The sequence below is a fragment of the Sminthopsis crassicaudata genome, chromosome 3 (genome assembly GCF_048593235.1).
Source record: "Sminthopsis crassicaudata isolate SCR6 chromosome 3, ASM4859323v1, whole genome shotgun sequence".
Taxonomy (NCBI): domain Eukaryota; kingdom Metazoa; phylum Chordata; class Mammalia; order Dasyuromorphia; family Dasyuridae; genus Sminthopsis; species Sminthopsis crassicaudata.
The window spans coordinates 573,169,563-573,457,920 of NC_133619.1; the positions used below are offsets into that span (position 1 = coordinate 573,169,563).

At 41.0% G+C, this 288,358-nt stretch overlaps 4 protein-coding genes across 11 annotated transcripts; 2 read left to right on the forward strand and 2 right to left on the reverse strand.

Annotated features, from left to right (window-relative positions):
- Positions 1 to 26,323: 26,323 nt before the first annotated feature.
- Positions 26,324 to 77,540, forward strand: ZDHHC2 (zDHHC palmitoyltransferase 2). 4 transcript variants are annotated; one of them, XM_074304828.1, is made up of 13 exons: positions 26,324 to 26,534; positions 44,596 to 44,622; positions 46,308 to 46,402; positions 49,737 to 49,857; positions 55,595 to 55,664; positions 56,871 to 56,903; positions 63,613 to 63,733; positions 64,323 to 64,455; positions 64,968 to 65,094; positions 65,612 to 65,704; positions 70,049 to 70,170; positions 73,597 to 73,654; positions 75,393 to 77,540. In XM_074304828.1, exons 1-12 carry the CDS (start codon positions 26,345 to 26,347, stop codon positions 73,635 to 73,637), a joined length of 1,173 nt encoding a protein of 390 aa, XP_074160929.1. In that variant the 5' UTR covers positions 26,324 to 26,344; the 3' UTR covers positions 73,638 to 73,654; positions 75,393 to 77,540. The 4 variants fall into 4 exon arrangements, with proteins under 4 accessions (XP_074160929.1, XP_074160930.1, XP_074160931.1 ...); XM_074304829.1 differs by having other exon boundaries at positions 70,049 to 70,161; XM_074304831.1 differs by lacking the exon at positions 26,324 to 26,534 and adding an exon at positions 27,583 to 27,775 and having other exon boundaries at positions 70,049 to 70,161.
- A 7,908-nt stretch (positions 77,541 to 85,448) lies between these two features.
- Positions 85,449 to 107,663, reverse strand: CNOT7 (CCR4-NOT transcription complex subunit 7). Of its 5 annotated transcripts, none has more exons than XM_074304832.1 (7): positions 107,422 to 107,663; positions 102,507 to 102,725; positions 100,984 to 101,177; positions 97,383 to 97,544; positions 93,534 to 93,678; positions 90,691 to 90,801; positions 85,449 to 87,056 (listed from the first exon to the last, which is right to left on the reverse strand). In XM_074304832.1, the coding sequence occupies exons 2-7, from the start codon at positions 102,621 to 102,623 to the stop codon at positions 86,928 to 86,930; spliced, it is 858 nt and encodes a 285-aa protein (XP_074160933.1). In that variant the 5' UTR covers positions 102,624 to 102,725; positions 107,422 to 107,663; the 3' UTR covers positions 85,449 to 86,927. The 5 variants fall into 5 exon arrangements, with proteins under 5 accessions (XP_074160933.1, XP_074160934.1, XP_074160937.1 ...); XM_074304833.1 differs by lacking the exon at positions 107,422 to 107,663 and adding an exon at positions 107,120 to 107,281; XM_074304836.1 differs by lacking the exon at positions 107,422 to 107,663 and adding an exon at positions 102,941 to 103,174.
- Positions 107,664 to 107,747: 84 nt separating this feature from the next.
- On the forward strand, positions 107,748 to 134,508 carry VPS37A (VPS37A subunit of ESCRT-I). Its single transcript, XM_074304827.1, has 12 exons — positions 107,748 to 108,072; positions 113,587 to 113,661; positions 117,950 to 118,064; positions 119,026 to 119,123; positions 119,496 to 119,718; positions 120,164 to 120,234; positions 129,573 to 129,700; positions 129,783 to 129,841; positions 129,966 to 130,034; positions 132,604 to 132,747; positions 133,216 to 133,296; positions 134,146 to 134,508. Exons 1-11 carry the CDS (start codon positions 107,921 to 107,923, stop codon positions 133,294 to 133,296), a joined length of 1,215 nt encoding a protein of 404 aa, XP_074160928.1. The 5' UTR covers positions 107,748 to 107,920; the 3' UTR covers positions 134,146 to 134,508.
- Positions 134,509 to 134,601: 93 nt separating this feature from the next.
- Positions 134,602 to 228,771, reverse strand: MTMR7 (myotubularin related protein 7). The gene is made up of 14 exons (XM_074304826.1): positions 228,617 to 228,771; positions 190,139 to 190,261; positions 187,862 to 188,024; positions 174,238 to 174,395; positions 166,994 to 167,122; positions 165,730 to 165,864; positions 160,444 to 160,576; positions 150,572 to 150,681; positions 150,033 to 150,158; positions 149,314 to 149,363; positions 148,012 to 148,212; positions 146,768 to 146,908; positions 142,691 to 142,817; positions 134,602 to 140,419 (listed from the first exon to the last, which is right to left on the reverse strand). Exons 1-14 carry the CDS (start codon positions 228,638 to 228,640, stop codon positions 140,054 to 140,056), a joined length of 1,986 nt encoding a protein of 661 aa, XP_074160927.1. The 5' UTR covers positions 228,641 to 228,771; the 3' UTR covers positions 134,602 to 140,053.
- Positions 228,772 to 288,358: the final 59,587 nt, after the last annotated feature.

Here is a 288,358-nt window from a genome sequence, read left to right on the forward strand (position 1 = left end):
CATCTCCTCATCTATAAAATGGGAATAACAGCAGCTGCCACCTCAGAAGCCCTTCCAAGAATCAAATGAGTTACTATATATGATGTATTATAATACTCCTTCTAAGTAACAATCTCCCCCTCCCCCCACATAAACACGTACCTGGACTTAACACCTTGCTCCTCTTTGGCTCACTCACTCACAGACTCCCAGAAAGGGACTTCAGAGGCCATTTAACCCAAAGCCTAGCTAAGGCACCAGCCTTATCTGCAGCACGATGTCTAGTGGAAGTGGGGTGGGGGACAATCTTGGAGCCCTGGAGGCCTGGGCTTGAATGCCACCTTATGTTCACTAGAACCGCATCCTGAGAAATCACTTCCCCTCTGCTCACTTGTAAATGAGGAGGTGGGCTCAGTTGATGTTTCTATGATCCTTCCTCCCACTTCTCCATAAACTGCAATTTTTCGGTTCAGAGCCTAGCCATCCCTTGATTCTTTTCACCTGAAGAGGCCCTGTGTATTATTGTTCTCTCTGATGCAGACACCGGGCCAGACACCGTGTCCCTCTGGGCTATTCCCGTCCCCCAGCCCAGTTCTGCAACAGAAAGGGCTCCATAGATGAGTGTTGAACTAAACTGATTTAAAATTCAGCATCAACTAAATTACAATAGACTTAACTGTTCTCAGCAATGCAGTGATCCAGAACAATTCCAATAGACCTGGGATGGAAAATGCCGTCCACATCTGTGAGAGAGCTATGGAGGCTGAATGGGGGCATCCAAACATCATCTCTTCATCTTTTTTTGTTGGCTTGCTTGTCTTTTCTTTCTCGTGGTTTTCCCCCTTTTGGTCTGATTTTTCTTGCACAAAATGGCAAATATGGAAATATGTTTCCACTCTTTTTGTACAGCAAAATAACTGTTTGGACATGTATACATATATTGTATTTAATTTATACTTTAACATATTTAACATGTATTGGTCAATCAGCCATGGTGGGGGGGGGGAGAAGGAGGGGAAAAATTAGAACAAAAGGTTTGGCAGTTGTCAATGCTGTAAAATTACCCATTCATATATCTGGCAAATAAAAACTATTAAAAAAATTTTTAAAAGCATATATTGGACTGCTTGCTGTCTCGTGGAGGGGGGAGGAGGGAGAAAAAATCTGGAACGTAAAATCTTAGAGAAATGAATGTTGGAAACCATTTTCACATGAATTTGGAAAAATAAAATGCTATTGAGACAAAATTGAAAAGAGAAGAAATTCAGCATCAATGAAGAATGTGAGGACATTTCAGGAGAAGTAGCAGAAGCCTGGACCAGTGCTGTCTAGGGAAAAGGGGGCGACAATCCTTCATCTTGGAGTTGGCCTGGGGACCCCAGTCTCGGCCCTGCCTGCCCTTGCCCAGGGAGGAAGAAACCATTGAGCCCTCAGGCTAAAATCATGACTAGGATTAAAAAGGGCTCAGAGCTTAAAGGCATGGGGGGCTTAGAGTAAGCTGGGACAGCACCACAGAAACATCCTTAATGAAGCATTGGTCCGGCCCCTGGATCCCTCCTGGGTCCTCTCTGCAGACGTGGGTGGGAGCTGAATCTAAGCCAAGGAGAGGGTTAGTATTCACTGGAAGAGGCAACCACAGGAAGTCCTTGATGTTCTCTGAGTGACATGGTTGACCTCTGGCTCTCCTCTGGGGGAAGAAAGAGGCTGGAAGCAGGGAGGCCAGTGAAGAGGCTATTGCCTAGAAGCTAGGGGAAAGACTGGAGGACCTGGGTGGGAGGGGAGGCCCAGTCTAAGGAAGGACTTGAGGCAAATGAACAAAGTAACAAAGAAAGGCAAAGGAAGCCTTGGGAGTGATTCCCTTTGTAGCTGCTACAGGAGACAAGATTGTACTTTGGGTAAAGAGTTATGTGTTCCTATTTTTTCTTATGGGCAAGAACCAGATTTATATTAAAAATACAATTTTCATATATGAATGATTCAACAACTATTCTGTGAAAAAAAATGAGGTTCTAAGTCCAAATCTATTTTAAAACAGCATTATTGAAAGTGTTGCTTCAGAGGGGAAGCAGGAGACGGGTGAAGCTCAGAAGAGGTCTGCACCAGAAGTCTGAGGTCCTGGATGGCTGGAACTTGGATGATGAGGGACTCTGCCTCAGTTTCCCTGTGAAGGCTCTTCTGGCTTGAAGCATCTGACACCATAACCTCCCTCCTAGTGTATAGATGGACCGAGGCGGGCCAGGACAATGGGTAGGATTAAGGGTGAGTGTGGGGATGAATTGGGGGAGAGGATGAAGGAAAAGAGATGGAGGGTTACACCATTGACAAGGCTGCGCCCAAAAGGTTGGTGTCTAAAGGGAAAGGGTGAGCATTCCTGGAGTAAAAGGGCAAAGGGCAAACTGTGAGGAGGTAACACAGTGACCATCCTGTGTCGGCTAGCATGGCAGCTAACATGGATGGGATCTAAGTGCACACACACATTCACAGCCCTCAGGTCCCAGCTCTAGAGCCACCAGGATCCTCAGAGACCCCATCTCTCTGCATAGAAGGAAACTGAGGCACAGGAAGAAGCAACACATTTTAGTTCCACAGATGGAAGACACCCCAGAGCCCAGCTAGACCCACCCCAGCCAGTTTAGGAAGCTGGGGCCCAGGGAGGGGAGGTGGTTTGCCCAAAGATATGTAGATAGTATCAGTGGTGGGATTTAAAGCCAGAGTTGCTCTGGCCCGCACACCTGTAACAGGAGAGGTGTTTGAGAGGCCAGGAGAGGAGAAGGGAGATTCCCTGGCCTGGGATGTCTTCCAGCAGAGGCTGGATGATCCATCCCTTGTCAGGTATCGGGCCTGGCACACAGTAGGCACTCAGTGTTTCTCCCTGGCACCTCTCATTCTGTGATTCTGAAATGACTCTACACATCATCCAGGACAAGCTCCGAGCTCCCACAGACCAGACTTGCAATGGGGAGCCGAGTCTCATGTTCCAACCTTTGGGGCTGTCCTACCATCTTCCCTGCCCCATCACCCCTTGCAGACCTTTCTCCTTTGGGGGCATCCTCTCGGATTCAGCTCAGTGCCTTCGAGAACTAGGGCATCAATATAGACACCATTAGCATAATCACGGCTCAGAGACTCAGTCTCCATGGCAACCCAGGCAGGAAGCAAAGTGAGGGTTCCACAAGGTGAATCCCTGGGCCATAGAGCCAAAAGCACACCCCACCCAGCCACCCACCCAGAGGCTACGGAAGCTGCTGAGCTCTCAGGCTATTTGTGAGACAAAGATCCCCCAAAAAATAGGGGGAGAAGATGAGCCCCACTCCTGTTACATCAGCATCATGATGTACAACGGAAGAGGAGGCTGGAGGCTTCCCCAGGCTCATCATCATTCTAGTTCTAGAGCTGGAAGAGACTCCTAAAAGCCATTCATTCTACAGAGGGAAACTGAGACTCAGAGAGCTTAAATGCTTTGCCCAAGATCGGGATGTGTATTCTCTGATTCAAGAGTCAGTGTTCTTTCCAACATGCTGGAAGTTTTCTTAGGACCTGCTAGAGTCGATCTCCATTGATCCAACCTTTGAACCCTGTGGAAAGGTACCCAAATAGAATCTTAGCAAAGGACGCCTGTCCCCTCACACTGAGCTCCTCAAGGGAAGAGCTGGCTTCTGCCCTTCTCCATACCCAGTACTCAGCACAGTGCCAGCACAGGTAGGTGCTTCATAAATTCTATAATTCTAAAATCATAATCTTCCATGTAAGCTGATATCAAGGTAAAGGTGAGAAAGACTCTCAGATCTCCCAAAATCTTGGGCAAGACTTCCTTGTCTGGAGTTCTTCACAAAACCAGGTGTCATGTAGCACCCCCTCACATCCCCTCCCTTCAGCAAACAAGTCCTCTACTGATTTTAGGGCTCTTAAGAACATAAATAAAGAATGCCTAAGGGGCAGGTGGTGTAGTAGAGAGAGCACCAGCCCTGAAGTCAGGAGGACCTGAGTTCAAATGTGACCTCAGACATTTAACACTTCCTGGCTGTGTGACCCTGGGCAAGTCACTTAACCCCAATTGCCTCAGCAGAAAGAAAAAAAAAAGAGAGAGAGAGAGAGAAGGAGAAGAAGAAAGAAGAAGGAGGAGGAGGAGGAGGAGGAGGAGGGGGAGGAGGAGGAGGAGGGGGAGGAGGAGGAGGAGGAGGAAGAAGAAGAAGGAGGAGGAGGAGGAGGAGGAGGAGGAGGAGAGGAAGAAGAAGAAGAAGAAGAAGAAGAAGAAGAAGAAGAAGAAGAAGAAGAAGAAGAAGAAGAAGAAGAAGAAGAAGAAGAAGAAGAAGAAGAAGAAGAAGAAGAAGAAGAAGAAGAAGAAGAAGAAGAGAAAAGAAGAAGAAGAGAAGAAGAAGAAGAAGAGAAGAAGAAGAAGAAGAGAAGAAGAAGAAGAAGAAGAAGAAGAAGAGAAGAAGAAGAAGAAGAAGAGAAAAGAAGAAGAAGAAGAAGAGAAGAAGAAGAAGAAGAAGAAAAGAAGAAGAAGAAGAGAAGAAGAAGAGAAGAAGAAGAAGAAGAGAAAAGAAGAAGAAGAAGAGAAGAAGAAGAAGAAGAAGAAGAAGAAGAAGAAGAAGAAGAAGAAGAAGAAGAAGAAGAAGAAGAAGAAGAAGAAGAAGAAGAAGAAGAAGAAGAAGAAGAAGAAGAAGAAGAAGAAGAAGAAGAAGAAGAAGAAGAAGAATGCTTAGGGGCAGAAATGTCTCCAACTGATGATGGCTCCAGATAATTTTTGGAATCCCAAATCATCTCTGGCATTTGTCCACCCTTCAGGAAAATAACCACCCCCAATTTGCAGTTGCAAACTAAAATAGATTTTCTAATTTAAGACTTCCCATTTGATGCACAGCTGATTTGGAACAATATCCAGCAAAAAAAATAAAAAATAAATCGCTATGGGGATTTCTCCCTGATCAAACTACAAACTGTGAGCTGGTCACTCTGCTAATGGTGCCTAAATTCTCCAAAGCAGAAGCCAGCCAAGTCAAAGAGCAGGTTAAGGGTTACTCTATGCCAGGCTCCCAGAATACACACACAAGCAAAGGGGGGAAAGGGCCTGCCTTCACAAGCAGTTTACATTCTTTTTTTATTATTAAAGCTTTTTTTATTTACAAGGCATATGCATGGGTAATTTTTTCCAACACTGACCCTTGCAAAACCTTTTGTTCCCCCTTTTCCCCTCCTTCCTTCCACCCCCTCCCCTAGTTGGGGTAGTCCAATACATGTTAAATATGTTGAAATACATGTTAGATCCAATATATGTATACATATTTATATAGCTATCTGGCTGCACAAGAAAAACCAGATCAAGAAGAAAGAAAAAGAAAAACAAGCAGTTTACATTCTAATGGCGGACCCAGCACACAAAAGGGCCTGGAGATTGAGAAATGAAAGTCCCCAGATTTAGGTCTAGTCTTGTTCTCTTAAATAGCCCAGCTTGGAGGAATGCCTCTGTCTTACAGGCAAAACCTGACTCTTAACATTGTTGGGGAGTCTCAGTGTTGAGGTTGGAAAGGGGGCCCCAAAAGTGTGGGGTCATAGACCAGGGTCACAAGGTATCTCAAAGAATTTGCAGGCTTGAACCCATTTCCTGGACAAGGGGCAAAGTTTATTGGAATTGTCACGCCAATCAATGTGGGCTAAATTCCAGTAAATGATTAGCAAAGTGCCAAGAGAGAGGAAACCCCTTTATCCAGATTTCTATCATTGACATGCCAATTCTATGGCCCAGCCATAGGAAGAGGCATGGTCTCAGGAATTTAGTTCTCCCCGACCAACAGACCATCTATCTAACAATCAGCAATGAACTTAAGAGCTGTCTATATACTGTCAAAAAATTTTATAATTATAAAATTTAAAAAAAAAAAAGAAAATGAGATCTTTCGGAGGTGGCTCAAATTCCTTCAGAGAATTCCCAGACTCTGGGAAAAGTCTTGGAACTCCCAGTTAAGTGATTTTATTCAATTAGAGATCTGTCTGATAGTCCTTTCTTGGTTAGCCCAGACAGCTCCCAGTCCCAGGCCAATATTTACCCATATAACCAGGGGTCTGTTAACACATTTTTGCTGAAGTCCTCATTAGGAATTTTGCCCTCTAAGAGAGCCTCCTTCTTAATGAACAATAAACTTCCTTTTTCTGTCACTCAAATTTTTTGGGTTCAAGAATTCTATCCCATTGGATCCGCACAGACCAGAGGGGATTCCCCACCTCTTCACTCCTACTAGCACCACATCAACAATCAGGTAGATTGTTAGAACAGAAGCCTCCTAAAGTCAGAGGACCTCAAAATCATTGCTGTCTCCCCTAGAAGCTGATCTCCCCTTTTAATCTGTGGGGGAAGGGTTAGAAGGGCCCTAATGTAAACTGTGTGGGAAAGGGTGCTCCCAACTCTCAAACCCTCCCAGCCAACTCCTAAGATAAATAATCTCATTCAATTGGAGATCTTGGCTTGGACCATAATCACCACCCTCTAGTGAATCAAAAAAATTAGCCCTTAATCTCCTTAGTCTCTATAATCTCAGGGGGCTAATAAAAAAAGAGAACTCTGAACCCCAATCTTTGCTAAATGCCCTTCTGTTCTTAGCCCACTGATGAAGATATTTTCTTCTCAGTGTAAACCCATCTTTGCAAAAATTATCCTAACAGGATTCTTTGCTCTCTAATAAAGTTGTCTTCTTAGCAAGTTGTCTTCTTACTGCAAATAAATCCCCTTTTTGCCACAAACTTCAGGTTTGCAAATTCTTTCACAGATGAATCTGCAACATTGACCAGAGGGGAATCTTACCCTCAATCCTGGCACTTCATCAAAGCCATACTACATCTACTGCATCACTAATGTGATAGCTGAGTCCAATTCCATTCCATTTAATGAAGCCTCCAATATGTCTAAGTGCCCTTGTATTTTCATATGTAGAACAGCTGATAAAATACTGGACCCAAATTCAGGAAGATGTGAATTCAGATCTTGCCTCAAATTCTTATTAACTGTGTGAACTTAGGCAAATCTCTTAATTTCTATCTGCTTCAGTGTCCTCATCTGTAAAATGGGGGTAACAAAGCAATTACTTCCCAGATTTGGGGAAGGATGAGCTGAGAAAATGTTTGTAAATCATTTTGCAAACCTTAAAGTGCTATAAAATGCTATCATTTTTTTCAAATAGAAAAGCTCTTTGTTAAAAATAATAATAATAAGTTTTTATCTAAAAAGGGGGGAATAGCTAGATGGTGCAAGGGGATAGAGCAGCAGCCTTAAAACAGGAAGACCTGAATTCACATTCATCCTCAAAACTTACTAGCTGTGTGATCCCAATTAATTATATTGGGTATACCTTGGGCTGGGGGTTGGGGAGCGGTTTAAGCCACTCAGTAGAGGACTATTGATTATGAGATCTCCAATTGAATGAGTTCACTTAACTGGGAGTTTGAGCTGCTCAATGTCTATGCCCCAGGCTTAGATTTCCAATTGAAAAGAGATTATTTATCTTGGGAGTTTCCTTTATGGACAGAAGAGTATGCCTCTCCCAGGGGAGAGTTGGAGACCCCAATCACCCGTCTCTCACAGATTAAAGGGGACACAGTTTCAGGGCCCCCTCCAAAGGTTAAAGGGGACATAATTTACATCAAAGTGACTCTGAAAATGAAAATCCCTTTAAGAGCTCTAAAACTATGACATTTGGGGAGATATAACCCTAACTGCATTTGATGCAAGTTCTACTCAGTGAAGATTCATTGGGATTCCATTCTGAACACTTTACTTTTCTCTTTATATGCTCTCCCATTTGGGGACCTCATCATTTCCCATGAATTATTCTGTCATTTCTATAGCAATGGCAGCATCCATGTCTCTACATCAAGCACTAGTATCTCTCCTGAGCAACTGCAATTGTTTTTTCAATATTTTCAATAGGGCATTTTCTAATAGGTATTAAAAAAAAAAAAGAACCCATGAATTTTCTCATTGGTGAACCCCACCCCTTAACCAAACTTCACTATTGTCATCCTTCCACAGACCCAGTTTCACAATCTCAGCATCCTACTTCAGTTTCCATAGTTGAGATCAGAAAAAAAGAGAAGGATTTAATCCTAATAAAAAGGAGAAAAATATTGTATAGATCAGAGCTCCTTAAATTTTTTTCCTCTTGAAATCTTTATGTGACCCCAGATATACAGGTATGTAAAATCAGTATACAAATCAAACATTTAGTGATAATAAATCATGAAGAAATTTATCTTAAACCAATTCTTTGGTATGCATATAATTTTACCATTTATTAAAGTGGAAAGCAAATTTGCATACTAATGGGATGCATGTACATGCTTATTTTTTACATAAAGAATTAAATTTTGGTGGAGTATTGAAGCAGGTTGTGGTCCCTTTAAGAAACTAGTCCTTTCAGATTGATTTATTCCTTTCTGATTCCCAGCCCCTCCTAGCTGATGCATTATCAATTCAAGAAGCTAGGACCTTTGGTTCACAAATCCTGGTCAAAAGCACCCCTTTGAATTCCAATCAGAGATCAGGTTCTCCCAGCCCCCCCCCCCCCATTTAAATGATCTGCTCAGGTTTCCCAACCCCCATCAAGAAAATTCTAGCCCTCACTGAATCCTAGCCACGGGCCCTTTAGCTAAATCTCTCATTATAAAAGGAACCAGACTAAAATCCTCTCTTTGCAGAGGTTCCAAACATGGCAGCCTTATACCTGGCACGCCAAGGATCTCTGCCCACTGGAACACTGTTTCCGGTGCCCTCTTATCTCTACCTTCACCTTTTAATAACTAGACTTGAACCTTACTTCCAATTCCCATAATAAACCTCTTTTATCAATCTAAGTTTTCAGGTCTGTAAATTCCTTTACAGGGGATTCTTGCGCTGCCACTAGACCTCATTCAACTCCCTATCCTTGAGCCAAATCCTGAGGGGTTGCAGGGGAGCTCTATCTGACTCCCTAGACCCCAAACCTGCTAGTAGACCTCAATTTCATTTGGGTACCTCAAATCTATACCTCATCAGTATTTGATACCTTTTACTTATTGTCAAGTGTTCTATGGTCCCCACATTAAGTTATATGGCTCCAGATGGGGTCAGAACCCACAGTTTAAGAAGCATTGGTATAGATAATTTGGAGAGATTTGATCTGGTGCATCAGAGGTTAAATGTGGTATGGAGAAATTTGGGGAAAATTGAGGAAAACGTGAAGGGGAATAATCTCTAGATACTGGCTCAATTTCAACTGAGTTAAAATAAATAAAATAAAAGCATGATGACCATGCAAAAGTATGAAAGAAGTTCAAGTAGAATAAGTTGAAGGGGAAGATTCATGAAGGAATGGGAAGGTAGTTGGCAAGATCTGGCAAGATAAGTTTTAAAATATCAAGTGGAACAAATAAAAGATACAGTCAATTGATTTTATCCGGTAGAGCTGAAGCAATGGCCTTTACTGAGGGTGCATCATTTAATTCTGCTATAGTATTATATTGATACAAATGTTCCATACTAGACTGATCTCCCATTAGAGAAGGATTTGAGTTGCAGTTACATGTGTCCCAAACTGGGCCAATCTTGCCCTTGAGGAGAAGGACTTGAGTTACTGTTACACATGATCCAAGCTACACTGATCTCACCCTTGGAGGAGAAGGACTTGAGTTACTGTTACATTTGACCCCTAGGTTGATCTGCCCTTGGAGGAGAAGGATTTGAATTCCTGTTACATGTATCCTAAGGTAGGCTGATATCTCACCCTTGGAGAAGGAGAACTTGAAATATTGTTACATATGTCCCAAACTAGGCTGATTTCACCCCAGGAGGAGAAGGATTTGAGTTACTGTTATATGTATTCCAAGCTAGGCTGATTTGATTCTGGAGGAGAGGATGGAGAGACGAGCATTTTTAGACTATGAGTTATTAGCCTAAAGGAAACAGATAATGAAACTTCAATGGAGAAGGAGGAATCTTAGGGCTAATAATGGAGATTTGAACCATATCAGACCGATGAAGAATCGAGTCACATTTGTTACACACAAAAGAAAAAGAAGGAAAAGCGGCCTAAGAATAAATTTGAGGCTATTCTTCAAGGGTATAAAACTGTTTATTCTGTAAAGGAAGAAGTTGTTAAGTCTCTCAAAAAAATCGTTGAGGAGAGTCACAGAAGCTGTCAGGAGAGATCATCATGTAAAGGTCAGAGAAAAAAGAAATAGGGAGTAATAGCTGATGATTCCCTGCTCAGAGGCAGCTATTTACCGATCTCAAAACAACATGAAGACAACTGTTGACATCCCAGGAAACCCAGGACAAATATCCAAGATGGAACAAAATTCACCTCAGATTTATGAAAACAAATGAGAACAGCACACTTCTGGTGATTCATGTGGGTACAAATGACAGCTCTAGAAGGGAACCTATAACCCATTCCTAACAATTACAAATCTTGAACAGAAAGCCAAAGACCGTAGGGGCACAGATTGCATTTTCCTCATTTCTTGTTATTAACTCATTTTTCAATCATGTCTGACTATGTTTGGGGCTTTTTTGCAAAGACACTAGAGTATCTTGCCATTTCCTTCTCATTTTATAGATGAACCAACTGAAGCAAGCAATGTTAAGTACTTGCCCACGATCACACATCTAGAAAATATCTGAGACTTGATCTAAACTCATAAAGATGAATCTTCCTAACTCCAGGCCCAGCACTTTATACATTGAATCATCTAGCTGCTTCTGTTTTCCTCACTGCTGCCCATTAAAGGCAAAGATAGCTGAAAAGAAAAATGAATTTAAAGAAGCAAACAGCTACTAAAAAGTGAGAGTCTAAGAATAGAATTTGGATTTTTATTTCACGATTTTAATATTCATGACCAGAAACAAAGTACACATGCCAAAAGCTGATCACAATGTTTTTTGTCAGATTTCTTGCAAATCTAAAGTGAAATAAGCCTTAAATCAAATCAATGGGGGAAGGAAGACTACCTGCATATATATATATTCCCTGACCTAGATATCATGGACAGTAGCTACAACTAAGGAAAAAGAATAAAGAGTGAGATATCAATGAGTTCACAAGAGACAAAACCCAAGAAATTATATAATAGTAAAAGTCCAACTCTTTTTAAAATTTTATTAAAGCTTTTTATTTATAAAAACATATGCATGGGTAATTTTTCAATATTGACCCTTACAAAACTTTCTATTCTAAATTTTTCCCTCCTTCCCCCCACCCCCTCCCCTAGATGGCAGGTTGTCCAATACATATTAAATATGTTAAAATATATGTATACATATTTATATAGTTATCTTGCTGCACAAGAAAAATTGGATTGAGAAGGGGAAAAGACCTGAGAAAGAAAACAATATGCAAGCAATAAAAGTCCAACTCTTAAATCAAATTTCCAAAAATTCTTCATCCAAATTTCTAAAATCTGGGCAACATGAAAAGAGGTTTTAACAGAAGGAGAGAATTTGATCTTGTAGGAACTATTAAGACTAAGTTGGATGAAACTCATAGCTTGGGCTATAGATAAATTTTATTCAAAAGAAATAATATAAGAAGGTTTTAGGAGAATATTATAAAATTAAAAGAGGGGACAAAATGTGAAACAGTTCTTGTGAAGAAATCCAGAAATCAGAGAATCAAGAGAAATGTGATGAAGATTATTTGGTTGTAGGTCAATTGTGAGAGAAACAGAAGTGCCTCTGTCAATTGGAATAGACTACAGACGACCTAGGCAGAAAGAAGAAATAGATGAGGTGTATAAGGAAATAGATCCCATGCCACAGAAGTATGATATAGTAGATAGATGACTTCAGTTAACCAGCCATCTTTTAGATTCTGGTGCTGGAACTCCCTGTGTCTGTCTCTTCTATCTGTCTGTTTTTCATGAAAGAAGAATGGTTAATACTGAGAAAGGGAAGTGATAATTAAAAGAAGCCATTATGACTTCAAGTTAACAAGAAGTCATACCAGATAAAACTCATGTCCATTTTTTGACAAGATTACTGAACTAGATGAGGAGAATGTCGTGGCTATAGCCGACTTAGATTTTCAGCAAGTTTTTGATAAAGTATCTCATACTGTTGTTATGAAGAAGATTAAAAGATATGGACTAGATAATCATATAATTAGACCCATTCAGAATAGATTGAATTGTCAGATTAAAAAAGATGATTAATGATTCAATGTCAGTATCACAGGAGGTCTCTAGCAGAGGACCAAGGATCTCCAGGCCCTATGCCAATTTTTTATCAATTACTTGGATAAAACCATATGTACCATGTTTATCAAATGTTCAGATAATAATGCTGAGAGTGATGGCTAAAATATTGGAATTCAGAGGGTATAAAAAGATTTTGAGAGGCCATAACACTGGGCTACTAATAAAATCAAATTCAATAGCAATAACTTTGAAGTAATTTAAAGCTCATTGCTCCTTTGAAGAATCATTTTCTGAAAATCATTCAATCCCTCTGACCACTTGCTTCTTTTCTCTAGCTAGTCAAAGGGGAACTCTAGAGACTATTGTTTTTACTATATTTTGACTATTACTATAATCCCTTTAAAGCACTGGAAAAGAGGCCTCTATTTTTAGATGAATCAATGAAAGGCCCTTTTCATATTTACTCCAAGACTGGACTGATCAGAGAGAGGGAAATAGAGCATTATTTAGGAACTAATAGTTTAAAAAAGGCTGACAGTTTTTCTCATGGTGCTCCATCCAAAGACTTCCCATTTAGGATAACTTTTAAATGCTTTTTTAATAGTTCCAAATGAGGAAATTGGATGAGAATTCTTGTCTGCTTCCATCCCCATAATATACAAATTTAAATTTAAAAATTTGTCTCTTGTGAGAGTGTCTGAGCCTGAGAAAGTGTCAGGCAGCTGACTAGATGCCCACTGGAATGGTATCTTGTAATGGGGAGTCTTTTTCTGTGTGGGTTGGATAAATGAGCTCCCTTGTCCTTCTGGAATTCTGTGATTCTCTCTGTATCATCACCTCAAGTCCAGAGGCAAATGATTCACAGAAAGAAAGAAAAAACAAAAACACTCCAAACATGTGTGCATTATTAATCTAGCTTCAAAAAGTAAATCCTCTTTGTAAAATCCTTGACAAAACCTTGTTTTCCAAACTGAAGCACATCTGTTTAATTTAAAAATAAATAAATAAATAAAATAAAAATAAAAAAGGCATTGGAGGTACAGGGATGCCCTCTTGTGTTAAAATATTGGAATTGTAAGGTAACTCTGGGAAGGAAGCCACTTCCCAGACAGACCTCATGGATCTTGGAAGGCAAAGGCACTTCAAAGGCTATCCAGTGCAGCTCTTCATTCTAGAAAGAACTGAAGCTCAGAGATGGGGAAAGCTCCGCCCTGGTTACAAGCTTATATCTTAATTTTGCCTAAGGTGGTCAGCCTTATTGATTGTATTGATATTGACCGATATTGACACCATGATATTCCCATTCACCTGTCACCCAGGATTCCTCACGGTCCTCAGTTCCAATCAGTTGCCAAGGTGTCATTTCCCTCCCTAACACACACCTAGTTTCTGGTCTGCTTTTTCCATAGCCACCACCCTACTATCAGCCCTCATTACCTCCAGGCTAGACTATTGAAATTGCTTCCTAACAGCACGCTGCCTCAACCTCTCTCCCTATTCCATCAACAACCATTCACCTACCAAGTGATTGTTGTCAAGCGTTCATCTGGCTGGGTCACTCCCCTGAATGATAAACTCCAAGGACACTTTTGTCTCCTCTGTTTTGAATTGAAATCCCTTCACAACCTGCCTACCTACCTATCATTCCAGGTATGGTATACATCACTCCATTTGGTCCAGTTGAATTAGCCTCCTTAATATCCATCACATTCATACAAAAATACAAATAAAATATCCAAATATGAATAGGAAATTAAAATATGATACTATCCATTAAATCAAACCACATAAAGAGAGGAATAAATTGACCTTGACAATCTTCTGCTGAATTGAAATCAGAGAAAATTCACTTTTTCTTATGGCTTTCCCACTGTGATGAGTTCATCCCTCTGAGATTATGGGATGTTCAGAGAGGACCAATACCTCCGGTATGAAGGCTACCAAGCCCTTTTCAGAACTTCTTCTCCACTTTTTATGTCCCTCTGCCACTCAACTCTCATTTGTGGTTCTAAGAAGCTGTGGCAGGCTCAGTGGCCACACCTTGGTAAAACCATCTTGGCAGATGGTCTAAACTAGTTTGGAGAAACCAACAGGCCTCAAACCCATTGGTGAATTGAGGAGGGGGAGGGTATCAACCCAAAGCATGTGAAGTTTTCTCCAGTGAAATAAGTAGATATGAATAATTTCAAATGTGTTATCAAGGCTGCAAAAACAGGTACTATAGAATACTTACAGCTTGGTCAGATATGGAAGATGCTAAAGTTATTCACTGGATCCTGAGCCAGCCAGTCATCCTGACTTTTGTCTTGCCACTGGATTCTGATGACTCTAGAAGAGGGAGTATGATTGACAACTTTGCACAACTCTGATTCACTTAAATCCTATTAATGCAAAATTCAAAATACATCACCCATATTATTTTGCTATTTCATTTTTTTACTATCCAACATTTTATTATTTTACAGAAGAATTTTGTCATTTGTTTCTATCTCTATAAAGCAATTTTTGGCAATTGGATTAGTACAAGTAGTTCAATTTAGATAGAACTGTTGTTTTTTTATTATATTATCTCGGCCTATCCATGAGCAATTAATATTCATCTAATTATTTAGATCTAAATTTATTCATGTGAAGTGTTTTGTAATTGTGTTTATATAGTTCCTGACTTTGTATTATTTTACTATGATAATATTTTACCTAGCTCAAAGTTCTATGGGGACACATGGTGCAGAATTGCATTGGGAATTATAGTCACAACCTGCATACAAGCAGCCTAAGTCACAGGGTTGTTTTCTGATTAAACAGTGAGATTCTGCAGCCTCTTGAATATCTGAGCAGCTTTTTTGAAGGACCGTATTGCTTACCTCCTGATATGAGGACAGGTCTAGAAAAGGTGCCCTAAAAATTGTCTGATTTACCCAACCCTGAATTATTTACCATGGCAGGTAGGGCTTCTACCCTGCAGTAAAAAAAACACACAAAAATGTATATAAAAATTTTTGCAAAGGTGATTCTATACACCATCAGTACATGAAATATGTGCAAGACCTAAAAGATGAATCTAAAAGATGTAAGACAACTTAACAGGTATTGGATCAAAACAACAACAACAACCCCAAATAAAACAAGGTTGGCAAATGGAGGCCAGTCAGAGCTGGATAGATAGTTTTCTGGAGTAGTTACAGTGATGAGATGAAGTCAGGGTGGGGTGCCATGAAGCTGACAATCAAAACTAATATAGTCAACAAACTTGTATATCTCTCAAAAGGAGTGAATGACAGCTCATGACAGTGTGATTGCCACTTTCAAGAAAGTATCACACTACCATGATTAGTGCATATGCTTTCACCATGATGAACCTTGATGAGATTGAAAAAAAATTTTATGAGACCTGGAAATCCCTATTATCATTGTGCTTCTAATTCTGAGTGACTTAATGCAAGAACACGCACAGACTACCAGACATGGCAGGGAATTCTTGGGAAGAATGGAGTCAGAAACAGGAACAGTAACTGTCACTTACTATTGAAAATTTGTGTATTTCATGACTTTTTCATTACCAACACTGTCTTCCATTTACCTAAATGTAATAAAACTTCATGGATGCAATCTCATAGTGGTATCTAAAGACTATGTCACTAGGAAAAGAGGGAGACAGGATATGAGAATAGTGAAGATGATGGGCGGCGCAGTATTGGACTGGTCATAGACTTATCTTCTCTAAGCTACACATTTGCATTCAACCAAAACAGGGCTTCAAGGCAAAAGGACTGCCAGAAGACTTAATGTCAATATATTAGACTGCTTTTCCAAGCATATATAGTTTGATGCTGACTAGGAGGGAAAGCTGAGCCAAAACACAGGGGACAACATTGGAACAGAAAAGGAATAGGCAGCTTTAAGAGATTTGGTATACAATATTGCATTTACTCATCTGGGTCAGAACACTCAAACAGCAAGATTGGTCTGGTGAAAATGATGGGGAAGTTTAGAAGCTGCTAAATGGAAAAATGAAAACTCCACAGGGTTTACAGCAGGATGGTTCATCCATCTCTAAGCAGGTAGCATTGAACTCCATAAAAAGCAAAGTGCAGCTTAGCAAGTTGCAGAATTCTTGGTTCAGTATGAAAACAGAGGAAATGCAGTTTTACATGGATAGTAGCAATCTAAAGCACGTTTATGATGCCCCGAAGACTATTTATGGGCTGAAGACTTACGGTGCATCTCAAGTTCTCATTGCTGGTGGAGCCCCATTAATCAATGGAGCTGTGACAAGTGATAAGGACATGATCCTGGAGAGAGAAACACTTTCATAGTGTTCTTAACAGATCAGTCAATGACTTCAGAACGCTATTTATTGCCCAATAACTGGGGGAAATGCTAGGAGAAGAACAGAGGTCTGTAAACAATGTTCATCCATCTGCTCAAGGCCTTTGATACTATCAGTCATGAGGGCTTGTGGAAATTCATAGCAAAATTTGGTTTCACAGAGAAGTTCATCAGTATTGCACATCAATTTTATGACAGCATGCTTGATCAGGTTCTTGATAATGGATGATGCTCTCAAGCTTTCTCAGTCACCAGTAGAGTGATGCAAGGCTGTGTGCTTGCTCCCATGCTTTTTAGCACGATATTTCCAGCAATATTGTCAGAAACTTTCCACAAGGATGAAAACAGCTATTGCATGGATGGTTAATTAACTGGAAAAGGTTACAAGCCAAGACTTCAATGGAGGGGGAATTGGTACATGATTTTTGTTTGCAGCCTCTGAGACTGAGATGCAATGAAGAATGGATCAATTCTCTACTGCCTGTGCTAATTTCTTCCTGACAATTAATGTCAAGAAAAAGGAGATTTTCTACTAGCTAATATCACATCATCCTTTCATGGAACCATCAATTATAGCAAATGGAAAATTCTGGATTCTGTAATAAGTACATTTACCCTGGCAATATTCTTTCCAGGGATGTTCACTTGGATGATGAGGTTGATGCACACATTGTCAGAGCTAGCTCAGCATTTGGGAGGCATGAAAGGAAAGTGAGGGAGAGAAGAGGTATTAGGCTGCCTACCAAATCGAAGACCTACAGTTGTGCTAACCTCATCATTATATGCCTGGGAAAAATGCAGAGTGTATCAGTGACATGCCAGGAAACCAAATCACCTCCATTTGAATTGTTTTAGGAAGATTTTGAATCTCACTTGGCAAAATAAGGTACCAGACAACGTGGTCCTTTCTCAAATTGAATTGCCAAGCGTTCACTCTACTGCAGAGAATACAGCTGGGCTGGTTACATTGTTCGGATGCCAAACATGCATTTCCCTAAAAGACTATTTTATGGAGAACTCACACAAGACAAGCACTCACACAAAATCAGAGGAAGTGGTACAAGGACACTCTCAAGGTCTCTCTGAAAGATTTTGAACTTGATTGCATAACAAGGGAGACACTGGCACAGGATCACTCAGCACAGCATGCCCACATCAAAGATAGTGCAGTGCTCAAAAAAATGTGAGATGCACAAATGTAGAACATCTCCACTCCAAATGTTCATGTAGAACATTAGTATCCAATTGTGGGAGAGCCTTCTGAGCTTGTACTATTCTGAACCCCCACAGTTGCACACATTACACCTTGGCCCCAACATAGTGATAGAATGTTGGTCCTCTTCAAGCATGAAAGACAACTGATACATCCTTCTAGGACATTTCCCAAAAAACAGAGTTCCAGCTGGAAAGCTATGTTTATTGGTGGTAATGATCCATTATTTGATTATTGTACTCTGTACCTTTTATTATGAAATCATCCAAAAAAAGAAGAGAAATTCACCTGCTTGACACCTTGACCAAATTAATTGAATAATTATTAATAAGCAGTCACTTTTAAATCTCCTCTATCCCCTAGAACAGAAATAGGGATTTTGGGGAAATAATGAAGCATCATATTGTTCTCAATTGCAGATAAGATGGATTTTTGAATCATTAATCAATGAAGTATCTTGTGAAATGCCTTCTAAAACTTTACTTCCTCCTTTTTGGAATTTGTTTTTATGTAAGCTTTAGAATATACATGTATTAGCAGAATAATATGTATGCCCAACAAGACTAGAAGGGAAAGCAATAAACTGGGGGAAAATTTTCCATTCAAAGTTCTAATAAAGGCCTCATTTCTAAAATACATAGAGAATTGACTCAAATTTATAAGAATTCAAGCCATTATCCAATTGATAAATGGTCAAAGGATATAAACAGACAATTTTCAGATGAAGAAATTAAAACTATTTCTAATCATATGAGAAGGTGCTCTAAATCACTATTGTTCAGAGAGATGTAAATTAAGACAACTCTGAGGAACTACTACTCACTTCTCAGGTTGGCTTACATAACAGGAAAAGATAATGATGAATGTTGGAGGGGATGTGGGAAAACTGGGACCCTGATACATTGTTTGTGGAGTTGTGAAAGAATCCAACCATTCTGGAGAGCAATTTCGAACTATACCCAAAGGGCTATCAAACTGCATACTCTTTGATACAGCAGTGTTTCTACTGGGCCTATATCACAAAGAGATCAGAAAAAAGGGAAAAGGACCACATCTACAAAAATGTTTGTGACAGTCCTTTTTGTAGTGGCAAGAAACTGGAATTTGAGTGTATGCCCATCGTTGGAGAATGGCTGAATAAGTTATGGTATATGAATGTTATGGAATATTATTGTCCTATAAGAATGATCAGCAGGATGATTTCAGAAAGGCCTGGAGAGACTTACATGAACTGATGCAAAGGGAAATGAGCAGAACCAGGAGATCATTGTATATGGCAACAACAAGACTATATGATGATCAATTCTGATGGACGTGGCTCTTCTCAACAATGAGATGATCCAGGCCAATTCCAATGATCTTATGATGACAAGAGGCATCTTCACTCAAAGAGAGGGTTATGGGAACTGAGTATGGATCACAGCATACTATTTTCACTCTTTTTGTTGTTTGCTTGCATTTTGTTTATTTATATTTTTTCCTTTCTGATCTGATATTTCTTGTGTAGCACAATAATTGTGGAAATATGCAGATATGTGTAGAAGAATTGCACATGTTTAACATATATTGAATTACTTGCCATCTAGGGGAAGGGATGGAGGAAGGGAGGGAAAAAATGTAACACAAGATTTTTCAAGAGTAAATGTTGAAAATTATCCGTGTTTTGAAAATAAAAAGCTTAAGTTAAAAAAATAATAATAATATGTATGCCCTAATTAGGCAGTAAGGTAGCATAGTATGCAAGTAATAGGCCTGAAGTCAGAAAGTCTCATCTTCCTGAATTTGAATCTAGTCTCAAGCATTTATTAGCTGCATGGTACTTAACTCTGTTTACTTCAGTTTCTTCATCTGTAAAATGAGCTAGAGAAAAAATTATTCTAGTATCCTTGCCAAGAGAACCCCAAATGAGGTCACAAAGGGTCAGAAACAACTGAATAATAAAAATGTATAATTTAAAATATGCATAATTTATAAAAAGCCTGAATAATTTATTATTTAAATGCCTGTAGAAAACTGAGACACTAATGTATTGTTGGTGGAATTGTGAACTGATCCAACCTCTCTGGAGAACAATTTGGAACTATACCCAAAGGGCCATTAAACTATCCTTTCATCTAACACTGTCACTACCAGGTCTATATCCCAAAGAGATCACAAAAAAAGGGTAAAGTACCCACATATGCAAAAATGTTTGTAGTAGTTCTTTTTGTGATGGCAAAGAATTGTCCATGTTTCAGAGATACATCTTTAAAGATGTTTTGTTTTCTTTTTTGATAATAAAAATCATTGAAATAAAAAAACATTGACAACTCAGTAGAGATCATTATTATGTTTCCTTCACTTATACTTCCTTCACAATTACAGCTTAGAGGAGACATATTTAGATAATATATTGGAGAAGATCTGGAGGTTTCACTGGAATGCAAACTCACTATGAGACCATAGCATGTTTGGGTAGTCAAAAAAGAGAGAGAGAGAGAGAGAGAGAATGCCATCTTGGGTAGTATTAAGGGTTCCAACTTCCAAGAATTAAAAGGTGAAAGTTCTTTGTTCTCTATAGGCAGCCCTTATTTAAAGTGTTAAGTACAATTCTGGCCAGGTTATTCAGGACCCTGGTAAACTGGAGAATCATCCAGATGGCAAAATCACTGCGTCCATGTCATATGAGGTGAGTAGAGAGACATGACAGCTGTGTTAAAGATGTGAAGGGCAAAACAATGTGGAAGAGGCACTGGACACTTTGGCCCCAAAAGACATAAGCATGAGCCAAGCAAGGAAATTTACAAAGATCCAGATTTCTGTGGGATGGTGCGTACACAGACACACAGACACACACACACACAGACACACACACACACACACACACACACACGCCACATTTCTACAAAGGAAAGTTGTCTCCAAGTGGAATAGGTTTCCTTTGGATGAGCTGAGTTTCCACTGTTTGGAGCTCCCCAAGCAGAGGCTGCATGATAGCTCATCAGGTAAGTTGCAAAAGTGATGTCTCCTGGGATTGTTACACTGCATGGTCAAGGAGGACCTCCCTAATCCAGAATCTATGATTCTGGGTTAAATGGGGGTCCAAATCAATAAAATGAAACTCAGAAGCTTAATTTTTTTTTAATTTCTTTTACGTTTTGAATTTTTTTTATTCATTTTTCCAAATTATCCCCTCCCTCCCTCCACTCCCTCCCCCCCGATGGCAGGTAATCCCATACATTTTACATGTGTTACAATATAACCTAGATACAATATATGTGTGTAAATACCATTTTCTTGTTGCACATTAATTATTAGCTTCTGAAGGTATAAGTAACCTGGGTAGATAGACAGTAGTGCTAACAATTTACATTCGCTTCCCAGTGTTCCTTCTCTGGGTATAGTTATTTCTGTCCATCATTGATCAACTGGAAGTGAGTTGGATCTTCTTTATGTTGAAGATTTCCACTTCCATCAGAATACGTCCTCATACAGTATTGTTGTTGAAGTGTACAGTGATCTTCCGTTCTGCTCATTTCACTCAGCAACAGTTGATTTAAGTCTCTCCAAGCCTCTCTGTATTCCTCCTGCTGGTCATTTCTTACAGAGCAATAATATTCCATAACCTTTCATATACCACAACTTACCCAACCATTCTCCAATTGATGGACATCCATTCATCTTCCAGTTTCTAGCTACAACAAAAAGAGCTGCCATAAACATTTTGGCACATACAGGTCCCTTTCCACTCTTTAGTATTTCTTTGGGATATAATCCCAATAACAGCAATGCTGGGTCAAAGGGTATGCACAGTTTGACAACTTTTTGGGCATAGTTCCAAATTGCTCTCCAGAATGGCTGGATTCTTTCACAACTCCACCAACAATGTATCAGTGTCCCAGTTTTCCCACATCCCCTCCAACATTCATCATTATTTGTTCCTGTCATTTTAGCCAATCTGACAGGTGTGTATTGGTGTGTAGTGGTATCTCAGAGTTGTCTTGATTTGCATTTCTCAGAAGCTTAATTTAAAACTCAAGTATATAACCTATGAGTTTTCAAGAGCCAGAATTGCTGAGACTTTGAATTCTGTTGCTGTATCTTTAGGGTAAAGAAAACAAAAGAGGGGCTCTTGCGACTGACCATTACCGTCTGGAAGAAGGAATCAGTTTGTAGGCAGCTAGGAGAATATCGACAGAAAATCCTTCCTGAGGAGATCTGACAGTTAATTTCCACTGGGGGAAGAACCTAGGAGGGACAGACTGGCAAGGCTCCAATGATGACAAGAGTATTCTGAGAAAGGATGCATTGAGAGCCGGCAGTTATGGCTTTCAGGGACTGATGACTTATTCAACTTCCCAGGTTTGGGGACAAGCCAAGTAGGGAGGCAAAAGGGCATGAGGAAATGAGATTCAAGGGAAAAGAAGGGGGAGGGAGAGAGAGGGAAGAGGGGAGAGGAGAGGAGAGGAAAGAGAAACTACCTTTTAAACTCAGATGGATAAAGATTGAATAAGGGAGCAAGCAAGTAGCAGATTAAGGGTTGTGGCATTTGGTGTGTTCATCCCCAAGAGCTTCGGAGAAATATTGCTCATATCCACTATCCCATGTATCACATCCTTACACCTTCATAAGAGATTTCTATATCATAAATCCTAGGAGACATGCTACAAAATGGAAGAGAGCCCTAATGTATGTAAGATAAAAATAAAAAATGTGAGCTGCTGAGCATATGTAGAAATATACCAGATTTTCCATAGTTCTGAGCCCAGTCCCGTGGCTCCAACTTCATATAGTTCAACAAGAAAAATAACTAGGGGCCAGCTGTGTACACATAGCCAATACAAGGACCTCCTTTGAATCAGAGCAAAGGGCCCTTGACATATATAGACAAATGGCAAAGGAGCACCCAGAAAAAGAGATACATGTCTAAGAAAGTTTTTAAAGATTGTTGGGGTCAAGGATTAAACAGACTGAGACTAATTCATGTCATCAAGGAGCAATATGTTTTACTTCCAATGAGGACTGTTACAAATGGGAGTTGGAAAAGGTTTGGCAATTGTCAATGCTGTAAAATTACCCATGCATATAGCTGGTAAATAAAAAGCCATATAAAAAAAATAAAAATAAAAAAATAATGGAAAAGAAAAAAAAAATGAGAGTTGGGGTGAGGTGGGTTAGAGTGTAAGCTTATTCCCAAAGGATGTCCTTTGTACATTTTTTTTTAAGTAACTACTTTATTAAGTAACCTTTATTAAGATGCTACTCTGTGCCAGATACTGTATTAGGGACTATAGGTACCAAAACAAAATAATGTAATCTCTACCCTCAAGAGTGATGAAGTTCCAGGCTGAACTCAGGGAGATATTGTTCTGAATATAAGAATCCAAAGGACAGTAAAGAAAATAGGACAGACTGGAAGGCCTCTGGAAAGAGATCTGGGAAAACTTTTCCCCAAAGAAATTGTCTATGAGAGAAATTGTTTCTGAAGAGGCAGTTTCTCTGTAGGGAGCCTCATTCACAGATGCTGATGCCCTTTTGTGACCTTGGAAAGGAAGCTGAAGACATCATCTTTGAGCCTCCAATAGTGGACACATTTTTGTCTGGCGAATTGAATTCCACCACGTGGGCAATAAGCAAATTGGACTCTGTGGCAGTCTGAGAAGCAATATGGTATAGCAGATAGCAAGTCAGTCTCAGAATCAAGACCTGAGTTCAAGTGTGGCCCCTGACACATACTGAATGTCCTTGTGCAAATCTAAGACTATGATGTTTGACAAACCCAAAGATCCCAACTTCTGGGATAAGAATTCATTATTTGATAAAAACTGCTGGGAAAATTGGAAATTAATATGGCAGAAACTAGGCATGGACCCACATTTAACACCACATACTAAGATAAGATCAAAATGGGTCTAAGATTTAGGCATAAAAAATGAGATCATAAATAAATTAAAGGAACATAGGATAGTTTACCTCTCAGACTTGTGGAGAAGGAAGGAATTTGTGTCCAAAGGAGAACTAGAGATCATTATTGATCACAAAATAGAAAATTTTGATTACATCAAATTAAAAAGCTTTTGCACAAACAAAACTAATGCAAACAAGATTAGAAGGGAAGTAACAAATTGGGAAAACATTTTTACAGTTAAAGGTTCTGATAAAGGCCTCATCTCCAAAATATACAGAGAATTGACTTTAATTTATAAGAAATCAAGCCATTCTCCAATCACAAGACTTTAATTTATAAGAAATCAAGCCATTCTCCAATCACAAGTCTGAATCAAAAACAATCATAATAAGCATTTGAGGTGAGATTAATTTCAATTCAGAAAATGAAACCCAAGATGAGCATCAATTGAGGAATAGCCAAACAAACTGTGGTAATGGGAGTTGGAAAAGTTGAAGATAGGGAATACAGAGAAATTTGGGAGGACTCTTATGAACAGATAAAGATTCTACTGTAAGCAAAACAATGTACCAGTGGAAAGGAAAAGAATAATTCTAAAAAAATGAAACCCAAACTGAATGTGGACCACAACATAGTATTGTTACTTTTTGTTGTTTGCCTGATTTTTTCTTATTTTTTCCTTTTTGGTCTGATTTTTCTTGTGCAGCATGATAAGTGTGGAAATATGTTTAGGAGACTTGCACATGTTTAACTTATATTGGACTACTTGCTATCTGGGAGAGAGGAGAGAAGGGAAGGGAGGGAGAAAAAATTGGAACACAAGGTTTTGCAAAAATGAATGTTGAAAACTATCTTTGCCATGTATTTTGAAAATAAAATGCTATTAAAAATGAAACCCAAACACTATAATTATAATGATCCAGCTTGACTGATGAAGAGATGACAAAATATACTTCCTTCTTTTCTTTGCCAAAGTGGAGGGTTGTGGAATGTTGCTTACTGCCTGCTTTAGTGGAATGAGCTGGTTGGTTTTCTGTACTAGGATTTGGTTTTTTTAGTAATTTTCATTTTTAATCTTTGTTAGAGTGGCTTTCTTTATTGGGGAGAAGGAGGGACATGTTGGAAGATTGTTATTGTTCAGTAGCATCTAATTCTTCATAACCTCATGGATTGTCGGGTAAGTCTGGGATGAGATGTTATTTCCTTCTCTGGTGGATTACGGCAAACAGATTAAATAATTTGCCCAAGGACTCACAGCTAATAAATCTGAAGCTGAGATTTGCACTCAGGCCTTTTTGACTCCAGGAGCCACGGAAGATTAGAGGGAAAAAAGAATCTATCGAGAAAAGTCAAGATTCAGATTTAAATCAGTAAAAGCGAAAACAGTTGTTAAGCACCTGCAACGTGAGGGCAATTTAAGTGACATACAAAGAAAGGCTACAGGATAGTCCCTGCCCTCAAGGCTCTCGCAGTTTAATGGGGGAGAATATATAATTCTTCTTAGGTGGTATGTGACTGGGAAGTAATCTCAGTGGGGAAAGCACTAAGGGGAGTGGGTAAGAGCCTCCTGTAGAGGGTGTGATTTGAACAAGATTTGGACGATACTAGTCCAGGAAATTAAGAAGAAGAAAGGAGGAAAAACCATTTGGCCCGGGAACCACTGACTTTGAGTAGTTGGGAGATGGATGGAGTGACATGTGGGAAACAGAGCAGAAGACCAATGGAGAAAAATATAAGGACACTGGACAGGTAAACCAGGGCCAGGTCATAAAGGGCTTTAAAAAGCCAAGCGGGGGCGTTTATAATTGGCCACGGAGGTAATAGGGAGCCATTGGGGTTTATTGAGTAGGGTGATGACGGGCAGCCCTGCTCTCTGGCAGCTGCACAGAAGTGGAGAGAGACTTGCGGCAGCCTCACCAGGTAGAAGGCTATTGTGCAGAGGAGAGAGAGGTGATGGAGGCCTGATGGAGCGGTGGCTATAGGAGTAGAGAGAAGGGGTACAGCGGAGAAATGTGATATTACGGCAGTCACAGAGATTCTCCTCACCCCAGGACCGAAAGCATCTCTCCAACTCTCATTTTTCAGCCCTCAGCACTTGAGACCTGCCCCAAGTCACTCAGGTGGCACCGAGCAGGGGGAGGGGGCGGCACCCAGCACTCGCACTCCCCCACAAGTTTATACAAAGAAACCAGACAGGCGTGTGGGCGGGGGAGGGCATGGAACGAGTTTTAACGCGGGGGGAGGACCAGGGAGAATCCAAAGGGGCAGAGCTCAGGGCTCCCAGAGCGAGAGAGGAACTCGGCGCTCAGCCCCGGACCAGTGTGTTACCAAGGCCTGCCGGCAGCCCATGAATTGGTCTGTAGCGAAGCCGGCTCGCCGCAGACCAGCTTGGCTGAGACCCAGAAAAGGGCAGCAAGGAGGAGAGAGTGGAGTTCATCAGCCTGGAAAGGCAGGCATGGGCGGGCCAGGGTGCTAAGGAAGGACGCCGAGGGGCGGTGACTTCTTCTGCCTTAGCCAGAGGTCTAGCCTCAGTTGCCTAGTCTACCAGGCGGCCCCCGGAGCCGGCGAGGGCGGAGGAAAGCTCCAGGGTTTTTATCCCGGAGCATCCCAGGTTCCTCAAGCCCCTCCCCCTCTTCCTTCTCCCCCGTCCCCCCTCCCTCCCGGGCGGAGGCGGGGCGGCTGTGGCCGTGGCCGTGGCCGTGGGCGTGCGCGCTGGGAAAGAGGGAGGAGGAGGAGGCGGCGGCGGCTGCCGGGCCGGGGGGGAGGGTGCAACGATGGCGTCCGCGGGCCAGGGCCAGGGCTCCGAACGGGGGTCGGGGTCCGAACGGGGGTCCGGTCGTGCCAGAGGGCGGCCCAGGGCCCGAGCCCGGCGCTGGCGGCGGATACTCTACTGGATCCCCGTGCTCTTCATCGGCCTCCTGCTCGGCTGGTCCTACTACGCCTACGCTGGACAGCTCTGCGTGGGTCAGTCCGCGCCCGGGGGGGCCCCCCACCTCTGGCCCGGGCGGTCGCTCTTGCCCCAGTCCCAGCCTCCGAGGGTCAGACCCACGCGGGCCCTTATCCTGGTCGGGTTTCATCCCACCCCTTTACTCTTGACCGACCCCGTCTGTGAGCCGCGTGGGTCAGTCCGCGCGCGGCTCCGGGGGCCTCCACCCTTTGCTTGAACCTCACTCCCTTCCCCCGCCCTAACCCTTCTTAACTTTGCGTGACTGTGGGTCAGGCCGCGCGGAAGTCCAAGGGACCCCCATCCCTTCCTTCACCCGACCCCCCAACTCCAGCCCTTTTGCCCCGCGTGAGTCCAGTAGCACTTGGACCCCCCGCCAGAACCAAATCGCCGCGCGCCCGCGTGTCCCAGGGGGTGTGGCTTCAACCCCCCTATCCGGGCTCCTGATCTCCCCCAGACCCCTCCCCTCAACTAGCCCCTGACCGCTCTGTCAATTCGCCTATTTTATGCTAGTACCCTCAGCGGCCCTCACCCCCGCCCCTTCTGTCCCCGCCCTCCCTGACCCCTCCCCTCTTGTGGGTTAATGACAAACTGGCCGGGTGTGGACCTTTCTGCGTCACAGTCTAGGAAGCCCCCATGCATCTTTCCCCCTCCCTAGTCCCGGGTCGCTGCTCCTCCCCCGGCCGCACCCTCCTCTTCTATGACTGGGACTGATTAGGGGTGCAGAGATAAGTCAAGCTTTGGAGCACAGTGGACGTGAGCCACAGAAACACCAGCTAGAAGAGGGGGGAGGAGTACTGAGAAGGAACTGGGTCCAGGGGATTCGTTCTGTGTGGACGTCGGGGTTGTGCACTCAGTGCCTGGGCACAGGGGAACGGGGACGCACAGACATATCAGACCTAGCCTTTGGGGCACTGAGCTGCAAAAGCAGCATTGGTTACGTGGGGCAAGACTGTGACCCAACGTGAAAAACTGGTTTTATGCAAGCTGGGGGGGAGGGGAATGGGGGCTCTCCATAAGATAAGAACATCTATTCTAAGGGCTTGGCGGGAGTTCTGAGGTTCCTAGGTGAGAACGGCCTGCAGAGGCTCGGCTCGGAGCTTAACAGTCACCCCCACAAGAGAGAGTGTGTGTGAGAAGGGGGCCGTGACCAAGGATCTTTTAATCCTGACAGCACTGAGGAGAGCTGTCCAGATCCCGCAGAATGTAGGAGTGGAACGTACGCGTGGCTGCCCCCGGGAGCCTCGGGCTCTGTGCTGAAGTGAGCACTGGGCTGCTCCGGAGGCTGGGACCAACCTAAATGTCTGGCTCACCCTCCCACTCCCGCCGCCGCCTTAAGCGGGAGAGTTTACCGTTAGAGTACCAACATCGGGTCCTAAAGCTTCCCGAGCACTCAGTGACTGTTGTGGCCGCGACAGCTTTCGGGATCGGCCGGGGCTGACCCTCTGGCCTCTCCGTAGCCCAGGTTTTTCCTGAGCCAGGAGGGAAGCTGTGATTTAAAAAACCTTCTGTTGCCTTTTCTCGTGCGTTATGGTATTAGGCTAAGCAGCTTAGCGTGGGTCCGCAGGCGGCATTTAGAAAGCCTGGTCAGCCCGTGCAGGCAGAGGAGAAGGAAGGGAGGGAGGATTTTCCTGGCCCCGGGGTTGCTGATCCTCTGTCTGGCTGCACGGTAGGAGGACAGGAATGGCTAGAGAGTGTGCTTGGTCTCAGTCGGATTTCCTTAGATGTCTATACTTTGGAAGTTCCGGTATAAAGGCCCGGGGAGGGAGGTCACCTTTTGTCCCCCTTTTTTTCAATGTGCTGGGTGGCCACGTGGAGGAAAAGTATATTGGAAGGGACAGGGCCCCTTAAGGATAAGGCAAAGCAAAGAGCTCGATTTTTTTTAAAGGCACTCCCCTGTCCCTGAAAAGAAAGTGGGGTGGGATAAGGGAGTGTGACATGGTTGCATCTGGGGATCTGGGCTTCTGAAAAATCTCTTTGGCAGCCAAGTGGGAAGCAGAGGGAAGGAGGGGAAGGGAAGCTGAAGGCTGGGGGGCCAGTTAGGAAACTAATGCTGCGGTGACATTTCCCCATCTCTTTTAAAATGGAAGCCAACTTAGTAAAATTGGGGGGGGGAGGATAGTGGATTTAGGAATCAAAACAATAGGGATTCAAGCTTGGCTATCCCACCTTCTAGCTGTGGCTGTGTGACAGGGTAAATCATATTGCCACTCTGGCCTGTTTCCTCACCAGAAAAATGAGCATTCTAGTCTGAATCAACAATTTTTAATCTGAGGTTCATGTTCCTCAGGGGTTAATGGCGAGATTTCAGAGATAGGAAAAAATTGGTTTCCTTTGTAATGCTTTGTATTTAATGTCTTTTAAAAGGTGATTCTTTGAAAGGTTCACCAGCCTGCCCAAGAGGCTCAGGCCACAGTAATGGTGAAAACCTCTTTATGCAGATGCATGTTCCTCAAGGGTCAATGGCTAGATTTCAGAGATGACGGGGAAAAAATCACGTCTGCATTTCATTATAATTGGTTTCTTTTGTAATGCTCTGTGTATGTCTTAAGTATTTTTAAAAGTTGATTCTATAAGGGATTCACCAGCCTGCCCAAGGGGCTCAGGCTACAATAATGGTGAAAAATCTTGTGATGGTGATTTCTAAGGTTTCCAATACTACCATCCTGTGATCTTGTGTGCAAGTGCTGATGTGTACTGTCCCTTCATGGGTGCCAGATGGACAATCCTAGAATTTTCAACTTGGGAGAGATCTTAGACTGCCTAAACTATTCTCCACAACAAATACCCTTTCCCATTCAGAACTCAAACTCCTCATCTCCAGGACTGGGCAATTTTCTTCATCCTAAAACATGCTGAACTGCTTTTGAGCTAAAATGTCCCTAGCACCTAAATTATCCTAGTTCTCCTCTGACTCTTCCTGGACCTGATTGAAAGTGTCATTTTTAATTATTGTTTTTTAATTTTATTTTTTTTTAATACACATTGCTTTGTGAATTTTGTTGAAAGAGGAAAATCAGAGCAAAGGGGGAAAATCAAGGGAGAGAAAAAAAATGTGAAAATAGCATATGCTCTTGGATATGATTGGAAGATCCTGAGATTTGAATTGGGAAGGAATTGACCAGTAAATGCAAGTTTTAAGTAGTGGTCTTTCCCCTTCCACTTTAATTCAGGTTTTCCAGATGTGGTTCCCCCTCATTGGACTTCTCCGAGAAGGGGCAGCAGATTCCCTTGCCCATTGCTTTCTAAAATGGCCCACATCACTAGGCAAGCAGTCCTTGATCTAAGAATTACTGCTTTGTTCCTTCCTTCCACTGGCTGTAGTTTTCCCCTTCGGAACCCCTTAAAAAAAGTATATTCAGTGTGACCTGATTTCTAATCTCTCTTCTGAGCCTTCCCTTACCACAACAAATTATTTAACCAATTGTTGTATAATTTTGAGTTCATTCCCCATCCTAAAATCCACAGGCTATGGAATTCAGTGTAGTACTGAGATAAATGATGGAAGAGGAACGTAGACAGGGCCCCTTAATGATAAGGCAAAGCAAAGAGCTCGATTTTTTTTAAAGGCACTCCCCTGTCCCTGAAAAGAAAGTGGGGTGGGATAAGGGAGTGTGACATGGTTGCATCTGGGGATCTGGGCTTCTGAAAAATCTCTTTGGCATAAAAACTTTGATACAAGGCATAAAAAACTTTGTATCTGAGCTGTGCTCAGGGCTTTCAGGGTCACTCTCAAAAAAAATTAAATTCCTTTAAAATAGAGTTAAGTAACAAATATATTTTATTAATCTGTCCCTATCACATATGGCCCCCCCTAAAATTAAACTAATTTCTGAATCCCTCAATACATATTTATATAGTTCCGTAAAACAATCTTCCATGTCAGCCATGTCTGAAAATGCCTGTTGTCTTCTGAATTTTGAGGAGAAAGGAGATGAGTGACATATTTCTTCTTCATTCTTCAGCATTGATCATGGTTCTCAAGTCTTTCCGACTAATTTTTCTCTACATTATTGCTGTCATGTTCTCCTGGTTCTGTTTGCTTTACTCTGCATCAGTTCAGAGAAGTCTTCCCACTTTTCTTTAAAATTATCCATCTCATCATTTATAACAGCACAAGAATATTCCATGTCAATCATAAATCACCATTTGTTTTACCCAGGGTGGGAAATATCTATAAAAGGTCACAAAATCATTTCCCAAGGCAACCCAGTGATGAGAAGCTGAAATCTAGATATAACAACTTCCTACTACTTGAGTTCTGTAAGTTGATAATTTTGTATGGTCTGCAAATGATACTGTAAATATCCAAATGACTTTTGGCAGGAAAAAGACTTCCCACTCCTGGTTTAGCTATTCACTGGTAGTTCCAAATCTTGGCTACCATAGAATCAACTGCTCTAAACATTTTTTTTAATCCATAGATTCTCTTCCTTTTTCTTTGGTCTCTTTAGTGTATTGCTCTTACAATGCTATAACTGAGTCAGAGAGCATGCACAGGTTATTTTCTGTTCTGGATATAGCTCCCACTGACTTTCAGGCACGGTTACTCTTAAGTGACATTTCAGTTTGCTTCCATTTGTACCCAAATTAGGGTAATGGGGAAATAGTGTCAGTTGCCTTACTTTTTAAAATATGAATCTTATATTGTAAGCCTTCCTTTGAATGACAGGTCAGACAATATCAGAAACTTCAGTGAACATGGGACCCAGAGAGATCCCTTGGGGATATGAAAATAGAAAGATGTAAACCCAGCTTTCAGGGAGGTAACAGTCTAATAGGTAGAGGTATAGATCATGAGTGCTTAACCCTGAGGTTATAGATTTCAAGGGGTCTGTAAACTTGGTTTTTTAAAAAAAAGGCTTTCTTTTCATTAGCCTTTAACTTAAATTTAGCATTTCCTTCAACATTAATGTCAGCAACAATATAAATGTATGCTTTTGAGAAGGAATCAACGGTATTCACCAGACTGCTGCCAAAGGGACTCATTACACTAAAAGGGTTAAGGGGGCTTGAAAGATCTTTACTTTTTCCAAAATTGGAGAGGTCCTGGAGTGAAAAAGAAAAGACTTGCTCCACTTGGCCATAGAATATTCCTTTATTTTCCTCAATTTCTTTTCTAAGTGACAAAACTGATCCCAGTGGGTAGGAATAGCAGAAGGGGGAAGAGGTTTCTGGAAAATAAGAAATTTTTCCTAGTAGTTAGAGCTATGCCAAAGTGGAATAAACAGCTTCAAGAAATGGGTTCCCTATCACTGGGAGTCATCTTCTTCAAAGGGTTATTCCTTTTTAAAAAAAAATTGTTCATTAGTTTTTAACTTTTTAATAATATTTTGATTTTCTTTTTTTTTCTCCTTCCCTCCCCTCCCTCTTTCCTCTCCAAGAGATCAAGCAATCTGATATAGGTTATACATGTACAATCATACATATTTCCACATTAATCTTGTTGTGAGAGAAGAATCAGACAAAAGGGAAAAATCACAAGAAAGAAAAAACAAAAAAATGAAAATAGCATGCTTCAGAAATCTGTATTCAGACTCGATAGTTCTTTCTCTGAATATGAATGACATTTTCCATCATGAGTCTTTTGGAATGTCTTATATCGTTGTATTAGAATTACCTTGAATCACTGAATTGTTGAGATGAATTAAGCCTCTCATAATTGATCATTACAAAATTTTGCTGTTATTGTGTACAATGTTTCCTGCTTCACTCAGCATTAGTGCACGTCTTTCCAGATTTTCATGAAATCTACCTGTTTATTTCTTATAGAATAATAATATTCCATTACACGTTTATATTTCACAATTTGTTAAGCCATTCCCCAATTGATAAGCATTCCCTTTATTTCCATTTCCTTTAGTTTTCTTTGGTATCTCTAGCACTTAATACAATGCCTAATCAATGCTTGTTGATTGACTAACTGCAGACATTGATCTCAGGGTAGAGTTGGGCCAGGAAGGAATGGTGACTCAGGAGACAAGAGCATCTTGAGTCTGACTTTACCTGTGGGACCTTGGCAGCCCTTTTACTTCTCTGGGTCTCAGTTTTTGCCTTCACAAAATGAAGGGATTGAACTGATTGGACTCAGATATCTGCCCCAATCAAGCATGCATTAAGTGCTTACTATGTGCCAGGCACTGTGCTAAGTGCTGGAGAAGGAAGAAAGGCAGAAAGAGCTCCTTCCCTGAAAGAGGTCACAGATCAATAGGGGAGACAGCGGGCAAACTAACATACACATACACGATCTGTGTGGGGTAAATGGGAGGGAAGGAAGGGCCGCCTGACGAGAATGGGACATTAGCTGAGTTTGGAAGGAAGTCAGGGAATCTGAGAGGCAGAAGGAGGCATCCAGGCTTGGAGGACAGCCAGAGAAGAAACTCGGAACAGGGATGTCTTGTGTGGGTACTAGCATGGGCTTTGGATCTTTGGGGACTCTTATGGAGATGGAAAGGAGGCTGGCAATGCCATCCTGGAGAATGGTGAGCCTTGTGCTGCTGCCCACGGGGGCATTCAGGAGGCATCATAGTCAAAGATGCCCAGTGCCACCCTACTTGTTGCTCGCCACCTGCAATGCCTCATGCAGGGGGTGCTCTGTGCCACTGAGGACTGTGTTTGAGCTCCACAGCAGGGGTTCACTGGTATCCTTGGAAACCGCCACGGCATTTCTCCTTTCTGTGAGTTTCTATCTTTAACAGCGTGGATGGTCTGCTTTCACTGGCTTTTCTCCAGGCAGGCAATGTTGCTTTACTGGGCCCTTGTGGGGGGTTGTTGTCTAACTATGATGATATGGCTCGCTTTGGAATATGTGGATGTTTAGAGAAAATATAGAGGAATAGAGGCTTGAATCATGTAGGAAGTGTGTGGATTCCACCAGCAGCCATTTGTCTGTAGGATGTCCCAAAAGACTAAGCTCAAGTTATATCTGGTAGCTTGAAATTCTCCCCAACCTTTTGGGGCATCCTTTATTAAGTATGCACTCTGTGATTTGGGGCACCTGAAGGCTGTTCAACAGCCAAAATAAAACAGCCTCTGCCCAGGGATCATTTCTGTCAAGGGCTCAATGATGGTCATTGTGGCGAGCACCCATAGAGCTATCACTTGTGGACAATAGTTGGAACTTATCTTGAACTCATCACTCCCTCTCCCAATTCCCATACAAGTTGTTGTTAAATCTCTGCTTTGGGCCGCCTCTGTCCATTCACATTATCCTTCCCCTGCTCCAGGTTCTTGTCACATTGTACCCAGACTCCCACAGGAGCCTCCCTTGGCCTCTCTACCTCAAGGGTCTCTCTCTAGAATCCATCCTTGACTTAGTTTCCAAGGGGATTTCCCCCAAAGAGAAGATCTGACCATGTCACTTCCCTTTCAGTGAACTCCCAGTGGCTCCCAGTTAATAGCATTCTCTGCTTGGCACTTAAAACCCTTCACAAAAGCTCTTCCTTCCAGACTTCCTTCCAGGCTGCTCTCACATTATCTCATTTGTCTGGTGAACAATCTTTCTGCTCCTCACAGAGGCTGCTCTATCTCCCATGTTCCTACCTTTTCTTACGCCGTGTCTCACACCTGGGATGCCTCCCCTCCTTACCCCTGTCTCTCCAAATCTAAGTCCAAGAGGTTACATGAAGTTGATCCCCTCCATGCTGGGGTCTTCCCTACCCCCCTATCTGCCTTGTGTTTGTTCTGTAATCTTCATAGATGTTTCCTCTGAACAAATGTGAACTTTGGGGAGGTAGGAGCTGTTTCCACTTTATTTTTTAATACCTATTTTCAATCATTCAGCTATGTCTTCCTCTTGGTGACCCCATGGACCACAGCATACCTTCTACTCTCCTCTACCTCCTGAAGTCTGACCTGGTTCATATTTATTGTTCCTATAACACCATCCATCTCATCCTCTGTCATCTTTTGCTTTCAATCTTTCTCAACATGAAAGTTTTGCCCAGTTTTTGTTCTCATTCATATCTGACTCTTTGTGATCCTATTGGGGATATTGTTTTGGTTGTCATTCCAGCTCATTTGACAGATGAGGAAACTGAGCAAAATTAAGTGATTTGCCAGGGACTAGCAGAATTCAAGACTGGATTTGAACTGAGATCCTCCTGACTCCAGGGCCAGTGCTCTATCCCCTCTACCCCCAGCTGCCCTTTTCTTACCCAGAGGAGACGACAATAATTTAACCCTTTGCCAATTCCTTAAGTCATTGCCCTTGGACTTTCTTCTAGTTCTTTCAGCCATTTCCTTTTCTGAAATAACAGAGCAGATCACAAAGCTCAAGGGGACCAGAGAGCTGATTTAGGGGGGCTGCCATCTAAATCACATCACAGTGGAAGAAATCAAACCGTGGTGTGCTGGGAAGTTGGCGAGGATTCTGGGGGTAGACAATGAATAAGCTGTCTGTTGCAGTCTCCGATGCTATTGCCATGCCTTCTTCCAGCAATGCCTTCCTGCTTTCTCATCCCCTTGAGACCCCTGATAGCTCATTAGGAAGAATTGTAGCTAAAGTTATTGAAGGAGACTAGGGACCATCATCTGCAGCAAGAGTGTGGAGGCTGTGCACAGCAGCTTCCGATTCTGAAAAGCCTTTGGGTGATTTGGGGCTCCTTCAAAGCAGGGATAAGTCACGTGGGGTGTTAATTGTGGAGTGCCATGTTCTTCACAGTAATAATTTATATGTCCTTCAGCAATGATTATCAGTTTGTCAACAATAAGTGGACAATCTAATGAGTGCCCTCAGAGGATTTAGATTTTCAGTAGAGACAGAATATGATCTAAATGAAGACCAAGGACACAATAGGTAATTATGCAGCAGTGTGCCGGTCACTGACTTGAATCTGATGGTTTCTTACAATATACACGGGAAACCTCACCCGGCCCGGACACGGAAAGGATTGACAGATTGATAGCTCTTTCTCGATTCTTAGCATCCTTGTGGTCTGGGGGGATTCTGGGCTCTTAAAGGCATTTCCAGTTCTTCCATAACCTATAGGATCCTGGGAATGTCACTTTAATGCCCTGTGCCTCAGTTTTCTCACTTGTCAAAAGAGGAAGGTTGGACTCAGTGGCCTGTAAGGTCCTTTCCAAGTGTTTTCTATGATCTTATAATATCCTTCTGGGGTGTTGGTGGCTAAGTGATAGGAAGGGGACCATCAACCATTCATAAACTGGTACTCTACATGGGAGATCTTGGACAAATAATAAAGTGACATACATTGGAGACACTGAACCCTTTGATATTATCACTGCAGGTGAAAAATTAGTGAAGGATCAGATGCTCAATGGAAGGAAAACCCAGCAGCACTCCTTAGGCAAGCAAATCTAGAATAGCAGAATTGTCTTTACTGGGTGATCAAAGCAACCAGAAATACCTCCTTCAATTTGTGCCTGTCTCTGGATTCCTTTCTTCACTATCCCCAATTCTCCTGCTTTTCAATCTCCTTTTATAGGTTTTCTTCCTCTGTTAGAATGTAAGCTCCTTGGGGGCAGAAATCATCCTTCTTTCTACTTGAATTTATATTCTCAGTACTTACCAAATTGCCCAGTGCATAGTAAGTGCTTAATAAAAGCTTGTTGATTTGACATCATAAAATGGGACTCTTGACCAACTGGCCTTTGAGTGCTCCAAAATGACCATGTAGATCACTGCAGCTTTAGGCCATCATCTGATACAGAAAATGAAGAGGCAGAAAAATTCTAGAGACTTTGGTAAGACTCTCCAAAATAGCTGCTCATATAAATTAATACGTAGCATTATTGTTCAGTCATCTCAGACTTTTTGTGACCCCAGTTGGGGTTTTCTCGGCAAAGATAGCGGAGTGGTTTGCCATTTTTTTCTCCAGCTCACTTTAAACATGAGGAAAATGAGACAAAAAGAATAAAATGACTTGTCCAGGATCACCCAGATAGTAAGAATCTTAGGCCAGATTTACACTCAGGTCTCCCTGTCTTCAGGCCTACTGCTCTATTTACTGTGCCACCTATCTGCCCTTATACTTAGTGACATTGGGTCAAAAATGGCTCTGGGGAAGATAAATTTTTTCTTGTTTTTATTTTATTTTTTAAAAGCTTTTTATTTTCAAAACATATGCACAGATAGTTTTCAACATTCATCCTTAGAAAACCTTGAATTCCAATTTTTTTTCTCCCTCCCTTCTCCCCCTCCCTTCTAGTAGATGGCAAGTAATCCAAAATATGTTAAACATGTGCAATGAAGATAAACTCTTTAAAAATGGGTTGAAAGGTGTCATTTTGGTAAGGAATTAGATATTAAAAGATTTTCTCCTATTATACTGATTTTAAAAGTTAGAAATTGCTCAACACAGCAATATAGAATATATTAAAGTATTCACATATAGTAAAAATATATTGTATTTTAACTGCTTTGAATGTGGACATCATTTTCTAATCAAATACCTGTGCAGTCAGACCATCAACTCTCCAGGGCAAGGTCAAAACAAGTTAGAAGAAAGAGTGAATGTTAAGAAGACATTATATGCCATTCTAACTTGACCTATTCAAAAAACCTTTTGATCATTCCCCAAATGGGAAATGAATAGCAAAAAGGACATTGATATAGACATTCATCATATCCTATAAATATTGAACTTATATATAGAACAGTCACCACAACCAGGAGGTTGAAAGAATACAGAAACCAGCTCCCATTCTTGCTGTGCAGAGACCTTGCAGCTGAGGACAGCACCAATCTAGCCTCCAGAGGAGACAGAGGGTTGATCCTATATAACCTGCAGTGCCTCACAAAGCAGTGAAGATCAGCAGAAGGGAGAACCAGCCTCCAGGGAGACTGGAATGAGATCCATCTGAGTCAAATTACCCCAAGGGTATTTACTGACAGAACTGGAGGGACAACAAACAGCAGTATGACTAGATCTGCCAGCATTTCTTTAACAAACTTTTCATGGTGATAACAAAATTGCCCCCATTGGATTCCAATTTCTCTGTTTCCTAGTGTGCCATATGAAGAAGTGGAAATACGTCTAGAGAATTCAGAGAGCAGAAATTCATGCTAGAAGTGACACCATTTTATTTTTTAATTGTATTATGTTTTTCCAAATACATGTCAAGATAGCTTTCAACATTCATCTTTGCAAAACCTTGTGTTCCAAAATTTTCTCCCTCTCTCCCTCCCCAACTCAGCAAGCAATCCAATATAGGTTAAACATGTGCAATTCTTCTAAATGTATTTCCATATTCGAGTGACACAATTTTAAAAGCATTTACTCAGAGAGTGGATTTTCAATATGTCTGAAAACAAGGAAGATAAAGATGGCTGAAAAAAAGCAATATACTGTGCTGTTCCCTCAAAAGGAGAGTGAGGTGACTGACCACAGTTGGTACAGGTGCTGGCATTCTTGCCTCTGTAAAGCCCTCCTCCATGAACTTGATGAAAATAAGGGAAATGAACAGGCAGATCTCACTATTTTCTATAGAAAGCCCCATCTTCATAGTCACTACAGACTGAAGGAAAGAATTACTGCAGTGGAGTTCCCCTGGATATAGAAGATGCCATCTCTATAAATGTTAGTGTGGTTTAGAATGCAAAATGATAGAGCATCACAGAGTCCAAAAATGGATTCACGCTTTTCTTGGCTAAGTTATACTGAAATTTAGTACAGTTTTCTTACTGCCTTCCTAAGTTCTATTTTGTTACTATATTAATTCATTTTGCTGTGGTTCAAAAGAGGTGCTTGTGATTGAAAAGACATGCTACTTTGGGGAGTCATGGAGACTTGGATTCAAATTCTGTTTCAAATACCAGCTATCTCTTTAATCCTGACCAAATTTTCTCATATGAAAAATTCAGGTGTTATATTCAAATGACTTTTTTTTTAAAAAGTAGTTGAGGTGATTTACTCAGGATCCAACAACTATAGGTGTCTGAAATCAAATTTGAATTCAGGTCCTTCTGACTTCAGGACTGGTGTTCTATTTTACCATCTAGTTGCCCCTTGAATGACTTTTAAGATCTTGTCTCATTCCAGATATTCAGTAGCAGAAAGAGAGGAAAAAGTCATTTCTCCCCAGAACTCAGCCTCCAAATTTGTAACATACAATGGGGGAGAAGGCAATAATTGATCTCCTCAGATACTTGCTGGCCCAGAAGAATATTAAAAAGACTTGAGTTAAAATGTGACCTTGGAAAAGACCCATCTGCACCCAGAGAGACTGACTGTGGGAACTGTGTGGATCCACAGCATAGCATTTTCAAATTGTTTGCTTACATTTTGTTTTCTTATTTTTTTTCCTTTTTTATTTGATTTTTTCTTGTGCAGCATGATAATTGTATAAATCTGTGTATATATATATTGGATTTAACATATATTTTAAAAACATGTTTAACATGTATTGGATTACTTGCCTTCTAGGGGAGGAAATGAGAAGAAGGAGGGGGAAATTTGGAACAAAAGTTTTTGCAAGAGTCAGGGTTAAAAAATTATCCATTTATTTTTTATTTTGAAAACAAAAAGCTTTAATTGATCAAAAATAATAATAAAATGTGGCTTCAGGAGACCATGGGCAAGTGCCTTAGCTTCTGTATGCCTGTTTTTTCATCTGTAAAAGGGAGATAACAGCATCCACCTTTATTGTGAGGATCATCTTTGTGTCTGGTATGCAGTATGTGCTATATAAATGCTTTTTTTTTTCTTTCAGTGGCCAGGGAATGGCTCGGTTCTTTACCTCCAAGAGGCTGCTGTATCTCCATCCCTGGAAAAGGCTAAAAAGCAGATCATAACCTGCATGTTTTTCCTCCTCCTTCTGGCCTCTGTTCTATTATTCTGCCTTTGGGCTATTAATATTTAGGAGACATTGTGGAGAGTTGTAATCGATATATATATATAAATTTTTTTTGTCTGTTTCCAGTCTCAGTTTAGGTTTTATATAGGGTTTGCTGGATTTTTAAAATGTGAGTTAGTCTGTAAGCCAACATTTTATAGTCTTGTTACAGGAATCAGGGAGAAAACAGGACTGGAGCTTGAATCTCTCAGCCAGAATAATACATAGGTAGGGATAAGGGGGGATTCTGCCTTCCTCATTCTGATCACCAGGTGCCTAATCTGTTTAGACTTGGCTTAGCAAGGCGTTTTTACTGTACAGATGCACAAAGGGCTGGCAAAGTCAATATATTTAATACTTCCTTATTCTAGAGGAGGAAGACATGCATCAGAGCTTGCAGGCTGGTAGGAATCACCACGTGATCTGATGTCTTGGTCATGGGGTCTTAGCAGCCACTGTGAGACCCCTGGCCCCACAGAAGGAGACTGTTTCCTGGCCACCCCAGGGTCTTGTCGGACCTAACACAGAAAAGGATTGGAGTTTAGAAAGAACGCAATGAAGTGGCAAATGGACTGTTGGGAAGGAAGGACCTGGAAAGCATTGTTTCAGCTTTTTACCTAATGCAAACCCTAGGAGATGAGCTGTAGACAAATTATTATCTCCTGAGGAGGATTGTTTTAAAAGGGGTTGAATGACTCCCCCGGGACATATAGAGAGAAGGGGGTGCTAGTAGGTCTTTCCATGGAGATGGACTGATGTACGGGGGAGATCTCTGGACACATTGCTCCAGGCTCAGGACTTCCAGTATTGAGGTTTTTGTGAGCATGTGTTGGTTGGGCCTGTGGATTGCAGGTTTTTGGGACACAAAGATTCCCAAGGGCGCTAATAGGTTTTGCCTCAAGAATTTGTGCCCTTGATTCGGTGGAATGTGAGTAGGAGTCCATGGCAGTGTGGCTGGCTGGAACCAGGGATGAGAGACTTATGACTGCCCAGTTGCCAGGAGATTCCCGGCTGTGAGAAGTCAGAAATCAGAGGACCTTCAATCTAGAGCTGTATGAGATCCCAGAGATCACTTGGTCCAACTCCCTCATCCCAAGAGACTGAAGGAATTAGTTCTGACCAGCATCAGGGGCATGATTTGATTCCACAGTTTCTGAATGAAAAGCACATGAGGTCATTTGATCCAGCCCTCTGCCTTCAGGAACTAGAGAGTTCATTTTCAGAAGCTAGGGCATAGGGGGGTGGGGGGTTGTCACTAGTCCAAGCTCTCTCCACAAGCAGGTCGCACAGGGGCCCCCAGCCTTGTGCCATAACATGTTTTTGATGGTCTAGGTGCTGGGGGTGGGGTCATGCCCTGGGGGCTTGGGTCTGGGTTCAAGGATTTTGGCTGATGGTTCCCTAGGAGCCCTTAAGCTGCTCTCATAGGGTTGAGCACTTTTTTGTTCTTCCTGCTCCTGTCCCCATTCTTTATCACTGAGACTGCAGATTACAATTATGGCAACTTGGCCTAGAATGGGAAAAGATCTAGTTAGTCTGTGACTCGACTCTTTTAACCTAATGAACAGAAACAAATTAGTAAGTGCAATCAAGACTTGCAGAAGAAGCCCGAGTTTTTGATGTATCCAGAAAAAGTTTCTGCTCAGGAGAAAAGGGCCACCTCCTCTCCCTGGAATGTTAGCAGCCGCCATGCTGAAAAGCAGGGTCCTTGTAGAGAACTAAGTGACCACCTTATTGGGGGGCGGGAAAGGGGCTTTGCCAAAAGCTGTCTGCAGGTGCCATCTTCCTGATGGCAAGTTTAGATCCTTCTCAAGCCCTGCTGAACAGGGGAAAACAGTGTCCTGTAAAATGGTTCCTGGTAGCCTCTGAGCGCACACAGAAACCCACTCTGCCGTTCTGTGGTTCTGCCAGTTCTTTCCAAAGAACAGCTGGGAGCCTTCCTGCTTCCCTCCTTTGCTCCCTCCCACTGCACTGTGCTTCCTTTCCTCATCCGTTTCCCATATAGGGAGAATGCCAATGTGGGGAGAAGTCACTTCCTCCAGGAGCACGTTCCTCACTGAACAGCCTGGACTAACATGTCCATGAGACCCCTGAGCACTTGTCCCCTTCTGCAGCCACGGAGTAGGAGAGAGTCACAGGACCAAGGACCGCTGGGGAGTTTTCTCCAGCTCTCTTATTAACCATCCTTCTGATGTTGAGATGTCCTTGATCTCGTGATCTCTCAAGTGTAGAGATGGGCAGCCAAAGGCAAGCCCAGCTTAGAAATGAACCCACTTGCAAAGTTTTTAGAAATGGATCATTTTATTTTAACTAATAATGGTGCTAGGATTTGTGTAGCTACTTCAAGGTTAGCAAAGCACTTTACAAATACCTCATTTTATAGTTGCAACAACCCGTGAGGGAGAGGTAGATGTTATTGTTATCCCCATTTTTCCAAATGGCAAACTTGAGGCAGAGAGAATTTGTGTGACTTGCCTAGGTTCACACAGCTAACAAATGCCTGAAGCAGATTTGAATCTGATTCCAGATACAGAGCTCTATCTCCTAGGCCAGTTAACTTCCTCTAATTTTATTTTGGGGAATCCATTTTTTCTTTTTAAACAACTGTTTTTGCATCCCTTTGCCAGCCACTATCCAGTGAGCCCTCCCTTGAAACAAAGAAGCAACAAAGTCAGCCATCACAAACAGCTGAAAGATACATAGTATTCCATAGTCCCCCCTACCTATGCCAGGAGAAAAGGGCAATTTTTGTTTGTTTGTTTGTTTGTTTGTTTTGGGTTATTTATTTTTAGAACCACATGTAAAGGTATTTAATGAAAATCTGAGTATTTTTTTATAAGAAAAATTTTTAGCTTTTTATTTTCAAAATATATTTTCATAGTTTTCAACATTCACCCTTGCAAAACCTTGTGTTCCAAATTTTAACTCCCTCCCTCCCCAACCCTTCTCAATATGTTAAACATGTGCAATTCTTTTATACATATTTCTATAATTATGCTACACAAGAAAAATCAGATAAAGAAAAGAAAAAAAAAGCAAGCAAACAGAAAAAGTGAAAATATGATATGAAACATATGAAAATATGATATGAAAATATGATATGAAACAGAAAAAGTGAAAATATGATCCACATTCAGTCCCCTCAATCCTCTCTCTGGATGCAGATGGCTCTGTCCATCACAAGTCCATTGGAATTGACCTGAATCACCTCATTATTAAAAAGAGCCGTGACCATTAGAATTGATCATCCCATAATCATCTTGTTGTATACAGTATTCCCTCGGTTCTACTCACTTTACTAGAATCAGTTCATATAAGTCTCTCCAGGCCTTTCTGAAATCCTCCTCTTGATCATTTCTTACAGAACAATGATATTCCGTAACATTCATATACCACAATTTATTCAGCCATTCTCCAACTGATGGGCATCCACTCAGTTTCCAGTTCCTGGGCAATGTTCTTTCTCATCTTTTAGGGCCAAGTAGAAACTGTTTGTTCCTTTCACCTAACACAGTATATACCTATGAAGCAGGTACTTTATAAACACCTGCTGTTGATTTATTTTTGTATTATTCTCCTGTTTCTGCTTTCTTCCCTACATATTATCCTGCAAGTTTTGTTGACCTCCTAATTCTTCTTCATTGTTTTTATCCTATAAAAACAATTTGTGGGCCACAACTGTTTAGTCATCCATCAATAGATGGACGTCCACTTGGGCCATCATAAAAAGGTGCTGCTATGAATATTTTCATGCATAAGAATCTTTCTTGCTATCCCCAACTTCCAGACAAACTAGCTGTCTGACTCTAGGCAAGTCACTTTGCCTCTAATTGCCTTAGTTTCCTCATCTGTAAAATGGGGATAATAAGGTCATCTGCCTCTCAGTTGTATGAATCAAATGAAATAATATTTGATAAAGAATGCTTATTCCCTTCCTACATTTTCCTTGGACCATATGCTTTAGCACATCTCAGGTCAAAGGACCAATTGAATTTTTTAATGACTTTATCTGTATATTCAAATTGCTTTCCTGAAAGATTCAATTAATTTGCAGCTCCAGCAAAAGGGTATGAATATGCACACCTTTCTGTGGCCCCTCCACCACAGGCTATGACCATCTCTTGTCCACTTAGTTAAAAAGAAATAATTTTGATTTGCATTTTAGTTACTAGTCATTGGGAACAGTCATCGATAGGATTATTAATTAGCAATTCTTCTTTTGAGAACTCTTTGTTCAGTTCCTTTGATTGCTTATCCACTGGGAAAAAGACTCATTATCTTACATATTAGTTATGTATTATGTATTATAGATTAGATCTCAGACCACTGTCTGAGAAATTAGATATAAAAATTTTATTTTTTTCAAATCAAGTGGTTCCCTTCTTTTAGTAATATTTTTGTTTAGTTTGTGCAAAAGTTTTTCAATTTTATATGACTGAAATTTTCTGTTTTATGTTTCATGATAATTTTGTTTGGTTAATTGTAATTCTTTTGATAGCCTTAACTGTGAAAGGCACCCCATACTTTCATTTGTAGAATCTTATGGAGATCACCAACTGTATATAGAGAAAATAGGGGATTTAAGAAGCAAAGTGACCTTCAGGTACAAGATGAGATTCTATTTGCAAAGCATCAGCACAGTGCCTGACATATAGTAGACTTTATATAAATATTATTATTAAGAAGAATAGACTTATTCCTGTTGGCAGGACCTGACAAGAAGAGAAAGGGAAGTTCCTGAAGGACAGATTTGGGTTCAATGTAAGAAAAAGCCCTTAACAATTAGGACTGTACAAATGTTGAGTAAGCTACTTCAGGTGGCAGAGAATTTTCCATCACTAGAGATGTTTAAGCAAAGACTGGCCGCCCACTTGTGGGGGCTGTTGTAGAAGGAATTCTGGGCTGGCTGTGGATTGAATTAGATTGTTTCTCAGGGCCCTTCACTGAATGAATAACAGTGTTGAATGGCCCAAAGCCAAGGCCGGATCTCTGAGACCTCCCACTCAAGCTTCCTTCTCCTTCAGAATGACATTGATCTATTTTTTAGTGGCTATTTCTCCCTTGGGGATTGCTTAATGTGGGGATGGATGACCTCTTCCGGCTTGTGTTGTAAAGCAGATAGTTTCTTCTGGCTGGGATAGCTTGTAACAGTCCTGTCCACCCTCTGCCTCTGTCTTTGTGGTCCTCTGCCTGAAATCCTTCCTGGTTCTTAAAAATTAAATAGTAGTATAGTCCATAAATGCTGCACATTACTCACAACCAACATTATTCTGTTTTTCTTTCCCACAGTGTCAATGGAAAATATTGGTGAGCAAGGTAAATGTTTTCTTATGTGATTTTGAATGTAGGTGATATTTAAGAATCTCCCCATCAACGTTAAATCAAAAACAAAACTCACCAGACAAGAAGTGAGGTCAGCCCCAGGTAGCAGGAGAGGTCCTATTCTTTTCCTAAATTCCAGGAAAATGTATTGTCCTACAATTATGGCAGAATACTGGCTGTGTCAAGGGCCCCGAGGCTTCAAGATGTGGGCAGCTGTCCTTGGAGATGTTATTTCCCAGGAATGTACAGCAGCTATTGAGGAGGGCCAGCCTGGTCTCGATAAAGGATCAAGAGCCTCAAGAAGGTCAGAAAGACCTGGGTGCCTCTGACACTTGCTGTCTGCCCATGGGTAAATCTCTTGAAGAGAGTTGCAAAAAAAGGGAGTTTCCCTGCAACCTAGAAGTAACAGGACTAAAGTTCTGAATTGGCCTGAATTAGAGCTTGCTGTGGCTACTATTGGCTGGAGCTTCTCTTGCCCTGCTGTGGTCTCTAGTTTAATATTGTTGCTCGCCACATTTAAGCATTTAATTCCCCTTTAAGCTGAACTTGAAAACCACTCTGTAGCCTATATTTTTTATTAATTTATTTAAAACTTAAATAGAAAATAGAAAAAGAAAAAAATTGCTATGAGAGGATTCAAAACCTAAAGCAATAAATTTCTACTTCAAGAAAGCCTAGATAAATAATAAATACTACACATCAGAGCTATCCATCTTTGTTTTCTTATAGATTTTCTTTTGTTCTCTGCTCTGCTGTTTTTACTTCCTCACCCCTCCTCAAAGAAGGCTACAATTAAACAAGGATATATTTATATGTTCTCGGTAGCCTACATTTAAATAAAATCATGTTATATAATTTTTTGAGTTGATCAAGATATACACCATATTGGAATGACTATGAATTCAGTGATGTCCCAGATCATTGAAGAAATATGCTATTTTCTTGCAGATTGGCCCAATACTGGCATTATAAAAACATGCCTTATATTCTTATCTTTGAATTGATAAACTTAGAGATATGTTGAAAGCCATTAGAGAAATAAGGTGACTGCTCCCTTGGTGACCAGTTGTGTAGCTTTTGCTTATTAGCCTAATGAATTATAGGTATCAATAGCCACAATAGTCTCTTCTTCCTTTGCATAACATTTTCCTTATCTGTGTTTAGATAAGCAGTGTTTAGCCCACTGTCAGCATGTGATAGGTTTATAATAAAATAGCTAGGTAGCTGGCAAACTAATTGAAATCACAAAACTTCACTCTGTGATCTTTTCAAAAACCAAATCCTCACTAAGACAGGAATTATTTCCATAATGAAAAAAAAAATCCTATCACCATTGGGATTAGCTTTGTGTGGCTCTAAGTTGCTCTTTCCTCAGACTGTGCCCAGCAGACCATTTGTTTGAGGAGACATACATATGTGCAAATGGGACCATTTCAAAATATGGGCGGGCTCTGGACTTAATTGGAACAACCGGAACAGATTTTGCCTTTGGGCTTGAAATGCAGCCATTTATTCTTTTTTTTTTTTTTTTCCTTCCCAGCCATTTATTCTTACTGTTCCACATTTGCAAAGGTTGATAAGGAGTTACTTACAGATTTGAAACAAATATACTAGAGAATTGCTGTAATACACCCTTTGATTTATGTCTTACAACAAAAATTGTGATTCTCTTCTTCCAGTTGTATGTCTCATAGTGTATCACTTGCTGTTTGCGATGTTTGTCTGGTCTTACTGGAAAACCATCTTTACAATGCCGATGAATCCTTCAAAAGAAGTAAGTTAAAATTTGAATAACAGTATCTGAAAAGTTTTACTTTAAGTATACAGCTAGGGGGCACAGTAAACAGAGCCCTGGGTCTGGAGTTAGTAAAAATCTGAGTTCAAATTCTGCCCCAGGCACTTACTAGCTGAGTGACTCTGAACAAGCCCTTTAACCTGCTTGTCTTCAGTTTCCTTATCTGTAAAAATGGAGATGACAATAGCACCTCCTTCCCTAGGTGGTTTTGTGGGCCAAATGAGATATTTGTAAAGCACTTAGCATAGCATCTGATACCTATAGATACTTAATAAATATGAGTTTTCCTTCCTTTTTTTATCCCTTCCTTCCTTATCATAATTATATATATATATATATATATACATATATATATATATATATTTTTTTTTAATATATAATGGCTTTGGGGGGGGAATTGTATGCAGGGATAATTCTTCAACATTAACCCTTGCAAGACCTCATGTCCCAATTTCTTCCCACTTTCCTCACCCCCCCAGATGGCAAGTAGTTTGATATATGTTTAAATATATAAAGTCAAAATATGTTAAATCTAATACATACATATTTATACAATTATCTTACTGCACAAGAAAAATCAAATATGAAGGACTTTGAAGGTAAAACAGGATTTTGTATTTGCTCCTGAAGGCAAAAAGGAACCACTGGTGTTTATTGATTAGGGGAGTGTCATGTGGGGGGTGCCAAAGTTGTTGGGGTTCTGGGGCATTGGTTGCATGGGTCTCTGAAAGAATTCAGGCTTAAATATCTCCAAATCAAACAAGGGCATTTATTTGGTTATTTACTTGAAGTAAGGAGTGATGCACCTGGGGGCTTAGTCCTTAAGGAAGAAAGACCACCCATCAAAGTAATCTATACAGAGAAAGGAAAGTAAGAAGAAAACAAACAAACCAAGGAAACCTGGAGAATTGGGTAGACCAGGAAAATTGGATGATCTCAGGAGATTTTTGCATATATTTGGACACTCTCTGTTAAGGTACACATGAGAAAAGTCCTTGTAATTGGATTAAAGGTATGCATGGAAAAAGGTAAAAGCCTCTTTTGTCCCAGTGAAGTCCATGAGAAAAAATGAAAGGATTATTGGAGCTGGGACTTGTGTTTTAGGAAAATCCCTTTAGTGGCTGAGGCAGACACCGCCAGCACTTATTGCAGAGTCTGGAGGAAAGTGATGGAGAATCTGCTCCAGGAGGTAGCAGTGTTGGAAGAGAGAAGGGGCCATATCCGAGAGACATTGCAGAGAAAAGATCAATAGTCCTTGGCAACAGCTTGGATATGGGGGATTAAAGATAAGGAGGAGATCAGAATAAAACCTGGTTTGAGTCTGAGTGACCGGAATGTGATGTTTTGGGTAATAAATAGTATGTTCTTCACTCACTGGAAATATTTTAATGGAGGCTGAATGACCACTTATAGGGATTTTGTCGAGGTTTTTTGTGATTTTATTAATGTCTTTTGATTTTTTTTTCAACAATTCTCTTACAACTCTTACAAAAAAGTTTCTCTTACTTATAGAGGGGATTCTTAGATACGATTTGGATTGGAAACTTCTGAGGGCCTTCCATCTGTTGGGTTCTGTGATCCTTCCTAGTTATTTCTTCAACGATTATTGGGATCCATTTCTAAAGAACAAATTGTTGAGTTTCTGAGCTGGCTCCCCTAAGGAGGAACAAGAGAGTCAGAGATGTTCCCCATTTGTGAGTGGCCTGCAGACTGGGCTAGAGACAGGGCTAGCAAGTTGATGACAGATCAGAATGTTTCAGCAAAGAATAGAAATTTTCAGCAAAGCCTTTGAGATAGGAAGAAAGGGATTTGTCAAGTATGGAGGGAAAGCCTTCTTGTCTTTGAGGGCCTTTGGTGTGAAAGGAGATTTGTAAAGTCCTCTAGCCCATTGCTTTCACTTCCCAGATGACTCTTGGACTGGAGATCTGAGAAGTAGTGGGAAATGAGTTGTTAAAAGACCCTGGGAGGGTAGGAAAAAAGATTCTTTGTCCCTAAAGTCAACTAATCATGATGGATTAAAGAATCAAAGGTATAGAGAGCTCTATTCTCTGCATATGGTCAAGGATAAAACAAAAACCAAAAAGAGGCAAAAAGCTAAAGATCCTCCCCCTCAATTCCTCTTATTGAGAGTTTTATTGATTAGCAGCCTTGAAGCATCAAAGAGCCCTAGCTCTGGACACAGGGGACATCTGGTTTAAATCCTTCCTCCAAAACTTAGTGTTACTATCTTGGACACATTTTCCAGAGCCTCAGTTTCCCTTCTCTGTCACACAAGGGAGAATTGGATTCAGCAGATTTGGAGATACATTCCAGATTTCCATCCTCTGTCCCTGGGTTAAGTCCCCAACCCATTTTTCAAGAGGATTATACCCATTTAATGAATTGAGTAGAATTGTAATTACTAATTAGAACATCACTTAGAAGGCAAGATAAATAGATCATACATTGGAAAACAACATCATTCTGCTTTATCTATAACCTTAAAGCAATAGGAGGTGAAGTTTATGTTTATACATCTTGAAAAGGCATTCCTTTACCCTGCTTTACAATGGTAAAAGTAGAATTCGGGAGTGATCAGTCACCTTTGAAATGAGCCTGTATGAAGCTCTGGGACTCTTTTATTTCCACCCTTACGTTGAGTTGAGCAGTCTGACTTTGAAGTATCCATCCTAGACTTTGCCTTTCCTTTGGAGCATGCTGTTCAGTCATTTTCAGTGTGTCCAACCCTTTGTGACCCCTTTTAGGATTTCCTTACAAAAGATACTAGGACGGTTTGCCTTTTCCTTCTCCAGCTCATGTTGCAGATGAGAAAACTGAGCCTCTAGAGTTTTGGAGTCTCACTGAAGGAACATGACTTAGCCAGCTCCTGGGCCCAGTTTAATTAGGACTGCTTCTTACCGCAATTAGAGATGTTTGAATTCCAGAAGTTTTCAAATGAAGGCTTGATCATTTTTCCTGTCTCTTTTCAACTCCTTTGCTACATTTGGTAGCAAAAGCAGCTCTGAAGTGATGAATATGAGGCAATTTAGCCTCCCCAGAAGGTTAATGGAAAAATCTTATACACATGTGTCCAGATGAGATTAAAGAAAATTTGCTGTGTCCTGTTTTTTTATTATCATCTTTATTTCCACATCAAGAATAAAAATGAACCATAACCAGATGAAGGCTAGAGTAGATTCTCCCATGGTACACATACTGTTATTTTATTGTTAATATAGTTAAAGATGTCTTTTCCCTGTTAGCTAAACCAGAGGGGACCAGTGAGTTGCCATTCCTCTGACCATACTCAATACCCTTTATAATTATTTGCCAGTTCCATCTGTCCTACGCAGAGAAAGAGATGCTGGAACGAGAGCCCCGAGGGGAGACCCATCAGGAAATCCTCAAGCGAGCAGCCAAAGATCTTCCCATCTACACAAGAACCATGTCTGGAGGTAAACCTCACTCTGTTGGGTCTGGGGTGAGGGAGCATTTGCATGGCTCATCCTGAGTTCTGCAAGAAAGGGAACTTTAGACATTGAGCATCATTTCAAATTTATAAAATTAAACAACCTAAACTAATGGAACACACAGCATTAAATATTGTGCAAATACGTGGGAATTTCATTAAGTCTTTAGAGCTAGAATACCACGGTGATGTGTGAAGCAATGTCATACGTGCCATTGCCAATACGCCCTCTGATTTCCCTTTCATTCTGCCTGCTCTGGTTTGATTCATTGAGACTGCCATAAATCCTCCCCCACTGTTTGTGGGGGACGTGACTGCTCTTTCAAAGGGGGGCTAGCCAACCTACATTTGGCCATACAAGAGGGTAAATTTAATTTGGCGTGGGAAAGTTATGTAATCTTTCTTTATTAAGGCAACAGTCATGTAAAAGGAATTCTGTGTCCATATGCATACGGGGTGAGGGTGGGAAGCAGTCATTTATCCAGCTTTTTAATTCATGGAAATTTATTTTTGCCAGTGGCAGATCATTTCATAAATCTCTCAGATGGCTCAGAGTTGCCGTTGATGTTTAGTCTCCACTTTCCTCTGGCAGCCCCCAGCCATTATGGGTGTCCGTGGCCAACTTTTTTTGGTGGGGGAGGGGGCTGCTCCTGTTGCAAGAAATGGGCTAGATTCCTCATCTTTCTAGGTCTCCCTCAGAAGGCTGACTGATCCTGATGAGCCAAGTGGGAATGTTAGAACCCACACGTTGAACAAGGTCTAGAAAAGACCTTTAAAGCACCTACTTAAAGACCTGGAGATCTGAGGAATAGGAAGTACCAAGCAACTCCATCCCACCCCTGACCAAACTGGGGATTTCCAGGCAGAGCCAGGCCTCGTTTAGATGCTGAGATATGTGAGAAGCAAGCTATTATTGATATAGAAAGTCTTCCAGAGTCCCCTGTGGCAGGGACAATCAGAGGAAGGGGAAGATGATCATAATAAACACTAATCTATCAAAAGTATTTCTAAAGGTTTGCAAAGAAAGTCCTTTACCTGTTCTGAACTACCTCATTTGATCCTAAGCAAACATCCTTCCAAAGAAAGTACTAAAAGTACTGTGTTTTTTCCTCCCAAGGCAATTGGGGTTAAGTGACTTGCCCAGGGTCACACAGCTAGGATGTGTTAAGTGTCTGAGGTCAAATTTTAACTCCTCCTGACTTCAAGGCTGGTAGTACTATTTAGCTGCCCCTAAAAGTCCTGTTTTTAACATAGTGCACATTAGAAAATCCAGGCTAACTGGATAATTGCATGCTTGATTATTAGGACTGAGGAGTAGGAAGATGGGGTTCCCTAATTATCAGGCAGGTGACAGAGGCTGAAAATTGGATGAGGGTGGGCTGACACTTTCACTTGCCCATCTCCCTGGTCACTCACACTGGCTTGATCTCAAATTTTGGAAAGTGGATGGAAGAAGAGAATGCTGGAAATGTGGCCACCACTCTCTATCATCCTGCCTCCCATCTCCATAGTCTCTCTTCCCATCCCTCCCCAGTCACAACCTTCTCCCCTAAGAATGCTGCTTCCTAGCTCACTGAAAAAATGGAAGCCATTTGCTGAGAACACTCTCTTCCTCCTCCTCTTCCCCAATTCACAGTACTCAGATGCTGCCCCTATTCTCTCCTTCATCCCTTTCTCTCCTGAAGAGGAGGCCATTCTTCTTGCCAAGGCAAACCCCTCTAGATGCACAAATGGTCCCATTTCATGCCATCTTCTTTAACAGATTGTCATTCCCCATCCCAGCCCTCACATTAACCTTAATCCCTCCCAGTTTTCTGGCAGCCATCTGGTAAAAAAGACAGCAATCTAGATTCAATTCTGGCTTCAGTCACTTGCAAGTTATTTGAGTTTGGGCAAATCTGTTTCCCTCAATTTCCACAACTGTAAAAAGAGATAATAAGAGCATCTACCTCTTGTGAGGATCAAATGAGAAGATATTTGTAAATGCTGAGCACTATGCATGCTAAGTGCTACTACAAAGGCTACCATAATTATTATTACTGATTCTTTCTTGACTACTTATACACACACTCATGTCTCTCTCATCTGCCTACCAAAAATCCTTCCTGGCTCTAATTATCCTGCCAGCTAGCATCCTCCTTCTTGAGAAGATTGCCTACCAGAGGTGCCCGCACTTTCCTCTCAGTCTCTTGCCTTTCTCCCTTTCATCATTTCCCCAAAACCAGTCCTTCCAAAGGTACTCATGAGCTCTTCGTTGTCAGGTAATAGTCTTTCTTCAGTCCTCTGTCTCCCAGGCTGGATCTTCATTAAGGTTATTTTAATGACTGATCATGGATGTCCATTCGTGTCCTGACATGGATGTCCTCCAGGCTCTGTCCTGGGCCCTCTTCTCTCATCACTCAGTGATCTCATCAGTTCCCTTGGGCTCAGTTATCATCTCTATGAGTCTCACATTTATCCTGCTCTAAGCTCTCTCCTTACCCTCCCCCTAACCTTGCATCACTAATTGCTTTTCAAGCATCTCAAACAGGATGTCCATTAAACATCTTAAACTCTAAAAGGATCTCATCCTTGTGTAGAGGAAAATCACCCTCCTCCCATTCCCTCAGGCTTGAAACCCAAGAGCCCACCCCACATTCCTCCCTATCTCTTCCCTCTCCCCATATCCAAGCAGTGGACCACACTGGTGACTTTGTCTTTGTGTCTCTGGCACTCCCCCTTCTGTCCCCTGACTTGGGGCAGACTCTCCTCTCTCCTGTAAAAGGATCATGAGGGTGATGACTTGACTTGCCAGTGAGAAGGATTTCAGTGAGCCTGAGCTGCCCAGTCCTCATCCCCACTCTGCCCTCCAGAGTCGATTGCAATGGCTACATTGGTAGGTGGGTCTTCAGCCACTAAAGGGATCTTTCAAACATGTCGCCTCCCACTCAGTAAACTCCAGTGGCTCTGTCATCTCCAGAATCAAATGCAGAACACTCTGTTTGGCCTGCAGAGCCCTTCATCACCTGTCCACCTACCTTACACTCCTTTCCTCACAGGACTTTCTGCTCCAGGAGGACTGGTCTCATAGCTCTTCCTCAGGTGCCACATTTTACCAGCTGGTTCTGGGCATTCTCTCTGACCTCTGCCCTCCACTTCCCACTGTTGGCTTCCATGGCTTCCTTTAGGGCTCAGGTCAACACCTGCCTTACCTGGCTTGTACAGTGATGTTTGCCCTTTGTCTCCCCAGTTAGAGGAAGAATTGAGGGTCATCCTTTCCCTGTCTCCAGTGCTTAATACCATACTTAAATGCTTATGAGTGGACTGACTGTCTGATTCTACTCCTCTTTCTCCATATCCCTCCCAAGACCCTGGTGAGCCTCCTGCATCAACTGGAGGTGATTGAGAAAGGAAGAAGCCTAGGCCTCTCCCCATTGGCCCCAAGGAGATCCCATAACCTGCCCTTACCACTAACCTTAACTATTCAGAACCTCAAGTGGTTCCCCTATCTTAGACCTACTGCAATCTATTTGAGTGGAGGGAGTTTCCACACTGGCAAAATTGTAGGTCTTCCACAACTGGCAAATTTGTAGATCTTCCATATATCCTACATTTCCTCATCTACATAGCCAGCCACCAGATCTAGGAAGTGATTGTAGCAAATGACCCTAAGCAATTCTCCCACACACACACACCCTTGACTCCATTTATCCCTAAAAGCAATCAGTAAGACCAGCCAAACTTGGCTTGAACACAACACCACTACTGTGGGTAGAGCAAACAAAAGGATGTTTGCGAAAGAAAAAGTCTCTTTGTTATCCCAGCCAAGAGTAGCCATAGCTCCGCTCAGCTCAGTCTTCCTCTCAGTGGTCAGAGTCTACAAGGCCACAAAAGTGGACACGGTGGGCAGCACTGCCCAGGCCCTATCCCTGCTCTCTTCAGATCTACTTATCCAAAAGCCAAGCCATGGCAGAAGGATGCCCACCCATGAAGCCGCCATCTTTCTTATCCTAGATAAGAGCAGCTAGGAGGGTCCACAGAGTGCAGGGAGCCAAGCCTGGAGACCAAAAGACTTCCCTTCAAATCCAACCTCAGGTGCTTCCTAGCTGGGTGCCTCTTAACCGCTCTCTGTCTCAGGGAAGGAATTGGCCCCAGGTGTGATCCTTGAGGAACCATAGGATTTTAATAAGTGGAGAAGAAGAGGGATGGATTCAAATTATTATTTCCCTCTAGTGGAAATGCAATTGATGACTCATAGCAATCAGCATCCCAGGGCCCTTTGATGAGCTAGGATTCTTTCTGGCTCACGTGTTTGGTGATAGAATCATAGATCCTATGGAACCTGGAAGGGAATCTCAAGGTCCAATCCTTTCACTTTACAGGTGGGAAAATGGAGTCCCAGGAAGGAGGAAGGTTTGGGGGAATAAGTGACTGGAAGAGGCAGGATTGAAATCCACGGCCTCTGGTGCCAGTTCCAGCCCTGGTCCCATTGCACCCTGCTTCTGGCTACCTGCCTGCTAGTGCAGAATGGTAGTGACCTTCCAACATCACTTAATTCTCCTACTCTAATGGAGGCAGGCAATCCTCCTTCAGAAGCCTGGAGTATTTTCCAGTTCAGGGGGAAGAGGATGAGCTTCCATGTGGTCTCCAGGGCCCCTGTCATTTACAGCTGCTCTTGAGTTCAAGGTGGCCAGGAATGATTATTGTCTTATTGTCACATAATGACCACATCCTCTGCAGCCAAGAGAACATGACTCAGGGACCTGGAAGGAAATGCTGTATTCTGTATTTGGCTTCAAGGCAATATGTTGGCATCCCTTTTGTGGACTTGGATAATCCCACTGACCATCAATTAGAGGCTTCTAGTTACTAGAAAGACCCATGTAAAGCTGCCCAAAGCAGTATTCCTGTCCTTGGGAGAGCTTTCTGAACTGGGGTTTGTAGCCAGAGGAGGGTCTGTAGTCAGAGGTCCTGGGTTCAAATTTGACACTCCCATGTAATCTAGCTGCTTCACTTGGTTAGGGCTGTTTCCTCATCTATAAAGTGAGGGCATTGAACTAGATGGTCTCTAAGACCTTTTCCATTTCTAGTTTCAGATTCTCTGGTTAGAATCAATGAGTAACTCTCTCTGACCTTCTCTTGTCTCTCTGTCTTTCTGTGTGTCTCTGTCTCTTTGTGTATCTCTCTGTTTTTTTCCCTCTTTCTCTCCCAAAGAGAGTTTCTCTCTCCTTTTCCTCTTTTTCTCCTTGTCTGTTTGTGTTTGTCTCTCTCTTTCTGTATCTTTGTCTTTCTTTCTCTATCTGTGTGTCTCTGATGCTGTCCTTCTCTCTCTCCCCCTTCCTCTCTGTCTTTCTCCCTTTCTGTCTGGTTCTTTCTCTCCTTTTCTTTATCTCTCTGTCTCTCTCTTTCTCTTCTCTTCTTCCCTCTTTTCTTTCCTTCCCCCTTCTCTCCCACTTTCTTCCCTCCTCCTCTGTCTTCTCCCTTCTCCCTTTTCTCCCTCCTTTCTCCTTCCTCTCCACTCTCTCCTTTTCTTCTCTCCCTCCCTCCCTCCTTCCCTTTCTTTCCTTCCCTTTCCTTCTCTTTTTCCCTCCCCTTATTAAAAAAAAAATAAACCAATTGTGATTTTGGAAGAATGCTAATTCAGGCTGCTTTTTCAAAACAAATTTTCAGAAAATGATTTGCTAACTAAGTGTGTAGTCAACTGAATGCCGGATCCAAGGTTAAATAGATGTTTCTGTTCTTAGCAATCCGATATTGTGACAGATGCCAGCTCATAAAGCCCGACCGATGTCATCACTGTTCCGTTTGTGATAAGTAAGACAACTTTTATATTTTCCTCTTCAAAACCCACAGAATGGCCATGTGTTTTAAAGAAAATGGACAGACATTTAATTGTCACTTTGGGCCTATTGTCTTTGCATTTTTTTTTTTCTTTTTCTGCTTCTTGTCTTCCCCCCCCCCCCATTTTATTCATGACTCTGGACTAGAAAATACCTGGTCAGCATCAATATGCCAATTACTCTCTAGTTGCATTAGGTTTTGTTGTTTTTTTCCCCGGTGGGTGGGATCACTAGTGTCATAGTGACATAAATCAATTCCTTTCTGTCCTCAGCTTCCCAGAGTCTAAAGTAGGGAGTTGGATCAGATCTTGAGAAACCTTTCTAGCTTTAGAATCTATGGCACGTAGCCCATGATTAAGCACTTCCTGTGCCATTAAGCAATGCATTAGAATCTGGGCATTCAAAGGCAAAATGAAGCAATCCCTGATTCCCCATAGCCCTGTTTTACTGGTAAAGCCCCCAAGCTAGTGCAATCTTTCATTGAAACACAAAAGAAATGATTTATTTAAATAGTCTTTGTAAAGATAATTTAATTGAGCAAGTATCAATTTATCAAACTCTTGCCATCCTTGTAAAAATGATCCATCCCTGGCCAAGAATTGCAAGAGTTAATAAACATTGTGTCATTAGCATGATGGAAGATACATAAGGTGTCCCCTACATCTTATTGAAGTTTTAAGTTTGAATAGTTTTTCAGGGTTAAAACTACACTAATACATTGGCCAAGATGTCCTGGCCTTGACTTTGTTTAACATTGGTTTAACTGGACCCAGGCTGAAAGCCACTTTGTGGATGTCACATTATTTCTGTTTGATGTGGTGGGGGTCACATATATGCGTGTATTGGCTTTCTTTTTGTTTGTTTTTGGTTTTTTTGTTTTTGTTGTTGTTTTTTTTTAATGTCAGTCTTCTCAGGAAATGGAACATTGGTTTATGTACCAATTCCATATTTAAGGCCATGCTTCTATTAGTAATGTGTTTGCTTGATAGGACTTTTATCGTTAAGCAGCTTTTCAGACCATCGAAATCCAATGCTTAGGCAACGCAAGGTACTAGTGCTATGTGTTTAAGTGTGCGTGTGCATGCATGTGTGTGTACGTGTGCATGTACTGCCTTTTAATGATCTTGTGATTTCACCATGCATCTGTTGGGGGGGGATTTGGGTTTTTTTGCTTCATCAGATGTATTTTGAAAATGGACCACCACTGTCCTTGGTGAGTACAACTCATGTCTGTGACTATTTTTTCTTTCCATGTATAAATTTAAATCTCTTAAGTAAATATCAGTAGATGTTTCATGTATAGAAGAATTGTCTTGTTTAGTCTTGAGCCATCACCTGGGCTCAATCACAGCACAGTGTTCTCAGAATTGGGTTTTGTTCTCATATATTTCAAGAAAGAGAAGTCTCGGGCTGGTTCTCACTTCCACAGCCCTGGAGTCGAGCTGGTATCAGAGGAGCAGCAGCAAGGGGGGCACAGTGCCTGCCTCCCCATTTTCTCTGCCTAACAGCACTTGGTCAAGTCAGGATGTTGGTGGCTGGCATTGAGAAGCAGTAAAGTGCAGGTGCACACACATGAACAAGAGAAGCACAAAGAGGTGACTCCGGGTGACTTACTTTGAGTGGCCCATGACACTTATGGCAAATGACAAATCTGCAGAATTCAGAGAATCATAGGAAGATTCCACTCATGGGCTGCACTAATGGGAAGAAACGGAGTGGAAGAAGCAGAGCATAATGGAGAGACAGAGAGAGAGAGGGAGGGAGAAGTAAAGAGGAAGAGAGAAAGAAGAAAGAGATGGAGAGAGGGAAAAGAGAGAGAGAGAGAGAGGAGAAAACCCAGAACACTCAGGTTAGCTATGAACCTTCATAATAGTGCCATCATGAGGATACAGGCCTGCCTTGTGTTGACGATTGATAATGCCGCTGCTGGTCAGGGACTTTCTGTGGGAAACATCTGTTGTATACATACATATGAGGTGTATGGTTCCTGCCTTGAGTCCATGCCCTCTCCGTTGTGGTTACTTGTCTCCATGGCACATGCACTCTCACTATGTGCAGCCCTGCCTATATCTGAAGCCCTCCACAGGAGGCCCTTGCTGCCCTCTCATCATCCGTGGAGGCCAGCAGAGGACCCGGGCTGTGTGCCGGCCATTCCCTGCTCTCTCTGTATGACCAGCCTTTTCTGCTTTGTTGAAACCCTCTGCTCCCCTTTACCACATGCCTTCTCTTTGTCCCTTGAGAGATCTTTGACTTAAATTCTTCATTTCTGGTGGTGATTCAGAGGGATGCTTAGGGTCATTCCGAGCCCTGAGTCATTTCTCAAGGCAAACTACTCCACCCCCCCTCTTCTTGCCCTGTTTTTGGCCCACCTAACAAGCTCTTTGCAGTCTTGCTCCTCAAAGGCTCTAAAAATCCCATCTATGAAATGCTCACAAATTCTATCTCAAAATAGAGACAAGAGATATTCTTCCTGCTTGTGGATCAATCAGCAGGCCAACTTGAAGAGGATTCTAGGGTTTGTTTTAGAGACTTAGCAATGTCCTTAGACTGAATGCAGCCAGCCAGCCCAAAGCCATTTGCAAAAAATCCCATTGAAGGGGCAGCAGCTAAGTAGCTCAGTGGTTAGAGCACCAGTCCTGGAGTCAGGAGGACCTGAGTTCAAATCTGGTCTCAGACATTTAACACTTCCTGGCTGTGTGACCCTGGGCAAGTCACTTAACCCCAGTTGCCTCAGCCAAAATTAAAAATCACATTGAAGCACTTTCCTGGTTCTTATCATCAATCTGTCAATAGCACATTATAAAAAATTCATACATAGATCTGGAAGTGGAAGGATCTGAGTGGCCATCTTCCAGCTTCCTCATTTTACATTTGGAGAAATAGAAGCCCACGGAGTCCCAGCAGAGAGAGATTTGAAGGCAGGCCCTCCTACCCCAGTGTTAGTGCTTTTTCTAGCATCCTGTGATGTCGGGTCTTCCTGACTCCAATGCCAATCCTCTCCCTGCTACATGGTAAAATCTGAGGCTTAGGTTTTTGGGCCTCAAACATTTGGTAGATGCTCTCATCTTTCAGATGTCTCAAGAATCAAACTCTTAAGATGTGTCTTTTAGCAGGGAGCTCCTTTGTGTGTGCTGCTGCCATTTTTGTTCTCTTTGCTACCTACCATATAGGGCACATCAAAGGCTGAGATATCAGGGGCCACGTTTTCCAGAATATTTTTTATGGTTTTTTCTTGTAATCACTTTTACACTGAAATTACTGAATATTCCTAGATTGTAGAATTCTAGATGAGGGACCACTAGGGTCATCAAATTCAGTTCCCTCATTTCACAGATAAAAGTGAAGATTAGGGAGATAACATAACTTTTTGTGGTACCGAGCAGATCCTAAATGCAAGTCCTTTGTCTCCAGAGACAGTCTAAGTAAATGGAGATTTCACTGGCAGGGTCTTATCAAAACATGAGTTCCATCCCCATCTCTGTCTCTGTCTCTGTGTCTACCTCTCTGTCTCCCCGTCCTTGTCTTTTTATCACACTCTCTGTCTCTTTCTCTCTCTGTCTTTCTGTCTCTCAGCTTTTCTGTTTCTGTCTGTCTTTCAAAAAAAAAAAGTCTCTCTTTTTTCCCTCTCTCTCCCTCCCTTCCTGCCTTCCCACCTTTCTCTCTCCCTCTCCCACTCCCTCTCAGCCTTTCTTAGTTTCTCTGTCTCTGTCTCTTTCTGTCTCTGTCTCTGCATCTCTGTCTTTCTGTTTGTCTATCTCTGTCTCTGTTGCGCTCTCTGTTTCTCTCTCTCTCTCTTTGTCTGTCTCTTTGTATCTCTGTCTTTCTGTTTGTCTATCTCTGTCTCTGCATCTATCTGTCTTTCTGTTTGTCTATCTCTGTCTCTGCATCTATCTGTCTTTCTGTTTGTCTATCTCTGTCTCTCTCTGTCTCTTTTCTGTCCCCATCTTTCTTTCACTTATTCTTTCTCACTTTCTTCTTCTGTCTCTCATTTCTGTCTTTCTTTGCCTATCTCCGTGTGCTTCTCTTTATCTCTCTTCTTCTCCCTCTCTGTTTCTGTCTCTTTCTCTCTCTGTGCATGTTTCTTCTTGTGCATGTGTACATATGTGTGTTTATATGTGCAGTATATAAGCTTTTCATGGCTGTCTTTTAAAAAAATGATCAGCATAAACATCACAATATGACCCAATACCCCACGTAATCATACTTTTTGTGGCCTTTAGACTGCACCTCTTAGCTCCAGGCCTTCTCTCTGGCTGTCCCCCTGCCTCTGGGATATGCCCTCTCTGCTCCAACTACTGACCTCCCTGTCTTCCTTTAAGTCCCAGCTCAAGTCCCATCTTCTGCAGGAAGCCTTTTCCAACCTCCTCATTCCAGTTTCTTCTCTCTCTTATTTTCATTTTATCCTTTATGTATATATTTGTTTGCTTGTTGTATTCCCTTCAGTGATTTCCTTCAGGGAAGGACTCTTTTTTTGCCTCTTTTTGCATCCTGGCTTTTAGTACAGCTTAATAAATGTTGGCTGATTGATTAATGATAAAATCAACTTTCTATCTCCTTTATTAGCTCCTCAATGGTAAATTTATCATCCATCTATCCATCCACTTGCACCTCCTTTTTGTCTTCTGACTTTTAGTTTCCCAAGTATGACAGGTTGGGTTCCCCAGTCACTGGTGAGTGGCGAGGAAGAAGGGGTTACTCAGAACTGGAGCCACTTTGTATTTTTCTTTGTTTCATGGGTTGCTGCCTCACTGATTCATTGCCAAAGGGTCCCACTGAGGCCTCTGCTGTTTTTATCATCTGAAAGCAAACCTATTCCAAGGCTGGGAGAGTCCTTGAGGCTCTCCCAGTGTGGTGGGTCCTTCCAGAATTCATTCTTTCAGCTGATAAAGCCTTGTAGTGTCAAGGCCACTTCTGAGCCGAGAGGAGGCCTTGAAGTAGGACTGTAGGGAGGTTTATTTTGTTAGTACTGAAACAGAATGTAACAATATGTTTTCAAAAGGAACATAAATCTGTGCTCAAAGCAAGCTCATAGCTTTTTTCAAAGGTACTGCATTCTTGGTTCACCAAATGTCACATGAGAATAAGAATAATGGGTTCTTATCCTCCAGATCTCTCTGAGCATGAAGTGGGTTTGTTCTCATGGAACATTCCCAAACCTCCCAACCTTGGCAGTCAGGAGCCCCCAGCAGAGCGGGCGTCCTGGGCCCTCCCAGGGTAGATTCAGGACTGATCTCACATTGGGGAAAAGAAGCCCGGCCGCCCATCAGCTTCCCATCGGGCTCCAGCTCCACAGTGGCAGTGTTGGCAAGGCCGACGAGAGGACATGGGGTGGGGGGAGAGGGGAGAGGGACCAGGAAGGCTTCACAGGCAGGACATTCACCGGCCTTCTGGCTCAAGGGCAAAGCAAGGGGGCGAATGGGCACAGAGTGGAGGGAATTTCACCTAATATTTGGTTCGTGGTTTCCACCTTTGATTGGAAGATTGGATAGGAGATGAGGGCAGAATCACTGCCTCCGGAGGCCCTCCAAAGGCCCAGTCAGCCCCCAGACCCTTCTTCTGTCCCGTGGCACCCCAAGTGTGGCCCATCCAGGCTCCCTCAGAAACCCAGGACATGATAAGATAAGGGGTTTCCCATTGTCTCCCTTAGTTGTAAGGATTTTGAAAAGGCTGTTTCTGCCAGTGATGTCAAGGACTAAGAAAAAAACAAGCTAGGATCTTCTTTTGGGTGAGCTGTTCCTCCCCAGAAGCAGATCACAGCCTCTGGACCTTATAACACAACCTAAAACCTCATCACTCCATGAGCTCTGGTCTGGTCCTCAGACTAAAATGTCAGCCTTGTGGGATGATCCTCATGGGCTTGTTTCCAATTTGGTGGGACCTGCTTTCCTTCCCTCCCCATTCCACAAAGTGCTACAGTAGAATATTCTCTCTCTCTCTCTCTCTCTCTCTCTCTCTCTCTCACACACACACACACACACACACACACACACACACACTACAAATTACAGAGCCTGAGATTGAAAAGATCACACGATTTAGGACTAGGAGGAATCTGCTAAAGTTTCTAGACTGGCTCCATTTCACAGATGAGAAAACTGAGACAAGGGAAGGGACCTGGCCAAGGGCCCAGCATTAGTACATCAGAGAAGGGCTGCTAGTTCTGCCCCTCCCTTCTTGCTGCCCTGTTTTTTTCATGCTTAGTTTGGCAAGCAGCCTTCTGTGTGGGAGTCGGAGGATTGGGGAGTCCCCCCTCCCCTGCAGGGTAGAGCTATGTTCTTAAAATAAAGCCTGGGGAGTACTCTCACACTCCTTGTTTTAGGAAAGGGAAGGGAGTAGAAATCATTTCTGCACGTCCCAAAGAAGAATTTGATTAGCAAAGTACTAATGTCCTGCTCCAACATCCTGGGAGCACAGCATAGAACCAGGAGGCACCTCGGGTCCGACCTCCTCCTTTTACAGGAGAGAAAAACTGAGACTCAAGGGATGAAAAGTGATTTGTCCAGAGTCAAACCTAGGATCGCAGCTCTAGAGCCAGAACGGATCTTAGGGGTATGAGGGCGTCTGGATCCCAAGAGAATTAAAATGAAATAGAAAAGCTTTGCATAAAATGAGTCTAAGTGGCTTGGGGGCTGCATTCAGCATCCATCATACCTTGAGTTTGGACAGGTTTCAAGAATGGGGGTAAAGAATCCTAGGACTCTGGACCTTGAAGGCAACTGAAAGACCATTGCTCCCACTACTTCTCCTTGTTTATAGGAATGAGAGACACCCTGATGTTCAGTGACAGAATCACCAGCTGGTTCAGTAAGAGGCGGAACTAGAGTCTGGGCTCTCTTCAATCCCTTCCAAAATGTTTCTAAAATCTCTTTTTTTGGGATGAACATATATGGTCTTCCCAAGTTTGGGGGCTTCCATGAGGCACCAACACCTAGGCCCTTGAGAATCTTGGCTGGAAGATGAAAAAAATCATTATTGATGAAGTTCAGGAGCTGTCCATCTTCCTTCCCGGTGGGTCAGTCCCTTTGCTGGAGGCTTCCCAAAAGACAGGCAATGTTGTACTATTTAATGTGGAGTACTCAACCTCATTCATGTTTGAATGGTGAAGTGGTCCAGAAGTCTCCTCTTCCTGAATTCAAATCTGGTCTCATCCTGTGTCCTGTTTATCTCAGTTTCCTTATCTATAAAATGAGAAGAAAATGACAAACTGTCTCCCTAATGGAGACCCCAGATGGGGTCACAGACTGGACATGACTGAAAAATGACTGAACAAACGTTTGCTTGTTGTATTCCCTATTAACCAGTGATTTCTTTCAGGAAGGACTCTTTTTTTGCCTCTTTTTGCATCCTGGCATTTAGTACAGCTTAATAAATGTTGGTTGAAGTTACAAAACTTCATGTATGTGTGAGGTGATAGGGAGGCTTACTAATACAGAAATCAAGAGAGAAACACACCATTGTATTGTCAAGAGCTCTTCCAACTTCCCACGGGTCACAATGCAAGCATAAGGCTTTAGGTGATAGGATGACATGTTGCCAAAGAGCCGTCCTCAAAGACCTGGTTCACATCCTCCCTGGTGATTCTGGACCAGTCCTTCATCTCTTGGTGTTCTTTCTAGGCAATCCTCTAAGTCTACATTATAGAGCAGGCGCTGATCCACATTGGTAGAGGGAATGTCCTCATCTGGAGTTCCCTACATCAAGGGAATCACCTGCCCATCTGGTCCCTAGCCCTATATTAAAGTATGTTGACTTGAACTTACATGTTTTCTTAGCAAATGTCTCCTGCTGACTTAGTACAGAGAAATCTGAGAAAGACGCCATGGGCTGTGCAAACCACAGAGGGATGCTTATGGTGAGAAAACAAAATATCTGAGGCTTGAAGATGAGATTTTCACGATGTTCTTTTGCTGTTTTGTTGCCAGGGTGAACAATTGTGTCGGATTCTCAAATTACAAATTTTTCCTCCTTTTCTTGGCTTATTCCCTTCTCTACTGCCTGTTTATCGCTGCAACTGATTTACAGTATTTTATCAAGTTCTGGACAGTAAGTCTTTCCTGTAACTGGGGTGGGAAAGTACACGGAGAAATCACAGCCTGGCAAGATTCAGCCAAGGCAATAAGATTACTGTAACATTTCTGACTCCACAACAATTGGCCAAATAGACCCAGAATTGGATCAACCTGCTTTATTGGTTTCTTGCCATGAATAGAGATACATCTCCCATTCCCTTCTTTCTGGAATTTTGAGTATTCTGCCTAAGACTATTTTCTTGGGTTTATAAATTATTTTCCTTGAATCGTTATCATAGTCTTTTCTTGAATATAGACATCAATTCCAATTAATGTGTCAAGTTAATGTGGAAAATATAAATTATTTCCAAGTTTGAAAAGTCAAGTATCAACTAGATACATGTTGGGTCAAGTTTTTCAGTGTAGACAAGTTGTCTATGTCCTTTCTACAATGTCTTTTCTTTTTTTTTCTTCCTTCTGTTCTTTTTTTCCTTTTTTCTTTCCTTTCTTCCTTCTTTATTCTGTTTTTCCTTTTTCCTTTTTCTTTCTTTCCTTGCTTTTTTATTTCTTATTTATTGTTCATTCTTTCATTCCTTATTCTTTCTTTCTTTCTTTCTCTTTAGAATGGCCTTCCCGATACCCAAGCCAAGTTTCACATTATGTTTTTATTCTTTGCGGCCGCCATGTTCTCTGTCAGCTTGTCTTCTCTTTTTGGATACCACTGTTGGCTGGTTAGCAAAAACAAGTCTACGTTAGGTAAGTAACACCATTTCTTGTAGATCGTGTCAGCTCTTTGTCCTATGAGTGAGCTTCTGTCCTGTCCTTATGTATCCCCAAGGCTCATTGAAGTGATTGCACCTTCACCAATGCAGACTCTAAGCCCTTCTCTACCTCATTAGTTTCATGACCAAATTATGGAAATCAGTCACCTGGTGAGCTGACTCTGGGCCTCCTGCTTTGAGCTTGGTTTGTTGAGAACCTTGGGCCAACATCTCTCATAAGGAGGCCCGAAGAGCAAATTGGATGGAGGGCTTGCTCTCTGCTCCATTCAAAATTACATTATGGGAGATTTTGTCTTTCTATATTAATCAGCCTCCCCTTTCATGAATTCTCATCCCTACTTACCATAGATGCAGCCAGTATACTCAGCACTAACACCTAACCTTAGGTACAGAGCTAACCTTACCTCTTGTGGCCCAGTCAAGATATTCAAAGATATCTCCCTGTTGCTTTCCCTGTTGATGTTCTGGCTTTCTCTTCTTGCCTAGAGGCTTTCAGAAGTCCTGTTTTTCGCCATGGAACAGACAAGAATGGCTTCAGCCTGGGGTTCAGCAAAAACCTGCGCCAGGTGTTTGGGGATGAGAAAAAGTATTGGCCATTGCCTGTGTTCTCCAGGTATGGAGCTCTTCTGAGTTGATCTTTGCAAGGTGGGGATGGCTGGCATGGGATTGTTTCCCATGTGCAGTGGGAGACAGTATGGGAAGAGCTGACTGCAGTCAGAGAACGTTTGCAGTATTCAAATCTTGCCCCTGGTGATTAATATCTAGGTGACTGTGAACAAGAAACTTTATCTCCTGGTGTTATTCTCTGTCTGTAAAATAACATTATGGGAAAGGATGGCCTTTGAGATACTTTCCAGCTCTAGTCTCTGATCTTCTATAAGACCTTATTTTGTCTGAGTCTCAGTTTCTTCATATATAAAATGAGAATTATTATACTTATGATCCCAGTGAAGTCCTTTTCCCATCAGGAGACAGCTGGGCTAGGTCATCAGGAACCAGATGTTATATTGGCATGTATTTTGCCTCCAGCCCAATGGGTGACATGGATGGTTACCACAAAATGTCTTGGGCATGGAGGGTTCTGCTTCCTTTCATCAGTGCACTGATGCCAGCTCTTTGCTTGCTTGCAGCCTTGGAGATGGGTGCTCCTTCCCCACCTGCCTTGTGAACCAAGATCTGGAGCAGCAATCCACTCCAGCCGGACTGACCCCAGCTGTCAAAAAGTAACTAAATGCCCCATCATATTGGCATCAGAAGGCCACTCTTGAATGGTCTCAAAGAGGTGATGGGGGTTTCAAAAGGGCATCTTTTTTTAAACAGCAGTGTTCATGATACTGAGCATTTCCTTTAGTTTGGAAGACACAAAGCCCAAAGGATGATCCAAAGGATGGTCATCTGGGTCATATTTAAGGCATAAGGTTCTTGTACTGGAACTAAAATAGGCCATCAGGCTCGACCATCTTCTTTTTACAGATGAGGAACCTAAGGCACTATGAGGGAAAACCATTTATTCAAGGTCACCAAAGGATCCTAGAGCTCAAAAGGACCCAGTGACCATCAAGTCCAACTTGCACACTTGATAGATGAGTAAACTGAGGCTTAGATAGAGGGCCTTGCCCAAAGTCATCTAGCTAGGAAGTATTGTTCCATTGGACACGATCCCATTTGCGATTTCCTTGGCAAAGACACTGGAGTGGATTGCCATTTCCTTCCCCAATTCATTTGATAGATGAGAAAACTGAAGCAATCAGGATGAAGTCCCTTGCCCACTCCATTAGTGAGTGTCTGATCCTGGATTAGAACTCAGGAAGATGAGTCTACTTGACTCAAGGGCCCTGGGTTCTACCGCTGAACTCGTTGTCAGTAAATATAAGAGCTGGGATTTGAATTCAGGTCTTTTCCATGCCCCATACTCTATCCCTTCTACCATGTGGCTTGGAGTTTCTCCCTTATCATTAATTTTTATGGTTATAACTTCTCCATTTTTTTTCCTGTTGATAATCATCAAGAAATATTGATGAAGGACTTGATTTCTTCTATGGCAGCTTAGCCCTGTGATCTCTGTGACTATGAGCAGGACGGGAATCTCCCTTGGGCAAGAGATGGAAAATACTTAAGTGCTCCTAGCAATAATGGTTCAATTCACTGCCCAAAGAGAACCTGCCTCGATCAATAGTGGGATGGATGTTTTGCCTATTTAATTCCAGGATTTAAACCATGTTAGTCCCAACGACAAAGAACAATCACTGAGAGGGGCCACTAAAGCCAAACCTGTTTAAGAAAGAGAACATTGAACTTGTGTTGGTCACAAAGCCGGAAGCTGTGCTAAAAGGGCCAAACCACCTGGAGAAGGCTACATTCTCTCTCGCTCCATAACTAAGTTTCCATATAGTTGGAATGTGTTGCGCCTATATAAATGCATTTCTAAACTGTTTTCATGCTGAGTATGGGGTCCTAGTGGAAGAAAAAAACATTGATTCTGGAGTCAGAAGCCCTAGGTCTAATCCTACCTTTGTCATTAACAGTCTGTATGACTTAGGGCAAGTTACTTAACTTCAAAAAACGTTTGCTCTTCTGTAAAGTGAGAGGAATGGAATAATGGTTTGGGACTCCCTGCTAGCCCTGGGCAAATCTATTCATTTCCTCCTCTGTAACAGTCAAGAATAAAAATGGAGGAGAGACTTCGTCCTGTTTGCCTCAGTTTCCTCATCTGCCAAATGAGCTGGAGAAGGAAATGGTTAAACTATTCCAGTATCTTTGCTGAGAAAACCCCAAATGCATGTCTAGTGGAACAACAACAACATTACTTAATATTGCAATGATTCTGGGCAAACCCCTCTGTTAATAATAATAAGAAAGAAAGAAATTATTCAATACCATATAGAAGACAGAGTGTGAGCTTTGGAGTCAGGAAGATTTGGATTTAAATTATAATCTACCACTCAGTAGCTAGGTAACCCTGGTAGCTAGATGTTCACACTGGGCCTCAAGTCCATCCTGAGGTATTTATTAGTTATATGACCCTAGGTAAGTCATCATATTTTATTTATCAGTTTCCTAAATCTCAAAATGGGAATAATATCTGAGTATGATTATGAGAATTAAATGAGATATTTCTTTAAAATAAAAAGTACTTAAAATAGTCCCTAACACATAGTAGATACTATATTAAATGCTAGCTATTGTTATTATTAGTTATTAAATGACAGTGATGGATGAGATAGTTTCTGATATGCATTTCAGTTCTGGATCCAGGATCCAGTAATATCATTTTATAATTTATTTCCATGGTAATTCTGGCTTCATTTTATGGAAGAGGTGTGGACTTAAAAAAAAAAAAAAAAAAGGATTGCCTTTTAAAAAATTCTGACACTTCTTTCAAGGTGTTTCCTGCCAGATCAGAACATTCTCATTCTCATTCTCTCTGGTCTCCTTCCCTCTGTGTGTGTGTGTGTGTGTGTGTGTGTGTGTGTGTGTGTGTGTTTTATTTTCCCACATGGACTCTGTAAATAAATTAGGTAAATCTGTATGGATGCTGCATTTGTTAAGTATTACTGTGCTCAAACAACCTTTTTTTGGGGGGAAGGGAGCAGTATATTCCTTTCATTGAGAACTCTCTTGGATTCTGTGGGGCCTGAAGTACAAGTACTGTATTGGCCACAGCAAATATTTTGGCAGAGTACCACAAGCCCCAGGGGAGAGGGTATTGGGCAAAATCAACCAAGTCAAACTACATGTCATTCTGTTATCAGTTGGAGCCAAAGAAACATGTGGAGCCCAATTCCTAGAATGGGGGTTTCCACCCTTCCTGGGCTTGCAGCAATCAGGTAGGCCACCTTGAAGTTGCTCCCTTGACTGTGGGTAGAAAAGGTTGGGAGCTACCTCCTTGCTATCTTAATGTTGAAAACAGATGCTTTCCCTCTACAATGCAAAAAACCTGGGGCTTAGGTGCTGTGAATGGGAACGCATGGTTCTAGTGTCATGTAGTCTACTATCCAGTAAATGGCAAATCAGCAGGTGCCTTTACCTTCTATTACTCAGTAAGGAATCATACCTGGGAGTACATCCCATTACCATTATTATTCCTATTGAGATTTATTGATTTATTTATTGTTTATTTTAATGTTTTAATAGACAGGCTAAATTGAAGATAATCAACAGTGGGAAGGCACTAGCATTAAGAGGGATTGGGTAGACTTGGGATGAAAATGCCAATCACATTCAGAGAGAGAACTATAGAGACTGAATGTGGATTGAAGCATAGTATTTTCACTTTTTATTTGTTGTTTTCCTTTTCATGGTTTTTTCCCTTCTTTTGATTTGATTTTTCTTGCACAACACAACAAATGTGGAAATATATTTAAAAGGATTGCACATATATAACCTATATGAGATTGCTTGCTGTCTTGGGGAAGGTAAGGGAGCAGGGAGAAAAATCTGGTACAGAAAGGTTTACAAAAATGAGTGTTGAAAACTATCTTTACATGTAATGGAGAAAATAAGATACTATTAAAAAAAAAAAAAAAAGAGCGATTAGGAAAGCATTATGACATGTTTAGGCCTCAGGGAGTTGGACCTAAAGACAGTCCATCAGAAACAGAGTCAGATTGCCTCATCCGAGGTCCTCAGCAGAGATCCTCTGCCAAAAAAGAGATGTTACTAGTAAAACTCTAAGCTAGGACCAAAGTGTTGCTTTTCTTCTGAAGAGGCACAGATAAAAGGAGTCAGCCTTACTTTTCAGTGGCTTTTTAATGTTATTGTTTTTTTAACTTCAGTTTTCAATTTATATAACATGACTGATAAGGGAGGGAAGAAAAATACAGTCTAATATTGGCTTCAAGGACCTTTCATTAAAAGGTAAAGGGAAATCTGATTTTTGAAATGCTATGGTTTTACAAACCATAAAGTGATGGAGCTAAGGGTTCCTCTCTATGAGAGTCTATGAGGTCTGTACCTTTCTATTTAATGAGATCCACTTGAACGACTACTGGGGGACCTGTTGAAAGTGAGATGCAATTGTAAGCCAAACAATTTTTCTTGTCCATCAAAGACAAGGTGTCATTGTATTTCTTAAGGTCTGTGTGCCCCAGGAAAGCTGTAAACTTGCTTTCAACAGTTTCCCCAGATCTGAGCAGCCTTCAAGGGAAGATGCAGAGGAAGACCTTCTTTGAGTTCTTGTTTTTACTTCCCATTGGGTCAGTTCTTTTGAGCTAGGGATAACATACATCTGCTCTCATCTTACCCACCTTTGAGGCTGTGAATTTAGCAAACCTGTGAAGCATCCAAATCATTTGGCCGAGCTCCAGCCTCTAGGCCAGGGGTTCTCAAACTATGGCCCACAGGACAGATGCAGCAGCTGAGGACGTTTATGTGGCCCGCCGGGTTATGGCAAATGGGCTGAGGGGCGGAGACAGAGTGTGAGCTTTTGTTTTTACTATAGTCCGGCCTCCAACAGTCTGAGGGACAGTGAACTGGCCCCTGTTTAAAAAGTTTGAGGACCACTGAGAGTCTAGACCATGATGTCCCAAACCATTAATCGCTCTTCTCTCCTTCTCACTATCATATAGCCTCGAAGGACACCAATTTCCTTCAAAACCATTAAGGGAGTCCCAGAGTCACCTTCTTACTGACCCTCATTCTTGGACAGATAGCAGCACAAATTCTGACAAGGGAAAAGTAGGTAAGAAAGGTAACCCTTTGTTCATTTGTTTTGAAAGATGGAAATTTGAACTTGATGGTGCATGTTAAAATATGATTCACTTTAGGAATGATCTTAGGCTCACTTTGGGGTAATTTGATTTCTCCCTATGTAGCTGCCAGCATTTATTGAAAGCTGCTACTTGTGTGAGAGAGAGACTTGAAAAGAATTGGTTTCTTGGACATATGTGTCAATGGAGCAGCATAAAACAGCTCCTGGGGCACTAGGGATGGGCAGTACCTTTCAGGATTTCCATTTTTAGAAATGGATCCACACTTAATTCTTGTTAAACATAATTTAGAATCACTTCCAATTCCAAAAACTCACAATATAAAACTCTGTCCTTGGGAAAATAAGCTAGCATTTCTTTCTAAAGTGAATGTAATTTGCATACTTTCTTTTTCAAATCACTAAGCAAAACCTTTTAATTCTCTAACCTTTCCTTCAGTATTGTTCTCAAGGCTTCCTCTGAGCTCTATAATATTGGCTTGCTGATTCTCCATTCCACTATGCAACTCCACCTCCCTCACCAATCCCCTTAATATTTAGGGGCTCCTAATGTTTCTTAGTTCTCATTTGAAAACACTTGACACTTAAGGATAAGGAGAGAAACATGGCTGATATAGAACCACCCCTCATATACATGTAGGTTAGATCATAGGGTTAGCTTGTTGAGATAGTATGAAAACATGAAGAAAAATGTAGGACATTGTCAAGGGCTGTCATTGTTATTAAAAAGAATTATGTTTGAAACTTAACTTTTAAGCCCTTATGAACCTAGATTTAGAGACTTACCCACTCCAGCTTGAAAAATCTTGCTTTTCACAAATAATTTCAAAAAGTATCAATGTATTTATTCTATCTGTTCTTCTTTCTAATTCTGAGATGTGTTTTCTTCAAACATTTGTTTTTTGCCTGTGAACACAATCTCCTGTGTGCAAAGAATTGTTCTGTGAGCTAGAGATATTAATAATAACGTAGCTCTTATTAGCAAGTGTTCTGTGTTTAGTAAGTATGGAGAGGTACCATGGTGTGGTGGACAGATCACCAGCCCCAGAGCAAGAACAAGATTTTGTTCAAAACTCATCCTTTTCTCCATCATAATGAGTAATTAGATGAAGGATTACAGGAACTCATTACCCCTTTGAACACATGGAAGAACAGTGGTAATGCAGAACATAGAACTAATGGAAAACTTTTCTAATAAAAAAAACGAGCAGCTCTGTTCTCTTCAAGAAGGCCAGCTTATCCTAGACTAGCAGGTTAGGTTCCAAAGGGAAAATGTTATTTCTCCCCTCAGGGTCTAAAGTTAACTATAAAGATTTCCTGAGAAGATACAGCAAAAAATAGGTCATTGTTAACTACTTTCCTCCCAATCAGTCCCCATCACATATGCCAACTCCCTGGGGATTCTAGACTAAAACTTAAAAGTAAAATAGGAGTGAGATAACACGTGAGATTTCTCCTGATTCCTGCTCCCAGAAGTCCTTTTCTTCCTTCGAAAAAAAGTCCTCAGTGGATTACTTCCAGATGTACCTGAGCTCTGAGAATCAGTGCCTTTACAGAGTCAATAACCAGTACTGCTTCCCATCACAAGAGATGACAATGACCAAGGTTGCTACCATCCTTGAGACACTGCCTTTCCATCTCTTTCTGTAGGTGTTGGCCTAGACTACCATGTCAGTGATTTTGCTACTGACTCAAGTTATCAGTGGGACCCTTGATGGCTTTAATGTATATTCTAGTCCCATGGGTCACCTGGACGTTATCTTTTTGGTGTATTCCTCTATCTAATATTTGAAAAGATGAAACATAGAAGAGACAGGGGTTGGGGCTGAAAGAAAAAAGGGCAGCAAATGACCTTCCCCCATCTCCATAGCCCTTCTTGCCTTGTTTTTTGTCAGGAGGGAAAATGACCAAGAAGGCCAAGAAAGGGACTTATCAATCCTTGTTATATGGGAACTCAGTTCCCCATGACTTGGTACCTTCTGAGTCATCAATCCTTTTGGCTCCTAAGCCAGCCAGAAGACCCCAGGTCTTTATTGCCTCAAAGCCAGAAAGTAGGTTCTCCAAACTTCCATGCGATGGAATACAAGTGGGCAGGGAACATCCTGGTAAAACCACCAGAAAGAGCATATTGGCTTAGGCTCTGGGCCCTTTTTGGCCAATCTTCCCATTACAATAAAATGTCTTATTCTCTAAACTTGATGGTTGCAGCTAGGCAATTGTGTCAAACATGAAGGAATATAATAGCATTGTAAAGAAAGATCAAGAGCTTTGAAAAACTGAAGAACTTTGATCAATGTTATGACCATTCATGTCTCCAGAGGACTAATGGGAGAGGTGGTAGATAAAATATGTAGCCTTAGGCATGTACATACACACATAACATACATATTTGCACATATTTATGTGTATTTGGACGTGGCTGATGTCAGAATTTGTTTTGCCCAACTCTGCTACTTCATTACTAGAGTTTTGTTTTTATTTTTCTTTCATTCAAATGGGAGGGAAAGAAATGAGATTTTTGTTCCTTGAAAAAGTTCCCATTTAATTAAAAAACAACCAAATATAAGAGATAACTAAGTAGCAACAAGGCAGCTAGAAGGATGGTTGTGAAGATGAAGGTCATGAGATTAGTTGCAACTGAACAAGGTCTGGAATGAAGCCATGCTACTAGGAGCAGGCAGTTTTTCCTAGGTCTCTCCTTCTTTTTCAGGCGCCCCCTGTATTATGGGTATGAGTTTGTTCTGGACATGGGGAAGGGGAGGAAGCAAGTTAAATTTCATTATCTTTTCTACAAAAGAATAGGAAATAAAATCTAGTCAGTCCATCAGCAAGTCCAACATAAGTAGAAAGAAAAATAGTCCCTATTCATATGGAGCTTTTTAATGGAGGGAAGATAACACATAAAAGGATGTTTGGGAGGGCTATAAAATTAGGGGGAAAGAGTGCAGTCTGGAGAGGAACGCTCTCCTTAAATGAAGGTTCTGGGAAGTCATCCAATCAGAGGGAGAAGCCAAATTGAAGGAGGATTTTTATTTGTTGTCTATATTGTAATCCTAAATATGTATTGTGTAATCCTAAATATATATTCTTACCCACTGAACATGTGCATTTGAAACACTGCAAGCTGTTTAGGGGAAATTACTAAATACTTCAAGAATTCTATGATTTTATAGATGTAGTCCAGAATCTGCTCTTCAGACACGACTAGGTTGATCCCCAGCAGGCACCTAAGTACAGGGAAGGTCCACCAGCTCTAGAACCACTGGCATAGCCTCCAAGGGCCCAGGACCACAATACCTAACAAGGAAGTCTGACTAGGAGAGGGATGTGGGGAACAACAGGTAGATGGGACAACACTCTCAAGAAAAATAAGTTTTCCAAAGTACTATTGTCTCCTTTTCCTTCAAGGGATGAGCAATCCTGGGCTGACCATAGAAAATGAGACCTAGAGACTCTTCAGACAAAGGTAAGTTTTTATAAAAAACCAAGACTCTCCAGAAACTTGATAAGAAAAGGTATATGTTTGGGACACTGCATCATGTTCTGAAACACTTTTTCAACTTTTAGTTCTTGACATTTGACAGGGAGTCAGTCTTCTCTAATAATAAGGCAATCAATATTTGTCCGATTGCTACAATGTTATCTCCTATGTCCTATTATTGTTGTCCCATATTTTCTGTTCCCTACTGTATCAAACCACAACATAATCCCAATTTTGTTTCTTTCATTTACTTCTCTGTTAGTACACAGCCTTCAACTCCCTAATCTTGGTCAGAGTGTGCCCCTATAACATTGGCTTTCATCAAAATAAATTGGCTACTATTGATAACATCAGTTTCAAAAATCTATTGTTTTTGCAACAAATAAAGCATATTTACACTTTTTAAACATCCAAATGAAAAATATATCATCTCTCTGAAATTAAGATCTAATGACATATTTGTAAAAGAACTTAGTAGAATGTCCAGTAGAATAAATGCTATATAAATTTATATTCCCATCCCCTAAAATTCTTAGGTCTAAAAACTAAATAAAATTAGGGAGCATTATCTAAGAAGCATCAACATGCCTTTTTCTTTATTCCCTTTTTACAGGATTTTATTAGAATTGTTTCTAAAAGAGGATATTTCTTTTTTTTTTTTATTATATATATATATTTTATAATATTATCCCTTGTATTCATTTTTCCAAATTACCCCCCCTCCCTCTATTCCCTCCCCCCGACGACAGGCAATACCATACATTTTACATGTGTTACAATATAGTCTAGGTACAATACATGTGTGCGAATATCATTTTCTTGTTGCACAATAAACATTAGAATCCGAAGGTATATGCAACCTGGGCAGACAGATATTAATGCTAACAATAAAAGAGGATATTTCTTAAGTAAACTTGTTATACACCTAAATATATGTATAGATGTATACTTGTATTTGACCACTAAAGGGGCAGTTTTGGAGCTTGTTTTGGGGAACTTTCTACCTTGTGATCACAGATGATCAGGATAAGATTAGTGTTCAGACAAAATGGATCAACAGATGTGCTGCCTGGGAGAGAATGTTCAGACCTTTTTGTCTCCTAGCTGATGTCCTTTTAAGATGAAGGTAAAAGGAGGTAGAGGGAAGACAGGCATCCATATCTACATATAATGTTTATTGCATACAGTATTAGGTTCTGCTCTTTTATTTTTGGTTATAGAAGCAAGTGATTTCTTTGCCCAGTAGCCATAATCCTATGTCCCAACTGAACCGATTCCCTCTGGGCCATTGGTTCTATAAACCCATGTATAATGGCCACACCATAAAACCCGTTTCCTTAATTGTAACATCAGAGATTTTGTTATTCAGTCATTTTTCAGTTGTTTCCTATTCTTTGGGGTTTTCTTAGCAAAGATACTGGAATAATTTGCTCTTTCCTTCTCCACCTCATTTTACAGATGAGAAAATTGAGACTAAGGGGGTAAAATAGCTTACCCAGGGTCATACAGCTAGTAAGTGTCTAAGGCCAGATTTAAAGTCAGGAAGATGAATTTCCTTGGCTCCAAGCCCAGCACTCTGTCCACCACACCACCTAGCTGCACCAATTCTAATTCTAGATCCTAGAATTCTATGCTCTTGCTGGCACCCCTTAAAGCCTCAATTATCCTACTGCTAAACTTATTCCAGTGGCTCAACAAGATGGCTTTCTGTTTTCTGTTTCAGTTTGAGGTCACGGTGCTGTGATCATCAGAGGAAATTCTTCAACAAGGAAGGACATCCCACGAGTGACCTGTTTATTCCATTTGCTCCTTGGGTAGACCTACTCAGACAGAAGAGCAGAGATGATTCCTTCTCTGCGCCATTGCTTGAAACATAACAGAACTGCAGAAATTTTTGTAAAATGTAAAGAATGTTTCAACTAACACAAATCCCTGCTGAATGCTAAGAAGTCAGTGGTAGGTTATGATCCGAGGGGGAAGAAAGCTTTCCTTCCCTCCTTGTGAATCTTGGAGGACAGAATTCACAGTGGAGTGAATTTTACCACCAGGGATTCAGAGAGCACAAGTTATTATCTAACTAGCTAAGTTGATTTTCAAATTCAAAACACTTTCAGGCCAGGCCATCACTTGAAGTCAGAATCTCCCCAATCTGTCTTTTAATATCTGCCTTAGGGAAGTAGTATGTCACCATGAAGCCTGAGGATCTGGGCTTCTCTTTTCCAGCTCAGCCTTTTGTTACCAAGTGTGACCCCCTTATGGGGGTCTGGTTCCTTATCTGCAAACTGAGTCCTCATCTATTCTAGCTGGGGTCTGAAGTCCTTTCAGACTCATAGTTGTGCTGGGTAAAGAGAACAGTCCAGACCCACAGGGGAGTATCCTCAGATGGTAAGAAAAATACTTCCAACTCCTGAGAGAGCCCGATAAAGTAGAATCTCCCTCATTAGTTATTTCCATTACATCTTCCAAAGGGCATGTCTGAATGGGGAGACCTGAGCTTATACTGTGGACAAAGACAAGTAATGTCTGGAGCCATCATGATGTGTTCTTTGTCACATCAGCATGAGAATTAATTTCTCCCCTTTTCAGTCTTCCTAAAATTGATAGAAAACAGCACCATGATGTCATAAACTTCAAGAGGCCAGATGAAAGTCACCAATTGAACCTGTTTCTGAATTCCCCTCTAACCTGTCTGTCCAGGTCGTACTAAACCCAGAAAAATGGTTGCACTTCCACCAGACTTTCTCTTGGGCCAAGAAAGGGTATTGACACCTTTTTCTGTCTTAGCAAAATGGTGGTGGTGAGGCAATCAATGTCTATCCTCAAGCATGTTGCATAATGGGTTATGCAGAAAACCCTATTTCTGGTCTGAGACTGGGTTCAAAATAAACTGAAATGGTATTTGTATGAAGTAATGTGGAAATGTTCTACCCCACCGAGAAACCCTTGTGCCTTTGTATGCACTAACTATAGCCAGAATATTAATTAGCGTGATCTATTTTGAGAGGTAAGCCCACAAATTTTATACAAGTGTTAGGATTTTACAATGATAGTTTTTATTGTACTGACCCCAGAAGTTTAGTGTAGGCAGCCTGTTAAAAGACCTGAAGTCCAATTAGCAAGGAAATGATGACATCCTGGAGTTCTTACTTGCATTTGCTTAGACCAAGACACAAAGCCCTCCATAGAAAACCAGGCGAGGCTTGGGGAAAGCGAGCTCCACAAAGGGCCCTTCTGGCTTTATTCCTGCTGAACGAGAGAGCCTGATTCTTTATTCAAGCAGGGTGAGTTTAGAGAAGACATCAGAATCTCTCTCTTTTACCAAAGCCCATTTTGCAGCCTTGCCTCGAGGTCTGGAAGGAGAATTCTGGGATGAGAGATAACTATTTTCTCTTCCATGTTCCTTTTGAGAAATAATGATGATTTTGATCTGATGTACCCAGATCATCTCTGTGAAATCTTTCTCAGCAGATGTTATATCTTCATTTTTATTTTGGTGTAAAGAGTTTTGGGGCTTGATTTTTTTTTTTTTTTTTTATACAATGAATTCGTTATAATTAAGATCTCACCCACTTAGCACTTGCTGTCTGTTACTGAGCTGAGTTCTGTAAGGGTCCCACACGGGTGGGTGTGATGGACTGGGAATGCTGTATGGCAATGCCCACAAATGCAACTGTTTGCTCTGACAAGATTCAGTCGGGTGGTCACTCAGTGGCAGTTTTGGAAGGATATGGTCCTTGTCAAAGGGGATGATTGCTTTCTCCCCACCTGACCCTTTTGCTTTCCTATTGGGTTTCTCAAGTATTTTACATAACTACTCAATGCAGTTTATCATCAACAGATACCTTAATAAAAGGAGACTTTATCAAGTTGAGACAGTGTGAAATATTCATTCCAAAGGATGTAAACTTTGGTGCTCTTTTCTCGTTTCTTTTCTTTTTAAAAGGAAGTGTTCTAGCGTTGGGTCTGATCAAGTCATTTCTGTGATCTTGTGCCAGGCCTTGACCTGGCCAGATGAGGAGGTCCTGTAGACCTTTTCCTTACCTCATCCTGCCACATGGTATGAAACACACTGACATGAAGCAGCAGCAGATGTTTCAGGTCTGGAAATACCTGCTATCACCCTCTATTGTTGTTTTTGTCCTTCTGGACTTAGGCTCTTAACAATGACACAAGCCATGGCAGTTTTTCTCTTGAAAAATATTATGCCAGTTTTTCTGCTTTGTGTGTATGTCTGCTCCTTCAGAAATGCTGCGACCTTGATCAATGACATAAGTAGCTGGGAGTGTCCACAGAGAACACTGCCTAGTTGTACCATCAATAAAGTCTAACCAGGCAGGTCTGCTCATTGTCTGACTGAAATGACCATTGTAGTGTACTTTAAAATGGCTCTAAGAATATAATTTTCCTGATACTTAAAAAAAAATTCTTAAGCAATAATGGCAAGGCTGAGAGCAGACGAAGGGATACTGGGAGAAACAGCAGTAGAGAGTTATGACAATCAGGTCATTTGGAGGAGGAAATAAAAATCATAAAATCAATTGAGTAATTCTAGAAAAAAAAAAATAGAAATAGTTTAGGTGTTGGAAATAAGACTACCGAAACCTGAAGTTGCAGCGTAGACCTGTTGGAAGGCTGTCCTGCTAAGGCTCCGTCTTCCTCCCTCACCCCACTAGAGCCACAGAATCGTATGGTATTTTCACAGTGACACTCACAGGAGGGAGACCTGGTACTCTCGGAGTAAGAGGAACATGGTTTGAATCCTACCTTCTCCCTTGAGTACCCATATGACCTTTCTCCTCTGGACAACGAGGGGCTGGATCTCAAGGAGCTCCTTCCAACTCAGTCTTTGCTCCAGTGATCCACCTGTCAAAATGGCACCTGGGTGAGGAAGCAAGAGCCTTGGGTCAAGTTTCAGTTATATCATTAGCTTGCTGACTGTGATTGTCACCTTCCTTCTCAGGAATATGGGCTAATACTGCCCAGAGCTAGCAGCCATCATCAAGCCAAATCCATACCCAGAAATGTTGTTCATTCAATATTTCCTTAGAGGCTTCTCATGATGGGAAGGGCAGAGATAGACTCACCACTTTCAGAAGCAGCCCACTTCACTTTTGAATAGTTCCTTATTAGGACATTTATTCTGACATCATACTTTTTTTTTGGGGGGGGAATCTTTATTCTGAAGAAGTTAATATTTTAGTAGAAAAAATATATTTTAGAAAATAAGCATGTATATATAATATAGAGAATAATGATAAATAAAAGGTTTTTAAACACAAGGTAGTTAAAGAAAACATTAGTAGATAAGAAGATTTTTTTTTCCTACAATGAATTCCAGTTATAATTGAGATCTCACCCACTTAGCACTTGCTGTCTGTTACACAGCTGAGTTCTGTAAGGTCCCACACGGGTGGGTGTGATGGGCTGGGAATGCTGTATGGCAATGCCCACAAATGCACCTGTTTGCTCTGACAAGATTCAGTCGGGTAGTCACTCAGTGGCAGTTTTGGAAGGATATGGTCCTTGTCAAAGGGGATGATTGCTTTCTCCCCACCTGACCCTTTTGCTTTCCTATTGGGTTTCTCAAGTATTTTGCATAATTACTCAATGCAGTTTATTATCAACAGATATATTAATAAAAGGAGACTTTATCAAGTTGAGACAGTGTGAAATATTCATTCTATTTAAAGCTACATATAAAAGGTGGGTATCTACAACAAGCAAAACCAGGAATATATTTACATAATAACAGCAATAATGTGCAATAATCAGCTATGAAAGGCTTGATTCTTTTCAGTAATTCAGTGATCTAAAGCAATCCCAATAGACTTTGGATAGAAAATACCATTTGCATCCAGAAAAAGAACTATGGATTTTGAATGTAAATCAACACATGCTATGTGCATTTCTTTTTTCTGTTTTATTTTGTTTTTTCCTCTCCCATGGTTTTTTCCTTTTGTTCTGATTTTTCTCTCTCAACAATACTCATAAAACAATGTATTGAAAATGAACTAATTTAAAAAAGAAAGTATATACAAGCCTTTTTGATGAGATTATCGCCAATTTGCACAATTATATCTCATTTGTACATAGCTTCTTTAAAAATTTTTTTCAATTTTTACTTTTTTCTGGTTTTATATGTATATTAATTTTTAAGTATACATTTCTTTATGAATCACAGGCTGACATCAAACTTAACTTTAGCTCAAATGTGCTTGTCATATTGTGCTTATCAGTTCAGCCATTTTTCAGTCATGTTCAACATTCCCCTGATCCCTTTGGAGATTTTCTTGGCAAAGATACTAGAATGATTTGCCATTTCTTCCTCCAGATCATTTGACAGATGAGGAAACTTGCTCAGGATCACATAGCTAGTAAATGTCTGACGCCACATTTGGATTCAGGTCTATCTAATGAAATACCTCACTGCCCTGTCAGACTTAAATTTAGCAAACTATAAAAGTGTTATATATTAGTAATAAGCAAGATCATTGTTGAGATGGTTCCATCTTGTGTAACCTACATGACAAAGTACCAGACCCCTTCACAAACTCTGAAGCAGATTTAGCTCTTCTCTTTATACAAATTTTTAAAGCTGCTCCACCTCCCCTTAATTTAGGAGAGAAAACCCTGGAATGAATGGTAGCCAAAACTCCACCTGTTATGCAAAGACTAGAATTTGGGTCTTGCAAGCCCCGACCAAGGTTGCACACTGGTTTGCACTGAGTTTTAGCCTCAGTAGTTTGATTACATAACTTGTCTGTGGAATGGTTCTATATTTGTAGAAAACCAGAACCATCCCTGCCCTAGCTAGGTACCTGACTACAGGATACAGAAAACTAAAATTCACTGGTGATGTAGACGGCATAAATGAATCCTCCCTTGGTGGTTGATAAGCAACTTTCCCTATGTTTCTCCTCCCCCTTAAAAGGCAGTGTGATGATTTATAAGCAGCCTGGGCATAGCTAATGGACTGAAGTAAGGAAAATTCATGCATGGGGGCTGGTTTCCAAGGAGTCTCCTGGGAGACAGCATTGGAACTGAAGTCTTTCCATAGCTGGGCTCACAGTATCTGAAGACCAAGGAAAGGACTGGAGCCACTTTTTAAATCGAATTCCCCTAAAATGTGAGTGAAGGCCCAAGAGCCCGGTAAGATGCCCAGGAACAGTGCCGGACCGTGGTGCCCCGGACACTGAATGCACAGCCCCTCACACTTCCTCAGGGGCAAGAGCAGTCAGCCTCATGATTGTCTGCCAGCAATTATGTCTGCCAGAAACCCTCCTCTGGCAGGAGGAAGGAATGGTGATTTGTAGAGCTTTCAGTCAGCATTCCCAGGCAAGCACCCAGGCTTGTGGTTTGGAACATGTCTGGGTCTTAGAAACAGCACTTGGCATTTTGGCACTGTTAATGTGCAAGGCCCGAGGTGAGGTGGGAGGGGTTATCTTTATAAAGCCATTTATCTTCATTGGCCTGCCACTAGAAAAACTTAAAGTGGAGAGCCAGATATCTTCTCAATGTAGGAGAAGGGACCAAAGAATCGAAGGTGTGAGATCTGGGATAGAATCTTACTTCTGCTGTGACTTCTCCTGCTTTATGTCTTCTCCACAGAGAACAGAATTATGGCCCTGAATTTAGGAAGACTTCAAGTTTCAAATCCAGCCTCAGGTACTTACTATCTGTGCAAAGCACTTTAAGATACCTTTTCATCAGATCTTCATGAGGATGATATCCTCAAAGGAAGAACTCTGGCTCTGGAGATAAGCTCTAGAACCCGAGGTAATGGTTTCAAATCTTGTCTTGCTTGGAGGACTACAAGCTTCATTTAATTCTTTAGTTGTGCTAGATGACATTGAAAATCCCTTCTAGTGCTGAATCTATAAAACAGGAGGAGCAGAAGGGGACCTTGGGCCATTTCATCCAACCCAGATGGAGCAGAATGACCCTCAACAAATGGTCACTCAGCTGCAAAGCCAAGACCTTTTCTAGGACAAACTCATCTCACACAATGATTTACATTCAATCCAATCAATTCTTTTTCTGGATGCAGATGGGATTTTCTATCCAAAGTCTATTGGATTGCCTTGGATGTCATTCTTTTCTTTCACTCATCTCCTGGAAAGGAGCCTTTCTTTTTTACCAATGTAAACCTCCCTCTACATACAAATGACCCCATTCTAACTCAATTTCTCCATCAGAGTGCCTCTTCTGTCCTCTCTACTCAGTCTCTCCCTCTCAATGAGCTGTTTCCCTATTGCCTACAAACATACCAACCCTGTCCTAAAAAATCTTCCCTTGATCCTTCCATCCCAGAAATTATCCCACATTTCCCTTCGCTCCTTGAAAAGGTCACCTACCACTGGTGCTTCCACTTCCTCACTCACTCTCTTAACCCCTTACAATCTGGTTTTCAACATCATTCCACCAAAACTGCCCTCTCCAAAATCACTAGTGATCTCTTTAATTGCTGTCACTCCCTATTACTGTATAGCTCCTATGGCTCCCTATCAGTTGCAGGATCAAATATAAAATCCTCTGCATTTAAAGCCCTTTACAACCTGCTCTGCTCCCAACCTCCATTCAGTTTACATACTCTGTAATCCAAGAGACACTAGCCTCTTTGCTCTTGTAGAACCCTCCATCTCTTCAATTCACAACATGCTCTCTGGCTGCCCCCTTACAGGGCACACTGTTGGGCTTCCCTTCCAACCCCTGACCTCTCTAATTAATGCCAATGCTGTCTTTCTAACACTATTCCCTAATTATCCTTGTACCAAGCTGTTTGACTGGGAGCGCCTGTTACCTCCAGCGTTTAGCAGTGCCTGGTACAATGTGACATTTAATTGTTTATTACTTGATCATTATTTCCAGATCTTTTTGCTCTGGAAATGAGGGAGGTGGACTTGATGTATTCCAGTCTCTTATTCTAGATCTAAATAGAATTAATTTCAAACCCCAGGGTTCACCACAATGTTCTATAGATGGCAACGAACACTTATTGGATGAGAAGATAGCCTTTTCCATTTCACTCAAAAGGGAATGGATGAGGTAGGCCTGTTTACATGTGCAGTGCCAATTAGCTCTAGCTTTTACATGACTGGCCCAGGTCCTTTCCAATCACCCATCAGATGATGGGTGGTCCTTTTTTTAATAGGTTTTTTTTGCTGAGGCAATTGGTGCTCTATGCACTGCACCAACTAGCCCCTAAAAGGTATCTTTGACACTCTTTTGCGTGCTAGAAGTGATAGGCTATAACCTCCATCTACCATGTCTCCATTACTCACTAGATTGCCTATAACTTTGATTCTTCAAAGGCCATAGTGTGTGATGACTTGCATCTATTTTATATATATATCATGAAAGAATTCTGGTGTTAAAAAAAGACCTTTGCACTGTGGTTTCCCAAATAAAATTTAGCCCATTCTTTTTGTTTTGTTCCTTTTGGGTTATTTGCTACAATGGGAAGATATAGACAAAAAAGATCAGTAGTTCATCCACTCTGCTACACATCATATTGTTGGGCCAACAGGTTATTTTCCAGCCCCTAGCATAGTCTGTGGACACTATACTCTTGCATGGTTGTGGATCTTACTAGGTTCTGTGGTTATTTAGTATTTGTGGGCCAGTTAGTACAGTGTCAGCTGTATATAAGAGGATTTCATCATTTATAAGGAATGTCATTTGGTCTGCATATTGGATATGTTCAATGACAGAGACATACCCTTTTGGTGATGATGTTTTTGCAAAAACTCGAAGATCAGAACATTGCTTAGCTGATACTAGTTCTTACTGAACTTATGGAGGAATCTTTGCAGATTTCTTATTAGAAGGATGTCAAGCAAGCATTTGGCATTACCAAATGCACGTTTAAAAAAAGGGGGGGGGGGTAGGATGCAGTGGATACAGCATCAGCCCTGAAGTCAGGAGGTCCTGAGTTCAAATTTGACCTCAGACACTTAACACTTCCTAGCTGTGTGATCCTGGGCAAATCACTTAACCCCAATTGCCTCAGGGAAAAAAAAAAAAAAAACAAAACAAAACTTGTATTCTCTATATCAGCCAGTTGTTAAACTATGAAAATGTCATTTGCTGTTAAAAAACATTTGAGGAAGTCTCATTGTTCCCTTCCCAGCTGGGAATCAGGAAGACCCAAATTCAAATTCAACTTTAGAAACTAGCTGTGACCCTGAACAAATTACTTATTCCCTGGTTGCCTAAATTTCCTAATCTGAAGAGTTGAAGGAAATGGCAAACCACTCTGGTAACACGACCAACAAAACCCCAAATGGAGTCATTTGGGTTGGAGATGACTGAATTGACTGGATTATGGGAATATAATTCTGATATTTATAGATGGGAAAGTAGAATAGTTTGGTAGTTGATTATTGTTATCACCCTTCCAGGACTTTGGTACTTTTCATTCTTATCTTGATGAATGACCCTCTAACTTCTAAAACTGCTATAGCAGAGATTTCTTCTGTGAATACTTATACATATACTTTAATTGCTCATCCTGTTCTAACTAGTACTATTTCTACTTCATTTAGCCATTAGCCATTTGGGGACTAAAATATGGTTAAATGGTCACTCTTGAAGTTACACAAATATTGGTTGATCATTCCATTTGAGAGTCATTCCTTATCTTTTCTGAGATGATCTAGTTTGCCCATTTCATTGCTTAATGATATAACACTTCTCACTGCTTTACTTTATGCAACATAAGCTTTGGCAAAGGAATATGATAAAAAACTTATGTTGGCCATGAGAAAGAAATGAATCATTTAGTGAAAGAATATTCTGAAATTTTCCTTCACTGCTGAGTTTCACATTGCTGGCAGCCCTCTCTCTAGCCTTTTTAAGGGAGCCTATGTAAGACACTGGCAATTTTCCTGAGAACGACCTAGTCACATCTGACCACTCTACCTGTAACAAATTTAAAGAAATAATTGTAAATTAAATGTACCAGTTCAACTCCTCTCACTCAAAGCATAAATTCTGAATTTATTCATCAATCCTTCCACCATGACTCTGCTTCCCCAATTTTTCTGAGATGTTCATTTGAAATAGCTATGTTTTCAAAACTGAAGCTTCTCCCAGAGGGACACATAATAAAAATCTGTTTCAGGGACATGATACATGGTTATACAAAGGTCAGTTTACCCTGCCAAATATAGAACCGCCTCCTGGCTCTTCTGAAGTTTAACAATCATTTTAACCATAAGGGTTTGTGAGAATGATCGAGCATTGAGATGGATGTGCTCTTTGTGTGTTTCTAGCTTTATTTATGTTTACAATAAAAAGTGATACGTTTTTCAAGTTAGAGTGAAATGAATTCTAACTTTGGGGTTAGTTTATTAGGTAGATGAAGCTTAGGTTATCTGGGCCTTAGTTACATTTATAAGAGAGCTCCCCGTTACATCACAGTTGTGAAAATGATTATGCTCATGTCATGTTAGACATCTGAAATTATTTCTCACTTATCAAAATGGGTTGGCAATCAATTAAAATCCACATCTAATAGGAGAACCAATCTCTGCCTTTTTAAAAAACAGAGGTAAAGAAAACCCATAAAAAATAGTTACTTGAAGACTAAAAGATATATATAAAAATATATATTCTAGTAGTAGTACTGGCAAGCACTTAGAACCATCTGGTTCTAATGCAGTTTAAAGAGCACTGGACACTAGGCATAAAAAGACCATGGATCCTTTAAGAGTTCCCTTTGTGACTTTAAGCCAGCCCTACATAAAGGCATTTGTAAAGAAGACCACCAGTCAAGTGATAGATGTAAGAAAACATTTTTGAAGCCTTTATTTACAAAAGCTTTAAAAACAAATAATACCTTCTGTTTTGCAAGTAACTTTTCTGAAGAAGGACCACCCAGTTACAGCATCGTAACTCAACAAGAAAAGAATGTTAAAGTACAAGGGAACAAGCCAATCTGGCAAACAGCTAATACGACTTGAGTTAAGTGCAGGTAACACACACACACCATGACTTGCCGTCCATCATCATTTCTGAGTAGCGTTTAAGTTACCCATTACCAAAGTCTTCCTTCACATGCTCTGGCCTGCTCACATGCTCCTGTCTACATGGCTAAGAAAGTATTTCACAGTTATTCTGTCAATATATAGAAAATATATTGCAAAGATATACACACAAAATAAACAAGCATTACACTCCTCAGGTGACTTTATTCACTCTAACTTGTCGTTTTGTTGTTTTACAACAAATCTCTTAATCATTTTTGTCTTTGTAGCAACTACAAAAGCATAATCTCGTCTCTTCTAATTTAATTTGGTATAAGACATACCTAAGGTGACTTGCTCTCTTTGGACTTACTGACTTGTGGAGTCGCCAAAACAAGGGCTCGGTAAATATGACTATCACGGGGTAAGGGTGAGGGACAGCCGAGGGGTGGGAGGGTAAAAGCGAGCGAGGAAGCGGACCAAGGCAAAGGCGCAGCCGCGCCAAGGGTGTGCTGGCAGCTCTGGCACACAGGCGGAAAGCTGCCGCAAAGCACTTCTTCAGTCCCAAAGCCCATTTGGAGACCAATCTAAAACCCACCGGGCCTGGTGAGTGGGATTCCAAAAGCCCCAGGGACAGCGAGCAGGGGCTCAACTCTCCAGGAGCCCCTCTTTTCCTTTCGGAGAGCTTTGCCAAGTCAACAATTTGCAGCACAGTAAAATAGACTCTGTTCCATGGGTCCAAAACAAGAGTGCTGTATAAAACTGGCAAATGATCAACTTTCAGGCTAACAGCAAGGAAAACCCAAACTTCTACTAAAATGGTGGATCTGAGTCACTCTAAAGTGCAAAATTGATGGTCCACAATCTCAAATAGCTAAAACTCTTGCATACTGGAAGGGACAGACATGAAACAGGGCAATAAGTTACAGTCAGTGCTTGTTAATCTGGGAACGGGGGGAAGAGGTGTGGGGTACAAACTAAGACCAACTAGATATGTTTACCAAAAGATTGAGTATGATACGGATGTTCCCCTTGGCCACACATGCTTGCTAACAGATGGATTAATTATACAGCCAAATTTAACCTGAAGACTCTTCTACTTATCAGGATCTGTGGAAGGAATGGTCATAATTAGTACTGAAAGACAAAAGAGAAAACGGTTTGAGAAGGCAGGGTAAAAAAAAGAAAAAGCCTTATTGTCTACTGTCCAAGGGATTTAACTGGAGATAAAACCTATATACAAGCACATGTGTAGCTCCAAACACCAAGGCCTGTTGTCCATCCATTTCATGTCATGACTGCTTGCTGGCTTCCTCTTCATACGCATTCCCCGTACCGTTCTGCACATAGGAGGAGCCCGAACCAAGGCCGTACAAGTGCCCACAATACTTGGCATCATCGATGTGATCTTCAAAGAACATCTGAAGGGGAATCGTGAAGAAAAGGACAGCTTAACCCAGACCTCCTCCCAACAGCCCCTCCTGTGGCAGGCTTACTCACTACTCACAGTACTGGCCAGCTGCTCGGCCTGCTGCCATCTGTGGAGCACAACCTAGCCCAAGGCTGTGGAAAACATGTTAAGGCCATGCAAGCAAACATTAGCGCCCTCAGAGCTTGGAGGCATCAAGGAGTGACAGAGAGAACCTTGGAAATGGATGACTTCTGTCCAGCAGTAAGTCTGAGCTGCACATGACCTAAGGGGGCACAAGGAAGGCTGATTTCTGATAGAAGGTTAGGTAATGTGCAAACAACACTAAGAAATAACTGTGGAGATGGCTGGGAAATCTAATTTCACCTTTGTAGGTAACTCTGCAAAGCAATTTACAAGGCTAAGTTAAATTCCCTTTTACAAAGATCTTAGATGTTTAAAGGGGTCTACATTCTACCTAATAGATTCACTTGCTCATAATCACCCAGTACTTCTGGACAAGAAAATCCATCACTCTTCTTTCACAAAATGAAATATGTTTAACACGATAGTATCTATAAAAGATTATATTGGATTGCCTGCTGTTTTGGTGAGGGGGGAAGAAAAAAATTTGTGAATCCAAAAATCTTGCAAATGAATGCTAAAAACTATCTTTACATGTAATTGAGAGGGAGAAATATTAAATTAAAAAAAAAAAAAAAAAAAGAAAGAAAGAAAGAAAATCCAACACATTTATATGTTTCCCATTCGTTCTTCAATAAGGTAAGAAAATTAAAACACCCCAATTATTGCCCAAAAATCACTAATAAAAAATTAGGAAAATGAAGCACAAAGCAATATTGAAAAGGATAGTGATGATACAAACTTAGTGGGACATTTAAAATCAAAAGCAGTATGGGGAAATGGAGAGAGCACGAGATCCAATGTCATTAGAAGACTTGTCTCCTGAGTTGGGCCTTAAGTTTCATCTTCTGCAAAACAAGGAAAGCAATATTTATTTACACTACCTACCTTCCAGGGTATGATGTAACATCAGCGTTAAGGAACGCTTTAAAAGTTTACAAGGTGCTTCATATACTATCTTGTGAGATACAGATATTCACAACCCAACTTTCCAAATGAACAAATTCAACTTAGGGGTTTAAGAAACTTGTCTTATATATACAAGAGGCAGAATTTGAATACTACTCTGATTCCAGCGTTTATTCTACTGCAAACTCAATACAAATAAAGGAATCATCATTTAACATTCTTCACTTAATTCTAAAATAAAATTTCTAAAATATAGATATATTCCTGAAAAATTAAATAGTCAAATCAGAATACATTTGGGCAGGCAGCTTCTTAGAGGAACTCTGAAGGATCTGTGGTTTCATCATTTCCTTGATGTGGATGCTTCATGGACCAGGGCAGAAGACTTTCCAAATAGTTCAAGACCATGTTTTTACAAAGTCATATTTCTGTGTATTTAGACTTGGATTTATATTCACAGTCTTCATTTTAAAATTTGCTACAGCTAGGATGCAGATCAAAGTTAGAATGCCAAAGGAATCTGAGTTCTGGTTGTGCTATGTGGTACCTCTGACTTGTACATTTTGTTCCACATCTGTTTTATTTCCACTGCCTTCTCTGCTCCTCCTCTCACATGCTACTGAAACACAGAAGCAATCTCCTCCAGATCTGTGACAGTCAACCTCACTGGTTTCTCCCTGCAGCAAGGAAATTCTTCTACAACTTCTTAATTTTCTTCTCTCAAGTCTTCGAGTCCCAATTCTTTCCACTAAGGACTTCCCCTCATATTTTACCCCACCTGCCTTCTCCCATTCTTCTGATAACCACCAAATTTCCAGTCTCCAAACAGACAACTCTTCTCTTCTCCAAGGTCAACCTTTTTACATAGAGGTAGCCTTCACACTATTCCCATTGGTCTCTTGCAGTAAAATGCTTCCTTCTTTTTCTCTCTCCAACCTCCAATTTGAATCCAAATATTCAGTAAGTACATGAACCCTTATTTTGTTCTTCTGCTGCAGGATGATAAAAATGATCTCCAACTACTTTAAACAACTCCTGCTAGATTTTGCCATCTCTGCTAGTTATTTGCCCTTTACCTCTCTTCTTTTCAGCTAAATTTCTTGAAAAACCTTCAGCATTCCATTCCTTCATATCCAGTCTTCCCATTATCTTTTAAACACTTACCAAACACTCATCCACTGTCTCCACAGTTACCAATCATTTCTCAATCGTAAAGTTTAACTATATTGAGATCACACACTACTGAGTAATCACTTCTACAGTCACAGAGAAAATTCTTGTTTGAAAGTTAAAGTTCTTCACAAGCAGATCCTTTCCTACCTTTTCAATTTTTTTCTACATTATTACCCATTCTGTAGCCCAGCCATAATGGACTACCTGCTGGTCCTCCCATGTGGCATACCATCTCCCAGTTCCATGCCTTTGCTAAGATTACAGTCAATACCTAGAATGCTCTCACTCCCCACCTCCACCTGCTACCAATGCTTCGTCCTTTAGGACACCAACACATTCTTGGACACATATCTATTTTTACGCATTTTGTCTCCATTACAAAGTGAGCTCTTGGAAGGCAGGAAATTTTCAACTCTTGGTGGGGGTGCTAAGCACAAAGGACTAAACAGGATCCCTCTTCTGCAAATGTTAATCTTAGCGAGTTGCCTCAGGGCATTGAGAGATTCCTCTGTTCCCAGGCTGTAGAATTCAAGACCAGCCCTTCATCCAACCATACACACCACTCTCCTGAACAGTAACTATAAGAAGAGCTGAGATCCGTTCTGTGCTTTATAGGTATAAAGACAGCGCAGAAAGTCCCATAAAGTGGCTAAGGCAAACATGACCCTTCCTGTGCTACTCAGACCTGAGAGGCAGGAAACTCTTCAGCCTTAGAGCTCACCCTTCCAACCAGTCCAAGTCAAAAAGAAGCTCCTCTTCCAATCTCCTGGGCTGGCTTCCTCCAGGGGAGAGAGGGGTGAGGTCAGATTGGATGACCCCCAAGGTCTCTTCCTGCTTTAATGTCCTGTAACTATTGTTCATTAAGAACAAGAATCTATCTATTAAAACCACAAGCCCAGCTTGGGGACTGTCATATCAATCAAAGAGCATGGAAACCATCAAATGGGGAGAAAAAAGCTCTAAGAATGGCTAGTTGGGCTCTAATTCCAACTCTGTCACTAAAAAGTCAAGGTCTTGATGACAAAACCCATTCACTTCTAAGCCCAAGTTTGTGCCTTCTAACATGCTTTCAGCTCAGCTGAACTGAAGATGTCATGGAAAAGGAGTTGATCCCAGAATTGGGGGGGAGGGAGGAATCCTCTACTACTGACAGCAGACAAAATACAGGAGTCAGTGGGGGGGGGGGGGGGGGCGGTGTCGGCTTTGTCTTTTCTTATTTACCTAAGGAAGGGACCAGACTAGGTTATTCTGCTATCTGAAAAAACAAATATCAAAGTCAAAAAGAGAACTCTGGAGTACCAGAACATAATCCCTGCCTCCCGTGACCTTCTTGCCCACAGGAACAATCTGCCATACAGAAGAAAGGAATCATAAATGCCCCACAAAACATAACCGAATAAAAAGCAGTGAGTTCTTCATACTTCTCTCATTTTGAAAAAGGCCATTCCTGTCAGTAATGAATCGGATCCTGCCTGGTGCTGTGGTCCTATCCGCTCCAACTCCAGCTGCTCAGCCACTTCCTGTAAGCCACCCTACAAGAAGCAGAACAGCCACTGTCACAGAGAGAAGGCGCCTTCACCACCAGTTGAAATCCCATGAAGGTGGAGGTGACAAATGGGAGAAAAATTGGGTTGCTGGTTACTGACTTACCTGCATATATTTACAAGGTATTTGGGAGGGACTTTTCCCATTATAAGGGAGTCGACAAATGACTTCTCTTGTGTTTCTGGACATGACCAATGTGGGAATTTGCTTTGTTGGACTATTTGTAATGGAGTTTTTTTCCTCAATGGGGAAAATTCATGCATAAAAATATAATCTAATTTTAACAAAATCTTTAAAAAGAAATGAGTTATTGAAATCCACCCACTATGTGGCCCAATAGCAATGACCTCCACAGCAGAATGGGATTAATGGAAAGAACACTAGACAAGGAGTAGAATCACTAACATCAAACAATGACATTCCCAGCTGTTTCTGGGCTTCATCTGTTTAATGAGGGGCTAGTACTAGACAATCTTCCTAGGGTCACATCTAACTTTCTCACTTATTCCTCTAAAGCTAGGTGGAATCAAGAGATGATCTGGATTAAGATCCATTGAAATCCATGACACAAAAAAGCACCAGGGAAGTTCTTTAGAGGAAGACCAATGAATTTGCTTATATCCATTTATTTTTCCCCTGAGCTGTACAAAGCTAATGTGCATTCAAGGCTACTATGGCATGACATAAAATGTTTTAAGAAATTGTGAGCAAAAGACAACAGGTTTTGTTTGATGGGGGAAAAAAAAAAAAGACTATGCAATAGTAAGTATGGGGGCTGCAACTTATATCCCACAAATTCCTTGGAACCCCTCCCCAGACAACTAAAACAACTGCTTCAGGCCAGAAATCATAAAGGAAGAATCTAGGGCCAACTACACCTTTCCAAACCCCAAATTCTTGCCTAGTCCAGCCTTCCTGAGGCTAAAAGTAACCACAAAAATTACGTCTCCTGAGCCCTCACAAGCACAGAACATCCCATCAAGAAACCACACAGTGACTATAGCACCCTTTCTCCTCCCTTCTTAATCCCTTCACTCTCAGAGGAGTGGGTCTCAGAATGAGGCTTTTCATGAGGTTAGCACATTATAACTGCTGTTTCTTCCATTCTCCTGTCAACAACTCTTCTCTCCCCATATTTCAAATACGGCTCTGCCCCCCACCCAATTCTCTGTTCTTTTACTTGTTTCTGGGGCAGAATTGCCCCTATGATGGAGTCGAGTTTGTAAATACTGAGTACAGGACAGCATCTGGAGCAAAGTAAGGGTTCAATAAATCCTTTCCTCCTCTTTGCCAAGGCTAAGGCCTCCACACAGAGCCTCAATACTATCCCCATCCCTATGCTTTCTCTCTTATCTTCAATTTCCCATTCCCTGTGCCACCTCCTCCCTCTGCCCTTCACAAACAATATCCACCCCCTCTTTGATCTGTCCCCTTGCATCCTTAGTTTCTGCTGCAGTCCTCACAAAGGCTGCACATGATCACCAAATCCAGGAGCCTTTTATTCTCCTCCTTGTCTGCTTGGGACACTGATGACTTCCTCCTTTTGCCTCCTATGACACTGACCACTCCTAGGTGGTTTCCTCTAACCTGATGGCTCCTTAATACATCATTCTCACTCTGGCTTTCCCTCTCATCCCTCTCAAGTGATTTCCCATCAGCCCAAATTTCCATGATTCAATATCCAACTCAACAGAGAGAACTACCATATGTACACTTCCCAACCTAATGGATTCTCAAACTCCAGGCCCATACCACCTTCTAGCTGGGCCTCTCCTTCAACTCAACAAATGTTAAAAGCTCATCTTGCCCTTCCCTCTCCCCCCAAATCCAATCAGTTGCCAAGACTTGTGGATTCTACTCTCATACCACCTTTTCTTCCTCAAGACAGGGCCTCCAGACTGTTACTGCCTCAACCAAAAACTGTCAGTAGCTTCCTGTTTGAAGAAGATTTAAACTTATTAGTTTGGTCTAATCCTGTCATGAGGGGCCCCAGGTGACTGTTCCGGCCTGACTTCCTATTCCTTCCTTCATGCATCCTGTGTCCAGCCAAAATATTTTATTTGCCATTCCCTAAACTTGTCCTCTATCTTCTCTTTCCTCCTCTATGGCTCAGTGCAGATATAAAAACGTTCTTGGCTGCTCCTCACTTCCATTCCCAATAATTTTTTCCTCCTCAAATTACCAGGTAAATGCTGACCTGTATGGAGCAACAGAACTCCTATACCCTTGAGGACTATGGTGTCTCTAAGCTCCTCATTAAATGCTGGCTTTCTTTCACCAGGTTATTTATAAAATACAGCTGCCACTCAGGCCTTGGGTGCTGCTTTACACAATTGAGTACCCATTTTTGGTCAGGATAACCAAAAAACTGCCAAAGACACTGAGAATGCTGCTCTCTCTCTTTTGTTGTTGCCATGAACCCCAATAAGAAAATATATATTCTGTTTCAGGGGGTAGTCCATGGAGCAGGTGACCACCAGTTTCCAAAAACCCTAGTCCTTAGTCCTCTACACTTATAGGTTGGGCTCCCCTAATGTCAACAGCATGTGTCTAAAAGCTCACATACACCTGGATAAGAGTAATTTATACCTATGAAGGAATGTTAGGACAATCATCTTGGGTTGGGCTTCCTTCAAAGAGCTGTGCTATGATCCCCACCTGAAGCAGCCAAAGTATCTGAGCGTAATTTCTGGACAGTGTGCCAACATTAAAACCTTACCTTGAGGTTTTTGCAGCTCTTCATGAGGTACTTAACATCATAGATGACCGGAAAGAACAATCGGAGGATCTCAAAAAAGTCCAGCTCTTCTTCAGGCAAATTAGAGTTGGTCAGGATTTTGATTAAGTATCCAAAGTCATAACCACTACAAAAGGGTCAAATACCAGAAAAAGACAAAATAAATGCCAAAGAATAAAAAGTAAACCTCTTGCAAGTCTACTTTCTACCTTCTAGGATCTGTGATGTGGTCTCTGGGACCCTCTTCCCTCCATGACTGTGGAACGTCTCTAAAAAGTGTTGACAGCAAAAAACCATCCTCCAGTGACCAATAAATGGGAAAGGTCAATTTAGTTGGGTTGGCTAGAGTTTGCAGTTCCCTAGCAGGACTTTTAACAACATATGTCATGCCATGGGGAAGCACTACTAAGAGATCACAAAAAAAATGTTTTATATTGTTATATTTGAAAACACTAGAATTGAATCCTCTTGTGGGAAGGTTCCCAAATCTGATGAAGCTTGCTGGACTACTGGCAATCCATTATGCACTCAAGGCTTTCCCATCAAGGGTTCCTTAGCAAATGCCACTTTTAACTCAAATCCCTTTGCTGCATTTCTGACTGATTCTGAGCACTGAGACAAGAGTCACTGTTCCCAAAGAAAAGGCCACTATGCTTTCAGTGAATCCCCTATTCAGCCACAACAAAACCCAAATTCAAAACTGCCTTAATGGGGGGAGGAAGGGGAGGAGAGAAAAAGGGAAGAAAAGGGTTGGGAATGATGTCAGGGAAAGCCTAACCAAGGCCAGTCCCCTTCACTGTCTTCTCCAGAATAGGAGCCATGTCTTGAGGGAACAGACTATGAAATCTTCCTATCTTCACAAAGTTATAATACCAACCAGCTCGAGGAAACACAGACCTGACATGTTAAAAAAAAAAAAAAAAAAAAAAAAACAACAACAACAACAACAACAACAAAAAACACACATCTTCTATCATCACTAACACACCTGACCTGTCAGAAACTAAAGTCTTCTTTTCCCACTGACTTGCATATTACTGTCAATGGTGTTAACAATCTTTCCTTCCAAGCCCCAAATCACTAATAAAGCCCCCTCCCTGAGGAGCCTGCCCACTTAACACATTCTCTTCTGTCAGAGTACTCTTTCTATAACCTTAATGGGTTGGTATTCAAGGAACATTTCACAAGCTGACCTCTTTATTTCAAAGATAAGCTTTTTACGTGCCATCATCCTGGTTAAACACATGAACATCCCTTTGCTCATTCACTATCTTTTCTCCTTCCCAGTCATCAAAGTCCCATTTCTCATCATAGCCAGCCTCTGAGTTTCATCTTTGCTGGTATTTTGATAACATTATCAAGAGGGCAGATAATACATCTGATGCATTCATCTACTTGGTTACTATACTATAGGAATCTTGAAGGCAGCACTAGAGAGAAAGTGTTCTTTTCCCTAGTTAGCCATCCAATACACTTTCATTCAATGATTCAGGAGATCCAAATACAGAGTACTCCTATACTATAATCTCCTAAATCTGGCATATATTATAAGGGGGGGGGGGGGAGAAGGAGTGTCCTTCCAAACAGATGCCTAGAATTACATGCAGCTGGCTTTTAGTGCTTGATTTTTGTCTGACAAGCCAAAATAACACGTCCCTCTCCTATCTATATAGTATGAGGATTTTGTCTGTATCAGTTTTTGATGAGGGGAGAGAGAGAGAGAGAAGAAATATCATCTCCTGAATTTGTTGTCCTTGGCTTTAAACTTGGCTCCTTAAATGCCATGAGTGAAGATAAAACAAATTAATATTATCTCTACAGAACCTTCCAGTTTCTCTTTTGTAGTTATATTTAAGTGACTTATCCAGAGTCACAGTAACTACCATTATAAGGATGACCTGAAATCCAGGATTCCTGCCTTTCAGACAGACTGCAGATGGACTTTGATAATCAAAACCTGACCAAGCCAAAGACTGGTGGAGATAAGAGTTGGGATGGAGGGGTGGGGGTAGGGAAAGCATTCAAAGTATATTACAGAATAATCTAAAACATGGAAATCTCCGGCAGTATTTTATTATACAGCAGCTCTTCACCAGTAGTCGAATGGGGGCTTGGCTTGAGATCTCTAGCACCAAGAAATCTTTCTGCTCCACATACTTGGCCCCCAATGGATCTGTCCCCCCCTCCCACGGGGCCCCCTTTCTTATAGATATCAGTTTCCAGCCAAAACTTTACATGATTGGCTCTAACCCTCAAGTGTTTTTTTTTCTGCTTGTTTCTTAACTCTCATATGCCCTTGAAACACATACCAGCCCCTCTCCTCTCCAGTTACATGCATGGCATCCTTCCTGCCTCAATTTCCCATGTCCATGGACAAATTTACATTACATAAAAATCACTTTATAAAGGAGTCTGTGAAAAGGCCGGCTCATGTAAGGTGAGAACAATTCTACCCATTCTCCTCTCTATTTTAGAGGCATGCCTGTATTTGGACCAAGATATGGCATCAAGACTCTGTGGGATAGGGGAGAAAATGAAAAAGGGAGTGGAGATTGTTAAAAGTACCATGAGCAAGTCCTCCCACCCCCAGCTGAATGGCCCCAAATGATATGTTTTTACTGAAGTTTAGGAGAGAGGCCTTGCTGAAACTTATTACTATCCATAACAAGCTTCTCAGTCAGGATATAGTGGTGAGGCCATTTTGGGCAAATCTGGAAGACTGAAACTTTATTTTATTTTTTAATTAAAAACAAAAAACAAAACAAACAAACAAACAAAAAAACATACTGAAGACCAGATTAATTCAGTGCTTCTTCTGACTTTCCCAAAAGACACATAATGTTCAAATGATCATCAGAAAAATTTGTCATTAGATGATGATCATGTTCAGTGAGAACTCTGAGGATCATGGAATCATTCCAAATGACTCTGCTTGCTCAAGGTAAATTGATACCAAGCAAAAGGAAAGGCATCCACCCAAATTTCCATGAATAGCCTTTTTTCTCTTTTTAAAAGAGACCAGACTCATGCAAAATTTATTCTAGAAAGCTCTTCTTTTCTGGAATGTAAAGGAAGTCACAGAATGTCTCCAACTGAAGAAAAACCCAGTCATTGGGAACAGAGTATCTTTTTCTATAGTAACAATATCATAAATAGTGGTTAGAAGCCTTTAAAAATCAATACATGGCTGAAATACAGCCAACCTGCAAATGAACCTGACCAACATTACTGTAAGGAAGAAATTCTGATGCCCAATGTACATGTTCTCTATCTCGTAGAAGCTACCAGTTTGAAAAAAGTCCAAGAAATAAGTAATGAAGAGGGCAGTGGCCTCTGATGAAGACTAACCTCTTCTATCTGAAGATACACTGAAAACCAAGTGGTCCCTGTTTTGCAGTCATATTCTCAATTGCCTTTCCTATATATATTTCAAAGTCTGGTCACCATATATTCCCTACCCCCTCCCACCCCAAATATCAAGCAAACATTTTGTTAACCAGTGCAGAATTTTTTGATTTATTTTCCCAGCACTTGGCAAAAGGACTGGCTCACAGAAAGGACTTCATAGAAGTTTTAGGTTGGCAGCTCTTCCCATAATGGAAAAACTAAATTAATTCAAAAAGAAAACAACCTTCCTTACTAGAAACTTTTTGCAGCAATATCATGAGATACTTTAAAAGATAATGTCTCAATGAATAACATGTCTGTTAATGTACTTAATATTATCTCCTTGAATAAGGTGGAAGAAAATGATAGAAACAGAGGAAAGAGACAAGAGAGGAACGAAGGGAGGGGGAGAGAATGAATCAAAATTTTCCACACTAACTTTACCTATGAAATGAAAGCCACTTGACTCCCTCACACAACACGACACCCGATGTCATGAGAAGTTCTGCAAAATATTGTGTCTCAATCCCTTCTTCCTCGTGTTTTTTAAACTGGATTCCCGAGGTTGTTAGGAGCTCTATGGAGTCCTGGGCATACATGTCCTCCCTGGAGGAGAGAAGAAAGTATTCAAAAGGAATTCTCCAAATGTGATGTTAAAATACTATAGCACTTATCAAGTACAATGTCGTGAAAGTTACAATAGTTGTCAGCTTAATGGCAATTATTCCAAAACATAAATCTTAAAAATTAAAAAAGAAAAGAACCACACATGAAAGTAATTTTTCTAGATCACAAAATCAGTTAGAAATTGCCATGTTAAAAAATCCTACGTTCATGGCATCCAGTGTTTCTGAAGTAGGAGGGTCTAGTTCAAATCTCGTCTTTCATTCTTAATACCTACGTGAGCTTAGGCAAATTACTACCCCCCCCCCTTTAAATTATGTATTTACACAGAAGCATTTTCACATTCACAGTAGAACATGAAATAACAACTATTGGCTTGCTAATCAAGGACATAATATCAACCAATAGCTTTCAAACATGTCCTTCTGATCTGTGCTTCTGCTCTCTGTCTTTTTAGAAATGATACAATAATTTTTCCTTTGCTCTCTCCAATCCTTTCACCATTGCAGAAAAAGAAAACAAAAACCTCGAGCTAATCAGTTAAGCTTCTTCCTTTCAGAAAGCATGGATAGACTGAGGCTCCATTTAAAAGAGAAAGGGAAGGGTCTCAGAGAATGCTCAGGAAGAAGGAAGTACTCCTATGGAAAACTGAAGTGAGGCTCCATTAGGGAATAAAAGATTAGGAGATAAAGACAGAAAAACCTGACCCTCTTCATTAAGGAGACTGGCCAGAACATAGATAAAATAATCAGAGCTTACAAATAGATTTGAGGAGGGACTTCAAGAGGACAATGTTAGATGTTCCAAGGAGAAAGAAGTGACTTGTAAGGCCCAGAGACACTATTGTACTGCAACCCTGTGAGGTGTGTGCTCTTAAAATCCCTGTTTTACTGTTGAGGACACAGAGGCAGACAGATGAACTGACTGGTCTAGGGTCACACAGCTAGAAAATGTCTTGAAGTGAGATTCAGGTCTTCCTAGATTCTATGGACACTGTACCAGCAGCTGCCTCTGACACTTTCAGATAGTGGCCCTTAGAAAAAATACCTAACACCTCCACATTCCTCTCAAAGATTTAAATGGCATCATCTATGGGTCAGGCATTGGATGAGATACCAGGGATAGGAAGTGAGGGCTTTTTTGCGATGAAGGAGACACGGGCACATTTAGAGGTAAGAGAGCAACCAGTACAGACAGAAAGACTGAAAATAAGTAGGAAGAGATGGGGTGGAATGGGGTCATGTGAGTAGATGGAAGGGTTTGCCTTGTGGGATCTTCAAGGTCCCTGATAAAGGTCCCAGAGTCCCTGAGGATGAGGGTGAAGGTCAATGATAGTAGGGAATACCTACTGAAAAAACCCTTTCTTCCTATCCAGAGAGGATGACTGATGAAATTAAAGGTTTCCAAGGGGGATATCGCAGTGGACATAGGACTAAACTTGGGAGCCAGGAAGAAATTAGTTCAAATCTGGCTGTGTGACACTGAGTACAAGCCACTTAACCTCTCTTCTATAAAGTGGGGCAAACAATAGTACTTCCTTCCTGGACTGTTATAATGGATGAGATAGTATAGCACAAAAACAAGTTCTTAGTATTTTATTAAGATGATTTGAAATACAGACCTGAGGTGAGATGGGAACTCAGTAAGGATGGTCACAATGTTTTCAGTAACTATGGGTCCAGATTCTCTATGGAAGGCAAATGGGGAAGTGGCTGTGGTTCGAGAAGTTTGGACAAGTAGTAGCAGGACTTCAGAAAACTCAGAGTAATCAATGACAAGTAGATGAGACTGGCTAACACAAATCTGTAAGTTGTCCCAGGTAACATAATGATCTCACATCTTCCACTAGAGCTCAGGAGCACACTAGCAAAAGGGTGATAATGAATATGGGAGGAATTCAGGGCAAGGGTCTAGAAGAGTATCAGTCAGGACAGGATGAAAGGATCAGAAGTTCAAGGAGTAGAGGCCATGGCCTGGGTAAAAAAGGAGTAAAAGAGGAAGGCTACAGTGAGAGCTTAAGAAGTCCAGGAATAGGAAGAAATAAAAGTAGAACAGCACTTTTTGTTCTAGAGAAGAATTGAAAAGTAATGAGAAGCCTTCCAACAAGTGTCTGAACAAATTGTGGTCTACAAAGTAATGGAATATTGTTAATCCAGAGAAATCTAAGAAGATTGATGAATTTTATTAATAAAGACCCAAACAGGCAGAACTAAGACAATATTTTAAAGGACCACAATATTGCAAAGTAAAACACCACTCAAAGATTCCCTCAGATCAATTTAAACAAACAAACATGTTTTAAACAACAAAGCATGCTTTTTGCCTTTAAGGAAAGGTAAAGGTAAAGAACAAGATGAGCCCAATGTTTTGATGCTTCACTTACCTGTTCTTCTCTGTTACAAAGGAAGTTTCTATTTAGGGTAAGGGTAAGAGAAGAGGAAGTCATTGAAAAGTTATAGCAATTAAAAAAAAAAAACTTTACAGTTCTCACAAAGAATATAGATATGGTTACTGTATCTTTAAGAACTTAAAGGAATGTTGAGAAAAGTAGTTTTTGTTGGCAGGTCGGAACCATGAGGTAAATACGTCTTGCTATTATGAAGTATTTTCCCCTATGGAGTCAGAGATGGAGTGTATTTTAGTTTTGATTCATGAGGAATTTTAAAAGAAAGTATATTCTAGATAGTTCCCAATGATGACTGAAGAGAGGACAAAAGAAAAAGATGTAATTTTTTTCCCCTGAGAGACTGAATTTAATTCTTATTTTGAGAAATATGAAGGAGATTCAGTATTTAAAGTAGACTGAACAGTGAAATTTATTTCTGGGAAATAAGAGGAATCATGTACTGTTTTACCGAGTGTCCTAAGTGAATTGGTTTTGAACTTTCTCATAACAGAAATATTGTAGATAGTTACTTATATCTTTATTATTAATTTTGTTAATGATTTGTATGTAACTCTTAGATTTTCATCAATTATATGATTATTTAATGTAAGAAAATAGGAATTTTAACTGATGAATGAGAACATTTTTAAAGTTTACTAAAGAGTATGAAAATATCAAAATCACACTACTGGATTACAAAAAATTCAAGATAAAATGAAATAAGAGACAAATCAAGTGACAGGTTAAAGTTGATATAAAAGTGAGGTTGGTAGATCATTCAATGCAACTGACAGTCATAACGAATCAGATAGCCTTCATGTACCTTTTTAAAATGACATGAAGGTATCTGATTCATTATGACTGTCAGTTGCATTGAATAATCTATGCTTCATTTTTAAAGTTACACTTTTTACAGAATTTTAGGATTATCAACCTGTTCAATTAGAGCCTTTTGATAAAACAAAAAATAAACAACCACCCCAACCTCTAATAACTAAAACCCAAAGCTCAGAAATATTTGTTTTTTAAACTTACGTTAAATTAAACTTGAAATTGAACTGCCATGTTGAAGTTCCTGGAGGATATTCTCCTTGCTCATTCATAAATGTTAACCCAAGCTGAATTATCTTTAGCAAGTCTACATTACATCTCAATAGTTGGTACTGATAGTCAGCATTACTTCTGAATTCTCCAATGGGTCTTGCAACCACACCTGGAAACTCGGTGTCCTATAAAATAGTTAGAAATTCATCACCTGTCAAAGAATCTCAAGTATAATGCAATTATTACTAAATTACTTAGTTTTTCCTTAAGTAAAAAAACCTAACAACCTTCACATTTTGTTTTTGTCAAATGTTAAAACTTATTAAAAATTTTAAAATAATGGAGAATTGTTTCCTTAAAAGCACAAGATAGTCATTTTAAAGGTTTGGCACACAATATCTACCAGATCAACGATTATCAAACATGTTTATACCCGAGGAAAAATCACAGTACAAGTCCCCAGAAAGGTTATGTGAAATTATGGTCATTGTACACCACAGCACCAAGAACCCAGTTCTTCCAAGAATTAGGGCTAAAGTCCAAAGCAACAACAGTTCACGGTACATTTCCAAGCTTCTGAAACAATACCTTATGTTAACATTGCTGGCTCTTCTTAAATTTTCTTTGGCTAATACAGCATTTTTCACTTTCTGAAAAGAACAGTGTAAAAAACATTCTAATCCCACTCACTCAACACTGTGGGAAATAGATCTACTTCCACTTACCTACTTCTGACTAGTGATGCAGCAAAAAGGGTTTCACTTACCAAACAGTGGGTTAAGACTTAGAGAATTAGAAAATAACGGATGACTTAAAAGTTTGCATTTGTTAAGTGGAAGAAATTAATTTAGTTTAATGCTCCTTCACCACAAATTATTCATACTCTACTCCACCGTCCAACAAAAACAACAAAAAAATCAATGTTATTTAGTACAATTCTCAATGTCTCAAGAAGGAAATGAAGACACACTACACATTCATTTAAAAATGAAAGTGCTTCACTGACAAACAGAATACAGTACTATCTTCACGCTAAAAATTACTAAGCATAGACCAAAAAAAGAGGAAAGAGGTCTCTAGCAGATTGATTCCTCAATGGAAAATTCAAAGAAAGCATCAAATAAGGTCAGAAAGCATGGTTTAGGGTCTTTGATCTATGGAAATAGCAATGAGATCAAAGAATTGTCTAAGTAATATCAGGGAAAGAAAGTTTCAAGTTATTTAGGATTCAGGTTAAGAAAAATAATAAAAACCTTTTTCTATGAGAAGAAAAGTCATTTAATCTTCAGTTAGTGAAAACAAATTTTCTTTTGCAACATAGATTGGGCTGCATTTAGTGAAAACAAAATGCAGCCCAATCTATGTTGCAATAGAAAATTTTAACATTTAAATATTTTCCCCTTTTCTACCTTTCACATCATGCACATTAAAAAAAACAAAAAACAAACCCACAACTAAACCAGCAATTTTACAAAAAAAAACAGAAATAAAAAACATACAAGTTATGAACATACCATGGCAACATAATTATACTTCCGTATAACTTGACGAATTTTCTTCATCTCGTCATCCAGGTTGCAAGCCCAAACTTCACAAATTCTTTGGCTATGATCTACAGTCGCTGCTGGCATAGTGGGAACACAAAAGGTTTAGATGCCAACAAGCATCAAAATATTACACTTGATTGAAGAGTCGTTTTATAAAATAAGTTTTCTTATCCTTTATTTTTGTACCTGAAACATTCAAAAGAAAAAGGAAATTAATAACAATTTCAATTAAGCGTGAATAAATCCTAGTCCCAAAGCAGTCTCACCCAGTAAACTTACTGAATAAATCTACTTGTAATGTCTTCTCTTCTAATCAGAAGTAACCCAGATATTCCCTGACTTGCAAAGTATACATCTCCCAACTGTACGGAATGTTCATATTCTGATAAAATTATACTAACCAGCTATGTGACCTTGAGCAAAGCAGTTAACTACTTCAAATGAAAAATGAGACAGGGCAGAAAGAGTACAAGTGAATTAGAATTACAGAATGTTCCATCTGGAAGAGAACTAAAGAAACCAGCAAATACAGAAGTTCTTCATTTTTGGTGTGATACATAGATCCTTTCTGGTAATTTGGTGAAGCCAATGGACCATATTCACAGTGTGATGTTTTTAAATCAGTGAAGGAAATGTTCAAGTTCAGTTAGAGGTTAGTGAAAATAAAGTCATCACTTCTCCCCCACCCAAGTGCACAAAACCCCCAACATCTAACCAGACCCTGACAAGGTTTCTTATCTGCCTGTCCAGGATTTTTTCCACTATACCTTTCAGTCCAAAAGCTTTTATTAAGAACTTCCAAGAAGAGGTGCTGAGCTAAGCTTTGGGGACACAAAGAAACAAAGTTCCTGTCCTCAAGTAGTACATATTCTAATGGGGAGATTAAAAAAAAAAAAAAAAACCCATACAGATAAGATAAAGATAGGATAAATGGAAAGTAATCTCAGCTGGAAGGCAGGCACCAACAGTAGAAGGTGAGAGGGGGACTGGGAAAGGGTTTTCTCCATAAAGTGGGATTAGTCTTAAGGAAGTAAGGAGGTCTTCTAAGCATGGAGGACAGCCAGTGAAAAGGCAAAAAGCCAAGGCAGGGAATGATGTGTGTAGGAAACAGCAGGCAGGCCAATGGCAGTGACAAGTGGAGCCATAGGAAGGGGTCAGACTGTAATGAACTTGGGGGAGGTGGCAGATTTGAGGTAGACCAGAAGGTTGTAAGCATGGCTGAGGCAGTGTCAGAAGATACACATGAGAGAGAGGTTTTGGAAATAGAAAATTGACAGGGCTTGAGAAAAGACTTAGGTGAAGGCGGTGTGAGCTGGGTGTTGAGGACAAGACTGAACCCTGTTTTCTAGTCTTTTCGTTCCCTCGCTGAGATTATGTTCTACTTACCAGATTCTCCATCTCTTATTTATATGGGCTTTTGTTTTTTGAATATGGGGAACTGGAGGAATCTTAGTGTCCCAGGCAGTTAATAGGGAAGCAGGGGGATTTGGAAAGATAATGGGTTTAATTCCTTCTTTCTCTATTTAAAACAAAACAAAACACCTTATTAAGCTCCCTTTTTACTTCTTTCCTTTTTAAAACTATAAAGCAAAGTGGTTTCACTTGAGAATTTTGAAGACCCTTTCTGGTGTTAACATTCTGAGAGTCACAATTAGACTAGTTCACAAGTTGAGGAAAATCATAAAATCTGGATTACATGCTAACTTGAAATGTACTAGTTTAAAAGATGGCCCCAGATAAAAAGAGGAAAGATACCAAGGGATCCAAAACATTGTCATTAAGCAGAAATATCTTAATTGAAAAAAAGTAATAAGGTACTAAGTTTGATATGATACAGAGCCCTGAGTTCAATGCCAGGCTAATTGTGTGACCTTGAGTCAGTCATCTGACCTGTTTGCTTCAGTTTTCCCATCTAAAATAGGCTTAGCACAGTGCCTGGCCCATAAATACTGGCCATTGTTAGTAACTGCTGCCCTGCTTATAAAAGTGCCATTTCCTTATTTTTTAGGGAAATAGGCAACATCTTCAACTTAACAGACACAAACTGAGTAATTAAAAGTACGACAGTACAACTAATGGGGCATCTAGGTGACAGGATAGAAAGACTGAAAGGCCTAAAGTCAGGATGACATCTCCCTGAATTCAAATCTGGCTTCATAAGCTAATTAGCTGTATGAACCTGGACAAGTCACTTAACCTATCTGCCTCAGTTTTCTTCTCTCTAAAATGAACTGGAAAAGAAAATGCCTTCCCACTCCAGGAATTTTGCCAAGAAATTCCCAAAATGAGGTCAGGAAGAATAGTAACAATTCAGTTAATTTTAGTCTTTTCTAGGTACATACTAACAAATTCAGAATCTCTTATCTAAAGAGAACCTTGGGGATTATCCAGTTTAAACATTCAGTTATTTTCATCGGGGAAACGAAGGTCCAGAGATCACCCATTTTCTTGAGCCTGTGACACTTTTCAGAAATCAGGTCTCTTAGCTCAGCTCAGCAACTAAGATACAAAAGAAAGGCCTGCTTAGAAGACATTTAGGAAGTGCTAGAGTGTGTACAGGAAATAACTCCTGGCTTCTCCTTGAAACAAAGATCATCTTTTTAACCCTTACTACTCTGAAGAACAAATTACCCAAACCTGCAATAAAGAATGCCAAGAGACAGACAGGGGCAGGGCACTCCCAAGAGAAAGTGTGCTGAGGGGCAAAAAAGATTCCAGAAAAGTAGGCCTCAGAGGGATAGCTTACATGCCCTATCACCAGGCAGGAAAGGTTCGGGCCATCTTATTCTAAGCAAACATTCACTCTTATGCACTAGTAAATAAGTTATTAGGTTCTATTGCATTAGTGGAAATACTTTGTTCACAGAGGTACTGAGCTAAAAACCCTTTTAAAAGAGGAAAAAACAACAACAACAACAATGAAACTATGCATTGAAATGATTCCATGAGTTATTGGACTTAATCTTTTTAATGAAGGTTTAAAAGAATCGCAGAATTTGAGTTGTATCTGTATTTTATCATATGCTTGTAAAAACAGGATTCTGAGAAGGGATCTGTAAGCTTCCCAGGCTGATTGCCCAAGGGGGCCGGGACACAGAAAAAGTTAAAACCCCGCTCTAGTCCAATACTACACATCCAATATATACCCGTGGAAAATGATCATTCAACTTGAGACTCAAGCTCTCAACTGTAAAGGTAATCAACCAGCTAACCTGTCAGGCCCATTTTCCTCTGGGAGAGTCCGTAATTATCAGAGGTGTTTAAAGTTTAAGAGACTTGAATTCAAATAATGCTGTTTTCCCTTTACTGATAAATATTACTTTGATGGCTCACGCTACAAGTCAAAGGGAACTTAGGTTGCCCACACAGTGGGAAGAGAATTCAGCCTAACCCGTCCCTGGCCAAGCCCTCCCTTGGGCAGAGGAGGTGACTCCGGTAGTTCCCCATTTTAGCTTTGTAATTTCTGCTGCCTTAACACGAGTAATTCACCTCCAGATTGGGGGAGACCATGGTAAGAGTAGAAGCTTTTGTAGAACCAGGAAGGCCCTCTGTTAGGCTTCATCTTTTAGTAATAAGTCCCAATGAGGTCACCCAGTTCTAGCAAACCCGAAATTAAAAGTTTAAAGTTACTCGAGTAGACATTTATTCGCTGTATATGTACAAAACTGCCCTTTTAATCTCTTTTCAGTTGGGTCCAGGTAGGGAAAAGCAAAAACAGTTCGTGCACTTCTTCCCCTAGCTCGGAGAAAGGCAGGGAGCGGACTCGGGGTTAGGTAGGCCCCCTTTCCCCCCCCAACCCTTCAGCGTCTCTCGAGCCTCAGCCCCGCCCCCCTACTCCGGCCCCAAAGCGCCGACGTGTCCCGGGCCAGCCGGGGGCGGGGGGACGGTCGAGGGTGGGGGCAGGGCTGGGCCCAGACCTGGCCCCGCCCCGACCGCATCTCGGAGGGAGGCACCACCCCTTTCGGGAAGGGCTGGGTGGGAGGCAAGAGAAGAGAAGCTCGAAGAAGGTTCGGGAAGGAAGGCGGGAGGGAGGGCAGAGGGAGCGGAGGGGGAGGGGAAGGCTCGGGCACACCCACCTCCGCCCCCGCCCGCGCCCAAGGGGAGGAGGCGGCGGCGGCCGCCCCGGAGCCAACAGTCATAAATAACCCCCCGCGCCGGCCCCAAGCCCCAACCCCAGGACAAGGACAAGGCCAAGGACGAGGCCGGGAGAAGCCGCCCCCGCCCCCGCCGCGCGCTCCCTCCCTCCGCACGTGCCCGCGCTCGCCCCTCCCGGGCTTCCTCCTCCTCCCGCCTCTTTCCCCCCCCCACCCCCCGGAAGAGAGAGGAAGGAAGCGGTTCCGTCCATCGTCCCTTTTGCCGGCGCGAAAACTAAGGTGGAGCCGGGCGAAAGGGGGGAGCCCCGATTCCCACCCAGGCCTCCCCTCCCCCACCGCAGCCTGATACGCCCGCCTCCGCGCGGTTGGGGGAGGGGAGGCGGCGCTAGCCGGGACCGCCCTGCCCACGTGGGCCCCGAGGAAGGCTTCCCGGAGGAGGAGACCACCTGCCGGCCGGTCCCCACGAGTCTGTGGTCGGAGCTGTACCTGAGCGGGGGTGCCCTGGACCGCGGGCCCGACCAGTGGCCATCCAGCCTCCGCTTGCATACCTCCAGAGACGAGGGGCTCACCTCCCGGCCTGGCCGCCCTCCGCGCCGGGCCCAGGCCCGCAGTACAAAGCCCTGACGTCATCGGCGCGCGCCCCCTGCCCTCTCGGCTCGCTCCCGGGCCCGACGCGCGCCCCCGCGCCCCTCCCCCGCTCTTCGTGCCCGCGCCCTCCCCCCCCTCTGCCGCGCCCCTCCCCCACCCCGCCCCGCGTGCTCGCGCGCCGCGACCCCGAGCGCGAGGACCTCCGCTGGTGCCGATGCGGTCGTCGTGCTCCTTCGCCTCGTCCTCGCCATAGAGTCAAGCCTCAGCGGCGGCCCCATAGACGCCTCTCGCCGGCCCGGGAGAAGGGGGCGCGGGAGCCGCGCGGCGCCACCTCTCCTCACAAGTCCGGCGAGGCGCTGCACGATGACGTCATCCCGCAGCGTGCAGCGCGATCCCGTAGCGCAGAGCACGTACGACGCATTCGCGTACGACACGCACCGCGGCTCATCTTTCGGGCTTGCACGCACGAGGGCGGCGCAGGCGCAGGCGGCGCTTCCTCGACCGAGCTGCGGGGCACAGGCGCAGAAAGTTGGAAGTGCTGCGGCGCAGGCGCGAAAGGCGGCTGAGTGTAGCGGCGGCCCCCTCCCGGACTGATCTAGGGGCCGACGGGCCTCTCGAGAGCTAGCGAGCCCCGTGGCCTGACATGCCCCGGCGGCCCCGGCAGCCGCCCGCCCGAGCTCGCGGGGCCTCGGCCCAGGCATGAGCTGGCTCTTCCCGCTGAGCAAGAGCGGCGCGTCGCCCGCGGCCGGAGGCGGAGGCGCGGGGGGCGGCGGGGGCGGAGCGGGGGGTCTCACCAGTCTCCAGCAGCAGAAGCAGCGGCTCATCGATTCTCTACGCGCCGCGCACGCCAGGTGAGACCCGGCATGTGGACGGAGGGCATCAGGCGGAGACGGGCGAGGGCGGGGACCCCCGTGGGAAGATCAGAGCGAGGTTCGGGGGAGTCCTGGGGCTGGGGCGGGCCTGCGGGGCGCCCCTTTGGAGCCCCCTTCCGTCCCTTTCTCCTCCCGAGGCTTTTCTGCCCCGCCGGGATCGTGTGTGGCCTCCCACCGAGCTCCCCCAGGGCTCCATAGGGGTCTCCAGTGTACTGTGTGACCTTCCGTGGCGGAGGACCCCCGAGGGCTGGGATGGGGGAGGAGCTGCGCCTCAGTTTTCTCGTGGCGAGTGAGGTTGGGTGGTGGTAGCTCCGGGCTGAGATCCTGGAGGGGAGAGTGAGCACCAGGGACCGGCCTTCCTGCACCTGCCTTAGTTTCCCCCTCTGTGAAATGGGAGGCACTGGGTCCCGCTCCCAGAGGCCTGGATCAGTTTGTGTTTTCGGCTCAGCCTCAGGCTTAGCGTTTGGACCTGTGGGGGAGAGAGTCTCTGGGGTCCCCCTCCGCAGGGCCGGCCCGAACTTCTCACACTGGCGCTTCGGTTTGTGAAAGCCCGGGGTTTTCTCTATATAAAGAAGCCTGGGAGCCAGAGACCCTCGCTTTTTTGCATCTTTTCTCTTGATAAAATTCTCTCAGCGTTAAGCTGCTTCTCGGTTAGTGACAGTGGGGAACGAGAACGGTCCCCACCGCCGATCTCTCAATCCACGGGAAAGACTGCTGCTGCTTCCGCGATTTACAGAGAGGGAAGCGGCCGCGCGGGCGCGAGTCAGACTGGGGCCTCCGGAATCCCGAGTCCCGCTCCCGTCTGTGGGGGAGGGAGGTCTGAGGCCGCCGGAGGCGGCCGGGTGTGAGGCAGGATTGCCCACCCTGGACCTCGCTGTGACTCAGCTGTAAGATCTCTGGCTTCTTCTCTTGCATCCTCCCTAAAGTTTCGTGCTTTGGAGCCACCTCTCTGGCCATTTGGGGAGAAGTCTGGTCAAGAGAAAAAAAACCCGGTTATGTATCCGGAACAAGATGCGGCTCCCAAGCCAAGCTTCCGTCCTTTGCTCTCCAGGGAAGAGATGGCTGCTTTTTCTCCGAGCAGCTCCGGCGCCCACGCCGGTCTCCTGGCCTACCTAGTTCTGGTGCCTCCTGGGCCGGCCACCCCCACAAGCTGTCGGCTCCTCCCCCCAGCGGTCTCTCGGACCGCAGCCGCCCTCTGGTGCTCCGCCTCTTCTCCGTGCGACGGGCGCCTGCTCCTATTAATCGCTCGCTCTCCGCGTGGGGATGACTCTTTCCCACCTTCTTTGCCTGCCTGTCCCATTCCTCTCGGCGTCTTGTCTCTCCCAGGGGCGTGGCCGAGTCTAGACCTCTTCCCTCCCAGTGATCTCTCAGCTCCCACAGGTGATGCTGATGGCTTTCCTTAGCTCCAGGCCCCAGGCCCCTGTTGGACAGCTCCTACACTTGGCTTTCCAAGTCCCGCTCTTCCAAAACTTCCCCCCCACAGCCACCCCTCTCCTGAACTTCCGGAACTTTTTTTAGAGTACCACGGCCCTGCAGCCTGGGGTGGAGTCCCTGATTTCTCTTCCTTGTAGACAACCCACCATTCCTGTCACCGCAGCATTTCCACCTTCTGCCCCTTCTTTGTAGGTACACGTAGCCACCACTTCACTGAGACACTCATAGCTCCTCCCTGGAGCGACCACAACTGCCACACTTTGATCCCCTTGTCTCCCTTCTCTACAGAACCATAAAGAGACGTCCCTGAAGCCCAAGCTGCCCTCGCCACCCCTTCGTTAGTTTGCTCCAGCACTAAGTGGACTCTGACTTTGGGAGTTTTTCTCATCTTGGCTTTTTCCTCCCCTTGCAGTCTTCTTAGGGGCTACTCTCCTCAGTTGTTGGTGTCCGACCTTACTGACCCCGTGGTCTCTCACGCGGAATCCTCCACGCATCCCCAGTCTCTGGGCTCTATCTGTAATGCTCTCCTTCTGCATTGTGGAATCTCTGATTTTTTTCAAAATTTGTTTGATTTCTTCTCCACCCCCCCCCCCCCACTTATCTTTCCTTCCAAAACAAACTTGAATTCATTTGATGTATGTATATGTACACATGGAAACATGCCTCCCTAATTATAATTTCCTTGAGCTTAAGGATGGTCTGTGGATCATATTTGGCACTTTTTGATTTTTTGGGGGGGTGGGGAATGTATCAGCTGGCCTGGAAGGCAAGAGGAAAATTTTGGAAATGTTTTAAGGAGTAGTTACACCGTTAAAATAGTTGTCTTTTTTTTTCCCTGAGGCTGGGGTTAAGTGACTTGCCCAGGGTCACACAGCTAGGAAGTGTTCCGTGTCTGAGACCAGATTTGAACTGGGGTCCTCCTGAATTCAGGGCTGGTGCTCTATCCACTGCGCCACCTGGCCACCTTGAAATACACATAGTCTTTCAGTGTCTTTTGCTTTTTGGTATGTTCACTTAAAAAAAAAAAATTGTCTGGTGTAACTTCTGCCTTATCAGTGCCTCAGGCATTTTCTGAGCTGCCACTGCGGGAGGCTGGCTTGTGAGGAGCCTGAAATTTTTCCTTCTCCACCTCAAAGGTTTTTTTTTGTTTGTTTTTTTAATCTTATACTGGAGGCAATAAGTATCCATTTGAAATGATTGGGCAGGATCAGACCATTATTTTGGCTGCTGAGAGATTGCCAAGTAGAATGATGTGACACTAAAGGGAAGGAAGGTTGAGGGAGGGAACTAGCATTTGTTAAGCACTCGGTATATATGCCAAATGCTAGGAGTGCAAATGTAAGAGAACATAGAGCCTGACTTCAAGGACCCTCAACAGGGAAGACAAAGCAAGACAAAGGTTGAACTAGGGTTGTGCTGTGACTTAGGGAAAGGGGGCTTTTCCTAAGGACACAATAAAATGGAGACAAGACGTGGCAGCAGATTTAGGCAGTGGGAAATAGAGGATAGTATGGAGCTTGTCACCCTGAGTGCCTGGTATTCCCTTGACAGAAAACTCCCAGTTCGCAGTAAGGCACTGAGAGTAAGCATGTAGAGTGGGAGACACCTGTCATGTCCAGAAGGCGGTTGGCCATGGAGAATTGGAGCACAAAGGAGTCTGGAGGCTTTGCAGCTCTGTGTCATCAGTGAGCTGTGGGAGGGGATGAGATTTGAGAGAATGGAGGGGAAGTTGGTTTTAAATACTATGTTACTTCACGTAAGTGGTTTGAGATTAGTGGTTTTATATGGTTGAATTACATCTGGTTAGAAATTATCTTCCTTGTACTCCTCTCCTACTGTACTAACACCTAGGAAACTGAGGAAAGTAAAATGATCCTTACTTGAAGGCTCTCCTATCAGAACTCAGAAACAGCAAAATAAATAGAATGTTGTTGTTGGTTAGTTGTCATCAGGGATGTAATGCTGTGACTTGTAAGTGAATTAAATTTAAGTGAGGGAACTAGGACCTCAATTTCTTTTCCTGAGCCACCTGAGTCCTGTGCCAGAGGTAGATCAGGATGATCAGAAATGGTCCTGGATACTGAGAGACTGGCCTTTTTAAGCTAGTCTTTAAACTGGTCTCCATACCCATTCACTGATTTGGGCTAGGTAGCTATTGAGGCTTAGGATGGGTCTTTCTCTTAGATTTTTTTTTTTTTTTAAACTAAGTAAATCTGTGAGGGAAAGACCCTCAGAACTTCTGACCAAAACAGAAATGTTTGCTATCTACATTCACTCTGAGTCATTCAGGACTCAATGACTACTTGGGGTTTGGCTGGGGTCTATTGTTGGCCAGTCTATGAGAGTCTGACTGGTTTTGGTTTAAGGCTTGGTCTTTAAGAAGGAAATCTAGTCATAAACCTCAGAATATTTTGGGAGAGTTCAACTATCACAAAAAAAAAAATTTTAAAGCAACTACAGATAAAGACACTTATATGGACAGGAGGAGGAAAAATGGAAGGAACAAGTTATCCAACTGACCAGTTCCAGTTGGGTCCTCAGCAGGGCAGTTCTACTCACAGAGATTGGATTGTTCTTTGTCCTTCGTTCCTGAAGAAGACCATGACATCAAGGAGATAATACTGTGACATGTAAGGGAATTGAATTTAAGTAAGGGAGTAAGGGATGGCTGTACAAGGTTACCTGCCTCACTTTACCTCCAGTAGCCAAATATAGATAAGCGTGACCGAAGGTCTCCCAAATAGAAACTAATAATTGCTGTAAAAAGTACCTGGGTTCCCTATTTACAGATTGACATTTTTCTTTTTTTTTTTCCCTGAGGCTGAGGTTAAGTGACTTGCCCAGGGTCACACAGCTAGGAAGTGTTAAGTGTCTGAGACCAAATTTGAACTCAGGTCCTCCTGAATTCAAGGCTGGTACTCTATCCACTGTGCCACCTAGCCGCCCCCAGATTGATATTTTTTAATCTCTGCCCTCTGCATCAGAGCAGTCCCATCTCTTGTCCCACAGTGATTATGCCAAATCTCTCCCTTCAAGGTTTTCTTGCCATACCTTTTCTTTCCTATTTTCTCAAAGGAGGTTTTTGACCCATGCCCTTGAGAAAATAGAGATCTTTTGCCCTCTGTCTTCGGCTAATGTTCTGGCTTTCCCTCTGCTCTTCTTTAGCTGGATGCCTAGACAGTCATCTGTTCACACTCCTTCAATCTCCTCCCTATTGCCCAGATTTGGCAGAATAAGTTTCAAAGTATTCAGGGGAGAGTAGGCAGGAGGATCCTCTGAACTAAAATTATTATCAGAAAGTCAGACTCAAAGGGATGGGATATAGTCAAGACAAACTAAAAAACCAGAAGAATGCCTTCTCTGAGGAAGGAAAAAGGTGAATGGTCAAAAGAGACCATTGCGGCTGCCCAATAAACGACCCAACCAAATGAGATCTTTAAGAGAAGCAAGAACTGATAGCCAATGAATATATGGCAGTGCTAAAAATGGAACCAGAACATCAGAATGACCTGGAGGAGATACCAAGCAGTTCAGGGATGTTTAGCTGTGGGGAAAAGAAGACATCAGGAATGGGAGAAGGGTCTGCCTGATTGGAGGACACGCACGCACGTACCCTTTCTCCCCCCCCCCCAAAAAAAAAAAAAAAAAGAAAGGATGGAGTATGCAAACCCTAGGCTTCTTGGCTTAATTTTAATTCCTGAGGAAATTTGGAATATACTGTTAAAAGTGAAATAGGTTGTAAATATCTAAAAAGAAAGTGTCCTAGCTTTATCAAGAAGATCCTATCCTGTAGCTCCAACTTCCTTTTTTTCCTCTCATAGATGAGGCTATGGTTAAAAAGTAGTTAAAGAAGGGGAATAGCTTGGGTACTAGACTTGGTCATTTTTTTTCCTACACCTTAATTAAAGGTTGGTCTTTTATCTGAATCTTGTGATTGACCTAGGGAGTTGGATGATAATAAAATTACATAGTTTCAGAATTGGTTGATGGCAAGCTATTGAGATTTTGTTCCTTTCTAATACTTTTTTTTTTTTTTTTTTTAACTTTTTACTTCAACAGCATAGCTGAAATACAGAAAGATGTGGAGTACAGATTACCATTCACAGTAAACAACCTTACAATTAACATTAATATGTAAGTAATCTGTTATATTTTCCATTTTATTTTGCTTGCAATACTGTTTTCCCCTTAATTGTTGATTTCTGCTAATCAGTTTTTCTTATGGGACTTTTGCTGACATTTATAGGTCACATAGTGTTTTGTTTTACATATTATGAGCTTATTTGAAAAATAGCACCCTTGTGAGGTAGGTACTATGGGTATTAACCCCATTTGGCAGATGAGGAAATGGAGGCTCTGGAGAGGAAGTTACTTGTCCATGGTCACATACCTGGTAAGTGGGATTTTAGCTCCTTGAGAAGGCCATCAAACATGTCCTCTCATCATTTCCTCTCCTCCTCTCCTCAGTACTTTATGGTCTGTCTTCTGCCTTTGTCATTTCTGTGACTCTGCTCTCTGAGTTACTGCTGATTTCATTGCGAGACCTAGTGCTTTCTTTATGCTCATTCTTTGTGCAGCTTTGGACATTGCTAAGCAACCTCTCCTCTTTGCCCTCTTCTGTAGGTTTTTGGGTTCTCCTACTTTTCTTTAGGACTTTACTTTAGGATTTACTATTTCTTTAGGACATTCCTGTTCATCATGGCTAACCCTAGGTTTCTGTCCTGAGCCCTCTTCTCCTTTTAGACTACTTCATTTGGTGAGCTCATCAGCTCCCATGGATTTAATAACCATCTCTGCTTATTGTCAAATCTACCTATCAGCATATCCAACTGCTTTCAGGCATTCTCAGACATCTAAAACTCAACATGTCCAAAACAAAATTTGTTGTCTTTCTCTCTAACAACCTCCTTCCAAACCACCTTCCTTATTATTGTTCAAGGCTGTACTTTCCTCCCAATTCCTTGGACATTCAACCTAGGAATCATCTTGGATTCTTCATTTCTCTCACTTCCCAGATCTAAGCTGTTACCACGGCCATTCTAGTTTACCTTTACAGCATCTCTTGTGATATATTCCCTTCTGTGCTCTGACACTGTTATTCTTGGTACAGGCCCTCATCACCTCATATCTGGATTGTTGCAATGGTTTGGGTGGAATGGGAGAGAGGGGACATCACTGCCTGCCTCAGGAATCTTCCCATTCTAGTCCATCATCCTCTATTCAGCCACCAAAGTGACTTTTATAAAACATAGGTCCGATCACGTTGCCCCCTTACTCGTTAAACTTACTCATTAAATTCTGACTTCCTTTCAGAATTGTGTTTGTAAATGTCATTTCCAGGGTTAAATTCAAAATTCCCTGTTTGGTATTCAGAGCCCATCACCACCTAATTACCTTCTTCCTATCCAGTCTTCTTAACTTTTACTCCTCAACTTTTCCATCTAATGACACTAATGACCCGGCTGTTCCAACAAAATCTTCCATCTCTTACCTGTGGGCATTCTCTCTGGCTGCATCTACTCTCCAGATATCTATCATAGAAATGGAAATGCAACATGTACAAGTGTACATATACAATACGATTTAAATACAAGTATATACATTATATTTTAAATACAAGATTGTATGGGAGGGAGGGCATTAGTGGCAGAAGACTAAGGAAAACTTTAGCTGCATCCTCAAAAACAGGGATTCCTGGAGTTAGAAGAGAAGCCATCCTAGGCATGGGTGAGAGCCAGTGCAAAGGTGGGATATGGAGCCTTGTGTGTGAGAGGAGGACACTTAGCCTGGATCACAGTGCTGGGGCCAGGTTAAGAAGGGGTTTGAAAACCTAACAGAAGGCCTCGAAGGTAGAGACTGTGATGTGAAAGATGAGCCAGCAAAGGAGACTGAGGAGTGGTCATTCAGGCAGCAGGAGAATGTGGTCAGCAGTGAAAGATGGAATAGATGGGGGTTGAGAGGGATAAGAACTGAACCCCAATGTGGAGACAAAGCGACTGTAAATGTCTTAGTAGCCATATACTTGGGGATAAGAGAAAGATTCTCTTTATAATATACTGAGTCAGAGTTACGGGCAAGTCGTGCAGATGGGAATAGCCATCAGAAAGTTGGGCATTGTGGGGCCTTTTGCTCAGAATGGCTTTGGGACTGGAGTTGACTGTTAGTCACAACGGGGTAGGAAAGAGGCTTGAGTCTTGGAGGACAATCTCACACTAGAAAGAAGGCCAAGAAGAATTGGAATAGTTAGATTAAAAGGAGTAGGCAGCAATCATTTGTTAAGTACTCATGTGGCTGGCACAGTGCTAAGCCCTAAGGATACATATATAAGCAAAATGAAAGACAATCCTTGTTCTCAAGGAGCTTACATTCTAATAAGGAAAGGCAATACCATGAAAGCCACTGAGAGGATACCTGAATGGGGACATGATGGCACAGGGCATAGTCAAAAACTGAACTAAGAAGGGGGAATAAAGAATGATCAGCCTGGATCCATCCCTACGATGTTTGTCCTGGAAGGAAATGGCAGGGGCATTTTCCTCAGTGAAAAAAGGATAGAAATAGGTTGAGACGTAGGAGAAAGCCTTGTCATGAAGCTAAGTGGCAGGAGGAGGAACCCAGAGGAAAGGTGTGTCAAGCAGTGTCAAACCATTCCAATAGGTCAGTGAGGGTAAGGTTTGAGAATAGTCTAAGGTAGGAATGTAGTCAGCTCAAAAGGTGGGAGCAGGGAAGATTGTAGAGCAAAACTCATCATAAATCTAGCTAACTACAAAGAAAAAGTGGCATAGGAAGCAGAACTGGGGAATCATTGACTATTGCCAAGAAATCGCCTTGGAAGTATTGGAAATGAGAGGAGGTGTGGGCTGGGGGCAAGAGATATGGCTGATAGTTCTTAGAGATACCCTTTTTCTAAACAAACTTTTTTTTCAGTCAACAAAAACCTGACTTCTACCTCCCATTCATTTCCTCTCCCACATTGAGAAGGCAAGAAAAGTTAGAGACACATATGTATAGCTGAGCAACACAAATTCCCTCATTGGCTGTGTCAAAAAATAAATCTTTTCCTAATTTGTCCTCCTTAGGAGATGGATATTTTCATCCTTAGACTTCTGGAGTGATGGCCAGTTGTATTGTCTTTTTTTAGGATAGCCACTGGAAGTAGAGGAGAAATGAGAGGTGTGGACAATGGGATTCTCATCTCCCCAACACATGGATGTGTGTCCTGAGAAAGTCATCAAGTTCAGCCCCCATTCCATAGCTGATACTGCTATCTTCTTTTTTGTGTGTTTGTGTGTCCTCATTCTAAAGGGGAGGGGGGGTTGTTAGACTACTTACCCTATGGTATGTGGGAACAGCAGTGAAGATAAAAGCTCATTTTGAGAGGCACACGTGATTTTTTTTTTTTTTTTTTTTTTTTAAATACTTGCCGGAAAATCCTTCCAACAACCTCCAAGAGCATTAGGAGCCATTGCATATTTGGGCCTTGCTGGATAGTATTAGATGGCTGGGCTTGTACCTCACCTAGGACACAGAGAGAGGCAAAAGTAAAGGACCAAGAAAGCTGATTAAAGCCAGGGCCCTTAGCCATTGCCTGGGGAGGTAGCCTAGGGACCTCCTGTCAGAATTGTTTGTAAATGCATACAAGAAGTTCTCAGGGTTTCCAGAGAAATAGCAATTAGAGATACATCAAATTTAAAGGGAAGGGAGAGTTAGACCCTGGGCTTAAGAACCCCCCATCCTATAGTAGACCACCTGGTCAGCATTTGCTATTAAATCAGATGAGATTGATTGTTGGATACACTTGAAGGCAATAAAACCACATATTTCTTAAATTTAGTAATAAGTTTTATAGTCATCAAATAAATAAATGTACAAAACAAGGAGCAAAACCTTACTCCAAGTAAAACAGACAAGAGTCTGAGGTCTGCCCTGCCCTTTCCTCCACTTGTACCTGCAAAGAAAAGTTCATTAGGGCTTCTTGGGCCCAGGCTTTCTTTCCCTTCTGTTCTTTCTCAAAGATCAAGTGAGCAGATTTGATGATAGGATCAATTTGGCCAAACTTTGACCTTTTTCTGTTTTGTTTATTTTTGATACATTGCAACATATTAGTAAAATGCTTTGGCAAACAGCAGAAGATGAGTGCTGCAGAAAACACCGGGACCTCTTAGGTCTGGACAGTCTAGCACTGCTATGGAAATGTGTGACCTTGAGCAAGCCGCTGACCTCTGGGGGGGGGGCCTCGGTTTCCTCATCAAGGAAATTGGTGCAACTGGGTGATCTCTCTGGGCTCCAGTTGCACCCTTGAACCTGACTCCTGGCATGGCAATCCTGACCCTGAATTTTCATTGCCTACCTACCTCTAGGAGGACTGTGTGTGTTGAATGTAGGACTTACCATGTCTTTTTCTTCTGTTCACCCCCCCTAGCTTCCTTCCTCCTCAGTTTCCTCAGGAAAAACCAGTGATCAGTGTTTACCCTCCAATACGACATCATTTAATGGACAAACATGGAGTGTACGTTACCTGTCCATTAGTAAACAACGTAGGTATACAGTATTGGTTAATCCAAATAAATAGGGAAGTCCTGCTAAGTAGTAATTAACCTGAAAAATGTTTGAAATGTTGCAGTTGTGAAATTGGTGCTTTGGAAGGCTTCTGTTGGGCATTTCTCTGCTCTGATACAGTAACATTCAGATAGGTCTCATATGCAGGGGCTTTCTTTCTTTCGCCAGTTCCATAGTGGCAGATGATTCTCTCTTGCACCCACTCTGGGACTGAGAGACTGAAATCAAGTGGGCCCTAATTATGATTTTTTGTGTACCTTCCTGCATAGCTAACTTAAGGAACTGTGCCCTGAGTATAGCTACCTTCAAAGTTAACTCCTGAACCCTAGAGTTACTGGAAATATAGTTGAATAGTTCTTTTTGAGCTCTGTGATGCATTCCCACTCAATTTTCAATGACATATCTGAATCCCAACCAATTGGCTGGCAGACCCACTTTAAAACACATTCTGTGAGTTGTGGCTTGCCTACTTCTGGTCAGCAGCACTGGCCACTTTGGACCCCGCAATTTGTATGTCTACCTAGAGTACAAGTATGGGTTTGCATTTTGGTGCCTGTCACTTGCTTTAGAACCTCTTTGGGCCGTGGAGGTAACCCTGCATTCTTGAAGACCAGGCCATGAAGGAACAGGCCTTCTGTTCTAAAAGTATGAATGGTCATAGAGGTCTGTTGTGCAGGGATATGACTGGCAAGACTGGTATTATAGGCTGCAGAGTGGGGGGTTGGGGAGTTGTCAAATTTTTGACCATCCCAATCTGGAAAACTCAGTATTAGAAAGTTATGTTCTTTGTCATGGGAGAGACCTCTGCCCTAATGAAATAGGAGTTCTTAGATCTTATGGTACTTCAGGGATTTGGTTGGCTGAACTCTGGTAAGCCCTGCTTAATTTTTCAAAAAGATTTTATAAATACCCTAAAATATTGTTGCACTCGGTTTTCAGTTTACCATGCACTCAGACCTTGGAAAAATTGTTCAGAGTCTCTTGGATGAGTTTTGGAAGAATCCTCCAGTTTTGGCTCCCAGTTCACCATTTGCATAGTAAGTACAAATAAAGGTCTATTTTCTCTAACAATTTCGGGGTTTTGGTAGACTTTATGCTTTTTGAAAATCCAGCTTATCTCAATAGCTCATCATTTCCCAAATTATGAGAATCATGTTTAAATGTGTAATCCATTTTGTCTGTATTTAGAATATCATGTTATCAAGAAATTTAGTCATTTCATATTTCTGACAAAAACTATGTTGTAATCTGTAATCGTTTGTTTTAAGTGGCTTTGTTTATGTTAATTAAAATGTCTCTTGAGAGCCTGCCCTGGTTCTTTGATGGCATCATGCTGGTGTCTAATTTTCAGGAATGGTGTGGTTGATTTCTTCCTAAATTCTAACCTATTTGTGTCTTGCTTCCTTCAGCCTATATGGTGGCCCAGCAGGAATGCCTCCTTATGCTGCTCAGGGTTTTCCATTTCTTCCCTCATATTCTCCACAAGAAGCAAACAGACCTATGGCTTCTGTCCCAGTTGCTGACACAGTTTCTCCAGCCTCAAGTTATTCTACCCCCAAACCTGCTGCTCCCTCCTATGGTTTCCTCTCCAATCTGCCATTGCCCGTTCCCACCATAGATGCCCCAATGCTGGTAGGTATCTTTGTCTGACTCTTTCATCCACTGGGGACAAGAAGAATTCCCAAACTTTTCCCTTGACAATGTGCTGGCCCCAAGATGTTCTCAGACTGGCAATTGCTGTCTTGTTGCCAAAAGCCACTCAGAATGCTCAGCTCAGGAAGAGGGTCGCGCTTGCATATTGGGCTCCAGGGTTCCATGAACTGGAAGTGGAGTGGAGCCCTGCTGTTCTGTGGGTTGAGGGCTGGCATAGAATAAGATCAATTCCATCAAAAAAGTTCTGTCTGAGAAGGCTCGGACCCTTTTGGTCACACTTGTCCTGGGGGATTCAGTTAGAATTGGTGTTACAGCTTTGAATATGTGGTCAGGAGGAGGATAAGGGAATGGAGTGGAGAGGATTCACTGGGGCTTCAGCCTTTCTAAGCCAACTTGTATTTAGCTGCATTGTAATCTTCTCCAGACAGGCCAAAATGGATGTGGTTACAAGATGCCCGATATCCCTGATACGTTTCCAGAACTCTCAGAGCTCAGGTAAACTCTTGGACATCTCATTAGTTGTCATGCCATATGTTAATATAAAACAAATCTGTCATGAGTGAGGCAGGACTATAACCTGATAGACACAACTTTACAGCATGCAACCATTTACACACTTATAGTGCTAGCTCCTGGGCCTAGTATATACAGGTATATATAAAGACAGGCAATTGTAGGAATCACTAGCCACCAGGGAAATCAAGAAAGGCGGCTTATAGGAACTGGCACTGGGCCTGGGCTTTGGAAGAAACTAGAAAGCACGTGGAATGTCATAGATATAAAAGCAGTGAGCCCCTGGTTTGGCTACACCAAGAATGTGTGAAGGGGAGTCATGTATGGTCCCACCAGAACACAGAGATGGGGCTAGGATGATGTGAAGGGCATTAAAAGCTACACACAGATGGACTAGCCACATTCAAGAATTTGTAGTTCACTGCCCAGAAGTGACCTGGTAGGGCTCTTGCTGAAGGTCTGTCATTTTGGAGCTGTACCGCGGGTGGGGAGAGGGAAGAGACCATTGCAGTTGTCCAGATGAAGAGTGCTTGGTGTGAAGCTAAAAATAATGGGCGATAGCACCCATATGAACATACAGAGTAAGGAATATTGAGAAGTTAAGGAGGACACTGAGGTTACAAGCCTGGGTAACTGGAAAGATGATGGTTCACTGGTCAGAAATGGGAAATTCTGGAAGAAAGTAAAATAATTTAGGGGGGTTGGGAGGAGACAATTATTTCTTGGTTATGTTAAATTCGATGTTAATGAATTAGCATATGAGTAGAATAAGTATTTACTGTTGGTCTGGCACAATACTAAGTGCAGAAATTACATATTTAAAAGGCAATGCAATCCTTGCCTTGCAAGTAGTTTGCATCCTATTAAGGGAAGACTACAGAAACTGGACTGCTGGTGAGAGAGTGTCATGGTGGGCAATATTGAGTGACCCCAGAAGGAAATTGATTACCAGGTATTTTCCAAGAATGGTAGATTAGATTTCTATTCCCAGAAATAGATTTTGAGGGAAACTTAGTGTGTGGTGGCAGGGCACAGAGATAACGGGGGATCCCACCCCGGATATTGTCTGAAACATCCAAAGCCATTTGGTGATGGTGATCTGGTTGTAGCTATGTGGACAGAGATGACTCAGCTTGCAGCTGAGAGAAAATATACAAGGGAGAGTAAAGAGAGTCCAACATCTTGGATTAGAGCTACAAGGAGGGGGTAGGAAGGAAGGGGAAGATGACCCAGGAGGAATCTGATGAGAGAATGCAGTGAAGACTAAAGACTAAGATTGGGCAAAAGAACATTTGTAGCCAAAAAGTTGAGATTTAGTACTGAGGCTCATTTTGAGGTAGTGCTGGATTATGCCATGTTTTTCCAAATCTTTCCCTTCTCTTCAGTTCTAGTCCTCCTACTCTTTGCCCAGTTCCTGAACCAAATATGTGTTCTGATTTTCTGACTTAATGACTGGCTAGTCAAGTAGATAGCTTAATCTAGACAATAGGCTTTTTTTTTTTTTTTTTTTTTTTTAATTTAAGTTTTCCTTATATGGATTGTTAGGCCCATCTCTTTTGTATAATCATGACTCTTATTAAGGAGACCCTGAAATGTTTTTGGTCTTGAATGCACATCATCATAAAGTGAATGTTCTGAAATGTGTACTTTGGGGGGGAAAAAGAAAAAGTTCCCTTAATCTGTTTGTAGTTGATTATTTTAAAAATTACAGCACTTATGAGTTAATTTCTTTCATTTATAAAGCTCAGTTTCTATCTTTTATTTTGATAATAACATCCCTAGGAGGTGGTTAAGAATTTAAAAAAGCAATTTGTCTCTAAAGCACAAGGAAGTTGTTACTGAAGAAGTTATCTTATTAGATCTTATTAGTCTGTACCTGGTTTCATTCCTCACGATTTGACTTGGAAAGGCTCTTGCCTAGGCTGTTTTTACTTTGCTTCTTGAATGATCATGTGGCATATAACTTCTAAAACTCAACAAGTAGAAAGTTGTAAAGAATTAGTTTGTTTTTATTTTTATAGTAGAAATGTGGACATTAAATGGAATCCATTTAAAACATTGAGTTGAATAAAAAAAAGGACACATTTCCAATTTTCACTATTAATCCACAATAATTCATTGCATACCTTTGCATCAGGCATTATTGATTGCTAGGCTTTGAAAGATAACTGAAGCAGTACCGGTTAGTCAGTGCCTGTGTTTTGGAGTGCCCCTGCTTAGCAGTGTGCCAATCTTGTGTATGCTCTGGGATATGACAGTCTGCCAAGAGAGATGTATAGCATGTGCATGTACATGTATAGAACATGTACAAAGCCCTCTGGATGGGGAGCATTAACCAGTGGATGGCAGAATATGATCCAGTGAACATTAAGTGCCTGTGACATGCCAGGTGCTGGCTAAGCACTGGGGATATATTTAATAAAAAGACAGTCCCTGCCCTCAGTTTTTCTTGATTATATTCACTTTACTTTGCATCACTTCATTTAAGTATTTAGAGGGTTTTCTGAAACCATTCCTTTGGTCATTTCTCATAGCACAAGAATATTCTATCACAATTGTGTGCTACAACTTGTTCAGCCATTTTCCAGTTATTGGGCATCCTCTCAATTTTCAGTTCTTTGCCACCACAAAAGAGCTGCTATAAATATTTTTGTACATGTAGGTCTTTTTCCTTTTTCTTTGATCTCTTTGGGGTATAGACTTAGTATAGATAGTAGACTATCGACGTAGTATACTTTGGGGTACAGACTGGGTCACAGGCTATGCAGTTTTTATGTCATAGTTGTAAATTGTTCTTCAGAATATTCTTTAATGTACCTATTTTTCCTCATCCTCTCTAGCCTTTTGTCATTTTTCATTTTTGGCAGTCTGGTAGGTATAAGGTGGTACTTCACAGTGGTTTTATTAGTAATTTAGAGCATTTTTTCATGAGTATTGATAGCTTGGATTTTTCTCTGAAAATTGCCTATTCATTGTGAGGTATGAGGTTCCCAAGAAACTTTTTTTAGGGGGACACAACATGGATACCAGGTACAAAATAAATATAGAGTGATTTTTTACTTTGGATAATTAATACGTATGAAGACCAGGTTTTTTATGTAGGAGGTTATGATCTCACTGATAGCCTTGAAGGGAATTGGGAGGTTTAAGAGGAGGAAATAAATGCTGGAGGATCATTCTGGTCTGGGGGACAGAAGATTTTAGCCATATATAGGGACTTCAGGCCATCTAGACAAATTCCCCAAATTTGTAAATGAAGAAACTGGATCCCAGGAAGGTTAAATGATCTGTTTTCTTGTTCCTCCAATTTGTTTATGATGTAACTTTTTATAGGGTGCTATTTGTTAGTTTAGTATGAATTAGCAGAAATTAGGTATAGACTGTCAGCGTGCTTTTAAGTGTCTGTGTGCTCAATGCTGTGTGTTGGGTCCAAAGAAAGGCAGGGTTAGTCCCTGTCTTTAAGGAGCTCTGATGTAATAGGAACGATTTCTATAGGGATAAATTGGGTATTACACAAGAGGGAAAGCCCTCTTGTATTAAGGGGCCCTAGAAAGGAAGGCACTTGCAGAAGCTGCAGCTTTCTCTGAGATTTGAAGAGGAGGTAGAGGTAAAAGGGGAACAGTCAGAGCTGGGGACAGGTACTCTTGTGTGAGGAGCCGCAAGTCCATTGTCACTGGATCGTAGCATTCATGGATGTGCATGAAAACTGAAGGCAGCAGACCTTCTTGATCTAGAGGTAACAGAAGCTGCTGGTGTTTGGACTGGAGGGTGATACAGGCAGACTTGGCAGCCGGGAGAGTGCTGTCTGAGTTGGGGCAGTTCTGAGGCAGGGAAGCCAAGCAGACAGCAACTGCCACAGCTAGGCATCCTGTGCTGAAGGGAAAGGGCAGGTGGCTTTCTGGCCTTCCTGTGGGTTTGACCTTCCCCAAGGGTTGGGGTCTTTGGATTTATTGAACATTCTGCTTCTATATTTGTTAATTGCTGTAGTATCTAATCTGTTCTCTAGTGACCGTGTTTTTAAGCAATATTGTTGAACTTAGATATAATTACAGCTTTGAAATATGGCTTGAAATGTAGTCCTGTTGTGCCCCCTTTCTTTCCACTTTTAAAAATTATTTATCTTAAGATTCTGAATTGTTCCTCCAGCTGATTTTGTTACTGTTTTCCCTCTGTTTAAATTAATCCTTTGGTAGTTTGATTGGTATAGCACTGAATATGGGAGTTAATTTAGTGTTGTTGTTATTTTTATCATTGGCTTGGGCCAGTTAAAAGATTATGCTATTTACAATTATTTACATAAACTTGTATGTAGAGTCCTGTTTGTGTTTGTCAGTAGATTCCTTTCTATTTTACAGATGAGAAAAGTGAGGCTTGTAGTGCTTATGTGATTTGTCTAAGGTCATACAACTAGTATACATATAATCTGAGGGCAGATTGGAACTTGGGTCTTTGTGACTCCAGATCTAGAATCATATCCAGTGTTCCGATATTGCTGTTGCCAGCATAACTAATGTTTGTTTACAGTGTTTATGTTTTTCATCAGAACCCTTTTCTTTATCTCTTAATAAAAGGATTCTTTTATTATTTACAATTTGGCTAATTTTGAGCCATTCTGGAATAAAATCCATCCTAGTGGTTTTCTTTTTGGTCTCAATATTATTTAGGAAATAAGACCATCACAAAAGGAATTTGTTAGTATTATTTTTCTGAGTTTTGCAAACAGTTTATTTAATAATAGAATTAATTTTCCTTGGTTTGCTATAATTTGCCAGTAAAACCATCTGATTGGGGAGGAGGTGGGGAGGTTCTCTGATAGTTAATTTATGGCTTCTTAAATTTCTTTTTCTCTAATTGGGTTAAATTTTTTATTTTTCTGATTTGGCTATTTTATAACTTTTTCCTCCCTCCCTCTTTTACCTATCCACCATACATTAAAAAAGACCACTCTTTGATGCAGATTTATATACATACTTTTGTTTTTATAATTTTTTTCTCTAGAGTTGGATGATATCTTCCTTAATAGGCCTTTTATATTTGATTTGAATATAGTGCCCAGAAAAACTTAAGTTATTTGCAATTATTCTTTGAAGAATATTGCTGTTACTGTATACAACATATCCTTGCTTTTCCTCACTTTATTTTTTATTATTTTATATTAGTTCATGTTAATAAAATTAATCAGCTCATCATTTGTTTTTTCTCTCCCCTCACTCAATGTTTTTTTTTTTTTTTCCAATTCATGTTAAGATAGTTTTCACCATTTACTTTTTGAATTTCAAATTTTTTTTTCTCTCCAAGACAGGAAGGAGTATGATATAGATTATACATGTACAATCATATTAAACATAATTCCGCATTCGGCTCGTTTCTTACAGGGTAGTAGTATTCTATCTTGATCATATATCACAGCTTGTTTAGACATTCCCCAATCAATGGGCATCTCCTCAATTTCCAGTTTTTTGCTACCACAAAGAGAGATGCTATAAATATTTTAGAACCTGCAATTTTTTTTTCCCCCTTTCTTCCTGATCACCTTGGGAATTGCTGGGTCAAAGGGTATAGTCTGTTTTATAACTCTCTGGGCGTGATTCCAGATTGCTCTCCAAAAAGGTTGGTTTAGTTTAAAGTTCCACCAGTAGTGTATTAATGTCCCAATTTTTTTGCCTCCCCTTCAACATTTGTTTTCCCCATTTATTATTTTAGCCAATATAATAGATGCGAAAAGATATTTCAAAGTTGTTTTTTGCATTTCTCTGATCAGTAATGATTTAGAGAGTTTTTTCAGCTATCATTTTGATTAATTCATTGAAAAGCTACTAGTTCATATTCTTTGGCTATATATACTTGAGATGAGATCTCTTCATCAGAGAGAGTCTTAAAAAAAATTTCCCAATTTTTCTGCTTTTCTGATCTTGGCCATATTGATTTTATTTGTACAAAAACATTTTCATGTAATCTGAATGATCTGTTTTAGATCTCATACTGTTCTTTATTCATTGAATTGTCCTGTTCATAAGTCTGATAATGTAAAGTGTTCTGTGTTCTCTTATCTATTCTCCCCTCTATCTACCCCCACCCCCCAAAAAATCTTCTGTGTGTGTAAATATTATATATATAAATTTTTTTTAAGCTTTTGATTTTTGTGACTTACAGAATTTTTATTTTGGTTTTCTGGTTGGCTTTTTGTTTCTGTATAATTGCTCTGTGCTAAATATAAATTTTCTTGAATTGTAGTCAGTAAAAAGGATTCATTTAATTTTGTTTTTCTGTATTTGTGAGGCTCCTATACCCTAAGAAAGAACCTGTTTCTATAAAAGTACCATGCACTGCCGAGAAATAGGTAATTCTTTTTTTTTTCTTTTTTTTTCCCCCTCAATTAAATGTCAGAGATCTATTATAGGTACCTTTTCTAAAGTTCTTTTCAGGTCCTACACTCTTTCTTTCTTGTTTGTTTTCCTTCCTTTTTTTGGTTAGATAGTGCTCTTTTTGTTTAATTTTTCTTTTTAAATTCTTAGAAACTATGCAATTTAGTACTTACATTTCTATTAATTTATGACCTCTACATGGTACTTTCTCATATCCAATGATGAACATTTTTTATCTCTACCATTCCTTCCATTCTATAGTTTTTTGTTTGTTTGTTTTTTTAATTTAAAATTTTACTTTATTTTTATTTTATAATTATAACTTTTTTTGACAGTACATATGCATGGGTAATTTTTTACAACATTATCCCTTGCACTCACTTCTGTTCCGAATTTTCCCCTCCTTCCCTCAACTCCCTCCTCTAGATGGCAGGCAGTCCCCATATATGTTAAATGTATTATAGTATATCCTAGATGCAATATATATGTGTGCAGGACCGAATTTCTGATTGCACAGTAAGAACTGGATTTAGAAGGTAAAAATAACCTGGGAAGAAAAACATGCACACAGTTTACACTCATTTCCCGTGTTCCTTCTCTGGGTGTAGCTGATTCTGTCCATCATTGATCAATTGGAACTGAATTAGATCTTGTCTTTGAAGATATTCACTTCCATCAGAATACATCCTCATACAGCATTGTTGTTCAAGTGTATAGTGATCTTCTGGTTCTACTCATTTCACTCAGCATCAGTTGATGTAAGTCTCTCCAAGCTTCTCTGTATTCCTCCTGCTGGTCATTTCTTACAGAACAAAAATATTCCATAACATTCATGTACCACAATTTACCCAACCATTCTCCAATTGATGGACATCCATTCATTTTCCAGTTTCTAGCCCCTACAAAAAGGGCTACCATAAACATTTTGGCACATACAGGTCCCTTTCCCTTCTTTAGTATCTCTTTGGGATATAAGCCCAGTAATAACACTGCTGGATCAAAGCTTATGCACAGTTTGATAACTTTTAGGGGATAGTTCCAGATTGCTCTCCAGAATGGCTGGATTCTTTCACAACTCCACCAACAATGCATCAGTGTCCCAGTTTTCCCACAGCCCCTCCAACATTCATCATTTTTTCCTGTCATCTTAGCCAATCTGACAGGTGTGTAGTGGTATCTCAAGAGTTGTCTTAATTTGCATTTCTCTGATCAATAGTGACTTGGAACACTCATTTGGAAATAGTTTCAATTTCATCATCTGAAAATTAGCTATTCATTTCCTTTCACCATTTATCAATTCATCCTATAGCTTTTACTGAAATCTGACTCACTCCTCCTCCCCCCCCCCCCCCCTTCCTCTACTTCCTAATTACTGACACCTTGTCCCTCTCTCTTCTACTCATTGTTGAGTCAGGGAGTTGAAATGCTCTTTGTTGCCCTTCCTTACTTCCAGGTTCTCCTGTCTCATAGCTCAGTAAGCTCTCCCCCATCCTTTCTTAGAGATTCATGCTCTCAGAATCCTGGGAACTGTCCTTTCTTCTTCAGTGAGTTGGGGACTTGACTGAAGTACTAACGACTTACTTAGCTCCCGGAGTTTTCTTCACTATCTCAGCCCCGCACAAAGACAGCCATCCCTTTGGTTTTTTTGCCTCCACAAAGGCACCACTTTCATGTTCAAGAATTCAGAAATCCTCTTATGTGACTGTTCTCTTGGCCTTTTGCCTCTCCTCTGCCTTTGTTTAATATATAACACAGTTTTCACCCACATTGTCGCGCCTCAGTCCTCTCCCTTGCACTAGCCACTCTCTCCTTTCCCCCATTTTGACTCTTTCATGAATCAGTGATACTCTGCCATCCTTACTCTGTCCCCAGCCAGTGCTCTGCCTAGGACACTCCCACTATTTGTTGTCTTCACTTCTACCTCATGCTGGCTGAGTGACTAAAGCTGGGACTATTCTGACTGGTACCTCCCCGGGCCCACACTAATGTTGGGCAGTACTACCTGCCCTTTCTTCTCTACTCACTGTTTCAGGCTCCAGTGTCTGACTTTCTTTTATCCCTCCTCCAGGGGTAGATAAGTGATGTGGAAACAGACTGCTGGGCCTGGGGTCAGGAAAACTTAATGAATTCCAATCCAGGTTCACATACTTAGTGGCTATGGGATCCTGGGCAAATCACATAATCCTGTTTGCCTCAGTTTCCTCATCTGTAAAATAAGCTGGAGAAGAAAATGGCAGACCTCCAGCACCTTTGCCAAGGAAACCCCAAAGGAAGTCACGACTGAACAACTACAGCAGCAAATCTCCCGTGGCTCCCTTCCCCCTGGCCTTAGCTGAAAACCTGTAATGGGGCCTCTTTGGGACATGTTGAGTCTGAGATGGCTATAGGACTTCAGGAGGCATTTGGTGATGTGGGGCTAGCGTTTAGGAGAGACTGGAGCCAACTGTGGCTGTCTAAAAATTAGCTCCATAGAGATGGATGGAATCCATGGTTCCTGATAAGAACACAGTAAAAGAGAGAAAGCAGCTCCAGGCAGAGCTTTGAGGGAGTCCTGTGGTTGAGCAAAAAGAGATAGGAGAAATGCCTTGAAGACCCACAGAAGAAAATGTGAAGGGGCAAATATGGTCAGCAGCACCAGAGTCTGCTGAGGGGAGAAGGAAGGAGAATTAAAGAAAGATGATTAAATATGGCACCTGAAAAGAACAAAATGAGAGAGATAGGTGTACCTAGAGCTTTGGGGGAGGGAGATAAGAGGTGGATAAGAGTGGAGAGGAATGGTCCAAGAGAGCAATGGCATGGAAATTCAGAGAGCAGGGGAGAGAGTGAGAGATGAGAGCAGACCTGGGAGTGATCTGAGAGATGGGAACCACTGCCTGAGGCAGCTGCTAGGAGAGGAGGGAAGGGAGGAGAGGCTGATTCACTTACCCAGTGTTGGTTTTCCCTGTGTGCTCCCAGCCTGTCACAGTTAACAGATATGAATGAACACGAAGAAGCATTCTTAGAGCAGTTCTCAACTCTGCCCCAGCTGAAGCAGGTCATTACTGACAAGGACGACTTGATAAAGAGCATCGAAGATCTTGCCCGTAAGTCTGGCCTCTACCTGCACTCAGCTAGCTTCCTGAGAAGTGTGTTTGATACTGGCTAAACATTGGCTTAATTTTGCAGGAAAAAATCTTCTTTTAGAGCCCAGCCTGGAAGCCAAAAGGCAGACAGTCCTAGAGAAGGTCAGTGCATTTTTTTTCCCCCCTCATGAAGAAAGAAATAATGAGAGGACCAGAAAAAGCCCAACACACTTTTTTTTGTTTTGTTTTGCTTTGTTTTTGTTTTTGTTTTTTTGCTCTTCTTTAGTATGAACTGCTCACTCAGATGAAATCGGGCTTTGAAAAGAAGATGCAAAGGCAGCACGAGCTTAGCGAGGTATGGCTATCTCTATATTTTTGTGTTACTTTTTGGTTAAATTGACTAACTTCAGGACCTTTGGTCCCATTCTGGCCTTCCTTATCAACAGAAAGGATTTCTTTAGCCTGGCACTGACAGCTCCGCTGTGCTTCTTAGGAGGCAAAGTTTCAGGGTGCCTTTGCTGGAGAGTCTGTCTGACCTGTTGGCTGGCTACAAGGCTTATTGCAGCAGCTCTATGATATGGAACAGCCTGATACTAAACTCTTCAGTACTGAAACTGCCAACGGGAACCCTGAAGTGTAGTGAGCAAAAGGCTGCTGTGGGGTTCTGGCTTTAGATTTGGGAGGGACCCAAGAGAGCAAAGGTGCCCTGCTTCCTCTGGATAAAGTAGACCCAACAAGCCTCAGCAACCCCTTAGCTCAAAAGCTCTCCTCTACATAGGCCTTTGCCTCCTCCCACCCACCACATCCCACCCCCAGCCTGTAGTGCCTTCCTACCAGGTTAGCTTGTATCTGCATTGTGTGCTTGGATTTGGCCATATACGTGTCCCATCCAATTGTAAGGTTCAATTGAGTCTTTTATTGATTGTTAGCTTGAACACTTTTGCTCTGTTTGGATTTGGGGATGCTTTTTGTTCTCCTCTTGCTGCCTGATGGGACCTTGTTAGCCATCATCCACATAGTGAGCATTCACCAAGGCTGTGCTCCAGTCCCTCTTCTGGTGTCTGCTTTCCTTGGTGATCTGGCCAGACTTCTGGGGTCTACATAGGTAGACCCTGTCATCCTTCCCTGCAAACACAGCTCTTTGGCACTTCTGTCCTTGGCTCTGCCTCCCTTCGTGGTCTGCGCTTGCCTCCCCCACTACCACAGAGAGTGAGCTGCTAAGTTGTGCCTCCAGGGTGCCCTTGTTCCGCACAGCACATCTGGCTGCTGATCATCAAGAGGCCCCCTCGGTCTCTAGGATGTAATATAAGCCTTCCAGTCTAGCCTGTAGAGTCCTCCCTTCTCACATCCTCTTTGCAGCCATGGCATTGCCATCTTCAGAGGCCATCTCAGAGTTTTCTTCTGGACCCCCCCTCGAGGAAGCACAGAGGGAGTTTGATGAGATCCCTGTGGCCTCCTCTTCAGCCTCCTGTTTTATAGATGAGGAGGGATAGGCCTGTCCTCTGTTGGAGGGATTGAACGGGTTCTGGGATGGGTCCTTGTTAAAATTAGAGTGGCCTTTGTGCCAGAAGTTCATACAGCTGAATGAAGGAGGGTTGCATCACAGCTTGGCTTTCTCTATGTAGGCCTTTTGAAAGGGCCTTCAGGAGGGGAGCTACAGACAAAACAGCGGGCCTGTGGTGTAGGAGTGCTAAGGGTGATTAGGGGGCCGTCTACAAAATGGCTGAGGGGCTTCTATGTGTCTCTCATCTCGTGTCTCATGGGAGAGGCAGGAGGCTCATCTCTTACTCTTTGACTCTAGCAGTCTTAAGAGGAATCTGAGGACCTGGTCTCCACAGTAAGGCTCTGCGGTCATTGAGAAGGAGTGGGTCCGTAGCCTGCGGGCTGTTGCTGCACCCTTCCTTCTCTTCCAGTCCTCCAAGGTGAAGGCCATGCCCAGCTTCCCCTGGGTCCTTTGGACCCCCGCTTTACACTTGGTTTCTCACTAAGGGGGTGGGTGCTGAATTTAGTAGAAGTAGGTTTTAGAAGATTATTCCGTCTTCTAGATTATTTTACGTCTTAACTTTTTATAGTCTGCTGTATCCATGTTTCCCCAGCAGATGATGGACAGCTCTTCTTATTGAATGGTATCCCCTATATTAGCCCCAAAACCTTTGTATTAGGTGCTAAATGATGATGAGTGAGCAGTGAGGAAAGACTGAGCATAGCAAAGGCAAGGAGGCAAGGAAGGACTGCCCGTGGTCTGGTCTGGATGGAGTGGATGCTATGTAGAGGGAAGTGAATTTTGAAAACTGGGTTGGGACTAACAAGTGCCAGGGAAAGAAAGTCTGGGCTTTGTGGGGCTAAAGTTCCTGGGATGCAAGGAATGACCTAGTGGGAGACACTGCAGAAAGGTTACTCTTAGAGCAGGCGGGATGGGAGTAAGAGGCTGTAGAAGTTAGGGGATCCACTTGGGAAACATCTGGGTGACCACTGGGGTAGAGATAGAAATGACCAGACTTGGGGGAGGAGGGAAAAGGAAGGGAGGGAGGGACATGGTCTCCTTGCCCTCTCCGTTGGAAAGAGTTATGTTGATGGTGATATGGGGTGATTAGCCAGGAAAGGGGGGAAGCATGACCTGGGCAAGGGAAGGCCAGAGCTTTGTCTGTGCCTGTACGATGCAAGGATGGATTTTTTGGCACACAGAACTCGCTTTGGCAGATGTGATTATCTGCTCATATCTGTATGTCTGCAGTTCTCATGAAGCCAATGCTGCGTTGTATCCTCGGTACCCGCAAAGTGAGACACGGCTTCTGTTGTATTCCTCTTTGAGGAAACATCCTAGTAGCATTACCAGTGATCACTGCAGCCCCTAACGGCCATGTGATTCCCACCCTGTAGCCTCTCGCAGCCTGGGCCTGAGGCCCCATGCTCTTCTCTTTCAGAGCTGCAGTGCCAGCGCCCTCCAGGCCAGGCTGAAGGTGGCTGCCCACGAGGCCGAGGAGGAGTCGGACACCCTCGCTGAGGACTTCCTAGAGGGCAAGATGGAAATAGATGATTTCCTCAGTAGCTTCATGGAAAAGAGAACTGTACGTCCTAGGGTGGCACCGACCGTCCTTGTTGGGCAGATACCCAGGGATCTAAGGGTGGCAAGACTGGGGGTTAGGAGAGAAGCCCGGTCCCTCACCGGCACCCCTCCCCACCCTCTCATCCCTGGTGGGATGGCATGGAAGTTGGGTATGGATGTGCTATGACATCTTTGAACGCTCCCGAGATGGTGTGGCTCCTGAGACGGTGTGGACTGCTGGTGAGGAATAGGCCCTGAGCAGGGTGTCATCCTGGCATGGCACCCCACCTCCTCCTGACTCTTTGAAGCTCAGAAGGGTTTGTGTGTCCTGCTAGTTGGAGGAGGAGGGGTGATGGTCCCACACAGGGCTTGGGGCCCATTAGGAGCTTCTCCAGCTTCAAGGAGGGAGGGCTGTGGTCTTGGGGAGGCTTTGAGATGTCAGGAGTTGGGACTGCAGAGACATCCGGGGCCTGCTCCCTGTTCCCTCTAGATTTGCCATTGTCGCAGAGCCAAAGAGGAGAAGCTTCAACAGGCAATAGCAACACACACCCAATTCCACGCTCCCCTCTAGGTAAGCAATTTTCCCTGTAGCCAACGTCCCACTTGCTGGCTGTGTCCCAGACTCTGCTGTGCTGCCCTGTCAGGGTGTTGGGCAGTGAGGGGGAGAGTAGGAAGGCCATGGATTTACAAAGGGGGGGATTTTTCAGAGGCCTTGGACAACGCCAAGTGCCCCTTCTTTCTTCTCACACTTGAATGAGGAAAAAAGTCCCTGGCCAGGCTCAAGACACTCCCCCCACTCACACTTCCCCTGGCTTTTGCCTCCACTACAGCAGTCCCAGGCCCACCTTCTGATTACTTCTGGGATACAGGCCAAACCCTTTGTCCTGTTCCGAGATACTTTTTGCAGTTCTCTCTTTCTGATGCTGTCAGGGCTTTACTCCATGGCTGGATACACGTTCCTTGTGATCAAATATTCCTTATCCACTGTCTATAGCTTTTTTCTTTTCCAATAGTATTTTATTTTCCCAAATTACATGTGAAGAATGTTTTCAACATTTATTTTTGTAAAACATGTTCAAGCCTTTTAAACATTTCCATATTTGTCATAATTCCAAATGTCCACAACATGACAAATGTTGTGTGCAAGAAAAATTAGACCAAAAGGGAAAAAAACAAACAAAAAGTTGAAAGCACTATGCTTTGATCCACATTCAGTCTCCATAGTTCTCTCTTTGGATGCGATTGGCACTTTCCATCTCTGGGATACTTCTTACAGACTTAAGAGCGTTTGTTGAGTGGGCATTCGGCGAGTGCTTGTGAGGTGATAGAAGGCTCTTTACAAGAGTGAGCTAATTGTCTTTTGTCTCATTGTCTGAGGTTTTGTTTAAAGTAAATTTTAGGGCTTTTTTTCTCTTTGCAGATTTTCCTGAACACATGAACTGCCAAGAGAAGAATGAACAGTCCCAATTAAGCACATTTTAATAGATGTGATTTGCAACAGGCATTTCATCCTAATGGTTGTATTGTGTAGTAGAGATTAACTGTATCCATTGCGTAGAGCTGGGCCTGATTCTGTACAAATTAGGATGCCTTTTATTATCTTTGTTTGAGAAATCCTTCTGCACTCTTTGCACTAAAAAAAATTCTTTGTATTTATTGTTGATAAAATCTTTTACCATATTTAAGTTTCTGCTGCTATCCCTGATTATTAGAAATTAAATACCTATGCATGTAATTTTGGATAAATTCAAGTATTTTATAAATTCATATTCTTTTAAATTCATATTTTTAACTGAAATGGACTGGTTTATTTATATAAAAAAAATTCCGGGCTTTTTTGGGGATTTTTTTCTCCTGCAATCTTAAAAAAGGGGGGGGGGAGGAAAGAAAGTAAGTTGCTATTTGGAGTAGTGGTCATTAAAAAATCAATCACATTCCTTTTGTTCCTGAGTGATCATGCCAATATATCCGGCTTTTAGTCAGGAAAACTTTGCTGTGTGATGGTGACTGATTTGGAGCATGTGCTCCAATGGTCCCCATAGGAGTCTCCTCAGTCTGACCCTGGCCCTCTTGGGGGGCACCGACCCTCAGTCCTGCAGGGACCAGCCTCACAGAGCTCCAAAGAGCTATCCATCATCCAGGCTGTGGCGGTGCATTTGGCTGGGTGAGACTTCTGCTTTGTCAGGAAGAGGGCCTGCTACTTGGTCTTTGGAATCACAAAGGATATAGTGAATGATTTTGAAGCCAGTATATGCTCCACACATGTATTAGTTTGATGTTTCAAATAAAGGCTGTGTCCAGGACAAGCCCCACGACAGGAAGCAGACATCCTTTAGGATTGGCCATCGTGGGTCTTCAAAGTGGGCCATTATAAAAGAGGTAACAAAAATAAAACAATTGGGTATGTGTTCTGTCTAAGGAAGGGGGGGGGGGACTGGGACACAGGCAGTCAAGCATTTTTTTTCCCTACCTCCTGTCATCAATGAGTTTACCTCTGATTGAAGACCAAGTGAAAGCAATGTGGAGTGGTGGAAACACCACTGGATTTGAAACCAGAAGAATTGGGTGACGCAAGGATTAGACCTGTGAGCTCTAGGGGCCTGGAGGAGGTCATTGTAATTGTGCCTAGTGAGCATGGATGAGCCACTATGCTGGGTTGTAATAGAAATAGTGCTCTATGTAAAAACAGGCAATTGGACAGTAAACCCAAGGAAATCTGAGTGAGCATCATTTGTTTTCCAGCTGACTGAGTGGTGAACCTTTCTAAACATTGTGATAGTGCCAATTTCTGCAGCTTGGTTTTAGGGACCAAATTCACTGCTAAGTTGGATCTCTTGCTATCCTGCGTGAGGGGAGCAGAGCTTCTTGGCCGCTTTTCTGCACCTCTAAAAGGTTCTAGTTGAACAAGATGGCTCAGGTGAGTGATGTCAGTATTTAAATAGCTCCTTTACACCCCTGCCTCTCACCCTGGTGGAGCAGATCTTTTGAGTTCTTAACGCCACTACGTGATTAGGCACACATTATTTGCAACCTTGTTAACTAGGAAGGTTAGGGAAGCATTCAGAGCTTTGTCAGGTGCCCTTGGAGCTCTCCAGAGGGGACCCCCCTCCTCGGCCAGAAGAGAAATGTTAGGTTGGTCCAACATTCGTGAGTCCTGGGACGCTCTCTTCAACTTTGGGGTCTTGGGCAACGAGGGAAGAAAAGGATGACTCCCAAAGTGTAGACAGCCGGAACTCTGGAGAAATATACTTGAAACAAGATGTTGAGTGTCCAACTAATAAGAAACCAGGTGGATCCTCCGAACGCCCTAAGGCAGGATGGGGCTGGTCCAAACATGTACCTGCAATTAGGTATAATGGCATCTGGGCCATTTGGAAGAGCAAATGAGCTCACTAAGAGGGTGCCTCAGCTGCAAACTGCTCCAAATGCTGGTGGTCGGTGCTCTGGCTGCCATCTGTCTCTGGCCAGCATGGGCTTCGCGTGGGTGTCATTTCACCAGTGGAGTTCTGAGAATTACGGGAAATTGTTACATTTGAGGAGAATGCTTTTTGGAAATAGTTTTCTAGGCCACAGTCCATTCCCCTGTGCCTTTCCATCCTTTGCAAAAAAGAATTTTGGTTCCAGAAGTCTAGATGCCCTTTCCAGTACTTTCATTTGAATGGTTGTATTCACCAGTCCTGTCCCTAAAAGGGTCTTATGAAAATCCTGGTGGCGCTGAGGCTGTTTCTCGAGCACCCTTAGCTATTGACATGTGTATTTCTCCCTGCTACCTGGCTTTTATCCTGGAAAATCAGACTGAAGTCTGCACTGATGGAAGTAGACGCTGTGACCATGTTGAGAAACTCTCAAAGAATTTTGAGAGTGAACAAAATCTGTTATCCGGTTCCAAGGGTGAATGCATTAGAAGTGGGCCTGGTTGGCCTAACTCCTGATGCAGAGACCTGGCTGCCAGCTGAGGAAGGAAGAACAGCCACCTCCCTCAGAAATGGTGGTCCTTGGTCCCAGAATTACACTGAAGTTTTATATTGGCCAAAGCTTTAGATGTTCAATTTAAAAGACAACTTGCATCTTAAGGATTTATTGTACTTTTTATCAACACAGTGTGCATATTACATACAAGACAAGACAAACATTTATGTTAACCAAAATTCTGTCCATTTTAACATTTGGGAACTGCTCAGAGGCTTATGTTCACTTGGCTCAATGTGAACAGAATATATCTGTAAATACGAGCTTGTGACTCCTGATCCAGCACTCGGCACAATCATAGTTAATGCCCTATTGGAGTAGTCCTTTACTGTCATATCCCTTTTCAGCTCTCAGTCTTGACTTTAAGAAGGTAGCCCTGTTTGTTTACTTCCTTTTTTGCAGATTCATTTTATATGGAAATCGAAATAGTGAAATAGTTTTAAAATGCAATTTAAAACAATACACCCAAACAAAACCAAATAGGTCACTCACTAGTCAGCATTATGACTACCCAACCTAGACTGGTAGCAATCACTTAAAAGCCTACATTTTGTTCTTTAGACAATTTTCAAATGACCTATAAAATAGGATAAAAATTGTAATAAAACAAAAAGAAATGTATCTTTAAAATGGGCCGTTTATATTCGATATGACTGTCAGGTGGGCATTGGTTAATCCAGGCTTCCAAAGCCAGTGTCTGGAGTTGACAATCAATCTTAGAAAGGCTGAACCGTGTGATCTGCTAAACCTGGCAATCCCCAATGACCCTAGTTTTGTCCAAACACCACAGCTAGTCTGTATTTTTAAACGGAAACAAAAAAGCCATTAAAATGATCAAAAACATTCTGTAAGGAAACGCTGAAAGAGTCAGTGTGTAGCCTAATAGTAATGTCTAAGGAAAGCATTCCAGTGCCAAACTACATTATACGAGGTAGAAGGAACATGGGGATGGAATCCCAGATGTTACAAAAGTAAGTTTAAGGATTAAAGAAAAATAACTAAATTAAATTAGGCTCAGATGTGCTGAACGGTGCATGCATCCAGAAACCCTGAGGCAAAATGGAGAAGGCCCGGCTTATGCCCCCTTCTCCCTCTGGTCCCTCCCTCCAAGGGGCTGGGGAAGCCTTGGGCACTTGAAGCCAGGGATGACAAAAATTCACTCTCTCTTGTGTAAGCAGCTCCTCAGACCCAGGGACTCAGCCCCGTATCATCCCTTTGGGCACCCAGGCTTAGCCAAATAAAGTCCAAGACCCATCACAGTGTGGCTTTGTAGCCACCCTGAACCAAAATTTTTTCCCTCCTGTTGGTCAATGCCTAGAATTTTGGAACAAAAGCCCGGGCACATGCACTACGCTTGATCCATATTCCAGCCATATCAGCGAGCGTCAAGGCTGTGATTTTTTTTCTTTTGCTCACCTTAAGCCAAGCACACAACGAAGCAGAGCTTCGCCACTGAGGTATATTCACATGACTGACAGGGTTTGTTCCCATTTCAAAGAAGCTTCGTTTCCAGTTTGTGGTTAAGAATCATAAGTGGAAGAAGTAAGATTATGGGGCTGCCACTGAGCTGTGGGTCTTTCCATGAGGAAGGCCCTACCCAAAAAAGGAGCTTGGGGTGGCTTTAATTTCAATGTGACTGTTCAGTTAGGAAGGACAACTTTATACTAAAGGGAAGGACTTCCCTGGCCATCCCTTAAATGCATCCAAAACAATACTGCAACCACTACTTTCTACCTTTGGGATTAGGGGCAAGCCATATTTCCCTCATCTGTAACTTGAGGGGATCTCAGGGCATTTTAGGTAGCCAGAAAGTAAGCTTAGGACCCTTCCAGTACCAACTATGTTGAAAGCACCTTTGTTGTGCTCACTCACACAGACTACAGTAGCTTAAAAGAGGGAAGTAGCTATGATTAATAACTCCGGACAGACGGAAGTCGTTCATGTCATCTCCACATTCATCTTGGGAGTCGTCCTAGACTCCCTTCTCCTTCCCCGCCTCACAGTCTGTCATGTGCTCTCTCCCCACTGGTCATGATCTCTTGCCTAGACTGCCTCCTCATTTACCTCCCTATTTCGGTCTCACTCCTTTATGGTTTTCTACACAGCTGCCAAAAATTTCCCCCAAAACCAGTATTTCCTGCTCTACCTTTGTAAAAGTCAATCCCTTTCTGTGTATTTTTGACCTCATTCCCTCCCACCTCTTCTATCTAATCTCATTTCTTCCTATTTTTCCCTGATGCTTGCAAACACACACACGTTTTGAATTTTCACTGCATCTACTCATCTCTATTAGCTACTGCCTTATGGTTCCACTCCTTTTCTCAGCGAGGTGGTGCACTGGATTCCATCAGGAAAACCTGGATTTGAATCCTGCCTCAGAGATTTACTAGCTGTGTGATCCTGGGGAGCTCACTTATCCCCGTTTACCTCAGCTATAAAATGGAGAGAATAATAGCTGAATCCCTATTTTTTTAAGAAAATAAATTCTAATTCCTGCACCTAGCTTTTAAATGTTCCCCGGAGCTAGTTCCAATCCACCTCTCCAGCCTTGTTTCACATCAGCCTGATATCCCATTTTCTGCCTTTTTCAGCTTTCCAAACAGTCCCCATTGCTTCATCTTCCTTCAAGGCTCACCTTTGGTGCCTCTTCTTCTTGGAAGTCTGTCTGGATCTCCCTGGTTCTGAGGGCTTTCCTTCTGCTCCAATCTTTGCTCACTTGCTTATGAATTCAATCCTCCTAGTAGAACCTATTAGTTCCTTGAAGGTAGCTCTAGTGCCTTAGAACCAGCAGGTGCTTAATGTTTGCTGAATTGACTCATGTTCCTAGGCCTTTCCTTTTCTTCTTTCTCTTCCTCTACTTTTCCCCTCCCCCCCCAAGTCCTTTGAGAATAAGAACTTTGATTTGTCTCTTGTTTTATATCAGGACCTCTCTTTGGGGAATTTTCAAAGATTTGTTTGTTTGTTTTTTAAAGTCAATGATTATCATTTTTGTTTGTTTGATTTTAAAACAAAGAAGTTTAAGTGTTATGTGACCTAAAATTTACATGTCAAGCTTGAAAAGAAAATTACTGTGGCTCTTTTAAAATTTGAATCCCAGTTCCAAAAGTACTAGGCTTTATGTTTATAAATTCATTATCTACCTTGATTTTCCTATGATACCTAGAAGGGGGAGGAAAGTTTCTGCCACTTGAAAAGGCCAAAGGCAATTTTCTATGCTCAAACATCTTTAAAGATTGACAGCCCTTGGCTTGTGGGACCCTATTTCCAATTCTCCTTGGTTGTTCCATTTTGGATTGCACGGCTCCCCTTTGGGGGGAAACACTTCTCGTTCCCGGCAGTCCTTCGGTGCAGCGAGGGGCTCATGCGGTGAGGAACACCGCCTCGTCGGGATCGGGGTCCTTGCCGCTGTCCTCACTGGGCAAGCACTCGCCCCCGCTTGGGGAGCGACAGCTCAGGTCCTCCACCCCGGACTCCTGGTCGCTGTTGGCGGAGAGGTCAGGATCGGAGCTCTTCAAGTTCTCCTGGGTGAGAATCAGGGCAGAATCGTCATCGCCTTGGGAAGGGCTCCGGGAGGGCGATGATTTCAAATGGCTCCCGGAATCTGCAGGTGGGTTCCCCACACTGGGAGTGGAGGCCGACAGCCCGGGACGTTTGCTCTGCGGCGCACTGGGCTCTCTCTTCCCTGGCGTCTGGCTGAGGGGAATCTTGTGGATTTTTTCCAGTCTCTAAAAAGAAAAACGGTTCCATTTGTTTGGGGTGATGGACATTTTCTCATTCTGTTTGTTCACTCGATTCTATCATCACAATGCTAGCTCTAGGAAAGGATACAGCATTTACAAAACAGAAAGAATGCCTGAGTTTCAAACTCACAGCCTTTAATCCAACCTCTCTCAAAAAGCAAACTCAGCTGTGTGACCCTGGGCAAGTCACTTAACCCCAATTGCCTCAGCAAAAAAAAAAAAAAAAAGAAAAAAAGAAAAAGAAAATTCTCCATCACTTATTATTCAACCTTGGAGTCCTTGGAGATCTCACAATTCAAAAACTCCTGACCTTGACAAACAACCAATGCATTTTCATTTCCCATGTCAACAGCATTCACTGGTTTTCCCAACCTCAACCTTTTTCTTTCCTCCAAAAAGAACATGTCAAATCCCCCTTGCACACAGAAGCCTTCCAAGTATTTACACGTTGCCTTTTTTGTACATCACATTAATTAGTAACCAGCATTTTTGAGGACCCAAGGTTTGCAAAGTGTTTTACAAATATGATTTCATTTGATCTTCAAAGCCACCCTGGGAGGTAGATACTGTTTTTTACAGATTTTTTTTTTAATTTTACAGATGACGAAACTGAAAAGGACAGGTTAAGTGATTTACTCAGTCACCCAGGTCAACCCCTTTACATGTATTCCTGATGTTTGCAAACACACACACACACACATACACACTTCTGAATTTTCACAGCATCTTCTCATCCCTATTAGCTATTGCCTTATGTTTCCACTCCTTTTCTCAGCAAAATGATGCACTGGACTCAATCAGGAAAACCTGAATTTGAATCCTACCTCAGACATTTACTAGCTGTGTGATCCTGGGGAGCTCACTTACCCCTGTTTATCTCAGCTATAAAATGGAGAGAATGATAGCTACCTCCCAGAGTGGTTGTGAGGATCAAATAAGATAACAAATGTAAAATGTTTTGTTCTCTATCAATACTGGATATTCTGATTATTCCTCCTAAAACATCACATACACATGCATGTCACATATATGTGTATACACACATATATAGATAACATACTCACATAAATGTATACCTATACAAACATACATGTGTGTATATTTGTGTATACATCCATGAGGACAGAGATTATTTCAATTCTGCCTGTATCCCCCAGAGTTAAGCACAGTGCCTGGCACATAGGGGGTACTTAATAATTCATTCACTGTTGATTGACTACTGATTAAAGAAAGTTCCATGAAAGAGAGATGGAAGGATGAATGGCTCACCATTTACCATCTGCCACTTTAGCATGGGTTCTGTCAGACATCTTTACCCAGATACGCCAGATATCTCAAACCCATATTTTCTAAAAGGATTTTATTTGGAACTCTGAATACAATCTCAGTTCAGAGAAGGGAAACCTGTATAATTAAGGAAGGGCAAATACCAGAAGAAAGGAAGGGAGGAAAGAAAGAAGAGAGGAAGGAAGGAAGGAAGGAAGGAAGGCAGGAAGGTGGGAGGAAGGAAGAAAAGGAGGGAGGGAGAGAGGAAGGAAAGGAAGGAGGGAAGGAGGGAGGGAGAGAGGGAAGTGAGGGAGGAAGGAAAGGAGGAAGGGAAAGAAGGAGGAAAGAAAGGAGAAAGAGAAGGAGGGAGGGAAGAAGAGAGGGAAGTGAGGGAGAAAGGGAAAGAAGGAGGAAAGAAAGGAGGGAGGGAAGGAGGAAAGGAAGGAGGAAGAGAGGGAAGTAAGGGAGGAAGGAAAGGAGGAAGGGAAAGGAGGAGGAAAGAAAGGAGGGAGGGAAGAAGAGAGGGAAGTGAGGGAGGAAGGAAAGGAGGAAGGGAAAGAAGGAGGAAAGAAAGGAGAAAGGGAAGGAGGAAGGGAGGGAGGAAGAGAGGCTCATTGAAATGCTAGGGGAAAGGAAACCATGAGGAACAAAATTCCAAGTGTCTGAAACAGGGCTGGCCATATTGGTATAACTGATCAACAATCAGGCCAGTAAAGTTAAGGATGGAAATAGAGAATAAAGAGTCAGGCTAGATGGGGAGGTTGGACAGAGAGGCTGAATAAATGGTTATACAAAAGCAGAGAAATCTGGACTTAATGGATTCTGAAGGCATGCCTTACGAGAGCAGCATTCTAGGGTTGGTCTGGTGGTAGCATACAGGATGGAAAGGAGAGGAGGAAAGAAAGCAGACAAGGCCATGGGGAGGCTTCCTGGCCACCCACACAAGAGATGTGATGGGGGAAAAAGCTACTGGCTTCAGGCCTGTAGTACCTCTTCCAAGACCTGCAGCTCCTCTTCCAATTGCTGAGTTTCCTCCTTCACTGCCATCAGGTAATCAGTAACTGACTGTCGAGGTTGCATGCCTTTTTCAAAGCGGTTATACATTCCACTCCAAAACCTAGAGAAGACAGCAGAGGTTACTGGTAGTTCCTGCCACGACATTTTCAGGTTCAAAGTTTCATCAGGGCCACCTAAAACTATTAGTGTCAGGCACCAGCCGCATACATTCTAGAGAAGAAAGAATGCAATCATTAAGAACTACTTTCTGAAATGCTCCAAATCACTACTGATCAAAGAAATGAAAATTAACACAACTCTGAGATACCACTATACATCTCTCAATATGGCTAAGATGACAGGGAAAGATAATGCAGAAAATTGGAGGGGATGTGGGAAAACTGGGACACTGAGACATTGTTGATGGAGTTGTGAATACATCCAGCCATTCTAGAGAGCAGTTTGGGCTCAAAGGGCTATAAAACTGTGCATAGTCTTTGATCCTTCAGTGTCTCCACTGGGCCTGAATCCCAAAGAGATCATAAAAAAGGGAAAAGGATCCACATGTACAGAAGTGTTTGTGGCAGCCCTTTTTGTAGTGGCCAGAAACTGGAAACTGAGGGGATGCCCATCAATTGGAGAATGGCTGAATATAGTGTATGAATGTTATGGAACATTATTATTGTATAAGAAATGATCAGCAGGATGATTTCAGAAAGGCTGGAGAAACTTGCATAAATGGATGCTGAGTGGTGTCGACCCAAGAAAACATAATACACAGCAACAATAAGATTATGTAATGATCAACTAAGATGATCCAAGGTAATTCCAAAAGAGCCATCTGCATAGAGAACTATGGAGACTGGATGTGGATCACCATAGTATTTTCACCTTTGTTGTTTGTTTGCTTGCTTCTTTTTCTCATTTTTCCCTTTTTGATCTGATTTTTCTTGAGCAGCATGATAAATGTGGGAAAATGTTTAGAAGAATTGCACATGTTTAACCTTCATTGATTATCACTGTGTAAAAGAGGAAGAGCTAGGGAAGTAGGGAGAAAAATTTATAACACAAGGTTTTGCAAGAGTAGATGCTGAAAATTATCTTTGCATTGCATACATTTTGAAAAATAAAAAGCTATTATTAAAAAAAAAAAGAACCACTTTCTGAGGAGGTCCTAGGGGAGAAATGAGGGATTCTGGGCTTGGAGAAGGATTATGTTAATAAGCCAAGGATGGGAGTATATTTGGGAAAGTCTAGCATTTATATGCAAGACAAGAATTAAAAATAGAGGCCAATAATTCATACTGTTTACTAAGACAAACTCCAGGTAGTCCCTTGAGTTAGATTTAAAAGATCACATCACAAATAAATTAGAGGAACACACAGTAAATTACCTTTCAATTGTCTGGATAGGGGAAAAATCCAACCAAACAAGAGACAGAAGGAAATAAATAAATAAATATATACGAAATAAAATACAAAAGAACTCAGCAGATAAAATGAACAATTTTAGTTACATTAAGTTTAAAAGGTTTTCTATAAATACAATCAATGCAAATTAGAAAGGAAAGTTCACTGGGAAAAGTCTTTGCAGCAAGTCTCACTGATAAAAGAACAGATTACAATTTCTAGGAATAAGACCCATTCTCTCATTGATAAATGATCAAAAGATATGATTAGGCAGTTTTCAGAAGGAGAAATTCAAGCCATCAAAACCAAGCTTCAAACCATTAATGACTACAGAAGCACAAATCTAATTAACCTTGAGGATATAACTCACTCCCATCAGATTGGCAAAACTGAAAATAAAGTAGTATTTAGCTATCATATGGCACTTTGGGATTTGCAAAGGCCTTGACATATTTCATTTGATCTTCACAATAACCCTGAGAGTTAGGTGCTACTATCACCCCCATTTTACAGGTGAAGAAAGTGAGATAAAAAGCAGTTAAGCAACTTGCCCAGAGTCACATAACTAGCAAATGTGTGAAGAAAGAAACAATTCAGGCTGTCCTGACTCCAAGACAAGCGTTCTATCTCTTATGCTCACTAATTGCCTCAAACAAGGTAAATGACAAATGTTGGGGAAGTTGTGGGAAAACAGGTGTACTAAATACATTGTTGGTGGAACAAAAAACACTGAAAAGTCAGATCTGGATTTGACAGCATAATTAATAAAACAAGAAGCCATTAATTTCCTAAATTGTGTTTTTTCCCCAGCCCATGCTAATTTGCTTTGTTTTGGGGCAGAGCCACACAAGAGTCTCCCATCCTTTAGACTGAGAAAATGCCAAGGATGGTTTGTGACTAGGGGTCCCTTGTACAACATCCTTCTTCTTCCTCCTCCTCTCCAGGATCTTAAGAAATTAATCCCCATGAGAACATATGGCCAGGGCTTGACCCAGAACATGTAACCAAGGAACTAATAAGCTTGAACGTTCCTCTGGCTTAAGGTGCAGCTCAATGGGCTTAAGGGGGTTTTAGTCAAACTCATAGTTCTGAAAATCTAATCTTGTAAAAAGTTTTCTAAAGGAAGGCCCCCCTCATGCTAGTGACTTTTGGGCTTGAAAACTGTGTACTTCCCTTGGTGGGAGCTGCTCTCCCATAGCACCCTGTGAAACAAAAAATGACGACCTACAGCCTTTGGTTCTGGGCTAAACTCTTCAGCTTCTGCTAGACAATACTAGAGTGGCAAAAAGTGGGGAAGGGGAAATGGGCAGAGGACACCAGGAATCACCCAATTTCCAGATTATAAATATTAACTAGGGTTGGTCCTTAAATGTGACATGCTGTTAGATGATGATGTATAATGGGAAGACTTTCTCTGTGGACTTAAAGTGAACTGAAAGTCAAGAGATGAATTTAAAACCCATCTCACATATTCCAGAGCTGTAAGAACACAAATAAGTCATTCTTAAGCTGGGGTTCACAGAGCTTCATTTTTCTCATCTGTAAAATGAGGAAAAGGATGTTTTTGTAGCACTAGTCATGGTTCAGGCTACTGTGAAAGGTGCAATTGGCATTGTGAGTGGATACTTGAAAATCATCACCAACCTATCCACCCATTCTGTTTCTAGGGATTTAATCAGCCACACCCTGGTAGAAAAATTGGGTTTTTTGTTTGTTTTTGCTGAGGCAATTGGGGTTAAGTGACTTGCCCAGGGTCACACAGCCAGTGATTCATTTTTTAAACCTAGGGACAATATAATGGTCCTTCAGCTCACCAAGGTTCCTAACTCTGCATCTTTACGTATTTTATTTTAAACAACAAAAAGTAGATTTATCATTCTTTTTCTTTTTTCATTTCTTTAATACTTTCTATAGAAGAAAGTCAGGAGTTTTGAGGCAGAAGGCAAGCTTTCAGTAAGATCATTCAAAATGAGATTGACAGGAAACAGTAGGTTCCTGAGCTGAGCTTTCGTGTGTAGGCAGCAATGAATGGACTTTCAGAGTAAATACTGTAATTTGCACCCAACTAAAAGGAATATGAGTCAATGTCCACACATTTTATTCCAACCGTCATGGAACTACTTTTTACCTTACATTATGTCCTGGCATACAGAAGGCACTTAATAATTGCTTGTTGTTTATCCTTCATTCTTGGAGAGGACCATGACATCAGGGAGGGGATGCCATGGGATAATAGCCAAGGAGGGCTGTGCAAGGTCACCTTCCCCCTCGAGGGAAGTCTTCCTCTGGAAATTCACTTAAGTCTTGAAAGAAACCAGGGGAGCTAGCAGCCAGAAATGAGGAGGAAGAATATTCTATGCATGGGGACAGCCAGGGAAAAGATAGAAAGTCATTCATTCATTCATTTGTTCATTCAGTGAGTCATATTTTTGACTGTGTTGTTATAAATATTTTAAAATATGTCCACACATTATATATTCATAGATCATGTTCATAGATGTATATTTATACACCATGCTGTATTCTCCCTATGGGACCAGTTGGTCCATAAAGGCAACTCAAACCTATGCTCTAGTTTATATATCCCTGATGCTGGGCGCAGGGCCCAGCCACCAGTAACATTTGTTATGCCTAAAAAAAGATAATAGAGAAATTCCATACTTGTACATGAAGTTGCATGGACTGGTTGGGGGCCGAAGGGTTCCCCGAGCCTGGCTATGGTCCTCTCGAAACAGGGGATTCAGGTAGTCAGCCCGATTCTTCCACAGGTGAGCCCAAAGAGAGTGTGTTCTTTCTTGAATCCTGAGAGAGATAATGAAGAAGATCCACCTGAAATCCTTCCCAAGAACCAAGGCATCCCAAGGGTCAGAGGATGTCTGAGCTGGAGGAGAGATTCTCTCCTGTTTTATAGATGGAACCTCTCAAAAAGTGGCTTTTCTGCAGTCACGCAGTCCCTTAGCAGCAGAGCCAGCCAGAGAACCCAGCGCTCTTGCTTCTGCCTCCACTATTCTCATGCCACGTTGCCTTAGGCAGAGGAGGTCAGGAAGATTTTTTAGGGGATCTTCTCCTATTTAAGGATTAGTGATTGCTCTCAGGCATTCCAAATTCACTAAGTTTACCCAAAGCATTCAAGCATAAACTCACCCAATTTCATGCAAAATTATTGTAAATACTGACCTTTTATCATTTTTCACAACCTGAAAATTCTTCCTGTTATCCAGCTGTCCTACTCTTTGTAACCCCATTTGTGGCTTTTGTGTTTGTTTTTTGGCAAAATTACTGCAGTGGTTTGCCAGTTCCTTCCCCAGCTCATTTTATAGATGAGGAAACTGAGGTAAATAGGGTTACATGACTTACCCAGGGTCACACATTAGTGTCTGAGGCCAGAACATTTTACAGGTAAATGAATTCAAGCATCAATAAAGCTACTGAATAAAGATCTGATTGGGGTCTGGACTCAAGATCCACCTCCGGTACTTGCTGACTGATTAACCCTAGACAAGTTACTTAAGTGCTCCAGAACAACTTTAAAAAATAATAATACATTTGTATTTATATCAACTAAATCTCCCTCAGTATTTACCCCTTTCCCCATCCTCCCTCCCAGATAGACATGCCATGTAATTAAATTTTTAAAAAAATTAAGAAAAAGAGGAATACTATTCTACTGCACTGAACTCCAAATATTTTCACTGACTGTTAACTTTTGCCCCGAGAGCTCTGCCTCTTCAGTGCAATATTTTCCTGGTTTCCTTTTAAGTCTAAACTGAAAGACCAACCTCAATAGTGGACCAAAGAGAAGTCTTTAAATCGGCCATCCAAGAGACAAAGCACTTAATGGCGGCGGGCTTACAGGGGAAGGAGGGGGTGGGCAGTGGAGCTTCAGGAAGGGGCCAGGTACTTGCCTCAGCTCCTGTCTCTCCTTCTGGTTGTTACAGAGGAAGGTCCCAAACTGGCAAGAATAGATGTGATGTTGGATGTGCACCAGAAACCTCTCATTGAACTCAAAGGCACAGGGGAACTGCTCCGTGAGCTGCCAGACACACTCAAGAAACTGGTCAATGACTGGGGAGATCTCCTTGGGGTCGCCATCCAGGTGGCCGTATCTGCCAGGACACGGTGGGAAACGTTAATGGGGCAGATGTGCTCATTGGAAAGAAGGACAAAAAGGAAGGGGAAAAAAAGGCAGCCTCAGCCCTTCAGAGAAGAGCTGGCAAAGGGACAGACTTAAATAGTGAGCACCAAAACATAGGGTAGATGCCTCAAACCTCCTCTTTCCAGAGCAAAATGGCCTCATCACAGTCCTGTGTGGTCAGAAGGGCCATTGTATCATTATTCCCATTCTGCAGAGGGGAAACTGAGGTTCCCAGAGGCCAAGTGGTCATCATCAAGCAGCAGAGACCCAAAAGCTGGTAAAGTCCAAAAGAACTCAGGTCTTCTTACAAGATACGCAGTGCTTTGTGAATACAGAATGGAATTAAACGGTTTCGGAAGGCCCCAACTGGTGTGACTGCCCTAGTCCCAGAACTTCTAAGAGTCTCAGTCACCTTAGCTGGAAAGCTGTGGAAATAAAACTTGCGCAACCAAAAAAAGTGCATCTTTTCCACGAATGGCAGTCATTGCCACCAAAAAGATTCTTAATTTGGTCGTGAAAATTTCTACAATCAATCCTCCATTTTCAAAGGATTTGTAATAGGAAAGGACCATCGTGGTCTTCTAAGTGAACACTCACTCTTTAGCTGAGGAAAGTGAGACTCTATGGATTATACAGAAAGTGTGGCTGAGCTTATGAGATTCACCTGATGGGGGCTATTTCACCAACAAGTTCCTGAAACTAAAGAAAGACCACAAAATAACTAATATTGGTGCTAACCAGAAATTAGACTTTTTCCACTCTGTGACATCCATGTTAAGGATACATATATGATAGTATTTGTAGCAAGAAATAGCATATTTCCTCAATAGCAGAGAACAGTCTAGTAAGCCAGCTAACTGTCTCTCAGGGAGGTAGCTCCTCTCACATTCCTAAACAATTTCCATTTTTAAAATCAGATCACTCCTGGGAAGGAGGGGAAAATTGGAACAGAAGGTTTTGCAATTGTCAATGCTGGAAAATTACCCATGCATATATCTGGTAAATAAAAAAAGAAACTTAAAAAAAAAATTAGATCACTCTTGATAGATCCTATGCAAGAGCAAAACCTCACCTATGATTAAACTTGTGCCCGAAGGAAATCCAGTCTTTTTCAATTAACACCTAGAAGCAAAAGGAAGGGGTGGGATTCAGAAAACAGTTATTGCAGATGACCTTCACCCTGCAGCTCTCTGAGAAAACTTGGCCACCTTCTGAAGAAGCCCACAACAGCCCCTGGGGAAGCCACATTTAGCCCTTCAAAGCAAGGTAGTGATCCCAATGAAAGGCTACTCTTCCTGCTGAATTGGGATCAGGATTTGAATTTACATTTTCTAGCCAAGTTTGGATCTAATCATTTTTACCTACATAAGGAATATAAAATGGGTCTATGAGTATGGATAATCCTAATCCAATAACCTCAGAAGGAACAGGTGGATGTTATAGAAACATGGAGTTTACTTCAATGGCACAGCCTACTGTGATAGGGAACTTCCCATCACTAAAGATACCCAAGAAGAAACGTGAATGACTATTTTTCAGGGATGTTGTAAAGGGAGGAGGATTTACTATGTGTTAAGGGGATTCCTGTTGCTAACAGCCCCGGACTTTGCAAGGTAAATGACCTAGCTAAGTGCTGTGCACAATTTCCAGGCTTGGCAATGAGGAGGGTTAGGGTTAATGCTGCCTCAGTTTACATTATCTGGCTGCATGGTCAGTGTGGGAGGGGAAGAGCAGGGGGTCACAGCCGGTTCCCAAGTCTGCTTTTGGCAGCTGCAGGATAGCCAGACTGACCATGAAGCCTTTCAAGGTCCGATAGTGGGGATCCAGGAGGAGGCTAGCCACCGAGCAGACCTGGGCCGTTCGGTCCCAGCCATCTGAGCAGTGGACAAGGACACTGGTCCCTTCTTCAGCCACAGCCTGAAAATAAAGACAGAACAGAAGGAGAGAATCAGTCAAAAGGAGGAGGAGGGCTGGTGCTGGGAAGCAGCTTGGACACTGGGGTGTCTAGAGGCAGGGGGCTAGTGCTTCCCCTCCACGAGGGATGGAAGAGCCCTCTCTATTAGACTAGAGGACATAGCCATGGTTCCCGTGGATTCTGGAGGATGTACTTCATCCTCTCGTTGGAGGGGAACAAATAGTTCCTACTGGCCGGCAGGTAGAGAAGGCAGGAAGGTTTTTCTGTTAGGATTCACTGGGGGCTACCAAGCTTTCGCCCCCACCAGGCTCTGGCTCAGATGGGCCAACTGGAGTCTCATGTGGCTATCCTAGTCTCTGAGAACCCAGAGCCACGTGACCCACGCAGGACACCTGTGGCTGACAAGATAACTCACCTTGGCGATAAACACCCCTGCATCCAAGATAGCTTTGATGTGCTTCAGCCAGCCGGAATTCTCCAGGCCCCAGAGGAAGTCACTCATTGAAGGGGATCGCAGCTCACACACTGGAAAACAATTTGGGTTGTAACAAATCCTGGGGTGCCAGCAGCCCTGGCTTTGAATGGGAGCTCTCCCCCGGCGAGTCTCCTAACCCATTTTACATATGGGGAAATTGAGGCACAGAAAAGCTGTTGCCTGTAACTGTTACAGTTGAGATCGATTCTTCTGAATCCAAGCCCAGGTTCTTCCTGCCACCCCATTTATCTTCAAGTCCAGTGAACTGATGGCAGCAAACATCTCCTTTTATTCAGTGATTTACGACATTAAAATCACCCCAGGTCTTAGGAGCCAGAGGAAACAGTTTACATCCCAACTGGGCTAGTGACTGTACAACCTCAAGGTTGCAATTTACTCTTCTTCAAGCCTCAGTTTCTTCATCTGTAAAGTGGGAATCCTATTAGTTTCTACCCCCCCAAGGTTGTTGTGAGGATCCAATAAGGTAATATTGTAAAGTGCTTGATAAATGCAAGCTATTTTTTTCTCAATTCATGTCATCTGTGTTTCTTACTAATTTTTTCAGCTACGGAGAAGACATAATACCTCTCTGCACATTAAAATACACATTATGCACATTAAAAGAGGAAAATACTCTGTAAAAATAATTGAATTTGTAGAGGGCAATTCCACTGTTTATTTCAGAAACGCTTTCCATTGTTCACCCGGGGCCTGTTCATGGGACTGACTAATATCATGTTCAACCCACTTATGCTTAGGAATGCTGTGCTAAAGCAGTCCCTAATTACCATACATCCTAAAAGTATCAAGGAAGAGACCTTGCCCCTTGGAAGAAGACCTTCAGGACAAAATGACTCTGACTCCCGGCTGATGGACCAAAGGTAGCGCTGAGCTTAAAGGGGCAAAAAAAGGGGGGGGCAAGAACGCTCCAAAGAGCGAGGAAAACATTTAAAAAATTTCACATAACAAATTCTGACAAGGTAATTGTGAGCCATATTTATCCAGAAGCAGAATCCCACTACCGTTATGCTTTATCTTCTCATTCAAAATAGAAGTTTATTTATTTGTTTTATACTTATACTGTATATTTTTATATGTCCTTGTCAAAGAGAGGCTGTAACATAGGGAAACTGAGATTTCACTGGCCAAAATACAGCAAGGCTTTGGCGGAGACCAGCAGCGTTCTAACTTTTTGATCTCAGGACCCCTTTTCTAAAATGACTGAGCTTTTGTTCAGATGGACCAAAATCTCTCAATATTCAGAATTAGAAGAAATATTGTGAAAGTGATGGAATTCCAGCAAGATAATGAAGTTAAAGTGCTGCACTCAATAGACCAGCAAATTTGGAAAACTCACAGTGAATTAGTAAAGATCAATTTACACACCAACCCTGATTAGGAGGAAGCCCAGGAATGTCAAATTACTGAACAACTGCACTCACTTCACATGCTAGCAAGGTTTTGCTTATGATTCTGCAAGGGGGGCTTCAGCAATATGAAAACTGAGAATTACCCAAAAAGCAGGATGGTTTCTGAAGAGACAAAAGAAGCAGAGACCAAATTGCCAACTTTCACTGGATTATGGAAAAAGCAAAGAAGTTCCCTCTCTCTCCCCCAAAATCTACTGCTTCATTGAGTGATAGGATTAAAAGTGGGAAAAGAGTATGACAAAGCTGCATATTGTTACTTTTTAAGTTTTATTTTTAAGTTTATTTAAATTATATATAGAATATATCATGTAAAATGCCAGGCTGGATAAAGCAAAAGCCAGAATTAAGGTTTCTGAGAGAAATGTTAGCAATCTAAGACATACAGACGATACCACTCTAATGGCAGAAAGTGGAAGAAAATTAAGAAGCTCCTTGATGAGAGTGAAAGAAGAGAATGTAAAAGCTGGATAAAAGTTTGACATTTAAAAACCTACTATCTTAACAACTGATCCCATCACACTCTGGCTAATACAGAAAAAAATGGAAATAGTGTCAGATTTTGTATTTTGGGTTTCAAAGATTGCTGCAGATGGTGACTGTTGTCATGAAATTAAAACACTGCTCAGAAGGAAAATTATAGCTAATTTGGATAGCATATTAAAAAGCAGAGACATCACCTTGCCAACAAAGATCCGTATAGTCAAGCCTATGATTTTTCCAGTAGCAATGTATGGCTGTGAGTTGAACTATAAGGAAAGTTGATACTTTTGAATTGGGTACAAGAGAAGATTTTTGAGAGTCCCTTGGACAGCAAGAAGATCAAATCAATCAGGGCTTAAAGAAATTAATTCAGGCTGTTCACTGCTGGAGGTGAAGTTTAAATCCTTTGGCCATATAATGAGAAGAGCTCATTGGAAAAGACACTGATGTTGGGAAAGATTGAGGCAAAAGGCAAAGGCAAAAGAATCCAGCTAAAGATTCGAGATAGAAAGATAGTATGATGGAAAAACTGGACATGAACTTGGATAGATATTGGAGATAGTGGAGAAAAGAATGAGCTGGCATGCTACGGTCTATAGGGTCCTGAAAAATTAGATATGATAACCTCACAACAATAATATATATTAGAAAATAAAATGGATAAAATTTAAACATATATTTATTAATTCATTAAAATACTTATTACATTAACATAAGCAACATTTTAAAAATGAAAGTTAAGTATTTTCTGAAACAAAAAAAAATTTAGTGAGAACGGCATTGTTTTACACATATTTTTGCAAATCCTGAATGCCTAGTTTAATATGCAACTAGATTCTCATATCTGTTTCTGAATTTAGTCTATTCTGATAATGTTGGTTTGGCTGCAGTATCTGAAGCAAATCTAGCCATACATAAACGTGTTGAATAGGTTAAAAAATGTCTTCGTATAATTATGAAAATCCTCTGAAGGGTCTCCGGGTTCTATAGATCACCTTCTGAGAACCAGTAGGGTAGACAGATATACATAATAAGAAACACTGGCTAGATAAGAATTGACTTCTTTCCTAGTTTAATTTTTGTTATTGCTCAACTTCATTTTGTATGTAAAGCTAAAAGGTATCTCAGGAGTATTTAACTCTAAATTAGTTATCTATAATAGAGGGTTTTGATTTCCACCTTACCAAAAGGATCATTCTACCTGGTTTCTATTATCTAGGTGAGATGCTTCTGACTTAAAGAGCTGACTGCCCAGGAGATTCAAGCAACTACAACCTAGCTGATATGGCTTGCAGAGCTCTGAAGAGATGGGTAGCCCCTCTGACTCCATGCAGGGTTTCCTCCATTGCCCCACACAACCTGCTTCTTCTCACCTACAGTCCATTAGCCTAGCTGGTGCTTAATATAGTGCCTGGCACAGAGTTGGTGCTTAATAAATGTTTACTGATTGATTGACTGGTTGATGGTGTATCATGGCAGCTTAGGTTCCCCTAAAAGTAATACCCTCCTTTACTTCCTTTTAGAAGCTAATATTACCATGTATATGGGAAGCCAGCTGGGCTTTCAAAGGTTTTCTAATGTGCTTGTTTTCCAGGTAGCAACTGAAATGACTCCACTTTCTGTCCAGCTCAAAAGACAACATGAAAAGCTAAGTTGGTCAAATGATTAAGCTCCACAAAACAGATGGGAGCCCCGCTGAGACTGGGATGGTAAAGCACAAAACTGACAGATCTGTTTGCACATTTCAGCCTAGGAGCAAGCAGAAAGGTCCATTTGTTTGTTCCCAGCACCAATTCACAACCAATATTTACACACCTTTTTACTGAACAAAAGAAGTCCACTCCAGCTGCCACTCATGGAGCACTCCCGCTACCAGCTCCTCGGGGGAGTCAGTTCTATTAATATTTGCTTTAAAGAGCTGAGTTGACAACAGCTGTAAGCCTGGGAGTGGTTATCCATCCCAGTGGAGCCCTTTCTGTTGTCTACAAACAGAGCAAGACTCAGGACAAAGGGGGGATTCCTCTGAAGTTCTGGGGTCCTCCTGAGTCAGATCAGTGATTTTAGGAAGTCGACATTTCTCTAGTCTGACAGAGGGTCAAGTCTACCCACTTTATCCCCTCTGAGAGAATCAGGAAGGCAACAGAAGAAGGACCCGAAAGCAGGGATGTCAACTTGAGGCACTTGTTTGTGCATGGGGACTTTATCTTCAAGTCTATAAATTACAGAAAAAGCTTCGGTGTGCACTGATTGGGAGACTATTCTAATCTCCCAGGGAAACCTCATGAGCCAACCCCGAGGCATTATCCCCACAGGCCATGCTGAAAATCACCTTTTCTGGAGTTACATAAAAGTTGTGCCGGCCCTGAGCACTGCTGAGCCTTCCTCCACCACCATGACTCATGACAACCTGACTTTGTCATTTTTTCTCCCACTCAGGATGGTTTCAGTTCCTTGGAAAGATGTTTTAGAGGGGATAGAAGAAGGGAGGGAGACGTCAATAAGCTCCAGCACAGTTTCCCAGACCGAATTTGGGTCCCATCAGGTACACGTGAAGATATTCTTGTAACTAAAAATCAAGTGACCTTGGTCAAGATTAGTCTCCACTGTCCCATCGTAGCCAGAAGATGAGCCAGAATTCTTTAAATCAATGAGGGTAAGCACTGGTAGATTGGAAAGTAGAGCCCATTATTGAGTTCCCATATTTGCCGGTGATCTAAAAAGCCTATGATAATTATTGCCCTCAGCCCCATTCCCTTTCTTCTACTTGGTCTCCAGAAGAGCAGAAGAGATGTTGCCCAGGGCTGAGAGTAGCCCAATTAAGGACTGAAAAGCTCACTACAAGCAAGCAAGATCCTAGCTGGTAAAATCTTTGGCTTTGGCAATCCATAAGATCAAGACAAGTGCCTGATGGTTCTTAACCTTGAGCACCCCCTCTTCTGTATTCTGGAAGTCAAGTAGAAGAAAGGTAATGGAGCTGAGAGCAGTAATCATCCCCCAATTTTTAAATCAGCTGAACTGATTTACTTAATTAAACATAAGATTTTGATACAATGACCAATGAGAGATCAATCTTCCAGAGGCAGCATGGAATGTTAACTTGGAATGTTTTTCTATTACAAAGTCAGACCAAAGCAAGTGGCCACTAACTCATGAGTTCTCTTTGGAGTGAAAAACACAGGAAATAGTAGAGGAGGTTTTAATATATGTCAACAAAAAATATTGCTTCTGGGAATACTTGGTCATCTCATGATAACTAGGAGCACAAAAGGCCACTATGAGGATCACTGTGGTGTGGAACAATGTGTCTCATAAAAGATGAAGAGGTCAAAATATTCTACAAAGAACTCAATAATAAGACGTTCCAAATTATATTACAGATATTTCCCTCCTTGGGGACTCTGAAGCTAAAATAGGATAACACTAACAAAAAGTATGTTGGAAAAACTGCTTTAGCAAAGAAATCATTTTATGAATATCATACTTAAATATTATGAATACTTTCTTCAAGATGAGAGGCAGAAAGTCCTAGACAAGAGAAGAATTTTTTTAAAAAAAGAAAAAATGAAACAGAAAATTAAATAGATTATATACTAGACAATAAATGATTGGTTAACTAATTGCAGGAACTATTCCTGAATCAGATGTCCCGTGCATAGCCAAGACTTTGAACTGTTCGGTAAAGTCAAAATGAACATAAAATTACAATACAGAAAGGAAATTAAAGCTAATTCATCTTGACTTTGTTCCTTTTAGAACATCAAAAAAAATCATCAACACAGACTAGCACCATTTTTTACAAAATTTTAAGCAATGGAAAGTAATATTCACAATGAGGGAAAACCTAGAAATCATGTTAGCCAAGCCAGAGACACGGCAGCCAGAAGCAATGCTGATGTGTACATAAACTCTGCCAAGGCTTAATAAAAGGAAAAATTGTTCACCAAATGTTTGGAGAGGAACCCAATTAAGTCAAATCATTCCCAAATATCTAAAGATGAAATTGAAAGGGAGAACAGACTGATGGAAAATGAAAAAGACGTGTCAGGATGACTTCAGACTTTTGTCATCATTAGTGATATGACAGCTTGGAGAGTGGGTACATCTTCAAATATTGGAAGGGTTATGGAAGAGTGATCATTTGGCAACAGAAGGTAAGACCAGGAGCAAGGACTGAAAGTTAGAGAGACAAATTTAGGCTAGAGATGACAACAAGAGCTACCCAAAACCAAGACACATCCCTGAGGAAGTGGTGAGCTGCGCATGGGGACTGGCCACAAAGCCCATCCTTTGCTGTGAAGTAGAAGGGATTTACTTAGTCAGTGGCAGGTTGGATTCAATGGCCATGGAAGGCCCTTCCAATGCTGAAGCTCCAGGATTCTGGGACAGTAGCAACAACTTTGGGGGCCCCAGATGTGCCCATTGTGTCATGGCTCCTAACAGGATGCCTGAAGAAGTAGAAATGGATCCCCCCAAACAAAAGCCAAAACAGAGTGACATTCTACAAGACTGGGAGGACCAGAGGAGATTCACCCTGGAAGCAATGCCTTTTAGAGATACTATCTGAACGAGGGAGAGTTAGTCAAAAATTTGGGGAAATCACAGATGGCATTAATAGTCCAAAAAGGAAATGAGGAGGATATTAATGCCCATCAATCACAATGTCTACTTCAGTTCTCAAGTACTGAAGTGGATCTATGATCACGGCGACTCCCTCAAATAATACGTATCACAGTCACCCACTGTTGCCCTTCCAGAGTGACACTGTCTACACTCTCCCATAAGTTGACCATGGGGGACCTCACATTGTGCTGGCTCTTTCTCCTAGCTTACATTTACTCCCATTCTTTGAAGTTTTTCATGTTCTACTCACACCTACCATGCCCCTCTCCATTGCTCTCTGAGTAGGATTCATTTTTAGTTGGAATGAACAAGATGGGGTTTTTCCCCTCATAATTATTAGTTCCATTAAAGGAATATGGAAAATCCCCTAAAGGCAATCTAGCACACTCTCTCTTCCCCATTTAATTATGGACCCAAATCCTTATCTATTCATGTAGTTCATCCCAGACAAGCATTCTGACATAAGTTCTGTGGCTGTCAGTCCAGCTGTGTTCATCATCTTCACCCATTTGTTTTTCCTGGATCTATAAATGATCAGAACTTTTGACCGGTGCAAGAGGCAATGAGCACAATCTCACCCATAAACATTTGGTGAATCTCATCAAAGACAATAATAGTAGTAATAATAGAAACCACAACTAGTATTTATTTAACACTTCAAGGTTTACAAAGTGCTGCACGTGTTAATTCATTTTAGTCTCACCACAACCCTGGGAGGTAAGTCTTATTATTATCCCCATTTTGCAGATGAGGAAACTGAGGCAGGCAGATACCCAGCTGGTATTAAAGCAAGATTTGAATTTGGATCTTCTGAGATCATACCCTGAGTTGACTTTATGGGGTGAGGCAGAGAGAGAGGGAGAAGCATTTTTTTTTAAAAGCATTTACACTGTGGTAAATACTAGGGATATAAATAAGAGTAAGTAGGATAGTCCCTACTTCAGGAGTCTTACATTTTACTTTTGAGGTGGGGAACATTTCACCTAAAGACCTGAAAAATCATTTGCTAAGACAACTACATGAAATAATGAGCTGAAAGCTTGAATTCTATGTTGATAATTTTGTATGGCTCATGAGAGAAATAATTCATTTTGGACCCTTTATTCTAATCAGTATTAATCACTTTGACAGAATCATATAGAAGTTCTGTTTATAAGCTGTGAGCTGCCGGTTCTAACTTCACTTGCTTAACTATAGGAAGTTAACTAAAGGCCCTCTGCCCTTGCTTTGCCCTGTGATGATGATCAAGCCTGGCTTGGGAGAGGTGACAACATAATGGAAATTCCCCCCAAATACTTTTTGTACTTCCAGACCAGTCCTTGGTCCAACAGGAGCAGATGACCATCTTATGACCACTTAGGTTACTGATTATGATGACTTGTACCATTTCCTCCTGTGCAAATTAAGAAGTCTGTCCATCTTATGTGGAGATATTTCTTACTTCACTCAACTTGTGACCCTGCTGACATATTATTTTGCTTATTCAATGGAATTATTCTGTATTTGTTACAGCTGTTCTAGAATGACTGGAGGGCCCTGGAAGGAGGAGGTATATCAAATCATGAGGAAGATCTGAGGTCCACTTCATTAGAAGGGCTCATGGATCCTTTAATAAACTGCCATCAACTCAGAACTCTCAGTCTCTCTTATTGTAGGTGAGATAATTTTAATCTCCACACTCACAAATATCCAAATGGTCCTTGGTGGAAAAAGGATCCCTCACCTTTGTTCTACATAAAAGAGTGTTGGAAAAAGGGGAGGAGGGGTACATGTGACCAAAGCAAAAATTTGTTATCTCTATATGTAACAGGAGATTTTGTAAGATATGTAAGCAGGAGGGAGAGAATACAGACTTGAAAATATAACAATTTAATTTTTAAAAAACCACATGAACTGATCCATCCATTCTGGAGAGTAATTTGGAACTGTGCCCAAAGGGCTATCAAACTGTGCATACTCTTTGATTCAGCAGTGTGTCTATTGGGTCTGTATCCCAGAGAGATCTTAAAGGAGGGAAAAGGACCTACATGTGCAAAAATATTTGTAACAGCCCTTTTTCTAGTGGCAAGGAACTGGAAACTGAGTAGATGCCCACTGGGTGGGAAATGGCTAGATAAGTTATGGCTATAAGTTATCTGAGTTATATAAGTTATATGGATGCAATGGAATATTTATGTTCCATAAGAAACAAGTTGATTTCTGAAAGGTCTGGAGGGACTGACATGAACTGATATTAAGTGAAATGAGTAGAACCAAGAGAACATTGTATACAGCAACAACAAGACTATGTGACGATCAGCTATGATGGGCTTGGCTCTTCTCAACAATGAAGTGATTCAGGACAATTCCAATAATCTTGTGATGGAGAGAGCCATTTACATTCAGAGAGAAAGCTATGGAGACTCAATATGGATCACAACACAGTATTTTCACCTTTTTTGTTGTTTTTATTGTTTTTTATTTTTTCTTTCTCATTTCCCCCCTTTTTGATCTGATTTTTCTTGTACAGATGATAAATGTGGAAGTGTTTGGAAGAAGTGCACGTGTTTAACCTATAATGGATTATCTAGTATCTATCTAGTGAAGGGGTAAGGGAGAGAGAAACAAAAATTTTCAAGGGTGCAAAATGCTGAAAACTATCTTTGCATATATTTTGAAAAATAAAGAACTTATTATTTAAAAAAAACCACGGAACTCTTAGAGATTATTGTTGAATCCTACAAATTGAGGGGGCATTGAGGGAAACAGAGGCTCAATGGGAACAAAGATGGGAGGGGGTTCATATTTTGGCTAACTCTGGGGCAGATTCAGAATGACATTACTAGGTTTCTACCAAACCTGAGAACCAGCAGTGGTAGCTAGAGCACAACCTCCAGGCCCATATTACACCTCCCAGTTCACCCCATCCATAATGCCATAATCCAAAAGCAATTGGTGCAAATTTGTGCAAGGACACAATGAAGAACTGGAAGGGACTGCAGAGGCTATCAAGTACCTCTCCCTGATTTTATAGATGAGGAAACGCATCTTTTCCAAACTTATACAACTAGTAATAAACAGAGCTGGGATCTGAACCAGTCCTCCAGCTCCGGGGCCACAGTTCTTTGCATTGCCCCGTGACACCTCCAAATTCCAAAACACAGAATTCACAGGAACATCTAGGGACAAGGCTAGGCGCTGCATCTCTGGACATCTCAGTCCTGGAGGATTTGGGGGCTGGCCTGCCTATGGCCAGCAGTGGGACCTCAGCTTGGGGACAGGAGGGGAGGTGGGCTCACTCACCTTCCAGCATTTTCTGCAGGCTGCTCCTCATGACGTGGATGTTCTCAATGCCGATGAACTGAAACTTGATGTTAGCATAATTATCCTCGTTCTCATAGCCCTTGCCTGCTGCGCGGTTGGCCATGGCGTTGAGCTGCAAGACAGAACAAGCCTGGTCACCCTCACTCAGGGGCAGCAGCACCCGGTGGGAGTCCCTGCATTTAGAGGCAGCCCTCCCCCTTGCACGAGTCCCCTCCTTCTGAAACTCCAGACCTTAACAATGCATATGTCTTATATATACACATAGGACTTGACCTATTGTCTTCCCCATCAGAGTGCGAGTTCCATCTTCTCAGTTCAATGTAAGGAAACCATATGGATAAATGGGCTGGCCCAGCTTCCCCCAGTCTTTCACACGGGAGCCGTTGAAATCTTTGGGGGCTTTTTTCTGAAAGCCGAGTCCTATTCCCCTCGGACAGGAAAGAGAGAGCGGAAAACCTCCATTGACTGGAGACAGTTGTGCCCGACGGTGATCCACAGTACCAGGAAGAACACTGGTGACTTGGAGAAGCCTTGGAGGGAGGTATGGACCATGGAGCTGGTGTTGGAAGGACTTTGAGTAGAGAGAGGGTGCCTCGGGACTCTTACGGACTTTGTTTCGGAGGTCAGAGGGTGCCGTGGTTGTGGGTGCCAGAAGCTGCATCTTCCCTCACCTGCTTCTCAAAGGATCATTCCTTGGGGTCAATAAATGGAAAAACTCCATTTCCCGCCTGCTTGACAAATTGTGCATAAGGCAATGCCATGTATCCCTCATATCCCCTAAGAGAAAAGATTGGGGGCCTAGAAACTTGGGGAGTGACATCAGACCAAATTCATCATCAAATGAAAGAAATGGACTGAAATGGACTGGAGTCCAGTCCTCCCTCTGGCCCGCCAGAAGGTGGCAGTATGTTACCTACCATTGGTCCGGTTGAGTAAGATGGGGATGCCTCAGGGGCTGGGCTCCCAGGATCTAAAGCCCGGAGGGGCCAACCCCGCACTGTCTTATCCATCCGGAGCTGGGAAGAATCCCAGGAGCTACCTAGTCCGACACCCAGATTTTACAGCTGAGGAAACAGACCCCAAGATCACATGGGTAGTAAGAGAAAAGGTGAGATTTGAACCTGACCAAGTCCTTGTATGCCAGAGCCAGATCTCTTCCCCCATCTTTGGGTTCCTAAGCTAAGATAGTCCTGGGGCAAAAATTGAAGAGATGCCCACTGAAAAAAAAGAAGGGGCTCATGATTTACGGTCCGCCTGGAGGTAATGTGGTCAGGGAAGTGGCCCCTTGCACGGGGTCTCGCCCTGCACGTATGGTGGCAACTCCCCTTTCTCACTTCCAAACCAAGGGCCTACTGTAATTCGTCCATCCTGCTCCCCAGGGAGGCCCAGAACTCCTTCTGGGCACATGGCATCCCCTTCCGAAGTGGCCAAAGCAGGAAAGCTGCTGTGGTGTCTCAGCCCCTAAGGAAGCTCCTTCTTTCCAATCTCGGTAGGATCCAGTCAAATCTGGCTAGTCCCCTCCATTCCCCATGAGGGGTTAGGGAGCTTTTATCAGCAATTGTCCCAGAGTTAGCCCAGGGCTGCCTCTAGGTACCACGTGTTAGGAGGGTAACCAGAGGTGAGAGGTCTGGAGACCACCTCCCTCTGTGAGGGGACAGACGACAATTAGAGAACAGTCAGGGGAACGTGAGACTCTCTTCAAGAGCTGGAGGGGAATTACTTGGAAGGAGTCCTGCTTGGAACCAGAGGGCAGGACAAGGAGCAGAGGGGAAAGGAGCCTCATGGTCTGATGTCCCAAAGGGGAAGGCGCAGCCCTGCTAAGTAGGATCTGAGGTCTTCCGGTGGCAGGGACATAACTTGTGCTTGTTGGGGATGTAGGACTCAGGACTTCAGCCAGTCTGTGGAGTAAGTACTTATGATACCCATTGTACAGATTAGGAAACTAAGACTGAGGATAGTCCCATGCCCCATGAATGCCCAGCAAAGTGTCAGAGGTGAAATCTAAGCTCAGGGGGACCAGCCCCCCCCCCCATCTGGCACATTCTCTAGGTGGCCAAGTCTGCATGCTTTCCTATCTGATCATATCCTCCAGGACAGTCTCGGGCACAAGTTACCATAAGAGGTTCAAAGAGCATGGAGTTTGTCTTTAAATCCATTGTTCAACCAAGACCTGCTGCACAAGACCTCCCAGAAAGGTCACGGTGACCCACAAGGCCGGCCCTTGAGAATTTATGATGTAACGAGGGAAAAGAAACACATCGACTCAGCCAGGAAGCTTCAGCTCAATAAGCACTTAGCACGTGCCCTCTGGGTGCCAGACCCTGTGCCAGTTACTGAGGCCACCAAGACAAAAATGAGCTTCATTCTGACCAAAGCAGACTGACATGCTGACTCTGGGGTCTGTGTTCGAATCCTTCTCTGATACTTATGGACTGTGTGACTCTGGGCAAGTCAGTGAACTTCCCGGACCTCAGTTTCCTGAGGAGAACATTGGTGTGGATGGTCCAAAAGAAGGTCACTTCTGGCTCTAGACTGAGGCTACTTTAAAAGGAGCCATATTCACAGCCACAAAGGTTCTAGGGGAACCAGATCCCTGAGTGGAGGGTCCTCGGAAGTGGCCGAGAGCCCCGTGCCCTCACTCAGGGACCTCCAGGCTGGCTCTGCCTTCTGGCACTTGTAGGCATCCCCCCGGGTGATGGTCAGCCTTGCTCCTGGAAGAGGAAGCCCCTTATAAAAGAGTTGCTCTGAGGAAGAAGTGGGGACCAAAGTCTGGTGAAGAACTCTCTAAACAGGGATTCCTCTAACTGAGGACGCTGCTGCTCACTAGCCTGCCAGATCTAGATCAGGAAGGAAATCAAAACGAGAAAACCATGGCCCAGACAAGAGAAGGGACTCGCTCAGGGTCACGTAGCCAGCCATTGCCAGTCCCAGGTCTGGGGCAGCTCCACTTACACTCCAGCTTTCCATGTTGCAATCGCTTTAACCCTGATCCTTTCACTGAATATTAAACCTGAAATGCAATTAATTTTCTTTCCATGGAGACCTAATGTATACGTACTGCTGCTCCACATGACAGACCAGTCCGACTCCCATTCCTTAATCTTCTCTGAGAAATGAGAAAGGTGGGGCACCAGAACTCAGGCTGGGGTCCTGGCAGGCTTGGCCCACTCTCCGCCCCACCCTGCATGCAGTCAGCATTTGGGTGTTCTCCTTCCAGAGACAAATGGAGACTGGTACCAGCAGCACGTCCTCACCCGCCCCGGCCAACCCAGATCCTTAGGAAGGAGAATCTGCAGGTGAGCTCTTTATATGGACTAAAGTCCCAGCAGCCTTTGAGGGCAAATGTGTGTGAGCAGAGAGGGAAGAAATGTGGGGAAAGAGGAAGAGAGGGGAAGAAAAGCAGATGGAGAAAAGACAAGAAGGAAGAGAGAAGGAAAGGAGGAGGGGGAGAGAAGGAGCAAGAAAGAGAGATAGAAAGAAGAGGGAGAAAGAAGGGGGAGAAGGATGAGGGTATATAGAAGAGGGAACAGAAAAGGAGGAGGGAGGGGAGGGGAACAGAGAAAGGACAAGAAGGAGAGAGGGAAAGGAGGAGGGGGAGAGAGATGGGAAGAGAGAGGGAGAGAAAGGGGGAGGAAGGATGGGGGGTAGATAGAGGAGGGAGGGGGAAGAGAAGGAGAGAGAAAGCTGGGGGGGGGGAACAAAAGGTCAAGGGCACAGTTTTTTGGCTCCTTAATGGCCTAGTGTCAGAATTGTTATCTATCACTGAGAAGAAATAATCCAGAAGCTAAAAATACTCCCCCAAACTGTGCCTCCTGATCAGCTAAATCTGGGATTGGCCCAGCTCTGTCTGTCATGGCATTTCCTTGAAGGTTTCCACAGTGGAGAGCAGCCCTGAGTCCTGGCCCCTCACTAGCTGCTGTGCTGTGCTCAACAAGAACCAAGGCTGAAAAACTGCCTCAAGCCAGGATGGAGCTACCCAGCACCCAGGGGTGGTCAGAACGTCCTTTCTCTTTCTGTCTCTCTGCATCTCTCTGGCTCTGAAAGAGCAGCAACCCCTGGAACAGTGCAGAGCCTGGGGGTGGGCAGACCTGGAAAGACCAAAGCTTGTCAGAGACAGAGCAGAGAGGCAGGATTCAGGAGCCCAAGAACGGAGTCCCGAGGGTCGACAGACGGCTGGTTTTCTCACACCAGTCTCCTATAGGAGGCTGGTGCTCAATGTCAGACGCTGGTTACGTATCTTCTGCAGAATCTCTCTTCCTAACTCAGAAGATATGAGAAGAATTACATAGGAGGGCCCTTAACATCACTCCCACCCCTATTTCAAAGAGGTAGAAAAGAGAGGGGACTTGCTCACTGCCACACACTTAGCAGGTCCCCTTGCCACTGAGCCAATGGGCAATGTCCTCATCTGTCCTTTCTTGGGGGAGAGGGGTGCTGTTAGCCTTGATTCATAGGGAGAGCTCCCCCTGCCAACTGTCCCCACTTCTGCCCCAAGACCTTTGGCCCCTAAGACCCCATATCAAGGCAACCCTGGGAAATATCACTCCATCCATTCACTCCATCCATCCATCTATCCATTTATCCAGCTATTCATCTATCCATTTATTTATCTTGCTATTCATCCATCATCAATCTACCCCTCTATCCACCTATTTATTCATCCATCCATCCATCCATCCATCAATCCATTTATCTATCATCTATCTCTCAACTTATCCATCCATCCATCTAAACCATCTATCATCTACCAAACCATTCATCCATCCAATGGGCTTTTCAAACCAAACATGTATTCTGTGCCTACTGTGTATCAGCTATGCCCGGTGCTGGGATTACAAAGAAGGGCTCAGAGTTGGAATCGTTGAGCCTCTGGTCACCAGACGTTGCCCACTAGCTGAATAATGGCTCCACTTGAACCCCACATTTTACAAAGGAAGTAACTGAGGCTGAGGAGACACAGACCTACCCATGGTAATAAATATGAGGAGCAGGATTTGGACCTTGATCCTGAGCCTTGCTGCTGCACAAAGACTTTGTGTCAGAGGGTAATGTCTTGTTCTGGCTACAGCAGCTGGTGATGGCCAGCTCCCTCCAGAGTGGAGGGCTGCTCTTGTGGGCAGCAGGGGCCCCATCTAGGAAGTCACAGGTCCTGAAGAGCTGAAGAGCAGAACCCCAAGGATCCTCCTGGGGCTGGACCACCCAGACCCCCCCCATCTCGAGGGACAGTCACCCAGTAGATGCCCTTCTTGGGGGCCTTGACCTCACCTTAGGCCGTGTGTCCACAACGTACATAAAGTCACTCCCAGGGTTGGCTCTTCGAATTGCCTGCAGCATCTGCTCATCCTCAAGACAGCGGGCACTGAAGCCAGACAAAGGCTGGCTGCTCCGGCAGATGGAGGCCTGGGGGAGGCAACAGAAACTGCTTGCTGAGGCTAGGCCATGGACCCCAAGGGCCTCTGGGCACCGTACGAGCCACATACTCTGTACCTGAGTTACCACTTCCAAGCATCAAGGAGAACATTAGTGTCGGGTTAATGGATTCTGAGAGGGGACACTCACTGGTTCATGTCTGAGGTCTGATATACATTCAGTCACAGTGCAGTTCAGCAGATGGGAAATACATCCACCCAGGGGTGGAAAGGGGTTAGCCCTCCACAGGTCTAGGTGGGATGGGACTACCAAGTATTGGGGTCAACTATTTGAAAACTGAAGGAGTGTGTTTCTTCTGAGTGACCTCAGGAGGCTATACATTTATTCTGAGGTCACTGCCATCCTGGACAATGACTCTGGATTTCCCTGCCAGAATGCCACTGTAGAGCGCTCCCTCCATCTCCATCTCCTTACTTCATGGTGACTTATGGCTTCATTCAACATTCTACATCAGGGAATAAACAGCCCATCCAAGCTGGAAGGGATTCTGGAGAGCATTCGGTCTATCTGAACAAAGTCAACAAGCCTTTATTGAGCACTTATTATATACTAGGCATCGTGCCAAGAGTATTTTGGGAAAAAATTGAGCCAGAAGACAAGATGGCAAAGGATTTGTCCAGGGAGATGTAATTTGCAAGTGGCAAAGCCTGCCCTTGAACCCAGATCTCCAGGCTTGGTCCTCCCTTGAACAGAGGCCCCTTGAGGCTTAGGAACTTTCAGTTCATTTCTACCAATTAGACCAACTTTCCACAGATACCAAATTAGTCATTGTGACCCTTCTCACAGAAACACACTGCTTCTCTGCAGGATGGCTCCAGCAGCACTTTGGGGACATGTTCCTGGTCTCCCAAGGGGCCTGGGAATGAGGACCACAGGCTCTCATCTGAGCCCAGTGACTAATGGTGTGCAGGGGCTCATCACTGCAGCTCAGATACAAAGCATCAGGACACACACCGAAGGCGGCGGGGCCAGGGTCCTGTGCCAGAGCAGGGCAGGACAAAGCTGCTGATCAGAATGACCTTTCCCAATAGGGAAGACATAGAGACCCAGGTCACAGCAGACCAAGAAGAAGAAAGTGTAGAACTCAAGATTCACTCACATTGGTGTCTTTACAGTAATAAGACAAGGCAGGGAACCGCCGGCGGCTTCGGAACTTGGAGCTACCCACGATGATATGTGCGGTGGCTGACCTGGGGACATAGACGTCAGTGGGATACGAGTCACAGACCTGTCCAACAGAATACAAGGGAGGCTTTAGAAAATCCACTGGAATATCTGTGCATTTAGACCCAAGCACTAGGTTTCCTGGATTTCTAAGTTTTGAGTCCAAGGAGAGAGTGGTGCTGGGGGAGAAGGAAGAAAGTAAGAGGGGAAAGAGAGAGAGAGAGACAGTGAGAGAGACAGAGACAGAGAAACAGAGAGAGAAAAGAAGCAGAGAGAGACAGAGACAGAGAGAGATATATATAGAGAGACACACACAGAGAAAGAGACAAAGATAGAGAAACAGAGAGGAGGAAAGAGAAAAAAAAGGAGGAGGAGGAGGAGGAGAAAGAGTAAGAGAAGGAGAAAAAGTGGGAGGAAGAAGAGGAAAAGAAGAAAGAGGAAAAGTATAGGAAGAAGGTGAAGGAAAAGAAAGAGAAGGAGGAAGAAGAAGAGGAAAGGGGGAAGGGAGAAAAGGGAATCAGGGAGGAAGAGAGAGGAGGGAAAGGGAAAGAACCTAGCCTGATTAATGGACCTATATCACATGACTTCAGAAGAACATACCAAAAAGTTTAGGTGATGATCCCACAAGACATTCCTTTTTTTTTTTTTTTAAATAATTATTATAGCTTTTTATTTAGCAGATATATGCATGAGTAATTTTACAGCATTGACAATTGCCAAAGCTTTTGCTCCAATTTTTCCACTCCTTTCCCCCATCCCCTCGCTCAGATGGCAGGTTGACCAATACATATTAAATATGTTAAAGTATAAGTTAAATACAATATATGTATACATAAGACTTATTATTCCAAGGCAATTTCTTCACCAAGGAATTTTTGGATTCTAGTACTGGGCAGGACCTCAGAGGTCATGTAGCCCAAGCCCCTCATTTGACAGATGGGGAAATTGATGCTCAAGAAGTTTAAGGGACTTGCTACAAGTCACACAGAATTCTGCTGTGTCCTCATAATGGTGAGGTGGTTCCTTGTCTATCATCAGAAAAGGTTTAGTAGCATACAACAAATTCTTTCTCCAGAGTGGTCAGTTTATCCCAGGATCCTCCTTGGCTGCTTCACCTTGGAGTGTAGATTTGAGGTGGGCAGATTTCAAAGGGTTCAGAAGGAGGAGAGTTAAGACTGTGAAGTCTAAAATCCTAAAGAAGATACTAATCCCTGAGGCTAATGGGAGGAATGGGAAACTCCTGAGAAGGAAACTGAATAAACTTTGCAAACTGGGTCAGTGAATGGGGAAAGAGGATTGTTCTAAATTGCTCAATGTAGATACAGGGAATTCACCAACCAATCTGATTTTGAAATTTTTATCAATACCTTTAGTTTTTATATCAACAATGCCTCCCAATATATTCCCCCTACCTCTTCTCAAAGAGCTATCCCTTATTTAAAAAAAAAGAAAGGAAAAAGAAACAATTAATCAAAAGTAACCAACTCATCAACCAATTTATACATAGACTTTTTCCTCCATCTCTGCCAAGAAAGAAGGGAGTTGCATGTTCATGTTTCTCATTCAGAGCCAATCTGGGCTATTCTAATTATATAACATTCATCTGTGATTCTTTTTTTCCAGTTGCTGATCTTTCCATTTATATTGTTGTAGTCCTCTATGTTATGTTTTTTTTCACTTTACTTTCCATTATTCCTTTAAGACTTCCAATGTTTCCCTGGATTTTTAATTCATTATTTTTCAGAGTACAGCCGCATCCCCTAGCAGGCATACACAAAAAAAAGTCTTAGCCATTCTCCAATCAGTGGACATCTACTTGTAATTAGAAAAGATGCTCATGTATAGATCTAGATCTAGATATAGTTATACACTTTGGCATATATAGGGTTTTTATTTTTATCTTTAACTTTCTAGGTTATATACTTAGCCAAAAGATATTGGGATCAAAGGATCTAGATGGGTTAGTCCCTTTCTTAACACAATTCCTAAATGCTTTCCAGAATGACTAGACCAATTCATGGTTCCATCAACAAGTATTAATGTCCCTGCTAATTTTAACTCCTCAAACCTTGATTATTCTCAGTTTTGTCTCTTTGCCAAGATGCTGGGTATGAGGTGAAACGTCCAAATTATTCTGATGAGCATTCTTCTTAATATTAAAGATTTTGTGCATCTTTCATACAGTTATTCATAGTTTGTTCACAATCTTTGCATATTCATTTTGAAATGGCTCTTAGTCTTATGAATTTGGGTTAATGTCCCTATCTTGGATAGCAGACTTTTATCAAAGATATTTGAGACATTTGCAGCTTCTTTTTTTTATCTTAATTGCACTGATTTTTAGTTGTGTAAAAATATTACAATTCCAAGTAGTTATATTTAACTGTTAAATAAATCCGTGTGATTGTTTCTATCTCTTGTTTAGTTAGGAGCACTCCATTTATCTGTAGTTATAAAAGGTAGCTGAGCTGGTTCTTCTAATTTTTTAATGTTCTCACTTGGAGTCCAAAGTTCATTTTGAGCTAATTGTGATAGAAGATTTCTTTTCCAGTTTTCCCAACAGCTCTTGTAAAACAAGAAATTCTTCCACAAGTACTATTTTGAACACTGACTTATTTCAATTTAGATTTTTAAAAAAGATATGTACAAAAGATGGAAACAAAGGTAGTACCAGAAGATGCATGTAAAAGCAAGGTATGGTCCTATCTGGCTAAAGACATAAAAGGGAAGACTAAGTTGGATCTTAGAAGCAGGAGTGTGCTGTTGTTAAATGTTTAGTAACCGCCTCTCTGGGAGGATCAGAACTCGGCACAATTTTAGATTTAATTTGCATAATTAAATTTGGTCCATCACCTTCTTAAGTCTAGATAATCAATAAAACAATCAAGCCCTGATTTTTAGGGTTTACCAATTTCAGAGGTATAAATGCTCACCTGAATTTTAATAGGTGCTGATATGAGCTGACTGCAGCACAGCCCTGCTTGGGAGGAAACTAAGAATAGCTGAAAGACTGTGGGTTATTTTTAAGCTTTAGTGTGGAAAAAAAAAGGGGAGGGGGTGAAAGAAAAGACAGGATCCACCTCATGTGAATGGGAAGCTATCAGAGAAGAGATGGCGGAGTCGGTAAGTTCTTTTTGTCTTTTTGCTTGTTTTCTCTACCGAAGAAAATGATCTTTAGCCTGAAGAGGATAGAACAGAATTGGTGGAAGGGGAGCTGAAACCCAAGGTAACTAGGGAAAGACTCCAAGTTATTGAGCCCGGAGTTACTATAGCCCGAGTACTGGAAGGACTGGAGGATGTTACTGCTAAACTAGACAGAGATTTGGAAAGATAATGAAGAGAATGACATAGGGCTAGAGAAGGGCAAGTTTTCTCTTGATTTTCAAAAAATAATAAAAAAAAAAGAATGGAGAACAAAGGCTACAAAATATAATCTAGTGAGCTTGACTTTTGTTCCTGGCAAAATTCAAGCATGCATTATTTTAGAATATTTATTTAGAAAAGGAAGCAGTGATCACAAAAAAGCCGTCAGGTTTCAGCAAGAACAGCAGTGCCAGTTAACATTATTTCATTTTTCTGACAACTTACTATCTGGTAGATCAGGAAACTATGTTGCTATTCTATTCCTAGATAGTAGCAGAGTCCCTGATACAGTCTTCACGTAATATTTGTGTAAATATAGATACAAAAATATAGGCAGATAACAGTATAATTAGCTGAATCTGAAACTAGTGAATATTCAAATTCCTAATGCATACATAAATGATGTTAGAGGAACTTGAAAAGAGGTCTCCTATGGAGGGTCTTAGTGATCTAAGATGGACCCTTTATTTATTTATTTATTTATTCATTTATTTATTTATTTATTTATTTATTTACTTTAAAATTTTCATCATTGTCTTAGCTATAGACAAGCTTACTAAATTAGCTGTGTTGGAGGCAGTTTTGTTTTTGTTTTTGTTTTTTTTTTACAAGGTTTTGGCAGATTAGGTCACTTAGATAATGAGATGAAGCTGAAATAGAAAAAAGAAAGATAGTCAAACTCTGGTTTGAAAAAATCGACTTCAGAAGTATAAGAAGGGAGAAGATCTGAGGAAACTATGATCAATATGCAAATGAATCATCAGCATCACCATTCATTCATTAATTCATTGTAATAACAGCTGGTCTATAGCTGCACTGAACCCGGAGTCAAGAAGACCCGAGTTTAAATTTGGCCTCAGATACTTGCTAGCTATGTGACCCTGGGCAAGTCACTTAATCCTGTTTGCTTCACTAGCTCAGTTGTAAAATGAGCTAGAAAAGAAAATGTCAAATCACTTAATATCTCTGCAAGAGTTGGAGATGACTGAGACAACTGAACAATAACAATAAATATAGCACTTGAAGGTTTGCAAAGCACTTTACATGTGTTTACATCTCATTTGATCTTTACAATAACCCTGCAAGGTAGGTGCCATTATTATTCCCATTTTATAGATGAGAAAACTGAGTCTGACAAAGGTTAAAAGGTTTGTCATGGTCACATAGTTAGAAAGGGCTTGAGGCTGGATTTTAACTCAGCTCTTCCGGACTGCAATTCCAGTGTTCTGTCTACTGAGTCACCCCCCTCCCTCTTACTCCTGAACACATATCCCAAAAAAATCAAAAGCAAGAAATAAAGTTCCTAGACGTACCAGGAGATTTATAGCAGCATCTGTTAGGGTAGGAAAGTTTGTGCCCATCATTTGGGGAATGGTTGACAGATTGTGGTGGATGCAGGAAATGAATGTTATTGTATTGCCAGGAATGATGACTATGAGGAATTCAGAGAAACACTAGAAGTCTTCTCTGAATGGATAAAGATCAAAAAAAAAAAAAAATCCATGGGCATCAATCCAGGTCATATGAGAATCAATAGAGAGGACTGGAGAGATTTTTCCTAGAGAAGAGAAGAGAAGCCTTGTGGGGGACATGACTACTATCTGTTATGGGAGTTCTGTGAGATGGGGAAGGGGTGAGATTTATTCTACTTGGTCCCAGAACCAGGAGCAGTGATGGAGCAGTATCCACGAGGCTCACTTGGGCTGGATGTCAACATAAATCTCCTCACACTGAGCGCTGTCCAAAAATGAGAAGGGCTGCTTGGAAGAATGGTGGGCTCCCAGTCCTTGGACATCTTCAAGCACTGGATGACTGCTTGTCGAGGACGTAAGAGTTGGGGGGGGTATTCTGGATTATGGGCGGATGAGCTAGTCTCTGTAAACCGTTCCAATGATTAACTTCTATGATTCTATGAAAGTAGAACCAGGAAAGCAATGTACCCACTGACAAGGGAAAGCCAGCACTAACTCAGCTGAGCTCCAGTGAAGCATAATGACTGGGCTCCAGAGGATGCCCACTGAGGCACACATTCCTATTTCTGGTATGGAGGCAGGAGAAAATGGCTGAGGAATATGGCATTCCCCCTCAGAAGGGACAGCTATACCATCTGCTTTTGCACCCCTGTGTTCCTCTATTACAAGGAAGGGTTTTACTGGGACTGGCTGTACTGCCAAGATTAAAAGGAAAATAATAAGCCAACAGGAGCAAATCCTGGTTTATTCACCAATAAGATTTCCTTCTCTCTGGTACCATTCAAAGGCACTGATTTTAGACAGCACTCTTTAATAAACAGGCAACTGGGAAATGAGCTTTGAATTAACTGGGTCTCACTCATGACTGCCAGATTATTATAATTCATGGATCCAGGTACATCTTTACTCTGCTTTAAAGCCAAGAAATTGCCTTCTGTTTACTGAAGGAAATCCAAAGTCTTCAGGATGGCATTGAAAGCCTATTTTTCAGACCTTCCATGCTACTCCTGCCAATCACCCAAATTCCTTCTATCCTGTAAATATGCCGTATACTTTCTTTTTTAAAAATCATATTATCTAATAAAGCATTTTTTATTTTATACTTTATTTTTTAAATTAATTTTATAATTATAACTTTTTTTTGACAGTACATATGCATGGGTAATTTTTTTTACAACATTATCCCTTGCATTCCCTTCTGTTCTGAATTTTCCCCTCCTTCCCTCCATCCTCTCCCCTAGATGGCAGGCACTCCCATACATGTTAAATGTGTTAATAAAGTATTTATCACAATTAGAAACACCAAAAGGACTGCAGTGAGAAGTGTCAGTACCTTCCCAGTGGATGACTCTAGGCTCCTACCTCTAGAAATGAGTTCTTAGAAAGCTCCCATGTTTCCATGCTTTTGAATAGTTACATCTGGATTTACATTCAATATTGAATATCTGCCACAAGTTCCATAAAAGTGAGGACCAAACCTTGGGTCTTTTGGTTTCTAGAGAAACTCCCCATTTAGTTTTTTAAAATTATTTTTCTTAAAATACATTTATTATTTATTTTTAACATTCATTTAAAAATTTTTGAGTCCTAAATTCTCTCCCTCTCTACCCTACCCACTGAAAAGGCAAGCAATGTGATATCAATTACACATGTGAAATCACATAAAACATCTTTCCATATTAGCCATGCTGCACAAAAAAAACAAGAAAAATAAAGAATAAAAAAATGATGCTTTGCTCTGCACTCAGATGCCATCAGTTCTCTCTCTGGAGCTATATAACATTTTTAATCAACTTCCTATTGAAGTTAAAAGCAAACTTGAGCTGGCTGTTACCATAAGAAGGTATAGAAAGAAGATTTTGTCCCAGAATCTCCAAGCTGAAAAGCACCTGGAAATCATCAGATTTAAATACTTCCTTTTTTTGAGAAGGGGGATGAAGTGGAGCAGGGACATGGGAGTGAGTTTTTATTGTTGCTGCTACTCAAGATCTCAAAGCAGAGGCTGGTGAAAGTCCAGGTCTCTTTCCTAACTTCTAATGACATGTTTTTTCTCTAGGAGCCCCTACATCTTCAATCTTTTTAAAAGATTGGAGATCGTCTCTACATGAGGGAAGGGGCAGGAATAAGCCTTTTTATAGCACTTATTAAGGGCAGAAGAATACTGACCATCCAGGAATTGGGTGAGCTTCCTAACAAGTGGCCCACAGCTTTCCCCAAAAAAGTCTGGTTTAAGAAGGAGCAGAGGGGAGGTGTGCTCAGAAAGCTGGGGGAGGGCTTCGTAAGCCCTGTCATGCAGGTCTCTAAGGAGTCCTGTCCTCATCTGCCCATTGCCCACTGCACTCACCCGGTAGTCTCTGTTGACATCACTGAGGTGCCAGCAGCTGTTGGGGATACCCATGCGTTTGTACTCCTCACGGAGATCCACCAGCTTCCAGCCTTGCTCCCGTTCTTCCTTGTCCAGCTTGGGGTTGAAGGAGAAACAGAACAGCTCTTCATATTTCACTGAAAGACAAAGGTCAAAATGTGTTGAGATCCAGGCACCCAAGATGCTCCAGGTCCAGCACCCACCAGGATGCTCTTTTTGTTCTAGTAATGCTTATGAAGGGCTTCCTTCCCCCCTGTTCCTTCTTCCCTTCCCCCTCCTGCTCCAGACCCTGTGAGAACCATATTTATAGCAGCCCTCTTTGGGATAACTCCCTTCTTTCATGACTGATGCATAAACATAAATAAATACAGACAGCCTCCAGAGTGCTAGGCCCTCTTCAGGCATCCCATTGTTCCATGTCTTGCAAACAGCTTTCGTTCCCCACCAACCTTAATGCTATTGATCACAATAAGATGAACACATCTCCTCTTCAGCCCTTTCTGAGATCCATGTTCTTCCCTTCCATTCTGCTCCACCATGGTCCTCTCTTCCTTTCTGTTCCACCATGGTCCTCTCTTCCTTTCTGCTCCACCATGGTCCTCTCTTCCTTTCTGTTCCACCATGGTCCTCCCTTTCTTTCTGCCTCACCATGTTCTTCCCTTCCTTTCTGCTCCATCTTAACTTAAATGGAAGAGAACTTGGGGTTCCCCTCCCTCACTCTCAGCGTCAGTACATGGCCCTCAGCAGCTAGTCATGCCTACCCCCACTTTCATCCCAGGGACTGATCCTCAGGCCTCCTTTCTTCCTAGAGAGACACACAAATCCTGCTTATGAGAATCTTCTGAGATGCTCCCTAACCACGATATCCTTCTGCCCTTTTCACAGGAAGCATCCCTAGCTAAAGGAGGAAATTCTATTTAGACCAGCACCTGCTGATTTTGGCTAAAGATCATTGTCCAATTGAACTAGAAAACCATTTACTGGATGCAGAAAAGTCTGCACAGAAACAAAGAGAAAGAAAGGAGGTGGAATGGTCCTGTTCTAGCAGAATGGTAACAATGATCTTCCAGGAGTCTTGATTTCAAAGGAAAAAACATGAATCATGGGGGTCTAGGCTTAGAGCTGTAAAGGACCTCAGAGACCACCTATTTTAACTCCCCAATTTTGAGTGCATTTTAACAAGATTTCATAAAAGGGATATGCCCAGAAAAGCAGGTTCTAATTTTTTGTCTCCCATATATATGTTTCATATATATGGGTCCTATATATGTTTGCACATTTTCTCCTCTAGTGATTATATGCTCCTTGAGGGCAGGGACTCTCTATTGCCTTTTTTTTTTAATAGCTCTTGTCTTTAGCACAAATCCCAACAGAGCATGTCCTGGCAGCCTGTACTCGAGTGGGAAAGGTTTGAGGACAAGCCTGGAGTCTTGACTGTGTATCTGAAGTTCCAAGAACGGCCAGGCCAAGATCAGAGAGCCACAATCTCAGGCCTCTGCAGTTCATGAAAACCAGAGATCAGGATCCCCACGTTCACGTAAGTTAAATCAGGAGCCCTAGCAGGTTCCATGGAAAGCAAGCCTGGCCAGTCCTTACCCCCTGGCAGCCTAGGAAGCCCATTGACATTGGTGCCTTATACATTTCACTATTTGGATCCATGGACTTGCCTAGAATGGGAAGGTGGACCTTTGAGTCCAGGAGAAGAAAGTTATATGAGTTAATTTATGAGAGCCCAAGGATCATGCAATTACAAAACATATAATTATTAATTACATAGTATTCAGATGTAATTATAAAATAAATATATAACTATATGTAATTATAACATATTATAAATTATTGGTTGTATATTTTATTATATAATTATTAATTATATATAATTAACCATAATAGGAGGGTAATATGTATTTTGCTCCACCAAGTGGATACAATTCTTTAGCTACTAACCAAGTGACTGATTACCTCAGAGATTATCTGATGCAGCCGGATTTCCTGGGATGCATGCACTAACAGGCTTCTCTTTATTTTGCTCCTGATTATCTGCTACATTCATATCCCTCCCTCCTTCCCTCCCCTCTCTGTCCTTTGATTCTTCCTTCCCTTCCTCTCCTCTCTCCCTTCTTCCTTCCCTCCCTCCTTCTTTCTCTCTCTTTTCCCTCCTTCCCCTCTCTTTTTCTTTCTCTCTCCATCTCTCCCCCCCTCTGTCTCTCTCTGTGTGTATCTCTGTCTCTGTCTCTCTCTCTCTCTCTCTCTCTCTCTCTCTCTCTCTCTCTCTCTCTCTCTCTCTCTCTCCCTGTTTCTCCCTCTCTCTGTCTCCTTGTCTCCCTCTGTCTCTCTGTCTGTCTGTTTGTATCTCTTTCCCCCTCTCCCCCATCTCTGTCTCTTCTCTTCTCTCTCTCTCTCTCTCTGTCTGTCTCTTCTCTTCTCTTCTCTCTCTCTCTCTCTCTCTCTCTCTCTCTCTCTCTCTCTCTCTCTCTCTCTCTCTCTCTCTCTCACACACACACACACACACACACACACACACACACACACACACTCCCTCCTTTTCTCTCTCATAACTACTAATCAGATGCCTCCCCCCAAGAAATGGATCGTCCTTTAGTATAGGCTCAGCTCCACAAAACTCTGCATAGAATGGCATTCACCAGAAGAACCAAATGGAATAATTATAAGATATGAACTTTACATGTGAAGATTATTATTTAATAATGAATCAACTATGACAGAAAGTAGTATTTCCAGAACAGTAGATAGTTAAATCTTCAACCAGTTACAGCATCAGCCAATGAAAAATCACACAGGTAGAAGCAGAATTTTGTCCTCAGGGCTTCCCATTTGGCCATCCTGCCTTCCTGGCAGGGCCTAGTAGACAATACTTTAAAAAACAAAACACAACTTTCTACTTTGGAAGATCTTAGAACATTAAAAGAAATTAGAAAATTGCTGCTTCTTTTTTTTTTTTTTTTAATCAGAGCCTGGACCCCATCTTAAATCAGCCTTAAAATCTCCTAAAACAATTACAATCATTACTGATTTGGAGCCATACACAAGTATGAATTGACTATTGAACAATGATTATGACTGGTAGTGTCTTCAGACTGAATATCTGAAACAATTGCAGAGGCAAACTTCACTGTTACTACTCTTATTGTACACATCTTATTCCTATCATGTCTTGATCACCAACATGTGTGGTTCAGCAAGGAATGCAACTGTGACTTACGGAACAAAATCTGGGACCCCAGAAGGAAGTTTGAGCCTCAACTGTATCATTCCTATGAGCCCACATTCTGTGACTCTACTGCTCTCCTCCCATAAATAATTCTGGCCCTTTAGAAAAATATATTTTGTGCTGCATTCCTTTAGATAGTCCTCAGCTTTGTGGCCCCCAGAAGGTCTTGACACCTTAGCTACCATTTGGAATTTAGTTCCATTCACAAAGTTCCATTCTTTGTCCCCTCCTATACAAATGGTGGATGTTTATGTAGCTTCTCTCTGATCCTAAGACAGATAGCAGTGTGCAAAAGCTGAGTCTTTTTGATTCCAAATCTATTCCAAACGGTTTCTCTAAGCTTTAAAGTCATGAAATCTTTGTGGCAATGGGATGTGTGACCTTCTGGGCCTCAGTTTCCTAATCTGAAAAATGAGGAACTCAGCCTAGGAAAATTTTGAGGTCCCTTCTAGCTTTGGATCTATGTTGTACATATTATTAAAACATTCAGACAAAGAAATTGAGGAGTGAAAAGACATGCTTGAGGTCAAATGGAAGGGTGAATGGATGTATATTCAATTGTCACCAAAATGACAAGGTATTTTTACTCCAAGTCTCCTCCAGTCTTGTTTAAGAAGTCATAAGAGGCTGGCCCAGGCCCAGGAAATGTCTCCACTCCTTTGGATTCCATCCAAGGATTAACCATCTTGAACAGATGTTACCTCCCTCACTTTCCTCTCCCCCAAAATTTATGCAAAGTTTCATTAGTGGGGAATGCAGGGTACAACCCATGAAAACTGTAACTCATGATCAAGGAAGAGGGAAACATGCGATGTGAAGATCTACAATAGTTCTCAAATGCCTCAAGGAAGATTATGAAAAGTAAAAAGGGACATACCAGACTTTAAAAAAACAAAACAAAACAAAAAATCAAACATGGGGAATTCTCAAAGATTCTGATCCAGCTGGGAAAATGTTGTAAAGGAGAAACAAGGAACTTTGGGAAAACCTTAAGGGGCCATGCAAGGCTTAGTCAGCATCCATAATGAGTTATTCTTGGAGCCAATTAGGAGGAGCTGAGGGAGATAAATAAATAATGGAGGGGTCCAGGGATAGGACTGGTGGGGGTCTAAAGACTCAGGTCATGTACAAGGCTCACTGCCCTGCAGGCCAAAAACCAACAAGCCATGCAGAGAGAGTAATTTCCATCAGAGTTGTCAGAAACTAGAAGTCAAGGGACTAAGAAGTGAGGGACAGGGGAGGATCATGGATGGAGATAGCTCTTTGTACAAGTCTAACCAGACAGAGAAACTTAGAGATGGCAGGGTCCAGGGAAATGGGGGAAAGGAACCAGCACATTGGGGAAGGGGAAACAATGTTGAATGGGGGATTGAAGGCCTTGGTGAGAAGGGCCACTTGGGCCTCAGAATCAGGAGAAAGCAGAAGAGAATGGGGGACCCCAGAGAGTGGGGGGAGGGAGGCAGCTGCCCTGTAAAGCCCTCACTAAAAATCCTCAGTAGAGCCAGAGCAAAGTCCACTGCTGGGAGCAGGCAATGACATGGATTTACCAGCTCTCTCTATGGGATGGAGGGAGGCTGGAGGTAGCCCATCTCAGTGTCCCAGCATTATCCCACTAACTACTTCACCCTCCTCACCCCATCCAAGCAAAGTCAGGCTTTTGTGTACCAGCCTCTGCTCCAGGACTATAATGCCATCTAATTCAAGTCAGCCCAGTTCTGGGGCCCAAGGAGATCCTTCGGGCTTCTGATTCTATCATTGAGAGTGTTCACCATCCCTCCTGACTGCCTCCTCAGCAAATCTGATGAGCTTGTCCTGTTTGCTCCTGTCCAAGTCATGGATAAAAGTGCTCAGTAATCCAGGGTCAAATGCAGATCCTGGGACCTCTTGCCACAGAGATCATCAAAGAAATAAAACTTCAGGAACATCTAATCCAACTCAGATGAGGAAACAGGCTAAGAGAAATTAAGTAGAGCATTTTGCCAAGGTCTCCAAGACTGTAAGTGTCAGAGGTGGGATTGGGATCCAAGTGTTCCCGACTACAAACACAGCCTTTTGGAATAAGCCAGGTGATGTGGTGGAGAGATCAACTGGGCCTGGAGAGGAAGACTCCGTTTCACGAGTTCCAATTCCAGTCTCAGACTGGACTTCCTAGGTTGGACAAGTCAGTTAATCCTGTGTACCTCAGTTTCCTCATGTGTAAAACAAGCTGGAAAAGGAAATGGCAAATAACTCTAGTATCTTTGCTGAAAAAACTGCAAATGGGGTCATGAATCATCAGACCAGACTGAACAACACTACTCTCAGCTTTGTTAGTTCCCGAGTCTAATGAGCACAAAATGCAGAAGTCACGACAGGACTACCTGGAAGGAGGGACGTACATTTGCTCCTGCTGAGGAAGGAATGCATGGGATGTATGTGATGGGGACTGGGCAATAGGGAGGCAGCCACCCAGCCAAGCATGGAGGGCAGGACCCCTCAGAGGCCCCAAAGGGGCAAACCCGGCTCCCCAGAGGCATCTTGACGGCCATGGGGCTGCTCTTTTCTTTTCTTTTTTTTTTTATAATTTAATTTTTATTTTATTTTATAATTATAACATTTTTTGACAGTACATATGCATGGGTAATTTTTTACAACATTATCCCTTGCACTTACTTCTTTTCAGATTTTTTCCCTTCCTCCCCCAACCCCCTCCCCCAGATGGCAGGCAGTCTTATATATGTTAAATATATTACAGTATATTCTAGATACAATATATGTGTGATAGAACCGAATTTTTTGTTGCACAGGAAGAATTGGATTCAGAAGGTAAAAATAACAGTTTACATTCATTTCCCAGTGTTCCTTTTCTGGATGTAGCTGGTTCTTTCCATCATTAATCAATTGGAATTGGATTAGGGGCTGCTCTTTTCACAAACCTTCAAGAGTTCCTCTCTGCCATTGAGGAAGGCACATGTTTCTAGGCTTCCCTCTATCTGAATCAGCCTGTTTATACAAGCTCCTCTCCTTCCTCTCTGAAGTCTTCCAGCACAACTAGACTGCTCTCTTCCCCTGTTCCTTTCCTCTATTCTTAGGTCAGTGTCTCGGTTCACCATCCCCCCATCTTTGCCCACTGAGATCCCTCCCATACCTCAAGGAAAATTCTTTCTTGTTCATCTATGACTCTTATATCTGATGGCCCATTCAATCTGCCTTTGGGATGGGATGCCAAGACGCTCAGTGGCTCAAGAAAGACTTGTTGGATTACCTGGCGAGAGGTATTTACTGAAAGGCAGGCAGGAGCAAGCAGAAAACAGCAGTCCCAGAGTCCACTCCCATCAGTCCGAGTGGCCATCCCAGGAGCCTGGGGGTATATTGGTCATCACCCCATTACTGAACCAACTCCAACAGAGAGCTATGTGGGAAAATACGTGACTTATTGCCTGGTCAGCATCACATAGGCCACGCCAGGGTTGAGAATCCTAGGTGGGGAGATGTGACGTTATATTTCCAGAGAATCACAGCCCATTTCTAATAAACAGAAAAAGTCCACACTTCAGGCAAGAGCTTCTGAGGATCACCCAGGCTGTGATCTGGATGTTTCAAAGGCGTCTTAGCTCCCCTTCTAACCCGCCCTTCTTCTAAACTTTCCTATTTTATAATAATAATCATAGCTAGCATAGTTAACAAAGCTTTTTATAAATGTCTGAGCCTTCCAACAATCCTGAGAAGTAAGCACTGCTATTACTCTTATAGATGAGGAAGCTGAGGCAGGTAGAAGATTTTTGCCCTCATTCAGTTAGGGCCTGAGGCAAGATTTGAACTCATTTCTTCCTGACTCCAGGCCCAGCACTCTATCCACTGCATCACCCAGGCATGCATTTTTATTAAGAGCAGCTCCATTCTCCCAGTCCCCCAGGTTCACAACCTTGAGATTGTTATTGCCAAATATTATTTGTTTTTAATATTAAAAACAAAAAAATCATATAGGTAATTTTACTTCTAAAACGAGTTAATGGCATGCAAGGAGATCAAGTCATTAGAAAAATTATTCCCTGAAAGAGTCTATGGAAGCCCTGGGAGTTCTTATTGGGAAAGAAGCATGCCATGTCACAGGGCTCTCTGGGCTCCCTCTTTCTGGCTGAGAGCTGATTTGGGGTTCTGTCAGAAAGCCAGACTTGTCCTCCCCTGTTCCACCACCATGTTGCCACTGACTAGTCTGTCTCAAGGAGCTGCCGTATTTAACAATGATCTGGCTTGATCCTTCTGTTCTGATCCCAACCATCACATCTGCTCCTGGATGATGGCACAGCTCAAGGCCATTGGCTCAGTGGACTCCTTGGCTCCTTCCTACACGCGTAACCTGATCAGATATGAATTCTCAGCGATTCTTTTTCAGATGAACTCCAAGGGGCTGTTTGCCTTTGTCAGTGCTTCTTTGTCTTTACCAGCTCCCCTTGGATCAGGAGTCAGCCTGTCTGCCCTCAATGATGGAGATCCTCAAGTGGTTTTTCCACTTAATCTTCTCTCCTTTCATATTCCCAGGATGAGGAACAAGCATTTTCAATGAATTTTTTTTTCAAATCAGCATCATCCTCTGTGTGCCAGGAAAAGGAAAAATAGTTTGGGACTCCAAGTTAGTCTTCTACTACCTGTTGCAAAGGTGCTTCATGAAAGCTTCATTTCCCCATCTTCCTCTTAGAAAAGCTTATTTCCAAAGCAACCAGTCCATCCATGTGTGCTTCCTTCACCACCAGATCTTCCAAATGGCCTTGGCCAGTGACCATAGCTCGTACAAGTTCCAAGTGGTGGTATCAGGTCTAGCACCTTTTTTGAAGAATACTTTTGGGGGGCAGCTAGGTGGTGCAGTGGATAGAGCACCAGCCCTGAAGTCAGGAGGACCTGAGTTCAAATCTGGTCTCAGATAATTCACATCCTAGCTATATGATCCTGGGCAAGTCACTCAAGCCCAATTGCTTTGGGGGAAAAAAAACTACATTTGAGGGACCAGAGGAAAAAAGCAATTATCAAATCCTACCAATTAATTCTAACTCCAAGACATCTTTTGGTTCTATCCCCTTCTCTCTACTTACACAGCCAGCATTCTAGTCCAAGCCCTCAGCAGCTCTCACCTGGATGATTGCTTCAGTCTCCTAAGTGGCCCTTGCTTCCAGACTCTCTTCTCCAACCACCTTGCATCAGATGCCAAGTTAATCTTCCCAAAGCACATTTGATCCCTCCTTCAAAAACCTTGTGGGCTCTGTACAGTTTTTAAGACAAACTCCCTCCTCCAACTACAGTCTTCCACAAGCTGGCTCCCATCTACTTTTGCAGCCTCATTGGCCACTATTCTCCTTTCCTATATACTCTCCATTCCTCCTTCTACTCTGCCCTCAGGGAGGGGACTCCACCCCAGGCACAAACAGCTTCATCTTTGTTATCTGGGTGGGAACAGTTCAGTTCCAAAACCCATTGAATTCAATTCAAATTTTAACCCTGGCTGAAACTAAGCCAGAAGCCAACCTGGGACTCTACCCACAAGCCCTCTATTATAAAAGAGCCAGACTAGAGCCTCTCTTTGCAGAGGTCCCAAACATGGCAGCCTTACGCCTGGCACCAAGGATCTCTACCCACTGGAACCCTGATTCCGGTGCCTTCTTATCTCTACCTTCAACTTTATTAACTAGACTTTACTTCCAAACCCCACATTAAACCTCTTTTATTAATCTAGGTTTTGGGGTCTGAAATTCCTTTACAGGGGACTTTTGAGCCGCTACTAGACCTCATTTAACTCTGTACCTTGCGCCGAATCCAAAGGGGTTACAGGGGAGCTCTATTTGACTCCCTGTACCCCAAAGCTGCCACTAGACCTCAATTAACCCTAATTTCATTTAGGTACTCCAATTCTAAACCTCATCAAGACCATCTCTAATTTCTCTGCATCTTTGAATTGGCAATGCCTTATACTTAGAATCCATTACCTCTTCCTCTCTGCTGGTTCTTTAAAGTCCTTAATTTTTTCAAATCTCAGGTCAATCACACACGAAGGCTTTATTGCTTCCCCTCCAACTGCCCTTTCTCCTTTCTATCTTGTACTTGGTTTTTTAAAAATTTATTTGCATTTATTTTCTTTATATTGACAGACAAGCATTGAACCACAGAGGTTTTTCTACAGGATATAGCATCTACATTGAACCTAAAAGAACCTAAAAGAAGCTAAGGATTTCAAAAGGCAGAGGGAATGGAAGGGCATTCTGGAAATGGGGACCCAACAGCTCTTACAGAAGTGGGAAGTGCAATGATGAGCTGAGGCAAGGAATGTAGTTTTCCCTGACCATGGCCAGCTATGGATCTTTCTTTCCCTACAACCATATTTATTAGGAAGACAGATCTAAGTTCAAATGAAGACTCTGTGATTTGGGGCAGATCTCTTAAGAAACTTTAAGATTTTAAATCCTAAGGACTGGAGAGGGCAAGTGAGAAGACCTGAGATTTCCTTGGTAGGAGGAAGTCCTAGGTGAGGAAATTCCCTCTCAATGCAAATCAGGACCTCATTTGCAATTTAAAATAAGAGAGAGTTTCCTGGTCCCCCAGAAGGGATAGGACTTGCCTAGGGTTACAAAACTAGTACACTGTAATGTTCAGAGATTAATCTGCCTTTTTTTGCATCCCCAACACTTAGCACACTGCCTGGAACATAGTAGTTAGCAGTGATCTTCAGTGGAATAGTTGTGTCAGGCTCTTCATGACTCCATTTTGGGTTTTCCAGGCAAAGACTGGTGCAGTTTGCCATTTCCTTTTCCATTGGATTAAGGCAAACAAGTTAAATGGCTTGCCCAGGATCTTACAACTAGTGAGGCCATATTCGAACTCAAGTCCTCCTGACCTCAGGGCTAGCGTTCTACCTACTGCATCACCTAACTGCTCTAGAGAGTGGGAACCTTAACAATATTTATTGGTTGATTAAACTTATTTATTTTATTAAACTTATTTATTGAATAAATGATTTATGGAGGAAATAAACCGTTTCCTTATTCCTGACATCACCCTGGGCCTTGAGTTCCTGTTCTAGAAGGGACTTGGTTATTCATTTTGGGCCACATGAGCCATATCTAAGTTGTATTTCAGGGGTTTCCCCCAGAGTTCTATTCTAAGGTAGGCAAAGAAAAAGAGAAAGTTAAGTCTCTTCTTTGGATGTAGGGAGGATTAGTGTATTTCCCAGCCCAGGATGAATCAAGAGTTTTTGTGAGAACCAGGTTAACCCCTGGAGACCCAACTTTCAGTGTGACTAAAACAAATTCCTTCCGAGATTTAACAAAAGACTGATGGCACAAACTTACCTGCTTAATGTGGCTCATTTTATCATGAAACAAAATCCACAGTGTAGCTTCAGAGTCTACTAGTCCATCACCTAAATGACCACCCATTTGTTCCTCTGGAGCTGACAGTTTCCTACAATGCTTCTGCACCCAATTTTGACTATCTCTAGAACCAGTCAAGGGCCTAAGAGAGTCATAATTAGGGTGGAGTAAATGGGTTTTTGGAAATTTAGAGGAGGCTGAAAGCACTTCCATTCCTCAGCAGTGTAATAATAATTAAACTGATCGTCTAATAGTGAAAATTTGTTCATCCTTCATGTTGAAGAGGATCAATGATATCATGGGGTGATGTCTTGACTGCATATGAACTGGATTAAAATGAGGCAGAGTTGCTCATGGTCACAGCTTCACTTTCTCTTTCAGAGTCACTGAAGTCCAAGAAGAAGATAAAAGTCCGGATGACTGGCCATGGCCCAGGAAGGGGCTAAGCTCTTAGCTCTCCACAGCCCCTGCTTCAGCCGCCTTCATGGTCACTGGAACGTGTTCTCATTTGCCCATTCCACTGGAGGGAAGTCTTCCCATGCTTGGGATAGATAACTCACTAACTGATGGGCTTGAGGCCTGATACCAGCAAGCTAATTTAGCCCATTTGCTAATACAGTTCTACCATGATGTGGTTGAGGTTTACACTACAACTTTTTGGAGCCACAGATAAATCGGTAGACACCAAAGGTGGATAAGTAGTCCTGAAAAGGGCTTGGCAGCTCTCACTCCAAAGATGCAAGTTCTCCCTGAACACCCCATACACCCTAGTAAGAATAATGAGTTAAACTAGGAAGCTATGACATAACACTGATTCCTCCCCACAGATTCCTCCATAAAGGCTTCTGAAGTTGGGGGGTAGGAGGAGGAAGCATAAGATCATGTCATGGCAGAGAATGACTAGAACCCCAGAAGAGTAGCCTTCCCAGATATAGCTTCCCAGGGTCCCAGGATTGCTATGTGGAGGCCAGTGAACTTTCATCTTCAGTATACCTCAAAGAGCGCTTCAAAGGGCTCAGAAGAATGACATGTAGGATCTCATGACCAAAAATTATCAAAGGAAAATAAGCCCATGAAAAAGCAAAGTCCTCGAGAGCAAACCTCTGAACACAAGAAAAGAAATAATTCTAAGGAGCACAAAAAAGGAATATTGTCTAAAAAGGTGGTTGTGGATGCACTGGGAACTCTCTGGTCATCACAGATTTCAAAATACATGTCTCAAAGATAGAAACAAAGGTAGGTATAAAAAAAGTTTCCAGAGGCAGGAATGATAAAGCTTAGAATGGGCCGAGACTGATGACAAAAATAAGGACAACAATAAAAAGCAACAAGGTTTGTGGTTTTACTATGAAAATGGGAAGCTCAAAGAAGGGCTAGAACTGCTGCCTGGAGATAAAAGGATTGGGACGACTGGCTACATTAGGGTGAGAAAGCCAGTATAGAGTAGTGGCAGGACTACAGGATTTGAAATCACAATCTCGGAGTTCAAGGTCAAGATCTGACGATAGTTTACAGGAACTTGGGCAAGTTAACATCTCTGGATCTCAATTTTCTCCTAGCTCTAAACCCACATGGTGATAACACCAGAAGAAAGCAGAGATTCTCAACTTATTTGACTTTTGTTTTTATTGACACAGACAAAGACTTTTTACATTGAAATAGGAAGAACAAAAAGGGCCTTCCAGGAAGGAATTGATGCCCAGGATAAAAGAGCACCTCTTTCTTCTGAGCATTTCTCAAAGTAAACGAGTTGCTATCTATACAAAGCTACTTAAAGGACTGGCATTGTTGGGCTCCTCTCAGTGGACCTGGAAAGATCCTGGAGAGCAGAATTAGAACTATAGGACTGAAGAAGGGAAAATACCTTGAATTTTAAGAAAAGGAAGAAAACGGGATGGCACAATAACAGACTATGGGCTTGGAGTCAGGAATACCCCATTCAAATTCTGCCTCAGACATTTACTAGTTGTGTGATCATGGATAACTCAATTTCTATTCACCTTAATCCACTGGAAAAGGAAAAGCAAAGCACTCCAGTTAAGGGGATGCCAAGAAAATACCATGTATGGTTCATAAAGGTCACAAATAACTGGACATGGTAAAACAACAACAAGAAAACAAAAAGGCCTGGAGAGACTTACAGGAACTGATGCTGAGTGAAATAAGCAGGACCAGGAGGTCATTATATACTTTAACAATAATACTACATGATGATCAATTCTGATGGACGTGGCCATCTTCAACAATGAGATGAACCAAATCAGTTCCAATAGAGCAGTAAAGAACTGAACCAGCTACACCCAGCGAAAGAACTCTGGGAAATGACTATGAATCACTACATAGAATTCACAATCCCTCTATTTTTGTCCGCCTGCATTTTGGATTTCCTTCACAGGCTAATTGTACACTATTTCAAAGTCCGATTCTTTTTGTACAGCAAAACAACTGTTTGGACATGTATACATATATGGCATTTAACTTATACTTTAACATATTTAACATGTATTGGTCAACCTGCTATCTGGGGTGGGGGGAAGGAGGGGAAAAATTGGAACAAAAGGTTTTGCAATTGTCAATGCAGAAAAATAACCCATGCATATAGCTGGTAAAAAAAAAAAAAAAAAAGGATGCTTACAAAACACCTAGAAAATAGTCATCCCAGAGAGTTTCAGGAACAAGTCATGTTAATGATTATCTAACTGGGAGATCTACAGAGCAATTAAGTACAGAAAAATTTACCCAAGTAGATGACAAAATAGCTCACATTATTCTTTTCTTTTTTTTTTTCCCCTGGGGCTGGGGTTAAGTAACTTGCCCAGGGTCACACAGCTAGGAAGTGTTAAGTGTCTGAAATCATATTTGAACTCAGGTCCTCCTGAATTCAAGACTGGTGCTCTATCCACTGCGTCACCTAGCTGCCCCCGCTCACATTGTTCTTGTGGAAAAGAGAGAAATGCAGGCTGGATGGTCATACAGTTAGGTGAATTCTAATCTATCAAAGTCCATTTGCAAATCCTCGGCCCCACTGACCTACCTGGTCTGGCTAAACGGAGAAGGGAGATGTAGACATCCTGGCAGTCTCTCTCCTGAGGGACAACGAGGTGCAGCACCTGGAAATTCTTGCACCGAATAAGCAGTGGGCAGCCCCCCGCCGTGGTCGCCTGCTTTTCAATGGAAGAGATCTCACTGTGCAGAATCTGGAATACGAAATCACATGGTTAGACCAAGCAAAGGACCCTTAATAGGAAGGGCTTATTAAGTACTTATTGTCTCTTCAGGGAAACACCATCCCAGTTTCTAGTTGGCTTCTCCCACCCCTTCACTCCTTATTCTTATCCCCATCCCGGGTCTCAGATACAGCTGTATGATCCTGAGTGCTTCTGAGTCTCAGTTTCTACATCTGTAAAATGGGTAGCTTAGACCAGACAATTTCTAACATAGCTTCTAGCTCTTGTGAGTCAAGGGGCCAGGGATAGGTTAGACTCAGGCCACCTGCTCCAAAAGCAGGCTGATACCCAGTGTAGGAAGCTGAAATAGAGAGGCCAGGTCAAGAAACCAGCTCATTCTTGGGCCTCAGTCATGCCATGGGAGTTGCCTCATAAGTAACCCCAAATTTGAGAGCCCAGAAACTGGACTCCTTAGAATGAGCACTCCAAAAAAACCCCTCAATTTCTTGAGGCAGTGATCTCTTTTAGAAAGAGGACAATGCACAAAGTCCCTATAAAGTTTAGAGTTATAGGACAGGTCTTGTGGAGTGGGGCTGCTTCTTCATTAGCCTCCAAGATTAATTAGTTTTGGGGGAGGAAAAAAGGCTCTAAAACACAAGGTGTTGTTGTAAGTCTTGGGGAGACTCTCAGGAACTCAGTAGGAAAAGGGAAACCACTTTTCCTGGATAGTAATTTCAATTTTCCTGTGGAGAAGGTAGAGGGAAGCCAGGAGACTATTATGTTCTCCTGTTAGATCTAAGCATTTCAATTGTATTCTGTGGTGAAAATTGCCCCATATCTAATACCAAAAATGTACTCCTGATGTCTTATAGAACTTGGTGATCTGCTAACCACTCTGAGGGAAACTGAAATATCCCTAAGCTGCATTTGGGAGGTTTTCTTGATTGAGCTCCATTTGGGGGACAGAGAGCCAAAGATGGATACTGACCCTCTGGTCAGTTTTCAAGCCGCCAAGGATCAGATCCAATGTGTGTGGGCCCAGAGATCCTGGGGCAGTGAGAGATCTTGAGCCATTGGGGACATCACAATAAAGGAACCCAATCAATGAGACGATATGATGGCTCCCCGGAGAGGTGGGCCACTGTGTTTTCAGGACCTCAGTGACAGTCCAGGCCAAAAGCCAGTTGGACTTTCTGTCCTCTCCCAGTTGGTGGTCGAGAGATCTGAAGATGGGAGAGGAAGAACAGCCCCCCTCCTTCAGATTACTTCCAGGACTCCTAGGAGAAAGTGTCTCTGTATTCTAGGTTCTCCTCCAAGAAAGCCTCCTGGGAAGAGGTCTACTGGGGCCAGGCCATAGGACTTTGATAGAGCTGCAGACTCCATCTGGAAGGCCATGATTTGCTGGCTGCATGCCTTTGCTGGGCACCAAGACTCACAGGTTTGCCATAAACTCGGCTCAGTGACTGCACTCACCATTTTATTCTGTGTGATTGCGCTCACCATTTTTTCCTTTTACAAATGAGTAAATATTACAGCACTGAAATTGCCCATTTTCTAGACTTCTAAAAACAAACAACTTTGCAGTCCTTGACCATAGAGCCAATGCTGTGAGTCCTTAAGCTAGCAACAGGGTCATGATAGGGATGAAGGGATACGGAAGCCCCAAAGTCTGACTCCTCCACATCTTACAGCCCATTGGGTCCAATCTTTTCACTTGACGAAGGGCAATCCAAAGACATGCGGAAGTTATATGACCCATGGTAAGTGGTTGGGAAGCATTTAAATTCAAACTTTCTGCCTACAAATCCTTTCCCTTGAACCACTTGTGGCTTTTGTTTGTTGCTGTGCTCTGAGAATCTCTTAGGAAGATCTCCAACATTACTTAAGCAAAAGGACCATGTTTTCAGTACTGTTTGAGAATGAATTTCCATATGAAGCACCCAAATTTTTGGCCGATAAAGGCCAAGTCTCCCATGGAGCTTAGCAAAAATGGGCAATCAGAAGATGACAAGATTAAACTTTATCACTGATTCAAACCAGTATCATTCTCCTTTCCTCCCTCCCCAAAAAGGAAATAGCAAAAAATTATAACAAAATACACTATGAATAATAATATAATAATGGATAATAGTGATAGTACGCACCCAGGTCTCTTTTCTAGTTTCAGGCACATTCTCCACAAAGATGACATGGGTGGCCGTCAGATACAAAGTCCCCAGGACTGGTTTTTTGGAAGATGTTCGATCCATCAGACGGACATTCTCTACCTGAACAGAGAAATCAATTTCTAAGAGTCAGAATTTTGAATGGAGTGTCGGAGACAAAGAGAGTCATTAAAACAAACAGACCAAATGCTCATAATCTGATTTTCCCCTTAAAGAGCTGTACCCCAAGGTCTGAGAGCCATTCTGATGACAGCAGCCCTGAGCTTTCTTCATGGAGGCAAGCTCAGATCAAGAAAGAGTCAATGTCCATCTTCAGCTATGATTTTTTTTCTTTTTCTTTTTTTTTCAGCTATGATTGAAAAGACAAGCATTCACCAAGCAATAGTGAATGGTGAATGGGGCTCACAGGTCATCCACAGAGCTCACAGCTGCCCTCAGAGCCCCAATTTACTCTGTATGCATTTTGTTTGAACACAGAATGTTGTTCCTCCTTGAGATAGTGAATTCCTCGAGAGCAGTGTCTTTTGCCTTTCTCTTTATCCCCAACCATTAACATAGTATCTGGCACACAGCAAGTGCTTAATAAATATTGGCTGACTCGATCCCACAATAAGACATCAATCTTGCATCCTTATAATAGCCAGCAATTATTCATAGATTTTTGAAAGGTTTGCAAAAAGCTTTGTCAGTTATTCATTTGATGTTGACAGCAATCTGGGAGGCGAAGGCTATCATCATCCCCATTTTAAAGATGTTATGCACATTTTACATGAGTGATTTACCCAGCTCCACATAGCTAGTGAGGGTCTGAAGCAGGATGTGCACTTAGGTCTTTCTGATTCTGAGACCAGTGTCCTAACTACTGCCCCACTGACCTGTCTACTCTTGCAAGGATCCATGATTTTTCTAGTGGGAGTAGAGTATTTTCTTTCTCCACTTAGGGTGGGAATGAGCTTCCTCTCCTTTAGCTACATTATCCTTTGGACCACAAGCATCCCTCAAACCAGGCTATAGTCTAACCTTTCCACCTTGGTCGGTCCTGCCAAGTCACCCCCATGAGGCTGGGGTGCAGCAGATGGTAAGCAGAGTAGGGCTCCTGATATTCTTTACCTACTGAAGTTTCCATAACTGGGACATTCACAATAGGCTTTCTACCCATTTCTCAAGATGTATCCAGCTCATGTATTCTTATTCCAAATTGACTGGAGGAAACTGAGAGTCAGAAATGAAACAGTTTGCCTAAGGATACCCAGCTCATCCCATAGAGCTAGGATTCGTAGTCAAGACTTGAGACTTGCCAGCCTTCCTTTCTAGGACTCCTTTTCATGCTCTCTAAAGTCCAATACCACTTCTTTCCCACACTGCCTTCTTTTTCCTCCTGGATATTGCCCAGTCTCCCTCTTCTCCAATGCCAACTTGTGGGGTTCTCTTGATCTTCACTGAAGCCGCTCACCTCTAGAGCCCCCAAAATGGGAGTATATGAAGGCAGGGGTCAGGTTATTACCTGAGGTCCACAGAGAAGAGGAAGATGTTCACAAGATCACTTAGTTTGTACATGAAATGGGAATCCAGGATTGAGAGCTGGACAGGACCAATCCTGGCATTTTACAGATAAGGAAACTGAGGCCCTGAAAGGGGAGTGACCTTCTAAGTACACATAGGGAATAAGCAAGCAGCAAAGCCTGAACTTCACTCCAGGTCCTCTGAGTCCAAATTATGGGCTCTCTCCACTGTCCCACCCTGTTGCCGAGTCAAATAAAATTAATTTTTGAACGGTCTAAAAGAATGAACCCAAGGAAATCGACCACAAAATCAGGAATGTTCAGAATGGATTAGCTTCACTACCAGATATAATTAGTGCAGAGCAATAATAATCAAAAGTATCAAGTACCGAATAAAAAAGAGTGAGAGAGAGACCAGCAGAAGTGATGAGCGAAGCAAGAACTAGAAACAAGTGAACATAATAGCCTAGTGTTTGATGAACCCAAGGACACACCAAACTGGCCAAAAGATTCCTTGTTTGATGAGATGGTTGGGAAAACTGACCAGCTATTTGACCAAATAAATAGTCTAGGCTGCCACCTTGTAATTTAAGAGTAAATTCCAAATTCATACTTTGGAAAAAAGTAATAGAAAAATAAAAAGCCTTAACTTTTATGGATAGGAGGAAAACTGATAAGCAGATAAGTAATAGGAGAGAACAAATTATACAAAAAACAATCTTGATTATTTAAAATTTTAAAATCTACACAACTAAAATTAGTGTAGCTGGATTATGGATTAGAAACATATGGATTAGAAAAACTCAGAATTTATAGAGAATAAATATAATTGTGTAAAATGAAAAGTATTGTCTAATAGATATAGTTAAAACTATGGACAGTTTTCAAAAGAAATACAAAATATCAATAATCACTTGGAAAAAATGGTTAGTCACTAGTCATCAGAGAAAGGAAAATTAAATCAATTCTGAGGAACCATTTCCCATCCATCAGAGATGATAAGAGATGTGAGACCCTATTGGTAGAGAGAACGCTAATAGACCTGCTAATTTTCTGATTGTAGACTTACAAACTGGTTCAATCACCAGGAAAACTGATTTGGAATTATGCAGGCAAAGTCCCTAAAAGCACAAACTCTTTGACTCAGAGTTTCTCATCCTGGTATTATATTCCAAAGAGGACACTACTGACACATAGTGAAGGAAGATCATCATGGATCAAATAGTCATGGTACCATAACAGGTGAGCATAGAGAGGTAGAGAGAAAATAAATGCCTAATGACTAGGGGATGGCTAAACAGATCCCAGCAACAGACTACTTCTGTGTGGGAAGGGACGGTCAAAATGATGAATTCAGAGGAACATGGAGACGAATGTAGGAAATGATGCTGAATGAAGAAGGCAGCAACAACTGTATGCAATCATCACAACAACACAAATGAAAACAATACAATAAGTCAAGTTAAAATAATGAGCAGGATGGGCACAACAATTCAAGTTAAGGCAGAACTATGAAACAGCCTAGTCGAAGACAAGAGCCAGTGAAAGGAAACATCCACCACATCTTTCTCTCTTCCTTAAGAATCCTGATTTCCCTCTGCCTCAGCTGCCTCGAAGCCTCTCTTTATTCCCATAGTCTAATACCTTTACTTCCCTCAAATTACCTGGTATCCACTGATCTGCTTGCATACTGAATTCCACATCAGAATGCACAGAAGACCAGTATAGTCAAACAGAAAGATCTGTGGGCACGGGTGGCTCAGTAGTAGGATTCTCACTTCCCATTTGGAGACCCAGGTTCAATTACTAGCCAGTGTAAGAGCACAATATAAGAGAGGGTGGTATAAGGGATAAGTCAGGAAGACTCATTTTCCTCAGTTCAAATCTGGCTTCAGACACTTATTAGCTGTGTGACCCTAGTCTGTTTGCCTCTGTTTTCCTTACCTGTAAAAGAAGCTAGAGAAGAAAATGGCAAACCACTATAAGTATCTTTGCCAAGAAAACTCCCAAGTGTGATCCTGAGGAGTCAAATAGGCCTGATAAGATTGAACAACAAAGTACAGAGTAGGTGTTTTAATATGGCACCTGGGTTCCTGGATTAAACTGAATAACTGATTATCATTCCTCCAAAGGATACATATTATAAAAAGTTTTGTTTGGGGATTTGCTGGAAAGGAGCTGTTTTGTTTAAACAAAATGGATCAACAGAGAAGAAGCCAAAAGTATATTTGAGATATTTGGGGCCAGCTCTAAGAAACAGAACAAGGTATCTGAAGGGGCAGCTGGAAGGCATAATTGGATTTTTCCATGCCTTCACATAAAGCCTGGAGGCTGCTATTGGAAAATTGCTTTCCAGAATTTGGCAGCAGCCAGTAGATTCCCGAGTCTTTGGTCCATTGGGAGCCCAGCTGTCAGGGGCCTTGTTGAAGGGAGAGGAAAGGGATTAAAAGCCACAAAGGGAAACACCAAGAAGAACATCCAGCATCAAGACAAATGCACTGACTTTCAATAAAGAATGTGACTTTCCCAGCCACATGTGATCATGCAAGAAATGAGGAATGAAAAAGTACTTTATTTTAAGAACAATGATCAGCATTGGGGGCTGGGCTCTTACATATGGGCCCATCACCACAGGCAAAGAAATCAGGGCTGGGGCACGGGAGCCAGAATGGGGTAATCTAAATGGCATGGTTGTCTAGTGGTTCCCAAACTGCCATCGGAACACACGAGAGCTATATTTCAAGGCTCCCCTAGAGGGAAGAGAAAACTCTAATGCTGTCCCTAGGTCTTTATTTTTTATATTTTTAATTATTATAGCTTTTTATTTACAAAACATGCATGGGTAATTTTTCCACACTGACCCCTGCAAAACCTTCTGTACTAAGTTTCCCCCTTCTTCCCCCACCCCCTCCCCTAGATGACAGGTAGTCCAATATATGTTAAATATGCTAAAATATATGTTAAATCCAAAATATGTATACATATTTATACAGTCATTTTGCCACACAAGAAAAATCAAATCTAGAAAGAAAAAAACCTGAGAAGGAAAACAAAAATGCAAGCTTACAGTAACAGAAAGGGTCTCTAGGCTTTTAAAAAAAGTTCTAAGCAGGGTGGGGACTCTGCCATGACTCCTTTTGTACCCTCCTCCCTCCTTGTGCTTAGGACTGTGCTAAGTATACCCAACATCTACTTGATAAGAGTAATAACCAGCATTTACAGAGAATTATAAGGCTGCAAGGCACTTCATAAGTGCTATCTCAGTTGGACCTCACAACAACAAAAACAGCATTGGCAGAGCACTTTAAGGTTTGAAAAGCACTTTTCAATATCTCACTTTTTCCTTACCCCAACTCTGGAAGGTAGGTACTATTATTATCCCCATTTTACAGAGGAGAAAATTGAGGCTAAGATGCTTTGTCCAGGGTGACACAGTGCTGAGATAAGATCTCAGGTATTCCAGATTCCAACTGCATGTATTCTATGGATGGTCTCCCAAAGGGATCATCAGCTACATGAAACCAGGGAGGACCAAGTGAATGTCTGAAACACTTTTTGGTCAGCGGCATATTTACTGTTCCTGTTAATGCAGATAATTCAGCTCTGGCTTCGTGGTCTTGTACTGTATTCAGTTCTCCACAAGTCCTTGTTTTGAAGGGGGTGATGGGGCGGGGACCCTGGACAAGATCTTCATGAGTCTGTCAGGAGAACATGTACCAGTTCTGCCACGCTGGAAAAGCTCCTCCAGGTTCAGGCTGGCCAGAGACACACCGAATGTGTCTGTTGCCCAAAGAGCAGCCTAGGTGTGTAAGCTAAGGTTCAGTACTCATTGGCCACTGAGGGAAAAGGGCGGGGCTGGATCTCTTTGGCCCAGAGATTCCATTGACCTGGAGGAGCCAGGAGCTTGGCCCAGCCCAGTTGGATACTCTAGGGTGCCAGACTGAAAGGGCACAGGCAGGATGCCATCAGCAGGGAACTTCTGGTTCTATACAGGAGGAAAACAAACCCCAGACAAAGATGTGGCCATCCACAGAAGAAGGAAGCGACAAGCCTAGGATTTGAACCTCTGTTACCTGTCTCCATAACTTGTTATGCTGCAGTTCTCTTTTATTATCCTCACTCAGTTTCCCTAATTGTTCTGCTTCAGTTTATAATTGTCTGCTCAGTCCGTTGAAACCTCCCCTCCCTCTTTATCAGAATATTTGAGAAGGATAAAAGATCTTATGTTTTAGAATATCAAGATGCCATCCTCCCCTCCCATCTCCAGAGGCTCACCCTACCCTGTCAGAATCCTGACCCGCCCCTGTCTCAGTTTACCCTCTGATCTGAGCCATGTGTATATAAGTCATTGAGAACTCACATTGTTTGCTGGATTCTCGGAGATGATAGTCTCATTCAGCCCTGGGACCAAACCATGGATCCATTTGGTCCCAGTAAATCTCTCCCTTTAAATAAACTATTAAATACTCTCTAATCTCTATCTTGCCTCAGTTTCTCCAGCATTACAAATTCATGCTCGTTCTTCAGGCCCAATGCCAGAACATACAGACACACCATCCATAACAGTCTGTACTTTCCTATGATTCCTGCATCCATACATTTAATAGGAATGGGGACTAGAAGCCTGGGAATTCATCATTATAAAGAACTCTCAGGTGAGGAAATGCCTTCTAATAAAGCAGTTCTACACCCATTACCTACAGCAGAGCTTCTTAAACTTTTCCCACTTGTGTCCTGTTTTCACAGGAGACATTTTTCCCTGACTCCAAGTAAATAGATATATAAAACAGATGTACAATTTAAACATATGGTAATAAATCATAATTTTAAACCTCCACATTCAGTTACCAGACCCCATACAGAGTCACAGTTTAAGAAGTTGGGATATAGAGAATATACTGAGGTACTGAGGAAGTCACTTTCCAACTTCATCATCTCCGTATCACTCATCCAGGATGGACTGACTTGAATCCAGGACCCTCTGACTTTGATATCAGCTCCCTATCACTCAAGTAGCAGGACTACTCTCCACAATGTAACAAATATATATATTCAAAGCTATACATTTACTCTAACATGTGCTTCCTAGGGACAAAATTGGGTGCTAAAGGACTAAAGGGAATTGGGAACATAGACAATTTTATCAGTGAGATATAGCGGGCACCTTAAAATGCTTGCTAATTGACCACTCAGTCAACAATTCACTGAAATTGGTTAGAATGTTCCCCAGAAAAATCAATGCTTTCTGAGGCAGTGCGAGGGAGGGAACCACAAGATCACTGTTATGTAAATAAAATATAGATTGATGATACTACACATCAATGGCTTAGTTTCTCTCTCTTCAAGTAAAGGTGTAAAAGGTCTATGTAATCAGATGTCCCCAGTTTTGCTTGACTTTTTCTGTATCATAAGAAAGTGATTTCAGTGGGGGTAAGGACTCTCAGAAAATGACTAGGATACAAATAAAGGAATCAATATTTAAAATGAAAATTATATGAAGGCAGGAATAACATATGAAGAGACCAAACACTAAGTATTGAAAAATTAAATAATAAAAATTAGAAATAACATGTAATAATTGCTTTCAATTATAGTGTGCTTTCTTCACAGAAATCTTGAGATTTAGGGGTGGGTAATCTCTGAAGCAAATATTTCAAATTAGTGTCTGATAGCTAAGATAGAGAGGGAATTAACTGTGATCAAGAGCTATTTCCCAGTGGACAGAAGTCACAGGAAAGAAGTCTCATACTCTGAGTCTCAAGAGGGGAACAGCTAAATTAAGAGCTCTATGAAAGATTGCTCCAAATCACTAATCAGCGAAATGTAAATCAATCCAACAGAATATTACTGTTTCCTAAGCATCTATGATTGTGAAGAATTCATATCAGCCTGGGAAACCTGACATGGACTAAGTTAGCAGAGTCAGGAGAACGATATTTACCATGTCCATGTCTTTGTCTGGTATCATGGGCATCCTTCATCTGTCTCTCAGGGAGATTCAGTTAGGCAGGATTGCCCCAAGGGTCCCTGTAAGTCTCTTTCTCTTTTTTTACTCATCTGAGGAGAAAGATTATCCCATGGTGGAAATATTCACAACTGGTGGTGAAAGGTCTGAAGGTCCTGGGAGGCCTGTAGGACAGCAGCTGTCATGTCCCCAGAGCATCCGAGAATGAAGGTCACCTCTGGGACCTACTGTGTCATAGAAAAGAAGACTGACCCTTCTGTGTCAGTCACTGGAAAGAAGATTGACTCAAGTTTAGGTGTGGGATTATATAGTGCCCAGTTGAGGTGAAATGTCAGTGGCTAATTAGCAATCATGAACATTGTTTTATGCCCTGAAGAGCTTTAAGTATTAATTTTACAGTCGATTGCAAGCATCGTTATAAATTAAAGTACTGAATCCTGTTAATTCTGTTGATGCTTACTCGAATTCTCCTCATTTTAGCATTTTTTTTTCTATGTAGGAATAAAATACTTGTCCCAGACCTGATTCATATTGTACATTGAGTACCTTTCTTAGTACCTTCTCCCCAATCAGGGAACTTTTTTGGATTTGCAATTCATAATTATTACTATAACTAGTATCATCCCCATTAAGCCAGCACTGGGAAATTAATAAACTATCAGGAGGGAGAATGGAAAGATTAACATTCTCCTACGTTAAGAATCGGACTTCCCCGGGACTGATCTGTCCCATAATAACAATGTCTAGGTACAAAACAGGGAAGGGCAAGTGCTCCAGCTTGCAGATTTAGCCAAGCAGTCATCTCACTTTTTGTTAGCTACAAAAGTGAATCAATAATCTGTGGGGGAAGGCACTGGCTTCTAAAGAGATCAGGAAGGGCATCTTGTAGAAAATGCTGCTTGAACTCAACAACTAAGGATACTAGAAGATGGAACTGAGAAGAAAGTGCATTCTAAGTATGTACAAGTGGCCAGTGCAAAAGCATGGTGGTGGGAGATACAGGGATGAATCAGCTTTGAGTCATACCCTGCTTTAACACACGTGAAACTATTTTTATAGGGCTTTGTCACTTCCCATTCAAGAAATGGGAAGAGAACAGTCTGCAAACTGTAGGCCAGAGACCTTGATTTGGATTCCTGCAGACATTCTAGGATGGGTAACTTCTTTTAAGAGAAGTTAATTTAAGAGAGACACATTCTCAAAATGGAACTGAGCAGGTCTGAATGCTCCTATTAGCAGTGATCATCCATTCTCTTTTTGTATCTTCTTTCTCCAAATATGGAGTGGGAACTACTAGAGAGTAGGGAGTATTTTGAACATTTCTTTGTAGCCCCATCTCTTAGCATAGTGCATAGAGACATTTATTAAATGTTTATTGATTGACTGAGATATCACAACTCATTCCACCCACTATGAGCCCCTCATAGTTCTCTGGGTTATATGGATTTTATGTGCACATAGTAGGGCCTTAATAAATTCTTATTTCCTTTATCCTTTTAGCACCCAATTCAGTACATTGTCTAGTCCTGTTATTTCTTACTTGGAAACATCCTTATCCTATTTGGAGCCTCCTAACTGGTCTTCCTACTTTCACATATCCTGAACACAGTTGTTAAAACAATATTAATGTACAAGTCCCATAGCATCACTAACTAGTCTTTCACCTTCACTGGCTCCCTACTACTTTCAGATAAAAATTTAAGCCCTTCAATCTAGCGTTTCACGGATCTTTACACTCTGGTTCCAAACTACATTCCCAAAAAACAAACTATTAAGACATTTTAAAAATTAAAGAGATATATAACAAAAAATAAATTTAATTTAATTTTAAAATTAAAGGGATAAAAATATTGAAAGTGAAAGGAATAAAGAATTGAAAAAACAAAATTTGGAAGGTTTGTAAAAAAAATTAACACAACTGATTAAAACATTAATTAACCTGATGAAGAAAGAGAGAAGAAAATAAAATCAAAATTTTAAAAAGCCCTTTTTGCTACTATTAATTGGCAGAATTAGGCAAACAGTTGTAGTAATAAGAGAAAAGAGGTATAAATGTTGGAAAGGAGACAATGATCACCACTTTCAAATGTTATGATGATATATTTTGAGACCTCAGAACATCAGTAAAAAAAGAGATTTTGTTCTATATCAAATTGCTAAAGGGAAACTTTTGTTGTTGTTTTTTTAATAAGAGCTTTTTATTTTTCCAAATACATGCAAAGATAATTTTCAACATTCACCTTTGCAAAACTTGTATTCCAAAATTTCTCCCTCCCTTTTCTCTTCCCTTAGACAGCAAAAAATCCAATCTAGATTAAATATGTGCTATTCTTCCAAACATATTTCCATATTTGTTATGCTGTGCCAGAAAAATCAGATCAAAAGGGAAAAATAAAACACAAGAAAGAAAAAAAAAACAAGCAAACAAATAAATAACAATAACAATAAAATGTAAAAATACAATGCTTCAACCCACATTCAGTCTCCATAGTTCTCTCGCTGGATATGGATGGCTCTTTCCATCACAAGTCTATTGGAATTGCCTTGAATCCCCTCATTGTTGAAAAAAAAAACAAATTAAAGGGATACTTTTGAAAAGGAGAGAAATTAACAAAATTCATTTAGAAGAACAAAAAGGCCTAAAAATAAAAGTAAGTAATGAGAAAAAGTAAGGGTATGTAGCATTATTAGACTTCATTAGGAAATGTAGTAATCAAAAGTATATAGTTTCGTTAAATGTCAGAGGAAACATGACATAATGAATAGACAGCTGACCTTGAAAGATGAAGACATGGATTGAAATCTTGCCTGTGACCCTAAGAAACTTAACTCTTAACTCCCAATGCTCAAACCAATTTCCTTCATTCCTAAATTACAGAGCCTTTAGCAAACTGCATGAAAAGAAGGCTTTATATGAAATAAAAAACTTTATATGAAAATATAAAACTTTATATGAAAGTTTCTTACACCAATGAAATCACAAGACCAGTCTCTAAACATAGAAAGGTAGGTGTAGTTGTGTAGTTGGATCTTCTTTATCTTGAAGATATCCACTTCCATCAGAATACATCTTCATACAGCATTGAAGTGTACAGCGATCTTCTGGTTCTATTCATTTCACTCAGCATCAGTTGATGTAAGTCTCTCCAAGCCTCTCTGTATTCCTCCTGCTGGTCATTTCTTACAGAACAATAATATTCCATAACCTTCATATACCATAATTTACCCAACCGCTCTCCAATTGATGGACATCCATCCATCTTCCAGTTTCTAGCTACAACAAAAAGAGCTGCCACAAACATGTTGGCACACACAGGTCCCTTTCCCCTCCTCAGTATTTCTTGGATATAAGCCCAATAGCCAGCAATGCTGGGTCAAAGGGTATGCACAGTTTGATAAAAGTTATTTAGTCTTGATGAGCTTCCATTTGCTCAAGGTAAAGTGAGAATAGTCCTTGAGACCTACAGTCATTCTCCCCCAGCTGTGGTAAGATTTGAAAAAGATGAGGTTTATGGGAAGGTACCAGGCACAGGCTGCCATTTTTGCTACTATCAACTCCTGGTGAATATCGAATTGACTCATTCAGTTTGGCTCCTTTCTTTCCCTCATTCCCATCCTGCCTGTGCCCATCTGCTTTCCCCCCCAAAATGCCAGGGTGAGGTCATTTCACAAGGTCACTTGGCAGAACAGTCAGACACCTGTAGTTTTTTAGCAATTAAGTGCCAGGTACTGCAGATACACCCCCTCCCAAAATAGAAAGAACAATTCCCTGCCCTGGAGGAACTCACAATCTAGTGGAGAAGACAACATGCTAACAACTCTACAAACAAACAGGATAAACTGGAGATCATCTCAAAGGGAAAGTATTAGATTAAAGGGGATCAGGAAAGGCTTCCTGTAGAAAGTAAGATATTAGCTGAAACCTGAAGGAAGCCAGGGAGGGCAGGAGGCAGAGATGATGATGAGACAGAAAATTCCAGGCATGAGGAATAGCCAGAAAAAATGCCTCAAGTCAGGAGATAGAGCTTCTTATTTGAGGAATGGCAAGGAGGTCGATGTCACTGAATCACAGGATAAGGGAAAGTTGAGGGGTGTGTGTGTGTGTGTGTGTGTGTGTGTGTGTGTGTGTGTGTTGTGTATTAAAAAAGTAGGAAGGGGTCAGGTTTTGAAGGACTTTGAATGCTAAGCAGAGGATTTTCTATTTGATCTTGGAGGTGATAGGGAGCCACTGGAGGTTTTTGAGGAGGGGTGCAGAGATATGGTCAAACCTGCATTTTCAGAAGATTGCTTTGATAACAGAGTGGAGGATGGACTATAGTGGGGAGATGTGAAGTAGACAGATGTATCAGCAGGTTATTGTAATAGTCCAGGAGATAAAGGATTGCACTAAGTTGGTAGCAGGGTCCGAGGAGAGATAGTCAAGAGATATCAGGAAAGCAAAACTGGATTATAGATTTGGGGTGAGTGAGCAGTCGAGTCAGGGATGATGTTTAGCTTGGGAGCCTGAGGGATGAGAAGGATGATGGTTCCCTCAATAAAAATAAAGAAGTTAGCAAAATGGGGGTGGGATGGAGTAAAATAATGGGTTTAGTTTTGGTCATACTGTGTGTAAGATATCCTCACGATATACGGTTTGAGATACCCCACAGGCAGTTGAATGACTGGAGATCAGGAGAGAGGCTACAGCTGGAGAGACAGGTCTGAGAATTATTAGCATAAAGATAATAGTTGAATCCATGGAAGCTGATGAGGATCGCCAAGTGAATTAGTATGGAGAGAAGATAAATGATTGAGTGGAGGAGAGGTGGGAGGGGCAACCTTCTGGAGAAGGGAAGAATGGGATCATTGCCATGGCAAGAAGCAGCCCACCTCTTCATGTGAGAGAGAAGTAAAAGAGGATGTAATGGCCGAGGGCATCTGAATGATGTAAAACAAAGCGGAAGCTTTCAATTAACAGTCTCATTATTTTTTTTTTCAGTAAAATATGAAGCTGAGGAGGGGGAGAAGGAGATCTGTGGGAAGTCTGGGGAAGGATAAAAAGGTCTGGAAAAGCCCATGTGGTGAGTGGGAGAGTAAGCCACTTAGGGTTCTGGGACCCGGGAGACAAGATGACCTTGCCACACTGGAAAAGCAGTTTAGATTTTCAGTTATGCAAATTTGTAGGACTCAGTCATCAGAGTTTTATGATTTGTTTTCAAGAATCAACCAGGCAGAGAGAATGGGACCCAGAGCACATTACATTTAGATATCCCAGAATGGCCAGATAGGGTTCCACGAGCACAGGAGATGGGGATCAGCTGGACAGTGAGGTCCCTGTGGCCCCAGAGAGGGAAGAGGAGGCCTCATAGCCAGGCCCTTGGGGCGTGCAGCCTCTAGGTCCTCTGTGGCCCTTCCCTTCCCTTGGCAGAACTATAAGATGACATAAAGGAGCAATGAGTTCTTCTAGGCCACAGAGGGAAAGTGGCCGCCAAAACACTGGACTCTTTCTTCTCCCTGCCGGGAAGTCAAGAAGCAAAGCCAGGTCTGGGAAGCTCTGACCAACACCAGCAGCTCTGATTGCTCAGCCCGGGAGGAGGAGCAGCCCGGTGGTTTGGGGTGTGAGCCATCTCCGAAGGGTTGGCTTAAGCAAGCTGGAGGGAAAGAGAAGACTGAGGCTTCAGTTGTCTGAGACTTCAGCTTGGCTGAACGAGGCTCAAGAGAGGGACACTGCAGAGAGGTGAACTCGAGCACCCTAAGGAGAACCTTCCTGACAATAAGAAACCAAAGCAGCGACTGTGGGGAGTAGTGAGCAGAGGTGGGATAATTACTTGTCAGAAATGCTGTCTGGTGCACTTCTGCTTAGAGAGATAACCCTGGATCTCTTGGTCTACCCGGCAGAAAGAGAGGGTCAGTTAGTCAGCCAATAAGCAGTGATTGAATACCCGTTACATGCCAGGAGCTAAACTTCGGTGATATAAAGAAAGGCAAAAGACAGTCCCTATTCTTTGGGAGCTCACTGTCTAATGATGATGATCACAAGATAGCAATGAGATCAATTGGAGCAATCTCCAAAGGAAGGCACGAACACAAGCAGCAAAGGGAAGGCCTCATGCCCTGTCTCCTATACTCCACTGCCTCAGGAAGGTCTCCTCTGGCTTTAAAAATATCTTCAATTCAACCCATTTTTAAAAAAGTCCCTTTTGCTTAAATTTGCTTAAAATGAGCAAAATCTTGAGCTGGTTCCAAGTTGCAAAAGAGCTGTCTGCCCCCCACCAACCCTCCCTTAAAAAACCCAGAAATCAAACAGATCACGGTCACTTTTCTCTTAAAATGGCCAAACTCAGGGACTAGCGGGGCAGGGTCCCTGATACCAAATGAACGATGAGACTAAGAGCCAACCAGCCATTCTGGCCAACATTCTTCTTTGGAGGGACCCTTCATTTTCCTGATAGATCATGATCATGGACCACTGAGGATTATGCTTAGCTAGCTCCCTAGCAGACACTGAGCTTCTTTGGACAGGGACTCTGTCTTAGCTAAACTTATATTCTCTCTCCCCATCCCCCACGTTTCTGCACACAGAAGCATTTAATGTCTCTTGAATAAATACAGCACAAACATTCAAAATAGTCCTTTTCCTGTCAATGCCTCAGTTTCCCCCTCTGTAAAGTGAAGGAAGTAAATGTTCACCAAGATCATGAGAGAATAGATTGAGTGAACAGGGACCTTAGAGTGTACCTCCCTCATTTATAGAGGAGAAAATAAAGATCAGAATCACATAGCTGATAATTATCTGAGGTGGGATCTGAATCTCTGTCTTCCAGACTCCAAGTCCAGGGACCTTTCCTCTATATCACACTGCCCTAGAAGGTCATTCTCAGTTCTATTATAATCTCATAAAACAGATCCTCTAGGAGAAATGAAACTCTTCAGCTGCAATAGGAACCATGAGAATCCTCAGTAGTTGTAGAGATCCATCAACCTGAGCAAGGGTAAGGAAAGGAAGCTCAGTTTCTTTGGCATCGATTGGGTGGCAGTCCTGGCTAAGAAGGACAAACTGAAGTTGTACTCAGGACACAGAGGCCCTCTCAAGATGCCTGGGTCTAGTGAAGGAGACTTGTACAAAGCTAGTGGGGAAAAAATGTGGGCAAGCTACCAATAGCTTTCCTTTTCTCCCTCCTCTTCCCTTATCTTCTGGGGGAATAAGGGATACATAGCCCAAACTCAAATGCTCTCCTGGAGGCTACTGGACTCCTGATGCCTCTGGTAATAAAAGTCTGAAGCCAGAAAGTGTTGCTAGAATATGTTCTCTTTACTAGTAGGTATGTAGAGGCAGAGGTCCATGTCTGTGTCTGTGTTTTTGTCCATTCATCTTCTGTTTGTCAAAGAAAGTGAAAACTCCCAAAGAATTGAGGAACTGTTCACATGGGATCCAAGGAGATGTGAGAAAACTAAACATGTCATAATAAAAATCAGATCATAAAGAAAGTAGCTGGTGCCTCTGAGGCATGGCTAACCATGGTGACCAAGCTACGTTGTTAAATGTGCTCATCTAACAAAGTGAAGACATTATGTGACGTGTGTCACTTATGGGACTTTAGTGATTTTGATAAAGAAGAATCCACATATTAAACCTCCACTGAAGCCTTTTCTAAATGCCTCCACATGAACTGATAGCAACCCTAGCAGATCTGATCAATCTGGGTCCTGCCATGACCTCTTATCTGAGGACCTGACCTCAGGAGCTTCATTGCTACAAAGCTGGTAGTCACTAATAAATGTGTATTGTGGCTGTGGCCATCAATGGAACCATTTTCCAAAGAGTGGAGGGGCAATGATCAAGATGATGGAAGAACAACATAGAAAAGATCAAATTCAGTTCCAATTGATCAATGATACAGAATCAGCTACACCCAGAGAAGGAACACTGGTAAATGAGTGTAAACTGCATTTTTGTTTTTCTCCCAAATTATTTTTACCTTCTGAATCCAATTCGTCCTGAGCAACAAGAAATTCGGTTCTGCACACATATATTGTATCTAGGATATACTATAACACATGTATGGGAATGCCTGCCATCTAGGGGAGGGGGTGGAGGGAAGGAGGGGAAAATTCGGAACAGAATGGAGTATAAGGGATAATGTAAAAAATTACACATGCACATGTACTGTCAAAAAAAGTTATAATTATAAAATGAATAAAAATAAATTTAATTAAAAAATAAATTTAAAAAAAGATGATGGAAGAAAACCAAAGAAATCCTAGATCTCCAAAACAGTGACAGAGGACTACATTTAAATGACTGAAGTTCACAGTATACTCATGCAGCCTTCTGGGAGCAGTTGGAGAGGGTGAAGAAAAAAGTCAAGGAAAAAAGCTGGTCTGAGGCCTTGCTAAAGAGGCCCAGAACCATAATCTGAGGGGATTCAGGTAATCCATCAGAGTCGACTGCAATCTAATTACCTAGGAGACCCTGGCTGGCAGGTGACAGTCAATACCTCTGGGACTCTAGATAGGGGGAATAAGAGAGAAGCTACCTGTTTTCACTAACTACTCAAGACAGGGTTCAGGAAGCACAGACTTCAGGTACAGAAGAAAAAGCAAGGGAAGCCCTAAAATGTGATGAACTTGGAAAATTCATCTCTAATTGGCTCTCCCTCTCTTCCCAGAGGCCATAGAAAGCAACTAAAGAGGAAGATGGCAATGTGGTGGAAAGAGTGATACACTCTGGGGCTAGGAGATTTACATTTGAGTCTCAGGTCTTATATAAGATACTTCCCTTTTTTATGTGGATATTTTGATGGCTGAAAAGGGAAGAAAAAACAGTTGTATAAGGAATTCTGCCAAAATCAGCTTGAGAAGAAATAACCTTTTGGACAAAACACTGCAGAGATTGCCTGTTCTAAGGACCAGAGAGAAAACTGTCCCTTAGTTGGAGAGAAGAGAAACTTCTCAGATTTCCCCTATCATTGGTATGCCTTTGCTGGTCTGAGAAAGAGAAACAGAGGGAAAGACAAGCTTTGCACCCAGTTTGCTGGACTGGAGATTCTGGAGAGTAGAGAAAAGCTATTTATCTCTTACCTTCTGCTATCCAGAACCTGAGAGGGAGAAGTTCCTCAGAGTCCCAATCCGGTCCTTTGGCTTAAACAAACTGTCACTGAAGAAGCACAATACTTTCTTAAAATCCTGCCAAGAGTAGTTCATCTCTAAAAGAGCTGGTTGGTGCTTCAACAGCTCTAAAGAAACAGAGGACATGAAAACCTGCAATCAAGAGTTCTGAGTTGTCCAGGAACATGGGTCTTCCTCCTCCTGAGCCTCTTAGATAAAAGCCATCATCTCCAAGCTGTCTTGACCTGTATCTTATCACTCAAATAAGATGGCTCTGGAGAAGATAGTGAGGCTGATGACTTTGCACAACTCTCCCTCACTTAAATCCAATTCATTCACATGGCACGCCATCACCTCCATGATGTTATGATCCTCTTCAAGAATGAAGGACAAACAACACCTTCTGTGAGTGGGAGTAGGAGCTGCCCTGGGGGACCCAACGGCAACTGGTCAGTTGGGCAGCACAGCTCTTTTCTTTCCTTTTCATTACTTCTTTTCTTTTCTTTTTTCCTTTCCCTTCTCTCAGTCCACACAGGGAATCATTCCCTTACCTGTGGGGGCTCTGACCAAAGAAATGTTCAATTTTGATCACTGGAATCTTGCAAGATATCTTGGGATTTCAGGCTAGGATCATGCCTTAAACAGAAATCACTGGTTCTCACTGAGTGACCAATAATAGGTCCCAGACCATGGCCCACTTGGTCATTGTTTGGGTACTGATTGTCTCAAAGTAAATGTAAACAACAGTTGTTTCTGTCTTGAACAGAAACCCGATGGGTCCTTCTCTTTCAGATTGATTTTTTTTACTTAGATAAAAGAGGCCATTTTCTGCCTCATTTCTTACCTAACCTTAATCATTGATTGGGCATTGCCTCAATTAGCCTGAGACCTGTTAAAACCTTAGTTCAAAAAGTCCACGGTCTTCCACTGCATCCAGGGGCATCTCCAGCCGACCCGATCTATATCTGGCCACTGGACACAGAGGGCTCTAGAGGAGAAAGTGAAGTGGGTGACTTTGCTCGGCCCTCCCTCATTTAAATCCAATTCACTTGCATTCATGACATCACCTACTCGGTACTAGATCCTCTTCAAGAAGGAAGGACAAACAACAGCCTCCTAGATAGGTAAGTGTGAGCTCATTCTTCCCTACAGAAACTGCATGCATTGGTGGAGAACATGAACTAGATCTGTGTGCTTGCATGCTTTTGCCTTCTCTTGAATAAATGTTTTGATTATTCTTGCTTTTGCCTATTGTTTAGCAAATATTTCACATTTAATTCAATGTTGCTTTTATATATATAAGATTTTATATAAGTAAATGGGAAGTGCAGTGAGGGGCAGTAGTGAATAGCATCCTTCCTTAACTCACCATCAACTTCATCCCCACGGACCCAGAAAGAAGATGGTAGTTCCTCTATGTGTCAAAGTGGGTACAGAGGAGGGAAGTACATTAGGGTATTAGTCCCAGTAAAGGAGAGAGGGAAAGAGAAATAGAGAGAAAGAAAAGAAAGAGGAGGAGAAGGAGGAGGAGAGGGAAGGAGAGGGAGGGAGGAGAGAAAGAAGAAAAGAGAAGGGAAAAGAGAAGAAGGAGGGAGGGATGGAGAGAAAGAAAAGAGAAATGATAGAAGGTATCCCACATGGGATAAACTTATTAAATGTGAGACCAAAAGTCACAACCTCTCTGGATCTCTCTTTCTTCATTTGTAAAAATGAAGATAATAATTTTCTGTGATTATGGGAAGGTAGATGGTGCAATGGATAGAGTATTGTACCTGGGATCAGGAAAACCTTATTTCAAATCCAATCTCAGGTTCTTCCTACAGTGTGACTCTGGACGAGTCACTTAATACTACTTACCTTAGGTTCCTCATCTATAAAATGATCCAGAAAGAAAATGGCCAACCACTCCAGTATCTTTGCCAAGACAGTCATAAAGAGTCAGATGCAACTGAATAATAACAAAACCTTAGGATTATAATAAAAGTCAAATTAATGTAGAGGCCTTTCCAAACTTTGAAGCAGTATAAGTGTTAGTTATTATTATTTCAGTCATTATTATCCAAATGGAGATGACTGCCTACTTCACAGGGATGTTATGAAGACAGCACTTGAAAAGTTTTACTTATTCTGTTCTGAACCCTCTTTATCTTCCCCTGACCTGGAAAGGGAAAGCTGGGGGATGTTTACCTAGCATTGTCTGCTTTAGCACGCACCACATAGCATGAGTGCATGGGAACACTCAATGCCCTTTATAGGCAGGCATCCAAGTAATTTGGTGGGATACTGAGGAAGAGTGCATTAGTCCAGCTTCACTTCTTTCCCCAACCAGCTCTTCCCGAGTCACACATGGAACTTTCTGACTGGCAATTCCAGAGTGACTTAATTTGGAACATCCTTCTGTGAATACAGACTCCAAATATCCAGGAATTTCCCTATTTTAACCCACTACGATATAAATGTCGATTAGTAATTCTTCTGCCTTTGGCCAAATTCATTTGGAAGTGAAAGTGATTGCCTGTGGTGTATTTAAAAACACATATTAAAAAAAACATACACAACCAGACCATTAAAGATGATGGAGTAACTGGAAGCAATATAGACCAATTCTCTCCCACAATACCTCTAGTAAAGATCACAGAAGAATACCAGAAAGTGGTGACTGAGAAATCCAAGGAGAAACCACAGTGCAACTTTTTTTTGAGCCCAGATCAACACAAATAGCCAGAGGTCTGCAGATGAGGGCGAGGAACTAGTCAGAAAGTCCCCATGCGTGGGGACTGGGCTGGGGCCACTGGCTACATACTAAGGCAAGTAGCAGAGTCATAAATCCAGCACAATAGGGTTTCAAGCTACGTACTAGTAAGAAGTATGAAAAGCAGCAAAACTGATGTTCTACAGAAAGTTTTGGCAAGGATCAATGTTGAAAAAATTACCAATGCATATGTTCTGTAAATAAAAAAGCTATAATAAAAAATAAAACTGCATAGTACATTAGTATTAATAATAAATAAATACACATATTTTGAAATTTCCCATAAAAAAGGACTTCCGTTCTATAATTCTGACTTTTGTGGGGCATTCTAGCAGTTGTTCACTAAAATTTAAACCCAGAGGCAAGCCTCCATCAGTATTAGCCTGATTCAAACAGGGGGTCCAGAACACTTCTCAGGAGAGCAATGACCAGATTTTACAATAGATCAGACTGATTACAGCACAGTGAAAGTTTGTAGCATCTTGATCTGACCTGACCCTGAGATCCTTGAATGCATAACTTTTTTTTTAGTCCAATTCTGTCATTTATTTCTTTTTTTTATAATTTTTTTATTAACAGAACATATACCTGGGTAATTTTTTACATTATCGCTTGCACTCACTTCTGTTCCGACTTTTCCCTTCCCTCCCTCCACCCCCTCTCCTAGATAGCAAGCAGTCTTATACATGCATAACTTTTTTAAAATAAAGCTTTTTATTTTCAAAACATATGCACAGATAATTTGACAACACTGACTCTTGAATAGCCTTGTGTTTCAGATTTTCTCCTTCTTCCTCCCTCCCTTAGATGGCAAGCAACTCAATATATGTTAAACATGTTCAAATATATGTTAAATCTAATATATATGTATATATATACATATATATAAGCATATTTAAACAATTTTCTTGCTACACAAGAGAAATTAGATCAAAAAAAGAAAGTAAATCAGTAAGAAAACAAAATGCAAGTGAACAACAACTAAGAGAATGACAATATAATATATATATAAAACTTTTTTAAATATAGCATTTTCTACAACTTGGAAAGGATATTCCAAAAGACATAATATATAAGCTTAAAAATCCAGAAGGGGCAGCTCCAGGACTTCAGAGAATGCCAATGAGCACCAAACAAGAATCCCAGTATTCCTTGCAGTAGTGTGCAGAATCTGGCCCTAACACAAAGTCCAAATTCGGGAAGTAAAGTTGGAAGAATGAATAAACAGACAATGTAGACTACACAAAGTTATGACAGAGGTAGGAGCGTTCAAGACACAATCCTAAAAAAAGAAAATAAATCCACCACACCTCTAAGTCTCAAAGTCTGTCCACTGTGTCAACTAGAATTCCTGGAAGAAATGAAAAAAGAATTTAATAAAGGATAATATAAGTTAAATGAGAACTACAGAGGAAAAAAATGGAAAAGAAATGTTTCAAAGAAAGACTTGTAAGAATTGCCAGCTTAATATGAAAACTGAAAAAACTTAACTCAAGCTTAAAGCTCTCTGAAAATTATAATGGACTAGAAGTTAATGACTTCCTAGAAAATTGAGGTTACCAGAGATTAAATAATGCCCAGAGATATACAGGTAGTTTAAGCATGTGAGACAGGATTCAAACTCAGATTTTCTTAACTCCATGGTCAGTATTCTTCCCTATCACTGACCTGCCTCAACAGAGAGAAGGAGTCAGACAAATAAGGGACTGATGTAGGTAAGAGAGTAGAGTCACCTGATTCAGCTAGAAGATATGATATGAGATAAGGAAATGGTACAAGATAATTATCCTTGAATGCGAGGATGAGAAGGTTAGAATTAATTCAGTGGACAATAAGAAGACTGTGAAGGATTCTGAGAGGATAACTGACACAATCCAATCTCTGGGTGATGATAATAAAATAGAATATTTTACAAATGAATTTTTCCCACATGATTTCAAATGAGAGGAAGGTTAATCTGGCAACGATGGGAAGAAGGGGGTAGGAAACAGGAGAGAACAGAGATGGGAAGACAATGGAGGCAGTGGGGCAGTGATAAGAGCTGGCACAGGCAGTGGGAACACATGATGGGGGAAGATGAGAAAGATGATGAGGGAATGTCAGGATCTAACAACTGACTGGCAGTAAGGTAGAAGCCCTAGTCAAGGTTCTGCTCAACGTACAGCCTGCCTGCCTTGGACAAATGCAGGGAAGGCAGAAGGAAGGAATTAAACACTGCATATAGTAGGGGAAAGAGATTGACTATCTATGGGACCTTTTGCCTCAGTTTCCTCCTCTGTAAAATAGGAAGATTCAATGGCCTTAAAGGCCTTTTCTAGCTCTAAACCTTATGGCAACTAGTTGGCAAAGTAGATGGTATTGGGCTTGGAGTCTGAAGACATGAGTTCAAATTTAGTCTTAAATATTAACTTTGTGACTTTGGGCAAGTCAGCCTGGTATGTGAGAGGTGCTATATAAATGTTGCCTATCATTGTTATTATTATTATTATTTTATTCTCTAGAGCTCCGTAATTTGTGGCTATGACAAAGACTCCCAAAGATTGTTTGGGAAGAGTGAGAAGTGGTCCACGGGATAGGGAACAAGTGCCATCCCTATTGCAGGGAGAAAGAGAAGCACGAGAGCTGAGAACTACAGCCAGAGCAATGGCACAGCAGAAGAGGCTGCATTGGGGAAGGGAGATCAGCAGCATCTGCTGGGTACTGCTGGCTGACCAGCCGGCCTAGAAGGCAGCTAGAATTAGGAGGCTTCCTGGTAGGGCGAGCAATCCCTGAGGAGTTCTTCAGTGTTTTTCCAACCCCTTGAAAAATGTATTTAAACTTAGAACTTGTTGAGCTTGTGTGCTTTTAAGAGGAGCTAGTGGCTTCATAAGGGGAACTCAGTGCCCACATTGACCAAGTACAAAAAATTACTGAGTTGATGGTGATGATAGGAAGCTTCTCCACCTCCCAGCCCCCACTCCAATCTAATCTGATCGATGAGAGCAGGAGTTTTTTGTCATTAAGATCTCTCATCTTACCATTGGATGTTTCTTCAAACACCCGCTTTCCTTCCTTACACTAAGATGTACTCCCCCAAAGAGTCTAGCCTCAGAATCATTAGATTGAGAGTATGAGGATTTAATTTCATTTAACCCAAATAGCCCTAATTTAACAGATGGGGAAACTGAGGCTCAGAAAAGTAGAATGTCTTGCTCAAGATTCCACAGCTAGTAACTGCGAGAGAGAGAGTAAACAGAGCAGGGATTTCAAATCTAAGTCCTTTGACCCCCAAGCCAATACTCCTTCCATCACACTGCTTCTCAATGAAAGCCTCTATTTAGCTCCATAATTGGGCCTTCAGGTTCCTGGACTGTGATCCTTCCCTCCTTTCCATGGTCAACCTCTTCCCTTCAAGACCCTGGGCTAGACAAAATCAGGTTCTGAGAAAGTTACTCTTGAGACCTTCTGAGTGAACGCGGACAAGTTATTTTACTTCTGTCTGCCTCTATTTTCCATCTGTAAAATGAGAAAATTGGGTTAAATAGCCTTTAACATGCTTTCCAACTCTTGATCTGTGATCCCATGACTGTGAAAACAGAGAAAGGAAGTCAAACTCACTCTCCCATGGGCAGATTTGATTCATTCTGCTTAGTTGGAGTCAGAAGTGGAGGCCCAAATGATTCTGAACAGCCCAGGATGTTCAGGCCTTCTGCAAATGGGCAGCTGCTGAATACCACTAGCCTATCCAGTTACTTCAGGCTGTATGCATGCTATCAGTCTGGTGCCTGAAAGAGCTATTTAAAACCCATAAGCTGAGATGGAGAGTGAAGCTAAAATAGATGGTGACAGGGAACCTTGGCTCCTTGAGAAATGAGAGTGCGGCGAGTTCTCGGAAAAAGCAGAGAAAGGAAAATGGGAGGGTGAGTTCCAGCAGGCAGGGGCCAGCAGCTTCTGCTCATAAATAAACTGCCAGGATGCCCTGTACCATTTACGGCATCGAGGCAGCCTAATGGGGGCACATGGGCTGAAGGGCAAAATGGTCCCAGAACCAATGCATTTCACCACCACTTTGCCTGGCATAAATAACTCCCCAGTCATGATGATTTTCTTTTCTTTTCCTTTTTTAAGTTTTCAATAATATTTTATTTTCCAAATACATGTAAAGATAGCTCTCAATATTCATTTTTATAAGGCTTTGTGTTCCAAATTTTTTTCCCTTCCTTCCTTGCCTCCCCCTCCATAAGAGAATCTGATATAGGTTAAATATATTTCCATATTTGTCATATTGTGAAAAAAAAAACCAAAATGCTATATTTGATCCATATTCAATCTCCATAGTTCTTTCTCTGGATGTGGGTGAAATTTTCCATCCCAAGTCTACTGTATTTGCCTTAAATCAGCCCGGTGGTTTTCAGTACAGCCCAGAGAAAAGGATGTGAGGGAAAGATGTCAAAAGGAGAGGACAAGAGCAGATGGCCAGTCCTTTAACTCCCAGAATCAGGCCCCAAAGTGGCCTGCTGTCCCAGGCAGCGGGTTGTTCCCAGCCTTGGTAATCACGCCATATTAGGAGCTGAGATTGATTTCCCCCTTACAACATCTCTACAGGGGTCTGACCCTTTGGAAAGTGTGGCCAGATTTCTGAGAAAGGGCCCGACAGCCATGGTCCGCGTTCTTGGCTTGCAAGACTCTGGAAGAACGATGCACTAAGGGTTTTTTGAGCACAAATGGTTGTTCTTGGCCTCTACCACAAAGCTAGCAAAGATTAATTCTGATACCTTCCTGCTTCCTTGCTCAGCAACCTGATTCCATGGAAGGGAGGAAACTTGACCTTATGGCCCCAGTACAAATGGATGCTGCAGCTAGTCTTGCTTTTCTATTTGCATCAAGTATTTTGTAGACAGTAAGTGCTTAATAAATGTCCATGCATGCACTCACACATTCATTCTAAGGAGACAAAGTTCATGGCATCAGATGTCTACACACAAATCTACAAAGCCTGCAAAATGAGCAAGATGAACATACCTTGTACATAGTAGGGGCTTAATAAATGCTTTCTAACTGATTGACTAATGAGAGAAAAAATGGATATCATAGGTAGCACTGAGAATAGGATTTGTGACTAAATATGGCTTTGAAAGTTGTGTCTTATTCAAATTAAACAGAATAATTATGGGAAAGAAAGGTAGTAGGGAGGAAAAAGGAGGTTTTGCTTTTGTTTTCTTTTTTAAATTAAATATTATTTTTCCAATTGTCAAACATTTGTTTTTGTCCCTCCCACTCCCCTTCCTTCCTTCTCATGATCTTACACATTAAAAAGACAATAGAACCAGAGAGCCAGAGATGGAAGGGATCTCACTGGCTCTCTTCCATACCCTTACATTTAAGGAAACTGAGCCTCAGAGTGACTTGCCCAACCAAGGTCACATAGGTAGAATTAGAATAAGAATTTGAACCTTGGTTTCTAGCTTCAAAGTTGATAATTTATTCCTTTGAGGGAATCCAAAAACCAAAAGGGGAGATTCAAGTTCACTACAGAATTTAGGTGAAGCTCAACAAAGGCAAAGAAATATGGGATGCTGTCTTCAGAGGATGCTATAGATCACGCCCACAGAATGACTTCTTCAATACTATTTTGTAAACAGAAGTAGGAAAGAGAAAGGAGAGCTCAAAAAAAAGATCATAAATCTAGCATCTTCCTGAGTTCAAATCTTGCTTCAGATACTTCCTTGCTGTGTGACCTTGGGCTAATTACTTAATCATGTTTGCCTCAGTTTCCTTATCTATAAAATGAGCTGGAGAAGGAAATGGCAAACCCCAAATGAAATAATATTACACAACAAAAAGGATGTGATTGGAGGGGGAAAAGGAGGATTTGGTGACTTCTAAGGTCCTTCCTATCTAGAAAATTCTGTATATGTTGGTGACTTATAGTTTTAGAAAGTCATGAAAATGAAAGCCAAGTTTGGGCAGCTCCTTGCACCAAGCTGGCAAGGCTTTGAGTATGATCCAAAGACAGATCTGTCTCCATTATCAGAAGACCAGCCTAGCCAAATGCCAAAAGACTCTTCAATCAATGTCTACCAAACTCGGAGGCACAAGGGAATGTGCACTCTGCCAATGTACGGAAACTCCAAAGATATGAAATCATAAATCTAATGAGAAAGGGCTCAGGAAAAATGGGACTCAAGTTCATTGACTGATCCAGGACCATGCAGCAAAGAAAGGTAGAATTGGAATTGGTTTCCCCAAAAACCACAAAGGAGGAAATAGGTCTGGAACATAATAGGGTTTCCACCTGTTCCCCATCCTTGATCAACATGGAAATCAAGTCATTGTTTATTCAGACTAGCATATAGAGATTGAAATTTCTAGCAGGAGATAGATACATCTTCCTTTATGGTTTCCTCCATGCCCTAATACCATGTGACATCACTGGCTTTCCTTCCCAACTTGGCTAACATTTACATTTCTCCGGGAATCTGTGATAAGCCAAGTTTTATTAAAGGAATAAGGAAAGAAAAGTAAACATGGATTTGTTTAAAACTAAGCTGTCATTGCCTGCTATCAAATGTTCAGGAGGAATTATTTTTAAACTACTTTTAATGACTTGGAAGGGAGGAGGAGGAGGGATTTTGTGCCTTGGGAAGTGCATTTATTCCCCAAGGCATCTACTGGAGAACTGAGGGGCCTGGGGGAGGCACTAGGAAAAAAACTGACCCAGGCTGTTCCTGGCCAAGAAAATCTGGGGCACTGGGAGCTGTTCTGGGTGACTCCTCCTGGCTGGATGCCAGGAGCCAGGGAATTACTTTATACACTGTAAGTCTAGGGCATCTGGTCAAGATCCTGTACTTAATACACAAATCACAAATTATTCTGTTCACACTTGAAAGAAAGAAAAAAATTAGGTTTTGTTTTTTAAAAAGATAAAAGTGTGCTAGTCATAAAAACCCTCCTTTTGTCCTAGCCTCCTACTCATCTTTCACAAGCAAATTTCTAGAAAAAAACATTGTTGCTTTTTTAGTCACATTGCCTCCATGTTGTCATCTACCATTATCTTCTCAAACCTTTATAATTGGGCTTTTGACCTCATCACTGAACTGAAACTGCCATCTTCAAAGTTACCCATCATCCCTTTCTCAACAGCCAACTCTGAAGACTTTTTTTTTATGACATTGGTTTATTGTATACCCAAAGATATCAGGAGACATAATTTCATAGAACATGTGATTTATATATTACAGTATGGAAGACATTTACAAAAAGTTCACCAGAAAAAATAATTGTAGCGGATGATCAGAAAGAGAACAGTGAGAAAAAAGAAATCAACTCTTCTTCTCAGCCAATGGCATTGGGGGGACATGAGAGACGGTATATTTAGTACTGGAAGGAATGGCCAAGAACAAAGTACATTCTGCAGAAGTCAAGTTTTCATGATGGCAAGAAAATTAAAGGAATATGAGAGGAAGAGACTAATATGAAGAGCAGTTAACAATAGAATGAGCATTCCACGAGACCCAATGGAAGGGCAGGGCAGAGTAGAATCGCAACAATAGAGGGACAGAATTAATAAAATAGAAATGAGGGTGCAGGGCGTGGAAGCAAGAGAAAGGAACTTCTTCCTAGACAGCCTATAACTAAATAACAAGGATTTGAGATGGAATTATAATATTTCACATATGGTATTTTTATCCCTAGGCATGTTTAAACATAAAGAGACCTCTCTCTACTTAGATTGGTTTTGATGTGATACTTGTGATGCAAATCTGGCCATTTATATTTCTGCAGCAATTTCTATTATGAGTCATTTTATCCTTAACATAGTTACTTTTAGGGAATATCAAATTATGTCTCGGAAGACCTTTCTTAAGCCCTTGATTTTTTCGAACTGTCCTCCTGGTCTCTTCCTTGCCTTCTTGTCTTAGCAGAAAATTCAAGAGCTCTATTCAGCTGGCCAATAAGCATCTAATAAGCACCTACTATGTGCCAGGCATTGTACTAAGTCCTGGAGAAAGAAAAAGAGGCAAAAGACAGTCCTTGTTCTCACTTTGTTGTCACTGATATCAACATGATCGTCATGATAGCTCCAAGTAGGGCCAGTTTTACAAGCCTCTGCTGTCACCTTCACCATCTCTTAGATTCCCTGGGGTTCTATCATACTACCCAAAGCGAGAGTACAGAATGAATCATTCAACCACTCAGTGACCAAAGAACAGATGACCTGGACAAAAAAGTCCCCAGCACCCTGGCTGGCATTTCCTTACCTTGGTTGTTCCTTCCTCCTCAAGACAAAGACAATGGGCTGGGTATTTAGGGGATTTTGAGTAAAAATGTCTGTATGGCTTAACAATCACAATACAATTAGCCAAGGGTCCACCCTCAAACTCACAAGATAGCAGACCATCTCCAAGGGCTAGCCATAGACTCAGGCAGTGAGAATGCGAATATCAGAAGTCTAAGAAAGCTGGTAGGAGATGGAAGAGGAGGATGGGAAGTCTAAGGCTTCTCTATCCCTTTAAATCACTGTTCCTAAATGGCCTCTTTTTAGTTATAATCCTCTGTGTGTGTATGTTAGTGTGAGTGTGTTATATTTCTCAGTCTTAAATAAGTCATTGAAAACTATTAATAAAGAACTGAAAATAAAAGAGCTTCCATGCGTAAAATGGAGATTTAAAAAAATGTCCTCAAAATCCTTCTCTAATATGTCATCAAGGAGTGATGGTGACCTAGGTTCCTGAAGGCTGTGCAAGTTCTGGCAGGGCCCACCATGCCATGTGGAAGTGCTGGGAGAGTTTACCATGGCAGAAAAGCTTCAAGGAGTATCTCTACAATGATCTGTGTCTTCCTTCCTATGGACCAGCCTGATTAAGAACAGGTGATAACTCTCAACTGTGCCCATCCATAAAACAAAGGAAAGGTACTACGGGGATTTTTAAAAAGTCTTGATTATAGACCTACTTGGGGTGTGGGGTCTGTGTCAAGCTCATAAAAATAATCAGTCTCTTAACTGAGGCAAAGAATGGTCACTTCTATGTCAACTGCCAGTTTGGCAAAGATGGAAGTCTCAGATCAGTGAACAAGGCAAAAAGGAAGGGCCAGAAACTGGTAGCTCCCTATTTGACCTGCAAGAAAGTAGGAAACAAATCCCAGGAGTATGAGCAGGAGTGAAAAGTAGATATTCATCAGCTTTCTGGGAGTCATGAAGGTCTCTAGTCTCAGATCAACTGATAATGGAAAAAATAACATTTGAGTTGGACTCAGATAGTAGCTCTGCTATGTGTCAATCTACCAGTTGTTATTATCTAAGATGACATACAAATTTTCCATTTTTATGTAGAAGTTCCCCTTTAGGATGCCCATTAGAAATACTTCAATTTTTGAGTTTCCTAGGGATTCTAGAGAATGGGGGCAGCCAAATTGGAAAGGGCTCTATGATTCTGGAGGTCCTAAGGAGCCCCGTTTGAATATTTGTTGGCAGCTGCGTGTGTGGAAGGTGCGTTTGACTGGGAAAACTATGAGGTAGGAAGAGCAATGAGCAGGCTATTACAAGAGATGATGAGAACGTGGATCCAAACAATCTTTGCAATCTTATATAGTATTCTCCCCCCACACTCTCTGGTCCAGTCAAATTAATCTGTTCCTTACACAGCACTCCTATCTTTTTTCTTCATGCTTTTGAAATGGCCACCCTATTCTTGAAATGCATTCCTTTCTCATCTCTGCCTCAGAACCCTCACTTCCTTCAAGAATTGTGAAATTAAAGAATTTGGAACACTGCCCAAAAGACTATAAAACTGTAAATACCCTTTGATCCAGCAATGCCATTAGTGGGTGTGTCCCAAGGAAATCTTAAAAGGAGAGAAAAGGACTTGTAGCAGCTCTTTTTGTGGTGGCAAAGAATTGGAAAATGAATAGATGCCCATCAATTGAGGAATTGCTAAATAAGTTATGGCTTATGAAAGTAATGGAATATTATTGTTCTATAAAAATGAACAAGATAATTTTAGAAAAGCTTGGAAAGATTTACATGAACTGATGCTTAGCAAACCAAGCAGAATTAGGAATACATTGTACACAGCAACACAGCACAAGTACACAGTAAAAACACATTATAACAGCAAGATTGAGCGATGGTCAACTATAAAAAATTCTTCCCAGTGGTTCAGTGATTCAAAGCAATTTCAATAAACTTTGGAGAGAAAATGGCACCTGCATCCAGACAATGTAAATCAATACATACTATGTTCACTTTTTCCCCTTTTTCTTCTGTTTTTTTTTTTCTCTTGTAGTTTTTCCCTTTTGTTCTGATTTTTCTCTCCCAACATAATTCATAAAGAAATGTATTTTAAAAAATGAATGTACATGTAAAACCAGAAAAAATAAAACAATAATAAAATAAAATAAAATTTCCTTAAAAAAAGAATTAACTCAAACTTCTACACAAAGGCCTTGATCCTTCAAACTGCTTCATTAGTTTCTTATTTAATAAATATTTTTGGTATATCTCATCCTCTTCCACCTCCCCCATAGAAGCTCATTGAAGGCAAAAACTTCCATTTTCATCTTTGCATGTGTCTCATGCCTAAAATAGAGCAGGTACTTAATAAATACTTTCTGATTGATTGATAACATGATGGTTTCCCTAGAAAACACCAGGGAAAAGAAAGTAAAGAGGGTAATAGTTTCAGTAAAGTAGCAAAATTCACAAAAATAACCAATATTTATTAATATAACAATAACAAAATCCAGGTGGAAATAATACAAAGGAAAATGAACCACAAAATATCTAGGAACCAATCTACCAAGGCATATTCAAGACATAAAATATAATAAGAAAATACTATTTAAAGAAGTAATAATTTTTTCTATAAATATATAAAGAAGTAATTACTTGGAGGTGTAGTCATTGGCCAAGATTGGGCTGCACCAATAAATAATAATGATGCTACTTAAATTAATTTATTAACTGAGTGCTATATCAATTTACACAGTAAATACTCCCCTATTGTAGAGGGATAGATACTACATAGTAATAATAATAATATTGATTTGGAAGGGATAAAGATTTAAACTCTGAAATGAAATGAAATAAAACTTTCAGATCTAAAATTATATCATAATGAGGAAGGAATTATAATATTGTAATCAAGAAGACCTGAACTACCTCAGATACTGACTGTGTGACCCCGAACAAGTCATTTAACCTGTGATTCCTTGAGATTCCTTATCTGTAAAATAGTATTACTTCTATCAGCTGTTGTGAAAAAAAAATGAGAAAATATCTACAAAGGGTTTTGCAAATCTTAAAGCACTATATAAATACTCAATTTCATTATACTCTAAAACAGTAATCACCAAAGTTTTTGGTCGTAGTTAAAAGTAGAAAAGAAGATCAATGGAGCAGAACAGAAACAGAGAATCAGAAACAACTAAAATCAATGGCCAGCTGTTCAATAAATCAGATAATATAGATTACTTGGAGAAGTACTCTATCTGACAAAAGCTACAGAGGAAGTCAGGAGAAAATGAATAGAAGAGAGAAGAGAGCTTGGTTTCTGCCAGTTCACTCTTTGTCCAAACATTAAATGTTAACCTTGAGAATTTCTAAAGATACTCAAGAGAATATTTCTTAGACTCTGAAGATGACTCCATTAGAAGAGCTTTTAAAAAATAAATCAATGACAATATCACTAGACTACATATCCAATTTCCCATTTCTCATTTGTCACTGCTGCTTCCAATCAGACTATTAACTCTTTAGAAGAGTTGAGGCAGTGTCTTCTATTTCTCTTTCTGTGAACACAATTAGTGCTTAATAAATATCTAATGAATTTTAATTTGTAATCTTCTTATGCTCAAGTACTCCTTCAACATTCAACATCTAGTTCTGTCTTTATATATTGTCACCCAATAAATGTTGAATGACTTAAATAAAAAAAATAAATTAGAAGAGAATAAGATTTTTTTTAACATTTATGATTAATAGGAAATTCCTAACCAAACAAGGTATTAAGGCAATTATAAAAGATAAAATAATTTCAATTATATGCAATTGAAACTTTTGCCCTAACAAAATTCATGCAATTAAGATAACAAAATATATTTTCAAGTGGGAAAAAGTTTGCTTCCAATATCTCTTATATGGATCTGATATCCCAGATATAGGAAGTTAAGACAAATAATACAAGACAAAGTAACTTCCCATTAGATAAGTAATCAGAGGCGGCTAGGTGGTGAAGTGGTTAGAGCACCCAGCATGGAGTCAGGAAGACCTGAGTTTAAATCCAACTTTGAATACTAACTGTGTGACCCTGGGCAAGTCACTTAATCATATTTGCCTTTGTTTCCTCATCTGTAAAATGAGCTGGAAAAGAAAATGGCAAGTCGCTTCAGTATCTTTGCCAAGAAAATCTTAAAAGGAGTCACAAAGATTCAGACATACTGAAAACGACTAAACAAGAAATCAAAAGATATGAAAAAAAACCAGTTCTCAAAAGAATCATAAACTATTAATAACTATCTGAAAGACTGTTCCAAATTACCAGTTAGAGGAGAATGCAAATCAAAACAACTATTAGGTTTAAGTCAAAGTTAGAAGTACTGAAAAAAGACAGGCACACAAATACACTGTAGAACTGCAGATTGGGATTGGTCTAATCCCAAATGCTTCTTAAAAACAATTTGGAAATCTGCTTAAATGAAGTGGGCTAAAATATCCATATCCTTTAGTCCAGAAATTCTGGGGCTAATCAGAAAGAAGGGTTCAATAGTTGCCAAAATTCACAATAATATTGTTTGAGGTAACAAATGACTGGAAACAAAGGAGACTTTGTTTCCAGTCATTTGCTACCTCAAATGGAGTAAGTAGATTGACAATTAAACTAAATGTGATATAAAAAAAGTAAATAAATTAATCTGCATTTCCAGAAATTATGATTACAAACAATTCAGAAAAGCATGAACTGGTACAAAATGAAAGCCCTCCTACACACAAGTACACATACACATTCAATAAATAGATATAAACCAAGAAAAAAATGAAATTGAATGCTATGCAATTATAATGACCCTAGAGAGGAATAAAGGATATATCTGGAAATGAAACCAGTGTAAGAGGGAAAGATATCAAAAACATCTTTATAAAAGGAAACAGAAGTCTCAGTGGTGGTGGGGATTGGGCAATGGTATTATTTCTAATCCTGAGGGCAAATAACACCCAGCTCAAGGTATAAGGCAAGGAACCCCTACAATAGGGGCCTTATCACTCACCGGCAACTTTATCCATCTCTACCATCACGGATTAGCAGGATCCTTGCTAATGTTACTAGATACAGGGACTGATCATAGGTTCAGTTTTTAGGCAAAGAAAAATAATTTGATTTCACTGAAGCCCCAGATCACTAGGGGCTGGAGGTGGGGGAGGGGAATGCAGACGTGACGTCTCTGAGCAGAGGAGCCTAGGAAGGAGGAAGAAAGAAGGTTGGTTCCTTTTCTGCCTGAATGAACTGGAGGGAGGCAACCAGAAAGGGCAGCCACCTTGGGGATCGATGATGTAAGGCTTCATGATCTAGTGTTATAGACAGAGCAGAGCAAGAAGGATTTTTTTTTTAGAATTTTTTTTCCACAATATATATGCATGAGTAATTTTTTTTATAATATTATCCCTTGTATTCATTTTTCCAAATTATCTCCCCCTCCCTCTACTGCCTCCCCCCGATGACAGGCAATCCCATACATTTTACATGTGTTACAATATAACCTAGATACAATATATGTGTGTAAATACCATTTTAGCAAGAAGGGATTTTGTAAAAATGAATGTCCTCCTTGTACCAAGAAAAATCTAAATGGTTACTTGGCTTGTCCACTAAGCCCAGAGGTTTTCCTTTCTTTGCCTAAGGGGTCCTGGTTGTTCATTGTGTTCTAATACAGAAATTTTATTTTATTTTAAAAATAATAATAGTGTTTCATTTTTTCAAAATACAGGCAAAGTTAGTTTTCAACATCCACCCTTGCAAAGCCTTGTAATACAAAAATTTTAAAGGCCCAAAGAGCCAAACATAAAGCTCTGCCCTTCCAAATATAGGAGACATGATAGCTGGAACTCCAGGAAAGACATGATTTTTTTTTTTTGCTCCCCTCGCTCACTGGCTGACAGCAGCAAGCATATCATTCAGAGAATGGAGACAATAAAGAGCTTTGAAGAGGAAGCTAGAGCCATTAGGGAGTTTGGAAGAAAAAAAGAACAAAGAGACATTCTAGATACTGGTCAAGAAAAGCCTGGCACCTTGGAAGATCTAGAAGGAAAGGAGTGAAGAGGAAGAAGGAAAGGAAGAGGAATGGCAAGAGGGAGAGGAAGAGGGAGAGGGAGACATCGGGGAAAGAGGGAAGGGAAAGGGACAGGAAGCAAAAGAGGGAGAGAGAGGGAGAGGGGAGAAGGAAGGACAAAGGGAGGGAGGAGAGGGGAAAAGAGGGAAAGAGGGAGGAGAAGGGGGAAGGAGAAAAGGAAAGAGGAGGGAGGGGGAACAAGAGAACACACATGTACATTACCCACCCACTTTGAATGAGGAGAGAAGGCACTGAGGATACAAAAACTAAATTAAAAAACCCAGCCCGGCCCTCAGGAAGCTTATATTCTACAGGAGCAATATAACATGTAGAGATAAATCTGAATATGATAACTTGAGGACAGACCACTTGACCAACTAGCTGTATCAGAAAGTCCTCCTACTGAAGAGGCAATGAAGAAGATGAACAGATAGCACAGTACAGAGGAGGGCACTCTGGCTCCGGAGAAAGAGGACCAGGGATCCAGCTCTGGACACTGACTACCTGCGTGATCACAATCAAGCCTCTTCCCTGCATGTCAGTTTTCTCTGTAAAATGGAAGGTTGAATTAAATGGCCCCTGGGGTCCCTCCTGACGTGGTATGGAGGATCTCGAGTCTGTTGTGATCCAAGAGAGCATGCATTCCAAGAATGGGGCAAGGTGTGTGCCAAAGAGCAGAGGCAGGAGATGGGCCAGACAACAACAAAGCAGTTCAGTTTGGCTGATGACAGTCTAGAAAAGCAGAAGCCAGATTGTGAAAGTATTTAAAGATCTCAAAGAGCAGTTTGCATTTTAGCCCAGAGGCAATAGAGAGCCTAAAATCATTAGAGCATAAAATTAGAATGGGAAGGGATGATACACATCAACTTTTCCATTCCCCTCATATCTCTATGTCTCTTTCTCACCTCATCAACCTCCATGGGTTTCATTCAATGTCCAGTTCCACATCATCAATCACCTTCCGGACATTTTGAATTGGTCCCATAAGTATCTTAAATTCAACGTTCTTGAACTGGGGTCTTCCTACCAAAATGCCTGTCTGGCCCATATCTACTCCTGAAGTTCACACCTGACTAAATGATGTAGAAATCCAATGAGAAATTATAATAAGAGGAGTATACTACACCAAAAATGCACAAAAAGCTAGTCAGCTAATAATGTTATTAGGGTTCTTTTTTCTTTCAGTCAATTGTGTGTGTGTGTGTGTGTGTGTGTGTGTGTGTGTACAGAGGTAGAGAGGTTTTAGGGAAAGAGGCAAAAGTGAAGGTCATTCTGATATTATTTAAGAAGAGGAGTAAAAATCAGAAGGGAGCACAGACCAACAGGACAGTTTTAAAATTAACATGTAGAAACTAATCCAGAATCTTTATTTTTAAATGAAGCAGTAGAAAATTAAGATGTAAGGTTTCCTACAAATTCCTTTTTGTGTTCTCCCGGAAGTGGGGAGATGCTCCCTTGAGTAGGTATGTGTTTCAGTTCAAAATAAAAACCAATGAATCAATAGGCATTTTATTATGTGCTTGCTATATTTCAGGCACAGTGCTAAGCCCCAGAGATACAAGGAAAAGAAAAAAATATTTGAGAACTCAATATCTTCCTTTTTTCCCTCCTTTCCCAACTTTTCTTTTTTCTGTTGAGCACACCACCATCCTTCCAGTCACCCAAATTCCTATTCTCAATATTGTCAACTTATTACTTTCCCTCACCCCCATATCCATAGAGTTGTCAAGTCTTGTTTCCATCCTCACATCTCTCCCATTCACCTTCTTCTCTGTTCTGACATTGCCACTGCCCTGGTTCAGGACCCCAACTTCAATTGTCTACAGGTGAATTTTCTGGCCTCGAGACTCCCTCCATTCACTTCATCTCCTGATCAGCTGTCAAATTCATTTTCCAAAAGAGCAAGTCTGACCAAGTCACAGCCACCCTACTCTACACTCAATAAACTTCAGGGGGATTCCCTCTTATCTCTAGGATCAGATATAAAATCTTCTGTTTGGCTTTTAAAGCTCTGGATAACCTGGCCTCCTCGTAGCTTTCCAGGTATGCCATTTTTTTCCCACTCCTAAATCAACAACTCTGGTCTCCAAGCTGCTCTTGGAACCAGACAATCTATCTCCCAACTCTTCCTTGGGACTGAATATTATCCACAGCTGACAGACTCTCCCTCTCTCTCTGCACAGCCTAGTTTCTTTCACACTCCACCTTCTACAAGAGGTTCCAGTCCTCTCCACTGTTGGTACCTTCTCTCTGAGGCTGCTTTCTATCCCTACTCTGTATCTTGTATGCACAAAGTTATTCCTACATTGTTTCCACTATTAGAATGTAAGCTCCTTGTAGGCAGGGACTATGTTTTAAGCTTTTATTTTGTATCTACAACAGTTAGCACAGTGACTGACATAGAGTAAACATTTAATAAGTGTTAAGTTGACTCAGTGACTGAGTTATTTGGGAGAACCAAGGCAGGACTTTAACTAGATGGGCTGAAATCAGCTCCTTTGGAGAATGTTCTCACCTCCAATAGATTCCTGATGCTTCTGAAGTAATATCAGTTTCAGACTTCCTGCTCCCAGTCTTTCTGAGCTGTTGAAGCTTTAAGGTCCTTCCTACATGCACTAATGAACAAAGCACTAACATGTCCAAGGGAAAGGAAAAATTCCCTTCCAAAAAAATTAAATTAAGATGTATCAGGCAACCTTTGTCCAATCTGACCAAACAAGGCACCTATACACATCTACAAACACACCTTCCTCAGCCTCTTATTCCTAAGAGGCAGCCCTGCAATGGGGTCACCTTGGGATAGAACTGTTTCTGTTCCTGAAACCCCATACCCACACTTCCTGCTCAATAGGACTCCTTTCAGAGAAGCTGCTGAAATTCAACCAGGTGAGTGAGGACAGAAGAGACAAGCAGACAAAGCTGCCCAACTCCTCCTGACTTCCTTTAAGTGTAAGACTCAGCCCTGAAAAAAAAAAGCTTGTCCAATTATTAAATCAGTCAGGCCAACTTCAGCATTACAGGACAAACCCCTCAATCAGCAAGCCTTTATTAAGTGACTACTGTGGCCATAAACCCCTCCAAAAGTTTACATTCCAAGAAGGGCAAAGACAACATATGTCAGGGAGAGGCTTTGGTTTCCAGAGTCTCAGAGATCAGTGACTGGAGCCCACTGATACAATCCTCGTTCCAATTAAAGCAATGATTTAAGAATAATTCCTCAGATGGGATGAGGTGGGCGTGGGAATGGAGGAAGATGGTGGGGGGAGGGCATCGAGATCACAGAAGATGGAAATATCTTCAAGGATAGTTAACACATCCTCCCATTTTACAGATGAGAAGAGTGAGAACATAGGATCATAGAAACAAAGCTGGCAGAAATTTCAAAGGGCATCCAGGGCAACTGCTTCATTTTATAGAGCAGGAAATTGAAGTCTGAAGAAATGATGTGATTTTCCATAGATGGTCCTTCCTATGGAAGTCCCTATTAGTACTTGCCTCTCCCCTTCTCACCCAGACAATATCTTGGCACTGTATTCCTTGGGTAGAAGCAAGCTCTTTGAGGCTTGGGTACCCCGAGGATCGGCCCAGAATTGTCACTCTATAAATGCTTGCTTATTAATTAGTGAGTAGATTGACAAATGAGGGGCTTGGACAGGCTGGAGTTAAGGGGCCTGGAATAGCAGGTAGTTCTGAATTGGACAACTTTGCCTATTGGCAAACTGAATTAAGAAAGAGAGATTAATTTGACAATGAAACAGAAAATACAATGAAGGGATATGCAGGAGGGAGGGTCCCAAGCACTGCCAGGTGGGAGCAGGGCTGCTGTGACCATGTGAGCCTTGGGCTGTTCATTCAGAGCCCTCTAAGGGCCCCAGAGGCCCAGATCCCTCAAGACATTCCTGAAGGCTGAAGTTCCCTGGCCTTTGCCCACTAGTTAAACAATAACTAATTCCCTGAGGCAAAATCAATCTATATCTCTGAGTAATCTAGGTTGGCCTGGCACCACAGCCCAAGAACCTGATCCTCTTCCTCTGGCAGAGAGGGGAGATTTACATCCTGCTGAGGAGTAGAACCCAAGAATCCCCATCCTCCCAGGGTGCTGGCAGAGGTCCGGCTCCAGTCTATATCTAGGGCTGCACCATGGCTGGGGAGGGGAGCTGTGGAATTGTTCCAAGGCCTTTACTCCCAGATGGCTGGTGAAGGAGGATGGCAAGGAGGGACTGGGGCCTACCCCCTCTCCATCTCGTGGTGCAGGTGGCATTCAAGGCTTTCCTTCTCCACCACCACCATCACCACCACCCTTATCCAGAGTGGGCACTTATAGAGCTGCCCTGTCCGCTTGCAGTCAGGGTCAAAGAGACAGAGCGGAAACAGGCCGAGGCAGCAAGCAAGGGTATGGAAAGAGGGATGGACCATGGGAGGGATGGACTATGGGAAGGATGGACCTCGGGAGGGATGGATCACGGGAAGGATGGATCTCGGTAGGGATGCAGGGAGCAGTAAAGGATCAAAGAAGGGCAGGGCGGGCGGAAGATGGCCCGGAGGACATTGAGGGGGGCAGGTGGGGAACGCGGCAGCGGAGCTTAGGGCGCGGTCAAGACACCCACCCACTCTCCCTCCAAACATCCCTTCTCCTCTCCCCGACCCTCTGGGGACGCTCTCGGGGGCAGCGACCAGCCTCCGGACGCAGGCGCTCCGAGGGATCGAGCCCAAGCGCCTGGCACCGGACACAGAGGGTGGCACCTGTCCCTGGAGGGCGTGGCGTCAGTCCCGTGTCAGGAAAGATAATGGCTCGGACCCCCTCCCTCCTTCCCAGGCCCGCATCCCCTTTGCCGTTGTAGCCCCACCTTGGGCGTGCGGATGTGCTCCATGCTGCTGCTAGGTGGGTGGCCTCCGGGAGCCCGTGCGTCGGGTGCTGGGCTGCAGCCACCTGCGCCTCCTGCCAGCCAGGAGGGGGAGGGGAAGGGGCCCTGAGCAAGCTGGATGCCGGCAGGCAGGAGGGCCGGCGAAGGGGCTTGTGCGCGTGCGCAGGCAGCGGGGGGCGGGGGCGGGGTGGTCCTCCTCTCCACCCAGCCATTCTCCCTTCCTCCCGGCCCCGCCCCGGTCTCAAAGGATGCTCAACCTCCAGGTGCGCTGTGGCCCGGCTGCCTGGCGGGGGCGGAGCAGAAGGAGCCTCCGCACCCCAGCCTCCTCCAGGCGCTCCTCCTTCCTCTCCGGCATCCCCATCCCCAGATCCTGCAGGGAAGCTGGAGACAGAAGGATGCCCTTGTGGTCCAGGCGGGGGCCGTGCCAGTGCCAGCCTCCTGGCCAGGCCGGAGTTGTTCTGCGCAAGGAGCCAGCGTGACCACATCTCGCCACCTGCATCCATTTTCCCTAGGCAGGGACTGTGGCTGGGAAGAGGTATCGCCCAGCCCCATCCTCTCTTAAGCAGTGAATAGAGAACATTTTCTACTCTCTGATGTGGGGCACAGGAGCCACCCTTCCTAGAAAAATTCTTCGTGGATTATGATAAATGAAATTTGGGAATGAATGGAATGGCTAGTTAGTCCAACGTATCTTAAATGGGAATGTTTAAAGAGGTCCCTTTTCCCTTCCAACATTCTCTGCTTGAGGACTTCCGGTGAGGGCTGCTCATTAACTCCAGAGGCGGTCTATTCCACTGAGTGACAGGCAGCTCTCATTATTAGGATGTTTTTGTCTAGGAGGAGCTAAACTACTTTCTGGTAACAGAGTCATGGGAGAATAGGTTTAGAGTCGGAAGTTACCTCGAGATCACTAAGCCCCAGTTTCAATTTACAGATAGAGAAACTGAGGCCTAGAGAAGCAAAGGTTCTTGTTCAGAGAGTGAGTCAACAAACATTTATCAAGAACTTGCTAGCTGCCAGACATGTGTTAAATTCTGGATATATAAGAAGGCAAAACCTTAGTCTTTCACTTCAGAGAGTTGACGTTCTAATTGGGGAGAGAAAATATCTGCGTTTGTACAAAGCATATATATGTACAATATATATATATATATATATTGTACAAAGTATATATGGGAGGTCTCAACCCAAAGCACCAGAAGTGGGAGGGAAGGAGAGTCACCTAGCTAATAAGCTTTTGAATTCAAACTCAGGTGTTCCTGATTTCAATATTCTGTCTACTGTATTATCTCTATAAATCCTAGCTGCTATTATTATTAATCTGACTGCCTTCATTTTACAGAAGAAGAAACTCAGAAGTAGAGGAACTGTACTACCAGGAACGTAGATATGAAGTAGTGGAATCAATATTGAAACTCTGGTCCCAACATTATTGTTTTGTACTGGGAAGACAAAACCAAAAACTAGCATCCTTCTTCCATTAGTCAGGCCTTTATTGTAAATGCATGAATCATATGTCTCTTAAATCTAGTCTTCTCCAAGTTAAAGGTGCTTCATTCTGTCAGTCTATAAACATTTGCCAAATGCATACCTATCATGTGACTGATTCTGGGCTAGACATTGTATATAAAAATGAGCTTATGTTCTATTCGCAGGAAAGTGTGATGAGAAGCTCTGGATTGAGAGTCACAAGACTTGGATTTAAGTTATGTCACTAATGGTTACTTCCTGCATGACTTTCCCTGAGCCCTCAATTTTCCAAAATGTCAGAGGGCTTTTGACTAGATGCTTCCCCCCTCCCAGCATGGTCTCTTCCAGCTCTGGGGCTCAAATACTGTTTACACGTACAAGAAGAAGCAAAAGCTATCATCATAGGACTCCCTATCCCAATTGCCCTATATCCTGCAAGTCTTCTCTGAGGAGGGATCCCAAAAACTGAACAGAGAAGCTTCTCATTCCAGCCTACCTTCAAGTTCTCTCTGAATGTCTCTCTCCCACAGCTACATTAGAATTTTTCCTGCCATGTCATAGTTAGAACTGATTAGAAGTTGCTGACTTATTCAATTAATAAAACATGGGGCTTGGAACCAAAAGATCTTCAAATTCAGCTTAGATATTTACTAGTGTAACCCTGAGAAAATCACTTAATTTCAATTTCCTAAAATGGGAATAATAGCAGCACCCATCTCCCAGGATTGTTGTGAGGATGAAATGAGATATTTGCAAATGCACACTTCCTTGCACAAAGTAGGCACTTAATAAATGCTTGTTTTCTTCATCAAGAGGTTGCAGTCCACTAGAACCATTAGAAATTTTTACATAGGAAATAGCTACTACGCCCCAATCCTTTTCTAACTAAACCTAACTTTTTAAATATATATTTTTACACTGATCTCTGTTTCATTTGCTCTAATAGATTTTCCCCATTTTTCTAGCCATCAAAATCTGTTTGAATCTCATTCTGTCACTCACCTCCTTTGTCCACATAGTCACTGTGAACTTGTTCTGAAGATGCTTGTATTAAGTGCTGATCTTTTTTTTCTTATTAAAATATTTATTTGATAGTTTTGGTTTTGACATCACTCCTATTTCCAGGTATATCTTTCTTCCATCTCCTACTTGGTAAGTTATTCATCTCTTGTGACAAAAAATAAAAAAGAATACAAAATCAAGTCAGCAAAATCAACTTACACATCATCTGTGTCTAACAGTCTATGCAATATTTCACACTCATAGTCTCCCATCTTTGGGATGAAAAGGAGGAGATATATTTTACTATTTTTTTACAGAATCAAGGTTGACCATTATAATAGTACAGGATTCAGGTTCTTCTTTTTTATTTTTATTCTTTCTAGTTTTGCTTATTATTTTAGTTATACATATATTTCTTGATTTTGCTTCCTTTAATCTGAATCAGTTCATATAAATCTTCCTATGACTCTCTGAATTCTTCAGAATCATCATTTTATGCAATAATAATGATGGCAGCAGAATATAATAGAAAGAACCCTAGGTCTGGAGACAAGTCAATAAACATTTATTAAAAACTTACTGTGTTCCAGGCACTGTCCTTAGTACTGAGGATACAAAGAAAGTCTCTGTCCTTAATGACTTTACAATCTAATGAAAGAGATGATTAATTTCCAAAAGCTGAAAAGATTGGGGGAAGGTGCCCAGGCTGGGGCATGATGAAGTCCTACAGTTGGGTGGGAAATGAGATAGTTGCCCTGGCAACATTTTTAAATGGAGAGTATGGAAGAATCTCTTGTATGTTCACCCTCCACTTCCCCCAATCAGAGGGAAGGACAAGCCCAAGGTCAGGGGCTGCTAGAGAGGTATGAGTTTCTGAGTTGGTATAATTTTGCAGGAAGATGAGTTTCTGGAGATTATAATGAAGTCCAGAAGCAGTTGGGTGGGAAATGAGGAATCTGGGATCAAATCCCAATTTATGACATTTACAACCAGTTTGAGTTTGGGCAAATTGCTTAACTTCCATGGATCTGTTTCTTCATCTCTAAAATGAGGAAGTTAGACTGGTCTGTGGGATCTTTTCAACACTATACTTATGATTCTAGTATTTATTACATTTGTAATACTATAACATGTAGTATTCTCCAACTAATAGGCATCTCCTTTTTTCCAGCTTTTGGATGCCACAGAGAAAAGTTATCACTTTAAAGGTACCACTTTGCTACTAACACACTCCTGTGCTGTCTATAGGAGTTTTCCTTCTGTCATTCCTCCCTTAGCATGTGAGTCTATGTCATGTACTAATGCATCTCTTTTATATATGACTAATGTGGTTGCAGAAAGGGGCAGGAGAAAGAACCTTTGAATAAGGGAGGGAGGAGATAAAATATATACATATAGAAACAGTTCTTGGGCAAAATATGAAAGACAGACTGTTAAAATAACCACATAGAGAATTATCCATCTCATGAATGTTGTAAGTAAACCTGTTTGAAAGCAGAGAAATAATTGAGGCAATGATGACTGCAAGATATTATGGTCCCTCAGCATGTGACTGTTTTAAAGGTTATAAGTAACACATGTATAAAACCAATTAACTATTTGGAAACCATGGGAAGATTAGATAAGGTCCATAACTATCAGAAAGGTGGATTTCTGGTTGACCTCTAGCAACCTGGGAGTGTAAATAGTGGCTTTATGGTGATGAATCTTCTCTGAAAATCTCGTATCTGCAGGTATGAAGATAGGCTGAGATGCATGAACCAACCCAGAAAATGGGACTGGATGTGGCCACACAGATCACAAAGGATGCTACATCAAGGATCAAGAATAAAAGGCTATAGATATTTTAGTTATTTTCTTAAAAATTATAATTCTAAATTGCTTTCTGGAATAATTGGATCAATTCATAGTTCTACAAAGAGTATAATTAGCATAGTATCTGCCTTTCAGCAGCCTCTGGAGATCTGATTTTTTTTTTCAAATTTTTCCATCTGTGCCAGTTTGCTTAGATATAGGGTGAAACCTCATAGACACCTTGATCTGCAAGTCTCTTATGACTAGTATTTGATACAATCTTTCATATGGTTGTGAATAACACATAATAACTCTTTTGAGAAATGTTTATCTATATACTGTGGCCACTTATCCCTTGAAAAAATGTCTTTTGTTTGCATGTATTCGTGTTAGTCGCCTAAATCTTTTCTGAGATATCTGATGTTCAAAATTTCCCTCCCCTACCCATAACACTTTTTCTTTTTATCCAAGATGCATTAATAGTGTTTATACAAGTTTTTCAGCTTCGTGCTACTGAAATCATCTAATACATCCTGTCATTGTCTCTGTCCTGAGAAGATGCCTAAGAATTTTCTTCCTATGAAGGACCAGATCTTCTGCTCTTCTTAAAGATATGATCTTATATTTTCAAGACCTTAATGTGACATATAGTATAAGTTGTTGATCTATGGCTAATTTCTACCAAATGGCTTTCTAGTTTTCTCAGCCATTCTTATCAAAGAAGGAATTCTTGCCCCAAATAATTGATGCCCTCATATTTATCAAACACTAGCACTATTGAGTTCAGTTCTTTCTTATTCATTCTGTTCCATTGATTCTTTAATTTTTAACCAGGTACTTATTAAAAACACACAAAAACATCTATGGATAACATAGAACTTTGCAAAATTTTCAACTTCTCCCTATTTTCTGGTTCTTTCTCTGCTGCTTTCAAACATACAAATATCTCTCTCATCCTTGAAAAAGTCACCAGTAGATCCTGTCATCCCCTCAACATCACACCCTGTATCTCTCCTCCTTTTCTTCACCAAACCCCTGGAAAGAGTTATCTATACTCACTACTTCCCTCTTACTCATTCCCCAATCTAGTGGCAATCTGGTGTCTAACATCATCAGTCAACTGAAACTGCTCTTTCCAAAGTCACCAATGTTGCCTTAATTACCAAATCTGATGATCTTTATCTTTCTTGACCCACCTCCAGCCCTGGACATACAAGTGACCTCTTTGCCTCTTATACCCACTCTGGGTTCTCTGGTTAGATTGTAAAGCTCTTCACAACCTGACCCCAACCTCTATTTCTAACCTCATTGGACATTTCTCTCCTTTGACACTCTTCCGGTACCCATCTGTGATTCTATGATTTTGAAAACTATGCAGAAACACACAAAAAGGAGAAACAAGTTGTCCATCTCCCTAGGTAATTCAATTTCTGCTCGTGGACCAGCTTTATAGTTGGCAGGGAATGCACTTGCCAATTAAAGGTAATGAAGCAGATTGCTTCCTCTTGTTGAGAGGCAGAAGGACCTCCCTAAATAAATTAACTCTAACCCTCAGGAAGTCCTGTGGAACAAACCAGAGAAATGAAGAGTCATTTTGTCCCAGGAACAAGTTTAGCCAAGAGAGATAACCAAAAGCAGACAGAGAAATGCAGGGAGGGAGGTCGAGAGAGCTTTGTAGTAATTTATGAGTGTGCTCTATTTGTGCTTCTGCCAGGATCAAGGTGCACTTGCATGTGGGCAAAGGGCAAGCTGATTCCTGTCCTGGAGGAACCCACTGAAAACTTGGAAGAACACATCTCTGTGCTCTGAGTTATAAGGAGAAAAGAAAGTCCATTTGGCATTGATCTCAAAGCCAAGAAGACTTGGGATTCAGGTCTCACCTTTGACATATTTAACTTCTCATGTCCTAGCCTGGATCCAGCCTCCTACCCCCTGGCCTCTGGGTCAGGCTTGGATCCAAGACCACCCACATCTCTTCCCCAAGGGTCTGCCCCTGAGCACTAGGTCAGTCTTAGATCCAGGCCACCCACACGTTGGCCTCTGTCTTTACCCCAGAGCCTTCCCAAGGAGCCCTTTGTCAGCCTCAGATCCCGGCCACCCACCTGCTGATGTCTGTCTTCATGCCAGGGCCTTTTCCACTCTTTCCAAGGAAAAACCATTCTGGAGCAGACCCAGTTCCCATCACCAGTTCATGCCTCCTGCCCAGAGTTCCCTAGGCCATGCTTCCTTCTGCCCCTGTCTGCTGTGACTTGAACCTCCTCCGTTGTCCTCACAGGGACACAATATCACCATTTACTGCAAAGGTGGGTCATGTGGGAAAGCTCTGAATACTCGACTCAGCTGCCTCCCCCAACAGACCTTTCTCTAGCCTCTGATCTTCTGCTTGGATACCTTTATTCCTCAATACTCCCAGCCAATTGATTCCAAATCCCTGGGTATTTTTATACAAACCCTACGATTCTCTTTCTTACCCCTGTTTCCTTGTATCAACTGCCTTAGTGTCCCACTTCATTCCCAATCCCCCACAATTCTCTTTCTTACCCCTGTTTCCTTTTATCAACTGCCTCAGTGCCCCACCTCAGATGTTTTGGAGAAGACAGGATTCAGTGGGATCCCTTTGCTTTGGCAAGGAAAAGCCCCCACCCCAACATCCAATTATGTGCTTGTTGGCTACATAAGGATAAATCCCTGTCTTTAATGAACTAATGAGGGAAGAAAATATCCAAAGAAAACTAAAAAGGTGAGGAGGGAGGGAGGTGATTCGCCGGGGATATCTGCCACAGGGAATGATGCTTATGAAGTTGAAGCCAAGCAGAGCAGTTGATGGGAAATTAAGTTAACTGGAAAATTCTAAGTATTCTATATTCAGAAGGCAGAAGCAACTGAGGGTTTATGGATTTGGTTTGTGGTAGTTATTTGTACCTTATTTCCTCCATTATAATGTGAGCTCCTTGAAAGCAGGTGCTATTTTTGCCTTTTAAAGTGGTCTCAGTGCCAGACATATAGTGAGCATTTAATAAATGTTTGTGAATTGACTCAGTCTTTAGGTAGCATTCCAAGACTAAGAGATTTAGAGAAGGTGCTGACCTGCATTGGTAGATGGAATTTCCTCATCTGGTTGCTCCCTATAGCAATGAAATCATGGGTCAAGATCCTATCCCAGGCCAGGAGAGAAGTTGTTTCTGGAAGAATGGGAAAACAGAGCAAGGGATGTGTGGCAACAGAGAGGGCTCCAACTCTGGATCTAGACAATGGAAGATGGAGGAACGTGCATGGGCCCAAGAGCCACCCTTCCCCTATGGAGATGGAGAGAGAGCTGCTCAGCCTCAGGAAAGCATCACTGCCCAAGGCCCCACACCAAGAGCACTGGCAGGTGAGAGTTTATGCAGGAATGGCAAGAGGGGAGAACAGGGAGTGTTGGGTGGGTGGGCAGGTGAGTACAAACTGTTGTTTGTACACAAAGACGGCTCTATTCTTCAAGAGCCTCCAATCCAGTTTGTGACTAGACTCTCTCAAGACCTGGCTGCCAGCTCCCAGTGCTTTGATAGGGGCACCCCAAAAACATCAGTAAGGGAAAGAAAATGTTGGGCAAAAGCTGAAGACGAAGGGGGCATGAATGGTGATCTTTTTACAATGCTCCATGATCAGGAAATCAGAAGAGACAGGCAGCCTGCCTGATTGGAAGGCTACATATCAGTTAGGAATATGGCATCTGGGAAACTTTGGATAGAAGGAAGCTAAATTCAAATTGAGAAACATTTACTTATTACTCACACAGCACTATGTAAGAGGAAAGAAGGAAAGCAACATTTATTAAGCACCTACTATGTGCCAGGGACTGTGAGAAGTGCTTTACATATATTACCTCAATTGATCCCCACAGTTACCCTACAAGGCAGGTGCTGATTCCAATTTCAACACTCTATCCACTGTACCCCCTACAAGGTCTCAAGCTAGGAGCTAGGACCGCACAGATAAAACAGTCCCAGCCCTGAAGAAATAGACATTGTATTGACAAAGCAACATGTGGGTAAATAAGTGAGGGTTAGGCATCTGGGAAGAGAACCCTAACAAATGAGAGAAGCAGAAGAGGTTCTGGAAATGCAGCAGGCTCTGGTTCGATTGCCTGTCCAAGGTCCACTACAGCACTACCCATCCCCATGAGCCTCTGGTCCTTGCAGCTCACGGCTTAGCCCAGGACTTCCTCTGGGCTCCTCTTGGCTTTTGAGTACCATCAGTGCCCCATTGGTAAGCACTTGATATGTACTTCTTGATCAATACATCAACCGCTGCCTTTGCCTCTTTCTCTCCTCTCTTGCATTAAGCAAGCAATCAGCATGCTTTTATTAATTGGTTACTGTATGCCAGGCACACTTGCTTCAGTGCATATGTTAGCCCACCCACAGGATTATGTCCCTAAAAAAGGTTCTCTCATTAGTAGGAGGCAGAAGATAACCAGGATGAAGGATGGAGATGGACAAATTACTCTGGGAAAATTAAAGAGGGAGAAATCATTTGTGGAGAAAGGTGACTGATCTACAGGTCAGAGAAGTTGGCTCAACCTTTTCCTCTAATTCTTGTGAAACTAGATGTCTGGGATTCTAACTCAGTTTTTAAAAGGTACAGCCATTCAATAAATATTAAGTGCCTACAGTCAAGCACTAACTGACCCCTAAAGATGCAAAGAAAGGTGAAAGATGAAGATGACAGAAAAAGATAATGATGAATGTTGAAGGGGATGTGAGAAAACTGGGACACTGATACATTGTTGGTGGAACTGTGAACTGATTCAATCATTCTGGAGAGCAATTTAGAATTGTGTCCAAAAGGCTATGAAACTGTGCATATCCTTTGATCCAGCAGTGTTTCTACTGGGCTTGTATCCCAAAGGGATCTTAAAGGAGGGAAAGGGACACACATGTGCAGAAATGTTTGTGGCAGCCCTCTTTGTAGTGGTAAGAAACTGGAAACTGAGTGGATGCCCATCAGGTGGGGAATGACTAGATGAGTTATGGTGTATGAATGTTATAGAATATTATTGTTCTGTAAGAAATGACCAGCAGGATGATCAGTTATGATAGATGTAACTCTTTTCAACAATGAGCTCATTCAGTCCCTGTTCCAATGGTCTTGTGATCAAAAGAGCCATCTACACCCAGAGAGAGGACTGTAGGAACTGAGTGTAGATCACAACATAACATTCTCACTCTTTTTTTTTTTCCTGAGGCTGGGGTTAAGTGACTTGCCCAGGGTCACACAGCTAGGACATGTTAAGTGTCTGAGATCACATTTGAACTCAGGTCCTCCTGAATTCAAGGATGAGCATTCTCACTCTTTTTGATGTTGTTTGCTTGCATTTTGTTTTCTTTCTCATTTTTCCCATTTTGATTTGACTTTTCTTGTGCAGCACCATAATTGTAGAAATGTATATAAAAGAATTGCACATTTAACATATATTACACTACTTGCCACTTAGGGAAGGAGATATGGGAGGGGAGAATTTGGAACACAAGTTTTTGCAAGGGTCAGTGTTGAAAAATTATTCATGCATATTTTTGACAATAAAAAGTTTTAATAAAAATTAATTAAAAATAAATATTTTCTGGAAAAATTGAAAAAAAAACTAAAAGAAAGGTAAAAGATGTCTCCCCTGCCCACAAGAAGCTTACAGTCAAATGGAGAAGGCAACATATCCATCCTTGGCTTTATCAAATATTCTTCTGACTTTGAAAGAAGAATGATGAGAAGAAAAGCTGAGAGTCAGTGCAAGGGGGAAGATGAAAAGAGGAACATGGGGAGTGATATTGAAAGCTCCAGACCTCCAGAGGACTAGACTAGAAGGAAATAGAATCCAGATAGCAGGGAGGGAGTATGACCAGATCACAGATAGCAGGGAGAGGGCTGATTCTGTGATGCAGCCAAGTACCTTCAGAGCCAGGAATTTGCAGCCTCTGGGCATGGAAAGGAATGATCCCTTGGGTCAGCAGTGGCAGGACTCTCTCTTCCTTTATCGGTTCCCCCAGAGAAACCCAGGATATCCTTCCTACATAGGATATGCTGGTAGATGTTTAACAATTAGCTGTGAATATATACAAGACACAATTATGAGTTTAATCCACATTAGTTACATTTTTCTATCACTTTCTTAAGCAAGCAACAACACAGTAAGTCAATCCTTAAATGCAGCATTTACCAATTTCTGAGGTGCAAATGCTTCCACTGAAAATTTAATAATGGCCTTGGGATGAGCTGACGGCAACAAGTCCCTGCTTCTAACCTTCCTCACAGAGAGCTGTGGCCCCTAAAATAGACTAATAGTAGAAACTTCATTGTTTCTTACTGGCTACTTTCAATTCAGTTTGAGAGGCAGTATGGAGAAGTGTATGGAGTGCTGGATTTGAATCCTACTTTCAATTTTTATTAGCTGCATCACATTGGGCAAGTCACTTAACCATTATAAACGTACATTTCCTCACCAGCAAAAAGAGGGGATTGAATTCAAAGACATCTTGTAGATGTAGACGATGTGAGCCTATTGTTTAAAAAATGTTCCTATCTTCAAATATCCTCTTCAGTAATTCTGACCTTCCTTTGTTTTCATTTGCAGGTCAATACAATAAGAGCTCTAAATTATTGAGGTTCTCTAATTGTGAATGGTGGAAATTGGATAGGGATTCAGAGCTGTATATTTAACAGAGGTACAAATTTGTTAGATTCTCTTAAGGGGTGTTCCTGAAAGAGAGGGGGACACTTCTGGAAAAATACACCTGAAAGTGGGAGCCAGCACAGTCCCAGAAGAGTGCAATCCGAGATGGGAAACTGTGTTCTCCTCCCCCTGGCAGGAAGAGAGTTTTGAAAAGAAGCCCTATCCACAGCAAGGAAGGGAGGAGTGAGTCTCCCTGACATGGGCAGCCAGAAGTAAGTGACTGCATGACCTAGCCCCTTCACTAGAGGCCTTGGGAATTTATACTTGATTACTAAGAAGGCATCTTCCTTGCCCAAAGGGATACTTCAATTCCCTCGAAAGATAAGGCACTGGACACTGGTCCTTTCTTGAGCTGAAAGTCAAGCCTTCAAACTCCACTGCAGAGAGTGTAACTCCAATGGAAGGGCCATGTTTTTTTTTAATGCCAAATGTATATTTGCCTATAGACTATTTTATGGAACTCACAACAAGGCAACTGTTCACAGAAGTACAAAGACACTGTCAAGGTCTCTCTGAAGAACTCTGGAATGATTTGAGACATGGGAGATAATGACAAAGGATCACTCAGCACAAAAGGTGCTAAAGGCGCTGGGCTAGATGGGCAAAACAGGACTGGAGTCAATGTGCAGATTTAGAGCCATCTCTACTCCAAATGTCCACATGGACTGCTCGTGGTAGAGCCTTCCCACCTTGTGTTGGTTTGATCAGCCATGGTTACGCACGATATACCTTGATCCCAATACAGTGATGCTATTTTGGTCCTTGTCAAGCACAAAGGATAACAACCAACCAACCAACCTCAATCTGTCCCCCAGAAGATTTTCCATGAATCTTTAAAACAGGGGTTCTCAAACTATGGCCCACAGGCCATATGCAGCTCACTGAGGACATTTATGCGCCTGCTGGGTTATGGCAAATGGGCTGAGGGGCGGAGACAGAGTGTGAGCTTTTGTTTTTACTATAGTCCGGCCTCCCACAGTCTGAGGGACAGGGAACTGGCCCCCTATTTTAAAAGTTTGAGGACCACTGCTTTAAAATATACTAGTTGAATTTACTAGGTGAGGAGGTAACCATGTGAGACCGATGGGACTATCAATCAGTCAGAATCCCAACTCTCCAGAGAACTAGAAAGCAGGTTATTCTAACCTCAGCTTTTCCACCAAACCAGATCTCTGCCCCAGTAATCATTGGGGTCCTCGGGTCTTTTAGTCAGCTCCCTTTCTAAGTTCCCACCCGGCAAACTCCTTCCATGTCTTTTCAGAGTCCTTCTCAGCTGTCAAAGGATTTTCATTCCAGAGGCTGCTCTCAGCTGAGGACTCTCGCAAAGCCCTGTGATTTCCAGTGGCCCATGGAGATTTGGAAGCTTTTCAAACACATGCAATATTTCCCCTCCTCCCTCAGATTCTTCCATTTCTCCAGGGGCAAGTGAAACATCTAAATGGGCACAAAGCCAGGGAAAGTTTCCTCAGAGGGATGGGGGTGGGTATTGAAAGTACAGTAACCTCAAACATCAGAGAGGCAGCAAGATGTAGTGCTAAGTCTGATGGAATGCCGGATTTGGAGTCAGGGGAGCCTCATTTCAAATCTCACCTCTGACATTCAGCTGTGTGGCCATGGGCTAGTATGTTACTTAACCTTTCTGGGTCTCAGTTTCCTCAACTGTCAAATGGGTACGATATTAACTATGAAACTTATATCCTTAGGTTGTGGCTGGTCTCAGATAAGATAATGTGTGAAAAGTGCTTTCCAAACCTAAAAATTCAAATTTTGCATAATATCATCAAATTCTAATCCAGAGGCAGTTTATCAAATTGCATCATCAGTCTACAGAAATCAATCTATTGACCAACAAACATTTAGTAAATGCTCTCTATGTGTTAGGCTCTAGCAGTACAAAAACAAAGAATGAAATAATCCTTGCTTTCAAGGAGCTTACATTGTTTTGAGACTCTCTCTCTCTCTCTCTCTCTCTCTCTCTCTCTCTCTCTCTCTCTCTCTCTCTCACTCTCTCTCTCTCCTTTTCCTGTTTCTCCTCCTTCCTTTCTCTTACCCTTTCACTCTCTGTTCCTCTCTCTCATTCTTTCTTCCCTTCTTTCTTATTGCCTTTCTTTCTCCTCCTTCTTTTCTGAATATATATGTATGTATATATTTACAGATTATTAAATAAACACAGAAGAATCAAATACCGTGATTTGAGAGGGATCAGAAAAGACTTCATGCAGAAGTGGCACTTGAGTTAGGTATTAAAGGAAGTGAAAGATTTTAAAATCTTTCTAAATCTGCAGAGGAGAGTGGGAAATGCATTCCAGGTATGGAGGATGACCAGCACATATGCATGGAGGTAGAAGATGAAGTCTCATATATGAGGAGCACTCTATATTGCAAAGTCAGAAGAGGGGAATAATCAATAATGAGGCTGAAAAGACAGATTGAGGTTGTATTGTGGATGATTTCCTTTGCTTGTTTGTTTTTTATCCAAGCTCTCCTTTTATTTTTTAACTTAATAGTATTTTTATTTTTTTCCCAATTACATGTTTACAATATTTTTATTAGTTTTATATTTTCAAATGAATGGATACTTTTTCAACATTGACTCTTGCAAAATCTTGTGTTCCAAATTTCCTCCCTTTCCCCACCCCTCCTTAGATGACGAGCAATACAATATGTGTTAATTAAATTAAATTTAAAAATTAAATAAATCCAATATGTTAAAATATATACTTCAACATTTATTTTTAAATTTAAAATTTTTCTCCCTTCCTCTTCTCTGCTCAGGTCTTCTGTCTGAGAAGGCACTTTCCATAGGTCTAGATGGATCAAAAAGATTTTCAATGTGTTGCCTACTCAGTCACTGAGTTCTTAAGAATCCTCCCTATGATAGCCTTCACAACTGATCCCCTATCTTCCACTGAAGACCTTCCCTATCTCCTCTGGTAGCCCACTAAACACACACACACACACACACACACACACACACACACACACACACACACACACACACACACCCCAAACCCAAATCTATGGAATGCCCTCCTCGTAGCAATTGTGATAATATTGCATACATTGTTGGGGGCAGTCTCTCTCTGGGTAATTTTTGCTTAACTATTTTGTGTTATGAGCAGGGGATTAACTCAGTTGGTGTTGGGGGTAGAGGTTATTTCCAGAAATGCTTGTAATGTAATATTGAAAGACATCAATAAACCTTATTTTTAAAGTTGATGTAATCTCCATCATGCCTTGAACTATCTGTGCTGAGATTTTAATTTGACCTCACCCCTTTTTGAAACAAGGTCCTTAGGGAGAAGAGAATGACTAGTCCTGATGGAGGATGCCAGGAACATATTTCTTACAAACTTATGAGTCACAATGAAGCCTTCTTCCTTTAACATGAACACAGGTATGTGTGGACAATGACAAAACAACCTTTCAGCCACACAAGATTAACCAGCATCCTGGTTCAAGTCAGCAGTATTTTCTCTACCCCTCTGGAAGCCTTAGCCCAGAGGAATGGAAGGAAGCTCAAATCCAAGAACTCATTTTTGTAATGGATTTTGGTTTTTTCCTTTTACAGTGTTAGAGTAAAGAGAGATGTGTTGGAGAGAATACAAGTCTGAATATAAAATAGTTTTGAAAATATCCAAACATAGAACTAAAAAAGAATTAGACAAAAATGAAATAATTATTTTTTATATTTTATTAGTGATACAAAACGCTTGTTGTTTTCATGAAATAAAACTAATAAAAATGGAATTATTGAATGATTTCTTTGGGAGAAACCTATGTATGCAGCCTGCGGAATAGGGTGAAATTATAAGTAATAATTGTTTATTTGTCCTTAATTATTCAATATAGGTGGTCTGTCAGATAAATTTTCTTTTCTTAGATGCCTTTTGTTGAAAGATGCACAATATAATAATTAATCTAAAAGTCACAACAACCAATGAATATAACTTTCCATCCAGAGCTCTGTTGTTTTAGGGAGTTTGCAAGGATTCATCTATCACAAGAGAAAATTCATATGCAAAAGCAATGAATTGTCTCTGATTTCAACTCAATGAAAACTTGTCCATATTAATCTCTTCTTTTTTTATGTGGATAGAATTAAACCTTCATTTTTGATTCACCTTTAGAAAGTTAATTGGTGTTTTTTATGAGTGTAAAGAATAGCCAGAGGGTCATCTGTCAAAGTGATTTTCAGAAATTGTATGTCTGATAATGTCACTCTTCCCACCCCACCCCACCACTCAACAAGTGCCAGTGGCTCCCAGGTCTTCCTGACTCCAAGGCACTACTATGACTATTCCTTATTTTTCTTGTGATAGATAGATAGATAGATAGATAAGTGGATAGACAGATAGGTAGATAGGTAAGTAGTTAGATGGATGAACAGACAAAAAGATAGATAAATAGACAGATAGATATAACAGTGTTTTTGAGACCACATGCTAATTGATAACCATACCATCCCCACATCCCTCATTACCTTATTCTCCTCCTGGGTTCTAAGACAATCAAGAGGTATGTTCTGATATTTCCTTATACATTAATAAAGATGCCCAGTCTCTCACAAATTGATCTTAAAGTCCTGATCCACAGTTCAATCAACAAATTTCTATTCAAGTGTCATTATTATGTGCCAGACGCTGAACTAGAAGTTGATCATGAAATACGATAAATGGAAAAAAACCTTAGTTGCTAAGAATTTATATTTTAATGGGGGACAAGAAGGCTAAGAGAATAAGTAATAGAAGTAAATACAAAACAGTTTAGCAAATAAATTGAAGAAACTGTTTCTGATAAACTTTGCTTTCTCTTTCTCAAATCCCATAGTCTTATAGATATAAAGAAGCATTTTTGCTGAGTATACAATTAATAGTGTAACAAACCAACCAAGATGTAACTAAATATATATTTTTGCAAGGCAATTGGGGTTTAAATGATTTCTCCAAGGTAACACAGCTAGAAAGTATTAAGTGTCTGAGGTCAAATTTGAACTCAGGTCCTCTTGACTCTAGGGCTGCTACTCTATTCACTGTGTCATTTAGCTCCTCCTTTAGTTAGATATTTCAAGTGTCTCACAGCATGAGAGATAATCACAGTAAAAAGCAGTTGCCTCAATTAACTCCACTTGTTGACTTCTCAACTCTGCACCCAGTATCACTATTTACTTCTCTTGATGTTGATGTTCCTAAAGTTCCATGTCACTAATTTTTTTACATTTAATTTTTATTTTTTGTCTCAATTACATGAAAACAAAAAATTTAGCATTTTTAAAATTTTGAGTTCCAAATTCTTTCCCTTACTCACTCTTCTCCCCTTGAGAAGGCAAACAATTTGATATATATGTGTAGTCATGCAAATCATTGTCATATTGGCCAAGTTGTAAAAGAAAATGCAAATTAACTTCCCCCCCTGTACAAAACAAGAATAATGAAAAAAGTTGGTTTTTTTGTTTGCTTTTTTTAAAAGTATGTTTTGATCTTCATTCAGACATCACAGGAAGTGGTTAACATTTTTCATCATAAGCCCTTTAGAATTGCCTTGGGTCATTGTAATGCTAAGAATAGCTAAAGTATTCACAGTTGATCATTGTTCACTATTGTTTGCTAGTGTGCAATGTTCTTCTGGTTCTGCTCATTTTACTTTGCATTAGTTTATGTAAGTTTTTCCATGTTTTTCTGAGAGCATCCTGCTCATCATTTCCTATGGTAAAATAGTATTACATCATAAACATATACCACAACTTCTTCAGCCATTCCCAAATTGATGAGTATCATCCCTTCCAATTCCTATTCTTTGTCACCACAAAAAAGAGGTACCAGAAATATTTTTGTACATATAGGTCCTTTCCTTTTTATCTCTTTGTAATACAGACCTATTACTGGTATTTCTGGGTCAAGAAATATGCCCTTTGTGTATAGTTCCAAATTGTTCTCAGAATGGTCAGATCAGTTCACAATTCCACCAAAAGTGCATTAGTGTCCCAATTTTCCCACATCTTATCCAACATTTGTCATTTTATTTTTCTATAATATTAGCCAATCTGATAGGTGTGAGGTGGTACCTTAAACTCATTTTAATTTACATTTTTTAATCAATAGTAATTTGGTGCATTTTTTCATGACTATAGAGGGCGTTGATTTTTTTCTTCTAAAAACTGTTTGCCTATATCTTTTGACCATATGTCAATTAGGAAATAACTTGTATTCTTTTAAATTTTATTCAGTTTCTTATATATTTGAGAAATGGGATCTTTATTAGAAAAAATTGATGTAAATCCCCCTCCCCTCTCTGTGGTTTTCTGCTTTTCTTCTCATCTTGGCTGCACTGGTTTTGTTTGGGCAAAACCTTTTTTAATTTGATGTAATTAAAATTATCCATTTTTATAACCTGTAATATTTACTCTCTTTTTGACTATAAATTCTTCCTTTATGCATAAATAACAGGTAAATATTTGATGCTTTAATAATCTACTTATGATATAATCCTTTATCTAAATCCTTCATCCAAATCATGTGCCCATCTTGACCTTTTTTTGGAATATGGTGGTGAGATATTAGTCTACATCTAATTTTTGCCAAACTGCTTTCCAGTTTTCACATCATTTTTCTCAGTGAGTTCTTGTCTCACAAGCTTGGATCTTTCTATTTGTAAAACATTATATTATAATTGCCAGGTATTTTGGTCATATGGCATACCTAATTTATTCCACTGGCCTACCACTCTATTTCTTAGCCAGTGACAGAATGTTTTTATAATTATGCTTTGTATACAGTTTGAAATCTGGTACTGGTAGATTACCTTCATCAGTTCTTTTCATTGATTCCATTGATATTCTTGACTTTTTGTTCTTCCAATTTTGTTGTTATTTTTTCTATGTCTATATATTTTTGAATATTTTTAATGATATGGCACTGAATAGGTAAATTAATTTAGGTTAAATTGTCACTTTTATTATATTGATTTGGTCTACCCAAGAGTGATGGCTATTTTTCTTGTTTAGATATGAATTTATCTGTGTAAAGTGGTTTTTTAAAAATAATAATAGCTTTTTATTTTTCAAAATACATGCAAAAATACTTTTCAATATTTACTCTTGCAAAATTTTGTGTTCTAAATTTTTCTCTCACCCTGCCTACTTCCCCCCTCCCCTAGATAGCAAGCAATCCAATATAGGTTAAATATGTGCAATTCTTCTAAAAAGATTTCCACATTTATAATGCTGCACAAGAAAAATCAGATTAAAAAGGGGGAAAATGAGAAAGGAAAAAAATAAGCAAGCAAATAACAACAACAAAAAGGTAAAAACACTATGTTGTGATCCACATCCAGCCCTCATACTCCTCTCTCTGGATGCAGATGGCTCAGTCCAGTGTGAAGTGATTTGTAATTATATTTATATATTTCTGGTAGACTCCCAAGTATTTTATATTGATTGTAGCTATTTTAAATGGAATTTATGTTTCTATCTTCCTGCTGGACTTTGTTGGTAATATATAGAAATGGCTGATTATTTAAGAGAATTTATTTTATATTATGAAACTATTGAAATTATTAGTTATTTCAACTATTTTAGTGGATTCTCTAAGTATAACATCATATCATCTACATAGAATGATAATTTCTTCCCCCTCATTGTTTATTCTAATTTCTTCATTTTTTTTCTTTTAGACTGCTATAATTAGAATTTCTAGAACAAAATTGAATAATAGTGATGATAATGAACATCTTAGATTCACTCTGATTTTATTGGAAAGACATTTAGCTTATATACATTATACATAATGCTTGCTGATGGTTTAAATGGATATTATTTATTTTAAGGAAAGCTTTATTGATTCCTATGTTTTCCAGTGTTTTTAATAAGAATGAATGTTGCATTTGATCAAAAGGTTTAGCATCTATTGATATAATCCTATGAGTTTTGTTGGTTTTATTATTGATATGGTGAGTTGTGCTGATAGCTTCCTAGTATTGAATTAGCCCTGCATTTGTGGCATAAATCTCACTTGGTTATAGTGTGTAATCTTTGTGATATATTGCTGTAATCTCCTTCCTAGTATTTTATTTAATTTTTTGCATCAGTATGCATTAGGGAAACTGGTCTATAATTTTCTTTTTCTGTTTTTGTTCCTTCTGGTGTAAGTATCAGCTGCATAATGGTGTTGTAAAAGGAATTTAGTAAGATTCCTTTGCCTATTTTTTTCAAATAGCTTATATAGTGTTGGAATTAATTGTTTTTTAAATGTTTAGTAGAATTTACTTGTGAATCCATCTGGTCTTGGGGATTTTTTTCCATAGGGAACTTATTGATGGTTCCATTTCTTTTTTCTGAGACAGAGTTATTTAAGTATTCAATTTCTTCTTCTGTTAATGTGAGCAATTTATACATGCTTTTGATAAATATTCATCTATTTTACTTAAATTCTTAAATTTACTGGCATATTATTGGGCAAAATAGCTCCTAAAATGCTTCAATTTCATCTTCATTGGTGGTGAATGCATCTTTTCCATTTTTGATACTGGTAATTTATACTTCTTTTTTCTTTTTAAAAATCAAATTAAATAATGGTTTATCTATTTTATTGTTTCCCCCCACAAAACTATCTCCTTCTTTTATTTATTAAGTTTTCTTACTTTCAATTTTATTCACCTCTCCTTTGATTTTCAAGATTTCCAATTTGGTATTTATGGGAATTTTAATATTTGTTTTTTTCTAGGTTGTTTTTTTTTTTACTTGCATGTCCAATTTGTTCATCTGCTCTTTTTCTATTTTATTAATGAAAACATTTAATGATATAAAATTTCCCCTAAGAATTGCTTTGGTTATATCCCATAAATTTTAGTTATGTTATCTCATTGTTGTCTTTCTCTTCAATGAAATTATTGTTTCTATGATTTGTTCTTTGACACACTCTTTAAGATTAGATTATTTTGTTTACAATAATTTTTAATCTGTTTCCATTGCCCTCTATTGAATATAATTTTTACTGCATTGTGGTCTGGAAAAGATGCATTTAATACTTCTTCTTTTCTGCATTTAGTTGTGAATTTTATGCCCTAATACACAGCCAAACTTTGGAGGGTGGAAGTGGACAAGGCAATCGGGATTAAGTGATTTTCCCAGTCATACAATGAGTGTCAAATATCTGAGGCTGGATTTGACTCCAGTACTCGTGTCCTATCCACAGTCAATTTGTGTAAGAGTGCATGTACAACTATTTCAAAGTCCGATTCTTTTTGTACAGCAAAACAACTGTCTGGACATGTATACATATACTGTATTTAATTTATACTTTAACATATTTAACATGTATTGGCCAACCTGCCATTGGGGGGAGGGGATTGGAACAAAAGGTTTGGCAATTGTCAATGATGTAAAATTACCCATGCATATATCTGGTAAATAAAAACTATTAAAATAAAATAAAATTTTTAAAAAGAGTGCATGTACAGCTGAGAAAAATGTATAATTTTTTTTCTACTCCCATTCAATTTTCTCATGAGGTCCATTCTATCAATTTTCCTTCTTATTTATTTATTTATTTCTGAAAAGGGAAAGTTGAGTCCCCCAAACATCATTTTACTTTATATTTTCTTTTATAACTAATTTAATTTTTTCTTTAAATATTTAGATGCTTTGCCTTTTGTTGCATATATGTTTAGTATTGATATTACTTCGTTGCTTCTGATACCTTTTATCCAAATGTGGTTTCCCTTTCTCTTTTGCTTTGTTTGAGATCATGATTGCTATAGCTGCTGTTTTTTTTGAAAACTCAGCTGAAGCTTAATAGATTCTGCTCCAGGCCCTGTAAGTATGTTTTTTTATCTGTGGGTATCACTGTTTCAAACAGGTTTCTTTTAAATAACATATTATTGGATTCTGTTTTTAATCCATTCTGCTATCTGGTTGTCTTATGGGACTTCATCCCAATACATTTCAGTTATGATTACTAACTAGATTTCCCTCCATCCTATTTTCCTTGTTTGTCCTCTCTCTCTCTCTCTCTCTCTCTCTCTCTCTCTCTCTCTCTCTCTCTCTCTCTCTCTCTCTCTCTCTCTCTCTTTCTCTCTTTACTCTGTCCCTTCTTTAAAGTCTGTTTTGCTTCTGACCACTGTCTTCCTTAATCCATCCTCTTTTCTATCAATTTCTCTCCCCTTATCATCTTTTCTTCTCTTCCTACTTCACTGAAGGATAAGATAGATTTCCATACCTAACTGAGTGTGTAGGTCATTTCCTTTTAAAGCCTTTAAGAATAATCTTCAACTGATTCAACCTTTCTGGAGAGCAATTTGGAACTATGGGCTATCAAACTGTGCATATTCTTTGACCCAACAGTGTTTGTACTGGGCATATATCCCAAAGAGATTATAAAGGAGGGAAAGGAACCCACGTGTACAAAAATGTTTGTGGCAGTCCTCTTTGTACTGGCAAGGAACTCGAAACTGAGTGGATGCCCATCAACTGGAGAATGGCTAAATAAGTTATGGTATATGAATGCTAGGGAATGCTGCTGTTTGGTAAGAAACAATCAACAGCATGATTTCAGAGAGACCTGGAGAGACTGACATCAACTAATGCTAAGTGAAGTGAGCAGAACCAGGAGATCATTGTACACAGCAACAAGAAGATTATATGATGACCAATGCTGATGTCCGGGCTCTTTTCAACAATGAGATGATTTCAACAATGAAACCAACAATCTGATGAGTTCCAATGATCTTGTGATGAAGAGAGTCATCTACATCCAGAGAGACGACCATGGGAACTGAGGGTGAATCACAACATAGCATTTTCACTCTTTTTGTTGTTTTTTTGCTTGCATTTTATTTTTTCCTTTTTGATTTATTTTTCTTGTGCAGCATAATTAAATAAATATCTATGCATATTCTTGGATTTAACATATATTTTTACTATGTTTAACATATATTGGATTACTTACATCTAAAGGAGAGGGTGGAGGAAGGAGGAAAAATTGAAATACAAGGTTTTGCAAGGGTTAATGTTGAAAAATTATCCACACATATGTTTTGAAAATAAAAAGCTTTAATAAAAAAGAAAGAATAAGGTTCAACTGCTGCCAAACCCCATCTTCCCCTCCATTGTAAAAGCTCTTCCTTTTTCTATTACATGAAATAATTTCCCTATTTTTCTTCTCAGTTTCTCCAGATGCATCTATCGTTTTCAACCCTTAATTTTATTTTTGAAAACTATTCTACCATAGTCAACTCATACATGTCTCTTGTCTATGTATATTCTTTCTAGCTGCTCTAATAATGATAAAGTTCTTAGGAGTTACATTTATCATCTTCCCATAGAGAATATTAAACAGTTTAACTTTATTGAGTGAATTCCTTCTAATTTCTCTTTCATGTTGACCTTTTAATGTTTCTCTTGAGACTGGTATTTGAAAGTCAATTTTTCTATTTCACTCTGGTCTTTTCATCATGAATGCTTGAAAGTCCTTTTTTAAAACTAAATATCCATTTCCACCACAAAAGATCATATTCAGTTTTGTTGGACAGGTTATTCTTGGTTGTAATCCTAGCTCCTTTGTCTTTCAAATGATAATTTCCCAAGCCCTCTCATCCTTTAATATAAAAAGTATTCAATCTTATGTGAGCCTGACTGGAGCTACATAATATTTGATTTGTTTCTTTCTGGTTGCAATATTTTCTTCTTGACTTGGAACCTCTGAAATTGGCTATAAAATTCCTAGTTTTCATTTTGAGATTTCTTTCAGGAAATGATCTATTGATTCTTTCAATTTCTATTTTACCAACTGGTTTTTAGGATATTCTTGGATAATCTTAAAATATGATGTCTAAGTTTTGTGTGTGTGTGTGTGGTGGTTTTTGTTTGGTTTTGATTTTTTTTTGATCATTGTTTTCAGGTAATCCAACAACTCTTAAATTATCTCTTCTTGATATTTTTTCCTGCAATGAAACATCGAATCTTTTCTTCTTTTTGTTCTTTTGAGTTTGTTTTATTTTTTCTTGGTGCCTCATGGAGTCATTGATTTCCACTTGCCTAATTCTAATTTTTAAGGAATTATTTTCTTCAATGAGATTTTATCATTATGTTCTTCTTTTTTCTTTTGGCCAATTTTACTTGTTAAGGAGTTATTTTCTTTAACAAATTCTGGTATCTCCTTTACATTTGGTCTATTCTACTTTTTGTACCATTCTTCCTTCAGTAGAAGGCTCTCTTACCATCAGGCCATTTTTAAGGTATCATTTTCTTTAGTCCTTTTTTAAATGTGCCTCTTTTTAAAAACAAGCTGTTGGTTCTCTTTTCATAGTTTTTTTGCACTCCTCTCATTGCTTTTCCCAATTTTACTTCTATCTCTTTTATTTGATTTTAAAAATCTTTTTTGAGCTCTTCCAAGAATTTCTTTGAGGATTTGCTTATAGCTGCTTTGACATCACTGTCTTCCTCTGAGTTTGTGTCTTGATTTTTCCTGTCACATAGTCATTTCTTATGCTCAGGTTCTTTTTTGCCATTTGTTCATTTTTTTCAAACTGTTTTTTGACTTTAAACTCAATGTTAAAGTTGGACTTTGCTGGAAGGGATTGGGAGGATCTGTCTCAAGCTTCAGGTTTTTTATACTGCTGTTTTAAGAACTAGCTTTGGGAATCTATAGTCTTTTGGTGCTTCCAAGATCATCTAGTCTAAGGAGAAGTATGGTCACTGCTTTGCTGGCTTGTTCTCTGGTCTTTAGGTAGTAAGGGACATTGCTGCTTTATTGTCACCAAAATAGTACTCCTCCTGGTCCTGGGATTGTGACCAGGTCCCCCTCTCTTCTACAGTCTCTGTTGCTAATGTTCTGCCTCGAACTTAGAATTGATTCCAGGGCCCCTAATTCCCCTGTGGGCAACCATAATAACTCCTTTTCCACTTAGAACCATGACAAGGGTCCCTATTCCCCTGAAGCTGCAGGTGCTATTCCTCCTTTTGGTTCTGGGAATACAACTTGGACTGTGCATGGGCAATGCAACAGGTTCCCGACTCATCCCCATGCCAGCAGAGGATTTTCTGCAATCTTTTGATCTGATCTCATCGCGGTCCATGGCCTGAGATGTCTCTACATGGCTGTTGCCCATCTTTCCCTGCCTAATTTGCTCTGAGTTCCAGTTGATCATCACCTTAATGAGACAGAGATTTCCTGTCAATCTCCGAAGTTGTCCAAAGTTGGAAAATTATTTCACCTGACTTTTGTTGTTCTGCCCTCCAGAATTTGATTTGAGGCTTTGAAGTGTGAAAGATGCTTAATGGCTCCCCATTGTCTTTAGGGTAGAATATAAAGATTCTGTTTGACCTGTAAATCCCTTCACAACAAAGCTCCAGCCTATATGTTTTAGGATAATTACATGTGACTCCTCCTCACAAGATCTATACTCCATATTTATTATCTAGTCACTGTTCCCTGTACCTGGCTTACTATCTCTCCCCTCTGTCCCATGCCTTTGCACAGGCTGCATCCTAGACTGGAATACTTTCTTTCACCTTCATTTCAGAACATCTGAGGGAGAGGTGAGAAACAAAGAATATGGACCTAAAAATAAAATTAAAATTCAATTTGAAAATAGAATCTATAAGTTGTTATCCAAAAGAAAAGAGAAAGGGAAACCTCCTAGGACACCTAATATTCAGTTCTCTTTGAGGCTTATCTTAAAGGGCACCTCTTTCAAATAGGGTCTCCAAACTGTTAAAGTTCAGAACATTATAGAAATATGGGTTTCAAGCTGGAAGGGACAGTGGTGGTACTCTCAACCACTCCATTCATTTTTCATTTGAGGAAACTGAAGCTCAGAGGAAGGAAGTGAGGAGTTTTTAGAAGACCTAGCCAGGGTCTGGATTAGGCAATATGGGGAGAGGAAGCTTGCTCAGTGGGTCAAATGTGTGAAGGCAAAAAAGTAAGATATATACATATATTATACATAGTGTGTATATATATATGTGTGTATATATATACATATACACATATATACACACACACACATATATATATATAAAGAGAGAGAAAGAGAGAGAGAGAGAGAGAGAGAGAGAGAGAGAGAGAGAGAGAGAGAGAGAGAGAGAGAGAGAGATTGAATATTTTCTTAGAAACCATTTTCCCCTAAAGAGGCTATGGTGAAAAGAAGGCGGTACTTTGGGTCAGGTTACACATCCCAGAATAATCACTGCTGCCTAAAGTCTAGTAGGCAGAACTGAACAAAATGTCCCAGAAAAATATGAGATCTGAGACTGCTGGATATAGAGCAGGATTCCAAGTAGCCAAAGAAAATGAATGAGGCCATGTGATCATTAAAAAAGTATTCTATCCCTGGACAGAAGGTCAGAGTAGGTTGGTATCTCAGAATCCTAATGTACCTGATTGCAGCAGCTCCCATGGATTTAATGATCATGCTGATGATTCTCAAATCTACTTCTCCTGCCCCACCATCTCCAGTTTTCCATCTCCAAAGGCTTTTTACATATCTTGAATTGGGTATCCAATAGACATCTTAAACTCCACATATCCAAAACTAAACTCATTATTTTTTTCCCTTAACTTTTCCCACTCTTTCCCTTTCTTACTACTGTCAAAAGCATGTGAAGATTTCCTCTGGTGGAATGGGTAGATATGAACAATTTATCCCATTGGCTATGAAGGCTGATGAAACAGGCACTGTGGAGGTTGGTCTTCCACTTAGAGCTCTAATCATGTCATCAACCACTTCCCAGTGTCTCTTCTCACCTTCTGGATCAAATACAAAACCCTTTCTCCATAATTAAAAGCCCTTCATACCCCAACCCCCTCCTGCCTTTCCAGTCTTCTTACATCTCACTCCCTGCCACATATTCTTCAATCTAGTGACTCTGGCCTCTTGGCCATGTCTTGAACAAGACACCCCAGCTCTTGGTACCAAACATTTTCACTTGTTGTCCTCCCTGCCTCCCTGTAATCCTCCTTCTCATCTCAGTCTCCTGAATACCTCTCTTCCTTTAAGTTCCAACCAAAATCTCATTTTCTACATGAAGCCTTTCCCAATACCTATCAATTCTGATGCTTCCCTCTTTTACTTATTCCCTTTTTATCCTGTATATAGCCTATTTGTACATATTTATTTGTTATATATTCCATTAGACTGTCATTTCCCAGGGGACAGGAACTTTACTTTGCCTCTTTTTGTATCCTTAGTACCATGCTTGGCACATAGTAGGCACTTAATGCTTATAAATCAAACTGATCCTGCTACAATGACCCTAGCAAGTGGTCATCCAGCTTATGGGATACTAGAATTTAAGCTAAAAGAGACCACTGAGTTCACTTTCCACATTTTACAGATGAAGGAACTGAGACTAATAGAGATTATATGAATCTTCCAGGATCATACAAGTAGGATGTTTCTAAGATGGATTTTAAATCTTGGTTTTCCTGACTCCATGTCCAGTGGCCCATCTACTGTATCATAATGTCTTTTCTGAGAGACTTTTGGAGATGGGGATCTTACTTTCTTCTAAGGAAGTTCATTCCATTTTTTAATAGCTCTAATTTTTTTTTATTCTCCATGACTTCTAGTGCTTCAATCTGAGGGTAAGCAAAACATGTTCCCCATGACATCTATTATCTCTCAAGTCTCTTTCAATTCTACATCACATGATCCAAAGGTGGTCCTTTGCAGCACAGCTCTCCAGGACGTCCTCCCGAGAGAGTTTTAATACTGAAGGCATCAGTCTATCCCATAGCAGGAACCTGCAGCAAATCTTGTAGCCAGTCAACAGGTCAGAAGGACTCCTAGTAATGACAATTGACACTGTCTCATAAGCTACACTTAAGGGATTTCATCTTCACATAGAAATAGATCATTTTGAGCTAACAGGTAAGAAGGTAACCAGAGTAAGAACCTATACTGGGCAGAGAGAATATAACAAGGAAGGAGATTACTTGATGGTCTTTTGGGAGGAAAAAAATGTGTCCAAGTTTAGCTTGAGACCCATGTCAAGTCATGCTAAGAATAGAAAAGCGGGGGAAAGCCTACATCACATTCTTAATGTTGGACGAGGCTCGTGTGAGGCAGCTGCAAATCTTCATTTCTCTGCAAACAATCCCACACCCTTATTCACCCCAAAGAGCTCTACTAAAAACAGACTCTTTTTTCCTTTCACAGAATCACAGAATTTTGGAACTAAAAGAGTCCTCAGAGATCACCCAGCCCTACTTGCCTCATTTTACAAGGCAGGAATCTGAAGCCTCGGGAAGGATGGGGAGCTGCCCAGGTCATCCGACTAGTTTGTGGCAGCCCAGGGACTCAACCCCTGGCTCATGATTCCCAGGCTATAGCTCATGCCACTCAGAAGTTTCCTTTTTTCTTTAACTATTTCCTTGACCACTGCTTGGATTAAAGACCTGAATAAGCATCTTGGGCTGATGGAATTCTGCTGACTCCTAGCTCTGGAGATCTGCTCTCTCCTTCAAAGAAATCTCAAGTTTGTGGCATCTTTTCACTGTAGATTCAGTTTCCCTTTTAGGCTAGCATTTCCAGCTTTATTTGAGAGCTCTCACCCTAGAAATGGAAAACCTGAGTTTAAATCCACTTTTGTCCTTGACTACCTGGCCAAGCCTGGGAAAGTCATTTTATTTTTCTGGGTTTCAGTTTCCTCACCTATAAAATGAAGGGGATGGACTACATGGCCTTTGAGGTCCCTTGCAGGTGTAGCTCTAGGACTGTGGTATATATTATTTTAGTATCTCCATCCAGTTCATTAGGGGCCAGATATGCTCTGCTGCTTCTTTTACAGGTGCTGCTAACAGGTCACTTGGGAGATACTGACAAATAAATTCCACTTCGAATCTGTGCCATCTGGTCATTGTTCTCCCATTAGGTGCATCTATGGACTTCTGTGATGCAAAAAGATCCTTAGAACCTTCTCTAACAGTAAGCTAGGCTCTCAAGGACCATACAGGACAGATAGCATCAGCTCTGAAGAGCCTATGAAGATTTTACGTGTGTTATGGTGATGGACCACATCTGGATCAAAGAGATTCCCTCTTGGAAATCCCACTTGGCTACAAAGATGGACAGGGTTGTAGCCATGGCTTTCCATGACTAAGATGGCCTGTGACCCATGTGCCACCTAGAAACACTGAACTCACTGGAGATGAATTTATTACACTTCATTAAATGACCAGCAACTTAAAAGACTAGAGGGCAGCTACATGGCACAGTGAATGGAACATCAGCCCTGGACTCAGGAGGTCCTGAATACAAATTTAGCCTCAGGCACTTTACTATATTAGCTGTATGACTCTGGGCAAATCACTTAATCTTAGTTGCCTTGTGTCCCCCCACCCCCCAAAAAAAAGACTATGGGAAGGATGTTCTCACAAAGGACAGAGCCAGAAGACAAGAGGAATTTGAAGCTCAATGAAAGGACACCCCATGGGTTCTTCTTGGAGAAGCAAACAAAGAGGCTTGTCCTGTTGGTTTTGGCCCGCATCTCAAAGCAATGAGAAATGTCTGGAGCCCTCTGGGGAACATCTCTCCTTGCTGAATCCATAATGAAGATAAGCAAGATGATCCCCATGCTGATAACTGGCACTACACCCAGGGGGAAGATGAAAAAAAATCTACTGAGGACTCTAAACCAAATGAACATGTAGCCAGGTGGACAATGATGTCAATATGAAGGTCATGCTGGGTAAGTAGTACAGATTGTTCTGAAATAGAACTCAAGTCAGAGAAACAAGGGAGCCTTGGAGAAGTCTCACAAATCGTGACTTGTGGATGCTTTCTTTGAGATGAGAGTCAGATGTCCTGGACATGCTGAGCACCAGAAAGAGACTGTTTCTTACCAGACAGGGTTACAGATGTGAACACTGTTTCAGCCCTCAGTGCTCTGGGCTGCCTAATCACAGACTGGCTAACGCAAAGGGCAAAAGCAGCATCGGGTTAGAAAGCTTTCTTTCTCAATTTTTAAGAATAATTTGTGGTCCCCAGAGAAGAAACACTGGGAAGTGAATGTAAATTGTTAGCATTACTATCTATCTACCCAGGTTACTTATACCTTTGGAATCTAATACTTAATGCGCAACAAGAAAATGGGATTCACACACATATATTGTATCTAGGTTATATTGTAACACATGTAAAATGTATGGGATTGCCTGTCATCGGGGGGAGGGAGTGGAGGGAGGGGGGGATAATTTGGAAAAAATGAATACAAGGGATAATATTATTAAAAAAGATAATTGTATAAATATGTTTACATATATTGAATATTGTATAGCATATATTGGATTGCTTACTATCTAGGAGAGAGGGTGGGGGGAGGAGGGGAAAATTTGGAACACAAGGCTATGCAACTGTCAATGTTAAAAAATAATGCATGCATATTTTTGAAAATAAAAAGTTTAAAAAAAAGAAATTATTAAACTTTTATTCTTCCAGATGAAAAAAAAAAAAGAATAATTTGTGGTCCAACTGCTTCAGTCACACACAACTCTTTATGACCCCATTCAGGATTTTCTTTAGAAAGACACAGCATTTGCTCACTGGCACATAGTAGGTTTTTAATAAATATTTTTTGTATTAACCAGGCTGCCCAAAGTTATAGTGATTCTCCTCACTAAGTGGAGAGATATGACCACTGAGCATCAGTCTAAATTATTTTATCATTATAATTTTTAAACATACACACAGACGAGGCTATTGTGGAGCCTCAAAGCACTTTATTCCTTCATTCATTAAAAGAGCGGACTTTATTTTTCGCATATTGCTTCTCATGGTGACCAGATCTCTTCTTTAGGGCATTGTTATTCCCTATAAATGGACTTACCCCTTCAGGAAATCTATTCAATCCTTGTCTTTCCATCTAACTTCCTCTAAGAGAGAATTTTAGGCAAAGGTAGGATAGAGATGAGACTCCTCTACAGACTCTTTCCCCTCACTTTTGGAAGTGACCTGGGGCAGGAAACTGGAGGCCGTAACCCAGACTGAGCCTCTTCTCATGCAGCCTCCCCGTCTCTAATCCCTGACCTGATATTAGGACCTAGTCAGCCATCTCATCTGCCACTCCCTGCAATCTACTCTGTTCCACTTCCTTCCCATCTCTCATTTAGAAAATAATAAAATCAAGTTCCCTTGTCTATCAAAAGGGTGAAGCCATTTATAGATTTCATGTGTCTGAATGGTATGTGGGCTGCCAGGGCTGAGGAGCCTTCCCAGAACTCCCTTGCTCCCTCATGGCTGTCTACATGTCATTTCATATCTCTGCTTCAACTTCCCCTTGGCTTCCCCATTGTGACAGAGTAATCCCTTTGTTGACAGATGATGAGGAGCAGTAGATGGTTCTTGTTCATTCATTTCAGTCATCTCCAATTCTATTTGAGATATTCTTGGGAAAGATACAGGAGCACTTTGCCATTTCCTCAAGCTCATTTTACAGATGAGAAAACTGAGGTAAACAGGGTTAAGTGTCACAACTAGTAAGTGTCTGAGGCTGGATTTCAACTCGGGTCCTCCTGACTCCAGGTCCACTGCTCTCCTCCTTTGTTCAGCCTAGCTGTCCTAGTAAATGATACAGAAAATCTTTAAGAGTAAGTGACATGCATCGCAAAAGCCTCTTTTCTCAAATATGTAGAGAACTATGTCAAATTTATAAGCATTCAAAAAATTCATTATTCGGAAAAAACTGTTGGGAAAACTGGAAATTAGTATGGCAGAAATTAGATATGGATCCACACTTAACACCATATACCAAGATAAGATCAAAATGGATCCATGATTTAGGCATAAAGAGGGAGATAATAAATAGATTAGAGGAACAGAGGATAATCTACCTCTCAGACTTGTGGAGGAGGAAGGAATTTATGACCAGAGGAGAACTAGAGATCATTATTGATCACAAAATAGAAGATTTTGATTACATCAAACTAAAAAGTTTCTGTACAAATAATACTAATGCAAACAAGATTAGAAGGGAAGTAACAAATTGGGAAAATATTTTTAAAAACAAAGGTTCTGACAAAGGTCTCATTTCCAAAATATATAGAGAACTGACCCTAATTTATAAGAAACCGAACCATTCTCCAATTGATAAATGGTCAAAGGATATGAACAGACAATTCTCAGAGGAAGAAATTGAAACTATATCCACTCACATGAAAGAGTGTTCCAAATCACTACTGATCAGAGAAATGCAAATTAAGACCACTCTGAGATACCACTACACACCTGTCAGATTGGCTAAGATGACAGGAACAAATAATGATGAATGTTGGAGGGGATGTGGGGAAACTGGGACACTAATACATTGCTGGTGGAGTTGCAAAAGAATCCAGCCATTCTGGAGAGCAATCTGGAATTATGCCCCAAAAGTTATCAAACTGTGCATACCCTTTGACCCAGCAGCGCTACTACTGGGATTATATCCCAAAGAAATACTAAAGAGCGGAAAGAGACATATATGTGCCAAAATGTTTATGGCAGCTCTTTTTGTTGTAGCTAGAAACTGGAAGATGAATGGATGTCCATCAGTTGGAGAATGGTTGGGTAAATTGTGGTATATGAAGGTTATGGAATATTATTGCTCTGTAAGAAATGACCAGCAGGAGGAATACAGAGAGGCTTGGAGAGACTTAAATCAACTGATGCTGAGTGAAATGAGCAGAACCAGAAGATCACTGTACACTTCAACAACAATACTGTATGAGGATGTATTCTGATGGAAGTGGAAATCTTCAACATAAAGAAGATCCAACTCACTTCCAGTTGATCAATGATGGACAGAGGTAGCTACACCCAGAGAAGGAACACTGGGAAGTGCATGTAAATTGTTAGCACTAATATCTGTCTGCCCAGGTTGCATGTACCTTCGGATTCTAATGTTTATTGTGCAACAAGAAAATGGTATTTACACACATGTATTGTATCTAGGTTATACTGTAACGCATGTAAAATGTATGGGATTGCCTGTCATCTGGGGGAGGGAATAGAGGGAGGGGGGGGATAATTTGGAAAAATGAATACAAGGGATAATATTATAAATATATATATATAATAAAAAATTAAAAAAAAAATTTATAAGCATTCAAGTCATTCTCCAGATGATAAGTGGTTAAAGGTTAGAGTTTTCAATTAAAGAAATCAAAGCTATCTATAGTCATAGAAAAATGTTCTAAATCACTATTGATTAGGGAAATGGAAACTCTGAGGTACCTCCTCAATCTATAATACTGGGTAATATGACAGAAATGGAAAATGATAAATGTTGGAGAAGATGTGGGAAGATTTTTACCAATGTATTGTGTTCACCAACCTGAATCCAACCATTCTGGCCAAGAAGCAACTAAACTGTACGTACCCTTTAATCCAGCAATAGCATTACTAAATCTGCATCCCAAAAAATCATTGGAAAGACCTATATCTAAAATAATATTTATACCAGCTCTTTTAGTGGAGGCAAAGAATTGGAAATGGAGGGGATGACCAACAATTGGGGAATGGCTGAACATGTTGTGGGATAAAGATGTAATGGGAAACTATCTTCCATAGGAAGTGATGAGAAGGAGAATTTCAGAAAAGACCTGGAAAGACCTATATGAATTGATACTGAGTGAAGTGAGCAGAACCAGGAGAACATTGTACACAGCAACAACAATATTCTTTGAGGATCAACTATGATAGAATTGGTCCTTCACAGCAATACTAAGATCTAACATGATTCCAAAAGACTCACAAACAAAAATACTTTTTACATCCAGAAAGAACTGATGGAATCTGAATGCAGATCAAAGTGTACTATTTTTGCTTTCTCTTTTTTTCTGTAATTTGTCCCTTTTTGCTATGTTCCTTTTTTCACATGGTTAATGTGGAAATATGTTTTACACGATTGCACCAGTATAACCTATATCAGATTGCTCACTATCTCAAGGAGTGGGGAGGGGAAGGAGGAAGAAAGAAAAAGTTGGAACTCAAAATCTTATAAAATATGTTGAAAACTAACTTTATGTGTAATTGGAAAAAATGCTATATTTTAAAAATGAGTGACATGTACTCCATTGTTTTCTCATCTGTAGAGCATATCAAGAGTCTTTGAGCCTTTTTCTGTGAAGTGGAAAGGAGAAACAGCTTATCTTTCCCCCCCAACCCAGCTGTTATGTGACCTCAAGTACCTGGCAGCTAAAGTACATTCATTTTGTTTAAACAAGTCTAAGCCTAAATCTCAAAGCCTTCACTGCCTCTTCTGTTGTTTCTTTCTTGAATATCGGTGAGCAGATAGAAATCTTGAGATGGATTTGTCCAAGCTTGGAGACAGTCTTTTAAATTCAAGAGATCCAAAGGTCTTAGGTCTCTGGATCATAGATGACCAGTCACAAGGATGTCTGCATCAGTGAGGAAACAACTGACAAAGGGGGAAAACAAGTCCCTGTCTCTTACACAGAACATGAATTCTGAGGGGACTAAATAGAACCAAAATGAAATGTAGCAATGCCTATTTTACAGTTCTATAAAAATGTTTTATTTCTTTTTTATTATTATAGCTTTTTATTGACAGAACATATGCATGGGTAATTTTTCAACTTGCACTCACTTTTGTCCCAATTTTTCCCTTCCCTCCCTCCACTTCCTCCCCTAGATGACAGGCAGTTTCATACGTATTAAACATATTGAAAGTATATCTTAAATACAATATATGTGTACAGATTCATATAGTTCTCTTGTTGCATAAGAAAAATCGGATTCAGAAGGTAAAAATAACCCAAGGAAAAAACCAAAAATGCAAGCAGTCCACATTCATTTCCCAGTGTTCTTTCTCTGGGTGTAGCTGATTCCGTCCATCATTGATCAATTGGAACTGAATTGGATCTTTTCATTGTTGAAGATAGCCACTTCTATCAGAATACATCTTCATACAGTATCGTTGTTGAAGTGTACAATGATCTCCTAGTTCTGCTCGTTTCACTCAGCCTCAGTTCATATAAGTCCCTCCAGGCCTCTCTGAAATCATCCTGCTGGTCGTTTCTTACAGAACAATAATATTCCATAATATTCATATACCACAGTTTATTCAGCCATTCTCCAATTGATGGGCATCCACTCAGTTTCCAGTTTCTGGCCACTACAAAAAGTCAAAAACATTTTGGCACATGAAGGTCCCTTTCTCTTCTTTAAAATCTCTTTGGGATATAAAAAATACTTTATTTCTTGATGAGGTTTAAGTCTCAGCTTCCTAGGAGATTATAAAGTAGTTATTAGTTAAGTTATTGAATCTTGTTTTAAATCTTTTTGTTATAGCATGATCAGTCTTTTATAGTTAGCATTTTTGTTTGTTGTAGGAAATAAATACCTGTCCTGTATCTGATTCTTACTGTTCAATCAGTGTCCTTTCACTCCCCACTTTGAGCAGACCATGTTTCCATCTATAGAACAAAATCTAAACTTATAAAAGGAGATGCTAAGTGCTAGAGATGATGAGAAAAGGAATAGAGGAAAAGTACCTCCAGGGACTGAACCTGGTCCAGTCCCACCCGGGTGGGTCTAGAGCCAAGAGGATTTCTTTAGTGAAGTGGAAAAAGTCAGAGTGCCCCAACTCCTAGGAACTACTAAGTACTTACTATATTCCAGGCACTGTGTTAAGTCCTGGGAAACACAAAAGTAAGACAGTCTTTTTCCTCAAGAAATTTATATTTTCATAGGGAGAGACAAGAAATAGAGGGAAATCAGAGACAGGGGAGGAGTTTTTGTCTGAAGAGTTCTAGAGATGGTGAATGGATTTATAGAGTGATGGATTGATACACTCTCTCAGAAGGAGTAATAAGTCCTGATTCAATTAGGGGAAAAGGAGAAGGAAATAAATGTTTATTATAGTATCTACTATGTGGTAGGTACTGTGTTAAGAGCTTTACACATATTTTCTCATTTGATCCTCACAACAACTTTGTGAAATACAAAGAGGATTTTTAGGAAACTGAGGTAGACAGAGATTTAGTCACAGCTATCTGAGGTCAAATTTGAATTTTGGTTTTCCTGATGTCAAGTCTAGCACTCTATCTATTATCCTACCCAGCTGTCTCTGATTACTCTGTCATAACCTGGGAGCACAAGTGGATGGATTCTGGAACCTAGTCAAGGCTACAAGATGAGGACATTCTCTCACCAGTCAACAACTAAACCCCAAGGTTAGAATTCAAAACTTGTGTCCTAGTGACTGGAAGCATTTCAAAATAATGTTCTTTTGTTATTATGAATTTAACAAATGTCAATAAAGATGAAATACAGGATGTCCCAAAACTCTTAGTGCAGTTTGAATCTGAAATAATTCCTGCTTTTATGTGTTTATTCAAAATGAGCCCAAGGACTCTGAGTGGTTTCTGACGCCTGTGACAAATTCTTGAACCTGTCAGGCACGTGAGCTCCCTGGAAAAATCATGTTCTCCTGTTTGCAAACATTTTCATTTTATAATGAGCAGATCATAAATGAAAAGGATCCTCTCTAGTTCAACGGTTGTTAGACTTAAGCAGTCAGGTTCACAAAACTCCTGATCTAGGTCCAAACAAGATAAAAATGTAAATCATAAATGCTAAACAAATAAAAACACAATGGGTTTCCACAAATAAAAATATAATACAAAATAGATAATGTTAATTAATAGTTTTCCTCATCAATATGTGGAGGCAGGGATCCTTTGACACTCTTGCTATAGTCTGACCCTTCTTTTTTTAGATGAGGAAACTGAGACTGGGTAAGGTGAAGGTAATCTGCCTGAGGTCCCACAGGTAGTGGCAGCAGAATTGAGATCTAAACCCAAGTTCTCTAACGCAACAATGGTGCTTTTTCTGAAGTTCCACATTACTTCCAGATACATTTTGCTTTGGCCCAACAAACATTTCTCAGTTAGTTCCCAATAATCCCCTCTTCCTCCAAAACCATGAACCCAAATGGCCTACAAACACGCTGGGAACTGCCATCTGTGCACCTGTCGGTTTTTTCAGGTTAGTGACTAGTAGCAAGAAAAAGGGAGGTGGGATTTAACCTCACCAAGTGGTACAGCCATTGCTGTTGGATTTGACCCAAGTTTGGTTGTGTTGCTTTTCAGTCTTGTATCATCCCCAGTACATATGTCTTCTTCACCCTGAATTCCCTCATACAAATCAGCCCATGCTTTGTGGTCACAGGACCAGTCTCTTTGGAGAACATGGTTGTGCACATATTTTGTGGGTGCCTTTTTGGCATCACAAATACTTGCTAGGATTATATGTGCTCACAGGGGACCTTCCTTCCTGTCATTGATCCCTTTGGGCCTGGGATTTCTGGGTCAAAGGATAGGAATAATCTAGCAACATTTCTTTTTTTTCTAGATAATTTAATTATTTTATTAATAAAGCCAACATATTTTTGTTTTTGTTTTTTATTAAAGCTTTTTATTTTCAAAATATATGCATGAATAATTTTCAACATTTACCCTTACAAAATCTTGTATTTTAAATGTTTCTTCTTTTCCCCCTTCCCTAGATAGCAAGTAATCCAATATATGTTAAACATATGCAATTCTTCTATATATATTTCCACAAATGTCATGCTGCACAAGAAAAATCAGATCAAAAAGGGAAAAAACAAGAAAGAAAACAAAATCCAAGTGAACAACAACAAAAAGGTGAAAATATTATCATTGAGTGATCCACACTCAGTCTCACATTCCTCTCTCTGGGGTCAGATGGCTCTCTTCATCACAAGATCACTGGAACTGGCCTGAATCATCTCCTTGTTGAAGAGAACCACATCCATCAAAATTGATCATCATATAATTTTATCTAGCAATATTTCTAATAGGACTTTTTAAAAGCTATGAATACATCATAAATGCAATGTTGTGGGAAAATGCACAGGATTAAAAAAAGATTAGATTTCATCACCAATGAATGATGCACTTCTAGTTATTATTGAATCCCCTTTATTTCAGCTGAGAACATCTACCCTTCTGTAGAACACTGAGAAGAAACTCCTGCAGGATAAGACACTCAATTCTAATGGTGTTTTTTCTTTCCTATTAATGACCATGAAGTCAGCTGGGATAACATAGCTTTAGCTGCTGTTGCTGCTGCTGTTCAGCCATCTCTAACTTCAAACCCCATTTGGGGTTTTATTTATAAAATACTGGTCTGCCATTTCTTTCTCTAGCTCATCTTCTAGATAAGGAAACTGAGCCACACAAGTTAAAGTGATTTTCTTAGGGTCACACAGCTAGTTAATGTCTGAGGCTAAGAAATGTCAGGTGTGCTGGACTCCAGGCCTGGTACTCCCTTTACTGTGCCAGCTGGCTGTCCAGAGGCTTAGTAGATGTGACTAGATGTGGAAGACCACAAAGAGCTGTAAAATGGAACAGATCTTCTGGCTTTCTGGCAGCAATCTATTTTCATCATGAATAATACTGAAACCCTGCACTGGGCTCTTCCCCCAGAAGTTCCCCCTGTGAAGAGGAAGAATATGAAACTGGAGAGAAGGAGCTGACTGGCCTGAACAAATACATAGTCAGTATAGTGCAGTGGAAAGAATGCTTGATTTGGAATTCTAGGACCTGGGTTCAAGTCTTGTCACTGATGTGCATGTCTTCTAAACTGCACTCCTGGCCTCCCCCAAGACTTTCTCTCCCTTATTCCTGGAGACTAGTGCCTTCATCCTCTTCCTCACCTTTACTCCCTTTCAGCTTCCCCCATTAGCATGATTAAGCTCCTTGAGGGCAGGAACTTTTTTCTTCTGGCTAGTATTTGGGTCCTAAGGATTTAGCAAAGTGCCAGGAAACATAATAGGTGTTTTATTAACTGACTACTGACTTAGTTCTTCATCTATAAAATGAGCCACATTTGGGTTAGCTGGCTTCTGAAGTCCCTTCTTAGGGAAGATTATAACGCCTGTGAAGTCACTGCTGGAAGCAGCCCAGTTCTAAAACCCATAGGGACTGAGTCTAAATCTATCTAACCTATGAAATGAGGAGGTCGAATTAGGTGACCCCACGATCTCTTCTCAGTTCTCAAGTTATAATCTTCTCTCAAAGAAGGGAAGCATTCAAGAGAAGCAGCGGGAGGGGGAAGAAAGAACCTAGGGATTTCTGAAGACTTTTTTTTTCCTTTCTCTGATTTTCACTGTTTTATTAAAAAAAATACTATTCTTACTTAACCCTTGTTATCCTCCATAGTGTTTTACCAACAACCATAGTCTCTGTCCTTGTACACAGTTTCTGCCTCTATCCACATTGAAATGAGATTCAGGAATCTGATGGCTAAGAAGGTTTAGCTTCTCCTATGACCTTGCTGTGGTGGCAACACTGGTTAAGTTCTGGCAGGAAATGAGGATAATCAAGGGCACTTTATTTCCCATCTTTTAGTATCAGCCAGTTATTGGAATAGTGAAGTTGAAACTGTTAAAAAAAAATTGTTCCTAAATAACGATGAATGTTGGAGGGGCTGTGGGAAAACTGGGACACTGATACATTGTTGGTGGAGTTGTGAAAGAATCCAGCCATTCTGGAGAGCAATCTGGAATTATGCCCAAAAAGTTATCAAACTGTGCATACCCTTTGACCCAGCATTGCTGTTATTGGGCTTATATCCCAAAGAAATACTAAGAGCGGAAAGGGACCTGTATGTGCCAAAATGTTTGTGGCAGCTCTTTTTGTTGTAGCTAGAAACTGGAAGATGAATGGATGTCCTTTGATTGGAGAATGGTTGGGTAAATTGTGGTATATGAAGGTTATGGAATATTATTGCTCTGTAAGAAATGACCAGCAGGAGGAATACAGAGAGGCTTGGAGAGACTTACATCAACTGATGCTGAGTGAAATGAGCAGAACCAGAAGATCGCTGTACACTTCAACAACAATACTGTATGAGGATGTATTCTGATGGAAGTGGAAATCTTCAACATAAAGAAGATCCAACTCACTTCCAGTTGATCAATGATGGACAGAAATTAACTACACCCAGAGAAGGAACACTGAGAAGTGAATGTAAATTGTTAGCACTACTATCTACCCAGGTTACTTATACCTTCAGAAGCTAATAATTAATGTGCAACAAGAAAATGGTATTTACACACATATATTGTATCTAGGTTATATTGTAACACATGTAAAATGTATGGGATTGCCTGTCATCGGGGGGAGGGAATGGAGGGAGGGAGGGGATAATGTGGAAAAATGAATAAAAAAAAAAATGAAAAAAAAAATTGTTCCTTAGAACGTCTTCTCACATTTACCCTGTCCTTTAATTTGCTGTTGATTGTGGACTTTGTTCTGAAGTCTGGCTAATTTATTTCTACATGACCGTACAAAAATCCCTGATTCTGACAGGGTTCATTAATTGGTTGAGTCTCGGCATTTGCACATATGTACAAGTGTGTCATCTCTTTCTGCTAATTTTGGATCCACTGGGCTTCACTGTGGAGTAGAGGCTCGGAACTGGGACAATCAGGTTTTATAGCTGCCAGGACTGCCTCATCACATGGGCTTAAGAGCTTCTGAATTCATGATATTTCATCATCAAAGTCCCCCCCCCCCACCTACTCGTCTTTCTCTGTGACAATAAAACCCAGGGCTTCAAAAGCTCTCCAGTCAGTTTCAATAGGCAGAAGATACCACTTATGTTTTGCCCAAAGTCCAAGTTTTCTCTGTCACTAAGGACTCAAAACTCATTCATTCATTCTGAAAGCAAAATTCCTCCTTTAACACACTTCCAGTTATGTTGTACCCACTTGGTTGTACACTAAATACTCTTCTCTCTTTTCCTCCCTCCCTTCCTCTCTCCCACCCTCTGACCCTGATATCAAATCTTAAGCCATCAGCAATAATCAATCTAACCAAAAGATGGGTGGAGTGGGGAGAGGGGAAGTCTGCCGAGTAACTTATGACCACAGACTGTTAGCCCTCTGATTTCACTGTGTAGTTATTTGCTATGTCTTTGATATTCTCAATGTCAAAAAAAAAAAACTTAAGCATTTATAGAATATATAGAAGTATGCACCCCCCAATTCAATATGTTAAGTTTTTCTGCAGGCACCATTAGCAAAAATATGTGACATGAGCAGGCAAGCTTTCATAAATAGTTTTTTTTTACAAACAGACTACATCTTTATTATAGTCATTGTACCCTCTGAGTCATATTCAAGAATTCTGGGAATTTTTCTTATGTAATTTCCTGAAATATAATGGTAAAATGTTTTCTTCTTCAGGAAGTCTTAGAATACTTAAATTTTCTCTTCTTGATATGTCCTTTGTCTCTTTTTCCTGAATAAAATTCTAATTCTGTTTACAGTTGCATAATTTTATGAGCCCTTTCCCTGTTCTTTCCCTTAATAAAAAATAATGTGTCATTGAGTCAGATGTTTTCTTTCTGCTTTCTATGGATAGGTCTAAAATATTGAGTTCTATTATCATTTGGTCCTGTGACTCTTGAGTCATACTCAGTTCTTTCATTATTTTCATTTTGGATTTAGTTTATTTACAATGTTTCTCACACTAATGATCAGATGTGAGCTGGATGAGAATCATTAGGTGTATTCCAAACTGGCTGGAAGACCAGACACCAAGAGTAGTCATTAGTGGGTTTGTGACAATATGGAAGAAAATGTATAGATGGAGTACCTCAAGATAGGGATCCTGTGGAGTTCCACATTTTTTTAGCATTGGATTAGTTAAGATCATAGATAATCTGCTTGACAAATGTGCAGATTCTACAAAGCTGAGAGTGACAAAGCAAGCACACTGGATCACATCAATGGAACCTCAAAGATCCAGATTGACTGGAAAGATGGTCAAAATCTAAGATTAAATTTAACATACGTAAATGTTAAGTCCTATAGTCACTTTTTTTAAAAATTATTTTACTGTTATAAAGCTGAGGAGTACAGCAAGACAAGAAATCTGGGGGAAATGGTCTGGGGGTTTTAGTGAGCTGCAAAATCAATAGAAATCAGTAGCTGGATGTGGTGATCAAAATACAATAAAGTCACAGGCTACATGGAGACAAGTATAGTGATCGTTCCTTTGCTAAGAAGTAAGGATCCATACAAGCTGGAGTACAGTTAGAATTTTAAAAAAAAAAGGATTAGACAGGATGTCATCCATGTACTGGAGAAGAAAAGGCTTTGGGATGACATGATAACTGTTTTTATGCATAGAAAAGCTTATTATGGGGAAGAGAGTTAGCTTAATCGGGCAAGAAGTATTTATTAAGTACCCACTAGGTGTTAGGAACTGTGCTAAATTTGGTGCTCCGTTCACTCATAGGATAAAAGGTCAAAGTTGCAAAATGACAAATTTTTGACTCAATGGAAAGAAAATTTTCTCAGGAACTAGATGTCCAAAAGTAGAATGGGGCACTTCAGGATCTATAGGGGACCCCTCCTCTCCAAAGAAAGTTTTAGTGAAGGCTGCATGGCCACCAGCAAGGATGTTGTTAATATTCAGAGTTCCTTCAATCACTTCCACACGGCATGACTTTCAGGCTCCTTATTATCTGGATTGCCCACTTCTGAATACTTGCTTCCAAAATCCTCTCCCTACAGCAAAGTGCTCAGAGATATGGGAAGCCCTTATGCCATTTAAGCAAGCAGAGGTGAGAATGTGCTGGGAAATGTTTAATAGCCAGCTCTCCAGGGTTGAAATGTGTTCATGACATACTATTAATCTGCATTATTAACATTTTTCCTTCATTTTCTTTAGTCTAGACTAGACAATCAACAAAACAATAAATCAAGCCCTGATTTGTATTGTTTGTCTATCTCAAAGGTGTAAATGTTTATACTAAGCATTTACAAAGTGGTTCTTGCTAGCAGGTATAAGCTGGTTGCAGCATGCCCCTGGGTAAGACCTTAAACTTGGGTGGTTGCATTGGGTTGCTAAGATAGACAAAAGGGAAAAGGGTGGTTGTGGGATGGCCAGGACACAGACACTCACAGATTGAGAATTAAGGGGTGAGGAGAACAATTTAAAAATAACTTCCTGGCTGAAAGACTCCGTGACTGAGAAGATCAGAAGGAATAAAGAAGTTGAGGCAAAAGAAAGGTTTTGTAAGGAATTAGAGGTGTCTATGGCTGCCTTCCTCCTCAACTGCCTCAATGTCCACCTGCTCCAGGACAAGCGAATCTAGTCCTGTTAGACACATGCACATCACTCACATGTCCCCTGCCATACAAAACCATTGTGTGTCATGCAGTGAATGCTAGAAGTGCTGCTAACACCAGATCATAAGAATATGACTAGAGGGAGAGGAGTAATTTTTGCATCAAACATCAGGATCCAAAAAGATGCAGATTGGGCACTCAGTGCATAGGCTGAAGCAAGTTTAGAAGTAACCTACTTTGAGTGCAAAAGTTTGAGGTCAATTGGCTTCTTAGGATGGGTTTCAACTGGGCCCTTGATTCCAGGACTGATGCATTGTGGACCTGACCTTCTGAATCTTGGATATGTCTCCCAGCTCAGGCAATAGCAGGCTTGGATTAGCTGCAATGATGACTGGTTGGTTTAAAAACCCACTGCTTGCTTCTTGCTTCCCAGGATTCATCTTGAGACTGAATTGTTCAAATTAGGGCACTCAATGAATACCAAAGCCCTGGTCAGACCCCAAAATGCCCTTCTCTGGGCCCCATTCCCAAGTGGAGCTAAAGGGAACAACAGCAATTTGGCAGCTTCTGCCATAGCAGTTATCTCTAAAATGGAGATTGGACCAGAAGCAAAAGAATATGGAATCCAAAGTCAAAGGATGGGGAAGATAGGTCATTTTGTGGGTGCTGCCCGTGACCCAGTGATATACTTTGCACTCTGGGGCAGTGACCATTCTCCTAGGCAGCAAAAGTTTTTGAGAAAACCAAACATAAATCGTATCTTTACTTTCTCTCTTCTCTCATCTTTTTTAAGAAATAGATTTTTAATGCTATCTTTTGTTTTTACATCACCTAATTCTCCCTTTTATTCTTTCCTTTTCCTTTCCAATTCAACCATCTCTTATAACAAAGCGGAAGAAAAAAAAAACAAAAACTGATCATTATGTCAAAAAAAGAAAGAAATCAGATATTATATGTCATATATATTAAAATCCCACAATTATAGAACCTCCATCTCTATAGAAGAGAAAGATGGAGTACTTTTTCATATATCATCTTGGGAGCCAAGTTTGCTCTTGATAATTCTGCAACATTCAGCTAGTAACCTTTTTCTCTAGTTCTTTCCATTAAAATTATTGTAGTTACTGTGTCTATGATTTCCTTTGTTCTGCTATCTTTACTCTACATCAGTTCATATAGACCTTTCCTTGCTTCTCTATATTTACCGCACAAATCTTTTCTTACAGCATATTCCTTGACATCATGTACTACAATTTTTTAGCCATTCCCCTGTTGATGGGCATCTACTTTGTTTCCAATTCTCAACTATCACCAAAAAAATTGTTATAAAGAGGATTCTGGGAAGCTGGCAGAGTAGGTCAGGAAATTCCAAACTCTCCAGATTTCTTCCACAAACAAGACAGAATAACTCTTTAGGGCAAACTTGGAATGGCAAAATAAACAAGAATTGGAGAATAATAGTCCTCCTGGGACAAGTCGAGAAGATCCAAAGAAAGATACCAGGACTAAGGTTTGGCCAGTAGAAAGTATAAACACCTCCAGGCTCCTTCAGCTGAAATAGCAAGCTGCAAGCCCTGGAGGTAGCTGGGTGGGGAGATAGCCTTGGCCCCAGCCACAAGAATTTTTACCTCCTGGACACTGTGGGGAATTGAGCCTCCGAGCCAGGAAGATTGAGGGAACCTCTGCTGATAAAGAACATCAGGTCCAGCTCAGCCCTGGGTGAAAAGGAACAGACACATGAATGATGACTGCAGAAGCAGTAGGGCAAGGACTTCTAGCTGTGCATACATATCAGGGAAGAGTTTTTGTTTGCTTCCAAGCCATCAGGGAGAACTGAAAAAGGATCTGAGTCCAGAGATACCATCCCCCACAGCCCCAAACTAGAGGTGATTATAATAATAAAAGCTGTTATTAAAAAAAAAAGAGCAGGCAAAGAGAAAGAACTCAACCATAAAAAGTTACTATGGGAATAGAGAAGACTGGGGTTCTTCTTCAGAGGAGAATACTGAAGCAAAAAAGCCTCTCTTATCTCAAAGAGTAACATCAAATAATTATCTTCTCAAAAAGAATTCATAGAAGAACTCAAAAAAGACTTAAAAATCAAATAAGAGACTGAGGGAATTTTTTTAAAGAATAATTCAAGAAAAACAAGAATGTGATAAAAAGAAAATCAATCAACTGGAAAAGGAGATCCATAATCATAAAGAAGAAAACAACTCATTGAAAATTTGAATTGGGCAAGGAGAAGCCAGTGAAGTTATGAAATCAAGAAATAATAAAACAAAATATAAAGAAAGAAAAAAGAAGAGAATGTAAAATAACTCATGAGAAAAACAACTGATCTGGCGAATAGATCAAGAAAAAAAAACATAAGAATAATCAGATTACTTGAAAACTAAGATCAAAAAAGAATTTTGAAACAATAATTTAAGAAATAATTAGAGAAAATTATCCTATGGAGAGAGCCATCTGCTCCAAGAGAGAGGACTGTGGGGACTGAGTGTGGATCACAACATAGTATTTTCAGTTTTTTATTGTTGTTTGTTTGCATTTTGTTTTCTTATTTTTTCCCTTTTTGATCTGATTTTTCTTATGTAGCATAACTGTGAAGATATGTATAGAAGAATTGTACATGTTTAACATATATTGGATTACTTGCCATCTAGGGGAGGAAATGGGGAGAAGGGAGGGAAAAAATTTGGACACGAGCTTTTGCAAGAGTTAATGTTGAAAACTATCTATTCCTATGTTTTGAAAACAAAAAGCTTTTTTAAAAAAGAAAGAAAATTATCCTGAAGTGTTAGAACAAGATAAGAAAGAAGCAATAAAATACAACCCATGACCTGAAAGAGATCCTACAGAGAAAACTGTAGGACTGTCATAGCCAAATTCTGAAACCACCAGATCAATAAGAAAATATTATAAGCTGTTTAACAAGGGAAAAAAATTCAAATACAGCAGAGTCACGATTAGAATTACATAAATCCTAGCAATAGCTACACAGAGGACAAGTGGAAATAAGCATATATATATATATATATATGTATATACAAATATAAGTGCATGTGTATATATTTATATGAGTATAGATATCTATGTATGTGTATGTGTGTATATATATATAAATATTTATGCATGTTTGTGTATATATGTATATATATATTTGTGTGTGAGTTTGTAGATATAGATATATATCACTTAATTGTAAGCTTCTTGGAGAAGGGGGAAGGAAGAGGAAAAAATAAAATAAAAAGTGTACAATGTAGAACAAAAGGGAAGCAAAGAAAAGATGGGCAGCTCCAAACACAATGACTACATTTAAATATAGGCTTTCTTGAAATGGAAATTTATTGTTTTTATATGTTGAATCCTGCAAGTGGTAATTTTCCCCTTATTCTGTGTTTAAGTATAATTTTTTTAAAAAAGAGAGAGAAGATTGCTATAAAGATACTGGTGGATGTGTAGGCTTTTCCTTTTGTAGGGAATGGCTTCCCTAGAATATATTCCTGGTAGTGGAATCACTGAGTCAAAAGTTACGGACAATTTAGTCATTTAATTGCATACTTTCAATTAGTTTTCCAGAATGGCTTTACCAAGAACTGGTGTACTCATCTTTTCACAATCCCTCCTATATGGACTATTCCCATCTTTTATCAACGTTACCAGTTTGCTGAGGATGAATCTCAAGCTTCTTTTATTTGTACTTCTCTTAGTAGAAGTTATTTGGATTATTTTTTTATAATTGTTAATGGTTTATAATTCTTTTGAAAACTTTTTTCATAGCTTTTGATGATTTCTCATTGAAGAATTACTTTTGGTCATATTTTAGTTGCCTAAATATCTTGGATATCAAATGCATATCACAGACAAGTGATACAATATTTTCCAAATTGACTGCTTCTCTTTTTATTGTAGACATATTTATTTTGTTTGTTCAAAAGCTTTTCAAGTTCATGCAATCAAAATTATTGAGGTTTTGGTGTTGTTATTGTTATTGTTCTTCTTCTAACCTTTGCTTGGTTAAAAAGTCATCCCTTACCCATAACTGTGAATAGTTTAGGATTTCTTTTTCTTCTAATAAATTAAATAATAAAACTTTTTCTTTTAAAAATTAAACTTGTTTTTCAATCAACAAGCACTTGCTTGCTCTACCTCCCAACTTCTGCTTCCCCTTAGGGCAAAAAAAAAGGAAGAAAGAAAAGAATTCTGCAACAAACGTGTAGAGTCAAGCCAAACCCATCCCTCCATTGGCCAGGTCCAAACATGCATGTCTCCCTCTGCTTATCTAGCTTATCTGTTAGGAGGTGAGGAGTATTTTAAGTCATCTGTCTTCTGGAGTCATGATTGGTCATTGCATTGATTAGAATGTATGTCTTTCAAAGTAGTTGTCTTTACGATGTTGACCTTGAATAAATTGTTCTGTTCATTTCATTCTGCATCAGTTCAAAGTGATTCCTCCTTCCACGACCTACCTCTTCCTCTAATTGAAGACTTCTAATTGCAGCCCTGATTATGTGATATAACAAGTGCCTCTCAACTTTCTTCCCCTTTCACTCCAGTGTATCATTTACCTCTCCTTCCCTTTCCTTTCTACTTTTAAGAAAATCAAGGCAGAAGAAATATTCTTGCCAGCTTCTCTATGTAATTTTACTTACTTTGTGAATCCTTCTGACATCACAATTCTTAGAGGTTATTATGCATTTAACACAGTTCTTAGCACAGTAGTCACTATATAAATTTAGCTATTAATAATAATAACTATCATCATCATCATCATTATTCTTTTGACTAGTAAATTATTCTTGGATGTAAGCTTTTGCCTTTTGAAATACCAAATACCCTGTTCTCCCTCTTTTAGAGTGGTGACTGTTAAACCTTGTGTGAACTTGATCACAATTCCTTGTTACCCAAACTCTTTCTTTCTGGCTATATTTTTTCTTTGAGTTCAAAGTTCTGGATTTTGGCTTTAACATTCACCGGAATTCTCATCTTACAGTTTCTTTTAGGAGGTTACTGGTGGATTCTTCTTACCTTTTCTTTGTCCCCTTGTTTTAAGAGATTTGGTAGTTTTCTTTCATATTTTCTTGAAATGCTTTCATGCTTTCTTAAAATATTTGGGCTCTTTTCTTAGTCATTATTTTCAGGTAGTCTAGTGATCCATAAATTACCTCTTCTTCATGTGTTTTCCAGGTCAATTATTTTTATTATAAGATATCATCTGATTTCTTCATTTTTTCCAGTTTTTGATTTTATTTTCTTTTGGGTGATTATTAACTTCTTTCTGACCCATTCCAATTTCCAGAGAGTCTGGGACACGGTTTTATACCTCTTGTGCCAAGCTATTGATTCTTTTTCCAAATCTTTGCTCCAATGCTCTCACTGGTTTTCTGTTTCTTTCCTCTATCATTCTCATTTAATTTGTAATACAGTTTAAGTTCTTGCATTATTTCTTCTAAGGATTTTAAATGCTCTTGTAGCCAAGCCATGTTATCCTTTGAGGTTTTGCTTGTAAGTGTTTGGAGCCACTATCCCTTTCTTGTGTTTTAAGCATCCTTGGCTTCATAATAGCTCTTTATATTTTTTTGCTTAACCAGTGTTCTTGTTGGTCATCTGCTTTGGGCAATATGATATTGCTGGCACTTTCAGAAACAGATTCAGTGATCTTGAACCTCCTGGGAAACTCCTCATGCTGCTTTAATGGTCAAGAGACTGAATTCAAGATCTATTCTGGACAACTCCTGATGGAAATGCTGGACATTGAGTAACCACTGAATGCATGCTTAGTGCCCTGAACTTATGCTTTGAGGCTGGGACAAAGTTAATCTCATGTCAAGACATCATCATTCTACTAACTTAGTTCAGAACCCTGAGCATTCAGTCCATGATTCTGCCCCAGTCCTTTTCCACAGTTCAAAGTATAAACATTTCCCCATTTACATCTGGGGGCACACTTTCCCCTGTATCACCTCAATCCCTGGGTTCAAACCTAAAGCAGTTTCAACATGGCCTTCAATCTAGCAAGTTAATTTCTGAATTCTCCAAAGCCAAAGGATGAGTCTCTACAGTTGCTACTTGGTCTTCATTCCTCACTGTGGCTTTCGGCAACTACCAGTATGGACTCCAGCCCCTCTGACTTCTGATGGATTTCCATTATGAACTTTTGCAAAAACTAACTTCCCTTCCCTTCCCTTCCCTTTACTTTCTCCTCCCCCCTTTTCTTTCCTTTTCCTTTCTCTTCTACTCCCTCCCGTTTCTCTTCCCTTTTCCCTTCTCTTTGCTTTCCTTTTCCCTTTCCTTTTCTGAGATTAAATTATTTAATATTTCTATTTAGTCTTCTGTTTAGTTTGGGCATCTTATGTTTCTGAAGATAATCCTGTTTATGTTTTCCAGTTTGTTGGCATTTAAGTTTATACCATAGATTGTGATAATTCTTTCACTTTGTTCTAAACATCTACAATTAAAGGTACTATCATCCTCTCAGGCACATAAGGAGACTTGGTTTTGAATTCACATAAGACACCTAGTAGCTGTATGAATACCAGAAAGTTGTATAACTTATTTCAGTCTCAGTTTCCTCATCTGCAAAATGAAGATAATAACACCTGCCTCACAGTTTTTATTGCATCACTTCTTTACTCAATAAATTTTAATGGCTCCCTATTGATTCTAGGATCACATAATGTTTCATCCTTTTATCCTTCATCCTTCATCTCATTTTTAAGATGTCTTCTTTTTCTTGTAAAGTTTAAAGTGTTTTATCAAAACTTATCAAAGTAGACAATATTCATAAAGTGCTTTGTAAATTAAAGCATTAAAATGCTTTAGAAAGGTTAGCTAATGTTATCATTCAAGGCACCTAGGTGACACAGTGAATAGAGTACCCAGCCAAATCTGGTTTCATACATTTACTAACTATGTGACATAGGGCAAGTCACTTAAACCTTTTTGCCTCAGTTTCCTCATCTATAAAATGAGCTAGAGAAGGAAATGGCAAATCATCCAAATAAAATTGCCAAGGAAACCCTAAATGAGATAATGAAGAGTCAGATACAATTGAAATAATTGAACAAAAACAAGTACTGTTGCAGCTTCAGTATCATCCCTTATTCCTATCTTGAATTCATCCCACATATACGCTACAACTTATAGGGTCTATCTTCATGATACAATGATGATTTATAAATGAGATAAGATGACCATCTTGCCACCACCCAAGTTGCTGAACTATTCAAATAGCTTCTTAATTGATCTCTCTGCCTTAAGTCTCTCTCACTCTCATCTATCCTCCACTTAACTACCAGAATAATTTTTCTGAAGCATTATCACCTCCATCCCTGCTCAATAAACTCCTATGGTTGGCTTCCTATTACGTCCAGGATGAAATATAAATCCTCTATTTGAGTTATAAAACCTTTCACAAGCTAATTCCTTCCTACTTTTCCAGTCTTCTTAAATAGCAATACCAGGATTCAAACTTAGGTCCTCTATCTCCCAATTCAGGACTCTGAACCATTTTGCCTGACTCAGACTCAGCCTGTATCATCATCTTCTCCTCCTCCTCCACTACTTCTTCTTCTTCTTCTTCTTCTTCTTCTTCTTCTTCTTCTTCTTCTTCTTCTTCTTCTTCTTCTTCTTCTTCTTCTTCTTCTTCTTCTTCTTCTTCTTCTTCTTCTTCTTCTTCTTCTTCTTCTTCTTCTTCTTCTTCTTCTTCTTCTTCTTCTTATTATTATTATTATTATTATTATTATTATTATTATTATTATTATTATTTCTTCTTTTTTTCCTTGTAGGATTTGCATTGGTTAGAAAGTCCAGGATCTGTAAAGATGTCTCTTCTTGGTATCGATAACCAGATCTTTTTGGGTTGATATTACTTCCCTCCATTTCTGTAAACAAATCCACATAATTCAGTCATTTGTTTGACTCCATCTTAGTTAACATATCATTGTCTATGTGGTTCCCTATCACCTTCAAAACAAAATTAAGTTCTTTTGTTTGGCTGTTAAAGCCCTTTACAAGTTGACCCTAACCTATCTTTCCAGATTGATTATACATTAAACCCAATCCTACACTCTGCAGTACAACCAAACTGACTTTTTGGTTGTTCCTTACATAAAACCCTCTATCTCCTGATTCCATACCTCTGTACTTAACCATTCTCTGTGCCTGAGATGTTTTCCTATTTTGTCTCTATTTTGAAAAATCCTTTAGTTCCTTCAAGACCAAACATAGCTGTCACCATTTATATCACACCTCTGATCCCCTAGTGTACAGTGTCCTTCCTTCCTAAATTACCTGTATTTTATTTTGTGTATATATCCTAAAAATAATTTATAGGAGGGTTATATCAAAGATTTTTTGAAAAGTGTTGGGTTTGGAGACACATATACTAAGCTTGGATCTTTCTTCTGTCACTTAATACCTCTATGACCTTGGACAAGTCATTGAATCTGTCTCTCAGGTTCCTTATCTGTAAAATGAGGGGATTGGACTAGCTGGTCTCAGAGGTCCCTTTCTACTCTTTCAATGATGCCATGACTAGCACTATATATATCTGTCTCCAGCAATAGTGTAAACTCTCTGAAGACAGAGACAATTTTTTAAAATTTTAATAGTATTTTATTTTTCCAAATACACGTAAAGATATTTTTAACATTCACCTTTGCAAATCCTTGTGTCCCAAATTTTTTTCTCTTCCTCTCTTCCCTTCCCAAGACAACAAGCAACAGGTTAAGCATGTGCAATTCTTCTAAAAAACATATTTCCATATTTGTCATGCTGTGCAAGAAAAGTCGGATCAAAAGAGGAGGGAATGAGAAAGAAAAAAAAAACAAGCAAACAAATAATAACAACAAAAAGGTGAAAATACTATGCTTTGATCCACAATCAGACTCCATAGTTCTCTCTCTAGGTATGGATGGCACTTTCCATCACAAGTCTATTAGTATTGGAAGGCAGAGAATATTTAGATTTTTGTCCAGATATTTCCATCAATCAGCCCCTGGCACATAATAAGTATTTAAAAATGAATGTTGATTGATGGATTGATAAATCAATTAAAGTTGCCAGTGGCAGACTTTTTCCTTGGATCTCAGTTGATTTACATTTGTATGAAATCTTTTTTCTATTATCTGTGATAAATCTAAGCGTGTGTGCTTATCTATTGTTAACTTTTCCTATTATATGATGGGAAGAGCTGTCTGTCCTAGGAGCAGGCAAGCTCAAAATATCTATTAAAACCATTCTTCCTTTTGGATGAAGACATTTTTATTTCTGTGTACAGCTTATGTATAGGTTCAATGAAATGGGCTGAGTGTTTTCTTACTGTTCTATTAGCATACTTTCTGAATTCATTGTCCTTCATGTTACTATTCCAAAAGTGCAAGTTAAGACTAGTATTGTAAAAGTGTTTATTGATCTCATCATCATCTCACTAAGCTATGACTTCAGAATGCCACGAAATATCTCAGCATGAGACATATACAACCACAACTTTCTCCTTAATCACTTTATGTACAATGTATTTTGCCTGCAGAAGATCAAATTATTTGTAAGTTTTATATTCATCAATTGATTTTGTCTTATCTTGAATTCTAGCTTAAACACTGAAATATAATTTTTCCTTGGCAAATATTAAGAATTTTGTAGGTGTACAATTCAAATGACATTTTGAGATCACTAGAAAAAAATCTCATTTGAAATAAAGAAGATGTGTAATGTGCTTGTTTTTTTGTTTTTTTGTTTTTTTTTTCCAGGAAAACTGTATTACTTGATATCATATATATGCACAGGAAATGATTACTATAGCTCTCTCTTTGGCACAAAAGCCATACTTCTATTCAGAGATAGTTATAATGGGATTAAGGTTAAATAGAACCATAACTGGCTTAAACTGTCCCCCTGAAAACTGCCATGTTTTATATTAATTGCTCGCTTTGTGATGTTACTGGCATGCTTTAAACAGAGAACAGTTTTCCATGTAGATACCAAATGCTTCAGAGCTACACTGAACTGAACCTACACTACATACTTGCAATACATGAATAAGCCATGAATGTGTTAACAGAAGCAAAAGTTTAGCAGTAATCAATATAGATTGATTATATCATATATATGTATTATTTATATACAAATGCTATGGCACTTTAGAGTGGCCAATATAATAATTACCAAATCAATAATGACTTGGTCTTTCTATCCCCAACCCTGGGACTTTTTGGCCCACCCTTTTTGTTGTTTAGCCAATATATTTGTTATTTATTTAGAGATTCTGGGGGGGATGATGAAACAGAAAAGGCACTTGAATCAAGAAAGATTAGGAAAGGCTTCCTCTTGAAGGTAGGATTTTGACTAGGACTTGAAAGAAGCCAAGGAAAGCAGAAGGAAGAAATAAGGAGGGAATCGTGTCTGTAATAGTTCCCTGATCTGTAAAGTGAAGATCATAATAGCACTTTCATCCTAAGGACATTATGAGCATAACATGTGGTAATATTTGGAAATCTTAAAGACCTACAATGTTATCTATCATATCCTTTACTTTTTAATCCATATTCTTTTATTGTAATTTGCTTTTTATCTATCTTACAATAAAAATGTAATTAACAAGGAGAATTTGAAGACAATTCAAACTACATTGATCCTAAATAATGTATTCCTAAGGAATGTGAGCTAAAAAAAAAAGAAGAACAAGGAATAATTTTATCATAAAAAATGACAGCCATAAGGCTGTCATGACTTTGCTGATGCAGCCAGATCTGTTCTTCAAGAAAGATTTATGATTCTGAATATTTTATCAATAAAAGAGAAAAAGAAAGGAAAGAAACAGGATATGCAACTAAGAACTAAAAAAGCAGCAAATCCAAAGAATCCAAACAAACCCCAAAATAGCATTTCTGATTTTAAACAGAGAAAAAGAAGAAAATCAAATTACCAAAATAAATAAAGGAAAATTCATGAAAAGAAACAAAGGAAATTGATTTAAGCTATTTTAAACTAACTATTCCAATAAAACTGAAATATTTATACAGGAATAAAATACCCAGATTAACAAAACAAAAAATAGAGTATTTAAACAACTCAGACTCTGAAATCACAGTTGAACAAAGTATAAATGAAAGCTCAATTAAAAATTCAAACCTCAGTCAGTGTTATGAGTGAATTCTTCCAAATAATGAAGAAAAAATTAATTTTAATTTTTTTGCAAAAATTGAGAAATAAAGCACCTAATAAACTCTTTCTATGAAACAACTGAGTTTCTAAAATCCAAATCAGGAAAAGAAAGAGTAATGGGGAAGAAACCCTATAAACATATCATTAATGAATATTGGTACCAAAAATGAGTAAAATATTAATATTATTACTTTACCCAAGATGGATTTATACTAGGATCATGGGGTTAATTCGGTATCAGGAAAGCAATAAACAAAATAGATATATTCATAACCAAAAGAAAAACCACGATTATAGCAATAGCTGTAGAAAAAGGCTTTTGATAAAATATAGATTTAGGGAATTCTTTGATTTCTTACATCTTGTGCTTATCTTTCTCTTCCTTGGAGTGGTAAGTGAGCCAGCCTCACAGCCAGGAAAATTTAGGTCCAATCTTTGCAAATACGTTGTGCAAGAAAGGATCAATCACCCAGCCTTAAGGTTTTGAAGACCTTAAATTGTAGAGAAAATACTGACTTATATTGGCAGAAAGAATTTCTTTACCCATACTGATGAAACCACAAGTCTATCATTCTCCTTATCTCATTATTCATCTGGATGAAGGTCATACAGAAATGGTCCTGAGACAAGGCATCATATTATTCTTTTATGGTTAGTGTTTTGGGGGCCTTTTGCACAGGTAGATAAAGTGATGAATTTTTGTAATTGAAGAAAGCCTGAGGGCATCAGCTCATCTTCTGTGGATTTACTGAAAGCATCCTTAGTACAACTCCAGTGACAGCAAATAGGCATAATATGTACTTCATACTGTTCCCAATTAATTTTCATTTTTCTGAAAGTTTTTCATTCCTATAGTTTGTAGACTGTGAGTTATTTGGTGTGGCAACAAATAATGAAAACAGTGTTCTTAGATTTTTATGGATCAAGGTTATGCCTAAGTGATTGTGGCCAAGTTTAGTTCACGGTACAACTGCTATAATGTTTATTTGTGGGATTCTCAAGGATACTTTAAGTCTTGCTATTTGTAGCCCAGGGAGTTGTTTTTCAGACTCTGGAAGAAAGAGAGCTTCTGATACTTAACTGGCCATCAAAGCTGTGTTATTATGTGTATGTGTTTGTTAAAACCATGTAGTGTGTGTGTGTGTGTATGTGTGTGTGTACATATACAAGTACACATGCGTCTGTCTAAAAGTGGCTCACAAGGAGCCATGAAGAGATAAAAGACTTTTAGAGCTTCTTCCTCCCACATAAACACATGACACATCTTTAAAGTCTCCTCCACTCTTCTCTAAGGGAGATTTTAATTACTGCCAAAGAGGAACAGGAGCCTGGGATTATAAGGCTGACAACTCTGTTCTGCTCTCCCAATAGAGGACTTAGTTACCAGGCTAGAACTATCTATCCATTCCCCTAAATATTTTTTATCTAAAGGAAAAAATTCTCTAGTGGCCACTGGAGGATCTAGACATACTAGAATTAGAGTGTTATTTTCTATGGATAATTTCAAGCATACCTTAGTATGGGCAGTCGTTATCACTCAGACCACTAAGTGCAAGCCATGTATCTGTAGAATACTCTTTCATGCCCTATATTGTCTTGATTATCCAGAGGCAATATGGGAGATACTGGCACAAGACTGCCCAGCATATATATATAAAATCATCCCATTTTGATTCTTACAACAGTGAAATAGGTGCTATATTGCATCTTATTTTGCAGTTAGGGAAACAGACTTAGAGAGGTTAAAACAACTTGCTTAGAGTTAAATATATGCTTCAAGAAAATATATGTGGCAAGATTTGAATTTTAATCTTTTTTTTAATTTTGTTTTTTATTAATTTTATAATTATAACATTTTCTTTGACAGTAAATATGCATAGGAATTTTTTTTTACAACATTATCCCTTGTACTCCCTTCGGTTCTGAGTTTTTCCCCTCCTTACCTCCACTCCCTCCCCTAGATGGCGGGCATTCCCATGCATATTAAATATCTTATAGTATATCCTATGAATTTTAATCTTGATGCCTGCAAGTCCAATGCTCTAACCACTGTCCCAGGACTCTTAGATCTCTTCTGCTATTATTCCCTGACTCTATGAACTATAAACATTCTCATAGTTAAGATTTATGGCTGGAAGGGATTTTAGGGATCATCTAATGAATCTATCTCCCTTATGTTGAAGAAACTGAAGGCACAGAGAGGTTGTCATTTGTTCCACATCACAGAGTTACTAAGTGGTAGAGTCAGTATTTGAACTCATATTCACCAGGATAAGTTAGTCTTCCAAGGGGAAAAATCAATGACTTTTCCAAGGTGAAATGACAAGCTCCTGGAAGCTCCTAGTTGGGTTCACCTGCACCACTGACCTCTTCTCTGAACTTAGACAAGGGTGCCTTAGGACATTGAGCTTTGCTCCTGTGACCAGTTCAAAGAACATGCTCAGTCTATACTTCCAACTCAGACCTCCTTCTACCCAGATGCTCCTATTGTGAGGACCAGGGAAGCCATGTTTCCAGAAAACAGCTTTCCTTGATCTTGAAAATCAGACAAAGGCTCTGTGAAGGTGATATGTCAGGAGCAGGCAGGTTATTGCTACAAGGTCAGATCTTTCCCCAGTCCAATAAGGGATGGGGAAATCATTGTCTTTTCTCTTTTTTATTTCTGCAATGGGAGGTGGCCTTTTAGACTGCAAAGACCCTCTCTCACTGGCTATGTGATTTTGGGACTGGGCCTTTCCCTTCTCTACCATAAAATCAAGAGGAGGCAGGGATAGCTGGGAAAGTCCCTCTCAGCTCTGAGCTTTTGAAAAGACTTGGACAATCATTTGGGGAATGGCTGAAGAAGTTGTGGTACATGAAGGTAATGGAATATTATTGTTCTAAAAAAACTGATGAACAAGCTGATTATAGAAAGGCCTGGAAAGATTTACATGAACTGATGCTGAGCGAAACAAACAGAACCAGGAATACTTTGTACAGAATAACAGCAAGAATGTGGGATGATCAACTATGAAAGGCTTGGTTCTTCTCAGTGGTTCGGTGATCCAAAGCAATCCCAATAGACTTTGGACAGAAAATTCTATTAGCAATCAGGAAAAGAACTAAGGAAACTGAATGCAAATCAACAGCACGTGTTCACTTTTTAAAAAAAAAAATCTCTCCCATGATTTTTCCCTTTTTCTTTGATTTTTCTCTCCCAACATAATCCATAAAACAATATGCATTAAAAAACAAATATTTTTTAAAAAAGAAAAGATTTGGGCAGATATATAAAGCTGGGATTGAGAACTGTCTGTGAGATATGGGATAGAGAGAGTCCCATGGAAAGAAGCCAATATGCTAAAGGAGTATGGTTTAGGCAGCCCCCATATATCCAAAGAAATGTCAATCAGAGCTTTCCAGGAAGCAGAGCACACATGTATATGCATGTGTAAGTGTATACACACACACACACACACACACACACACACACACACACATACACACACCCTTCTAGTGGTCCTGCCAATCAGCATTTAAGCAGCAAAAAAAAGTCTGAGCTGGGCTCTCCCACCAATTGCTCAACCCCTCAGCTGGGCAGCTCAGCTGGCTCAATGTCCTATAGTGACAGTGCCTTGGAAGCCCTCCCCCACCCCCTGCACGCCCCCTGGGCTGGCTAATCACAGACTAGCACATGGGACTGACAATCAAAAGCTCGGGGTTGAGGGACCTGCCAGCCCAACCTGATTTTGTTTTTCCAAGGTCTCCTCAGAGTTTTGCACTTGGAGTCAGTGAATCCCAGGCTGGAAAGGTGATTATTATGTCCTTGGCCTTGGCAGGCAACTCCCTTCAGCCCAGGTCAGAGATGACAAGAAAAACAGCCCACTGCAGACTCACAGCAAAGTCTTTGAAGATGATGTCCCTGTTCTAAAGACCTGTCCCAGACTCATCCTCCCCCCACAGGTGCCTTTTTTCACTTGATTGACTGAATACTGCACAAATGAGTGGGACAGATGCTACTTCACCCCCCTCTTCTCTAGAGTCTCTCCCTTTCCACAATCATCCCTCTGTCTAAGCTCCCAAAGGTTAATGGACAAGCTGTCCTGGGCCTGAAGCCCTCTGTTTGTTCAGTAGCACCAAGTAGTGCCCATTCTCTATTCTAACAACATGCCTCACCCCCCAGCCTTGACCTAACAGAAGGAAACTCTGCTGCTTCATTAGGAGGTGGATGTACTCTGGTCCATATTGTCTGCCCACACTTGATCAGGAAACCTTTAAAATATGGAAAGAGAGATAAGTTACTAAGAGGTTTCGAGTCTTAATTCTTTCTCTTGCTGAAAAATCCCCATGAATCATGTAATTTCTCAACTTTATTGTACTCCACTACAAAATGAGGTGACTGGATGGGAGAGCATTCACCTTCTCTTTTGGCTCCCACTCCTATGAACCAAGATTCTCTCTGAGACTCGGTTTCCACATTTGTAGATGGGGACTCTAACACATCATTCTTCCTGGATGTTTTTGAAGGACTACAGTGAATAAGAATAACATCGTGGAAAGAGAAACAGTGAGCCTGGGTAGTGCCAGCCAGAGTGGTTGGGAATTTAAAGTTTCCCCACATGTAGGTTGAGACAAGAGCTTCCAAGAGTCTAGAGCTGGGGCACTCTGTGATCTGTAGCAAGGTATAGATCAGTGATGGCTACTTACTGAGACATGGTCCATCAGAGATCTCAGGGCCGGCATGAAGAAGTGAGATCCAAAAAAGAAGCCAACAGTCTAGAGCTATGGGCCAATGCCATGGAAGTGAATTTTTTTTATTTTAAAACATCATTTTAAAAAAATTTTTTATTTATAAATTTTTGACAGTATATATGCATGAGTAATTTTTTAATAACCTTACCCCTTGTATTAATTTTTCCAAAATATCCCCTCCCTCCCTCTACTCCCACCCCTAGATGGCAGGCAATGCCATACATTTTACATGTGTTACAGTATAACCTAGATACAATATATGTGTGTAAATCCCATTTTCTTGTTGCACATTAAGTAATGGATTCCGAAGGTGTAAGTAACCTGGGTAGATAGACAGTAGTGCTAACAATTTACATTCACTTCCATGGAAGTGAAATCGGTGGTAGGGAGCAGGAAATCTGAAGTTTTATGGATAAGAATTTCAAGGACCAAAAAGACACTGGGTATGGAGGGAAAGCAGCGGTGATGTAAAATCATATCCTGAAGAACAAAAAGGATCAGAGAGAGACAAGGTTTTATTTAGATGGCTGCCAGTTCAGTGGTGTCTAGCATAATGGAGCAGTTAAAAAGGAAAATATGAAATTCAGAAACAATCATATATTCATTCAACAATCTTTTAGTAAGATTCTTTATTGAAGTATCTTCTTCTGGTGCCGTGGAGTGTAGAGTTTTCACTGGCCCTATTGGTGGAGTTCAAGATCTGGAACTAAGATGGGCAAGAGTGAGTATGAGCCAGATACCCAGGACTCCATATAAGGACCAGGCGAAGTTATGAGTAGACAAGGAAGATGAATTTGACCACAGCAGTTGCTGAAATTATCTACTTCAAGGGAGAAAAGATGAGTTTTAGTGGAGAAAGTGACCTCTGATGAGCTTCAGTGGAGAAAATGATTCCCACAATTAGAAACTCTTCCTTCCTCTTTGTCTTTAGACAATACTTGTGTTGGAGCAACAAAATAGTGCGACAGAAATACAGTTCAGTTCATTTCCATGCAGATGTTAAGTGGCTTCTTTCTCATCCTAGTCATGATCTCACCTTCTTTGAAAAGTGTTTCCCAGTCTCCTCAAATTCTAGTATCTTTTTTCAAGTATTTCCAATTTTTCTGTAGATAGCTTTTTTGTATTTTGTTTATTATATTCCTCCATTAGATTGTGGTTTCCTGTAGGGCAGGAACATCTTGCACCTCTTTCTGTATCCCCAGCACTTAGCAGGCATATAGTATGTGCTTAACACATGCTTACTGACAGATTGCCTAATGTTTTGTTTGTACATAGTTGTTTGCAACAAGTCCCCATTAGACTGGGAGCTTAAGAAATCCCTGGAATTTTTTTGGTACTTTGGTACTTTTGGTACTTTGTATATTGTGCTTAGCACAATGCTTCATAAATGCTTATTGACAGACTGTCTACCTAAAGTCTTGTTCGTACTAGTTGTTTACAACAATCTCCCATTAGATGTGAACTCTCTGAGAAATTCCTGGATTATCATTTTTTTCTTCTTGGAGCATTTTGTATATAGTGCTTAGCACAATGATTTGCACACAGAATCAACAACACTCAATTGCTGATTTGATTTGGGCAAATAAGGGAGAGTATGACCCTGAGGTCTTGAACCTGGGAGACAGGAAAAATGGGAGTGTCTGCCACAGGAATCGGGAGTTTGGGAGAGCTCTGGACTGGGAGGTAGGAACATGAGATACTATTGCTTGCTCTGCCCACACATAGTTGTGTAAGCTTGGGTCAGTCA

Excerpts from the sequence above, each read along its gene's own strand:
- ZDHHC2 (XM_074304828.1), top strand. The coding sequence starts at position 26,345 with ATGGCGTCCGCGGGCCAGGGCCAGGGCTCCGAACGGGGGTCGGGGTCC. Across the intron at positions 26,535-44,595 it reads CGCTGGACAGCTCTGCGTGG|TGTCAATGGAAAATATTGGT; the intron begins GTCAGTCCGCGC and ends TCTTTCCCACAG. Across the intron at positions 55,665-56,870 it reads CACTGTTCCGTTTGTGATAA|ATGTATTTTGAAAATGGACC; the intron begins GTAAGACAACTT and ends TTGCTTCATCAG.
- CNOT7 (XM_074304832.1), bottom strand. The coding sequence starts at position 102,623 with ATGCCAGCAGCGACTGTAGATCATAGCCAAAGAATTTGTGAAGTTTGG. Across the intron at positions 101,178-102,506 it reads AGTATAATTATGTTGCCATG|GACACCGAGTTTCCAGGTGT; the intron begins GTATGTTCATAA and ends ACTATTTTATAG. Across the intron at positions 90,802-93,533 it reads AGAGCTGCAAAAACCTCAAG|GGTGGCTTACAGGAAGTGGC; the intron begins GTAAGGTTTTAA and ends TGCTTCTTGTAG.
- VPS37A (XM_074304827.1), top strand. The coding sequence starts at position 107,921 with ATGAGCTGGCTCTTCCCGCTGAGCAAGAGCGGCGCGTCGCCCGCGGCC. Across the intron at positions 119,124-119,495 it reads CCCAGTTCACCATTTGCATA|CCTATATGGTGGCCCAGCAG; the intron begins GTAAGTACAAAT and ends TGCTTCCTTCAG. Across the intron at positions 130,035-132,603 it reads GGCAGCACGAGCTTAGCGAG|AGCTGCAGTGCCAGCGCCCT; the intron begins GTATGGCTATCT and ends CTTCTCTTTCAG.
- MTMR7 (XM_074304826.1), bottom strand. The coding sequence starts at position 228,640 with ATGGAGCACATCCGCACGCCCAAG. Across the intron at positions 174,396-187,861 it reads TCTCCGTTTAGCCAGACCAG|TGAAATATGAAGAGCTGTTC; the intron begins GTAGGTCAGTGG and ends TTTGTCTTTCAG. Across the intron at positions 140,420-142,690 it reads AGCTGCAGGTCTTGGAAGAG|AGACTGGAAAAAATCCACAA; the intron begins GTACTACAGGCC and ends TTTTCTTTTTAG.